Here is a 288,358-nt window from a genome sequence, read left to right as displayed (position 1 = left end):
CAAATACACATATTCCATGCATTGGAATCCGGAGGTGTGTACGCCATACACTTTCTGCTCCCTTGCCGATAGCTACGTAGTGAGTAATTGGGATCGTGTGTGTGAGAATCCCTGCTCAATCCTGACAAAGTGACGGCAGCGGTGGGATATTACAAAACATCAGTGGCTGGATGGAGCAATCATTCCTGTCACTGAAAACTTGCACGGTTCTTGCGAGTATTCTGTACAAGTTTTAAGAAATCAGACTCAGTGTTTTAATATTTTGTATCTGGGACATTACTGTACGTGTAGCAGTTGCATCCCCTCCCTTCTCTTGTTTTCCTGTCCTATCTTTTATTTGGCAATGATGGCTACACGTGGAGAGCCCTGGTATCACCAGCAGTCAAAGGATGTTCTTACTGCCCTCTGTGAGCTGGAACAGATTGACCCCATGGGCAAAACCAGGCACAAAATGATTGCTTAACTGTTGCAAGGTGCCACAGAGCCAGTCCGACAGCAGAGCCCTGATGAGGGGGCGGCCAGACAAGGCCTGAATGGAGCTGCTGCCGGGGTCCCACCTGCTATTGTCAGCCAAACCCACAGCCAGGGTAGTGTGGACCCCCACCTGCAGATGGCCTTGGAGCAGCTCGCCGCAGACAATCGTGACGGATGACTGTAGCTGATCCTGAAATTCCAGGAGCGAGCTGAGCAACGGGCCCAAGCTGACTGAGAGGAGAGTCATGCCCAAACTGACCGAGAGGCTGCTGAGCAGGAGCAACAGTACCAGCTGAAGCTAGCCCGGATTCAGAAGGAGCCATCCTCCACACAGACCCATGAGTCCAACAGTTCCAACTGCTTTAAATCCCATCCTGAGCATTTTCCTGTAATGGAGAAAGATGGAGACTTGGACATACTGTACACTGTGTTCCAAATTATTATGCAAATAATATTTTCTCAGATTTTCCCAAATTACCTATGTGAATTGCAGTCATTGTAATTTTCCAGTCAAATAACTATTAGAGTACAATTGAAAGGTTTTTGTACAAACTGCCTATGATAACAGTATATTTTTAAAAAAATAAAAAACTCAAACTGCACTCAAAATGCATGTTCCAAATTATTATGCACAGCAGAGTTTTCAACCTTTTCATTTTAATAAAGAACAAAAAAATGGTCATTTTTGAAATGATAAGCATTAGCAGGTTATTACAAACTGAAATCAAACAGTTTTCAACTCAAAACTTTATTCTAGGTGATGTTACATTTGCACATAGGACCCCTTGTTCGAAAGGAGCTTCTGAACTCTCTCGTCCATTGAATTTGTCAGGTTTTGGATGGTTTCTGATTTAATTGTTTTGCATGAGGACAGAATACCCTCCCAGAGCTGTTGCTTAGATGTGAACTGCCTCCCGCCATCATAGACACTCCTTTTGATGATGCTCCAGAGGTTCTCAATGGGGTTGACGTCAGGGGAGCATGGGTGCCACACCATAAGTTTGTCCCCTTTTATGCCCATAGCAGCCAGAGATGCAGATGTGTTATGTGCAGCATGAGACAAATGTGCAGCTTGGAATTGTCCTGGTTATCGTGAGTAGTATTTGAACTTAACGAGCTGCGTCCTCATCACCCAGGTATAAATTTATCGTAGGTCTGTGTCACTGGAAAACAAACTCGCATGTTACTTGGGCTTGCCACCTCTCTTTGTACTGGCATCTGCCTCTTAGCCACTTCTTCTCTGTGTGTTAATTTGCATGCAGACAGCTCTTAGATTGTCAGCTTTTCTGCACTGACAAATGATATGGAGGAGTGGGTGTAAGGGTTTCAGGGAGAGAGAGGGATCTTCAATATCTGGGATAACTTATCGCTGCTTGATCGCAGAAGCTTGCAAGTCACACCATACTCTTCATTACGAACTTACCTTTCCTTAGAGACTACACGTGGCATAGCTGCGGTCCATTATTTTGGTACTGTTGCGCCACAGCTCACTGGAAGGGCATACAGCTATGGAAAAATAAGAGTATTGTTCCTTATCTGACCTTGCTGCTAAAAATATGTGTCCCATTTTATCGGAAAACAGCAAAAAGGCAATGGCACTCATCAGCCAAGGTGTCAAGAAAAATGCACACCAAGACGCAGCCGGTCCCCCCTATTACACGCCCCTAGGATGCTGACTAGGCACTGTGCCGCGAGTGTGTGAATTGCACCCTATTGCATGTTTCATCTGTGTGCAGTTTTAGTGCTAGGCAGTCGCTCCTCCAATGAGAGGGGATGAGAGTGATTGTTCATCAGCATTCTGCACCTGTGTTACCTCTTTCTTACAAAAGGCGGCCGGCTGCATCTTGGTGTGCATTTTTCTTTACACCTTGACTGGTGAATACCATTGCCTTTTTGCTGTTTTCTAATTTGAATTTTGAATTTTTTTAAAAAAATCTGTTTATTGTTCTGGCTATGCTGTTTGTTTTTGTCCATTATTATCAGAATCATAAAACGTCTGATATTCCATATTTCATGTTGGTGCCGGCAAGACTGCAAACTTCTGTTGAGCAAATGAGGGATGCTCTGGGGTGAGAGAGAATTCTTTTGAAGCCAGGAACTACATCCTTCTCACCTAGGTGTATATATATCACTAGAGATGAGCGGTGTTTGACTCAAACTGTTCGCCAATCTCAAATTTGAGCTGTTTTGGGAGGTGTTCGAATCGCTCGACGAACTTGAACGATTTGCAAAAAATTCGGCTGTTCAAGGTTATGTTCGATAACCGTTCGTGCACCAAAAGCGTAACTGGATTTTTTCACAGTAATACTGTTAATTAGTGATGAGCGAGCATGCTCGCCACTGCTTGGTACTCGCCCGAGCATCTCAGTACTCGAGATGCTCGGAGCTCGCCGAGTACTTGCGCAATGCTCGGGCGGGAGCTTGGGTCCCCGTCCTGCATGTTTGGCGCTATTTAAAGCAGTAATCATGCAGGGATTGTGTGCCACTCACTGTAATGTCACTGCCATGGTGGTTGTGGCATTACAGTGATTGCCCAAATCGATGGGAACAATGCTCACAGTGAAACATGAAAAGCCGGCAATGCAGCAGCGGCATACACCGGAACCCGACAATTTAGAACAGAAAGAATAGAGCATCACACATAGATTAGATATATAATAAGTACAGTGACAGTGTTGGTTACTGTACTTGTCATTTAGTGTTAAAATAAAGGATTTATTAAAAAAAAAATTGGCGTGGGGTTCCCAGTAATTTTAGTCTCTAGCAGAGGTTAAGCAGATGGCTGGGGAAGATATTTGAAGCCTGGGAACGGGGTAATACACACGGAGCTTCCCAGGCTACTAATATCAGCCCCCAGCTGAATACCTAGCCTTTACTAGCTATTAAAATGGAGGACCCAAAAAAAAATGACGTGGGGTCCCCCCTATTTTAATAGCTAGCAAAGGCTAGGCTGACAGCTGGGGGCTGATATTAATAGCCCAGGCAGGGTGCCATGAATATTGGCCCCCTCCCAGGCTAGAAATACCAGCCGTCAGCCGCCCCAAAAATGGCGCATCCTATGGATGCGCCAATTCTGGCACTTAGCCTCGCTCTTCCCACTGCCCTGTAGCGGTGGCAGTGGGGTAATAGGGCTGGGGTTGATGTCAGTTTATAATGCCTGCTGACATCAAGCCCAGGTTAGTAATGGAGAGGCGTCTATAAGACACCCCCATGACTAACCCCATAGTGAAAGTTAAAAAAAACACAAACATCCAGAATAAAGTCCTTTAATTGAAATAAACACACATTCCTTTAATGTTCTAAATTAAACTCTACTTACCGTATCGCCCATTCCAGCTGAAGCCAATGTCTTCTGCAATAAAAGTAAAATAATAAACCAACCTCATCCTCACCTTTCCATGGTTCCCAGGACAGCTTCAGCTCTGCTACATTGACATGACAGGCTGGAGCGCAGCAGAACGCTGCCATCCAGCTTGCCATGCCGCAGATACTGAGAAGCGCAGGCATGCTTGCGCTCCTCAGTGTCTTGCTGTGACGGAATCCAGATGAGCCGAGTTCATGTCCAATGAACTCAGCTCACCTCATGCACGTCACTGACAGCGTGGGAGAATTCTCCTGCGCATGCGGTGCCGGCAAATGACATCACTAGCATTTCCCTATTAGCCACTTCTCCTGTGTGTGCTAATTTGCATAGAGGCAGCTCTTTAGATTGCCAGATTTTCTACTCTGACAGACGGTCAATAAGGGGGGGGGGGGGAGAGTGGTTTGGGAGAAATTCTTAATATTTCTATGACACAAGTGGTTTCTAAAATTTAGCACAAAGTGCCTCTTTTATTGGCTACTGCAGTCTGCAAATTATTCAGCCCTTTACATCTTTAGTACTTAGTAGAGCCCCTCTGGCTGTTATGACCTGCTGCAGACATGATACCTAGCCAGACACCAGCTACTGGCAACGTTTCTGAGAAATCTTAGCTTTCTCATTACGAGCAATGGCCTCCAGGTCACTAAAATTCTTGGGTTGTGAAAAGAGTGGTCCAAAAAGAAAGAAGAGATCATTGACTTATACCTGGACGTGGCTTAAAGAGGAAGCTGTCACTGGCCGTTACCAGATTCCAGAGGAGGCAGATGGTCAAAACCCCTCAAGTGGCTGCAAAAAGACCTGCAGCAAACTAAGGGACAGAGATTTCAGTTTGTGCAGTAAGGCTAGAGTCACACGACAGTACAAAAAATCAGTCAGATTTTCATCCAGAAAAGTAGTAAAAAAATTTCTAACTTGTCATCTGTGTACAGTCCGAATAATCAGTTTTTTTTTCCTCAGCAGTTATTAATCATTTACAGTTTTCTATGTTACAGAATTGCAATGTATCTGAAAAAATTGAATGCTGTGGCTCCGTATGGCATTCGATTATTTTTATCACACCCATCCAATTTCAAAGTGAAATCGCAGCATGCTGCGATTTTTTTTCACGAACAGATTCTTTCAGCGAAAAAAATGGTCATCAGCACTGCCCCATTGAATAACATGGGTCAGTGTGCCATCTCATAAAAAATCAGATAGTACTCATCTGATTTATACAGTGATGTGAGTGAATGCAAAGGCACATACTAGACACTGAAATTTTTCATGCCAAAACTCCAAAATGTCACTTCTACTTAACCAAAAGCACAAATAGTTGACTCCATTATGCCCAAAATCATATTAATAATCCACAAAAGTTTTGCAATTCTGTTTTGTGGAGAAATTGAACAAAATTGCATTGTATGTCTGACGGACGAAAAATGAAGCATACACTAAAAAGAACACTCTGCCTACATTGAAGCATGGTAGCAGCTTAATGATGCATGCAGTGAAGCATGGTAGCAGCTTCAGTGCTGCCTACAGTGAATCATGGTAGCAGCTTAATGATGCCTATAGAGAAGTATGGTAGTAGCTCAGTGATGTCTACAGTGAAGCATGGTGGGGGCTCGGTAATGCTTGCAGTGAAGCATGGTAGCAGCTCAGTGATGCCTATAGGGAAGCATGGTGGGGGCTCGATGATGCTTACAGTGAAGCAAACCTCATTAGGAGAGCTTTAGGCGTATGTTTGATGTGCCCTGAGGGCAATGGGGTACTTGGCAGCCGGGCCTATGGATGCTGGTGGGGGATATCACGGTGGCTGGCCCGGTCCGTGGCCCAGGGCGGTCAACCAAAAAGGGAATTTGTCATTTGGATAGGAAAAATAAAATAAATAGTTTGTGACGCCACCTGTGGTACCTGGTAAGGTTTACCAGCACTGCTGCAGACCTCCGGGGGGTGATGGGATGGCAGTTGAGGTGTTTCTGCTCCCCACAGGTGGAGCGGGCCCCCGGGGCAGGGATGGTGTTATATGGTGGTGATGCTGGGACTTGTAGTGCAGGCGGGATGGCACAGCAGGAGTAATTGACAGAGACAGGGGATTCGCTTCAATACCTTTACTGTTGCAAATGTCAGATACGGTCCAGGGTACTCAGTAGGATGGGTGCACTTCAGGGCTTCTCTCCAGTGAGCGGGTATAAGGCCTCCTGGTCCGTGTCTGCCTCTCTGTATGCTCCTGGCCAGCCTGCAACTGGGCCTAGCTTATGTGTCCAGCTGTTTCTTCACCTGTCGCTCGGTAGTAGGACCATCTGCTGGTAACCACTCTCCCTGGACGCTGGGGCCTTGTGGTTCCTGGTCCTGTAATGGGTCTAGCTTCAGGTCGTCCAGGGACTTTTATCCTCCTGGAATGCCGGTGATCCCTACTGGGTATAAAGGGACCCTGTAGGCGCGGACCCGGTGTCCGGCTTGTATACTGGGGTGAGCCTATGATGCTCCTCTGCCCCCTCAACTCCTCTCTCCTTTCTCCTCTTGCCTTCGGCCACACTCGGGGCCCTCAGAACTCAACTCGTGCTGTAGGCCTTGGCTCGCCTAAGCACAGCAGCCAGCGTCCTGCGTCTTCACTGGTCTAAGTGCCAGCACAATCTCCAACAACTAACTCTGACTGAAGTGAACTGCCTGGCTCCACCCTCCATATATATATCCCTAACGGGCTCCCTCTGGTGGTGTGAGGTGGAAGGGTGGAGGTGTTTGTATGTAGTGAGGGCCTCTTGTGGAGAAGTCCGTTCATGCACCCTGGGTCCCGTGGTACCTGTGCGCAGCAGGGTGCCACATTCCCCCCTAGTACAATTCAGTACTCCTGGATTGAAGCATTTTGCAAAACAGGTTACAACAATAATTATAACAAGTATAATAATAACAATAAATATAATAACATTAATAAAGTTACTGTAAGTCCCGTAACCTGGTGTCCATTTCACTGATGAAAGAACATGAGGGACCCGCCTGAAAACTCTCAACGTAGGCCCTGGGCGTGGCTACAGGGCATAAGTGATCCAGATGCTGGACCACGTCCTCGGCCACGCCAAACAGGTTTTCGTTCTGTGGTCAAATAAGGGGGTACTTTATAAGTGCAAACTATATACAAATAAAGTTTTTGGCTGCTCACAGTCCTCAGCCTACAAGTCTCTGTACCCTGACGGGTAACTAAAGGCACATATTAATTTCAGTTTACATAATAAACAATAACAGTAGCAATACCCACTGGGTAACTATTTATAGTGTAGGCACTTTGTGCTTATTCCCTAAACCTGGCAGGGATTTGTCCTTGTGTGCTGCATGTTGACCTATGTAGCACTGGGGTGTTACTAGCGTCTGTTAACCTATCAGATCTTCGTGTAGGTAAATCATAGAACTGCCTTAATCTCTCTATGGGACTGGCAAGTGCACTGTTCACTGGGCCTTCAGGCTCTGTTTCAAAGGGTGATCCTCCTCCTACTGGGGACTCTTCCTGTTCCTGAGCAGGCTCTTCCAGGGCGCTTATAGGTTCTTCTGGTTGTTGATAGAAGTGTATCACCGGTACTATAACTGCTCTTTGAAGTTGAGGCCAGTTCGCATGGAAATCTCCTAGAACTGTGTGAAGCACGTCTTCTTTGGGTTCTTCCGGTGCTATAGGAGGTACTTCTTGCTCCGTTGTCTTCAGTAGACCTGGGCACACTTTCAGATGGTCTCTTGAGACTGTTGCAGTTGTTTTTCCTCCATCTTTGCTAATCAGGCAGGTTTTACTGTTGTCAAATCTGGAGTTCAGCACTGTGTAGGGCTCTCTTTCCCACTGGTCATCGAGCTTGTGACTTCTTCTCTTCCGCTTTATCACTATCTCTCCAGGTGCCAAGGGTTCTGCTGGTGCTTGTTTATTGTACTGTTCTTCTTGTTTTTCCCTTACTCTGTTCAAACTGTCTTCGACACAGGCCTGTACTCTCCTGTACTGCTCTTGCCGATTTGTATCCCAGTCTTCAGTGGACATATCTGCTTCAGGTTCTACCACTCCGAGTTCCAGGTCCATGGGCAACTTTACAGGTCTTGCTCTCATGAGGTACGCTGGAGTACAATTAGTAGAACTCACAGGTATGTGATTGTACAGATCTACAAGGTCAGGTAGTTTGTCTGGCCACTTGTTTCTTTCTTCCAAGGGTAAGGTTTTCAGCAGGTCTATGACGATGTTGTTCATTTTCTCACACAAACCATTGGTCTGAGGGTGGTACGGCGTAGTCCGGATCTTTTTGCACCAATACAGATGACAGAATTCTTCAAACAGCTCGGCTTCAAAGGCAGGGCCTTGATCCGTCAGCACTTTGTCCGGGTATCCATGGGGCCTGCAGAAGTATGCTTGGAATGTTCTTGCTGCAGTTTCTGCTGTCAGATCCTTGTATTGCCAAGTTTTTAGCAATAAGGGTCGGATACGGCTTTAAAGAAGGCAACCACTTGTAATATAACGCAATTTTATTTATAATAGATAATTTGAAAGATAAAATACAGAATCAAAGGAATAGTATGATATTATGATATTGCATACACTTTTGTAGATTAAAGGTTGCTAAGGTTAAATACTTATAAAGGTTACATACTTACTATTGGATAGAAGAAGAAAAAGATTTCCCTAGTAGTATATACATCATCTGTCCGGAAACTTCAGCTGGAGAAGCGCTCAGCGATGGGCAGAGAATGTGACGCGCCCCTGGGCCTGTGTCGCGCTGCGTTGCGCACGCGGGAGCTTACCCGGAGCCGGATCTCTTGAGGGTTGTAGTCTCGTGGCGGTGACCCGGTCCGTGCCCAGGGAGTCAAACTGAGCGGCGATGTAACAGCGGTAGATGTAGGACGACTACGCCACCCGTTGAATGCAGCTATGGAGCTGCCGCTGCAGGACAGTCCGCTGAGGCCGGTGGATGGATGGTGCAGCGTAGATGGTATAACCCCCAACGGGAGGGGTATGGCCTCAGGGCAGCAGATGTGGATGATGGGGGTAGCAGGAACCACTCAGAGACGGTGCGGTGTAATTCAGGGTCTTTACTGGTAACAACGATAGACCCTCCCGGAGTACTTGCTAGTGAACGGGGCCTGGTCAGTCCTTGAGCAGATGGGATCTCCCCTGGCCAGGCGGAGTTGTAGGCCTCCCAAACTGACTGTACTCTTCTGGCTACCTTGCTAGAAGCGGATATAAGTAGCCCACGTCCCTGAGTGTACCGTGTGGTGCTCACCCGTATGGCCGGTGACTTGGGGCCTTCTAATGGCTTCCGCTCCACGATGGCGGTGCTGGTCCCACGCGTGTGACCGTGCCTTCGGGTTTCTGGGCCTGAGGACCTGAAATCCCCTGCCGGTCGGCTTCTGCTGCTGGGTAAGAGTTAGTCCCCACAGCCTCGGACGCCGGGTCCGGTAAGAAAGCTTCTCAGTCAGGGCGAGCTCTGCAGCTGCCAGCCCCTGACTCGTAGTAGTATTGCTTCTGCTGTTTCTTGTCTCTACTCTCCTTGACTGACTAACCCTGCCTCAGCCCAGGGTTTATACAGGGGAAGTTCTTCCCCTCCCAAGACTGGGCAGGAGGTGTGGCATGCACAGGATCCCTGACCAAAGGACCTCCCACCTGCTCTCAGACATAACATTACATTACTGTGGAAAACCAGACCCCTGGGGTGCCACATTCCCCCCTAGTGAAATTTAGTACTCCGGGACTAAACATATTTTAGAAAAAAACATAACAAGATATAACAACAATAATAGTACAATAAGAGGAAACACATAAAGGTGGTCACGGCATGTCCGTAACCGGGTGTAGTCTTTGAAGAAAGCAAGGTGTCCATTTCACCAAAACAGGGAGACGTAACCAGGTAGGGGTCTGTCCTACCCCGAGTCCTTAACAGTCTCTAGTCCATCCTGGGTTACGCTCCAACTATGTACAAGGATTCCCGGTAAATCCACCAAGGATTCCTAAAAATAACTGGAAACACAAAATTATACACAAGCAACAATACACAGATAAACATAAATAAAACAATTTATACACTTCAAATCCTCCAGCGTGCGGGTAACTGGCCTCTAGTGGCCCTAGTGGACCTACGGAGCTGACTGTCTGGCCCTGAACTACAGGGTGTAGGAGCTGTCAAGGGTAAACTGGGCAGCTGTCTACCGGCTCTTTGTCTCACTAGGGGTACGGCAGGCTCACTATAAGCAGAGGGTTGATCCTCCTGTTCTGCTTGTGTGGAGTCTTCTGCCTCCTGGACCGGCTGTTCTTCCAGCTCTACCTGTTGCTCCGTAGGTGCTTGGGATGCTGGTTGGAGGAAGGTGAGTACGGGTACCACAACTGCACCATTGACTTGAGTCCAAGACCGAGGGAAGTCCCCGAGCACAGTACTTACCATATCTTCCCTTTCCTCTACGGGTCGATGGTCTTCTTGTTCCTCTTCAGGGTTCCTCAGTTGTTCGGGACACTTCTTCAGGTGGTCCCGGGATACAATGGCGGTGGTTTCCCCTCCATCTTTACTGATGGTACAAACCTTCGGGTTCTCGTGGCTTGAGGGCAGTACGGTGTATGGGTCCTTCTCCCACTGGTCATCCAACTTGTGGAGCCGTCTCTTCCTCTTCAAGACCTGCTCTCCGGGTACCAGGGGAACAGCGGGAGCATACTGGTTGTAAGTTTTCTCTTGTCTTTCCCTAGCCTGACAGAGACTTCGCTCCACGCTCTCCTGTACTCTCCGGTACTGCTGCTGCCTCTCTGTGTCCCAGTCTGTTTCTGGTGAAGTGTCCTCGGGTGTCAGGACTCCCATTTCCAGGTCAACAGGTAACTTACCAGGTCTTGCCCTCATTAGGTAAGCCGGGGTACAGTTGGTGGAACCTACCGGGATGTGGTTGTATAGGTCCACCAGATCGGGCAACTTCTCAGGCCACAGACTGCGTTCTTCCAGGGGCAACGTTTTTAGAAGATCCATTACCACCTGGTTCATTTTCTCACAAAGTCCATTAGTTTGCGGACGGTAGGGTGTCGTCCTTATCTTCCGGCAGCCATACAGATTGCAGAATTCCTGGAAGACCTCCGCTTCGAAGGCAGGTCCCTGGTCCGTCAGCACTTGGTCCGGGTACCCGTGTGGACGGCAAAAGTGCTGCTGGAAGGCTCTAGCTGCTGTTTGAGCCGTTAAGTCCTTGACGGGGACGACAACCAGAAACCGGGAGTAATGATCCACGATGGTTAACGCGTAGACGTAGCCACTTCTGCTTGGGGTCAGTTTTACATGATCCAAGGCTACCAGTTCCAACGGTTGCCGGGTGACGATGGACTGCAGGGGAGTCTTCTGGCTGGCACGGTCCTTCCTTCTCAGGTTGCACGGGCCACAGTCTCTGCACCACTTCTCAATGGTTCCCCTCATGCCTACCCAGTGGAACCGCTCGCGCAGCAGGAACTCCAGCTTCTTCCACCCGAAGTGCCCAGCTCCGTCGTGGTATGCCTCCATCACCATGGCTGCGTCCCTTCGTGGCACCACTACTTGCCAGAGTAATTCATGCGTCCGGGAGTTAACCATTCTGCGGCACAACTTCCCTTTGTAAAGGAACAGTCGACTCTTCTCTGCCCATAGTTGTTTGGCTTCCTCCGGAGCGTCTGGTTCAAGGCGAGCCTCCGGCCGAGTCAGCATCTCCTTCACCAGTCGGATGGCAGGGTCGCTGTCTTGCGTTTCCGCCCAGTTGTAGTGGGGTAAGGGGTTCAACGTAGCAGTCTGCTTACTCCTTACCTGGTGGGAATACTGAATAGTCCCATGACGGTGGAACGCAGGGAGTTCAACTTCTTCCAGTCCCTCCGGATCTTCTCCTCCGTCCGGCAGGTTGGGCATCCTGGACAGAGCGTCCGCGTTGGTATTGGAGCGTCCTGCCCGGTATTTGATTGTGAACTCGTAGTTGGACAGACGGGCCATCCACCTCTGCTCCAGGGCACCGAGTCTTGCCGTGTCCAGGTGTGTCAACGGGTTGTTATCCGTGTACACGGTGAACCGGGAAGAAGCGAGGTAATGCTTAAAGCGCTCGGTGACTGCCCATACTACGGCCAGGAACTCTAGCTTAAATGAGCTGTAATTCTCGGGGTTCCTTTCGGTGGGTCGCAGTTTTCGGCTGGCGTAGGCGATTACTCGTTCCTTCCCCTGCTGGATCTGGGACAGTACGGCTCCTAGCCCGATGTTACTGGCGTCGGTGTAGAGGATAAAGGGCTGGCTATAATCCGGGTATGCCAGGATTTCGTCCCCCGTGAGGGCCATCTTCAGCTGGCGGAAGGACTCTTCTTCCAGCTCCTCCCATTTGAAGGGCGGCTTCTGGTTCTTGGCCTTCCGGGACTGGCCTATCAGGAGGTCCTGCATAGGTGCTGCCTTTTTGGTGAAACCGGGAATAAACCTTCGGTAGTAGCCTACCAACCCGAGGAACTGCCGCACTTCTTTTACGCTGGAGGGGCTTGGCCATTCCTTAATTGCGGTGATCTTATCAGGGTCGGGAGCCACTCCGTCAGCGCTCACCACGTGTCCCAGGTACTGCACCTTTGGTTTCAGGAGGTGACACTTGGAGGGTTTCACCTTTAGGCCGTAACTTGCCAGAGCTTCGAACACTTCCGCCAGGTGTTTCAGGTGATCCTCATACGTCTTGGAATATACGATGACATCGTCCAGGTACAACAGGACCGTCTCGAAGTTTCTGTGGCCCAGACAACACTCCATTAGTCGTTGGAAGGTTCCCGGTGCGTTGCAGAGTCCGAACGGCATGCAGGTGAACTCGCTAAGTCCCATCGGGGTGGTGAATGCGGTCTTCTCCCGGTCCGCCTCTGCTACAGGAACCTGCCAGTACCCGCTAGTGAGATCCAAGGTAGAGAAGAAGTTAGCAGATCTTAAAGCAGCCAATGACTCCTCTATCCTTGGTAAGGGGTACGCATCCTTGTGTGTGATACGATTGATTTTCCGGTAATCTACACACATCCTCATGGTGTTGTCTTTCTTTCGGACTAAGACTAGTGGAGCTGCCCAGGGGCTACAGCTATCCCTGATCACCCCAGCCTCCTTCATGTCTCTAAGCATCCCCTTGGCGTGTTGGTAGTGTGCAGGGGGTACGGGTCGATACCTCTCTTTTATGGGAGGATGGTCTCCCGTGGGGATGTGGTGTTCTACCCCCTTGACTCGCCCGAAGTCTAACGGGTGTTTACTAAACACTCTCTCGTACTCTTGAACCACCCGATAGACTCCCTGTTTCTGATGTGAGGGAGTGGAGTCAGTACCCAAATGTAGTTGCTGACACCAGTCCTCCTTTGTTTTCTTAGAGCCGTTACCTTCCTCCGGGTGAGATGGAGGCAAGGGTTCCACAGATTGTATAGCATTTTGGTTAATGGTATATAATTTGGCTAGCGTGGCATACCGGGGCAGGTACACTTCCCTCTCCCCGATATTGATTATGCGAACGGGCACCCTCCCATGGCGTACATTGACCACCCCCCGTGCTGTCAAAATGGTGGGCCTACTGTCTGAGTAAACTGGTTCTACCATTGCCTGGTAATCTCTACCTCTCAGACCAATAGCTGCCCGGCACCAAATCATCATTTCACTTTTTGGGGGCATGGCAATAGGAAAAGGGTCACACATTCTTACGCTACCAATCTCACCGCCGGAGAGTTCCACCTGTTGCCGTCGCATCAGTGCCCGGATCTCTTTCTGGAGCACCCGCTGCTCGCCGGAGCTGGCGTTCTTGGCAACCTGCTGTAAAAGGAAAATCACCTCTGCAAGACAATTTTCAATTACATTAGTTCCTAGAGTTATTTTTGGGTGACTCTCATGTTTGTCAATATCTACAATGATCAGTCCCTGTGCTGCCAGTTCGACTCTACCGATTTTGATGGTCACCTCTTTAAATCCGATCTGTGGCACGGGCTGGCCATTGCTGGCGATGATACTCAAGTCGTCGTCAGGGTAGCGGGTAATATCCGAGTCATTCCAGTACTGCTTAAAGAGCACGTACGGGATGGTGGTGACCTGTGACCCGGTGTCCAGTAGGGCACTCATGGGAATGCCATCCAGTACCACAGGCAAGACTGGACGTCCTCCCACATATCTGTCGCGCCAGTTCGATGGGTCTGGTGATCTTTTTCCTGGGGGTTGGCCCTCTACCCCAGGTTGTGCCCGTTTAAAGAACAGTACCTTGCCATATGTCCAGGTTGATTGCAGCGGCGGCAGATGGGTCGTCCGTCCTCGCTTTATCGGTCACTGGGTCTTCCTCTGGCCGGTGGGGTCCTCCTTGGTCGACGCCACGGGATGTCCTCCGGTCCGGATGCCAGCTGGATCTTCCCTGGGGTGGAAGCCTGTAAAGACTGCACAGTTCGGGTTAGCGCAGCAACGCTCTTAGCTAGCTCTTGGACCTGATGGTGTATGTCTGGAGCCGGGTCATTGTCCAAAGCCTGCGCATCAGCTCCCACAGGCCCTGCCGACAAGGGCGCCGCCTCCTGGTGGTAAGTGATAGCAGGGCGCTTGTGGGTCACAACGCCACCCGGTGCCGGTTCTCGGAGCACCCGGATGGCTCTGTCCTTGAACTGTGCAAAGCCCAGATGGGGATCCTGTAAGGCCATTGCCCGCAACTGGGTTCGGTGGGTATTACAATACAGTCCCTCTATAAACTGTTCGGTCAACAGCCTGTCCTCGTTTCCCACTCCATCAGGGTCGGTCTGCTTAATGGCCCTCAGGGCCTCTTGTAGGTTTAGTGCATAGTCCCTTATACTCTCATGCGCTCGTTGCTTGCACCCGTAGAATCTAAGCTTAATCTCGGCTGGGGTGCGGGTATCAAAGGTGTCCTTCAGCCGGTTTAGTATCCCTGCGACAGTCTTCCTCCCAGGTGGCCAGGATTTTACTTCCCTTTTGGCTGCCCCGGTTAGTTGGGCCACCAGGATGCTCACTTTTTGCTCTTCTGTGAGGGGGTACACCTGGAAGAGGCTATCCAGCTTTTCTCTAAAGTCATGCAGGGTATGTGACTCCCCTGAGTACTGGGGTAGCCAAGCTGCTCCCGGGATATGGGGCATGGTGAAAGGCATAACTGCAGCAGCGGTAGCGCTGGCGGGGGTTGAGGCAGTGAAGCTCTCCTCCGTATCCGACATCTTCCTCCCCCCTAGTGGACCGTGGCCTACCTTGCGATGATCCTCTTCCGTAGGCCGCGGCTCCGCAGTGGATCGTCAGGGTTGAGGACCTTCCGTCGCGCTCCTGTGACGTCGGCGTCTGCTGGGCTCCTTCCAGGACCTTACGCAACGTCCGGACGTGAGGCGGGGCTTCTGTTCTCGCGCGCTTTCGGAGTCCACGCCCCTCTTCTTCCCACGCGGCGTCCTCAAGATGGCGTCCAATGGCGGGAAAACTCCACGGATGGCGGGAAGAAGGCAGAAGATGGCGCCGGATGGCGGGAAACTTCACCGATGGCGGGAAGAAGGCTGAAGATGGCGCCGGATGGCGGGAATCTTCACCACAGGTAAGTTTGAAAAGTCTCTTTTTCAGGCACACAGTACCCGGTGGTTGCGGGCACGAAATCCTGCCGACTACGCCAAAGTTGACGCGCCCCTGGGCCTGTGTCGCGCTGCGTTGCGCACGCGGGAGCTTACCCGGAGCCGGATCTCTTGAGGGTTGTAGTCTCGTGGCGGTGACCCGGTCCGTGCCCAGGGAGTCAAACTGAGCGGCGATGTAACAGCGGTAGATGTAGGACGACTACGCCACCCGTTGAATGCAGCTATGGAGCTGCCGCTGCAGGACAGTCCGCTGAGGCCGGTGGATGGATGGTGCAGCGTAGATGGTATAACCCCCAACGGGAGGGGTATGGCCTCAGGGCAGCAGATGTGGATGATGGGGGTAGCAGGAACCACTCAGAGACGGTGCGGTGTAATTCAGGGTCTTTACTGGTAACAACGATAGACCCTCCCGGAGTACTTGCTAGTGAACGGGGCCTGGTCAGTCCTTGAGCAGATGGGATCTCCCCTGGCCAGGCGGAATTGTAGGCCTCCCAAACTGACTGTACTCTTCTGGCTACCTTGCTAGAAGCGGATATAAGTAGCCCACGTCCCTGAGTGTACCGTGTGGTGCTCACCCGTATGGCCGGTGACTCGGGGCCTTCTAATGGCTTCCGCTCCACGATGGCGGTGCTGGTCCCACGCGTGTGACCGTGCCTTCGGGTTTCTGGGCCTGAGGACCTGAAATCCCCTGCCGGTCGGCTTCTGCTGCTGGGTAAGAGTTAGTCCCCACAGCCTCGGACGCCGGGTCCGGTAAGAAAGCTTCTCAGTCAGGGCGAGCTCTGCAGCTGCCAGCCCCTGACTCGTAGTAGTATTGCTTCTGCTGTTTCTTGTCTCTACTCTCCTTGACTGACTAACCCTGCCTCAGCCCAGGGTTTATACAGGGGAAGTTCTTCCCCTCCCAAGACTGGGCAGGAGGTGTGGCATGCACAGGATCCCTGACCAAAGGACCTCCCACCTGCTCTCAGACATAACATTACATTACTGTGGAAAACCAGACCCCTGGGGTGCCACAAATGCGTCCTAGGTCCCCCTACACTTTGAAGAGCGTCCTCTTCAAAGGTCCACAATGCTTCTGCCATAACTGAATTCTTCAACAGCTTTATACTTTAGAAAAATGCTTACCCAACCTAATATTACGTAAGCATGAAAGTTCATAGGTTGTTGTCCAACATTCAAATCCCGTGACAGTGGCCAGCTATCACAGATGAGCAATGCTGGACAAGACCTGTTCACGGACCATTCTTCTGTCATAATGTTTACATATGATAAGAGTAAATCCTACACAAGGTTACAAATCAGAACAAGGTTTTCTTCCCAGACAGTATATTGTGTTAAGAAGCTATGTATCAGTGAGATACATTCACAGATAAAATACACCTTAACACAGAATATATAATCAGAATATTGATTAAAGGTTGGATACATCATAATGGGTTTCAGATAGCCACTTATTAGTGTTGAGCCACCCCCGTAGTGTTCGAGTTCGGTTCGGTTCGTCGAACACCCGTGTGTTCGCCGAACTGTTCGTCGAACTGTTCGTCGAACACCTTCGAACACCATTAAAACCAATGGCAGGCAAACAAAAACACATAGAAACACATAGAAAACACCTTCAAAGGTGTCCAAAAGCTGACAAACTGCTCAGAAGACACAACTAACACATGGAAAAGTGACAAGTACATATAGTCATGCGAAAAGAAAAGAGGTGGAGGAGTAAAAGGAGGGGGAGACACAGATATAGGCATGTCATGCCCTTCTAAGATCCAAAAAGTGAGAAGCCGACACGTTCAGTCCGCTCCTGCCCGTGCCACCTCCGCGTCGCCGAGTTTGTGCCAGAGCCGCGGTGAACCCTGACGGCCAGCCCCCCTCTCCCAATACTGGTGCCTGTCCGCTGGTGGGTCGAGCGAGCCCCCCTGTGGTGGAGGCAGCTCTAAGCTTTTTAATTTAAATTGTCTCTCTAATTTGAATGAATACACTTTAAATCCATTTACAAGGATCTATTGGAGGGCAAGTCTCATGCCAGCAGCCGCGTAATTCCAGCTCCAGTAGCGTCCACTAAAGCTGCTGCAGTTAAAAAGCTTTTATAAGGATCGAGCTCGGCTGTCCACCGCAAGGCATCCTACTGCCAGTCCCAGCCCCTATGCCTTGGGGTGCCTCCTGATGCTCTTCACTGAGTATCCCGTGGTCCCGAAGCATTTCCTTTGAAAAAATTAAGTGTCCAAACTACAGGTGGTGTAGCTTGCTTAACAGCCGGGATAATCCGCTGACTAGCAGACACTGCTACTAGGCACAAAGTATTTCCTGGGCTAGATGCAGTTAAAAATTTGTAATTAGATACTCTCGTTGGATGCTGAGAAAGCATTCCATAGAGTCTCCTGGCACGCCATATATGATTCTCTTAAAAAGCTTGGGGTAGGGGTCTAGGGGACCCTTTTATAGCCAAAATCACGGCCCTGTATCGCAATACGTCACCTAGGCTGAAGATAAATGGAACTGTAGCACCCTGAGGGCTCGGTTGCTACAGAGGTATTGCACCTCACCCAGAGGTGTGATATCTCACTCTCAGGTAAGGATGTAGTGTGGATCAGGACCCGACACCTGCATGCATTACACCACATTGCCGTGGGGCAGGGCGACCAATATGCCCCTGAGATGGGCACGACAGTCCCTGTCCCTGGCTGGAGTGGGGGGAGGGAACACTGAGGAAGGGGAACCCTGTAGTGCAGGAGCAGGGAGGAAGCAGTTCCTGGGTGCATTGAGAAGGGAGTATAAAAGGTGGGCACCATCTTAGTTCAGTGCAGAGAAGTCTGAGCAGAAGTGGCAGGGAGCAGGGGCTCTGCATGAGCTCTGCTCCGGAGGCGGGCCTAGTAACAGAGGCCCAGGCCTGGAAGAGGGAGAAGGAAGGAAGAGGAGCGGAGAAGGCTCCAGGAATGAGGAACGAAGGGATCTCAGGGGTGCGGACGGGCGAGTCGCCACCGCACGCCCGAATCCACCTGCGTGGAGGGGTCAGGCCAAAGGGGGAGACCGGTCCCCGAAACTAGTGGAGGCAGGAAACGACCCTCAGCTAGAAACAGGAGGCTGTGACATTTTATGTGGCGCAGCCCCTCGCTACACCCGCTAGGAAGGCACCACATAGGGTCAGGGAAACTGGCGCCAAGTTTACCAAGAGGAGGCCCGAGGCAGCCGGACAGAAGGGTTGGTAAGAAAGGCCAGACAAAGGACACACAAAGGGGGTCCTGTGAAGCGGTCCAAAGTTATCTGGGAGTTGTCTGAGCCCCTCACCTGGTGAGCACAGTACGACGTGGGCAGCCGTTACCTGCAGACGTGGTCTGGATAATAAGAACTGTGAGTAAAGGCCCTGGACTGCATCACTGACTCCGTGTCGTTACTGCTGCTGCCCTGCACCATCACCCCCATCCACCGCATACACTGCCCTGAGGCTATGCTACGCTCTGCTGCACCCACAACACCAGCCTCAGCGGTCTGCCCTGGAGCGGCGGTTCACTCTGACCGCAATCCACGGGTGGCGTAGTCGGACATTTAAACATCAAAACCACATAAATAGTTCCGCCACTGGTTTGACCGCCCTGAGCCACGGAACCGGGTCGCCGCCACGGAGACTACAACCACCAGCATCCACCAAAAAGGGTCTGGCTCCGGGTGTCCCAAGGCCCAGGGGGTGCGTCAGAACATTTTCATCACCTTTCACAATCACCAATGGGACAAGGCAGGGATGTTCTCTGTCCCCTCTCTTATACATCCTAGTGATGGAGCACCTGCTCTCATCAATTCGCCATAACCCCAATATTAGGTGGATTGAGGTGGGAGGCACCGAGTACAAGTGCTCTCTATTTGCTGATGATGTCCTAGTATATATCACTCAATCACATATATCCATCCATGCTGTTATGGCTGAAATAGATCACTTTGTTACATGGTCAAATTTTAAAATCAATGCAGCGAAGTCTGAGGCCCTCGATGTCTCCCTCCCCAAATCCATATAGGATTCCATCCAGTCCAACTTTCCCTTTGCCTGGCCCTCACAGGGTATCAAATACTTAGGAATTCCTATTCATAGAGACCTCTCCCATCTATGTTATCTTAATTTTGGGCCCTTTATTGAACAACTCCATACAGACCACGGTTGGCAAGTTAGAACTGTAAGATTCACTACGTGAACCACTGGTGTTTTGTGGAAAAGCACATGTACACTGTGTTCCAAATTATTATGCAAAAAGTGTTTAGGAGTGATAAGGGAAGAATTTGTTTGTTTGTCAGTTAAACTCATTGATGGTGATGTGTGTCAGGGCTCTTTATATCACTGTAAGCAATTGCAGACACCTGTGCTAATTAGTTTGGCAGGTGTGTCCAATGAAAGGCAAGACTACTTAAGAAGGCTGTCTCACATTATTAAGCAGCCTACATTTTCTGCCAAAATGGGAAAGAAAAAGGATGTGTCGGCTGCTGAGAAGCAACAAATTGTGGAGTGTTTAGGTCAAGGCATGACTACAATCAACATTGTGCGATGATCAGGATGAAGTGTCTTGGCAATCAAGAAGTATGTAGCTGATTCACAGTACACACGTGTGCGTGCTGATAAGGGCAAATTGAGGACTCTTTCCTACAGGCAATTACGTCAGGTTGAAAGAGCAGCGGCAAAAAAGCCTGGTCATAGCAGCAGACAAGTTTTTGAAGCTGCTGGTGCCTCCAACGTCCCCCGAACAACAAGATGCAGGGTCCATCAGAGGTTTGCAGCTGTGCATACGCCATCCTGTCGACCTCCTCTATCCACTTCACACAAGCAGAAACGGCTCCAGTGGGCCAAACATTACATGAAGACTGATTTCAAAACTGTTTTGTTCACGGATGAGTGCCGTGCAGCGCTCGATGGTCCAGATGGATGGAGTGGAGGATGGCTGGTTGATGGACACCCCACGCAAACACGGCTACAGCGCCAACAAGGAGGAGGTGGAGTAATGTTTTGGGCTGGAATCATGGGGAGAGAGATTGTCGGCCCCTTTAGGATCCCTGAAGGCGATAAAGATGAACTCCATAATGTATGTGGATTTTCTCAAACAGCACTTCCTGCCATGGTTCAAGAAGAAGAACCGTGTATTTCACAGCAAGATCATTTTTTTGCATGATAATGCACCATCTCATGCTGCACATAAAACATCTGCATCTCTGGCTGATATGGGCATAAAAGGGGACAAACTTATGGTGTGACCCCCATGCGCCCCTGACCTCTACCCCATTCAGAACCTTTGGAGCATCATTAAAAGGAGTGTCTATGATGGCGGGAGGCAGTTCACATCTAAGCAACAGCTCTGGGAGGGTATTCTGTCCTCATGCAAAACAATTGAAGCAGAAACCATCCAAAACCTGACAAATTCAATGGACGAGAGAGTTCAGAAGCTCCTTTCGAACAAGGGGTCCTATGTGAAAATGTAACATCACCTAGAATAAAGTTTTGAGTTGAAAACTGTTTGATTTCAGTTTCTAACAACCTGCTAATGCTTATAATTTCAAAAATGACCATTTTTTTGGTCTTTATTAAAATGAAAAGGTTGATCGAAAAGTTTGGGGGATCTAAGAGTGTGGCAACCCAGTAGTCATGATTACTTCGAATTCTGACAATATGAGGGTCATGCTGCAGGTAGTGCAGCAAGAAGGCACTTATGTGTCTTGCGCATCTCGGAGCCCCAAAATTATTTTCCGGGCTAGATGCAGCTAAAAATTATTATTAATTTTAAATCTGGTGAAGCTTTAGTATAGATGGCCTAATAGGATCAGTGCTGCACACTGCTACAAAGCCCAAATTATTTTCCAGTCAAGATACAGATAAACATGATTAGTAATTTTAAATCTGGTGGAGCTTATTATAGATGGCCTAATAGAATCAGTGCTGCACACTGCTACAAAGCCCAAATTATTTTCCAGCCAAGATACAGATAAACATGATTAGTAATTTGAAAGCTTAAAACGGTTGGTAGGGTGATTTTAATCAATCATCAAGTTTTTACTCTCCCCAGGATGACACAGGGGTAGAAAAGTCGTTTCGGATCCATGATTTGATCATCTTTATGAACGTGAGTCTGTCTACATTATCAGTGGAGAGCCGCGTGCGCTTATCTGTCAGCACACCACCAGCAGCGCTGAACACACGTTCAGACAGAACGCTGGCTGCGGGGCATGACAAGATCTCCAAGGCGTAATTGGCTAGCTCCGGCCATTTATCCAGCTTGGAAGCCCAAAAAGAGCAAGGGTCCAGTGACACAGTCATGGCTTCAATGTTTACTTGGAGATACTCCTGTACCATCGTCTCTAGGCGTTGACTATGTGTCAGACTTCTTGTCTCCTGTGGCCTTGCAAAGGATGGGCTAAAAAAGTGGTGAAATGATTCCGCAAAATTGATGTTACCAGCAGATACTGTGGTTCTGTTACGGTTTGAGTGCTGAACACTTGACGGTCCCACGGTTGGCAAGTTGGAACTGTGAGATTCACTACGTGCACCACTGGTATTTTGTGGAAAAGCACATGTAAGATTCTGCAACAGTCTCTGCTGATACTCCTGCATGCGTGCATCCCTTTCTATGGCAGGAATAATTTCTGCAAATTTACTTTTGTACCGGGGATCTAACAGTGTGGCAACCCAGTAGTCAGGATTATTTCTAATTCTCACAATTCGAGGGTCATGTTGCAGGTAGTGCAGCAAGAAGGCACTCATGTGTCTTGCGCATCCAGGAGCACCAAGTCCCTGTTGTGTTGGTGGCGAGGTAACAATCATGCTTCCTTCCTCTGTCCTCTCCCCCCAACCTCACACAACAGAAATATGATCAAGGTCTCCCTCATCTGATGAGTCTTCCATCAGTTCGTCCTCCACTTCTTCCTGGGCTCCTGCACCTTCCTCACTAGTTTGGCTGCTACCATGCGCCCTGGTAAAACCATCTCCCCCACCCTCACATGCCTGCCGCCTTGGTGCTGCCGACCGTCTGGACCTTGCAGATGTTAGCCCTTCCGCATACAACTCCTCCTCCTCTACTTCCTCCACCTCCACTTGTGCCACCACCTGACTCCGAATTCTGTTTAACATGTGCTCCAGCATGTAAATCACCGGAATAGTCATGCTGATAATGGCATCGTCAGCACTAAACATCTTCGTCGCCATTTCAAAACTGTGCAGAAGGGTGCATAGGTCCCTGATCTGAGACCACTCCTCCAGCGTGATTTCCCCACCTCTGGATCTCGTTGGTCCAGGCTATACGTCAGAACGTATTGCACCAGGGCTTGTCGTTGCTGCCACAGTCGCTGCAACATGTGCAGAGTTGAATTCCACCGGGTAGGCACATCGCATTTTAGCCGGTGAAGTGGCAGGCCCAACGACTTCTGTAGAGATGTAAGTCGCTGAGCTGCGGGATGCCAACGGCGGAAGTGAGCACACAGCGACCGTGCCCTCTGCAGAAGGCCATCTAGTCTGGGATAGTGGGCTAAAAATTGCTGGACAACCAGGTTCAACACGTGAGCCATACAAGGCACGTGTGTGACATTGCCCCGGCGAAGGGCCGCACCCAGGTTTGCAGCATTGTCGCACACGGCCTTCCCTGGTTTCAGGTCCAGTGGAGACAACCATTCATGAAATTGGTTCTCCAGAGCTGACCACAACTCCTCAGCTGTGTGACTCACATTTCCCAGACATTTCAATGTAAAAACCGCCTGATGACGTTGAGCCCTACTGCCAGCATAGTAAGGAGGTGTGCAGGATCCCTTCTGCGCAGTTAGAAAGCTTGTGGCATGACCAGACAGGCTTTGGGTGCAGGTGGAAGACCGAGAGGAGGTTGAGGAGGCAGAAGCAGTGGAGGAACTTTGACATAAAGAGGATTGACGCACAACTCGTGGGGACGGCAAGACTTGGACAGCAGCCCCTTGTCCTGCTGTCACCATAGTTACCCAGTGCCCAGTCAGCGACATGTAACGCCCCTGTCCATGCCTACTCGTCCAAGTGTCTGTGGTGAAAAGCACCCTGTCACACACAGAGTTTCTCAAAGAAGCGGTGATGTTGTGTGCGACATGCTGGTGGAGCGCAGGCACACCTTTCTTTGAGAAGTAGTGCCGACTGGGCATCTGGTACTGGGGCACTGCGACGGACATAAGGTCTCAAAAATCCTCTGTGTCCACCAGGCGGAAAGGCAGCATTTCTGTAGCCAAGAGCTTGCAGATAGTGAAATTCAACCTCTTAGCTTTCTCATGGCTAGGAGGAAATGGTCTTTTACTTGTCCACATCTGAGGGACCGAGGGCTGGCTATTGTGCTTAGACGGGGTTGATAAGGGTGTCCCCGGCAAACTGCCGGTCTGTGAGGAAGATGCAGGCGGACATGTTAGGTTGCCTTGATCCAAAGGTGGTGCTATCGATGTCGGACAGCGCTCAACACCAGCTGGTGTTACCACCTCCAAAGAAAATGATGACCTGCCAATCACGCTGGCTGTTGCGGGTAAAGAGGTGGCAGGTCTGCGCCCCAAAACAGGTGTGACTGCTGTCCCCCCAGTCACAGAGGATGAAGAGGCCGCGGATGCACAAGATATGGCAGACGGTGGTTGGCCCGGCCGGCTAGGCCGCATTGTAGCACACTGAGCTTCCCACTGCAACTTATGCTTCATGTCCATGTGCCGGTTCATGCATGAAGTACTCAAACTATGTATTTTTTGGCCTCTACTTAGCTTTTGCTGACAAATGTTACAGATAACACGAGTTGGGTCATCTTTATCGATCTGAAAAAATGCCCAGGCTATGCAAGGCTTAGCACCCATGCGACCTGAAGAGCCACCACGACTTGTGGTGAGAGGCAGAGTTGTGTTTGAGGATGCAGTTGTTGACGTGCTTCCAGTACTACGTCTCTGTCCAGGAAGGCGCAACCTGACCTCGTCGTCACTAGCATCTTCCTCCACCTCCTCTGCTGACCTCATCTCTTGGCTAACTGTGGGTTGACAGTAAGTGGGATCTCCAACCTCATCATCACCCTGTGCGTTATCACACCTGTCGTCCTCAGAGCCAACCTGTTCCTGCCCTGACAAAAAACTAAAGTTGTCGCTCCAATCAGGTATTTGAGTCTTATCATCGTCTTCCTCATTGTCTCCACCAACAGGAGTTACAGTTTGGGAATGAGGGTCTACATTATGGTCAGAACCTTCTGCGTCTGGTCCTGGATCCGACTCATAAAGATTCTGGGCATCAGTGCAGATCATTTCCTCGTCTGGATTCACAGAAGCGCTGGAGTCGACCTCTGATTCCCAGGCTATAGTATGAGTAAACAGCTCTGCAGACTCAACCATCTGTTCTACCTCATACTCAGACAGGCAGCTGGAGATTTGGGAGCTGTGAGGAAGCAAGTGCGATTGGGGTGACACCTTTGAGGACTGGAGTATTTGTGATGTTGAAGTTGATGTGGAGGAGAGCCCACTTAAAGGAGCACTTGATATCCATTGAAGCACCTGCTGTTTTTGTGCCTCATCTGGAATTTGTAGCGATTGGCGTGGCCGTAAGAAAGGGATCTTATCACATTGTCCGCTAAAAGAAGTAGACATTTTAGTTTGGCTGGAAGATGGTCTTTCTTCTGCAGATGTTACTGTTGCTTTAACACCTACCCCACGGACACAACCTTTTTTCCCCTTCCCAACACGCCTATTCCCCTTTCCACCAGTAGCAGGCCTTTTTCCACTCATTTTGGTGGTTAACTAATTCACAACTCTGGAGTTGTTTGCACAAAAAAACAATGGATGGGAACCGAGCAGAGCTGAGTGGCCAAACTGTGGTATTAGGCCAAAACTATTGGCTGGGTTAGATGCAGAAAAAAATTATATTCAATTTGCAACCTGATGGAGGTCAGTATAGATGGACTAATAGAACAAGTCCCACACACAGCTAGAAGCCCAAATATTTTTTCAGAGGTAGATGCAGATAAAAATTATTTTTAATTTGCAACCTGATGGAGGTCAGTATAGATGGACTAATAGAGAAAGTCCCACACACTGCTAGAAGGCCAAATATTTTTTCAGAGCTAGATGCAGATAAAAATTATATTCAATTTGCAACCTGATGGAGGTCAGTATAGATGGACTAATAGAACAAGTCCCACACACAGCTAGAAGCCCAAATATTTTTTCAGAGGTACTGTAGATGCAGATAAAAATTATTTTGAATTTGCAACCTGATGGAGGTCAGTATAGGTGGACTAATATAACAAGTCCCACACACTGCTAGAAGGCCAAATATTTTTTCAGAGCTAGATGCAGATAAAAATTATATTCAATTTGCAACCTGATGGAGGTCTGTATAGATGGATTAATAGAACAAGTCCCACACACAGCTAGAAGCCCAATATTTTTTCAGAGGTAGATGCAGAAAAAAATATATTCAGTTTGCAACCTGATGGAGGTCAGAATAGATGGACTAATACAACAAGTCCCACACACAGCTAGAAGCCCAATATTTTTTCAGAGCTAGATGCAGAAAAAAATTATATTCAATTTGCAACCTGATGGAGGTCAGTATAGATGGACTAATAGAATGATGCTATGCCCAAAAGATTTTACTTCACTAGGTGCAGTAAAAAAATTGGTATTCTATACACAGGTGGTATATCTTGCAACACAGATAGGCTCCACTGACTAACACACTCTGCAATAGGCCAAAAAGGATTAGCTTTGCTAGATTCAGCCAAATGCTGTGAAAAAAACTTGCACAGCACTGGCACAGACCTGCCTGGCAAAAACAGATAGGAACTGATGTAACCTAGTCCTGAAAAGGACTCCAATTACAATTAGTCTTTACTCCCACAATCTATCTATTTAAGAGCACAGACCTGCCTGATAAAAGTCGTAGGAAATGCTGTAACCTAGCCCTTAAAAGGACTGCAATCACAACTATTCCCTACTCCCAAGCTATCTGTAGATTTGTGCGAAAATTAGCTTGAAATTAACAAGGTATAGCGCACACAGCAACAGCGGTGCCGTCTAACACGCAGCTGCAGCAGTGAGAAAATGGTGGCGACGGGGAAAATGGCTTGGTCTTATAGGGCAAGGACATGTGACATACACTGCCAATGACACATGCCCTTGCTTGTGTGAAAAAAAGCACTTCGCTCCGTGTGTGCGCTGCTGATAGGCTGACAGATTGCACCTCCCCACTGTAAATGCGGGAAAGAGAAAAAAAAATGGAGATCTTCATTGTTCCTGCAGAGATCCATCCCCTGCCCCTCCCCCCACCCCGCTGTACACTCAAACTGCGTATTAACATTAATTTTCATCATTACTGAGAAAAAATCCAGTTATGATTTTGGTGCACGAACAGTTATCGAACATAACCTCGAACAGCTGAATTTTTCTCAAATTGTTCGTGTTCGCCGAACGGCTCGAACACCGCCCAAAACAGCTCGAATTTGAGATTGGCGAACAGTTCGAGTAGAACAACGCTCATCTCTACCACTTATATTTTTGGTACTACAATAAGCATCTCCATCTTAAGCCATATGTCTGTAGTTTTATTTACAATTTTTTGCAATCGTCTGTCTCTAGTTCTACATCGCCTGACAAACACAGCGTATACAAAAGGCTAATTCCCTTCAGTAATAAAGATTAAACCTCAGACTTAGCAAACTTAGGCTAATGCTTTAGTATGTCTGGACTAATGACCCCTAGAGTCTACTGAGGTAAGACACCTACAAATGCTGAGATGTCTGGTTTATATTTCAATATGGATTTGAAATATAAAATAGCCATTTTTCATGTTCATACTACAATCCTTGACAGGGGCTACCACCAGAAACCGGGAATAATGATCCACCATGGTCAGTGCATAGGAATAGCCTGACCTGCTGGGTGACTGCTTGACGTGATCCAGAGCAACAATCTCCAGGGGCTGGGTTGTCTTGATGGACTGCAAGGGTGCTTTCTGGCTGCCGTAGTCTTTTACTCTGAGGCTACAGGGCCCACAATTCCAGCATCACCTTTCTATGGAGCTCCGCATCCCAACCCAATAGAACTGGTCCTTCAGCAGGATTTCCAGCTTCTTCCTGCCAAAGTGATCTGCCTGGTCGTGGTAGGCCTCCAACACCATCTGGATATCCGTTCTGGGTACAACAATCTGCCATACCATTTCATGGGTCTTGGGGTTGACATATCTTCTGCACAGCTTCTCTCTATAGATGAACAGCCGGATTCTCTCATTCCACAGTTGCTTGGCTTGTGGAGGAGCATCCTTCTCCAGGTGAGAACCTTCCTGGGTGATCAGTCTTTTGATAAGGCTGACAACCGGGTCACTGTCCTGGGTCTCCTTCCAACTGTGGTGGGGTAGAGGATTCAGCATCCTTCCCTGACGTCTTCTGGTGAAGTGTTGCTCATGGACCACTCCGCTTCGGTGGAAAGCAGGTAATTCAACTTCCTCTAAATCATCCACTTCATGCTCGGTGTCTGACTGGTGAGGCATCCTTGACAGGGCATCAGCATTGGTGTTCTTGTGACCTGCCCAGTACTTGATGGTGAACTGATAATTTGACAGTCTGGCCACCAAACACTGTTCCATGGCTCCCAACCTGGCTGTCTCCAGTTGTGTCAAGGGATTGTTGTCAGTAAAAGCTGTAAACTTAGTTGAGGCTAGGTAATGCTTGAACCTTTCAGTGATTGCCCAGACCAAGGCAAGGAACTCCAGCTTGAAGGAACTGTAGTTCTCTGGATTCCGCTCGGTAGGGCGTAGCTTCCTGCTGGCATACGCAATTACCTTCTCTCTTCTATTCTGCTTTCGTGACAACACAGCTCCCAGTCACTCGTTGCTGGCATCGGTGTACAGCAGGAAAGGCTGGTTGTAGTCAGGGTAAGCCAGGATTTCTTCACCAGTCAGGATTTCCTTCATTACTGTAAAGGATTCGGCCTGTTCTTTGCCCCACTGGAATGGGGGACTCTTTCCTCTTTTGGACTGTCCTACCAGGAGGTCTTGTAGTGATGCTACCTTTTTGGCATAGTCCTTTATGAACCTCCTGTAGCACCCGACCAATCCCAGGAATTGCCGTACTTCTTTGATGCTTCTCGGTTCAGGCCACTTCTGGATGGCAGTGACCTTCTCCGGGTCTGGTGCTATTCCCTCCGAGCTGACTACGTGCCCCAGGTACTGAACCTTCTGCTTGAGCAACAGGCATTTAGACGGCTTTCGTTTCATCCCATACTGGGACAAGGCTTCAAATACCTCCGCCAGGTGCTTCAGATGGTCCTCATACGTCCTCGAGTACACGATAACGTCATCCAGGTACAGCAGCACTGTCTCGAAGTTCCGGTGTCCCAAGCAACACTCCATCAGCCTCTGGAATGTTCCGGGTGCATTGCAGAGTCCAAACGGCATACTGTTGAACTCGCACAGTCCCATCGGGGTGGTGAAGGCCGTCTTCTCCCGGTCTTCCTCAGCAACAGAGACTTGCCAGTACCCGCTAGTGAGATCCAGTGTAGAGAAGTAATTGACAGATTTTAGTGCAGCCAGGGATTCCTCTATACGGGGCAAAGGGTATGCATCTTTATGTGTTATGCGATTAATCTGTCTATAATCTACACACATCTTCATGCTACCGTCCTTTTTCCTAACCAGGACCAGGGGAGCTGCCCAGGGGCTACAGCTATCCCTTACTACCCCTGCCTTTTTCATGTCGTGTAACATTTCCTTGGCTTTCTGATAATGTGCTGGTGGTACGGGTCTGTAACGCTCCTTAATAAGTGGATGATTACCGGTGGGTATGTAGTGTTGTACCCTTTTGACCCTACCAAAATCAAGTGGGTGCTTACTAGTGTTGAGCGAGCATGCTCGACACAGCTCGGGATGTTCGGTGAGCACCGAGCGTTTCCGGGTTACTCGGGCGGGAGCTCGGGTCTCAGCCCTGCATGTTTGGCGCTCTATACAGAGCCAATGAACATGCAGGGATTGCCAGCCAGTCACTGTAATGCCGAAGCCATGTTGGTTGTGGGCATTACACTGATTAGCTAGCCGCACAGCGTCACCTCGAGTATTTAAAACCGGGCACCGCCATCTTGGACACAGTCGCTCCGTATCAGACAGTGTAGGGTCAGTGCTGCTGAACTAGGGAGAGATTTATCCTGCGAAATAGTTAGTGTAGGGTCTCTAAAGCCTGCCAAATCAAACAAACAGTCCTTCTCAGGACTAATATCCATCCCAGATATCAGGCAGGTAGGCAGGCTGTATAGGAGACGCAGTGGTTATACCAGCAAGCGCTGCATTACAGTTCTGTGTGCTCCTGCTGGTCAAATTGCTAGACTTATTCCCCGGTCTCAGGGGCCAGGAAAAATTTTTTTTTCATCTAAATCCTGTTTTTCTTTTTCCTCAGTCAGACTGTCCAAATAGGCATCTTATTAACCTTTTGGTATCCCCCCCCCAAAAAAAAATTGAGTGTGTCTGTGACTGTTCAGACACCAATATATCTGTTTAAAAGAGTCTGGTGTAGGCCAGAAAAGTATAACTGTGGTTTTGCAGTCCCACAGGTCAAATCTCTGTATTATCCTTTTTTGGCATTTTTTGCCATAAAAAAACTGTAATAGTGTCTCCCTGATTGTTCAGACACAAATATATCTGTTTGAAAGATTCTGGTGTAGGCCAGAAAAGTATAACTGTGGTTTTGCAGTTCCACGGGTCAAATCTCTGTATTATCCTTTTTTCTGCATTTTTTGCCGTAAAAAAAAACTGTAATAGTGTCTCCCTGACTGGTCAGACACAAATATATCTGTTTGAAAGAGTCTGGTGTAGTCCAGAAAAATATAACTGTGGTTTTGCAGTTCCACATGTCAAATCTCGGTATTATCCTTTTTTTTGGCATTTTTTGCCGTAAAAAAAACCCTGTAATAGTGTCTCCCTAACTGGTCAGACACAAATATATCTGTTTAAAAGAGTCTTTTGTAGGCCAGAAAAATATAACTGTTGTTTTGCAGTTCCACAGGTCAAATCTCTGTATTATTCCTTTTTTTGGCATTTTTTGCCGTAAAGAAAAACTGTAATAGTGTCTCCCTGACTGGTCAGACACAAATATATCTGTTTGAAAGATTCTGGTGTAGGCCAGAAAAGTATAACTGTGGTTTTGCAGCTCCACAGGTCAAATCTCTGTATTATCCTTTTTTTGGCATTTTTTGCCATAAAAAAAACTGTAGTAGTGTCTCCCTGACTGGTCAGACACAAATATATCTGTTTAAAAGAGTCTGGTGTAGGCCATAAAAATATAACTGTGGTTTTGCAGTTCCACGGGTCAAATCCCAGTATTATCCTTTTTTTGGCATTTTTTGCCGTAAAAAAAACAGTAATAGTGTCTCCCTGATTGTTCAGAAACAAATATATCTGTTTGAAAGATTCTGGTGTAGGCCAGAAAAGTATAACTGTGGTTTTGCAGTCCCACAGGTCAAATCTCTGTATTATCCTTTTTTTGGCATTTTTTGCTGTAAAAAAAAACAGTAATAGTGTCTCCCTGACTGGTCAGACACAGATATATCTGTTTAAAAGAGTCTGGTGTAGGCAAGAAAAATACAACTGTGGTTTTGCAGTTCCACGGGTCAAATCTGTGTATTATCCTGTTTTTGGCATTTTTTTCCGTAAAAAAAACTGTAATAGTGTGTCCCTGATTGTTCAAACACAAATATATCTGTTTGAAAGATTCTGCTGTAGGCCAGAAAAGTATAACTGTGGTTTTGCAGTTCCACAGGTCAAATCTCTGTATTATTCCTTTTTTTTGGCATTTTTTGCCATAAAAAAACTGTAATAATGTCTCCCTGACTGGCCAGACACAAATATATCTGTTTAAAAGAGTCTGGTGTAGGCCAGAAAAATATAACTGTGGTTTTGCAGTTCCACGGGTCAAATCTCTGTATTATCCTTTTTTTGGCATTCTTTGCCGTAAAAAAAAACAGTAATAGTGTCTCCCTGATTGTTCAGACACAAATATATCTGTTTGAAAGATTCTGGTGTAGGCCAGAAAAGTATAACTGTGGTTTTGCAGTTCCACAGGTCAAATCTCTGTATTATCCTTTTTTGGCATTTTTTGCCGTAAAAAAAAAAACTATAATAGTGTCTCCCTGACTGGTCAGACACAAATATATCTGTTGAAAAGAGTCTGGTGTAGGCCAGAAAAAAATCACTGTGGTTTTGCAGTTCCACAGGTCAAATTTCTGTATTTTCCTTTTTTTGGCAATTTTTGCCGTAAAAAAAAACTGTAATAGTTAGTGTTGAGCCACCCCCGTAGTGTTCGAGTTCGGTTCGGTTCGTCGAACACCCGTGTGTTCGCCGAACTGTTCGTCGAACTGTTCGTCGAACACCTTCGAACACCGTTAAAACCAATGGCAGGCAAACAAAAACACATAGAAACACATAGAAAACACCTTCAAAGGTGTCCAAAAGCTGACAAACTGCTCAGAAGACACAACTAACACATGGAAAAGTGACAAGTACATATAGTCATGCGAAAAGAAAAGAGGTGGAGGAGTAAAAGGAGGGGGAGACACAGATATAGGTATGTCATGCCCTTCTAAAATCCAAAAAGTGAGAAGCCGACACGTTCAGTCCGCTCCTGCCCGTGCCACCTCCGTGTCGCCGGGTTTGTGCCAGAGCCGCGGTGAACCCTGACGGCCAGCCCCCCTCTCCCAATACTGGTGCCTGTCCGCTGGTGGGTCGAGCGAGCCCCCCTGTGGTGGAGGCAGCTCTAAGCTTTTTAATTTAAATTGTCTCTCTAATTTGAATAAATACACTTTAAATCCATTTACAAGGATCTATTGGAGGGCAAGTCTCATGCCAGCAGCCGCGTAATTCCAGCTCCAGTAGCGTCCACTAAAGCTGCTGCAGTTAAAAAGCTTTTATAAGGATCGAGCTCGGCTGTCCACCGCAAGGCATCCTACTGCCAGTCCGAGCCCCTATGCCTTGGGGTGCCTCCTGATGCTCTTCACTGAGTATCCCGTGGTCCCGAAGCATTTCCTTTGAAAAAATGAAGTGTCCAAACTACAGGTGGTGTAGCTTGCTTAACAGCCGGGATAATCCGCTGACTAGCAGACCCTGCTACTAGGCACAAAGTATTTCCTGGGCTAGATGCAGTTAAAAATTTGTAATTAAATACTCTCGTTGGATGCTGAGAAAGCATTCCATAGAGTCTCCTGGCACGCCATATATGATTCTCTTAAAAAGCTTGGGGTAGGGGTCTAGGGGACCCTTTTATAGCCAAAATCACGGCCCTGTATCGCAATACGTCACCTAGGCTGAAGATAAATGGAACTGTAGCACCCTGAGGGCTCGGTTGCTACAGAGGTATTGCACCTCACCCAGAGGTGTGATATCTCACTCTCAGGTAAGGATGTAGTGTGGATCAGGACCCGACACCTGCATGCATTACACCACATTGCCGTGGGGCAGGGCGACCAATATGCCCCTGAGATGGGCACGACAGTCCCTGTCCCTGGCTGGAGTGGGGGGAGGGAACACTGAGGAAGGGGAACCCTGTAGTGCAGGAGCAGGGAGGAAGCAGTTCCTGGGTGCATTGAGAAGGGAGTATAAAAGGTGGGCACCATCTTAGTTCAGTGCAGAGAAGTCTGAGCAGAAGTGGCAGGGAGCAGGGGCTCTGCATGAGCTCTGCTCCGGAGGCGGGCCTAGTAACAGAGGCCCAGGCCTGGAAGAGGGAGAAGGAAGGAAGAGGAGCGGAGCGGAGAAGGCTCCAGGAACGAGGAACGAAGGGATCTCAGGGGTGCGGACGGGCGAGTCGCCACCGCACGCCCGAATCCACCTGCGTGGAGGGGTCAGGCCAAAGGGGGAGACCGGTCCCCGAAACTAGTGGAGGCAGGAAACGACCCTCAGCTAGAAACAGGAGGCTGTGACATTTTATGTGGCGCAGCCCCTCGCTACACCCGCTAGGAAGGCACCACATAGGGTCAGGGAAACTGGCGCCAAGTTTACCAAGAGGAGGCCCGAGGCAGCCAGACAGAAGGGTTGGTAAGAAAGGCCAGACAAAGGACACACAAAGGGGGTCCTGTGAAGCGGTCCAAAGTTATCTGGGAGTTGTCTGAGCCCCTCACCTGGTGAGCACAGTACGACGTGGGCAGCCGTTACCTGCAGACGTGGTCTGGATAATAAGAACTGTGAGTAAAGGCCCTGGACTGCATCACTGACTCCGTGTCATTACTGCTGCTGCCCTGCACCATCACACCCATCCTCCGCATACACTGCCCTGAGGCTATACTCCTCCCGTGGGGAGTTATGCTACGCTCTGCTGCACCCACAACACCATCCTCAGCGGTCTGCCCTGGAGCGGCGGTTCACTCTGACCGAAATCCACGGGTGGCGTAGTCGGACATTTAAACATCAAAACCACATAAATAGTTCCGCCACTGGTTTGACCGCCCTGAGCCACGGAACCGGGTTGCCGCCACGGAGACTACAACCACCAGCATCCACCAAAAAGGGTCCGGCTCCGGGTGTCCCAAGGCCCAGGGGGCGCGTCAGAACATTTTCATCACCTTTCACAATCACCAATGGGACAAGGCAGGGATGTTCTCTGTCCCCTCTCTTATACATCCTAGTGACGGAGCACCTGCTCTCATCAATTCGCCATAACCCCAATATTAGGTGGATTGAGGTGGGAGGCACCGAGTACAAGTGCTCTCTATTTGCTGATGATGTCCTAGTATATATCACTCAATCACATATATCCATCCATGCTGTTATGGCTGAAATAGATCACTTTGTTACATGGTCAAATTTTAAAATCAATGCAGCGAAGTCTGAGGCCCTCGATGTCTCCCTCCCCAAATCCATATAGGATTCCATCCAGTCCAACTTTCCCTTTGCCTGGCCCTCACAGGGTATCAAATACTTAGGAATTCCTATTCATAGAGACCTCTCCCATCTATGTTATCTTAATTTTGGGCCCTTTATTGAACAACTCCATACAGACCACGGTTGGCAAGTTAGAACTGTAAGATTCACTACGTGAACCACTGGTGTTTTGTGGAAAAGCACATGTACACTGTGTTCCAAATTATTATGCAAAAAGTGTTTAGGAGTGATAAGGGAAGAATTTGTTTGTTTGTCAATTAAACTCATTGATGGTGATGTGTGTCAGGGCTCTTTATATCACTGTAAGCAATTGCAGACACCTGTGCTAATTAGTTTGGCAGGTGTGTCCAATGAAAAGCAAGACTACTTAAGAAGGCTGTCTCACATTATTAAGCAGCCTACATTTTCTGCCAAAATGGGAAAGAAAAAGGATGTGTCGGCTGCTGAGAAGCAACAAATTGTGGAGTGTTTAGGTCAAGGCATGACTACAATCAACATTGTGCAATGATCAGGATGAAGTGTCTTGGCAATCAAGAAGTATGTAGCTGATTCACAGTACACACGTGTGCGTGCTGATAAGGGCAAATTGAGGACTCTTTCCTACAGGCAATTACGTCAGGTTGAAAGAGCAGCGGCAAAAAAGCCTTGTCATAGCAGCAGACAAGTTTTTGAAGCTGCTTGTGCCTCCAACGTCCCCCGAACAACAAGATGCAGGGTCCTTCAGAGGTTTGCAGCTGTGCATACGCCATCCTGTCGACCTCCTCTATCCACTTCACACAAGCCGAAACGGCTCCAGTGGGCCAAACATTACATGAAGACTGATTTCAAAACTGTTTTGTTCACGGATGAGTGCCGTGCAGCGCTCGATGGTCCAGATGGATGGAGTGGAGGATGGCTGGTTGATGGACACCCCACGCAAACACGGCTACAGCGCCAACAAGGAGGAGATGGAGTAATGTTTTGGGCTGGAATCATGGGGAGAGAGATTGTCGGCCCCTTTAGGATCCCTGAAGGCGCTAAAGATGAACTCCATAATGTATGTGGATTTTCTCAAACAGCACTTCCTGCCATGGTTCAAGAAGAAGAACCGTGTATTTCACAGCAAGATCATTTTTCTGCATGATAATGCACCATCTCATGCTGCACATAAAACATCTGCATCTCTGGCTGATATGGGCATAAAAGGGGACAAACTTATGGTGTGACCCCCATGCTCCCCTGACCTCTACCCCATTCAGAACCTTTGGAGCATCATTAAAAGGAGTGTCTATGATGGCGGGAGGCAGTTCACATCTAAGCAACAGCTCTGGGAGGGTATTCTGTCCTCATGCAAAACAATTGAAGCAGAAACCATCCAAAACCTGACAAATTCAATGGACGAGAGAGTTCAGAAGCTCCTTTCGAACAAGGGGTCCTATGTGAAAATGTAACATCACCTAGAATAAAGTTTTGAGTTGAAAACTGTTTGATTTCAGTTTCTAACAACCTGCTAATGCTTATAATTTCAAAAATGACCATTTTTTTGGTCTTTATTAAAATGAAAAGGTTGATCGAAAAGTTTGGGGGATCTAAGAGTGTGGCAACCCAGTAGTCATGATTACTTCGAATTCTGACAATATGAGGGTCATGCTGCAGGTAGTGCAGCAAGAAGGCACTTATGTGTCTTGCGCATCTCGGAGCCCCAAAATTATTTTCCGGGCTAGATGCAGCTAAAAATTATTATTAATTTTAAATCTGGTGAAGCTTTAGTATAGATGGCCTAATAGGATCAGTGCTGCACACTGCTACAAAGCCCAAATTATTTTCCAGTCAAGATACAGATAAACATGATTAGTAATTTTAAATCTGGTGGAGCTTATTATAGATGGCCTAATAGAATCAGTGCTGCACACTGCTACAAAGCCCAAATTATTTTCCAGCCAAGATACAGATAAACATGATTAGTAATTTGAAAGCTTAAAACGGTTGGTAGGGTGATTTTAACCAATCATCAAGCTTTTACTCTCCCCAGGATGACACAGGGGTAGAAAAGTCGTTTCGGATCCATGATTTGTTCATCTTTATGAACGTGAGTCTGTCTACATTATCAGTGGAGAGCCGCGTGCGCTTATCTGTCAGCACACCACCAGCAGCGCTGAACACACGTTCAGACAGAACGCTGGCTGCGGGGCATGACAAGATCTCCAAGGCGTAATTGGCTAGCTCCGGCCATTTATCCAGATTGGAAGCCCAAAAAGAGCAAGGGTCTCCAAGTCGTGGCTTCAATGTTTACTTGGAGATACTCCTGTACCATCGTCTCTAGGCGTTGACTATGTGTCAGACTTCTTGTCTCCTGTGGCCTTGCAAAGGATGGGCTAAAAAAGTGGTGAAATGATTCCGCAAAATTGATGTTACCAGTAGATACTGTAGTTCTGTTACGGTTTGAGTGCTGAACACTTGACGGTCCCACGGTTGGCAAGTTGGAACTGTGAGATTCACTACGTGCACCACTGGTATTTTGTGGAAAAGCACATGTAAGATTCTGCAACAGTCTCTGCTGATACTGCTGCATGCGTGCATCCCTTTCTATGGCAGGAAAAATTTCTGCAAATTTACTTTTGTACCGGGGATCTAACAGTGTGGCAACCCAGTAGTCAGGATTATTTCTAATTCTCACAATTCGAGGGTCATGTTGCAGGTAGTGCAGCAAGAAGGCACTCATGTGTGTTGCGCATCCAGGAGCACCAAGTCCCTGTTGTGTTTGTGGCGAGGTAACAATCATGCTTCCTTCCTCTGTCCTCTCCCCCCAACCTCGCACAACAGAAATGTGATCAAGGTCTCCCTCATCTGATGAGTCTTCCATCAGTTCGTCCTCCACTTCTTCCTGGGCTCCTGCACCTTCCTCACTAGTTTGGCTGCTACCATGCGCCCTGGTAAAACCATCTCCCCCACCCTCACATGCCTGCCGCCTTGGTGCTGCCGACCGTCTGGACCTTGCAGATGTTAGCCCTTCCGCATACAACTCCTCCTCCTGTACTTCCTCCACCTCCTCTTGTGCCACCACCTGACTCCGAATTCTGTTTAACATGTGCTCCAGCATGAAAATCACCGGAATAGTCATGCTGATAATGGCATCGTCAGCACTAAACATCTTTGTCGCCATTTCAAAACTGTGCAGAAGGGTGCATAGGTCCCTGATCTGAGACCACTCCTCCAGCGTGATTTGCCCCACCTCTGGATCTCGTTGGCCCAGGCTATACATCAGAACGTATTGCACCAGGGCTTGTCGGTGCTGCCACAGTCGCTGCAACATGTGCAGAGTTGAATTCCACCGGGTAGGCACATCGCATTTTAGCCAGTGAAGTGGCAGGCCCAACGACTTCTGTAGAGATGTAAGTCGCTGAGCTGCGGGATGCGAACGGCGAAAGTGAGCACACAGCGACCGTGCCCTCTGCAGAAGGCCATCTAGTCTGGGATAGTGGGCTAAAAATTGCTGGACAACCAGGTTCAACACGTGAGCCATACAAGGCACGTGTGTGACATTGCCCCGGCGAAGGGCCGCACCCAGGTTTGCAGCATTGTCGCACACGGCCTTCCCTGGTTTCAGGTCCAGTGGAGACAACCATTCATGAAATTGGTTCTCCAGAGCTGACCACAACTCCTCAGCTGTGTGACTCACATTTCACAGACATTTCAATGTAAAAACCGCCTGATGACGTTGAGCCCTACTGCCAGCATAGTAAGGAGGTGTGCAGGATCCCTTCTGCGCAGTTAGAAAGCTTGTGGCATGACCAGACAGGCTTTGGGTGCAGGTGGAAGACCGAGAGGAGGTTGGAGGAGGCAGAAGCAGTGGAGGAACTTTGACATAAAGAGGATTGACGCACAACTCGTGGGGACGGCAAGACTTGGACAGCAGCCCCTTGTCCTGCTGTCACCATAGTTACCCAGTGCCCAGTCAGCGACATGTAACGCCCCTGTCCATGCCTACTCGTCCAAGTGTCTGTGGTGAAATGCACCCTGTCACACACAGAGTTTCTCAAAGAAGCGGTGATGTTGTGTGCGACATGCTGGTGGAGCGCAGGCACACCTTTCTTTGAGAAGTAGTGCCGACTGGGCATCTGGTACTGGGGCACTGCGACGGACATAAGGTCTAGAAAATCCTCTGTGTCCACCAGGCGGAAAGGCAGCATTTCTGTAGCCAAGAACTTGCAGATGGTGAAATTCAACCTCTTAGCTTTCTCATGGCTAGGAGGAAATGGTCTTTTACTTGTCCACATCTGAGGGACCGAGGGCTGGCTATTGTGCTTAGACGGGGTTGATAAGGGTGTCCCCGGCAAACTGCCGGTCTGTGAGGAAGATGCAGGCGGACATGTTAGGTTGCCTTGATCCAAAGGTGGTGCTATCGATGTCGGACAGCGCTCAACACCAGCTGGTGTTACCACCTCCAAAGAAAATGATGACCTGCCAATCACGCTGGCTGTTGCGGGTAAAGAGGTGGCAGGTCTGCGCCCCAAAACAGGTGTGACTGCTGTCCCCCCAGTCACAGAGGATGAAGAGGCCGCGGATGCACAAGATATGGCAGACGGTGGTTGGCCGCATTGTAGCACACTGAGCTTCCCACTGCAACTTATGCTTCATGTCCATGTGCCGGTTCATGCATGAAGTACTCAAACTATTTATTTTTTGGCCTCTACTTAGCTTTTGCTGACAAATGTTACAGATAATACGAGTTGGGTCATCTTTATCGATCTGAAAAAATGCCCAGGCTATGCAAGGCTTAGCACCCATGCGACCTGAAGAGCCACCACGACTTGTGGTGAGAGGCAGAGTTGTGTTTGAGGATGCAGTTGTTGACGTGCTTCCAGTACTACGTCTCTGTCCAGGAAGGCGCAACCTGACCTCGTCGTCACTAGCATCTTCCTCCACCTCCTCTGCTGACCTCATCTCTTGGCTGACTGTGGGTTGACAGTAAGTGGGATCTCCAACCTCATCATCATCACCCTGTGCGTTATCACACCCGTCGTCCTCAGAGCCAACCTGTTCCTGCCCTGACAAAAAACTAAAGTTGTCGCTCCAATCAGGTATTTGAGTCTTATCATCGTCTTCCTCATTGTCTCCACCAACAGGAGTTACAGTTTGGGAATGAGGGTCTATATTATGGTCAGAACCTTCTGCGTCTGGTTCTGGATCCGACTCATAAAGATTCTGGGCATCAGTGCAGATCATTTCCTCGTCTGGATTCACAGAAGCGCTGGAGTCGACCTCTGATTCCCAGGCTATAGTATGAGTAAACAGCTCTGCAGACTCAACCATCTGTTCTACCTCATACTCAGACGGGCAGCTGGAGATTTGGGAGCTGTGAGGAAGCAAGTGCGATTGGGGTGACACCTTTGAGGACTGGAGTATTTGTGATGTTGAAGTTGATGTGGAGGAGAGCCCACTTAAAGGAGCACTTGATATCCGTTGAAGCACCTGCTGTTTTTGTGCCTCATCTGGAATTTGTAGCGATTGGCGTGGCCGTAAGAAAGGGATCTTATCACATTGTCCGCTAAAAGAAGTAGACATTTTAGTTTGGCTGGAAGATGGTCTTTCTTCTGCAGATGTTACTGTTGCTTTAACACCTACCCCACGGACACAACCTTTTTTCCCCTTCCCAACACGCCTATTCCCCTTTCCACCAGCAGCAGGCCTTTTTCCACTCATTTTGGTGGTTAACTAATTAACAACTCTGGAGTTGTTTGCACAAAAAAACAATGGATGGGAACCGAGCAGAGCTGAGTGGCCAAACTGTGGTATTAGGCCAAAACTATTGGCTGGGTTAGATGCAGAAAAAAACTATATTCAATTTGCAACCTGATGGAGGTCAGTATAGATGGACTAATAGAGAAAGTCCCACACACTGCTAGAAGGCCAAATATTTTTTCAGAGCTAGATGCAGAAAAAAATATATTCAGTTTGCAACCTGATGGAGGTCTGTATAGATGGATTAATAGAACAAGTCCCACACACAGCTAGAAGCCCAATATTTTTTCAGAGGTAGATGCAGAAAAAAATATATTCAGTTTGCAACCTGATGGAGGTCAGTATAGATGGACTAATACAACAAGTCCCACACACAGCTAGAAGCCCAATATTTTTTCAGAGGTAGATGCAGAAAAAAATATATTCAGTTTGCAACCTGATGGAGGTCAGTATAGATGGATTAATAGAACAAGTCCCACACACAGCTAGAAGCCCAATATTTTTTCAGAGGTAGATGAAGAAAAAAATATATGCAGTTTGCAACCTGATGGAGGTCAGTATAGATGGACTAATACAACAAGTCCCACACACAGCTAGAAGCCCAATATTTTTTCAGAGCTAGATGCAGAAAAAAATTATATTCAATTTGCAACCTGATGGAGGTCAGTATAGATGGACTAATAGAATGATGCTATGCCCAAAAGATTTTACTTCACTAGGTGCAGTAAAAAAATTGGTATTCTATACACAGGTGGTATATCTTGCAACACAGATAGGCTACTCCACTGACTAACACACTCTGCTATAGGCCAAAAAGGATTAGCTTTGCTAGATTCAGCCAAATGCTGTGAAAAAAACTTGCACAGCACTGGCACAGACCTGCCTGGCAAAAACTGATAGGAACTGATGTAACCTAGTCCTGAAAAGGACTCCAATTACAATTAGTCTTTACTCCCACAATCTATCTATTTAAGAGCACAGACCTGCCTGATAAAAGTCGTAGGAAATGCTGTAACCTAGTCCTTAAAAGGACTGCAATCACAACTATTCCCTACTCCCAAGCTATCTGTAGATTTGTGCGAAAATTGGCTTGAAATTAACAAGGTATAGCGCACACAGCAACAGCGGTGCCGTCTAACACGCAGCTGCAGCAGTGAGAAAATGGTGGCGACGGGGAAAATGGCTTGGTCTTATAGGGCAAGGACATGTGACATACACTGCCAATGACACATGCCCTTGCTTGTGTGAAAAAAAGCACTTCGCTCCGTGTGTGCGCTGCTGATAGGCTGACAGATTGCACCTCCCCACTGTAAATGCGGGAAAGAGAAAAAAAAAATGGAGATCTTCATTGTTCCTGCAGAGATCCATCCCCTGCCCCTCCCCCCACCCCGCTGTACACTCAAACTGCGTATTAACATTAATTTTCATCATTACTGAGAAAAAATCCAGTTATGATTTTGGTGCACGAACAGTTATCGAACATAACCTCGAACAGCCGAATTTTTCTCAAATTGTTCGTGTTCGCCGAACGGCTCGAACACCGCCCAAAACAGCTCGAATTTGAGATTGGCGAACAGTTCGAGTAGAACAACGCTCATCTCTAGTAATAGTGTCTCCCTGACTGGTCAGACACAAATATATAGAATATATATAGTGTGAGTGTAAGCTATTTTACTTCATTTACAATGGGCAAGGCGCATGGCAAGGGACGTGGAACTGGACGTTCTGGTGATGGTGCGTGTAGAGGACGGGGCCAAGGTGAAAATGTGCAACAACCAACAGCCACATCTTCTCGGTCCCTGTACTTGACCGAATTACTAGGGAAGCACACAACAACAATACCACTATTGCGAACTGATCAGTGTGAACAGGTTATTAATTGGATAGCAGATAATACTTCCAGTTACCTGGGCACCACCACCTCCGGTCTGTCTTCCACACAGTCAAGTTTTAGTAGCCATGAGTCTCAACCGCATACTCCTCCTCACCCTGATGCTCCTTCCTCCCACCATGCCGAGTGTTGTCAGACAGCAATTGATCCCACACTTGGACACTCTGAAGAGCTGTTCACTGGTCCATTTCCATATTTGTGCCCCTCGCCTGCTCCGCTTGAAGTGGTGGAAGAGGAGATCTCATGTAGCGATGCCCAAATATTTGAACAGCCACGGCCAGAGGAAGTCGACGCTGGCAATTTGTCACAAGAGGTGGACGATGACGAGACACAATTGCCAGGTAGTGAGGAGGAGGATCGTGGTGCGCAAGTGGAAGAGGAGGAGGTGGTGGATGATCTAGTAACTGACCCAATGTGGCAGGAGGACACGCAAAGCAAAGCCAGCAGCACACAGGGGGAGGGAGGCAGAGTACCCCAAGAGGCAGGAAGAAGCAGTGTGGTGCCGCAGACAGAAGGCAGGCAACCGTTCCCCGTAATATCAACATGAGCGACATTGCCAGTACAACCGGTAGGTCTTCCAGAGTCTGGAATTTTTTTAAAAACTCTGCTGATAACCCCAAAAAGGCCATTTGTACCACCTGCCATGCCAGTATCAGCAGGGGTGACAAAACTACCAGCCTGACCACCACCAGCATGATCAGGCACATGGCAGCAAAGCACCCGACTTTGTGGGGTGAACCCCAGGGTCCACAACCAGTGTCAGTGGGTGTCACCACTGCTTCTTCCGCTGTTGTGCATGTAATAGAACCCCCTGTTGTGCATACAAGGCAATCCCCTGTCCATACTGCAGGCAAAGATGCCACCTCCTCTTGTTATGGCAGTTTCTCAAGAAACAGCATCAACGTCCACGTCCACGTCCCACCGCAGCTTTCAATTGTCCATATCCCAGACATTTGAACGAAAGCGCAAATTTGCAGCCAATGCCCCACAGGCCACAGTCCTAAATTCGCACATTTCACGACTGCTTGCGTTGGAAATGCTGCCTTTTAGGCTGGTGTAGACGGAATCCTTCCGCAACCTTATGGCGGTGGCCGTCCCTCGGTACTCGGTCCCCAGCCGACACTATTTTGCCCGGTGTGCCATCCCTGCACTACACAAGCACGTGTCCCAAAACATCTGCCGTGCCCTCAACAACGCAGTTACTGGGAGAGTCCACCTGACAACGGACACGTGGACAAGTGCTTGTGGCCAGGGACGGTACATATCCCTGACAGCACACTGGGTAAACATAGTGGAAGCCGGGACCCAGTCGGACCTTGGGACGGAACACATCCTCCCCACATCGAGGATTGCGGGCCCTATGTCAGTCAGAGTAGTCCCCACAGTGTACAGCTCTTGCGCATCATCCTCCTCCTCCACCTCATGTTCAGCCTCCATCTCAGATATCACCACATCAGTTACAAGCTGGAAGCACTGCAGTACTGCCTCAGCCAAGCGGCAACAGGCTGTGCTGAAACTCAAAAGCTTAGGTGATAAACCTCACACTGCTTGTGAGTTGTGGACAGTTGTGAAAGAGCAGGCAGATCTGTAGCGGAGACCGCTGAACCTACATCCAGGCATGGTCGTGTGTGACAATGGCTGTAACCTGGTGGCGGCTCTGAGGCGAGGCGAGATCACACACGTACCATGCCTGGCTTATGTGCTTAACTTCGTGGTTCAGCAGTTTCTTAAATCGTACCCCGAGTTGCCAGATCTGCTCGTCAAAGTACGCCGCCTGTCGGCTCATTTTCGGAAGTCGGCTACAGCTTCCGTCGCCCTTGCTGTGTTGCAGCAGCGTTTGCAGCTTCTGGCACACCGACTGGTGTGTGATGTCCCCACACGTTGGAACTCTACCCTCCACATGTTGCAAAGGGTTTGTGAGCAGAAGAGAGCAGTTGTGGAGTACCAGCTGCAACAAGGCCGTCGATATTCAGGTCAGACTCCACACATAAGACCTCAGTAGTGGACCTGGATTTCTGACATATGTACCATCCTGATAAACTTTGAGGAGTCCACCAAGATGGTGAGTGGCGATGACGCCATCAATAGCGTAAGCATCCCACTTGTCTGTCTTTTGCAACGCTCTCTGCAGAGAATTAAAGAGGAGGCATTGCAGCCAGAGTATGATGAGATGGATCAAGAAGCCGTAGTGAGCGATTACACACAGCCCAGCCTCATCTCATCCCAACATGCATTGGGGGACAATGAGGGAGAGGAGGAGGAGGAGGAGGAAGAACAGGAGCTGGTATCATGCTCTGTAGACGGTAGTACCTGTACAACTGTCATACACTCGGTTCAGCGTGGGTGGCCTGAGGACAGGGGGGAGGAGGAGGAGGAGTAGGAGGAGGAGAGCATGGTTAGTCGTCATCTTGGTGAGGACACGGAAGTCTTGCCCGTTACCAGTCTGGCACGCATGGCTGACTTTATGTTACGCTGCCTTAACCGTGACCCTCGCGTTGTCAAAATGTTGGGTGACAGTCATTACTGGTTGGTGACACTTTTAGACCCCAGCTACAAGGACAACTTTCACTCTCTTATTCCTGAGGTGGAGAGGTCTACAAAAATGTGGCAGTACCAGAAGGCCCTTGCTGCAGAACTGTTAAAAAAGTTCCCATCTGAACACGCTAGCGACAGAGGTCACAGTTCGTTGACCAACCAAGGCGTACAGGCGAGAGAGACGTAACTCCAATCCAGCAGAGGCAGGGAAACACTGTCAACATTCTGGAACAGTTTTCTGAGACCCGCCCAGCTTACAGGCCCTGAGGCGCGGGGTACTCTCACAAGGAGTGGAAAGTTTCAAAAGATGGTGAGGGAGTACCTTGCCAACTGTACCAGCGTCCTCCGTGATTCCTCTGTGCCTTTTAATTATTGGGTATCCAAGCTGGACACTTGGAATGAACTCGCTCTGTATGCCTTGGAGGTCCTGGCCTGCCCTGTCGCTAGCGTGTTATCGGAGCGTGTTTTTAGTGCCGCTGGGGGAATTATAACTGATAAGCGCACTCGCCTGTCAACTGACAATGCTGACAAGCTGACCCTTATCAAAATGAACAAGGGCTGGATTGGGCCACACTTCTCATCACCACCAAATGACAGCAGAGTAACATAAAGTCAAATCCACTGTGTTATTTCAGGAGGTGTACTCCCATACACGCTTCCTCATTTCAGCTGTATTTTGCTCTTCTCCTTATCCTCAGCCTCCACCACCACTATACCACCAGGGTGACCGTGGTCCGTGTTGCCAGCACTGCAAGTTCCTCCGTCCTAATTTTTGCCAGCTTTTGCTTGGAAGGCATAGGCAAAGACTATGGGAGACCCACTTCCCAATAATGGGAATAATGTTTTTAATAAGCTGTATTGAATGGCTCTTGTAAGGGGCATTAAAATCGTCTTGTTAAGCTACTACGACCTCCACCATTCTTCCAAGGGGCATTAAATCCATCTTGTTAAGCTACTGCAACCTCCACGTCTCTTCCAAGGGGCATTAAAACCATCTTGTTAAGCTACTGCGACCTCCATGGCTCTTCCAAGGGGCATTAAAACCGTCTTGTTAAACCATTCTGAACTCCACAGCTCTTCCAAGAGGCATTGAAATGTTGTTTTTAATTAACTCTAACCTCCATGACTCTTCCAACGGGCATTACATTTCCTCCTAATTTTAGCCAGCTTTTTCTTTTCAATGCATAGGCGAACACTAAGGGAGACCCACTCCCCAATAATGGGTAGAAGTTTTTTAGTATGCTGTAATCCACGTCTGTTTCAAGGTCCATTTCAGTTCCTCATAATTTTTGGAAAGCCTTCCATTCACTGCTTAGGCCAACAGTGCACAGGAGACCCAGTTGCTGTAAATGGAAAAAACGGTTTAGTTAAGGCCCTCTGACCTCCATGTCACTTCCAAGGGGCATTGGAGTGCCTCGAAATTTTTGGTAGGCATTGCACTCACTGTATGCCCTATAACTGTGTAGCCAAACCGCTCCTTTTGGTACAGAAACATATCCTACAAGACATGTATGGTTGACTGGCCTGATATTGATGTGAATGGTCCCTGTTCCTCCTGCTCTTTCTCCTTTGCCACCACCTCATCCATCATTCATCACCTGAAGCTTTGTTTTAACGGGAGCCATAGAACTGGGATAGTAGCAGGAAAACATCCAGCAATCCTCGGAGGAGGTAGGATATGCTCCAAAATGCTGACCACCTCAGGCCTAGCTGCTACTACATACATGAGCTTGCATTCCAAGGAACAGAAAGCTAAGGAGATGGATGGCCTCATGATCATGAATAATTTACTCGTTGTGTAGGAGGCCCACCACTGCTGCTGACTACCTTTTGAACTTTGTGTTGAAGCCTGATTGACCCAGGATCCGCAATCCTCTATGTCTTGAGGACGTGTTGCATCCCAGTGTCCAAATGTGTCCTGGCTTCCACAATATTAACTCAGACCATCCCTGGCCACATTCACTTGTCCATGTGTTTGTGGTTAGGCTGTTCTTCAAATAGGGGTGGCTGGGGACCACTTATGGACACCCGGCCGCCCCCAGGCGGCTGGGGGCTGTTTGTGGACACCCGGCCACGGGGCGGCTGGGGACCGAGTATGGACACCCGGCCACCCCCTGGCGGCTGGGGACCGAGCGTGGACACCCGGCCGCCGGGCAGCTGGGGATTGAGTATGGATACCTCGCTGCCGAAGCAGCCATGAGGTAGTAGCCAGCTTCGGCCTCCTCCAAACTAAAAGGCCCCATTTCAAGGGCAAGCTAGCAGTATGGTATTGTAGCCTTGGGATGGATGGGTTGGTGGCAGGTTGCACACTTACGCTTGCATTCCAAGAAAACAAAGCAGATGCTAACTTCTATCATCATCATCATGCTCCTCAACTTGGCACTCTCAAATCCCCTGATGGAAAAGCCAGTGCCCACCGGAGGAGTCTGGTTCTCTGGTGGGCTCGTCCAATGCTGCCGTAAAGCAGGCCAAGCTAAGAAAAGTCTGTGGGGGATGTTCCGCGGAGAAATAGGGGTGGCTGGGGACCGTTTATGGACACCCTGCCGCCCCCAGGTGGCTGGTGACCTTGCGTGGACACCCGGCCGCAGGGCGGCTGGGGACTGAGTATGGACACCCGGCCGCCCCCTGGCGGCTGGGGACCGAGCGTGGACACTCAGCCGCGGGATGGCTGGGCACCGAGTATGGACACCCGGCCACCCCCTGGCGGCTGGGGACCGAGCGTGGACACCCGGCCGCCGGGCGGCTGGGGACTGAGTATGGATACCTCGCTGCTAAAGCAGCCATGAGGTAGTGGCCAGCTTCGGCTGCCTCCAAACTAAAAGGCCCCATTTCAAGTGCAAGCTAGCAGCATGGTATTGCAGCCTGGGGGTGGGTGGGTGGCAGGATGCATACTTGCACTTGCATTGCAAGGAATGGGGGAAGTACAATATAACACTGCCCTGGCACAAGGACTTGCACGGGGATAGTTGCATGTCTGCATCTTCTGATGCGGCAAGGATCACTTCTGATTGGCACACTTTTAGGCAGTGACCAGGGTGTCAGAGATGCTTCCAGGGGTCTTCCCCATGCTGTTCCCATGTTTTTTCAGCACTGTATGCATGTGTAACAGCACATGGCCAGATAAGATTGTAAAATGTTAAAATGACATTTCCCGGTGAATGCATTTGTCACGGTTGAAAGCAATACAAAAGTGCAAAAACTCATAAAAAATGCTACTTGTGAACATAGCCCAAGGTGTGGAGGAGTATTTTTGTTTTTTGTTATTTATTTTACCTTATACACAAGTCTTTACCCTGGAAAGGAAGTTCCTTAACATATTTCACAGGAAAGCACTTTCAGTTTTGCTTTTGAACGTTTTCTTGTGAGCCCGTAAAAGTGGCTTAATACCTCTGACCACGTTGTTGACAGCAGTGAGCTGGGGGTCAGAAATGCTTCCTGGGGCGATCCCCATGCTGTTCCCATGTCTTTTGAGCACTGTCACTATCGTTTTTGGCACTTTTTAGGCTTTCTACAGACTGCCGGGGGTGCCGCCACAAAAATGCTCGGGTCTCCCATAGACTAACATTGGGCTCGTTGCTCGGGTCGAGCACCCGAGTATCACGGTGAGCTCGGCCCGAGCTTCAAGCACCCGAGCATTTTAGTGCTCGCTCAACACTAGTGCTTACTAAACACTTGCTCATATTCCTGAACCACTCTGTAAACACCGTGTTTTTGATGGACAGGAGTGGAGTCAGTCCCAACATGGAGCTATTGACACCAATCCTCCAGCTGAGCTTCGGAGTCATTGTCCTCCACTGTATCTGGTGGGGTCAAGGATTCCACTGTGTGTATGGCATCATCATTCACAGTATACAATCTGGCAACAGTCGCGTATCTTGGTAATTTAACTTCCTCCTCCCCACAATTTAGGAGACGTATGGGTACCCTCCCATTGCGTACGTCAACTACCCCTCTAGCAGTTAGGAGTGTAGGTCTGTGCTCTGAGCTAATGGGCTCCACTACCGCCTGGTAGTTCTGTCCCTTAAGACCTATTGCTGCCCTACACCAAATCAGCATCTCACTCATTGGGGGAATCACAATGGGTATCGGGTCTGTCACCCATACATTACCAATCTCACCACCTGTTAGCTTTACCTGTTGCTGGTACAGAAGGGCTCGAATCTCTCTCTGGAGCACCTTCCTCTGCCCTGGTTTGGCAGTGTCAGCAATCTGTTGGAGCAAAAACAACACTTCTCCCAAACAGTTACCAACAATATTTGTACCAAGTATCATGTACAAGTCTGTATCACCAGGGTTAGATTCTATTACAATTAGTCCTTGGTCCTTTAGTTCCACTCTCCCCACCTTCACTGTCACGTCCTTAACCCCTACTAGGTTAAGAGGAAGGCCGTTAGAGGCATACACAGAGAGGTTCGGGGTTGGCGGGTGGAGTTCATGTATGGACCAGTACCTTTTGTAGAGGACATCAGGTATGATGGTTACCTGTGAGCTGGTGTCCAGCAACGCAGGTGTTGCTATCCCGTCCAGCACGATGGACAGTAAAGGCCTTCCTCCTATGAACCGGTGGTACCAGCTTGATGGGCCTGGTTGATTTACTCCTGGGTGTCGGCCCTCAGCCCCAGGGTTTGCCTGTTTAAAGGACAGTTCTGCGCTGTGTGGCCTGCCTTGTGGCAACGGTAGCAGTTGAAGTCTCCTGGAGGGTGACGTTGGTCATTGGTCCTCCCACGGGGTGGCGTTGTCCTCCTCCGGGGTGGCGTTGTCCTCCTTCTTCTCCTCATCCAGGGGACATCCTCAGGTCTGTCGGCGAGTAGGATCCTTCCTTCCGGCTCGGGCTCCATCTGTAGCTGCAGGGTGCTCAGGACAGTGGCCAGGGTTTTACTTAGCTGACGCACTTCAGAGCATAGGCTGTCGAGCTCGCTAGGAGGCACTGTTTGCGTCTTTGTTTCAGCCGTTAATGAAGGAGCAGTGGGTGCTGCGGTCACTGGGGTGGCCCCACCCTGGTAACGCTGGATAGCAGTCCCTGATGTTTCCAGGGGCTGTAGACCCTTAATAGCCATGTCCTTCAGGGTGTCAAAGGTGGCGTCTGGATGATCCAAAGCCCACCACCGTACAGTTCTTCTCTCCTCCTGGGACCTCAACCCCCGGATGAACTGTTCCGTCAGCATTTTATTCTCATCTTGTATGCTGGCTGGACGAATCTGTTTCAGGGCCCTCAGGGCTTCTTGTAAGCGCCAGGCGTAGTCCCGAATACTGTCCTCAGGTTTCTGGGCACAGTGGTAGAACCTCATCCGGAAATCTGTCTCAGTGCGGTTTTCAAAGACAGTTTGCAGTCTCTTAAAGATAATGGATACTGATTCCTGGTCTGCGGCTGGCCAAGTTTCAACTTCCCGCTCTGCAGCACCAGTCAATTGTCCCAGCACAACAGCGGCTCTCTGATTACCATTCATAGAATACATGTCCAGTACACCGCATATTATTCTCTTGAACCCAGACAGGGTGTCTGGTTTACCAATTCCCATTCTTCATTTACAATAAATCAATAGCAAAAGATTCATGCATTTAAGTAGATTTATTAGGTACAAAAGTTTATTTGACAAACAGTAGACACCCCTTATAAAATATGCCTCTAAAAAAGACCCCAAAAAGATTTTGGTTTTCCTCATTGTTTCTATGAATAGAATATTATAATTGTAATGAATCTAGGTGTCCTATTTTGCATACTTATAAGGGTGTCTGGTTTGCCATCATACTGGGGAAGCCATTTCGCTCCAGGGATATACGGCAGGGCCATGGGTATCAACGGAGTCACGACCCATGCTGGTGGGGCGGCCGCTCCGGCCTGTGCAGTGCCAGGCGCAAGTTGAGCATCAGGAGCGTTAACCGGTGCTCCGGCGGCTTGCTGGTCGTTGGCCATGGTTGCGCCCCCCTAGTGAACTGTAGCCTACCTCCTGTTTCTTTAATCGGGTAGGCCGCAGCTCCGACGACGACGGTCTCCTTCCAGGACCTTGCGTCTCCCTCGTGGCTGACGTCAGAGCGTGCGCTTGACAACGGTCTTCTTCTAGGACCTGACACTTCCTGGTTCGGCGTCAAGGCGCGAGGCGGGGCCTGGGCTTAGCGCGCTTCCAGTGGTTAGCCTCTCCGATTCCCACGGTTACACCCCTCTTCTTCCCGGGCGGCGACAGGAAAATGGCGGATAATGGCGGGAAACCTCGGGAATGGCGGGAAATCTTCACCACAGTAAGTGTTACAGTCTTCTAAGGCGCAGAGTACCCGGTGGCAACGGGCATGGAATCCTGTTCATTGCAACGGGTACGAAATCCTGTTCGTGACGCCAGAAGTTGACGCGCCCACAGGGCAATGGGGTACTCGGCAGCCGGGCCTATGGATGCTGGTGGGGGATATCACGGTGGCTGGCCCGGTCCGTGGCCCAGGGCGGTCAACTAAAAAAGGAATTTGTAATTTGGATAGGAAAAATAAAATAAATAGTTTGTGACGCCACCTGTGATACCTGGTAAGGTTTACCAGCGCTGCTGAAGACCTCCGGGGGGTGATGGGATGGCAGCTGAGGTGTTTCTGCTCCCCACAGGTGGAGCGGGCCCCCGGGGCAGGGATGGTGTTTGATGGTGGTGATGCTGGGACTTGTAGTGCAGGCGGGATGGAGCAGCAGGAGTAATTGACAGAGATAGGGGATTCGCTTCAATACCTTTACTGGTGCGGATGTCAGGTACGGTCCAGGGTACTCAGTAGGATGGGTGCACTTCAGGCCTTCTCCCCAGTGAGCGGGTAGAAGGCCTCCTGGTCCGTCTCTGCCTCTCTGTATGCTCCTGGCCAGCCTGCAACTGGGCCTAGCTTATGTGTCGTGCTGTTCCTTCACCTGTCGCTCGGTAGTAGTACCTTCTGCTGGTAACCACTCTCCCAGGACGCTGGGGCCTTGTGGTTCCCGGTCCTGTAATGGGTCTAGCTTCAGGTCGTCCAGGGACTTATAGTCCTCCTGGAATGCCGGTGATCCCTACTGGGTATAAAGGGACCCTGTAGGCGCGGACGCGGTGTCCGGTTTGTATACTGGGGTGAGCCTATGATGCTTCTCTGCCCCCTCAACTCCTCTATCCTTTCTCCTCTTGCCTTCGGCCACACTCGGGGCCCTCAGAACTCAACTTGTGCTGTAGGCCTTGCCCCCCCCCAGCTACATCAGCCAGCGTGCTGCGTCTTCACTGGCCTAAGTGTCAGCACACTCTCAAACAATTAACTCTGACTGAAGTGAACTGCCTGGTTCCACCCTCCATACATATATCCCTAACGGGCTCCCTCTGGTGGTGTGAGGTGGAAGGGTGGAGGTGTTTGTATGTAGTGAGGGCCTCTTGTTGAGAAGTCCATCCATGCACCCTGGGTCCTGTGGTACCTGTGCGCAGCAGGGTGCCACATGTTCATATTTTACTTATTTGTGGGTCTTATTCATTCCAAACAAAACTAAGAATGATGTTCACTTTGAATATAAGCTCTTAAAAGCATTGTCTAAGAAAAACATGGCTGCCTTCTTCCAGAAATGGAGCACACCTACCCACAAGTTGTGTCTGGTAAGAAAGTAGTAATGTTTTTTTTATAATCCTAGACAATCTTTTTAACCTTCTGGATTAATATTCTAGAGCTCAGGCACGGCGCTTATGTGTGATGACAAGAAACCTATCGGAAACCTGAAAGAGAAGTTTCAGATGACCTAAGGCAATCACGTTATAGGAAAACTATGTTCATAATGAAATCCTCCTTATAACGCCGTAATTGAGTTTTGATGTCATGTTTCATTAAAGGAAACTGCGATTTGCATATTATTAAAGGCTCTAATAATTCCAGGCATAGCTTACATGTTTTTCTAATGGGTGTCTTTTAGTTTTTGATTATAATTAAATTCAAATGACTCGATGGAGCAATGAAAGTAAGAAAAGTGTCCTGAATGTAGAACATGCCCCACCCCACTGTATTATATTCTATAGTACAACAATTATCACAGAATGCATTTACCAGGAGCGCATAGTGCAGCCAACTACACTACAGCATTCCAAAACCATACAAAAAGACAGTGTGCCCTGATTTTGGCACAATCTCTGTAGTAACTGTAAGTTCACTATACTTTCTCTAGTAGACCTACTGTGTATATACATTACATTACTTATCCCGCTTTGATCCTGGGTTACATTAGGTATTATACTCCAGAGTTGCACTCACTATTCTGCTGGTGCAGTCACTGTGTACATACATTACATTACTGATCCCGTACTGATCCTGAGTTACGTCCTGTATTATACTCCAGAGCTGCACTCACTATTCTGCTGGTGCAGTCACTGTGTACATACATTACATTACTTATCCTGTACTGTTCATGAGTTACATCCGGTATTATACTCCAGAGCTGCACTCACTATTCTGCTGGTGCAGTCACTGAGTACATACATTACATTACTTATCCCGCTTTGATCCTGCGTTTCATTAGGTATTATACTCCAGAGCTGCACTCACTATTCTGCTGGTGCAGTCACTGTGTACATACATTACATTACTGATCCTGAGTTATATCCTGTATTATACTCCAGAGCTGCACTCACTATTCTGCTGGTGCAGTCACCGTCTACTTACATTACAATACTGATCCTGTACTGATCTTGAGTTACATCCTGTATTTTACTCCAGAGCTGCACTCACAATTCTGCTGGATGTTAGGAGAAACTGTAAAAAAGCTTGTATCAACTCTCAGGTTCCTTTTAATTTGAGTTCAACCTCAGGTCATTCTATAATTTTGGGATACATTTTCTGCTAAATTTTCTGCTAAATAACATTCCAATCGCCAGAGTTGCATCTCAAACACTTTTGAGGCTTGATCCTGCTTCCTTCTCTTCCCCCACATACTAGAAGCTTTGCGAACTGTATATCATTGTACATATACTATTAGTATGAAAGTCTTTGAAGTAATTCACTTAGATGCCGGCTACACAAGTGGTCATTAAAGTTACACCATCAATTACAGCCCGCAGAACATCAGTCTATACTATGTGTTGCTGTCTAGTTACATTTGGATGCAATGTATAATTAGATCCATTGTGAGCATTTTGTGATGTTCTGATATACAATTCATGATCATCAAGAAAGGTAAGAAAGGCCAAGAGAGAGATAAACATAAAATAGGGGGGAGGGATTGTGCCCCTGTGGAATATTATGGCTAGAGTTTATTACTTACCATCACTTTATATAATGAATTCACGGAAAGCTTAGGTTTATATCCAGCACCTAATCTGAACAGAAAGATGTGCAGTGTAAAGCAAAGGGAAAGGCGAGAGAAGTCTGTGCTCCTGAACAGACTACAGACAACCAAAGACTCCAACAGGCACTGCAGCTAAGCTAGAGACACTGGTCATAGCTAAGCCACAGACCATAGCAGCCCATAGCAATGCCCACCTCCACCTCACTGGCGTCTGAGTGGAAGTTGAGGTCTGTGCCCATTACTGATCTGGCCACGGACCCATCCATCTGGTCTGTCAAGAGACACTCTCAACTCATCAGTCCATAAAGCCTGTGAACAATCTGTCTTTATTAATTTCTTTGCCCAGTCTTAACATTTTCCCTTCTGTGTCTTGCTCAGTAGTGGTCGGGTTCAGCTTCCTCACCTCAGTCGTGTCTCTGAGCACTGAAAACCTTGTACTTCTGTATCTTGCTCAGTGGTGGTCGGGCTCAGCCTTCTCACCTTGACCATGTCTCTGAGCACTGAACACCTTGTTTCCAATATCTGCAGATTAATAGCATTTGGGTACATGACAGGTTCACTTTAACAGAAGTTTAGTCAGAGATGGTAAGTAGAGATGAACAAAAATATTTAATCTACCTTAGTCAGGCAATCGCCTTGTTCCTCCGTGGCAGCTGGACCAAGATGGAGTTCACTTCTGCCCTTGCAATTCTCTCTCAGAAGGTAACACTGTCCTGGCAGGCTGCCACAGTGGACTATACTTGTTCCTTGACCGGGGTATTTTGGATCTTCTTGTTCATCTCTAATGGTAAGAATGCAGATTTGCCTTAGATGCTCAGCTAGGAAAGAAGGGGCATGGAGTTTTTCACTAGATTTTCAACCAGGGACGTTGAGGCGTGGAGTTTTGACTTGAGGGTTGACTCAAATGCAAAAGACTAATCTATCAACTCCTACTTAGGACCGCCATCAGGGCATTACTGCCCTTACTGCTGTATGGGGCCCAGTGAGCAGCAGTACAGAGGGAGGGCCCAGGCCCTGTCAGGGCCACCCCTCTTGTGCTTCTGCTCATCGGGCCCCACGGTGTAATAATGTGGCGAGCGACGGGGCGTGCGCAGCCGAAGGCGGTGTACACCTCGGCACTGTGTGCTTTCCGGAGCTCCGCAGCCATGCAGCTCCTGCTCCTTCATACTTCTCCTGACTTCTGGTCAGGTGAAGGCTCGTACGCGATGACATCATCGCGTATGCACCGTCACCTGACCAGAAGTCTGGGGAAGGGAGCTGGAGCTGCGCAGCTGCAGAGCTCCGGGAAAGCACCTAGAGCGTTGCCAGGACAGCAGAAGCCGAGCTGCGCTGCTCCAGGTGAATGTAGGTACGATCAACCATTTTTTTTTCAATGAAGGCGAGGGGAGGGGACTGCAAGTCATGGAGTGAGGGGGGGCTGCAAGTCATGGAGTGAGGGGGGCTGCAAGTCATGGAGTGAGGGGGTGCTGCAAGTCATGAAGTGGGGGGGCTGCAAGTCATGGCGTGAGGGGAGGCTGCAAATTATGGAGTGAGGGGGGCTGCAGATGAAGGTGTAAGGGGGGGCTGCAAATAATGGAGTGGGGGGGTGAGGAACTGCAAATGATGGAGTGAGGGAAGTGGGCTGCAAATGATGAAGTGAGGGGGGGCTGCAAGTGATGGAGTGAGGGGGCTACAGATGACTGAGTGAGGTGGGGCTGAAAATGATGGAGTGAGGGGGACAAGGAACTGCAAATGATGGAGTGAGGGGGGAACGAGGAACTGCAAATGATGGAGTGAGGGGGGGGAATGAGGAAATGCAAATGATGGTAGGGGGACGAGGGACTGCAAATGATGGAGTGAGGGGGGAACGAGGGACTGCAAATGATGGAGTGAGGGGGGGAATGAGGGAATGCAAATGATGGTAGGGGGACGAGGGACTCCAAATGATGGAGTGAGGGGGGAACGAGGAACTGCAAATGATGGAGTGAGGGGGGGAATGAGGGAATGCAAATGATGGTAGGGGGACGAGGGACTGCAAATGATGGAGTGAGGGGGGAACGAGGGACTGCAAATGATGGAGTGAGGGGGGGAATGAGGGAATGCAAATGATGGTAGGGGGACAAGGAACTGCAAATGATGGAGTGAGGGGGGAACGAGGAACTGCAAATGATGGAGTGAGGGGGGGAATGAGGGAATGCAAATGATGGTAGGGGGACGAGGGACTGCAAATGTTGGAGTGAGGGGGGGAACGAGGGACTGCAAATGAAGGAGTGAGAGGGGAACGAGGGACTGCAAATGTTGGAGTGAGGGGGGGAAATGAGGGACTGCAAATGATGGAGTGAGAGGGGAACGAGGGACTCCAAATGATGGAGTGGGGGGACGAGGGACTGCAAATGATGAAGTGAGAAGGAGACAGCTAATGATGAAGTGAGAGGGACTGAAAATGATGACGTGGGGGGACGAGGGACTGCAAATTATGAAGTGAAGAGGGGACTGCAAATGATGAAGTACAGAGTGGGGGCATTGAGGTTGCAGGAGTGTGACTGACTGAATTGGTGGAAAGAATATGGGTGCTAACTAATTTATATATTAGGTGGGGAAAGTGGCTATTGATAGTTAGTGGGGCCGCAGTGGTGGATTACAATTTATATTTGGAATGGTGGGTTGCATAATAACTAATGATATATGGGTCCACGTCTGTATTCAGCTGATAAGGGGAAAAAGTGGGGGATGTACTCTGGAAGCAGTGCTCTAGATAACTGTGTTATTTTATGCAGAGACGAGTCATGGCTAGAAGAAGTGATGGCGGTTTGCGCTCAATGAAAAAGAAAAGCAAAGATGAAGGACTTCTACTAGAGATGTCACTGGTGAGTCAGTATATTACCTGTACACCTACACTATATACAGAGCTCTTATGTATAATATCACTGATGTTCACTGTATTACCTGTACAGTATATTCAGAGCTCCTGTGTATAATGTCACTGGTGATCCCTGTATTACCTGTACACTATACACTATATGCAGAGCTCCTGTGTATAATCTCACTGGTGTTCACTGTATTACCTGTACACTATATACAGAGCTCTCGTGTATATTGGCACCTATGGTAATATTTGTATTGTGTTTTTTTTATTAACGATCAGTATTGTAATATTCGGTCACTATTTGGTGGTAATATGTGGTCTGAAGATGGTGTGGTGGTATTTGTTCCTTGTATGTGGTACTATTCGGTTACTATGTGGTGGTAATATGGGATCTGGTTATGGTGTGGCGGTATTTCTCCCTTGTATGTGGTATTATTTGGTTACTATGTGGCGGTAATATGTGATCTGGTTATGGTGTGGCGGTATTTCTCCCTTGTATGTGGTATTATTCGGTTACTATGTGGCGGTAATATGTGATCTGGTTATGGTGTGGCGGTATTTCTATCAATAGCCACTTTCCCCACCTAATATATAAATTAGTTAGCACCCATATTCTTTCCACCAATTCAGTCAGTCACACTCCTGCAACCTCAATGCCCCCACTCTGTACTTCATCATTTGCAGTCCCCTCTTCACTTCATAATTTGCAGTCCCTACCTCACGTCATCATTTTCAGTCCCTCTCACTTCATCAGTATTATTCGGTTACTATGTGGTGGTAATATGTGGTCCAGTCATGGTGTGACTCTATTTGTCCCTTGTATGTGGTATTATTCAGTCACTATGTGGTGGTAATATGTGGTCTGGTCATGGTGTGACAGTATTTGTCCCTTGTATGTAGTATTATTTGGTTACTATGTTGCGGTAATATGTGGTCTGGTCATGGTGTGGCGGTATTTGTTCCTTGTATGTTGTATTATTGGTCATTATAAAAAATGCACGTGACACATTCTCTTAAAGAAAAATAAATAAAAATATACCGAAAAAAGAGTATTGGATATTTTAACAAATGTTTAATAGGTTAGAGTAGAGTAGGGTCCGGCCAGAAGAGTTTCCTTGTTGTGGTGGTGGTGGCTTCAAAAATCTTTTGGCCAAAACAAAAGCTGCTGGTTATGTATGTGATGTGGTGTTCGATGGGAACTGGTAATGCGTGATTGGTGAGGACGTGGTGCAGAAATGGACTTTTTCCAAGAGTGAGGGTGGGACTGTGGAAGTTTTGAGGTGTGGAGGCGGAGTTGGGGTAGAGCCTGGGCGGAGTCTCAAGGGGGCCCGAAAATTTTGCCAGTATGGGGCCCTGAAATTCCTGGGGGCAGCCCCGCCCCTACTCCCTCACTCCGTATATAAACCAGGATCTGAAGGTGTATGAGTCAATTGTGGTTACAATGGGGGCTTGGGGCAAAGAAGTCAATAGAGCCTAAAATAGAAGCTGCCTATTTTTACAACATCATTAACTGCTCTATATTTGCTCCCTACAAGAATTTTCCATATATTATACAATGTTATATATTCTGTTCGACATCTCATTATGCTCATGGTTCACTCATAATACGCAAATAAACTTCTCATTGTTGACCTCTTCATTAAATCTGTGTCAATTGGAGTTGACAATTGCTGTATAAACAGATAATATTAATAAGCTACCGCTTGTACAATGTCATGCATCAAGAGACAAGTATGTGACAAGCCCGCTCTATTATCCTGCTCCTCCCTGACTTCTAAACACTCTGGAATATTAAGAAAATTCTCCAGAGTCATAATCATCATCATATTGCATAGACAGATGCTCACATGCTGCAGTCAACTTTCACTCTAAACTTTCGGTATATCGGGGGTCTGTAGCCAATGACTCTCATGCTGTAGTGAAACTACAACTCTTAAAATGAATTCTGCGGGCTGACATTTCCATATAGCTGGAAGACCACCAGATCCAGACGACTGTCAGAAATCATTGCGACTCTTAGGATTTATTGAACGTCTGAAACTCACCAACAATGTTATATACAGTAAATAAATTGCAAACTTTCGCCTTAAACTGTGTAAAGTAAGGCTGGTTGGGACCCCCCGTCTCCTTCATGCAGTCCAAAACCGGAAATCCTGATGGCGCGGTCAATGCTCAATATTAGGCTCATTATGCCACAATGCAGTTCATTTTAGTTTTCGGGATGAGGCATATTTTTCTGTTTTTCTTCATTACATTCCAGGACCCATCACTCTTTTTTTTTTGCTTATGTTTCAGAGTGTCTTATTTTAGAAGTATTTGTCAGTATATATAAAATAGCATTATATTTAAACTATTTTATTCTAAGTACAATTCACACACAAAAAAGTAATTTTTTCATTTGATACTTTTTTTTGCAGTTTTCCAAGCATCTTATGTATTGTATGTACTATACTCGCGTTAACGATAATAATACAATTATTTTTCAGAAAAACATTTTTTATTAAATAAAAGTCATAAAAGTTAAATAAAAAAATATATGTGCTTACTTCTTTTTTTTTTCTTTGGGTGGGGGAGAAATGATCAAAAGGAAGCCAACCATTCCTTGTGATGCCACAGTCTATATTGCGTTATGCATCTGAAGGGTTAAATGGATAAAGTAGTATCCCAACCATAGCAGTGGCCTGAAACAACAGCTCGCAGCCGGTGATCAGAAAAGATCAACTGGGGAGGTCCGTGCAATCATAGTGCAAAAACATCCTGTGCTGGGAGCTAAGTGCTGGCTGGTGGGAAGAGGTGAAAAGTCCAACTGGAAAAGCCATTCTCTAAACAAGCCGATTTTCCTATTGCTGATATTACCAGAGGAACTATAGACCCTCATACACCTTCAAATGAAAGGATGACCATGTTATTGCCATACTAAGGTCTTCAAAGTGGGGACCTTTGACTGAGAGAGAAGGATCCGGATGAGTAACATGCAAACTTTGTTGCTGATGTGTATTTGTTCACAGAATTCACTCTATAGATTGAAAGATGACAGATGTTTTATTTAATAAATTAACGACAACTTTTAATAGAGCTGGATTAATTTTTTGCCTGTAAAAATTGCAAAAGGGCACAGTCTGCAGGGAAAATCCACTTCAGAAATGTACATATTGGGGATGATTTGTTCACATTTCATACACAATGTTGTCACTGTATTCATCTGTGGATTTCCTGCCAAAAATATAGGACAGAAAATCCTCCCAAATCCTGGAACTTGTGCATTTACCCTTAGAAGTTTGTTGATCTTGGAAGGCTCTAATGCTGAACTACATTGCGCCTATTAAAATGAAAAGGTGCAGGTTCTTCAGGAAAACGTTTTATATTCTGCTTGATAGAGAACTGAAATGAATTCAGCATCCTCCCCGAGACTTCAAAGCCAACTCATCAATATTCACACACAGAAATGTATGCAAATGTCCCTAATGAATAACCCCATGACTCAATGTACAGACAATGTACCCAGCCTCTAATTACCAGCTTAGTGCAGGGCGCACAAGTGGCAGCTGTAGATGATGGTATAGTCATAGAAAATAAAGTTTGTGCAACTCACCAGAGTACTATCTATAAGTACATTTTATTGGGAGAATTTATAGGCGTAGAAAACATAAGTTCTTACATGTACAACATGGCCTGAGTTCATAGAAGCTCGAGGCTCAATATCATCTACAGATCAATAGGATACATAGCACTGGAAGCTCCTGGGTCCTAATGCAATATCAGGTTCCTTGACTTACCACTTGACATTCATAATACTCTAGTCTTCCCATCTAGACCTTTGGGCACCAGAGCTTGGCAGTGACTGTTACATGTGCATTTGCTAAAGTTGTATCCGGGATCATAAGTTTAAAAGCGTTTTCTCAATTTCCCAGTTCAAAGGAAATCTCAGGCTGTAAGTCCAAGCTCAAATATCTATCTATCCATACCATCTAATATTTACTGTATCTATCCATAGATACATATTTATTAGATGCTATCTATGAAGCATAAAAAGAAGGCAGCACTCCAATTTAAATGCAAAAAGAAAAAGTGGACTTTATTGAGCCCAAATGGCAATGTAACATAGCAACATAGTCTTCCTTCAACCTTAAAAACTAAGTCCATCTAGTTCAACCCATAGCCTAACATGTTGATCCAGAGGAAGGCAAAAAAACACCCATGTGGCAAACACTAAGCTCCACATTGGGGAAAAAAAATTCCTTCCTGACTCCACATACGACAATCAGACTAGTTCCCTGGATCAACGCCCTAAGTAAAAAGATCAGTAGAAAGGTCTTTGTACTGTCCCCTCATATACTTGTACATAGTAATAAGATCACCCCTAAGCCTTTGTTTTTCCAAACTAAATAACCCCAAGTGTAATAACCTGTCTTGGTATTGCAGACCCCCCAGTCCTCTAATAATCATAGAATCATAGAATGGTAGAGTTGGAAGGGACCTCCTGGGTCATCTGGTCCAACCCCCCAATAACCTTGGTCACTCTTCTCTGCACCCGTTCTAGCTCAGCTATGTCTTTCTTATACACCGATACCATAATGTTTCGGTTCACAGAACCTTTCTCAAGCTTGAGAGAGGTTCTGCTAACCGAAATGTTGTCATTTGCGCTTAATACAGTAAAGACCACTTTTTCTTTTTGCATTTAAAGAAGTTGTCCACTACTTTTTCATTGATGCCCTATCCGCAGGAAAGGGCATCAATGTCTGCGCACCCGGCACCCCTGTGATCAGCAGCTATCTCTGTGGCTAGTTGTAGTGGCCGCTGCGGGGTACTGCACATCCGTCTCCTATACAATTCAATGGAAGGCGGATGTGTAGTACATTGTGGTGGCCACTACAACTAGACGGCCAAGCTCCGCAGGTAAGAACTTCCGGCCGGCGGCCACTGCCAGCATCGATAACAGCTGATCCGCAGGGGTGCCGGGCGCAGGGGTGCCTACGGATAGGGCATCAATGAACAAGTGATAGACAACTTCTTTAAATTGGAGTGCTGCCTTCTTTTTATGCTTCATACTATGGAACAGATTGGACATTTATTTGGAGGCATGGCACCCACTGTGAGTAGAAGTTAGTGGCGCTGTCCCATAACCCCTTTTTCACATATCTATCTATCTAGCTATGATTCAAAAAATGGAGGCAGAACACCAGTTACGGTAGAAAAAATTGAATACTATTTAATTTTGTGAAAAGGTTCACAATACTGGACCGAAACGTCGCCCCATGGGCTATTAAATAGTATTCATTTTTTTCTACCGTAACTGGTGTGCTGCCTCCATTTTTTGAAGCATATTGAAGGACTGGTATGTATCTATGGAGTCTTGCACCCAACTTTTGCTAGTGCTGCTTTTTTTCTCTGTTTTATATTTCTATCTATCTATCTATCTATCTATCTATCTATCTATCTATCTATCTATCTATCTATCTATCTCTCTATCTATCTATCTTTCTATCTCTCATGTCTATTTATGTATCTGTCAAACAATCCATCATTGAGGAGTAGAGCTGCTAGTGAAACCCTTGTATCCACAGATCAGTGTACCTATGCAGGGATTTCCATACTTAAGTGGCTGACATTAAGGGATTAACTGTAATTTTAATATCTAGTACAGCACGACTCCTCCTAATCTATCTATTTAGATATTTCTATATTTAGGCATTAATCAGATTACAGTTATCTAACAAGTTCATCCATTGGGTTTGGCAAAGTTTAACGGGAACTTTATTTCACATCTGATGATGAACAACTTTGCACTTATGTGTGAATATTTCATCAACTCTGACACCTCTGTTCAACCCAATTGGCCAATGAAGATTTTTGGAAAATAAACTCAATTTTCACAGCTACCTAAACCAAATATAAAATTACATTGCCAAGTAGCTGCATGTGAAACTTTGGTTTAGCAAGTCAATTTCCACTGCTTTGCCAGTGGGATTAATCACGTGGCTTTCGAGTGACTGCCTTACATTCAGCCTACATAAATTGTAGTAAGCATGTAAAGGGGTTACCTGTGATGGTGTAGTGTACCTTTAAAGCGTAATTCCCACAGAAAAATAAATGATCCCCTATCCCAGCGGTTGGATCTCCAGCGATCCCGAGAACGGTGCTCTGAAGACCCATCTTGAACAGGGCAGAAGTGCACATGTGCTCCCTCCATTCCATTCATTGTCTATGGTACTGCCAAGTGTAGCCCTTGGCCTTTTCCTGCAGATAGTATGTAGCTCGACTGTCAAAATTTCATCTAACAGCTCTCTCATCCCACTATAGTAGTAGAGGTTAGCTGACATTTTTAAAGTTACTTTATATGAAATTCCACTTTAAATATTTTCACAGAAATAAGTGCTTAAATGGCTGCGCAAATTATTTAGACCTCTGTAAGTAAAATTTAGGTAAAAGAAAGAGGAAAATATATTCCCCACATAGTTACATAGGTTGAATAAAGACCTAGGTGCATCAAGTGCAACCTTCCTCCCCCAATTGTACATTTTGTCACTAATTTAACTATAACCCACAATGTTATGTCTATCGAGGAAATTATCCAGCCCTTTTTTGAAAGCTGTTATAGTATCAGCCATTATTACCTCTTGTGGTCGGCATTCAACAGTGACTGCTCTGACTGTAAAGAACCCTTTCATATTAAGCTGCTGGAATCGCCTTTCTTCCACCTGTAATGAGTGCCCCCTAGTCCTTAGTATAATCTTTGGAAGGAATAAGTCATGTGCCAGTACTTTGTACTGACCACACATATATTTGTACATTTAAATTAGATCTCCTCTGAGGCGTCTTTTTTCGAAACTAAACAAGCCCAACTTTTTGAATGTCTCATCATATGAGAGGTCTCCATCCCGTGTAATATAGGAGAGACCTCCATCCTGTGTAATATAGGAGAGACCTCCATCCCGTGTAATATAGGAGAGGCCTCCATCCCATATAATACACGAGAGGCCTCCATCCCATGTAATATAGGAGAGGTCTCCATCCCGTGTAATATAGGAGAGACTTCCATCCTGTGTAATATAGGAGAGGCCTACATCCCATGTAATATAGGAGAGGCCAACATCCCGTGTACTATAGGAGAGGCCTCCATCCCGTGTAATATAGGAAAGACCTCCATCCCGTGTAATATAGGAGAGACCTCCATCCCATGTAATATACGAGAGGCCTCCATCCCATGTAATATACGCGAGACCTCCATCCCATGTAATATAAGAGAGGCCTCCATCCCGTGTAATAAACGCGAGACCTCCATCCCGTGTAATATAGGAGAGGCCTCCATCCCGTGTAATATAGGAGAGACCTCCATCCCGTGTAATATAGGAGAAACCTCCATCAAGTGTAATATAAAAGAGGCCTCCATCCCGTGTAATATATGAGAGGCCTCCATCCCGTGTAATATAGGAGAGACCTCCATCCTGTGTAATATAGGAGAGGCCTCCATCCCGTGTAATATAGGAGAGACCTCCATCCCGTGTAATATAGGAGAGTCCTCCATTCTTTGTAATAATCCAATTGCCGCCATTGAACTGACTCTCACTTCTGAATATCCTTTTTAAAATGTGGAGCCCAAAACTGGATCCCATATTCCAGATGTGGCCTCACCAGTGATTTATAAAGGGGTAACAATACATTGGGATCGCGGGATTTTATCTCTCTTTTTATATATTGTAAAATCTTCTTTGCTTTTGTGGCTGCTGCCTGGCATTGAGTACTGCTGCTCAGCTTACTTGTAACCAGAATACCCAAGTCCTTCTCCTGTTCTGTAGTCCCGAGCAGGGTCGGTCTGGCCTGGCGGGAAATCGGGAAATTTCCCGGTGGGCCCCGATATGAGAGTGAGAAAATTGGTGGCGGGGGCCCTTTAAAAGCGCGGCTGAATCAAATGTAGTGTCGCGCGCACGGCACATTCATTGGTGACAGCGGGCCTGCAGTGACGTGCATGCCGCATACTTACCACGTGAGTCTCTGCCACTGAGAGGACGGATTCTTTCTGGGCGGTGACACGCACTGCGCTCTGCTTTCCCGCTGGCTGGCAGACTGCGCTGTGGTGTCAGGTGACACTGACACTGACGCCGCTCTCTTCTGGCCTCTGATACGCCGCGGCCGCGCTCTGCAGTGCTTTCTCTCTGCTCCGGGGCCGGCCTCTGAGACGCCGGCGCCACCGAAGCTGATGTCTCGCTCTGCTCTCCCTGCTCCCGGGCTTCTAATACGTCCCATCCCGGCTCCATATCTGCCCTGGCCTGCTCCCCTGTAGTAATACTGGCTCCCGACCAGGTGGTGGCACCGGAGCACCGCCCCCTTCTCTCCTGCTCTGACTCTGGGCTTTTTTATACCGGTTCCGGGGCTGGATATGTGGACGGTGACCTGCAGCACTCTACAGTTCAACTCTCCAACTAGGCCTGGAATTGGAAACAAGGCTGCAGGCCTACAGCTGTCACTGCTTCAATTTCATATCAAGAGCACCGTACCAAATATTCAATAACTTTTTTATGGGTGAGTCATATGCCTGTGTGTGTGTATATGCTTGCAGTGCATGTGTGTGTATATGCCTGCAGTGCATGTGTGTGTATATGCCTGCAGTGCATGTGTGTGTATATGCCTGCGGTGCGTGCGTGTATATGCCTGCGTGTGTGTGTGTACGTGTACAGTGTGTATGTATATGCCTGTGTGTACAGTGTGTGTGTGTATATGCCTGCGATGCGTGTGTATATATGCTTGCGTGTGTGTGTGTGTGTATATGCCTGCCTGTGTGTATATGCATGTGTGTACAGTTTGTGTATATGGCTGTGTGTGTACAGTGTGTGTGTATATGCCTGCCTGCATGTGTGTGTATATGCCTGCATGCGTGTGTGTGTATGTATTTGAGTGCCTGCATGTCTACATGTGTATATGTGTCTTCACACGTGTGTGCATGCTTCCTTGCATGTCTGCATTTTTGTGTGTGATTGTCTGAGTGTGTCTGTGCATGACTGCGTGTGCATTTCTGTGAGTGCTCGCCTGCGTGTGTACGTGTCCCCATTTCTGTATGTGTATCTGCTTGTGTATATTAGGGCTCTTTCACATGTCCTGATATTTACGTGACTGGAGATATCCGTGTCCACCTGTGTGTCATCCGTGTGACACATACCAGCGCTTGGGAATCAATGTACAGTTAGCGCTGTTCCCAAGAGCTGGGTGCTGCCCTCATCATAGATCCCTGCCGGTGCTGCGATCAGCAGCAGCAGGGTCAATGATGAGAGTAGTAGTCTACTCCTGCCGTGTCCAACTGTAAAAATAGGAATAAAATTAAAAAATCCTTATACTCACCTCTCCTAAGTGTCACCCACTGTAATCCGTGTGAGCGCTCACGCCGAGGAGAACAACTCCTGCAGTGAGCGGGCCCCGGAGCTGTGCTCAGTGATTGACAGGGCACCCCTTGTTGAGCGCAGCTCCGGGGCCCGCTCGCTGCAGGAGTCATTCTCCTTGGCGTGAGCGCTCGCACGGATTACAGCGGGTGACACTTAGGAGAGGTGAGTATAAGGAGTTTTTTATTTTATTCCTATTTTTACAGTTGGACACGGCGGGAGTAGAATACTACTCTCATCATTGACCCTGCTGTTGCTGATCGCAGCGCCGGCAGGGATCTATGATGAGAGCAGCGTTCAGCACCCGGTGCTTGGGAAGAGCGCTGTCATCAGTGTGCGGGACGTTTTGCAGGAGGTGCAGCAGGTAAAAACATTCATTTGAATGGGTCTGCGTGTACCAATGTCTCTGGTACGTGTGGAAACTGTCATCGCATGTACTGACGTGTGAAAGAGCCCTTAGTATGTGTCTGTGTGCGCTTGCTTTCGTGTGTGTAAGTGCGCTTCTGCATGTCTATGTGCTCTTCCGAAGATTTATTATATTTGGGGAGAGATGGGAGAGAAATTTTAGAAGACAGAATGGGGAGATGTGTGAAATAACTAGGGGAGGTGTAGGAATGGGTGCGGGAACAGAATGGGGAAGGGGGATGTATGAGGAAACAGTACGGAGAGTGGGGGAATAGTGTGAGGAGACAGTATGGAGGGAGAAAAGTGTGAGGTGACACAGCACAGATACTAGGTAGTGTGGGGGAAGGTATGGAGATGCGGCAGTATGGGGGAAACAGTGTGAGGGCACAGAAAGGGGGGAACAGTATGCTGAGGAGGGGGAGTGTGATGAAGGGGCACAGTATAGAGACTGGGCAGTATAGGGGGGACACAGTGTGAGAGGACAATGTGAACAGGGGGCCCAGTATGGTAAGGAGAGGACAGTGTGGAGAGCAGGTACCATAAGAGGGTAGAGTGTATGTCATGTTTTGTGCAGGGAGCATTGTAAGAGTTAGGTTTATTCAGGGGCTCAGTGTAGATATTTTTATTCAGGAGCATTATAATGACTCTGCTATCTTTAAGGGCATCGTGTGGGGATGAGCTGCAGAATACCGGAGAAGATGGAAGTCTGCAGAGACGAGCTGTGGATGAGAAATGTCCTCAAGGGGTCTGGACAAGATGGAGACGAAAAGAAAGAGAGCGACTCTAATCAGAGAAGACGTCTCAGGTAAGATACCTGGATGTAAATGTTCATTTGTGATCCTGCCTGTGTCTCATCAGTACTGTGGTTCCTGTATGGTCCGCAGTCTGATGATGACTGATAACTCCCAGTATCTCTATTGTTAATTACATACTGGGAGTTGTAGGTTTATGCGATACAAAGATATATGGGTCTGACCTGACATTACTAATGATGGTGGTTCCGATGATGTATTCATGTACTGATGTGTTTGTGCGCATCTGCGTGTTTGTGCGCGTCTGCGTGTTTGTGCGCATCTGTGTGTTTGTGCGCGTCTGCGTATCTGGAATAATATGTATTTTTGTAAGATGTGTGTATGTAACTGTGCATTGTGATGTGTAATAACATTCATATGCTTGAGGCACCTTTACTAAATCTATTAGGTCTCTTTCACATGTGTTAGGGAATTCCATTTGTCTTTCCACATTTAGGAACAGACAAGTGAAATTTGCTAACCTTGTCATAACTGTCACCATTGGGATGTGCTTGTATGGAGCGGGTTCAGGAGCTGAGCCTGCTCCATACCAGGCAGATGTCGGCTGTGTTACATAGCCGTCGTCTGCCTGTAACAGCAGTGATCAGAGCTCGCCTTGATTGCTGCTTTGAGTATTTAAGTGCCCTTTTCAATCACTGACAGCGACATTTAGATAGCACAATGGCCGGTGCATGTAGTCACCTGTTCCCTTCAGCCCCCTGTGACGCAGTTGCAGGTTACTGATGGGTTGCCAGTAGTGCTGAGTGAGCGTGGTCGGATAAGAGACATTACAGTCACCGCGAACTACAAAGTGAGCGTGCTGCAATAACTTCCGGCACCTTGATTGTGACACTTCCATGGAGCCCAACCTCAGGCTGAGCTTCATTGAATGACTAACATGGTAGCTGCACCTGGCAACTAGTGCTGAGTGAGTTTGGTCGGATAAGGTGTGATCCCAGCATGCTCGGGTGTTATCCGAGTATCTTGTAGTGCTCTGCTAATATGCTCGAGTCCCCGGGGTAGCATGTTTTGCGGTGATAGACAGAAGCAACACATGCAGGGATTACCTAACAAACCGGCAATTCCTGTATGTGTTGCGTCTGTCTACCTCCGTAAAACATGCTACCCCGAGGACTCGAGCATAGTAGCAGAGCACTACAAGATACTCAGATAACACCCGAGCATGCTGGGATCACACCTTATCCAACCACGTTCGCACAGCACTAGTTGCCAGGTGCTGCTGCCATGTTAGTCATTCAATGAAGCCCAGCCTGAGGTTGGCCTCCATGGAAGATGTCACAATCAAGGTGCCGGATGTTATTGCAGCACCCTCACCGACCCTATGACAGGAAGCGAGTGGCGGCAGGGAGAATAAAATGTAATTTTCTCCGTGTAGCCAATGCTTTTCCAATAAGCCGTCTAACCAGGCTTTACACCCTATTTACCTGCAGATTACCCCTATATCTGCAGATAAATAGCATTTTTCAAGGTGACAAGTTACCATTAAAGGGACTCTGGCAGTACGGAATGACTGTTCGAAGAAAGTCCTGCCGCTTGGTGCTCCACAGCGCGGCCAAACATGAAATTATAGTACATTATAGAAAAACATAACAAGTAATAAAACCGTTTAGGTGGGCTGTAGTGTGGGCCCCTAGAGTCAGTTCCCCTGGTGGGCCCTAGGCACCCCAGTCCGACCCTGGTCCCGAGTATACTCCCATTTAATGTATATGCAGCAATAGGATTACTCCGTCCTAGGTGCATTACTCTACATTAAACCTCATTTTCCAAGTGTTGCCCATTCAGTCATCTTATCCAGATCATTTTGCAATATTGTAATGTCAAGATCAGATTTTAATATCCTACATAGTTTAGTGTCATCAGTAAAGACTGACACTTTACTCTCAATCGCATCCAAAAGGTCATTAATAAAGAGGCTAAAAAGAATTCGTCCTAGCACAGATCCCTGCGGTCCCTACTGCTGACTATCTCAGTTAGAGAATGTACCATTTATGACGACTCTTTGTTTCCTATCATTTAGCCAATTCCTTACCCATCTGCATATAGTTCCCCCAAGTCTTTGCTTCTATAGCTTCAGTATAAGGCTGTTATTTGGTACAGTATCAAATGCCTTTGCAAAGTCCAGATAAATCACATCCGCCGCATTACCAACATTCAGATTTGCACTCACCTCGTCATAGAAACCCAACATGTTGGTTAGACATGACCTAGCTTTCATTAAACAATGCTAGTTATTCTTTATTATATTATTCTCTGTGATAAAACTCTTCATCTCTTATGCTGCTCTCAAAAACTTTGCACACTACTGATGTCAGACTTAACGGACGGTAGTTACCTGGATCCACGTTCTTACCTTTCTTAAATATTGGTACCACATCAGCTATCCTCCAATCCTATGGCACTACCCCTGTTATAAGAGAGTCTAAGAATATGAGATACAGCAGTCTGTCAATTACTGAGCTCAATTCCCTCAATATCCATGGATGAATGCCGTCTGGCCAGGGCATTTGTCCATGTTTAATTTGCTCAGACGCAGGTGTACTTTCCTTTGTGTTAAACTAGTTATATCAGGTGGTGAACTTTGATTTTCGCCTTGTTGAAAGATCCCTGGAACAGACGGTTCGTTTGTGAACATGGATGAAATGTATCTGTTTAATATCTCAGCCTTTTCTTTGTCCTCTATAATTATCTTGTTATTATCGTCTTTTAGGGGGCCGATACCATCTGTTTTTTTTCTTTTTTTGGCATTGATGTATTTATAAATTTTTTGGGGATTTAATGTCATTGGCGATTTGTTTCTCTGTAGCTAACTTTACTAGCTTGATTTCTTTTTTACATTTCTTATTTAGATCTTTATACTCCTGAAATGCTATTTCTGTATTTTTGGCCTTCAAGATTTTGAATGCCTTTTGTTTTTGTCGTACTAAACTCTTATTTATCCATAATGGTTTCTTGTTATTTTTGGATATTTTATTACCAGAGGGTATACATTTTCAACAGGATTCTAGAAGTATTTTCTTAAACATGCCCCATTTACATTCGGTATCCCCAGTTACCATGACATGATCCCAGTCTATAATTAAGCTCTTCCCTTAATTTGTTGAAATCAGCTTTCCTAAAGTTCCAGGTTTTTGCATTTCCCCTTTTGAATGTTTGATTGAAAATTACATTGAAACTCACTATATTATGTAGATCTGAAACTGTATATGGTATATTTGACAGAAACAGATCCAGCAGATTACCTCCACTGGTTGGTTCATCTACCAGCTGACAGAGTTAATTGTCTTTAATTGCAGATAAGAACTTATAGCTTTTAGGGCAACAAAAAGATTCTGTCCCATTGAATGTCTGGATAGTTCAAATCCCCCCATAATAAGGACCCTATAATTATTTGCTGCATGTTTAATTCGTTGCAGCATTTCATCCTCTACCTGTTCAGCTATATTAGGAGGCTTGTAACAAACTCCAATTAGCAGCTTTCCATTATTGTCGTCCCCATGTAAACTTACCCAGACTGACTCCACATTGTCGAAGCTCCCACCAATGTCGTCATTGAGCACAGGTTTTAAATTGGATTTAAAGGTGTTTTCCCACGAACAAAAGTTCCATTTTAATCAACAGATCTTGGAATAATAATAACTTCCACAATTGGATGTGTTTAGATAAAATGTTCCTTTGCTGAGATAATCTTATAAATGTGCCCCTGTTTAATGGCTGTGTCTGATGGTGTCCCCGGAAGAAGCAAGCGGGCAAAACGCGCGTCGGGGTGAAGGAGGGACAGTGTCCTGCTCTTACTTTAGGTGCGTTTGTACCATGGTTTAGTTCCTGATATTACAAGGATCAGGTATTTAGCTCTTCTTATGTGAATGACTATCTTTGTTTCCCATTTGACTTCCGTCTATCAAATTAGTCTAGGTAAAGGGTCTTGTGCCCCTCATTGATTCATATCAAGCTATTAATATATAGCATATTACAAATGGTTTACAGAGATTTATTATTAGGAGGTCTCCAATATTCTAGTAACATTATACTAAGATAGTCATTTTCAGAGCCTATTGTATACTAGATTGTTGTGCAGGAATCTGTCCCCCATACTGGGCACTCTGCTTTTTTAACTCTATGTTTTGTCGTTGTTATGCTTTTAATTCATTGATGTAATAAAATTTATTTTTAATTACAATAATGGATCTCTTTGTTTTTCCGCACTATAATTCAGTGTAGATGTGGTGATTTATGGATTTGTTTGAAGAGCCATTCGGTACATATACCTATATATATCCAATCATTTGATGTTTCATTTTTAATTTGTTGCAGCATTTCATCCTCTACCTGTTCAGCTATATTAGGAGGCTTGTAACAAACTCCAATTAGCAGCTTTCCATTATTGTCGTCCCCATGTACACTTGCCCAGACTGACTTTTACATTGTCGAAGCTCCCACCAATGTCGTCATTGAGCACACGTTTTAAGTTGGATTTAAAGGGGTTTTCCCATGAACAAAAGTTCCATTTTAATCAATAGATCTTGGAATAATAATAACTTCCACAATTGGATGTGTTTAGATAAAATGTTCCTGTGCTGAGATAATCTTATAAATGTGCCCCTGTGTAATGCCTGTGTCTGACGGTGTACGGAACACGGTCTGATCATACCACAGCTCCTGGGCAGGGGAGGACGCAAAAGAGTATACAGACATTACAACATGGGATTGCAGCTGATTTTTTCTTTGAAGTAAAACATTGTTTAAAAACAGGCATGGAAATGTTTTACCTCACAAAATAATCAGCTGTGATCCCATGCTGTCCTGTCTGTTTACTCTCTTTTGCTTCCTCCTTGCCCAGGAGCTGTGGTATGATCAGACCATGTTCCGTACACGGTCAGACACAGCCATTACACAGGGGCACATTTATAAGATTATCTCAGCACAGGAACATTTTATTTAAACACATCCAATTGTGGAACTTTCTATTATTCCAAGATCTATTGATTGAAATCAACTTTCTTTTGTGGGAAAACCGCTTTAATGAAAATACACACCCCTCCACCTTTTTTATCTTGTTTTGACATACTTCAGTACTTAATAGTAACCATATTATTCGAGTTTTGGAATGGCAAACTCAAAGGCCTGACCTTAATCCTATAAAAATATTGTGGATGGTCCTGAAGCGAGCAGGTCATAGGGGAAAACTTACCAACATGACAGCGTGTTAGCTGTTTTGTAGGGAGGTATGGGCTAAAATCCCTCCAAGCCAATGTGCAGGATTAATTAACAATTGACAGAAACATTCGATTTAGTAATTGCTGCTCAAGAAGAAGATACGGGAAGCAAGGATTTACATATTTCTGCCTCTCTCAAGATGTGATATTGGATTATTTTCCTCAATAAAAATAAAATTTCAAAACTTGATTTGGACTTCTTTACCTCCATTTATGACATGATTGAAAACTGGATTTAGTTTTAGGTCAAAGTTATGCAAAAATATAGAAAATTCTGAAGGTTTACAAACTTTCAAGCACCATTGTACATGTATGTATTGTTGATAAAGGGCATACACTAAAGACATACCAAGGAAAAGTAAAATGTAAAAATGTTATACTAAAAATATATAATCATATGACAATAATAGTTAGGCATGCACAAAAATAGCGACAAATCCTATACATAAACAAATTGCACACAAAGCCAAGGTGCAAACAATTTAATTTAATCGATTACAAAAAAATACACATAAGTTGAAAAGGGAGCACACAACGGATGGCGCATTTTGGACATGAGCCTTCTTCCGTATGCTGTGGTTGGCGCCATGCTAACAGGAGGATATTTTATGGGTGAGCATTAAGCACATGTATCTTTGCTTTATTGACCATCACCCATTCTTTACTTATATAATGTGAACCATTACCAGCGTTGGCTCATTTACTATAAACCCTATTGCATATTTTTAGCAATCTGACACACTCTTGAGCTGTGCAACATCCAAAGTCTTGACTATCTTTTTAAAGACCTACTAATATGTCGTCATTAGTGATGCGCGAACGTGCTCGAATAAGGGGTTACAAAGAAGATACAAAATCTCTTTATTTTATTAAAAAATATATACATAAGGCTGTGTGCCCACGATGCGTTTTTTAAGTGTTTCCGCAGCGGCAAAAACGCTGCAGAAACGCTTAAAAAATGCTTGGCAGAAGACCTGCCATGTTTCTTAATGATAATCCGCATGTGCTGTGAAATTTCCGCTGCGGATTATCATTGCGGAAAAAAACGCAGCACTACCAATTATTTTGCAGGACCGCTGCGTTTTCGCCGCCATTGACTTGCATTGGAACTCATGGATTCCGCATCACTGTATCTGTACATGCGGAATCCATGCGTTTCAATGTGCGGATGGTACCCAGGTGTGGAGGACAGGAGACTCTCCTCCAGACCCGGGTACCATAGAAGCTGTAAAAAAAGAATAAAATAAAAAATAAATATTATATTTACCTTCTGATGGCCCCCGCTGCGCTTGTCCTCCCTTGCCGGTAGATCGCGGTGGACTGAAGAACCTGCGCTGACGTCATAGTCTTGTGACGGCAGGTCCTTCAGTGTAGTGTACCGCGAGCTGCCGGCAAGGGAGGAAGGAGCGAAGCAAGACACCGGGGGCCATCAGAAGGTAAGTATAGATTTATTTTTTTATTTTTAAACATTCTTTAAGGTCACACTATATAAATCCATGCCGTGTGCATGGATTTATATAGTGTGACCAAGTTGACAAGCACTTTCCAAGTGATGCTAAAATCGCTTGGAAAGCGCTTGTCATCCCGCATGCGGAAATGCATGTGAAGAACGCTTCACATCCGCATGTCCCTGGCAGGAAAAACGCATGTACAATCCGCATGTACAATCCGCATTTACAATCCACATGTACAATCCGCATGCGTTTTTTCCTGCCAGGGAGATGCAAAAAAGCTCAGGAAAAAATCCTGAGCATTTCTGCATCGTGGGCACATAGCCTAAGACAAGTTAGAAACTGAGTCACCCAGAGGACGGCGACACATGCAGTAGGAGACATGATGACTAGTGATGCGCGAACATGATCGGATAAGGAGCTATCCGAGCACACTCGAGTTCTAACTGAGTATCTTCGGTGTGCTCGGAAAATATGATCACTGTTTGACAGCCGCAACACATGCAGGGATTGCTTGACACACAGGCAATCCCTGCATGTGGTTCAGCTGCCTAACAGTCACGGAGACGCGAACATGTTTTCCGAGCACGCTGAAGATACTCGGTTAGGACTCGAGCGTGCTCGGATAACACTTTATTCAAGCAAGTTCATGCATCACTAGTCGTCATGTCTCCTACTGCATGTGACGCCGTCCTCTGGGTGACTCACTTTCAAACTTGTTTTATGTGTATTTTTTTTAAATAAAATAAAGGAGATTTTGTACCTTCTTACACTTTGGCTTTGTGGGGACTTATTGTATAGAAAGGTTCATACCTCAGAACTGAAACGTTGCCACTGCCGCTAATAAACCACCTATGTCTTCTGCTATATTGCTTGATGCGCTGCCTCCATTCTTTACTTCTTCACTTAATATACCGGATATGTGCAAGGTGTATATGTGTGCAATGTGTGTGTGTGTGTGATGTGTTGTGTATAGATGTTCATTAAATTATCTACCCCAGTATGTTCTGTCAGTGTTAGAGAGCTGAGCTTTTCTGTGCATTTTGAGACATGTCTGGACAGCCACCAGACATAGTAGAAGTTCAATCTGCTCTACACAGAAAGTGAGGGATTTGGAGCTTCAATCTGTTATTAAATTCTTTATAAAAAAAGAAAAGAAGCCTAAAGAAATCCATGAAAGGATGACTGGTGTATGTGGTGATGATGCACCTTCCTACTACCAAATAAAGTTTTGGGCAAAGCAGTTTAAATTGGGCAGGGAATCAATTGAAGATGGTCTCTGCCTCTTCAGAGGAAATGTGCCATAAAGTGGAGGTCATGATTTTGGAAGTTCGTTGTCTCCAAGTCAGTGGTATAACTCATGAAATAGGCATTCAATTGGCATAGTTTCAAGTTTCATTCAAGGGGTCTTAATGATGTGAAAGGTCAGTTCCCGGTGGGTGCCACAAATGTTGGCGCCAGAGCAAAAAACATGTCGGCAACAATTTAGCCATGAGAATTTAGACATGCTTAGAGAAGATTCAGAAAACTTCTATTTTTGAATTACGGATGATGAAACATGCGTCTACCACCATAATCCTGAAACCAAACAAGAGACCATGAAATGGAAGCACAAAGTGTCACCAACTCCAAAGAAATATTGTGTCCAGCAGTCAGTTGGAAAGATCATGGCAACAATTTTTGGGATACAGAAGTAGTTTTATTACTAGAATTCATGCCACACAAGAGAACAATTACTGGAGACGTCTATACTTCAACAATGAAGGCATTACGTGAGGCAATGACGTGGGAAGTTGTCGGCAGGTGCGTTGCTATTTCATGACAATGCCCAGCTCACAAGTCTCGCAAATCACAAGCTGCTATCAGGGAATGAGGCTTCATGGAGATTATCAGATTAACCATCCACCCTACAGTCCAGACCCGGCTCCAAGTGATTACTTACTATTTCGGAATTTGAATAAATTTCTGAGTGGGAAATGATTTCTGATAATACAAAGGGGTAGTAACAGGTTTTTGCAGCAGCAAGAAGTCTCTTTATATTCTGAGGGCATCTAATCACTAAAGGCGGAGTGAAATAAGTGTGTTGAAGTCAAGGGGGATTACACTGAAAAGTAGTAAGTTAATTTTTCTCAGAAAGTTTAGGTTTCATATTCAGGTAGATAAATTATTGAACACTCCTCACATAATGCGAATAAAGGTCACCTAGATTCAAGAATAAAGTTTGCTAGGAGGCCCATTGGACACTAGTTCATCATTGCTTCTGCTCCTTCATTTTAGCAATCAATTGGGGTCTCGACATGTGAAAAGTTTTCTGAAAGTGCAGTTATACCTAAAGCAATTAGAGCAAATAACATTTGTTAAGCCTCGCTCAGACAAGTGTATAACTCGGATGAGTTCAATCTGATGTTTTATCGGATAGCACTCGGACCAATGTTAAGCTATGGGCAGATCTGCATTTTTTTTATGCTGATTCAGCATGAGAAATAAATCACAGCATGCTGCCAATGTCTCCGCAAATCGAACCTTGCACACTCATTCAAGTCTATGGGTGCGTGTAAAACATCAGACTGCACTCGGATGTCATCCTAGTGCTGTCCGATTTACGATTTGACACAGACAATGGAGAAATAAATTTTTCCTTCTCCATTGCACCTGTGATAAGATTCTCTCATGTGAGAGAATCGGATCTCAGTAAACTGACACTCGGCTCAAACTCTGATCAGATTTTAAGCCAAGTGTCATTATTACCATAATTCATCCGATTCTCCAGGAAGAGAGAATCATTGCTTGTATGAACGAGCCCTTAAACAAACTTTTTCTTGACACAGGTAACATCTTATCCACATTAATTTTAACCTACATATAACTATAAACATGATGGATCAGAGTTAAGACTGAAGACATCAGATAAACCATTAGTCACAAATTAATGCAGCCAAATCAATTAACAAAGGGTGGAAATTATCACATACCGCACTGCATTCTTATGAAGAACAGTGTAACATTCATCATTGCCTTACATTAATATATACTGCAATCTACTTATAATCCATCTTCCCAGTTCAAATTAAAATCAGCTTTTTGACAGGACTAAATGCACATTAGCATTGCCATAGTATGTGGAAAATCTAGAAATGAGGGACAGGTACAAACCCAGTAAGATCATGGCACAGCATCTTCCTCTCAGCCTACACTCCCTGACAGAAGTTATGTCACTTATCCATGTTATGTAAATAAAAGCTTATAACCTGACGTTAAATTCATCCATTGGTTTTATAAATTACTCTTTTGAAAGCTGAAACCCTCCCAAATTTGGTATAGGTTAAAAAAATAAATTGGCATCAATGCTGAAATATTGATCATTTAATGAACACAGAATGGTCAGATTTTGGCAAGACAAAAGTTTTGTCGCTTGGTGATATAATGCACCCAATCCTAGTTTACATCCTCACCAGTGCTCAGTAAATGATCGGTTAATTAGTGTGTGTGTATAAAAAGAAACCCAGCACCCCAGACCTTCACTTGAACTGCAACTTGAGTTCTGACAACATGCCAAAAATCAACCCTGCGACCAAAGCCTTGATTATCAAGAGGCTGAAGACCAGATCCACTGCAGAGGTGGCTGGCACCTTTAATGTGTCTCAGCGTCAAGTACAAAGAATTAAAAAAAAATTTGAAGAGACTGGAGATGTGTCCGGCAGACCCTGCAAGACAACTGCTCAGGAGGAACATTTGTTGGTTAGAAAATCCAAAACAAGCCCCTCTTCCACTGCAGCAGAGCTCCAACAGGCCTGGTCACCTCAAGTCCCTGTGTCAACTAGAACAGTTTGTAGGATTCTGTCTCGAAATGGCCTCCAGGGTCGAATCAGTGCTCAGAAGCCAGCACTAAACAAAAGGCAAATAAAAAAACGTGTGGCATTTGCAAAGTCCCACAGCCTGCTAAACAGATGGACGCTGGAAAAGTGGCAGAAGGTTGATTTCTCTGATGAATCTTCAGTAGAATTACACCACAGCCGCAGCAAATACTGCAGGAGACCTACTGGAGCCCGTATGGATCCAAAATACACCCAGAAAACAGTTAAATTTGATGGTGGAAAGATCATGGTCTGGCGTTACATTCAGTATGGGGTGTGCAAAACATTTGCAGGGTGGAAGGCAATATCAATAGCCTAAAATATCAAGAAGTATTAGCAACCTCTTACATTCCAAATCATAAAAGGGGTCAAATTCTGCAGCAGGATGGTGCTCCATCTCGTACATCCATCTCTACAACAAAGTTCCTCCAGGCAAAAAAGATCAAGGTGCTCAAGGACTGGCCAGCCCAGTCACGTGACATGAACATCAGTGAGCATGTTTGGGGTAGGATGAAGGAGAAAGCTTGGAGGACAAAACCAAAGAATCTAGATGAACTCTGGGAGGCATGTAAGACAGCATTCTCTGCTATTTACACTGTATTTAGCTGTATTTACACTGAAACAGAATTGTGAACGAGTGCTCTTAAAAACATATTTCACGATTATCTTGCAGTGTAAATAGGCTGCCGATCACAGTGCAATGCAAAAGATCTTCATTCTATGGCAGCTTATGTGCATTGAGCTATCTATTACATATCTGTTACAGATCGCTCAGTGGACATCATTTACTCTGGTCAGCCGCTGCAAATAGACTATTAAACGATCGCCAATCAGTAAAGGTTTGCCTATCAGCGGTTGGTCTATGTAAAGGGACCCTTAGTCTTTACTTTTCTGTGGATTTTAGTATATTGTTAGCTCCTCTGACTTTCTCATTCTGGGCTATTTTTTATATAACCTAGCCCTGCTCTCCTCTTCTCCACAACTTTATCCCTGACCTATCTGGTGTGTTCCTTGGTTTTCATGATGCTGTTTGATCCCTAATGTTCTCAAACAAACCTATGAGGCCTTCACAGAACAGCTGTAGTTATACTGAGAATAAATCACACCATTTACTAATTATGTGAGCTCTGGAGGCAATTGGTCACTCTGTATTTCATTTACCGGTATTAGAAAACAGGGGACTGAATAAAAAATGCACATCACAATATTCAGATTTATATTTTTAAAATATTTAGAAAACCAGGTATCATTTCCTTTTAATTCTTCATAAATACTTGCTACTTTGTGTTGGGATGTCATATAAAATCATAATCTACATTCAAGATTGTGGGTATAACGTGAAAAAATGTGGAAAAGTTCACAGGGTATGATATAATTTTTTTGGTGGGGGACAGTGTGCGGTGGTGTCCTGTGCTTTCTATGTACACCCATGTTTTTGATAATCTTACACTTATGCAATTTTAGAACCAAAAACTGGTGTATGCGTTAATATATGGAGTACATGGCATGGCATCAGAAATATGGACCCTTTTACTTCTATTGCAGTATTCATATCTTCTTCAGCAGGTGTAAGTGTTTCACCTATACAGTACAGACCAAAAGTTTGGACACACCTTCTCATTTAAAGATTTTTCTGCATTTTCATGACTATGAAAATTGTACATTCACACTGAAGGCATCAAAACTATGAATTAACACATGTGGAATTATATATTTAACAAAAAAGTGTGAAACAACTGAAAATATGTCTTATATTCTAGGATCTTCAAAGTAGCCACCTTTTGCTTTGATGACTGCTTAGCACACTCTTGATGAGCTTCAAGAGGTAGTCACCGGAAATGGTCTTCCAACAATCTTGAAGGCGTTCCCAGAGATGCTTAGCACTTGTTGGCCCTTTTGCCTTCACTCTGCGGTCCAGCTCACCCCAAACCATCTTGATTGGGTTCAGGTCTGGTGACTGTGGAGGCCAGGTCATCTGGCGTAGCACCCCATCACTCTCATTCTTGGTGAAATAGCCCTTACACAGCCTGGAGGTGTGTTTGGGGTCATTGTCCAGTTGAAAAATAAATGATGGTCCAACTAAGCGCAAACCGGTTGGAATAGCATGCTTCTGCAAGATGCTGTGGTAGCCATGCTGGTTCAGTATGCCTTAAATTTTGAATAAATCCCCAACAGTGTCACCTGCAAAACACCCCCACACCATCACACCTCCTCCATGCTTCACGGTGGGAACCAGGAATGTAGAGTCCATCCGTTCACCTTTTCTGCGTCGCACAAAGACACGGTGGTTGGAACCAAAGATCTCAAATTTGGACTCATGAGACCAAAGCACAGATTTCCACTGGTATAATGTCCATTCCTTGTGTTCTTTAGCCCAAACAAGTCTCTTCTGCTTGTTGCCTGAGCTTAGCAGTGGTTTCCTAGCAGCTATTTTACTATGAAGGCCTGCTGCACAAAGTCTCCTCTTAATAGTTGCTGAAGAGATGTGTCTGCTGCTAGAACTCTGTGTGGCATTGACCTGGTCTCTAATCTGAGCTGCTGTTAACCTGCGATTTCTGAGGCTGGTGACTCGGATAAACTTATCCTCAGAAGCAGAGGTGACTCTTGGTCTTCCTTTCCTCGGGCGGTCCTCATGTGAGCCAGTTTCTTTGTAGCGCTTGATGGTTTTTGCAACTGCACTTGGGGACACTTTCAAAGTTTTCCCAATTTTTCACACTGACTGACCTTCATTTCTTAAAGTAATGATGGCCACTCGTTTTTCTTTACTTAGCTGCTTTTTTCTTGCCATAATACAAATTCTTACAGTCTATTCAGTAGGACTATCAGCTGTGTATCCACCAGACTTCTGCACAACACAACTGATGGTCCCAACCCCATTTATAAGGCAAGAAATCCCACTTATTAAACCTGACAGGGCACACCTGTGAAGTGAAAACCATTTCCGGTGACTACCACTTGAAGCTCATCAAAAGAATGCCAAGAGTGTGCAAAGCAGTCATCAAAGCAAAAGGTGGCTACTTTGAAGAACCTAGAATATAAGACATATCTTCAGTTGTTTCACACTTTTTTGTTAACTGTATAATTCCACATGTGTTAATTCATAGTTTTGATGCCTTCAGTGTGAATGTACAATTTTCAAAGTCATGAAAATACAGAAAAATCTTTAAATGAGAAGGTGTGTCCAAACTTTTGGTCTGTACTGTATGTTTGAAAGAAAACATAGTTACATGGTTACATAGTTTATAACTAAACGTTTCTTTATGTGAAGGTACAAAAATACATTTAATTCTGAGAAAATTATGATACATAATTAAGTATTATCTACATAATACATATATATTTAGATATTTCTTTAGTAATTATTATTTCTTGATTTAGCTAATAGTGGATAAGGGCAACCACACATCAAAATGGTTTATAAAGCAAATTTACATTTAGAATAATTTTTCCACATGATAATTTTATGCCTTCAGTGTGAATGTACAATTTTCATAGTCATGAAAATACATAAAAATCTTTAAATGAGAAGGTGTGTCCAAACTTTTGGTCTGTACTGTATGTTGTACAGATTAATCTTAGCTAGATAGTTGCGTAGCTGCCATCACAAGTTTACTATGTATAGCAAATTTACCATATGGGGGTGGAGGGGCAGATGGAGTTAAATCAGACTTTGTGTTTCCTCATGCCTAGACAATATTCAGGAAACATCTTGTTGCTCCCTGTGCTTTTCGCACTTATTTAATAATTGTAATTGTACTTGTTAATCTTTACCTGAACACATAGCCTCTATAACGGTGTGTAAGGGGTTTAAGTGAACTTTAGAAAAACTCCCTGATTCTCTACTTTTTTATCATCAGGATCTTCCTAACTCATAACTATTAATGGTGTTACCATAATGTTACATTATTGCGATGCTTAATCACACAGCAAGTTCATAAGTTATCTTCCTAATGGAGCTGCAACTACACACAGCAGAGTATGGTGCAATGCTGTAAGGCACCAATTCTAGTTTTCTGGCACAAATTAGTGTCAATTAGCATTGGTCACTCAATTTGTTATTCTCAGGGTAAAGCCTGTTGGCACCACCCACCATGTAATGAGTGTCCCCTTACCTCAACCCAAGCTGGGGTAACAACTTATTTGCAGGCTATATTACTCCACCATTATGGCTGCCACCAGGAATTTCAGGGCCCCATGCTGGCAAAATTTTTGGGCCCCCTTGAGACTTCGCCCAGGCTCCACCCAAGCTCCATTTCCACCCCTCAAACCTTCCACAGTCCTACCGTCCACTCTTGGAAAAAGTCCACTTCTGAATGTCATCACCAATCACACATTCAGTTCTCATTGAACACCATATCACATACATAGCCAGCAGCTTTTGTTTTGGCAAAAGAGGTTTTTAAGCCTCCACCACAACAAGGTAGACTATTTTGGCCGGGCCCTACTTTACTCTAACCTATTAACCATTTCTTAAAATATCCAATGCTCTTTTTAGGCATACTTTTATTTATTGTTCTTTAAGGGAATGTGTCACATACATTTTTTAAAATTATCAATAATACCACATACAGTCGTGGCCAAAAGTATTGGCACCCCTGCAATTCTGTCAGATAATACTCAGTTTCTTCCTGAAAATGATTGTAATCACAAATTCTTTGGTATTATTATCTTCATTTAATTTGTCTTCAATGAAAAAACACAAAAAGAATTGTCCTAAAGCCAAATTGGATATAATTCCACACCAAACCTAAAAAAGGGGGTGGACAAAAGTATTGGCACTGTTTGAAAAATCATGTGATGCTTCTCTAATTCGTGTAATTAACAGCACCTGTAACTTACCTGTGGCACCTAACAGGTGTTGGCAATAACTAAATCACACTTGCAGCCAGTTAACATGGATTAAAGTTGACTCAACCTCTGTCCTGTGTCCTTGTGTGTACCACATTGAGCATGGAGAAAAGAAAGAAGACCAAAGAACTGTCTGAGGACTTGAGAAACCAAATTTTGAGGAAGCATGAGCAATCTCAAGGCTACAAGTCCATCTCCAAAGACCTGAATGTTCCTGTGTCTTACGTGCGCAGTGTCATCAAGAAGTGTAAAGCCCATGGCACTGTGGCTAACCTCCCTAGATGTGGACGGAAAAGAAAAATTGACGAGAGATTTCAACGCAAGATTGTGCGGATGGTGGATAAAGAACCTCGACTAACATCCAAACAAGTTCAAGCTGCCCTGCAGTCCGAGGGTACAACAGTGTCAACCCGTACTATCCATTGGCGTCTGAATGAAAAGGGACTGTATGGTAGGATACCCAGGAAGACCCCACTTCTTACCCTGAGACATAAAAAAGCCATGCTGGAGTTTGCCAAAACTTACCTGAGAAAGCCTAAAACATTTTGGAAGAATGTTCTCTGGTCAGATGAGACAAAAGTAGAGCTTTTTGGGAAAAAGCATCAACATAGAGTGTACAGAAAAAAAAAAAGAGGCATTCAAAGAAAAGAACACGGTCCCTACAGTCAAACATGGCGGAGGTTCCCTGATGTTTTGGGGTTGCTTTGCTGCCTCTGGCACTGGACTGCTTGACCGTTTGCATGGCATTATGAAGTCTGAAGACTACCAACAAATTTTGCAGCATAATGTAGGGCCCAGTGTGAGAAAGCTGGGTCTCCCTCAGAGGTCATGGGTCTTCCAGCAGGACAATGACCCAAAACACACTTCCAAAAGCACTATAAAATGGTTTGAGAGAAAGCACTGGAGACTTCTAAGGTGGCCAACAATGAGTCCAGACCTGAATCCCATAGAACACCTGTCGAGAGATCTCAAAATGGCAGTTTGGAGAATGCACCCTTCAAATATCAGGGACCTGGAGCAGTTTGCCAAAGAAGAATGGTCTACAATTCCAGCAGAGCATTGTAAGAAACTCATTGATGGTTACCGGAAGCGGTTGTTCGCAGTTATTTTGGCTAAATATTGTGCAACCAAGTATTAGGCTGAGGGTGCCAATACTTTTGTCTTGCCCATTTTTGGAGTTTTGTGTGAAATGATCAATGATTTTATTTTTGCTTCATTCTCTTTTGTGTTTTTTCCTTGCAAGCAAATTAAATGAAGATAATAATACCAAAGAATTTGTGATTGCAATCATTTTCAGGAAGAAACTGAGTATTATCTGACAGAATTGCAGGGGTGCCAATACTTTTGGCCACCACTGTACAAGGGACAAATATCGTCACATGATGACCAGACCACATGTTATCACCACATAGTGACCGAATAATACCACATACAAGGAACAAATACCGCCCCACCATGACCAGACCACATATTACCACCAGATAGCGACCGAATACTACAATACTGATCATTAATACAAAAAAAAATACTAATATTACCAGAAGTGCCATTATACACGGGAGCTCTGTACACAGTATACAGTGTATAGTCAGTTTACAAGTAATACAGGGACTCATCAGTGACATTATACACAGGTACTCTGTATATAGTATACAGTGTATAGTGTCAGTGTACAGATAACACACTGACTCACCAGTAACATTACACACAGAAGCTCTGTATATAGTGTCAGTGTACAGGTAATACAGTGATCAACAGGGACATTATGCACAGGAGATTTGTATATAGTGTACAGGTAATACAGGGATCACCTGTGAATTATACACAGGAGATCTGTATATAGTGTCAGTGTTCAGCAAATATTGATTAATTGAGACTAGGGGATGGGGGGTAGCAAATGGCGATGAATAGAGCCTCAATTCATCACCATTTGCTGTCCCTCACCCACTAGTCTCAATTCATCACCATTTGCTGTCCCTCACCTCCCAATCTCAAGTTATCATCACCATTTGTTGTCCCTCACCTCCCAATCTCAAGTTATCATCACCATTTGCTGTCCCCCACCCACCAGTGTCAATTCATCACCATTTGCTGCCCCCTACCCTCAGTCTCAATTCATTACCATTTGCTGCCCCCTACCCTCAGTCTCAATTCATTACCATTTGCTGTCCCCCACCCTCGGTCTCAATTCATTACCATTTGCTGTCCCCCACCCTCAGTCTCAATTCATTAGCATTTGCTGCCCCCTACCCTCAGTCTCAATTCATTACCATTTGCTGTCCCCCACCCACCAGTCTCTATTCATCCCCATTTGTGATTACTTTCTCATGCCGAATTGACGAGAAAATAATCGCAGATCTGCCCTGCCCCATAGTATAACAGTGGGCCGAGTGTTATCCGATAAAACAACAGATAGCACCCGGCCGTGTTATACACCAGTGTGAGCGAACCCTTTTATTAACATACAGCCCAAATGACATAGCCAGCCAGCAGTGGCACACATCTAAATTGAGTTCCCTTACAAATTTGGTCCAAAACCAATAGGGCATCACAAATACACAGGCTTTTATGAAAATACTACCGGAGGCACGCTTACCAACATACGTGTTTTCCCCATCAGGATCATGTAGTCGCCCCCCGCAGGCTTAGCGCCAGCTCCCAGCCGCTGCTCACGTCTCATGACACATAGCTGCTGTAGCCAATGACTGAGCTGTGTGACTGAATTTACTGAAAAAAGGGCAGCTTTTGAGTTAAAAAAGGTGAATAATTTTATTTTCAGCAGCCTGTGTATGCGGCTTATTCAATTACCCAAAAAGGCCCAAGTTTAATGGGCTGAAACATAGCGTACACAGGCTAAAAAAGTGCAAGTATAAAAAATCTATTTCTCTTTCTTATATCCTGATAGCCTCAATTATATATATATAGAAAGAATCCAAAGTCAGGAATAACCCAGCACCAACTTCATAATTGAGTTGCAGTAAAGCAAATATTATAACTCTTATGACTGATTGACGGCCCCTCTTGTGCACAAGGGCAGTCAACATCTCTCCTATAATGTGACAGGTTCTAATTATAATGTAACATGGATCTTTCACTGTTCCATACGTTGTCCCATTAATCCCCAGCCCTGGTCTCCCAATAACACAGTGACCTGGCTCCAATCACAGAGCTTTCCTCTCGCTTCCTGCAGGTTGCACCCAGATAACTGTAACATTTGCAGGTTCTTGTGACAGAAGCTGTGGCCCCGCCTGGGGTTGTCTCAGCTTCTTCTCTCGTTACTCACATACTTATATTACATTTTATAATGGTGATGACTGTGTTAATTGAGATGTCCTGCTATTCCTGCATCCCAGTGTCAGGTGTGAGCAGGGAAAGGGGATGATATTCTGTGCAGGTACCTGCCTCATGAAACTAGTTGGCACTGCCCCCTTTATTTAAGCCATTGTCACCTTCCAGTCCTCACACTTACCTTTATCAGCCAGGAGGATCTACAGGGATTATCTGCACTCAGGTGAGGATGGAAAATCTCATTTTTTTGTCATTCATTCCCGGAAAATGATTTGTTTATTCCAAGTTATTTTACTTAAAGCTCCAGTGACAGTATCTGAGAAAAGACAGTAAATGATATTCATATATCCAAAGTCAATGGTCCACTGTGTCTTGTACACAGGATTTGGGATAAATAATTTGGACTATTAGGAGGCTTTATGATAGATTATATATATATATAAAGAAGATGCAATGAATATGTCCTTTGCAGTTAAATATGTTTCACACTTCAAATCAACGAGTGTATGGATAGATATCCTGTCTAACTGCTTAGCAGACATCATTATAAAAAAGGGGGCGCTAATGTTCACTCTATCATCTGACACTGAACAAGTAGCAAATGCTGAAAGATTTGATCTATGAAACTTGAATCGTGGGGAGTAAGATGCTGAATATAACTCAGGATCAGTAATGTAATGTATGTACACAGTGACTGCACCAGCAGAATAGTGAATGCAGCTCTGGAGTATAATACAGGATGTAACCCAGGATCAGTACAGGAGCAGTAATGTAATGTATGTACTGTGAGGCAGTGACCGGGATCGTATAAGAGGGACGTTATATCTCCCCCAGAATGTGCACAGAGATTTATTAAACCCATTGGAATGCATGGCAGTCACAGACACAGCTGCGGCTGCAATGCAGGAATGAAGGTGAGCATTGACCTGGTCAGACTATCTGGTTAAGGCAGATTAAGTAAAACCCGGCAGGGCCTTCATTTCTTGGAGGAGGCTACAGGAAGGCAGTGGGGCAGTCGCCTCCCTCCAACCCGGGTTTTCCAGTGGCTCTTGCCACGGGTCCTTTAAAAGGACTGCAGTAAGGATTAGTGTTGTTCAGTGTTGGGACCTGCTAGGAGCATAGCAAGAAAAGCTCAGCAGGATTGAGTGTGGCTGAACCCACGCCTGGGAACCCTCTGCACCTGTCAGGCTCTGAGCAGTCCGGCACGGCCGTTGCCCCGGCTGCGAACCGGAGGACTTTCTGTTATCTGTGAATTTGCTGAATAGAAGCTGCTTATGTTGGACTTGCTTGGGTCACTGCCTCAGTTACTGCACGGTGTGAACACCGCCGCCTTACAGTACACAGTGACTGCACCAGCAGAATAGTGAGTGCAGCTCTGGAGTATAATACAGGGTGTAACTCAGGATCAGTTCAGGAGCAATAATATAATGTATGTACACAGCGACTCCACCCACAGAATATTGAGTGCAGCTCTGGGGTATAATAAAGGATGTAACTCAGGATCAGTGTAAGCAATGTAATGTATGTACACAGCGACTGCACCCGCAGAATAGTGAGTGCAGCTCTGGAGTATAATACAGGATGTAACTCAGGATCAGTATAGGATCAGTAATGTAATGTATGTACTCAGTGACTGCACCAGCAGAATAGTGAGCGCAGCTCTGGAGTATAATACAGGATGTAACTCAGGATCAGTACAGGATAAGTAGTGTAATGTATGTACACAGTGACTGCACCAGCAGAATAGTGAGTGCAGCTCTGGAGTATAATACAGGATGTAACTCAGGATCAGTACAGGATCAGTAATGTAATGTATGTACACAGTGACTGCACCAGCAGCATAGCGAGCGCAGCTCTGGAGTATAATACAGGATGTAACTCAGGATCAGTACAGGATAAGTAGTGTAATGTATGTACACAGTGACTGCACCAGGAGAATAGTGAGTGCAGCTCTGGAGTATAATACAGGATGTAACTCAGGATCACTACAGGATCAGTAATGTAATGTATGTACACAGTGACTGCACCAGCAGCATAGCGAGCGCAGCTCTGGAGTATAATACAGGATGTAACTCAGGATCAGTACAGGATCAGTAATGTAATGTATGTACACAGTGACTGCACCAGCAGCATAGCGAGCGCAGCTCTGGAGTATAATACAGGATGTAACTCAGGATCAGTGTAAGTAATGTAATGTATGTACACAGCGACTGCACCCGCAGAATAGTGAGTGCAGCTCTGGAGTATAATACAGGATGTAACTCAGGATCAGTACAGGATAAGTAGTGTAATGTATGTACACAGTGACTGCACCAGCAGAATAGTGAGTGCAGCTCTGGAGTATAATACAGGATGTAACTCAGGATCAGTACAGGATAAGTAATGTATTGTATGTACATAGTGACTGCACCAGCAGAATAGTGAGTGCAGCTCTGGGGTATAATAAAGGATGTAACTCAGGATCAGTGTAAGTAATGTAATGTATGTACACAGCGACTGCACCCGCAGAATAGTGAGTGCAGCTCTGGAGTATAATACAGGATGTAACTCAGGATCAGTACAGGATCAGTAATGTAATGTATGTACACAGTGACTGCACCAGCAGAATAGTGAGTGCAGCTCTGGAGTATAATACAGGACGTAACTCAGGATCAGTATAGGATAAGTAATGCTATGTATTCACAAGTGAATAAACTTTTCTAATCCTCGTTTTCTGTAAATCTATTTATTTATCTGTTTTCTAATAGATATCTCAGACATATCTATTTTTCTATTTCTAAATTTAGGAGTGGGTCAAATTTCAGGCTTCAGATAAACAGGTTCCTCCACTATAATGAGTGGCGCTACTTGGAAAACTATTTCACAACAGTGAATCTACATCTTTGTCGTTCTTCATGAATATCTATTATCAATCTGACCATATATTTATTTGACCATTCTTTTATATATCTATCTCTAAACAAATTTGTTACAAAACATCATAACTGCCATTTTTAAGGAAAAAATTAATAATAAAAAGAATAAGAAACAGAAAAAGCTAATTTCATGAGATTGAGGTATCTGTAGAATTACAATCTATGTGTATAAATTCAGCATCATATTAATGAATAAACAGTCATTATTAAACTCAATGATATCAACTGTTTTCTGAACATTTTTAAAGATTAGAAATGTTCTATTTATTTAGGCAATCTTTGGTAGAAAAAAGTGCAATAAAATGTGAAAACCATGGGTCACAAGCAGCTTTTTTTATTATAAGGAAACATTTAATTTGTGACTGAGTGTTAATACTAAACTTAAATGGATTTCTCATTTATACATCCACAGACACTGAGGACACAAGGAAAAGGTCTGAGACTCTGATCTCAGAATGAACTGGAAGGCGCTCAAGCTCGGGCTGCTCCTTGCAGGTAAGTGGATGAATCTTTGCACTGGACATTGGTCCTGAAACAGAAATTTTCATGAATTTTCACCTCCTCCATCCTTTCAAAAATTCCAAAAGTCTTGAAACCTGCAATCATTGTTCGGTCCCTTCTTCAGCATTTTTGAAACATTAAGTCCTCTATCTTTCAAGGAAAGCGTCATCAGGCCTTTTGGTTTTTATGATCCCTCACTATAGGATGAGTTATGATAAAAACTAACACTTCTTTTATAACGTTAGGTCCATACCCAGGAATCACTATTTTCAATAGCTGGTAATGGACACCTGTGCTATATACATATACGGCATGTCTGCTACACTATAAATATATTTTTCAGAATGAGATTTCCTAATTTGCTGCAGTAAAGCAAATTTTTGGAACTGTTCTTGTAGCACTCGTGCAAGATCTCTGCTCTCATGATATATTATAGCAATATTACACCTTTAGAAGGAACCAGTCACCTCCACATTATTTACCTGCATAGTAGCATAGTAACATAGTTTGTAAAGCCGAATAAAGACTTGCGTCCATCAAGTTCGACCTGTTAGTTCTGTAATTGCTAAAGTTGATCCAGAGGAGGGCAAAAACCCCAAATGATTTAGCCAATCTTCACCTGAGGAAAAATTCCCTCCCGACTCTGAAACCAGCAGTCAGAATAAATCCCTGTATCAACCTACTATTTTATTTTATTTTTAAGTATATGCTGAAATCTGCCTGGTATCTAGAAATGCATCCAGTCCCCGCTTGAACTGGTTTAGTGAATCCGACATTACCGTCTCCTCACTCAGTGAATTCCATATTCTCACTGCTCTTACCGTAAAGAACCCCTTCCTATGCTGGTGCTGAAACCTTTTCTCTTCCAGTCTTAGTGAATGCCCTCTTGTTACCGTAATATCCCTCCTTTTGAACAAATCCCGGGCAAGATCTCTATACTGTCCCCTAACATATTTGTACACATTTATTATGTCCCCCCTCAACCTTCTCTTTTCCAGGCTGAATAGTCCTAGTTTTGCCAACCTCTCTGGGTATTGCAGTCCCTCCATTCCCCTTATTAATTTTGTTGCCCTCCTTTGTACCTTTTCAAGCTCATTTATATCCTTTCTATATATTGGGGCCCATAACTGAGCACAGTATTCCAAGTGTGGTCTGACCAGTGCTTTGTACAGTGGAAGAACAATGTTCTCCTCCTTTGCAGCTATACCTCTTCTGATACATCCCATTACCCTGTTTGCCCTTACAGCAGCGGCCTGACTTTGGGCACTCCAATTTAGTTTGCTATCAATCAAGATGCCCAAGTCCTTCTCCATCTCTGAATTCCCCAATGATTTCCCATTCAGTGAGTACTGGTGACTTCCATTTTTCCTTCCCATATGTATGACCTTACATTTCTCCTCGTTAAACCTCATTTGCCATTTAATGCTCCACCTACCCAGCTTATCCAAGTCCCTCTGTAGGTCTGCACTGTCCTCTTTTGTATTAATTGTTTTACATAACTTTGTGTCATCTGCAAATATTGATATTTTACTATTTATCCCGTTGACTATGTCGTTAATAAAGATATTAAATAACATTGGGCCTAGTACAGACCCCTGTGGTACCCCACTAGTGACGCTTACCCAATCTGAGTATATTCCATTTATAACCACCCTCTGCCTTCTATCCTTTAGCCAGTTAGCTACCCACTTGCAGACATTTTCCCCCAGCCCCATCATTCTCATTTTGTATACCAACCTATTATGTGGCACGCTATCGAACGCTTTTGAGAAGTCGAGATACACGACATCCACTGGTTCCCCCTGATCTACTCGAGAGCTAACCTCCTCGTAGAAGTCAATCAGGTTTGTTTGGCAGGAGCAATTCCTCATGAATCCATGTTGGTTCGGGGTTAATAGATTATTAGCCTCAAGATGCTCCGTAATTGCCTCTTTAATGAAGCTTTCAAAAATTTTGCCCACAACGGACGTCAGACTCACCGGCCGATAGTTTCCGGCGTCACTTTTTGCTCCCTTTTTGAATATTGGCACTACATTCGCCTGTCGCCAATCAAGTGGCACAGACCCAGTCTCAACAGAGTCCTTAAATATAAGATATAACGGTCTGTCTATCACATTACTTAGTTCCCTTAGTACCCGTGGGTGTATGCCATCAGGTCCTGGTGATTTGTTTATTTTAATGTTACTGAGGCGTTTCTGTACCCCAGCTTGGGTTAGATTTGTCATACTTAGTGGAGGATTAAGCTTGTCACTTCTCATTTCTCCTGTTAGTTCTATTTCCTTTGTGAAAGTTGTTGAAAAAAAATTATTTAATAGATTAGCTTTATCCTCATCTTTCTCTATGATTTTGCCTTTTTATCGGTCCAATATTATCCGATTTAATCCTTTTACTATTTATATACGTAAAGAACAGTTTGGGATTTGATCTACTTTCCCTAGCAATACGTCTCTCTGTTTCCTCCTTCGCTATTTTTATTTGTTTTTTACAGGTTCTCGTTTTTTCCTTGTAACACATTAGTGCCTCCTTACTGTTTTCCTGTTTTAATCTCTTGAATGCCTCTTTTTTGCTATTTAACGCCCCTTTTACGTTCTTGGGCTAAACTGCAGGTAAATACCATTTATATAATGTTTAGCCAACTTACTGGAGCAGGGAGAAGAAGCTTCCAGTTATCAGGGCGGTGCAGGGAGCCATTATAGTCACTGTTCACTATAAAGTGAGTGCGGCTGTGATCATTCCCCTGCACATTTATTGACAACCAGCTCAGGAACAGAACGGAAGATATACAGTAAGAATAGGGACAATAAATTAGATAATCACTTTAATGGTTGATCTATCAGCTCACTATGCTGCCATTAAAGAATGCACAGGACGTATAGTTTAAGAGCGGTGGTATTTATGAGCAGAGCGCCGCCCCGCCTCTCCCAGACCCTCTTTGCATTGACTTACAGGCCGCTGTACATATTTACACACAGCAATACAGCAATCCCTGTTCTGAACAGTGGGGGGAGCTGTGGAGGGGCAGCGCTCTTCTCATAAATAACACCGGCCTCAAGTTGTGTTTTCAATGTTATTTTTCAGAATTGCTAGTAGCCAAATGGCAGATGCAATATAATGTCTTAAATAAGGCAGCATATTAGGCTGATTAATTGCTTTAAAGCCAAACAATATCTGGAGTAAAGGTGGCACCAATGTGCGAAAATGCATCATCCAGAGTGAGCCATGGGATAAATTGGGGCATCTTCCTCCTGCCTGACACCTGCCTGTTAATGTTGTAGCACAAGGGCTCAAATTCTCAGTATCCGGCCCTGAGACTGGTGACATAAAAAGCCAGATATAAATGTAGATGACATGTAGGTAACATCACACAACTAATGCATAATCTGTATTTTTCTGTATACAGCCTTGAGCCTGGGAGCTGACGCACAAACGACAACTGGTAAGTAGAGAAGATTTTAAGTAAAAAATCAAAAGGTCTGAACCATGCTTCAAATACCACCAGCACTGAGCCTCCAACTACCACACAGCCTCCCACCAGCACTGAGCCTCCAACTACCACACAGCCTCCCACCAGCACTGAGCCTCCAACTACCACACAGCCTCCCACCAGCACTGAGCCTCCAACTACCACACAGCCTCCCACCAGCAGTGAGCCTCCAACTACCACACAGCCTCCCACCAGCACTGAGCCTCCAACTACCACACAGCCTCCCACCAGCACTGAGCCTCCAACTACCACACAGCCTCCCACCACAACTGAGCCTCCAACTACCACACAGCCTCCCACCAGCACTGAGCCTCCAACTACCACACAGCCTCCCACCAGCACTGAGCCTCCAACTACCACACAGCCTCCTACCAGTACTGAGCCTCCAACTACCACACAGCCTCCCACCAGCACTGAGCCTCCAACTACCACACAGCCTCCCACCAGCACTGAGCCTCCAACTACCACACAGCCTCCCACCAGCACTGAGCCTCCAACTACCACATAGCCTCCCACCACCACTGAGCCTCCAACTACCACACAGCCTCCCACCAGCAGTGAGCCTCCAACTACCACACAGCCTCCCACCAGCACTGAGCCTCCAACTACCACACAGCCTCCCACCAGCACTGAGCCTCCAACTACCACACAGCCTCCCACCACAACTGAGCCTCCAACTACCACACAGCCTCCCACCAGCACTGAGCCTCCAACTACCACACAGCCTCCCACCAGCACTGAGCCTCCAACTACCACACAGCCTCCTACCAGTACTGAGCCTCCAACTACCACACAGCCTCCCACCAGCACTGAGCCTCCAACTACCACACAGCCTCCCACCAGCACTGAGCCTCCAACTACCACACAGCCTCCCACCAGCACTGAGCCTCCAACTACCACACAGCCTCCCACCAGTACTGAGCCTCCAACTACCACACAGCCTCCCACCAGCACTGAGCCTCCAACTACCACACAGCCTCCCACCACAACTGAGCCTCCAACTACCACACAGCCTCCCACCAGCACTGAGCCTCCAACTACCACACAGCCTCCCACCAGCAATGAGCCTCCAACTACCACACAGCCTCCCACCAGCACTGAGCCTCCAACTACCACACAGCCTCCCACCAGCAATGAGCCTCCAACTACCACACAGCCTCACACCACAACTGAGCCTCCAACTACCACACAGCCTCCCACCAGCAATGAGCCTCCAACTACCACACAGCCTCCTACCAGTACTGAGCCTCCAACTACCACACAGCCTCCCACCAGCACTGAGCCTCCAACTATCACACAGCCTCCCACCAGCACTGAGCCTCCAACTACCACACAGCCTCCCACCAGCACTGAGCCTCCAACTACCACATAGCCTCCCACCACCACTGAGCCTCCAACTACCACACAGCCTCCCACCAGCACTGAGCCTCCAACTACCACACAGCCTCCCACCAGCACTGAGCCTCCAACTACCACACAGCCTCCCACCAGCAATGAGCCTCCAACTACCACACAGCCTCACACCACAACTGAGCCTCCAACTACCACACAGCCTCCCACCAGCAATGAGCCTCCAACTACCACACAGCCTCCTACCAGTACTGAGCCTCCAACTACCACACAGCCTCCCACCAGCACTGAGCCTCCAACTATCACACAGCCTCCCACCAGCACTGAGCCTCCAACTACCACACAGCCTCCCACCAGCACTGAGCCTCCAACTACCACATAGCCTCCCACCACCACTGAGCCTCCAACTACCACACAGCCTCCCACCAGCACTGAGCCTCCAACTGCCACACAGCCTCCCACCAGCACTGAGCCTCCAACTACCACACAGCCTCCAACTACCACACAGCCTCCCACCAGCACTGAGCCTCCAACTACCACACAGCCTCCCACCAGCACTGAGCCTCCAACTACCACACAGCCTCCCACCAGCACTGAGCCTCCAACTACCACACAGCCTCCCACCAGCACTGAGCCTCCAACTACCACACAGCCTCCCACCAGTACTGAGCCTCCAACTATCACACAGCCTCCCACCAGCACTGAGCCTCCAACTACCACATAGCCTCCCACCAGCACTGAGCCTCCAACTATCACACAGCCTCCCACCAGCACTGAGCCTCCAACTACCACACAGCATCCCACCAGCACTGAGCCTCCAACTACCACATAGCCTCCCACCACAACTGAGCCTCCAACTACCACACAGCCTCCCACCAGCACTGAGCCTCCAACTACCACACAGCCTCCCACCACAACTGAGCCTCCAACTACCACACAGCCTCCCACCAGCACTGAGCCTCCAACTACCACACAGCCTCCCACCACAACTGAGCCTCCAACTACCACACAGCCTCCCACCAGCACTGAGCCTCCAACTACCACACAGCCTCCCACCACAACTGAGCCTCCAACTACCACACAGCCTCCCACCAGCAATGAGCCTCCAACTATCACACTGCCTCCCACCAGCACTGAGCCTCCAACTACCACACAGCCTCCTACCAGTACTGAGCCTCCAACTACCACACAGCCTCCCACCAGCACTGAGCCTCCAACTACCACACAGCCTCCCACCAGCACTGAGCCTCCAACTACCACACAGCCTCCCACCACAACTGAGCCTCCAACTACCACACAGCCTCCCACCAGCACTGAGCCTCCAACTACCACACAGCCTCCCACCAGCACTGAGCCTCCAACTACCACACAGCCTCCCACCAGCACTGAGCCTCCAACTACCACACAGGCTCCTACCAGTACTGAGCCTCCAACTACCACACAGCCTCCCACCAGCACTGAGCCTCCAACTACCACACAGCCTCCCACCAGCACTGAGCCTCCAACTACCACACAGCCTCCCACCAGCACTGAGCCTCCAACTACCACACAGCCTCCCACCAGTACTGAGCCTCCAACTACCACACAGCCTCCCACCAGCACTGAGCCTCCAACTACCACACAGCCTCCCACCACAACTGAGCCTCCAACTACCACACAGCCTCCCACCAGCACTGAGCCTCCAACTACCACACAGCCTCCCACCAGCAATGAGCCTCCAACTACCACACAGCCTCCCACCAGCACTGAGCCTCCAACTACCACACAGCCTCCCACCAGCAATGAGCCTCCAACTACCACACAGCCTCACACCACAACTGAGCCTCCAACTACCACACAGCCTCCCACCAGCAATGAGCCTCCAACTACCACACAGCCTCCTACCAGTACTGAGCCTCCAACTACCACACAGCCTCCCACCAGCACTGAGCCTCCAACTATCACACAGCCTCCCACCAGCACTGAGCCTCCAACTACCACACAGCCTCCCACCAGCACTGAGCCTCCAACTACCACATAGCCTCCCACCACCACTGAGCCTCCAACTACCACACAGCCTCCCACCAGCACTGAGCCTCCAACTGCCACACAGCCTCCCACCAGCACTGAGCCTCCAACTACCACACAGCCTCCAACTACCACACAGCCTCCCACCAGCACTGAGCCTCCAACTACCACACAGCCTCCCACCAGCACTGAGCCTCCAACTACCACACAGCCTCCCACCAGCACTGAGCCTCCAACTACCACACAGCCTCCCACCAGCACTGAGCCTCCAACTACCACACAGCCTCCCACCAGTACTGAGCCTCCAACTATCACACAGCCTCCCACCAGCACTGAGCCTCCAACTACCACATAGCCTCCCACCAGCACTGAGCCTCCAACTATCACACAGCCTCCCACCAGCACTGAGCCTCCAACTACCACACAGCCTCCCACCAGCACTGAGCCTCCAACTACCACATAGCCTCCCACCACAACTGAGCCTCCAACTACCACACAGCCTCCCACCAGCACTGAGCCTCCAACTACCACACAGCCTCCCACCACAACTGAGCCTCCAACTACCACACAGCCTCCCACCAGCACTGAGCCTCCAACTACCACACAGCCTCCCACCACAACTGAGCCTCCAACTACCACACAGCCTCCCACCAGCACTGAGACTCCAACTACCACACAGCCTCCCACCACAACTGAGCCTCCAACTACCACACAGCCTCCCACCAGCAATGAGCCTCCAACTATCACACTGCCTCCCACCAGCACTGAGCCTCCAACTACCACACAGCCTCCTACCAGTACTGAGCCTCCAACTACCACACAGCCTCCCACCAGCACTGAGCCTCCAACTACCACACAGCCTCCCACCAGCACTGAACCTCCAACTACCACACAGCCTCCCACCACAACTGAGCCTCCAACTACCACACAGCCTCCCACCAGCACTGAGCTTCCAACTACCACACAGCCTCCCACCAGCACTGAGCCTCCAACTACCACACAGCCTCCCACCAGCACTGAGCCTCCAACTACCACACAGCCTCCCACCACAACTGAGCCTCCAACTACCACACAGCCTCCCACCAGCACTGAGCTTCCAACTACCACACAGCCTCCCACCAGCACTGAGCCTCCAACTACCACACAGCCTCCCACCAGCACTGAGCCTCCAACTACCACACAGCCTCCCACCAGCACTGAGCCTCCAACTACCACACAGCCTCCCACCAGCACTGAGCCTCCAACTACCACACAGCCTCTCACCACAACTGAGCCTCCAACTACCACACAGCCTCCCACCAGCACTGAGCCTCCAACTACCACACAGCCTCCCACCAGCACTGAGCCTCCAACTACCACACAGCCTCTCACCACAACTGAGCCTCCAACTACCACACAGCCTCCCACCAGCACTGAGCCTCCAACTACCACACAGCCTCCCACCAGCGCTGAGCCTCCAACTACCACACAGCCTCCCACCAACACTGAGCCTCCAACTACCACACAGCCTCCCACCAGCACTGAGCCTCCAACTACCACACAGCCTCCCAGCACAACTGAGCCTCCAACTACCACACAGCCTCCCACCACTACTGAGCCTCCACCTACAACACAGCCTCCCACCACCACTGAGCCTCCAACTACCACACAGCATCCCACCAGCGCTGAGCCTCCAACTACCACACAGCCTCCCACCAGCACTGAGCCTCCAACTACCACACAGCCTTTCACCACAACTGAGCCTCCAACTACCACACAGCCTCCCACCAGCACTGAGCCTCCAACTACCACACAGCCTCACACCAGCACTGAGCCTCCAACTACCACACAGCCTCCCACCAGCACTGAGCCTCCAACTACCACACAGCCTCTCACCACAACTGAGCCTCCAACTACCACACAGCCTTCCACCAGCACTGAGCCTCCAACTACCACACAGCCTCCCACCAGCACTGAGCCTCCAACTACCACACAGCCTCTCACCACAACTGAGCCTCCAACTACCACACAGCCTCCCACCAGCACTGAGCCTCCAACTACCACACAGCCTCCCACCAGCACTGAGCCTCCAACTACCACACAGCCTCTCACCACAACTGAGCCTCCAACTACCACACAGCCTCCCACCAGCACTGAGCCTCCAACTACCACAAAGCCTCCCACCAGCACTGAGCCTCCAACTACCACACAGCCTCCCACCAGCACTGAGCCTCCAACTACCACACAGCCTCCCAGCACAACTGAGCCTCCAATTACCACACAGCCTCCCACCACTACTGAGCCTCCACCTATCAAACAGCTTCCCACCACCACTGAGCCTCCAACTACCACACAGCCTCCCACCAGCACTGAGCCTCCAACTACCACACAGCCTCCCACCAGCACTGAGCCTCCAACTACCACACAGCCTTTCACCACAACTGAGCCTCCAACTACCACACAGCCTCCCACCACAACTGAGCCTCCAACTACCACACAGCCTCCCACCACCACTGAGCCTCCAACTACCACACAGCCTCCCACCAGCACTGAGCCTCCAACTACCACACAGCCTCCCACCAGCACTGAGCCTCCAACTACCACACAGCCTCCCACCAGCACTGAGCCTCCAACTACCACACAGCCTCCCACCACAACTGAGCCTCCAACTACCACACAGCCTCCCACCAGCACTGAGCCTCCAACTACCACACAGCCTCCCACCACAACTGAGCCTCCAACTACCACACAGCCTCCCACCAGCACTGAGCCTCCAACTACCACACAGCCTCCCACCAGCACTGAGCCTCCAACTACCACACAGCCTCCTACCAGTACTGAGCCTCCAACTACCACACAGCCTCCCACCAGCACTGAGCCTCCAACTACCACACAGCCTCCCACCAGCACTGAGCCTCCAACTACCACACAGCCTCCCACCAGCACTGAGCCTCCAACTACCACACAGCCTCCCACCAGTACTGAGCCTCCAACTACCACACAGCCTCCCACCAGCACTGAGCCTACAACTACCACACAGCCTCCACCACAACTGAGCCTCCAACTACCACACAGCCTCCCACCAGCACTGAGCCTCCAACTACCACACAGCCTCCCACCAGCAATGAGCCTCCAACTACCACACAGCCTCCCACCAGCACTGAGCCTCCAACTACCACACAGCCTCCCACCAGCAATGAGCCTCCAACTACCACACAGCCTCACACCACAACTGAGCCTCCAACTACCACACAGCCTCCCACCAGCAATGAGCCTCCAACTACCACACAGCCTCACACCACAACTGAGCCTCCAACTACCACACAGCCTCCCACCAGCAATGAGCCTCCAACTACCACACAGCCTCCTACCAGTACTGAGCCTCCAACTACCACACAGCCTCCCACCAGCACTGAGCCTCCAACTATCACACAGCCTCCCACCAGCACTGAGCCTCCAACTACCACACAGCCTCCCACCAGCACTGAGCCTCCAACTACCACATAGCCTCCCACCACCACTGAGCCTCCAACTACCACACAGCCTCCCACCAGCACTGAGCCTCCAACTGCCACACAGCCTCCCACCAGCACTGAGCCTCCAACTACCACACAGCCTCCAACTACCACACAGCCTCCCACCAGCACTGAGCCTCCAACTACCACACAGCCTCCCACCAGCACTGAGCCTCCAACTACCACACAGCCTCCCACCAGCACTGAGCCTCCAACTACCACACAGCCTCCCACCAGCACTGAGCCTCCAACTACCACACAGCCTCCCACCAGTACTGAGCCTCCAACTATCACACAGCCTCCCACCAGCACTGAGCCTCCAACTACCACATAGCCTCCCACCAGCACTGAGCCTCCAACTATCACACAGCCTCCCACCAGCACTGAGCCTCCAACTACCACACAGCCTCCCACCAGCACTGAGCCTCCAACTACCACATAGCCTCCCACCACAACTGAGCCTCCAACTACCACACAGCCTCCCACCAGCACTGAGCCTCCAACTACCACACAGCCTCCCACCACAACTGAGTCTCCAACTACCACACAGCCTCCCACCAGCACTGAGCCTCCAACTACCACACAGCCTCCCACCACAACTGAGCCTCCAACTACCACACAGCCTCCCACCAGCACTGAGCCTCCAACTACCACACAGCCTCCCACCACAACTGAGCCTCCAACTACCACACAGCCTCCCACCAGCAATGAGCCTCCAACTATCACACTGCCTCCCACCAGCACTGAGCCTCCAACTACCACACAGCCTCCTACCAGTACTGAGCCTCCAACTACCACACAGCCTCCCACCAGCACTGAGCCTCCAACTACCACACAGCCTCCCACCAGCACTGAGCCTCCAACTACCACACAGCCTCCCACCACAACTGAGCCTCCAACTACCACACAGCCTCCCACCAGCACTGAGCTTCCAACTACCACACAGCCTCCCACCAGCACTGAGCCTCCAACTACCACACAGCCTCCCACCAGCACTGAGCCTCCAACTACCACACAGCCTCCCACCACAACTGAGCCTCCAACTACCACACAGCCTCCCACCAGCACTGAGCTTCCAACTACCACACAGCCTCCCACCAGCACTGAGCCTCCAACTACCACACAGCCTCCCACCAGCACTGAGCCTCCAACTACCACACAGCCTCCCACCAGCACTGAGCCTCCAACTACCACACAGCCTCCCACCAGCACTGAGCCTCCAACTACCACACAGCCTCTCACCACAACTGAGCCTCCAACTACCACACAGCCTCCCACCAGCACTGAGCCTCCAACTACCACACAGCCTCCCACCAGCACTGAGCCTCCAACTACCACACAGCCTCTCACCACAACTGAGCCTCCAACTACCACACAGCTTCCCACCAGCACTGAGCCTCCAACTACCACACAGCCTCCCACCAGCGCTGAGCCTCCAACTACCACACAGCCTCCCACCAACACTGAGCCTCCAACTACCACACAGCCTCCCACCAGCACTGAGCCTCCAACTACCACACAGCCTCCCAGCACAACTGAGCCTCCAACTACCACACAGCCTCCCACCACTACTGAGCCTCCACCTACAACACAGCCTCCCACCACCACTGAGCCTCCAACTACCACACAGCATCCCACCAGCGCTGAGCCTCCAACTACCACACAGCCTCCCACCAGCACTGAGCCTCCAACTACCACACAGCCTTTCACCACAACTGAGCCTCCAACTACCACACAGCCTCCCACCAGCACTGAGCCTCCAACTACCACACAGCCTCACACCAGCACTGAGCCTCCAACTACCACACAGCCTCCCACCAGCACTGAGCCTCCAACTACCACACAGCCTCTCACCACAACTGAGCCTCCAACTACCACGCAGCCTTCCACCAGCACTGAGCCTCCAACTACCACACAGCCTCCCACCAGCACTGAGCCTCCAACTACCACACAGCCTCTCACCACAACTGTGCCTCCAACTACCACACAGCCTCCCACCAGCACTGAGCCTCCAACTACCACACAGCCTCCCACCAGCACTGAGCCTCCAACTACCACACAGCCTCTCACCACAACTGAGCCTCCAACTACCACACAGCCTCCCACCAGCACTGAGCCTCCAACTACCACACAGCCTCCCACCAGCACTGAGCCTCCAACTACCACACAGCCTCCCACCAGCACTGAGCCTCCAACTACCACACAGCCTCCCAGCACAACTGAGCCTCCAATTACCACACAGCCTCCCACCACTACTGAGCCTCCACCTACCAAACAGCCTCCCACCACCACTGAGCCTCCAACTACCACACAGCCTCCCACCAGCACTGAGCCTCCAACTACCACACAGCCTCCCACCAGCACTGAGCCTCCAACTACCACACAGCCTTTCACCACAACTGAGCCTCCAACTACCACACAGCCTCCCACCACAACTGAGCCTCCAACTACCACACAGCCTCCCACCACCACTGAGCCTCCAACTACCACACAGCCTCCCACCAGCACTGAGCCTCCAACTACCACACAGCCTCCCACCAGCACTGAGCCTCCAACTACCACACAGCCTCCCACCAGCACTGAGCCTCCAACTACCACACAGCCTCCCACCAGCACTGAGCCTCCAACTACCACACAGCCTCCCACCAGCGCTGAGCCTCCAACTACCACACAGCCTCTCACCACAACTGAGCCTCCAACTACCACACAGCCTCCCACCAGCACTGAGCCTCCAACTACCACACAGCCTCCCACCAGCACTGAGCCTCCAACTACCACACAGCCTCCCACCAGCACTGAGCCTCCAACTACCACACAGCCTCCCACCACAACTGAGCCTCCAACTACCACACAGCCTCCCACCACTACTGAGCCTCCACCTACCACACAGCCTCCCACCACTACTGAGCCTCCACCTACCACACAGCCTCCCACCACCACTGAGCCTCCAACTACCACACAGCCTCCCACCAGCACTTAGCCTCCAACTACCACACAGCCTCCCACCAGCACTGAGCCTCCAACTACCACACAGTCTCCCACCAGCACTGAGCCTCCAACTACCACACAGCCTCTCACCACAACTGAGCCTCCAACTACCACACAGCCTCCCACTAGCACTGAGCCTCCAACTACCACACAGCCTCCCACCAGCACTGAGCCTCCAACTACCACACAGCCTCCCACCAGCACTGAGCCTCCAACTACCACACAGCTTCCCACCAGCACTGAGCCTCCAACTACCACACAGCCTCCCACCAGCACTGAGCCTTCAACTACCACACAGCCTCCCACCAGCGCTGAGCCTCCAACTACCACACAGCCTCTCACCACAACTGAGCCTCCAACTACCACACAGCCTCCCACCAGCACTGAGCCTCCAACTACCACACAGCCTCCCACCAGCACTGAGCCTCCAACTACCACACAGCCTCCCACCAGCACTGAGCCTCCAACTACCACACAGCCTCCCAGCACAACTGAGCCTCCAACTACCACACAGCCTCCCACCACTACTGAGCCTCCACCTACCACACAGCCTCCCACCACCACTGAGCCTCCAACTACCACACAGCATCCCACCAGCACTGAGCCTCCAACTACCACACAGCCTCCCACCAGCACTGAGCCTCCAACTACCACACAGCCTTTCACCACAACTGAGCCTCCAACTACCACACAGCCTCCCACCAGCACTGAGCCTCCAACTACCACACAGCCTCCCACCAGCACTGAGCCTCCAACTACCACACAGCCTCCCACTAGCACTGAGCCTCCAACTACCACACAGTCTCCCACCAGCACTGAGCCTCCAACTACCACACAGCCTCCCACCACAACTGAGTCTCCAACTACCACATGGCCTCCCACCAGCACTGAGCCTCCAACTACCACACAGCCTCCCACCACAACTGAGCCTCCAACTACCACATAGCCTCCCACCAGCACTGAGCCTCCAAATACCACACAGTCTCCCACCACCACTGAGCCTCCAACTACCACATGGCCTCTCACCAGCACTGAGCCTCCAACCAGCACACAGCCTCCCACCACAACTGAGCCTCCAACTACCACATAGCCTCCCACCAGCACTGAGCCTCCAACTACCACACAGCCTCCCACCACCACTGAACCTCCAACTACCACACAGTCTCGCACCAGCACTAAGCCTCCAACTACCCCACAGCATCCAACCAGTACTGAGCCTCCAACTACCATACAGCCTCCCACCAGCACTGAGCCTCCACCTACCACACAGCATCCAACCAGTACAGAGTCTCCAACTACCACACAACCTTCCACAAGCACTGAGCCTCCAATTAACACACAGCCTCCGACCAACACTGAGCCTACAAAAACCCAACTACCACACAGTCTCCAACTAGTACTAAGCCTCCAACTACCACAAAGCCTCCCACCAGCACTGAGCCTCCAACTACCACACAGCCTCCTACCAGTACTGAGCCTCCAACTACCACACAACCTCCCACCAGCACTGAGCCTCCAACTACCACATGGCCTCTCACCAGCACTGAGCCTCCAACTACCACACAGCCTCCCACCACAACTGAGCCTCCAACTACCACATAGCCTCCCACCAGCACTGAGCCTCCAACTACCACACAGCCTCCCACCACCACTGAACCTCCAACTACCACACAGTCTCGCACCAGCACTAAGCCTCCAACTACCCCACAGCATCCAACCAGTACTGAGCCTCCAACTACCATACAGCCTCCCACCAGCACTGAGCCTCCACCTACCACACAGCATCCAACCAGTACAGAGTCTCCAACTACCACACAACCTTCCACAAGCACTGAGCCTCCAATTAACACACAGCCTCCGACCAACACTGAGCCTACAAAAACCCAACTACCACACAGTCTCCAACTAGTACTAAGCCTCCAACTACCACAAAGCCTCCCACCAGCACTGAGCCTCCAACTACCACACAGCCTCCTACCAGTACTGAGCCTCCAACTACCACACAACCTCCCACCAGCACTGAGCCTCCAACTACCACACAGCCTCCCACCAGCACTGAGCCTCCAACTACCACACAGCCTCCTACCAGTACTGAGCCTCCAACTACCATCAGTCTCCCACCAGTACTGAATCACCACACAGCCTTCCACAAGCACTGAGCCTCCAATTAACACACAGCCTCCGAACAGCACTGAGGCTACAAAAACCCAACTTCCACACAGCCTCCCACTAGTACTGAGCCTCCAACTACCACACAGCCTCCAACCAGCACTAAACCTGGAATTACCATAAAACCATGCACCAGCACTGAGCCTCCAACTACCAAACAGCCTCTGACAAACACTGAGCCTCCAACTACCACACAGCCTCCCTCCGACAAACACTAAACCTGCAATTACCACACAGCCTCCCACCAGCACTGAATCTCCAACTACAACACAACCTCCCAAATTTTCTAGAGGATTTGATGGAAGTTACAATATTTTACTTGCCATTTGTGCAGTTGCTCTGGAGGGCTCCGTCCTCCACAAGTTCTTACCACCCAACAGTAAAGTGGATAGGACCTACCAGGATGGGGCCCAAACTACTTCAGGAGGGTCCCCTATAGCAACGGCATGGTCTGCTTTAATCTCTTGGCGATCTATTAAATATTCAGTTCTTTCATTTTAGTTCAGGTTTACTTTTATATATTTTTTTGTACAAGATAAGAATAAATAATAGAATCGAAAACAGAATGAATTCAGCACTGCAAAAATAACAACAGAGCCGCACAATGTAGATATCACCACACAGAGCTAAAATAATACTGATAATCGTGCTATACAATGTCTATATTAATGACAACCCCTTCAGCCGGGCGACTAATGTTATCAATTCATCTGTTCAGATTGTAACGCGGTGTGGGATGGTAGCCATAGGCGAGGCACTTGTCTTCAGCGCCCCGGCACGTTACATAAAAGTGTGGGTCCTGGCTGGGTGTGTGGACTTGTGCTGTGAAGGCATTACGCCCATGCAGGTTGCATGTAACCAATCTTGCTGCTTTACCAGCACCGGATGTTTCATAGTTCAATGAGGGAGACCACCTTTCCAAAATAACTTGGTAAGGGTTATATACAAGGGATAGCAGGTGCAAAGTGTTATGCATGTTTCCTTTACAGTATAAAGTATTTTCCACACAGTATCCTTGCTCTGTAGTTTACTCCAGGGCTAGTAAGGCACAATGTTTCTCCCTACTTTGCCACAACACAGCTTTACCGCTGCAGTCCTGATCAGCTCCTTATTTATTCTTCGGTTCAACGTTCTTTTTCTTCCACTACTGGCACCCTGGAGCCCTTGCTCTCTGGACCCCCACTAGTTCCATGTACTCAGTCCTGTTTAGGCCCATTACCTTCTGTGTTACAAGCTCTAGGGTTTGCAACTCGGTGTCCTCTCCAAGGACCCTTCTCCAGAAGGCCACTCTGCCTCGTCAGCCACTTTTCTTTAGAATCACACTATTCCTTGCCTTAGTCTCCTCTCACTATGGATCACCCTTTTGGCAGTACTGCTCACTTCGCACTCTAAACTCAAACTCCTTAACTCACAAAAAGCAGTCACTTGCCCTAAAACTAAATCCACCCACTATGGGCTAGTCCTAAACAGTAACTCTAACCTAACTTATGCTATCATGACTACCTATGCTACAGTCAACTATCTACATCCCTATACTATCTGTGTTATTCACTGTGCCTTACACTACACATTACTTATCTTACATTACTACACACTATATATTATACATTATGCATAACCGTATCACAATACATTACAACACAATTCACATGACACAAAATATACAAAAACACAAGACACTATTCACATTACATCACAGCTAGTGATGAGCGAGCATACTCGCAAGTACTCGGTACTCGCCCGAACATCTCAGTACTGGAGATGCTCGGAGCTCGTCGAGTACTTGCGAGATGCTTGGGCGGATGCTCGGGTCCCCTCCCTGCATCTTTGGCGCTCTTTAGATCGCCAATCAACATGCAGGGATTGCCTGACACTCACTGTAATGCTGCAGCCATGTTGGTTATGGCATTACAGTGATTGGCTGTCCGCACAGCGTCATCAGGTCTATATCAGACCTGGCGCCGCTGTGCTCGTCAGTCTACTCCGCAATCAGGCAGTGTAGGGAGAGGTTCTGCTGAGTTAGGGAAAGATTTGGTTGTGTATTAGGTAGTGTAGGGAGAAAGCAAGTACATTACACATATCCATCTCAACAAACAGTCCTTCTGAGGACTAATCCATCTGCAGAGATATCAGGAAGGCAGGGTATATAGGCAGGCAGTGTATATAGCAGACTGCAGTGCATATAGCACAAGAGGCTCCATTCCAGTTCCGCTTTCTGCTGTTGTTACTGCTGTTAGATATTTCTATACAAAGGCACATGTCTCAGGGGCCCGGAATAATTTTTTTTGGATCTTAATCCTCATTATTTGCTTAAAAAGCAATCCGTAGACAGTTTTTCTGCGCCATTTGCTTGTTGGCACTGCAGAATACAGCCTGGTCTTTTCCATATTACAGCGCTAAAAATCCAGCTATTTAAAACTGTGGTTTGTCCGTCACACAGATCACATATAGTTGCGCTGAAAATTCTGCCATTTCTGGCCTCCATTCTAATTTTTTTTAGTGTGTCAGAAAAGTTTTTGACACCGGTTTGCTGTTCAAAATAGTTACCTACATGCCAGGTATTTAAAACTGCAGTTTCTTCATCACACGGATTACATATAACTTCGCTTCAAATTCAGCCATTTGTAGTGAGCGTGGAAGATATTGTCCTCCATTTAAAATGGGCAAGGCGCATGGCAAGGGACGTGATGGTGCATGCAGAGGCCGAGGCCGTGGGCAAGCTGAAATTGTGCCACAACAAACACCCACATCTTCTCGACCGACCTTCCTGTCCCAATTCCTAGGGGAGCACAGCACACCACTATTGAACCCAGAGCAGTGTCAAAAGGTTGTTGATTGGATAGCGGATAATGCTTCCAGTCACCAGGGTCCAGGAACAGTGTCTGCGGGTGGCACCATTGCTTCTTCCGCTGTTGTGCATGCAAGCCAATCCCCTGTCCATGGCACATGTGAAGATGCCTCCTGCCCTGCACCTGTCATTGCACACTCTCAAGTAGCAGCATCAGGAAGCATGTCCTTGTTCCAGCGCAGAGTTCAGTTGTCCATACCCCAGTCCTTGGAACGCAAGCGCAAATACGCAGCCAATGCCCACAGGCCACATTACTAAATTCCCACATTTCCCGACTGCTTGCGCTCGAAATGTTGCCTTTTAGGCTTGTGGAGACGGAAGCATTCCGCAACCTGATGGCGGCGGCCGTCCCTCGGAACTCGGTTCCCAGCCGCCACTATTTCTCCTGGTGTGCCGTCCCCGCATTACACAAGCACGTGTCCCAAAACATTAGCCGTGCCCTCAACAATGCATTTACCGGGAAAGTCCACCTAACCACGGACACGTGGACAAGTGCTTGTGGGCAGGGACGGTACATCTCGCTGATGGCACACTGGGTTAACATAGTGGAAGCCGGGACCAAGTCGGACCTTGAGACGGAATACGTCCTCCCGACGCCAAGGATTGCGGGCCCTGGGTCAATCAGGGTTGCCCCCACAGTCTACAGCTCCTGCACCTCAACTTCCTCAGCCTCCTCCTCCTCTTCAGCCTCCATCTCCGAAATGACCACATCAGTCACAAGCTGGAAGCACTGCAGCACTGCCTCGGCCAAGCGGCACCAGGCTGTACTGAAGCTAATATGCTTAGGTGACAATCCGCACAATGCTGAAGAGTTGTGGACAGCTCTGAAAGAGCAGGCAGATCTGTGGCTCACACCGCTGAACCTACAGCCAGGCATGGTCGTGTGTGTGGCAATGGCCGGAAACTGGTGGCGGCTCTGAGGCTAGGCGAGCTCACACACATACCATGCCTGGCCCATGTGCTTAACCTCATGGTTCAGCGATTTCTCAAATCCTACTCGGAGCTGCCGGATCTGCTTGTCAAAGTACGCCGCCTGAGTGCCCATTTTAGAAAGTCACCTACAGCTTCCACCGCCCTTGCCGTGTTTCAGCAGCATTTACAGCTTCCGGCTCACAGACTGGTATGTGATTGTCCCCACCGTTGGCACTCTACACTGCAGATGTTGGGAAGGATTTGTGAGCAGAAGAGGGCAGTTGTTGAGTAGCAGCACGAACAAGGCCGTCGGTAGTCAGTTCAGACTCCACACATAAGACCTCATGAGTGGACAGGGATGTCAGACATATGTACCATCCTCCAAAACTTTAAGGACTCCACCAAGATGGTGAGTGGCGATGACGCCATAATTAGCATCACCATTCCACTTCTTTTTCTTCGGAAATGCTCTCTGCTCACAATCAAAGAGGATGCATTGCAGGTGGAGCATTATGAGATGGAGCAAGGAACCATAGAGGGTGATTACACACAGCCAAGCCTCATCTCATCCCAACGTGGATTGGGTGACAATGAGGAAGAGAAGGAGGAGGAAGAACTGGAGATAGTTTCATGCACTATAGACGGTACTACCTGCACAACGGTCACACCGTCTGTTCAGCGTGGATGGCCAGAGGACAGAGAGGAGGAGCAGGAGGAGGAGAGCATGGTCAGTCATCCTCTTGGTGAGAACACGGAAGTCTTGCCTGTTAGCAGTCTGGAACGCATGGCTGAGTTTGTTACGCTGCCTTTCCCATGACCCTCGAGTTCTCAAAATTTTGGGTGACAGTCATTACTGGTTGGTGACACTTCTAGACCCACGCTACAAGGAGAACTTTCTATCTCTTATTCCTGAGGTGGACAGGTCTACAAAAATGGGGCAGTACCAGAAGGCCCTTGTTGCGGAATGATTAAAAAAAATTCCCATCTGAAAACAATGGCGGCAGAGGTCACAGTTCATTGGACAACCAAGGAGTACAGGTGAGAGAGACACAACTTCAATCCAGCAGAGGCAGGGGAACACTGTCAAAGTTCTAGGAGAATTTTCTCAGCCTCTCCCATCGCACAGGCCCTGAGGCGCGGGGTACTCTCACAAGGAGTGCAAAGTTTGGGAAGATGCTGAGGGAGTACCTTGCCAACCGTACCAGCGTCCTCCGTGATTCCTCTGTGCCTTATAATTATTGGGTATCCAAGCTGGATACGTGGAATGAACTGGCTCTCTATGTCTTGGAGGTCCTGGCCTCCCCTGCCGCTAGTGTTTTATCAGAGCGGGTTTTTAGTGCCTCTGGTGGAATTATAACTGATAAGCGCATCCACCTGTCAACTGAAAATGCTGACAGGCTGACTCTTATAGAAATGAACAAGGGCTGGATTGGGCCAGACTTCTCAACACCACTGAATGATAGCAGCATAACATAAACTCCAATCCAGTGTCTTTTTTTGGGAGGTGTATTCCCATGCACCTCTTCACACCCACACATGGGTATACGCTTACTGATTTTGGCTATTTGCTCTTGTCCTCCTCCCTCTCCTCATCCTTATCCTCTACCACCATATCACCAGGGTGACCGTGGTCCGTGATGCAACACCCACATAATTTTTTTAAAGGGTGTTTATGACGCACGTAAAAAAAATTTTTTAGACAGTATGTTCATGTATACCCCCCCAGGGGTAAATGTTTGTCAGCCCATACACTTAGTGCATGGGCATTACAAGTATAGGAGACCCGCTCCTTTCTAATGGGAACATTTTTTATGAGGCTCTCCTCCATGTCTCTTCCAAGGGGCATTGGAGTGCCTCCCAATTTTTGGCAGCCCTTGCATTCACTGCATAGGCCAACACTATGGGAGGCCCACTTCCTAATAATGGGAACATTTTTTCCGGAGGCCCTCTATTTCTCTTCCAAGGAGCATTGGAGTGCCTCCAAATTTTTGGCAACCCTTGCATTCACTGCGAAGGCAAACACATTGGGAGACCTACTTCCTAATAGTGGGAACATTGTTTTCAGGAGGCCCTCCTCAAAGTCTCTTCAAAGGGGTATTGGGGTGCATCCAAATTTTGAGCAGCCCTGCCACTCACTGCATACGCAATAACAGTATAGGAGACCCACTCTTTAGTAATTTTAACAATAAAACATAGCCGGCTGATAGCTCTCTAAGAATAATGAGGGCCGACTGCTGGCCCTTTTAGAATAGTAAAGGCCGCCTGATGGCCCTATAAAAATAGGTTTTGTGACTTTCAGAGTCCCTCCTTCATAAATGAAACATGATGTGTCTGATGATATCTCACACACCACATGGCCAGGTAAGGTTGTAATGTGTTAAAATGGCATTTCCTGGTGAATGCATTTGTCACGGTTGAAAGCAATGCAAAAGTGCAAAAACGCATCAAAAACGCTAAGTGTGAACATAGCCCAAGGTGTGAAGGAGTATTTTTGTTTTTGGTTATTTATTTTGCTTTATATACAAGTCATTACTCTGGAAAGGATGTTCCTTAAAATATTTCCCAGGAAAATCTATTTTGGTTTCGTTTTTGTATGTTTTATTGTGAGTCCGTAAAAGTGGTGTAATACCTCTGACAACGTTGTTGACAGAAGTGACCTGGGAGTCAGAAATGCTTCCAGGGGTCTTCCTCATACTGTTCCCATGTCATTTGAGCACTGTTCCCATCGATTTGGGCAATTTTTAGGCCCTCTGCAGACCGCCAGGGGGAGCCGCCTGAAAAATGCTCGAGTTTCCCATAGACTTACATTGTGCTCATTGCTCGGGTCAAACACCCGAGTATCCCAATGTGCTCGACCCGAGCATCGAGCACCCGAGTATTTTAGTGCTCGCCCATCACTAATCACAACACATCACACTGACACGATTGGTGTCTTCAGGGGTTGGAACGCTGTATAGTACAGTCCATCATCCTTACATTCCTCTTTTCTTTAATGATGGTCGTCATTGACCATCCTGACACCCAGAAGACACCAACACAGGGCACAATACTACATATACAACAATCTCCTTCCCGGGGGCAAGTAAGGTCCCTTACCTTGGTGGGTCAGCATGACTTCGGTCCCACAAAGTTGGGACTTCGTGTCCATGTCTGACAAAGTCTATTGTCACCAGTCAAGTAGGTAGGAACATGACAGTCATTTAGAGTAATTTCTCCACCTTAACTAAATAGGATCCAGTCCTTGACTGAGAGTGTAAGACACCCTCTGCGGATGCTGTCACACTGTCACAGAATACTGGAGGTAGGGGGCCTAAGCTGACCCTAAGCTGGGGCCCTGACTAATCCCTCAACCTGGAGGTACTGTTAAAGGTACAGAGGTCCAGGCCGCCAGCGTAACCCCTACCTCCTGAGGATCCCTGCACCTCAGTAATCTAGTCCTGAGAAGGACCCCGATCACAACAATTGGGAACCAGAAATAATATGCCCACACACAGTATTTAGACGAACGAGACAGTACAAGGGAAAAACCAAAACCACCTTGCATACAACTTCTACACAACTACAACAGAGGGAACACCAACGGGAAAGGAGATAAATGATAAAGCGAGGAAAGGGAAAAAACACTTCCAAATACACTTATCTCAGCAACTCCAAACACCACGATCCGCTCTGTAAGTCTGAATGAAAAGCTTTCACCGACACCTCCCAAACAGACCTGCAGGGATATGAAGGAGTCTCACTAAAGAAGCATTGATTGCAGCTGGGCGAGGCTGGACCTCAGCTAGCCCAGAGAGAGAGAGAATTAACTCCTTCACTGCCGAAAAAACACAAAGCACCAACAAGTCAGCTGCGAGAAGTCAGGCTGTGTACTCGTGACGATCTTCGTGGCAACACACCCGTGACAGTACCCCCCCTTCTACGAGGGGCCTCCGGACCCTCAGGGCCAGGTTTATTCGGGTGAGTCGTGTGGAAGGCCCGAACTAATCGGTCGGCGTTAATATCCGACGCAGGAACCCACATCCTCTCCTCAGGACCATACCCCTTCCAATGAACCAAGTACTGAAGGGACCGGCGATTAAAACGTGAATCGATGACCCTTGATACCTGGAACTCCAAGTTACCATTGACAACCACAGGAGGGGGAGGTAAAGGTGACGGTACCACCGGCGCCACATACCTCTTAAGCAATGATCTGTGAAACACGTTGTGAATTTTAAACGTAGGGGGGAGGTCAAGACGGAATGCCACCGGATTAATAACAGAACTGATTCTGTACGGCCCGATGAACCTGGGACCCAGTTTCCAGGAGGGAACCTTAAGTTTAATATTCCTGGTAGACAACCATACCTGATCGTTCACACTTAGGTCCCGACCAGACACTCTCCTCCTATCAGCCATACGTTTGTATCGGTTCCCCATAGTATTCAGATTCTTCAGCACCCCTCTCCATACTGAAGCGAGAGATGAGGAAAATCGTTCCTCCTCCGGAACCCCCGAAGAGCCCCCCCTACTGAAAGTACAAAACTGGGGGTGAAAACCATATGCCCCAAAAAACGGGGACTTACCAGTGGACTCGCTCCGCCTATTATTGAGAGCAAACTCTGCCAGAGGTAGGAAAGAAGCCCAGTCCTCCTGGTTCTCTGACACAAAACACCGAAGATATGTCTCCAAGCTCTGGTTCATACGTTCCGTCTGACCATTGGTCTGAGGATGAAAAGCCGACGAGAATGACAAATGCATCCCCCGCCGTGCACAAAACGCCTTCCAGAACTTGGACACAAACTGAGACCCCCGATCAGACACCACCTCGGAGGGTACCCCGTGAAGCCTCACAATCTCCCCAATGAACACCTGCGCAAGAGTTTTAGCATTAGGGAGAGCAGGAAGAGCGATAAAATGTGCCATCTTGCTGAACCTGTCCACTACAACGAGTATGACCGTTTTACCCGAAGACGGAGGGAGGTCCGTAATAAAGTCCATAGACAGATGAGTCCAAGGACGCTCCGGGATCTTCAAAGGTAAAAGGGCCCCAGACGGACGGGTATGTGAGGTCTTAGAGCGCGCACAAACCCCACAGGACGCGACAAAAGTTACCACCTCTTTATGTAAGTTAGGCCACCAAAACCGACGCGAGAGGAGATCCACAGTTGCTTTACTCCCCGGGTGTCCTGCAAAAACTGAGTTATGGTGTGCCTCGATCACCTTTTGTCGCAACTGATCTGGAACGAACAGTCTCCCCGGAGGTCCAACAGGGGCGTCCCCCTGAGCCTCCAATATCTCCTCCTCCAGCTCAGAGCATACTGCCGAAACCACCACCCCCTCCTGAAGAATAGGAATCGGGTCGTCCGTATTCCCGGCCCCAGGGAAACTACGAGATAAGGCATCCGCCTTTACATTTTTAGACCCAGGACGATATGTAACGACGAAATTAAACCTGGTAAAAAACAATGACCACCTAGCTTGTCTGGGATTCAGACGTTTAGCGGACTCCAGATATAGCAGGTTCTTGTGATCGGTGATGACGGTGATCGGATGAACTGCCCCCTCCAAAAAATGGCGCCACTCCTCAAAAGCTAACTTAATGGCCAAGAGTTCCCTATTGCCGACATCGTAATTCCTCTCAGCGGACGACAATTTTTTAGAGAAAAAGGCGCACGGATGCCACTTACCAGGGGACGAACCCTGTGACAATACTGCTCCCACCCCTACCTCGGAAGCGTCTACCTCTACAAAGAATGGCTGAGACGCATCAGGTTGAATGAGTATGGGTGCCGAGGCAAAACATTTTTTCAAGGAGGAGAATGTTTGACAAGCCTTGTCAGACCACCTAGAAAAATCCGTCCCCTTTTTAGTCATGTCTGTGAGAGGCTTAACCATGGACGAGAAATTACGAATGAACTTCCGGTAATAGTTAGCAAACCCCAGGAAACGTTGTAGTGCCTTAAGATTCTCCGGCCGATCCCACTCAAGAACTGCCCGCAGTTTCCCAGGGTCCATACGAAAACCGGACGCTGAAACCAGGAAGCCTAAAAACTGGAGTTCCTGTACGGCGAACACGCACTTTTCCCACTTGGCATACAGTTTATTATCCCGCAAGATCTGTAACACCTGTCTAACGTGCTCCTGATGAGACACCAGATCCGGCGAGTAAATTAAGATATCATCCAGATAAATGACAACAAACTGTCCCACCAGGTGGCGAAAAATATCATTAACAAAGTGTTGAAACACCGCCGGGGCATTAGTCAGACCGAATGGCATGACAAGGTTCTCATAATGCCCCTCCGGAGTGTTAAAAGCCGTCTTCCACTCATCCCCCTCCTTCATCCTAATCAGATTGTACGCCCCCCTGAGATCCAACTTAGAGAACCATTTGGCGCCCACGATCTGATTAAAGAGATCGGGAATAAGTGGGAGCGGATACGGATCTCGGACCGTAATCCGATTAAGTTCACGGAAATCCAGGCAAGGGCGTAGGCCTCCATCTTTCTTCTTAACAAAGAAGAACCCCGCGGCCACCGGTGAAGATGAAGGTCTAATATGCCCCTTAGCCAGACTTTCAGAAATATAATCCTTCATGGCCTGCCTCTCAGGACCAGAAAGGTTATACAACCTAGCTTTAGGTAACTTGGCCTCAGGGAGCAGTTTTACAGAACAGTCATACTCGCGATGAGGAGGTAGTTCCTGACACCCATTCTCCGAGAATACATCCTCAAAGTCTGCCAGAAATGGAGGTAAGACCCAAGGAGTAACCGCACCGATGACCGTGTTCATGCAGTTTTTATTACAGAATTTACTCCATTGGCTTATCTCTCTGGTTTGCCAATTAATAACCGGGTTATGCTTAGCTAACCAAGGAAGGCCCAACACTATAGGAGTGGGAAGACCCTCCAACACGTAGCAAGACAACAGTTCTTTATGTATTGCCCCCACTTGAAGTTTTACGCCATGCACAGCTTGCAAAAAACTTCCCTGACCGAGAGGCCTGGCATCGATCGAGAATATGGGGATGGGTTTAGCCAACTCACTCAATCGCATACCTTGAACCTGGGCAAACCGAGCATCAACCAGATTAGCCCCGGCCCCACTATCCAGAAGAACAGATATCCTCTCAGTTCTCGCACCCACCACCACCTCCGCCGGTACGAGAAACTGAGACGAACCTAGGGACGAAATACCTACTCCCAGATTGCCGTCCACCACACAACCTGGGATCAACAGTTTTTTCGACGACTCTTTACTCTGCAAGGGACGGGATGGACACCCCCCAATAAAATGTCCCTTTTTCCCGCAGAGGAAACACCTTCCTGTCTTATGGCGCTCCACCGGTCCCCTTCCCCGAAATGATGTCCCTCCTAATTGCATAGGCTCCTCCGGACTGACCAGGGGAACCACCATATGAGGGGACCTTGTAGGAGGTGGAGACATTACAGGGGGTAGCGTTATCCCGCACCTCTCCCGAAGCCGTCTGTCAACGCGAATGGCAAGGGCCATAGCGGCTTCCAGTGACGCGGGAGAGTCATACTGTGCCAACACATCCTGTAATTTGTCGGATAAACCATGACAAAACTGGCTCCTAAGAGCCGGGTCATTCCACTGGGTGTCCGTGGCCCACCTACGGAACTCCGAACAGAATTCCTCCGCCGGACGATCTCCCTGCTGAATCCTACGTAACTTAGACTCAGCAAGGGAGATCCGATCTGGGTCATCATATACGAGTCCCAGAGCAGCGAAAAACCTATCCACTGACTGGAGAACCGGGGAGCTTGGGGGAAGAGAGAACGCCCAAGATTGTGGGTCCCCTTGTAGGAGCGAGATGACAATTCCCACCCTTTGTTCTTCGCTGCCCGATAACCGAGGCCGCAGCCGAAAGTACAATTTGCATGCCTCCCGGAAAACAAAAAACTTGTCCCGCCCCCCAGTGAACCTGTCAGGGAGAGCTACTTTAGGTTCTGGTCCGGCTTGCTCCAGAGGATGCAAAACCTTGGACCTAACGTCCGCCAGCCCCATGGACAAACTCTGCAACTGCCGAGCTAGACCGGCTACTGGATCCATGGTAGCTGGAGAAAAACTAAGTTGGTCGGTGAAAATGTCACACTGTCACAGAATACTGGAGGTAGGGGGCCTAAGCTGACCCTAAGCTGGGGCCCTGACTAATCCCTCAACCTGGAGGTACTGTTAAAGGTACAGAGGTCCAGGCCGCCAGCGTAACCCCTACCTCCTGAGGATCCCTGCACCTCAGTAATCTAGTCCTGAGAAGGACCCCGATCACAACAATTGGGAACCAGAAATAATATGCCCACACACAGTATTTAGACGAACGAGACAGTACAAGGGAAAAACCAAAACCACCTTGCATACAACTTCTACACAACTACAACAGAGGGAACACCAACGGGAAAGGAGATAAATGATAAAGCGAGGAAAGGGAAAAAACACTTCCAAATACACTTATCTCAGCAACTCCAAACACCACGATCCGCTCTGTAAGTCTGAATGAAAAGCTTTCACCGACACCTCCCAAACAGACCTGCAGGGATATGAAGGAGTCTCACTAAAGAAGCATTGATTGCAGCTGGGCGAGGCTGGACCTCAGCTAGCCCAGAGAGAGAGAGAATTAACTCCTTCACTGCCGAAAAAACACAAAGCACCAACAAGTCAGCTGCGAGAAGTCAGGCTGTGTACTCGTGACGATCTTCGTGGCAACACACCCGTGACAGATGCAGTGTCTCTGCAATCTAGAAGGGGAAGGCGCAACAAAATTGGGAAGGAAAAAATGACAAAGTCTTGGCTGTTCATGGCCATCAACATGCTGAAGTCCCAGATTATGTAAGTCTCTCACCTGCTCGAGCTCTGGGCCAATGCACACATGCTACCAGCACAACTGGTCCCGCTCAATGTCTGACTCTTCCTTTTCTTTTGTGATAAACTCTCAGGTTGCCATGTTCAAATCCAGGCTTCCTTGGTCTCTACTCTCTTTATATACACGGCTGAGTGTGCTCCCTGGGCCACTTACACTACGGCCAGATTGGTCGCTATCTCTGGCAGTCCCGGGATCCTGTCTTCTGCCAAGAATTCATAAGAGCTTCACAATCTTGGGTATTGCCACCTTCTGGCCAGACTGGATGGCCGCCGGCTCCCCGCTTTCCTCCGTCCTAATCTGAGAGACTATGACTGCAACCAGCCAAGCAGTTCCTCCTCCTTCAGGAACTTCCTTCTGCACACTAGGCCAAGGCCGGAGGGTGCTAGCATTAACGTACAACTTGTGTCTGGTCCCTTCTGTTAGAACCTTGCTGTTAGGTTTTTTTTCCTTTGCTGGTCACATGACCTTGTTGGCCTATTTAGTCCTGCTCCGCCCTTCTGGCTTTGCTGGACTTCATTGTATATCTACTTTCTAGCTAGCCTGTGCTCTGTATCTAACTCTGTTAGTTTGCTTGGTCTACGGACCTCTATGTTCTATCTATTTTGTTTGTTCGTCTGTCTGCTACTATTTCTGTTAGGAGATGTCCCATATTCCTCCCAGTCCTTAGTACTTGTAGGGATTCCCTCCCCACATCGCAGGATCAGGTTCCCTGTTACATCGTAGGGATTCAGCTGAGTCTCATAGTAGGGACAGATCTCCTCTCTTTCCTTAGCTTTGGTAGCAGAACTTAACAGTAAGTCCAGCCAGCAAATTCTCTAAGGAAAGATTTTTCTGTTCCATCATGGTGTCGGTTCAGGATTTGGCTCATCGCCTGCAGGGACTCTCTCTGGAGGTGGCCGAGCTCCGTCAGCACGTGAGTAACTGTCCTGGAGCACATTTCTTGGAGCCTAAGGTATGTTTGCCGGATTTGTTTTTTGGTGAACACCGAGAATTTTTTTCATTTAAAAATGCTTGCTTATTGTATTTTCGTTTGAGACCTAAGTCCTCTGGGGATGAATCCCAGCGCGTAGGGTTCATAATGTCACTTTTGCGCAAAGAGCCTCAGGAGTGGGCCTTTTCTTTGCAACCTAGTGATTCATGCTTCAGATCAGTGGATAGTTTTTTTTCTGCTTTGGGACTATTATATGATGATCCTGACCGTGTCGCATCAGCTGAGACTGAGTTGAGACGTCTAAAACAAGGATCGGGTAATGTGGAAAAATATTGTACACATTTTCGTCGTTGGTCCACTCAAACAGGGTGGAACGATTCTGCTCTGAAAAGTCTATTTCTTGCTGGGCTCAGTGAAAGGGTTAAAGACCTGCTAATTGCTTATCCTACACCTGAAGATTTGCAACAGGCTATGCAATTAGCTATACGGGTGGATAGAAGACTGCGTGCTAGGGTTAATGAGAGCAAATCCTCTGCTATGTCAGTTTCTGGTTATGATAATGTGTGTACTAACAGTGGTGAACCGATGGAGATTGGATCGGTGGCACCTCGCTCTCAAGAAAAAGACCGTCGTTTTTCGCAAGGCTTGTGTTTCTACTGCGGAAAATCTGGTCATTTGATTAAAGGCTGTGAGCTTCGTATGAAGAAAGAAAAAAAAATGGTCAGTCACGCCCGTATTGCCTGTTTAAATTCCAAGGGTATATTTTTAGCTGCTTCCACGATTGCTCAGAATTTCGGGTGTTTGTTGATTGCGGGTCTACACTGAATGTAATTGATGGGGGATTCGTGGAAAAACTCAATTTAAAACCTGAACCTTTGTCATCCCCCATTGCTGTGGTTTCTGTGGATGGCTCCCCTTTGAAGAATATTACTCTCAAGGTCAGTGAATTTCCTCTCACTATTAATGGTGTTCACCATGAGAAATTGGATTTGGTAGTGTTGAATAACTTGCCTTCTCCAGTAATATTGGGTTTGCCCTGGTTAAAATTTCACAATCCTGTACTGGATTGGTCTACCAGTGAAATTAAATACTGGAGCCATAAATGTTATGACAAGTGTTGTAACGGGCGTATTGCAGCTTTGGATAGGGGAGAATTGCCTGTTCCTATTCAGGATTTTTGGAGAGTTTTTTCTGAGAAGGAATCGCAGGTTTTGCCTCCCCATAGAGACTATGATTGTTCAATTGAATTTGTCCCTGGAGCGACTCTTCCTAAGAGTCGTTTATTTAACCTTACTATTCCTGAGAGGAAGGCTTTGGAGGAATACATACAGACAAGCTTGGCCGCCGGTCACATTAGGCCCTCTAAGTCTCCTGTGGCGGTTGGATTTTTTTTTGTAAAAAAAAAGGACGGCGGTTTACGTCCTTGTCTGGATTTTCGTGAGATTAACAAAATTACGGTACGCAATCCTTACCCACTGCCATTGATTCCTGATCTGTTTAACCAGTTATTGGGGGCCAAGTGGTTCTCTAAAATTGACCTTAAGGGGGCATACAATCTGTTGCGCATGAAGGAGGGTGATGAATGGAAGACTGCTTTTAACACTCCTGTGGGTCATTTTGAGAATCTGGTTATGCCTTTTGGTCTCACTAATGCTCCTGCATTTTTTCAGAATCTGATTAATGACATCCTTAGACCTTTGATCGGTAAAAATGTGGTTGTGTATTTGGATGACATTTTGATTTATTCGCCAGATCTGGAGTCTCATTGGCGGAGCGTGCGTGAGGTATTACAGTTATTAATGGACAATTCGCTTTTTGCTAAGCTGGAGAAATGTGAGTTCGCTGTACAGAGAATTAGTTTTTTGGGCTACATTATCTCCAGCAAAGGTTTTGAGATGGATCCGGTTAAGGTTCAGGCTGTGCAGGAATGGCCTAGGCCTATTGGTTTGAAATCGATACAGAGGTTTTTGGGTTTCGCCAATTACTATAGAAAGTTCATAAAAAAATTTTCTAGTATTGTCAAACCTCTGACTGATCTCACCAGGAAAGGTGCTGATGCGGTTCAGTGGTCTTCTGAGGCCATTGAAGCTTTTGTGTATCTCAAGGAGAGGTTCACCTCTGCTCCCATCCTTATGCAGCCTGATGTTACTAGGCCGTTTTTGGTTGAGGTTGATGCTTCCTCTGTGGGGGTTGGCGCAGTATTGTCTCAGGATAACGGGGATGGATTACATCCCTGTGCCTTTTTTTCAAAAAAATTTTCGGAGACTGAATTGAATTACGATATTGGTAATCGGGAATTATTGGCTATTAAACTCGCATTTGAACACTGGCGCCACTTCTTGGAAGGTGCGGAATTTCCCGTTCAGGTTCTTACGGATCATAAAAATCTGATATATCTTGATGCTGCCAAGCGCCTGAATGCCCGTCAGGCTAGGTGGGCACTGTTTTTCTCGCGGTTTAATTTCTCCGTTACTTACATCCCTGGTACTAAGAATGTTAAGGCGGATGCCTTGTCTCGCAGTTTTTCTCCCATAGTCGGTGCTGAGAAAGAGGAAAACATTTTACAAGAAGGTGTTGTGATAGCTGCTTTAGACTCCGTTTTGGAAGATGAGATTCTTAAAGCTCAGGAGAATGCCCCATCTAACACTCCTCATGGGAGGTTGTTTGTGCCTGAGACCTTTAGGAGAGATTTGTTTGTTGAGTGTCACGAATCTTGGTTGGCAGGTCATCCCGGAATCTCTGAGACCAAGAGACTGGTGGGTCGCAGTTTTTGGTGGCCTGGATGGCAGAAGGAAGTCATTAAGTGGGTGCGCCAATGTACTATATGTGCTAGATCTAAGTCCTCACATACTCCTGCTGCGGGGTTGCTTTGTCCTTTGGAGGTCCCCAGTGCTCCTTGGACACATTTGGCTATGGACTTTATAACTGACCTTCCCCCCTCTGAGGGTTTTACTGTCATCTGGGTGGTCGTGGACCGCTTTAGCAAGATGTGTCACTTGGTTCCCTTCGTCAAACTGCCCTGCGCTAAAACTCTCGCTAAGGCCTTTGTCAAGGAAATTGTCAGACTTCATGGCGTTCCTACTGACATTGTTTCTGATAGGGGTCCTCAGTTCGTGGCTCGTTTTTGGCGTGCCTTTTGTGACAGGTTGGGAATTCATTTGTCGTTTTCGTCCGGATATCATCCTGAATCTAATGGCCAGACAGAAAGGAAAAACCAGGATGTTGAGCAGTTCTTGCGTTGTTTTGTGGCAGACAATCAAGAGGGGTGGTCTGAGTTTCTGCCACTTGCCGAATTTGCTCTGAACAATCATACATCTTCTTCTGCTGGTTGTTCGCCTTTTTTTTGTTGTTCTGGGAGACATCCGTCGTTTGGGTCGTTCTCCAAGTTGGGATCTGCCGTGCCTGAGGAGGAGAATTTTTCCGGTGATTTGGAAAGAGTTTGGACGGATGTGCGTGGTAATCTTCAGGAGGCCAACAGAAAATCTAAAGACTACTTTGATAGGAAACGACAGGGGGTTTTGTTCGCTGTTGGTGACATGGTTTGGTTGTCCTCTAGGAATCTGCGGTTGAGGATTCCTTCTAAGAAATTGGGTCCCAAGTTTGTAGGGCCCTTTAAGGTGCTTCAGGTTGTCAACCAATCTGCTGTTAGGTTGGAGGTTCCTACCTCCTGGAGAATTAATCCGGTCTTTCATGTCTCTCTGTTAAAAAAAGCTGTTGTGTCGGATGGTGACGCCTCTGCCTCTGTTCCTCCGGTGGTGGAGGACGGGGAATATGAAATTTCTCGCATCCTTGACTCTAGACGGTATAGAGGTAGTTTGCAGTATCTTGTGGCCTGGAAAGGTTTCGGACCCGAGGATAACTCTTGGGTGAGGTCAGATGATGTTTCCGCGTCCAGACTTATCAGAGCGTTTCACAGGAGATTTCCTGATAAGCCTGGTCCTAGGGGATCCGGAGGATCCTCTTAGAAGGGGGGGTACTGTTAGAACCTTGCTGTTAGGTTTTTTTTCCTTTGCTGGTCACATGACCTTGTTGGCCTATTTAGTCCTGCTCCGCCCTTCTGGCTTTGCTGGACTTCATTGTATATCTACTTTCTAGCTAGCCTGTGCTCTGTATCTAACTCTGTTAGTTTGTTTGGTCTACGGACCTCTATGTTCTATCTATTTTGTTTGTTCGTCTGTCTGCTACTATTTCTGTTAGGAGGTGTCCCATATTCCTCCCAGTCCTTAGTACTTGTAGGGATTCCCTCCCCACATCTATAGGTCTTCGTACAGACTAGATTAGGACTTTAGCAGGTCTGATCGCAGGATCAGGTTCCCTGTTACATCGTAGGGATTCAGCTGAGTCTCATAGTAGGGACAGATCTCCTCTCTTTCCTTAGCTTTGGTAGCAAAACTTAACACCTTCCTCCATGACAAAGTCGAAGACTCGTCAGCGGTCAGAATACTTCATGGTGCCCCTGGTCATCTGCCAGGTGAGTTTCTCTCTGTCAGGACTGTCCAACTGGGCCTAGAACCATTGCTCCTCATTTGTGTTGGCCTGGACCACTCCCACAATCCACTTCTCTCGTGAGGTGAGAGGCATGGTTCCAGGGCTGAATATTACCTCCGGACTTGGTGGAGGTGCCTCCGTTGTTGGAGGGGAAGCCTTTAAGGTCAGAGGAGGAATCTTCAGCAAGGGTGGGGGACACTCCGGACACAAAGCTAAGAAGGGTTTAAGGCTTTCAGTCCATCCGAGGGTCAGAGGCTGAGGCCTATATCTGATTCGGAGTCGAAGTATCAGGCAACCTTCCCCGCCATGCCACTCGCCTTCACCTCTCGCTCCACCAAGGCTATGAGCCTCCGCCACTCACTGTATCCCGGTCCTCCTCGATTGGGTACGCCGAACAAGAGCCCAGTGTGCTGCATTCACACTCTTCCATCTGCCATGTCTTCTCGCTCTTTCGTTTTCGACTTACAACCCATAAATGGTGCAGTCTCTTCTGTCTCCTGAGGCCCATCATGGCACCACCTTTCACTGGTTGGAGTCCTCTGTGACTCACCATTCCATTTCTCAATCATCTCTACCCTTTCCCTTGGGCCACATCTTACTAAGCGGATCTTCTCTTTCCACCTCACTCTGCGACAATGGTCACTCCTCGTTGGAGGCTGGCGCTCTTGATTTCAGCACTCCCCTCTATAGGCATACCTGTTGAAGGGATGTACACCACTTTGTACCCTTTTACTTCTCCCACACCCATGTTGGGCGGGTCCGCCTTGCTGTTTTGTGCCACTCACAACCATTTTGCAGTCCTTGTTTACAGCCATCTCAGACCGCATACCGGTCGCCATCCTTCTTGTACCCCATGTGTAACACAGCACGGGGAACTCATCTTCGGCGCCCCGGCATGATACATGAAAGTTTGAATCCTGGTTTGCCAGCACCGGATGTTTCACAGTTCAATGAGGAAGACCACTATCCAAAATAAACTCTTTACTGAACGGTAACTTGGTAAGGGTTATATACAAGGGATAGTGGGTACAAAGTCTTATACATGTTTCATTTACATTATGAAGCATTTTTCATAGAGTATCCTTCTTCTGTAGTTTTCTCCTTGGCTTTCAAGGCACAATATCCAGTTTTATTGCTACAGTCCTGATCAGCAAGTCTCATTACTTCTTTGGTTCCGCGTCCTTTTTCTTCCACTACTGGAGCCCTGGAACCCTTGCACTTGAGACCCCACTAATTCCATGTACTCATTCCTGTTTAAGCCAGTTACCGTCAGCATTAAAAGCTCTAGGGTTTGTGACTCGGTGTCCACTCCAAGGACCATTCTCCGGAAGGCCACTCTGTCTCGTCAGCCACTTTTCTTTAGAATCACACTATTCCCCGCCTTAGTCTCTTCTCACAATGGATCACCTTTTTGGCAGCACTGCTCACTTTGCACTCCAAACTTGAACTCCCTAACTCCCAGAAAGCAGTCACTTGCCATAACATTAACCCCACCCACTAAGGGCTAGTTCCATACATCCTAACTTAACCTATTGTCACTACCTATGCTAGAGTCAACTATCTACAGGGTTGTGAAATTTTTTTTGCCCCCTTCTTGATTTCTTATTTTTTTGCATCTTGTCATGCTTAAGTGTTTCAGTTCCCAAAACAAACATATTAGACAAAGATAAAAGAAGTAAACACATAGTGCAATTTTCAAATGAATGTCTTTATTATTAAGAGAAAAAGAAATCCAAACCTACAGGACCCTGTGTGAAAAAGTGATTGCACCTATCCCTTTAAAACATCAATTAACTGTGGTTTATCACATTTTTGGAAGCTAAGTTCAATTTCCCCAGCCACACACAGGCCTGATTGCTGCCACGCCTGTTCTCAATCAAGAAATCACATAAATAGGACCTGCCTGACAAAGTGAAGTAGACCAAAAGATCCTCAAAAGTTAGACATCATGCTGCGATCCAAAGAAATACAGGAACAAATGAGAAACAAAGTAATTGAGATCTATCAGTCTGGAAAAGGTTACAAAGACCTTTCTAAAGCCTTGGGACTCCTGCGAACCACAGTGAGAGCCATTATCTATAAATGGTGAAAAACATGGAACAGTGGTGAACCTTCCCAGGAGTGGCCCGCTCACCAAAATTACTTTAAGAGTGCAGCGACAACTCATCCAAGAGGTCACAAAAGACCCCACAATAACATTCAAAGAATTGCAGGCCTCACTTGCCTCAGTTAAGCTCAGAGTTCATGATTCCACCATAAGAAAGAGACTGGGCAAAATTGGCATGCATGGCAGAGTTCTAAGACAAAAACCACTGCTGAGCTAAAAGAACATAAAGGCTCATCTCAATTTTGCCAGAAAACATAGAAAACATCTTGATGATTGCCAAGACGTTTGGGAGAAGACTCTGTGGACTGACAAGACAAAACTTTTTGGAAGGAATATGTCCCATTTCATATGGCGTAGCATTTCAGAAAAGGAACATCATACCAACAGTAAAATATGGTGGTGGTAGTGTGATGGTCTGTGGCTGTTTTGCTGCTTCAGGACCTGGAAGACTTGCTGTGGTAAATGGAACAATGAATTCTGCTGTGTACCAAAAAATCTTGAAGGAGAATGTCCGGCCATCTGTTTGTGATCTTAAGCTGAAGCGCACTTTGGTTATGCAGCAGGACAATGATCCAAAACACACCAAGTCCACCTCTGAATGGCTTAAGTAAAACAGAATTATGACTTTGGAGTGGCCTAGCCAAAGTCCTGGCCTTAATCCGATTGAGATGCTGTGGCATGACCTTAAAAAAGAGGTTCATGCTAGGAAACCCTCCAGTGTGCCCGAATTACAACAATTTTGCAAAGATGAGTGGGTCAAAATTACTCCAGAGCACTGTAAATGACTCATTGCCAGTTATCGCAAATGCTTGATTGCAGTTGTTGCTGCTAATGGTGGCCCAACCAGTTATTAGGTTTAGGGGGCAATCACTTTTTCACATAGGGCCCTGTAGGTTTAGATTTTTTTCTCTTAATAATGAATACCTTCATTTAAAAACTGCATTTTCTGTTTAACTGTGTTATCTCTGTCTAATATTTAAATTTGCTTTGTGATCTGAAACATTTAAATGTGACAAACATGTAAAAGAATGAGAAATCTGGAAGGGGGTAACATTTTTTCACACCACTGTACATCTCTATACTATCTGTCTTACTCTCTAAAAGATTAAGAAATCAGGAAGGGGGTAACATTTTTTCACACCACTGTACATCCCTATACTATCTGCCTTACTCACTATGGCTATGGCCCCACCATCAGTATTTGGTCAGTATTTTTCCTCAGTATTTGTAAGCCAAAACCAGTAGTAGGTCAAAAATGCAGAATTGGTGACTTGTTTTTATTATACCTTTATCTCTGATTGTTCCTCACCTGGTTTTGGCTTACAAATGCTGAGGAAAAATACTGACCAAATACTGATAGTGGGGCCATAGCCTTAGCCTTACACTACACATTACTTATCTTACATTACTACACACTATACATTATACATCATGCATAACCATATCACAATACATTACAAAACAATTCACATGACATGATATATACAAAGACGCAGGACACTATTCACATTACATCACAACACATCACACTGATGCAATTGGTGTCTTCAGGAGTAGGAACGCTGGAGCACAGTCCACCATCCTTACAAGATCACAAACACTTTACCGACCCAATACTTACTGGCATCATCATCATTAGATTTTATACATCAGCAGTGAAAAAAAAATTCAAGAACAAAAACAATTTATTTTGTTAGAAATTGTAAGGTATCGGTAAAAAATAAGATACTTTACAGTTGATCTAATTTGTTATTCGCACCCATAGACTTGCGTAAGCGAGTCTCGTCCAAAATATGGAATAGACTAGTGCATGCTGCAATTCTCTTTACATGGACCAAAAAAACTGTCATCTCAACAGCCCAACTGAATAACATTGGTCCGAGTGCTGTCTGTGTGTGATCAGTTTTTTCCATGGATATCACTCAGACCGAAAATACAGTTTGTGTGAACGTATCCAAATGATGAGGATTATATATATAGATCATGCTTTTCTCATGAGTGCTATCAGTACACCTGTGAGATGAACAGCAGGAGCAGGGCTGGTACATATAATGAGTTTCCTTCGCTACCCCATCGGTCTTCCTCCTGTCATGTTAGTACCCCTATTACGGTAGATCTCGCCTGACACAGGGCCACATTGATTGCCTGTCAGTTTTACACTTACAGGTTTAATACACTGCAATACTAAAGCTTGCAGTGTATAATATGACAGATCAAGCCCAAACAAGCTCAAATTCCAGAGTGGAACTAAAAAAAAAAAAAAGCAAAAGAAAATGCATATTACAGGAAAATCGTGTCCCAGTCCCAATGTCCTGTCAAGTGTGGGGTGTACCACACTCACTTGTAGGCTGCCGGCCTCCGCTATCTCCAGGTCTCCTTTCTCGGGAGCAGCAGCACATAATCAGGGAACACGCAGTTCATTGTAACAAGCAAACGTTTACTGGACAGTTCAAGTTCATCAGTCTGTAATGATGCACCCCCTGGGCCGTGGGGTACTCAGTGCCGAGCCGGTCGTTGCTAGGGGAGATGTCACAGTGGCAGTGACCCGGTCCGTGACCCAGGGCGGTCAATAAAAGGGGAATTTGGGAAAGGGGATTATAGTTTTTATATAATGTTCGTGACGCCACCTGTGGTATGTGGCTATATGGAGCCGCTGCTGCTGTGCAGAACCTCTGGATCTGATGGTGACACAGCAGAGTTGGTTCAGCTCTCCACAGGCAGAGCTTAGCTCCAGGGCAGGAAGTAGTGATTTTATAGATGTTGCTGTTATGGTGTAGTGCAGGGGATGGCGTAGTTAATAATCAGTCCACAACTTAATGGCGGTTTCCTCTTATCTTTACTTGCGGTGGTTAGGCAGACCGGGGCACGGGTACTAGCTGGTAGTGGAGGTCCAGGCGGCCTGGAAGCAAGTTGGGAATCCACCTCGCCAGGTGAAGTTGGAGGCCTTCCCTTTGTGCTAATCTCTTTGGCCCTGCTGCTTATAGATATGCTGTGGCCCTCGTCCCTGAGTAAAACGTCTTTGTGCTCACCCATATAGCAGACAACTCGAGCCTTCTTGGAGTGTCGCTCCCACGTGGCGGTGATGGGCCCTATGTGATGCTGAGCCTTCGGGCATCTGATGGGGCCAGGAGACCTGCAGTCTCCTGCCCTCCAGTTTCTGCTGCTGGGCCTTCAGTGACCCACAACCTCGGACTCCGGTGTCCGGTTCTTCTGCGCTTCTCTCCTCTGGGGTGAACTGCCATGCAGCTCCACTCCCTAGGTCTTTCCTCGTCAACGTCCTGACTTCAACTCTTCTCTGCTCTCCTCACACTAACTAACCCCGCCTCCAGATCCCAGTTGCTAAGGGGAGGAGCTCCCCTTGCTGGTTTGGAGCCAGGAAAGTGTTGTATGCTGGTATACCTGATTAGGGGACCCCTCCTTCCTTCCAGGCATGGCATCACCCCCTTGTGTGGGAGGCAATGCCACTGTGGCAACCAGACTCTTGGGGTGCCACAGTAACACGCAGTATCAGCACAACACTTCTTATTCTTGTTTCCTTAGTACAGTACATTTCCAGCATTACTATCCGTTCCTCCTGAACTATCCCCACGTTTACTGGTTCTGTCAAAGCCAGGGATTCCTCTGCCCCCATCACCCACCACCACCACCATCACTCAAAGCACATAAGCGATTTACACTCTTAGGCTGTGTGCACACGATGCATTTTTAATGCGTTTCCGCAGCATTTTTGCAGCTGCGGAAATGCATTAAAAACGCATGGTAGAAGGGCAGCAATGTTCCCCAATGATAATCCGCATGTGCTGTGCCCATGCTGCGGATTTTTCCGCAGCGTTTATGCTGCGCTCAAAAATCCACAGCATGTCCATTAATTTTGCAGAAACGCGGCGTTTTCGCCGCCATTGACTTGCATTAGACCGCATGGATTACGCATCGCTCTATATGTAGATGCGTAATCCACGCGTTCTAATGTGCGGATGGTACCCGGGTGTGGAGGAGAGGAGAGTCTCATCCACACCCAGGTACCATTAAAAAATCTGTAAAAAAAGAATAAAATAAAAAAAAAATGTATACTTACCTTCTGTCAGCCCGCGCTTCGCTCCTGCTTGCATCCCGGCACTTTGCAGTGAGTTGAAGGACCTGCGCTGACGTCAGAGTCATGTGACGGGTCACGTGACGCTGACGTCGGCAGGTCTTTCAATTCACTGTTGCCGGCAAGGGAGAACGGAGTGAGCGGGACACCGGGGGCCATCGGAGGGTAAGTATACATTATTTTTTATTTTTACCACTCTCTCGGGTCACACTATATAAATCCATGCTGTTTGCATGGATTTATACAGTGTGACCTAGTTGTCACAAGCACTTTCCAAGTGATGCTAATCGCTTGGAAAGCGCTTGTCAATCCGCATGCGGAAATGTTAGTGGGTAACCGCTCCATATCCACATGTCCCTGGCAGGAAAACGCATGTACAATCCGCATGTACAATCCGCATGTACAATCCGCATGCATTTTTTTCTGCCAGGGAGATGCAGAAACGCTCAGGAAAAAATCCTGAGCATTTCTGCATCGTGTGCACATAGCCTTACAGTCATATGCCGGCTATCTGCTCTTCCTAATTCTGTCAATGTTTAGTGAAAAACTGAAAGAAGCAGGAAGAAAAGCTACTTATCACTAGAGATGAGCGTTGTTCTACTCGAACTGTTCGCCAATCTCAAATTCGAGCTGTTTTGGGCGGTGTTCGAGCCGTTCGGCGAACACGAACAATTTGAGAAAAATTCGGCTGTTCGAGGTTATGTTCGATAACTGTTCGTGCACCAAAATCATAACTGGATTTTTTCTCAGTAATGATGAAAATTAATGTTAATACGCAGTTTGAGTGTACAGCGGGGTGGGGGGAGGGGCAGGGGATGGATCTCTGCAGGAACAATGAAGATCTCCATTTTTTTTTCTCTTTCCCGCATTTGCAGTGGGGAGGTGCAATCTGTCAGCCTATCAGCAGCGCGCACACGGAGCGAAGTGCTTTTTTTCACACAAGCAAGGGCATGTGTGATTGGCAGTGTATGTCACATGTCCTTGCCCTATAAGACCAAGCCATTTTCCCCGTCGCCACCATTTTCTCACTGCTGCAGCTGCGTGTTAGACGGCACCGCTGTTGCTGTGTGCGCTATACCTTGTTAATTTCAAGCCAATTTTCGCACAAATATACAGATAGCTTGGGAGTAGGGAATAGTTGTGATTGCAGTCCTTTTAAGGACTAGGTTACAGCATTTCCTACGACTTTTATCAGGGAGGTCTGTGCTCTTAAATAGATAGGTTGTGGGAGTAAAGACTAATTGTAATTGGAGTCCTTTTCAGGACTAGGTTACATGAGTTCCTATCAGTTTTTGCCAGGCAGGTCTGTGCCAGTGCTGTGCAAGTTTTTTTCACAGCATTTGGCTGAATCTAGCAAAGCTAATCCTTTTTGGCCTATTGCAGAGTGTGTTAGTCAGTGGAGTAGCCTATCTGTGTTGCAAGATATAACACCTGTGTATAGAATACCAATTTTTTTACTGCACCTAGTGAAGTAAAATCTTTTGGGCATAGCATCATTCTATTAGTCCATCTATACTGACCTCCATCAGGTTGCAAACTGAATATAATTTTTTTCTGCATCTAGCTCTGAAAAAATATTTGGGCTTCTAGCAGTGTGTGGGACTTGGTCTATTAGTCCATCTATACTGACCTCCATCAGGTTGCAAATTAAAAATAATTTTTTTCTGCATCTAGCTCTGAAAAAATATTTGGGCTTCTAGCAGTGTGTGGGACTTGGTCTATTAGTCCATCTATACTGACCTCCATCAGGTTGCAAATTAAAAATAATTTTTTTCTGTATCTAGCTCTGAAAAAATATTTGGGCTTCTAGCGGTGTGTGGGACTTGGTCTATTAGTCCATCTATACTGACCTCCATCAGGTTGCAAATTAAAAATAATTTTTTTCTGCATCTAGCTCTGAAAAAATATTTGGGCTTCTAGCAGTGTGTGGGACTTGGTCTATTAGTCCATCTATACTGACCTCCATCAGGTTGCAAATTAAAAATAATTTTTTTCTGCATCTAGCTCTGAAAAAATATTTGGGCTTCTAGCAGTGTGTGGGACTTGGTCTATTAGTCCATCTATACTGACCTCCATCAGGTTGCAAATTAAAAATAATTTTTTTCTTCATTTAGCTCTGAAAAAATATTTGGGCTTCTAGCAGTGTGTGGGACTTGTTCTATTAGTCCTTCTATACTGACCTCCAGCAGGTTGCAAATTGAATATAATTTTTTTCTGCATCTAGCTCTGAAAAAATAGTTGGGCTTCTAGCGGTGTGTGGGACTTGGTCTATTAGTCCATCTATACTGACCTCCATCAGGTTGCAAATTAAAAATAATTTTTTTCTGCATCTAGCTCTGAAAAAATATTTGGGCTTCTAGCAGTGTGTGGGACTTGGTCTATTAGTCCATCTATACTGACCTCCATCAGGTTGCAAATTAAAAATAATTTTTTTCTGCATCTAGCTCTGAAAAAATATTTGGGCTTCTAGCGGTGTGTGGGACTTGGTCTATTAGTCCATCTATACTGACCTCCATCAGGTTGCAAATTAAAAATAATTTTTTTCTGCATCTAGCTCTGAAAAAATATTTGGGCTTCTAGCAGTGTGTGGGACTTGGTCTATTAGTCCATCTATACTGACCTCCATCAGGTTGCAAATTAAAAATAATTTTTTTCTGCATCTAGCTCTGAAAAAATATTTGGGCTTCTAGCGGTGTGTGGGACTTGGTCTATTAGTCCATCTATACTGACCTCCATCAGGTTGCAAATTAAAAATAATTTTTTTCTGCATCTAGCTCTGAAAAAATATTTGGGCTTCTAGCAGTGTGTGGGACTTGGTCTATTAGTCCATCTATACTGACCTCCATCAGGTTGCAAATTAAAAATAATTTTTTTCTTCATTTAGCTCTGAAAAAATATTTGGGCTTCTAGCAGTGTGTGGGACTTGTTCTATTAGTCCTTCTATACTGACCTCCAGCAGGTTGCAAATTGAATATAATTTTTTTCTGCATCTAGTTCTGAAAAAATAGTTGGGCTTCTAGCGGTGTGTGGGACTTGGTCTATTAGTCCATCTATACTGACCTCCATCAGGTTGCAAATTAAAAATAATTTTTTTCTGCATCTAGCTCTGAAAAAATATTTGGGCTTCTAGCAGTGTGTGGGACTTGGTCTATTAGTCCATCTATACTGACCTCCATCAGGTTGCAAACTGAATATAATTTTTTTCTGCATCTAGCTCTGAAAAAATATTTGGGCTTCTAGCAGTGTGTGGGACTTGGTCTATAAGTCCGTCTATACTGACCTCCATCAGGTTGCAAATTAAAAATAATTTTTTTCTGCATCTAGCTCTGAAAAAATATTTGGGCTTCTAGCGGTGTGTGGGACTTGGTCTATTAGTCCATCTATACTAACCTCCATCAGGTTGCAAATTAAAAATAATTTTTTTCTGCATCTAGCTCTGAAAAAATATTTGGGCTTCTAGCAGTGTGTTGGACTTGGTCTATTAGTCCATCTATACTGACCTCCATCAGGTTGCAAATTAAAAATAATTTTTTTCTGCATCTAGCTCTGAAAAAATATTTGGGCTTCTAGCGGTGTGTGGGACTTGGTCTATTAGTCCATCTATACTGACCTCCATCAGGTTGCAAATTAAAAATATTTTTTTTCTGCATCTAGCTCTGAAAAAATATTTGGGCTTCTAGCAGTGTGTGGGACTTGGTCTATTAGTCCATCTATACTGACCTCCATCAGGTTGCAAATTAAAAATATTTTTTTTCTGCATCTAGCTCTGAAAAAATATTTGGGCTTCTAGCAGTGTGTGGGACTTGGTCTATTAGTCCATCTATACTGACCTCCATCAGGTTGCAAATTAAAAATATTTTTTTTCTGCATCTAGCTCTGAAAAAATATTTGGGCTTCTAGCAGTGTGTGGGACTTGGTCTATTAGTCCATCTATACTGACCTCCATCAGGTTGCAAATTAAAAATAATTTTTATCTGCATCTACAGTACCTCTGAAAAAATATTTGGGCTTCTAGCAGTGTGTGGGACTATTTGTATTAGTCCATCTATACTGACCTCCATCAGGTTGCAAATTCAAAATAATTTTTTTCTGCATCTAACCCAGCCAATAGTTTTGGCCTAATACCACAGTTTGGCCACTCAGCTCTGCTCGGTTACCATCCATTGTTTTTTTGTGCAAACAACTCCAGAGTTGTGAATTAGTTAACCACCAAAATGAGTGGAAAAAGGCCTGCTGCTGGTGGAAAGGGGAATAGGCGTGTTGGGAAGGGGAAAAAAGGTTGTGTCCGTGGGGTAGGTGTTAAAGCAACAGTAACATCTGCAGAAGAAAGACCATCTTCCAGCCAAACTAAAATGTCTACTTCTTTTAGCGGACAATGTGATAAGATCCCTTTCTTACGGCCACGCCAATCGCTACAAATTCCAGATGAGGCACAAAAACAGCAGGTGCTTCAACGGATATCAAGTGCTCCTTTAAGTGGGCTCTCCTCCACATCAACTTCAACATCACAAATACTCCAGTCCTCAAAGGTGTCACCCAAATCGCACTTGCTTCCTCACAGCTCCCAAATCTCCAGCTGCCCGTCTGAGTATGAGGTAGAACAGATGGTTGAGTCTGCAGAGCTGTTTACTCATACTATAGCCTGGGAATCAGAGGTCGACTCCAGCGCTTCTGTGAATCCAGACGAGGAAATGATCTGCACTGATGCCCAGAATCTTTATGAGTCGGATCCAGGACCAGACGCAGAAGGTTCTGACCATAATGTAGACCCTCATTCCCAAACTGTAACTTCTGTTGGTGGAGACAATGAGGAAGACGATGATAAGACTCAAATACCTGATTGGAGCGACAACTTTAGTTTTTTGTCAGGGCAGGAACAGGTTGGCTCTGAGGACGACGGGTGTGATAACGCACAGGGTGATGATGATGAGGTCGGAGATCCCACTTACTGTCAACCCACAGTCAGCCAAGAGATGAGGTCAGCAGAGGAGGTGGAGGAAGATGCTAGTGACGACGAGGTCAGGTTGCGCCTTCCTGGACAGAGACGTAGTACTGGAAGCACGTCAACAACTGCATCCTCAAACACAACTCTGCCTCTCACCACAAGTCGTGGTGGCTCTTCAGGTCGCATGGGTGCTAAGCCTTGCATAGCCTGGGCATTTTTTCAGATCGATAAAGATGACCCAACTCGTGTTATCTGTAACATTTGTCAGCAAAAGCTAAGTAGAGGCCAAAAAATACATAGTTTGAGTACTTCATGCATGAACCGGCACATGGACATGAAGCATAAGTTGCAGTGGGAAGCTCAGTGTGCTACAATGCGGCCTAGCCGGCCGGGCCAATCACCGTCTGCCATATCTTGTGCATCCGCGGCCTCTTCATCCTCTGTGACTGGGGGGACAGCAGTCACACCTGTTTTGGGGCGCAGACCTGCCACCTCTTTACCCGCAACAGCCAGCGTGATTGGCAGGTCATCATTTTCTTTGGAGGTGGTAACACCAGCTGGTGTTGAGCGCTGTCCGACATCGATAGCACCACCTTTGGATCAAGGCAACCTAACATGTCCGCCTGCATCTTCCTCACAGACCGGCAGTTTGCCGGGGACACCCTTATCAACCCCGTCTAAGCACAATAGCCAGCCCTCGGTCCCTCAGATGTGGACAAGTAAAAGACCATTTCCTCCTAGCCATGAGAAAGCTAAGAGGTTGAATTTCACCATCTGCAAGCTCTTGGCTACAGAAATGCTGCCTTTCCGCCTGGTGGACACAGAGGATTTTCGAGACCTTATGTCCGTCGCAGTGCCCCAGTACCAGATGCCCAGTCGGCACTACTTCTCAAAGAAAGGTGTGCCTGCGCTCCACCAGCATGTCGCACACAACATCACCGCTTCTTTGAGAAACTCTGTGTGTGACAGGGTGCATTTCACCACAGACACTTGGACGAGTAGGCATGGACAGGGGCGTTACATGTCGCTGACTGGGCACTGGGTAACTATGGTGACAGCAGGACAAGGGGCTGCTGTCCAAGTCTTGCCGTCCCCACGAGTTGTGCGTCAATCCTCTTTATGTCAAAGTTCCTCCACTGCTTCTGCCTCCTCAACCTCCTCTCGGTCTTCCACCTGCACCCAAAGCCTGTCTGGTCATGCCACAAGCTTTCTAACTGCGCAGAAGGGATCCTGCACACCTCCTTACTATGCTGGCAGTAGGGCTCAACGTCATCAGGCGGTTTTTACATTGAAATGTCTGGGAAATGTGAGTCACACAGCTGAGGAGTTGTGGTCAGCTCTGGAGAACCAATTTCATGAATGATTGTCTCCACTGGACCTGAAACCAGGGAAGGCCGTGTGCGACAATGCTGCAAACCTGGGTGCGGCCCTTCGCCGGGGCAATGTCACACACGTGCCTTGTATGGCTCACGTGTTGAACCTGGTTGTCCAGCAATTTTTAGCCCACTATCCCAGACTAGATGGCCTTCTGCAGAGGGCACGGTCGCTGTGTGCTCACTTCCGCCGTTCGCATCCCGCAGCTCAGCGACTTACATCTCTACAGAAGTCGTTGGGCCTGCCACTTCACCGGCTAAAATGCGATGTGCCTACCCGGTGGAATTCAACTCTGCACATGTTGCAGCGACTGTGGCAGCACCGACAAGCCCTGGTGCAATACGTTCTGACGTATAGCCTGGGCCAACGAGATTCAGAGGTGGGGCAAATCACGCTGGAGGAGTGGTCTCAGATCAGGGACCTATGCACCCTTCTGCACAGTTTTGAAATGGCGACGAAGATGTTTAGTGCTGACGATGCCATTATCAGCATGACTATTCCGATGATTTACATGCTGGAGCACATGTTAAACAGAATTTGGAGTCAGGTGGTGGCACAAGAGGAGGTGGAGGAAGTAGAGGAGGAGGAGTTGTATGCGGAAGGGCTAACATCTGCAAGGTCCAGACGGTCGGCAGCACCAAGGCGGCAGGCATGTGAGGGTGGGGGAGATGGTTTTACCAGGGCACATGGTAGCAGCCAAACTAGTGAGGAAGGTGCAGGAGCCCAGGAAGAAGTGGAGGACGAACTGATGGAAGACTCATCAGATGAGGGAGACCTTGATCACATTTCTGTTGTGCGAGGTTGGGGGGAGAGGACAGAAGAAGGAAGCATGATTGTTACCTCGCCACCAACACAACAGGGACTTGGTGCTCCTGGATGCGCAACACACATGAGTGCCTTCTTGCTGCACTACCTGCAACATGACCCTCGAATTGTGAGAATTAGAAATAATCCTGACTACTGGGTTGCCACACTGTTAGATCCCCGGTACAAAAGTAAATTTGCAGAAATTATTCCTGCCATAGAAAGGGATGCACGCATGCAGGAGTATCAGCAGAGACTGTTGCAGAATCTTACATGTGCTTTTTCACAAAATACCAGTGGTGCATGTAGTGAATCTCACAGTTCCAACTTGCCAACCGTGGGACCGTCAAGTGTTCAGCACTCAAACCGTAACAGAACCACAGTATCTGCTGGTAACATCAATTTTGCGGAATCATTTCACCACTTTTTTAGCCCATCCTTTGCAAGGCCACAGGAAACAAGAAGTCTGACACATAGTCAACGCCTAGAGACGATGGTACAGGAGTATCTCCAAGTAAACATTGAAGCCACGACTGTGTCACTGGACCCTTGCTCTTTTTGGGCTTCCAATCTGGATAAATGGCCGGAGCTAGCCACTTACGCCTTGAAGATCTTGTTATGCCCCGCAGCCAGCGTTCTGTCTGAACGTGTGTTCAGCGCTGCTGGTGGTGTGCTGACAGATAAGCGCACGCGGCTCTCCACTGATAATGTAGACAGACTCACGTTCATAAAGATGAACAAATCATGGATCCGAAACGACTTTTCTACCCCTGTGTCATCCTGGGGAGAGTAAAAGCTTGATGATTGGTTAAAATCACCCTACCAACAGTTTTAAGCTTTCAAATTACTAATCATGTTTATCTGTATCTTGACTGGAAAATAATTTGGGCTTTGTAGCAGTGTGCAGCACTGATCCTATTAGGCCATCTATACTAAAGCTTCACCAGATTTAAAATTAAAAATAATTTTTAGCTGCATCTAGCCCGGAAAATAATTTTGGGGCTCCGAGATGCGCAAGGCACATAAGTGCCTTCTTGCTGCACTACCTGCAGCATGACCCTCATATTGTCAGAATTCGAAGTAATCATGACTACTGGGTTGCCACACTCTTAGATCCCCCAAACTTTTCGATCAACGTTTTCATTTTAATAAAGACCAAAAAAATGGTCATTTTTGAAATTATAAGCATTAGCAGGTTGTTAGAAACTGAAATCAAACAGTTTTCAACTCAAAACTTTATTCTAGGTGATGTTACATTTTCACATAGGACCCCTTGTTCGAAAGGAGCTTCTGAACTCTCTCGTCCATTGAATTTGTCAGGTTTTGGATGGTTTCTGCTTCAATTGTTTTGCATGAGGACAGAATACCCTCCCAGAGCTGTTGCTTAGATGTGAACTGCCTCCCGCCATCATAGACACTCCTTTTAATGATACTCCAAAGGTTCTGAATGGGGTAGAGGTCAGGGGAGCATGGGGGTCACACCATAAGTTTGTCCCCTTTTATGCCCATATCAGCCAGAGATGCAGATGTTTTATGTGCAGCATGAGATGGTGCATTATCATGCAGAAAAATGATCTTGCTGTGAAATACACGGTTCTTCTTCTTGAACCATGGCAGGAAGTGCTGTTTGAGAAAATCCACATACATTATGGAGTTCATCTTTAGCGCCTTCAGGGATCCTAAAGGGGCCGACAATCTCTCTCCCCATGATTCCAGCCCAAAACATTACTCCACCTCCTCCTTGTTGGCGCTGTAGCCGTGTTTGCGTGGGGTGTCCATCAACCAGCCATCCTCCACTCCATCCATCTGGACCATCGAACGCTGCACGGCACTCATCCGTGAACAAAACAGTTTTGAAATCAGTCTTCATGTAATGTTTGGCCCACTGGAGCCGTTTCTGCTTGTGTGAAGTGGATAGTGGAGGTCGACAGGATGGCGCATGCACAGCTGCAAACCTCTGAAGGACCCTGCATCTTGTTGTTCGGGGGACGTTGGAGGCACAAGCAGCTTCAAAAACTTGTCTGCTGCTATGACAAGGCTTTTTTGCCGCTGCTCTTTCAACCTGACGTAATTGCCTGTAGGAAAGAGTCCTCAATTTGCCCTTATCAGCACGCACACGTGTGTACTGTGAATCAGCTACATACTTCTTGATTGCCAAGACACTTCATCCTGATCATCGCACAATGTTGATTGTAGTCATGCCTTGACCTAAACACTCCACAATTTGTTGCTTCTCAGCAGCCGACACATCCTTTTTCTTTCCCATTTTGGCAGAAAATCTAGGCTGCTTAATAATGTGAGAGAGCCTTCTTAAGTAGTCTTGCCTTTCATTGGACACACCTGCCAAACTAATTAGCACAGGTGTCTGCAATTGCTTAGGCTGTGTGCCCACGTAGCATTTTTCAAGCGTATATGCTGCGGAATTTCCGCAGCGTAAACGCTTGAAAAACGCATGTATATCCGCACCCCATGGTCCCCAATGGGATTCCGCAAGTTCTATGCACATGCTGCGGATTTTTCCGCAGCGTTTATGCCGCGTTCAAAAATCCGCAGCATGTCATTTAATTTTGCGTTTCCGCAAGCGGAATTGCCTTTGTCCAATGCATAAAAAACGCAAGGCAATTCCGCATGTGGAAAACGCGTGATAAACGCGCGAAAAATGCGCGATAAACGCGTGCGGAATTCCGCATGCGTTTTTCCGGGAGAGGACTTGCATTTATGCAGCAGAAATTTTCTGCTTCATAAATGCAACGTGGGCACATAGCCTTACAGTGATATAAAGAGCCCTGACACACATCACCATCAATGAGTTTAACTGACAAACAAACAAATTCTTCCCTTATCACTCCTAAACACTTTTTGTATAATAATTTGGAACGCAGTGTACATGTGCTTTTCCACAAAACACCAGTGGTTCACGTAGTGAATCTTACAGTTCTAACTTGCCAACCGTGGTCTGTATGGAGTTGTTCAATAAAGGGCCCAAAATTAAGATAACATAGATGGGAGAGGTCTCTATGAATAGGAATTCCTAAGTATTTGATACCCTGTGAGGGCCAGGCAAAGGGAAAGTTGGACTGGATGGAATCCTATATGGATTTGGGGAGGGAGACATCGAGGGCCTCAGACTTCGCTGCATTGATTTTAAAATTTTACCATGTAACAAAGTGATCTATTTCAGCCATAACAGCATGGATGGATATATGTGATTGAGTGATATATACTAGGACATCATCAGCAAATAGAGAGCACTTGTACTCGGTGCCTCCCACCTCAATCCACCTAATATTGGGGTTATGGCGAATTGATGAGAGCAGGTGCTCCGTCACTAGGATGTATAAGAGAGGGGACAGAGGACATCACTGCCTTGTCCCATTGGTGATTGTGAAAGGTGATGAAAATGTTCTGACGCGCCCCCTGGGCCTTGGGACACCCGGAGCCGGGCCCTTTTTGGTGGATGCTGGTGGTTGTAGTCTTCGTGGCGGCGACCCGGTTCCGTGGCTCAGGGCGGTCAAACCAGTGGCGGAACTATTTATGTGGTTTTCATGTTTAAATGTCCGACTACGCCACCCGTGGATTGCGGTCAGAGTGAACCGCCGCTACAGGGCAGACCACTGAGGCTGGTGTTGTGGGTGCAGCAGAGCGTAGCATAACTCCCCACGGGAGGAGTATAGCCTCAGGGCAGTGTATGCGGAGGATGGGGGTGATGGTGCAGGGCAGCAGCAGTAACGACACGGAGTCAGTGATGCAGTTCAGGGCCTTTACTCACAGTTCTTATTATCCAGACCACGTCTGCAGGTAACGGCTGCCCACGTCGTACTGTGCTCACCAGGTGAGGGGCTCAGACAACTCCCAGATAACTTTGGAGCACTTCACAGGACCCCCTTTGTGTGTCCTTTGTCTGGCCTTTCTTACCAACACTTCTGTCCGGCTGCCTCGGGCCTCCTCTTGGTAAACTTGGCGCCAGTTTCCCTGACCCTATGTGGTGCCTTCCTAGCGGGTGTAGCGAGGGGCTGCGCCACATAAAATGTCAGAGCCTCCGGTTTCTAGCTGAGGGTCGTTTCCTGCCTCCACTAGTTCGGGGACCGGTCTCCCCCTTTGGCCTGACCCCTCCACGCAGGTGGATTCGGGCGTGCGGTGGCGACTCGCCCGTCTGCACCCCTGGGATCCCTTCGTTCCTCGTTCCTGGAGCCTTCTCCGCTCCTCTTCCTTCCTTCTCCCTCTTCCAGGCCTGGGCCTCTGTTACTAGGCCCGCCTCCGGAGCAGAGCTCATGCAGAGCCCCTGCTCCCTGCCACTTCTGCTCAGACTTCTCTGCACTGAACTAAGATGGTGCCCACCTTTTATACTCCCTTCTCAATGCACCCAGGAACTGCTTCCTCCCTGCTCCTGCACTACAGGGTTCCCCTTCCTCAGTGTTCCCTCCCCCCACTCCAGCCAGGGACAGGGACTGTCGTGCCCATCTCAGGGGCATATTGGTCGCCCTGCCCCACGGCAATGTGGTGTAATGCATGCAGGTGTCGGGTCCTGATCCACACTCCATCCTTACCTGAGAGTGAGATATCACACCTCTGGGTGAGGTGCAATACGTCTGTAGCAACCGAGCCCTCAGGGTGCTACAGTTCCATTTATCTTCAGCCTAGGTGACGTATTGCGATACAGGGCCGTGATTTTGGCTATAAAAGGGTCCCCTAGACCCCTACCCCAAGCTTTTTAAGAGAATCATATATGGCGTGCCAGGAGACTCTATGGAATGCTTTCTCAGCATCCAACGAGAGTATCTAATTACAAATTTTTAACTGCATCTAGCCCAGGAAATACTTTGTGCCTAGTAGCAGTGTCTGCTAGTGAGCGGATTATCCCGGCTGTTAAGCAAGCTGCACCACCTGTAGTTTAGACTCTTAATTTTTTCAAAGGAAATGCTTCGGGACCATGGGATACTTAGTGAAGAGCATCAGGAGGCACCCCAAGGCATAGGGGCTGGGACTGGCACTAGGATGCCTTGCGGTGGACAGCCGAGCTCGATCTTTATAAAAGCTTTTTAACTGCAGCAGCTTTAGTGGACGCTACTGGAGCTGGAATTACCGCGGCTGCTGGCATGAGACTTGCCCTCCAATAGATCCTTGTAAATGGATTTAAAGTGTATTCATTCAAATTAGAGAGACAATTTAAATTAAAAAGCTTAGAGCTGCCTCCACCACAGGGGGGCTCGCTCGACCCACCAGCGGACAGGCACCAGTATTGGGAGAGGGTGGCTGGCCGTCAGGGTTCACCGCGGCTCTGGCACAAACCCGGCGACACGGAGGTGGCACGGGCAGGAGCGGACTGGCCGTGTCGGCTTCTCACTTTTTGGATTTTAGAAGGGCATGACATGCCTATATCTGTGTCTCCCCCTCCTTTTACTCCTCCACCTCTTATTTTCGCATGACTATATGTACTTGTCACTTTTCCATGTGTTAGTTATGTCTTCTGAGCAGTTTGTCAGCTTTTGGACACCTTTGAAGGTGTTTTCTATGTGTTTCTATGTGTTTTTGTTTGCCTGCCATTGGTTTTAACGGTGTTCGAAGGTGTTCGACGAACAGTTCGACGAACAGTTCGGCGAACACACGGGTGTTCGACGAGCCGAACCGAACTCGAACACTACGGGGGTGGCTCAACACTACTTATCACGTGACCGTGTGAAAATCACATATGAGTGAATTGGCCATGTGATGACTGCTGAAACCAGCAAGCAGAGCTGAATCCTGGCAGTGAGTATATTACATGCTGTTAAGATTGGCCACAGGGCTTTATTTTATAGTTAAAGGGCTTGTCCAGTTTAGAGATGAAAGTCTGCAGTCAGTCTATGTGACTGCAGGCTTCTGAATTCTCACAGCGCATGCACTGCACACTTTTTGGATTCTCCCTTGCACAAGTATTTGTATACTTCTGGCCACATTACGACTAGACTTGCCCTGCCTCACTCAATTCATTGTGTGAGGCCACGCATGTCTAGTCAGCACATGACCGCAAGTATGCAAATCTCCAGCATGAGAGAATCCTATCAGCGTGTAGTGCGCACTGTGAGAATTCAGAAGTCTGCAGTCACATAAAGTGACTGCAAACTCATCACAGACCTAGACAACTCCTTTAATGCTCCTAACATAAATAAAAGTATGAGAATTAGTATCACAAAAAAATATTTACATCCAGGTACCTTTTTAGATGAACAACTCCAGAGACAATGTCTCTTTCTTTTCATCTTAATCTTGTCCAGACTCCATGATGACTTTTCTCATCCACACCTTGTCTCTGCAGACTTCTATCTTCTCCGGTCTTCTGCAGTACATCCCCACACGATGCCTTTAAAGATAGCACTGTCATTATAATGATCCTGAATAAAAAATATCTGCCCTATGCTGAGCCCCTGAATAAATAATTGCCCCTCACTATATTCCCTGCACAAAATATGAATCCACATGGTCCCTCTTATGTTACAGGCTGTTACGGGTCCGGGTGGTGGAACCTCTGTGAGGTGCAAGGAGGGACCCAGAGGGACGTGACTAAGTATCCACCCGAACCGACCCTGGTCGTACGGCAGCAAACGACACCGTGACCAGGGAGGATCCGGGCTGAGGGACCAGGTGCTACTCTGGGGACGACCTTGTAAGAGAGCAGGTGGCTCCCATGGGTCAGATGGCTGGGACTGACCGGTATGGCGGATGGACGCGGCAAGCAGGTGGAAGTCTCTGGTAGCAGACAGGTCGTCACAGTTCGAGAAAGCAGGGCAAGCAGGAGTCTTTAGGTTTACCAGGAAGGTGGTCACAGCAAGTGACGGCAGGGTCTCCAGGCAGGCTGGCAGGAAACTGGCAGGTGCTCCCAGGTGAGCGGGCAGACAGACGAGGCGGGTAACTGGCAGGTAACTGATCGGCGCTCCCAGGTGAGCCGGCTGACAGACAAGGCAGGTAACTGACAGGTAACTGGTGGACGCTCCCAGGTGAGCGGTCTGACAGACAAGGCAGGCGGATGTTCCCAGGTGAGCGGACAGATAGCCAAGGCAGGCGGATGCTTCCAGGTGAGCGGACAGATAGCCAAGGCAGGTAACAGGAAGGTAACAGGTGAGCACTCTGGCAGGTAACGGGCAGATAACAGGCTGGCAGGCAGGACGAGAAGTCAGACTAGCAGCGGGACCTGAGGGCTGAAGCACAGATCAGACACAGTGCAAACAACTTTGCTCGGGCACCTCCATTTTGGAGGAGGTGCCTTATATATGGGAGATCCTCTGGCAATTGACTGGGGACTCCTTAGGACGGCGCGCGCGGTCCCTTTAAGAGAGGGGGTGTGCGCGCGCGCCCTAAGCACACAGCCGGGGAAGGAGCGCGTGCCGGAAGCAGCGGGGAGAGAAGCGCTAGAGGACGCCGCGCCAGGAGCGGGGAGGTGAGAGGGACGGCGTCTCTGCCTAGCAAGGGGCAGAGATGCCGATGCTACAGTACCCCCCCCTTTAGGCCCCCTTTTTTTTAGGCCAGAAAGAAATTTTTCAAGGAGAAGTGGGGCGTTGATGTTCTCCCTGGGTTCCCAAGTTCTCTCCTCAGGACCAAACCCCTTCCAATCTACCAGAAAAAAGGTCTTTCCTCTTACCCTCTTGGTGGCCAGAATATTCTCTACCTCAAAGACGTCTTCAGCGGAAACCGGAGCAGGGGGAGTACCTGGATTGTTGGAAAAAGAGTTAAAGACAACGAGTTTGAGGAGAGATACGTGGAAGGAGTTGGGAATCCGTAAGGTGGCCGGGAGTTTTAATTTGTAGGCCACTGGATTAATTTGCCTGAGGATTTCGAAAGGGCCGATGAAGCGAGGACCTAACTTGTAGGAGGGTATCTTGAGCCGTACATGTTTGGAGGAGAGCCAAACCTTGTCTCCCGGACGGATTTGAGGCGGATCCAGACGTCTCTTATCAGCATATCTCTTCATCCGCTCGGAGGACTGAAGAAGTGCGGACCTAGTACTCTCCCAAATGGTAGAAAACTCGCTGACAAGAGACTGCGCGGCAGGGTTGTCCACAGAGACGGAGACGGGAAACGGAATCCGGGAGTGCTGGCCATAGACAATAAAGAACGGGGACTTGGAAGAGGATTCTCTCTCGTGGTTATTATAAGAGAATTCGGCCCAAGGAAGGAGGTCCACCCAATCAGAATGGTGGGCATTAACAAAGTGCCGGAGATAGCTGGTAAGGATCTGATTGATCCGCTCCACTTGACCATTGGACTGAGGGTGGTAAGCGGAGGAGAAATCCAGGGTGATGTCCAGCAGTTTACATGTGGCTCTCCAGAAACGTGAGGTGAACTGAACCCCTCGATCTGACACGATGTGGAGGGGTAGGCCATGGAGACGGAAGATATGGCGGATAAAGTCCTTAGCCAGCTCAGGTGCAGACGGGAGACCAGGCAGGGGAATGAAGTGGGCCATTTTAGAAAAGTGGTCTGCGACCACCCAAATGACAGTACACCCGGCAGAAACAGGGAGATCGGTAATGAAGTCCATAGCGATGTGTTTCCACGGGGCAGCAGGTATGGGAAGCGGCAGGAGATGACCAGCTGGTAAGTGTCTGGGAACTTTGTTGCGGCCACAAGATGAACAGGCAGAGATGAAGTCTACCACATCCTTACGCAGGGTAGACCACCAGTAATGCCGGGAAATGAGTAGGAAGGTCTTCTTTTGGCCGGCATGGCCAGCTAGTTTAGAAGAATGACCCCAGCGAAGAACCTTCTCATGGTCAGGAGCCGCCACGAATGTCTTGCCGGGTGGAAGACGAGTCAAATCCAAGGGGGCCACATTCATCACCTTGGAGGGGTCGATAATGTGCATAGGCTCCTCCTCTTGGTCGGAGGACAGGAAGGATCGGTACAAGGCATCAGCTTTGACATCCTTGTCCGCCAGGCGGAAATGAAGGATGAAATCGAAGCGGGCAAAAAACAAAGACCACCGGGCCTGACATGGATTAAGTCTCTGGGCATTTTGGAGATATGCCAGGTTTTTGTGATCCGTGTAGATGATCACTGGGTATAGAGCCCATTCAAGCAGATAGCACCACTCTTCCAGCGCCAATTTGACGGCCAGCAGTTCTCGGTCTCCTATGGAGTAATTGCGCTCAGAGGAGGAGAATATTTTGGAGAAAAAGCCGCAGTTTACCATTCTCCCAGATAAAGACTTTTGGGTGAGCACTGCTCCGGCTCCAGAGGAGGAAGCATCAACCTCCAGGTAGAACTGTTTGTTGCAGTCCGGACGGTGCAGCACAGGGGCAGAGGAGAAGGCTTGCTTCAGGGAAAGGAAGGCCTCCTCAGATTCGGGTGGCCATACCTTGGGATTTGCTCCCTTACGGGTGAGCGCAGATATGGGAGCAGTCCAAGACGAGAAGTGAGGAATGAAGAGATGATAGTAATTAGTGAAGCCCAGGAATCGCTGTATCGCCTTCAAGCCCTCCGGACGGGGCCACTTTAGGACAGAAGAGAGCTTCTCGGAATCCATTCGCAAGCCTGTCTGGGAGATAATATAGCCCAGGAATGGAAGAGAGGTCTGCTCAAAAGGGCACTTCTCGTATTTAGCATAGAGGTGGTTCTGCCTGAGCCTAAGCAGGACCTGACCAACATCCCTCCGGTGTGTGGGAAGATCCGGAGAGAAGACCAAGATGTCGTCCAGGTATACCACCACGCAGGAGTAAAGAAGGTCACGGAAGATGTCATTGACCAGTTCTTGGAAGACGGCGGGAGCATTGCAGAGGCCGAAGGGCATCACACGGTACTCATAGTGTCCGTCCCGGGTATTAAATGCCGTTTTCCACTTGTCTCCTTGACGGATACGGACCAGGTTATACGCTCCACGTAGATCCAGCTTGGAAAAGATCCTGGCACCTTTAAGGCGATCAAATAACTCAGAGATGAGCGGAAGGGGGTATTTATTTTTAACTGTGATCTGATTGAGTCCTCTATAGTCAATACAGGGGCGTAGCGAGCCATCCTTTTCTTTTACAAAGAAGAATCCGGCTCCAGCCGGGGAAGTAGACTTCCGGATGAATCCCCTGGCCAGATTCTCCTCTATGTACTCAGACATGGCCCGGGTTTCAGCCGCAGACAACGGATAAATACGCCCACGGGGTGGAGTGGCGCCGGGTACCAGGTCGATCGGGCAATCATATGGCCTATGAGGTGGCAATGTCTCTGCTTCCTTTTTACCGAAGACGTCAGCATAGGGCCAGTAAGGAGCTGGAAGACCGGGTAAATTAGCTGAGGTAGGTGGAGGACGAACCGGACGAACCGGAACCAGGCAGGTCTTATGGCAGAGCGGCCCCAACCGGAGTACTTCACCGGAATGCCAGTTCAACACGGGTTCATGTGTCTGGAGCCATGGTAGACCTAGCAATAGGGAGTGGGAGAGTCCAGGCAACACATGGAAGGAGATTACCTCAGAGTGCAGCATTCCCACCTGCAGGGTTATGGGTTCCGTGACGAGCAGGATGGTCACCGGAAGGAGTCTTCCATCCACGGAGGTGACTGACAAAGGTTCAGCCAGAGACTTGGTGGGAATACGGTATTTCTCAACCAGGGATTGGGAGATGAGGTTTCCAGCGGATCCAGAATCCAGGTGGGCGAGTTCAAAGTGACGGTTCTCTGCCCAGGAGATAGATACAGACAAAGTTAGGGTTGGAGAGGACTTACTTTTGTCTAGGGCGACCTCTCCGAGCGGTCCTAGACACTGGAGTTTCCCGGCCTCTCCGGGCAGGAACGGATCAGGTGCTCCTTACTGCCACAATAGAAACAGCTCCCCTCGGCTCGGCGTGAGTCTTGGCGAGATTTGACCATCTTGGTCTGGTCGATCTGCATGGGCTCGGGTGAGTGCGCCCGGGGAGTGACAGAAGAGGAGACAGGTCTCTGGAAAGTAGGAGCAAGGCGGGGAAACCTTCTCTCACGGGTGGTCTCTTTGGTGCGTTCTTGAAACCGGATGTCAATCCGGGTAGCCAGCAACACCAGGTCATCCAGGGTGGTAGGAATGTCCCGACCGGCGAGCTCATCTTTAATCCGACCGGAAAGACCCTCCCAGAAGACGGACACCAGGGCCTCGTTATCCCAGGCAAGCTCAGAAGCGAGGGTGCGGAACCGTATGGCATATTGGCCCACGGTGAGACTCCCTTGGCGGAGATGTAGCAGAGAGGAGGCAGATGAGGTCTTTCGTCCCGGTTTATCGAAGACTCTCCGGAAAGCAGTGAGGAAAGACGACAGGTCGGACACGAGGGGGTCCCCTCTCTCCCACAGGGGATTAAGCCATGCCAGAGCCTCCCCAGTGAGATGGGACATGATGAATGCCACTTTGGCCCGGTCGGAGATAAACTGGTGAGCCAAGAGTTCAAAGTGCAGGGTGCACTGGTTTATGAAGCCCCGAGCTTGAGCGGGGTCGCCTCCGAAACGAGGAGGTGCAGAAAGCCGGGGTCCGGGGCAGGATGCCATGGTATTGGTGGGCAGCGGCGCTGCCGGGGTGCGAGTCGTGCGACTAGCGGTGGTTGCTGGTGGAGCAGTCAGTGTGTCCAGGCGGGAGTTGACATTCCGCAGGTGGTTCAGGATGGACTCCTGCTTGGATCTCTGACGGGAGACTTCCTGGTATAGGTCAGAGAGCGAGGGAGCTTGGGTGCCATCGGGTTCCATGGCCCGAGCAAACTTTTACGGGTCCGGGTGGTGGAACCTCTGTGCCGAGGTGCAAGGAGGGACCCAGAGGGGCGTGACTAAGTATCCACCCGAACCGACCCTGGTCGTATGGCAGCAAACGACACTGTGACCAGGGAGGATCCGGGCTGAGGGACCAGGCGCTACTCTGGGGACGACCTTGTAAGAGAGCAGGTGGCTCCCACGGGTCAGATGGCTGGGACTGACCTGTATGGCGGATGGACGCGGCAAGCAGGTGGAAGTCTCTGGTAGCAGACAGGTCGTCACAGTGCGAGAAAGCAGGGCAAGCAGGAGTCTTTAGGTTTACCAGGAAGGTGGTCACAGCAAGTGACGGTAGGGTCTCTAGGCAGGCTGGCAGGAAACTGGCAGGTGCTCCCAGATGAGCGGGAAGACAGACGAGGCGGGTAACTGGCAGGTAACTGATGGGCACTCCCAGGTGAGCCGGCAGACAGACAAGGCAGGTAACTGGCAGGTAACAGGTGGGCGCTCCCAGGTGAGCGGGCAGACAGACGAGGCAGGTAACAGGCGGGTGCTCCCAGGTGAGCGGGCAGACAGACGAGGCAGGTAACTGGCAGGTAACTGGTGGACGCTCCCAGGTGAGCGGTCTGACAGACAAGGCAGGCGGATGCTCCCAGGTGAGCGGACAGATAGCCAAGGCAGGCGGATGCTTCCAGGTGAGCGGACAGATAGCCAAGGCAGGTAACAGGCAGGTAACAGGTGAGCGCTCCAGGTGAGCAGGCTGGCAGGTAACGGGCAGATAACAGGCTGGCAGGCAGGAAGAGAAGTCAGGCTAGCAGCGGGACCTGAGGGCTGAAGCACAGATCAGACACAGTGCAAACAACTTTGCTCGGGCACCTCCATTTTGGAGGAGGTGCCTTATATATGGGAGATCCTCCGGCAATTGGCCGGAGACTCCTTAGGACGGCGCACGCGGTCCCTTTAACAGAGGGGGAGCGCGCGCGCCCTAAGCACACAGCCGGGGAAGGAGCGCGTGCCGGAAGCAGCGGGGAGAGAAGCGCTAGAGGACGCCGCGCCAGGAGCGGGGAGGTGAGAGGGACGGCGTCTCTGCCTAGCAAGGGGCAGAGATGCCGATGCTACACAGGCCCTCCACACTGCCCCCTCCTTTCCATACTAAGCCCCCTTTTCACACTGTCCTCTCACACTCTGTCCCCCTTATAGGGCCCAGTCTCTATTCTATGCTACCTCATCACACGCCCCCTCCTTAGCATGCTGTCTCCTCCTGACTGTGCCCTTACACTGTCCCCCCATGCTATCCCCCCCACACTACTCCCTCTTTATTCTGTGCCCACTCACACTTTTCTCCCCCATACTGTCTCCTCACAAATTCCCCCGACTCCCCATACTGTTTGCATCCATCCTCTCACTCGCTCCCCATACATTTCCCCCTTCACTCCCCGTACTGCATTCACACCCATACTCCCCATTCTGTGTCTGCACCAATCCCCTCACTCACCATACTGTGTCTGCATCCATCTCTCACAATCACTATATTGTTAATGCACCCATCCCCCATATTATTTCCTCATATATGCCCCCTATCTCCCCACTTTCTATTCATACTATGGCTTCAAATCTCTCCTGCTCTCCATATTGTCTAAACCTTTCCCTCCCTTGCTCCCCAAACTTGTGTCCTCAAATCTTCCTCCCCGTTAGACTAAATCTTCCCCACCCCTCTCCCCCACACTAAATATTGCCCCCACAGCATAAATATTGCCACCCCACAGCATAAATATTGCCACCCCACAGCATAAATACTACCCCCCCAGCATAAATATTGCCACCCCACAGCATAAATATTGCCCCCCACAGCATAAATATTGCCCCCCACAGAGTAAATATTGCCCCCTCTCTTTTCATTGTCTTCAGCTCCAGTGTGGAGAACTTACCACCATCTATGTGTGCAGCCGCGCCGACCAGTGACGTCAGCAGCGTGATCACATGACCTGATCACGCTGCTAACATTCTCTGACAGTCAGAGCTTCAATTGTACTTGCGTCTGAAAGACACATATTATCCCGAAGTCTATGTTATGCCCTAAGCCTAACCTATGTCTTAATCTATACGTTACACTGGACATCTTACTTATGTCTTACACATTACCATATACAGTACAGACCAAAAGTTTGGACACACCTTCTCATTTAAAGATTTTTCTGTATTTTCATGACTATGAAAATTGTACATTCACACTGAAGGCATCAAAACTATGAATTAACACATGTGGAATTATATATTTAACAAAAAAGTGTGAAACAACTGAAAATATGTCTTATATTCTAGGTTCTTCAAAGTAGCCACCTTTGGCTTTGATGACTGCTTTGCACACTCTTGGCATTCTCTTGATGAACTTCAAGAGCTAGACACCGGAAATGGTTTTCACTTCACAAGTGTGCCCTGTCAGGTTTAATAAGTGGGCTTTCTTGCCTTATAAATGGGGTTGGGACCATCAGTTGTGTTGTGCAGAAGTCAGGTGGATACACAGCTGATAGTCCTACTTAATAGACTGTTACAATTTGTATTATGGCAAGAAAAAAGCAGCTAAGTAAAGAAAAACGAGTGGCCATCATTACTTTAAGAAATGAAGGTCAGTCAGTGCGAAAAATTGGGAAAACTTTGAAAGTGTCATCGAGTGCAGTTGCAAAAACCATCAAGCGCTACAAAGAAACTGGCTCACGTGAGGACCGCCCCAGGAAAGGAAGACCAAGAGTCACCTCTGCTTCTGAGGATAAGTTTATCCGAGTCACCAGCCTCAGAAATTTCAGGTTAACAGCAGCTCAGATTAGAGACCAGGTCTATGCCACACAGAGTTCTAGCAGCAGACACATCTCTTCAACAACTGTTAAGAGGAGACTTTGTGCAGCCGGCCTTCATGGTAAAATAGCTGCTAAGAAACCACTGCTAAGGACAGGCAACAAGCAGAAGAGACTTGTTTGGGCTAAAGAACACAAGGAATGGACATTAGACCAGTGGAAATCTGTGCTTTGGTCTGATGAGTTCAAATTTGAGATCTTTGGTTCCAACCACTGTGTCTTTGTGCGACGCAGAAAAGGTGAACGGATGGACTCTACATGCCTGGTTCCCACCGTGAAGCATGGAGGAGGAGGTGTAATGGTGTGGGGGTGCTTTGATGGTGACACTGTTGGGGATTTATTCAAAATTGAAGGCATACTGAACCAGCATGACTACCACAGCATCTTGCAGCGGCATGCTATTCCATCCGGTTTGCGTTTAGTTGGACCATCATTTATTTTTCAACAGGACAATGACCCCAAACACACCTCCAGGCTGTGTAAGGGCTATTTGACCAAGAGGGAGAGTGATGCTTTGCTACGCTAGATGACCTGGCCTCCACAGTCACCAGACCTGAACCCAATCGAGATGGTTTGGGGTGAGCTGGACCGCAGAGTGATGGCAAAAGGTCCAACAAGTACTAAGCATCTCTGGGAACTCCTTCAAGATTGTTGGAAGACCATTTCCGGTGACTACCTCTTGAAGCTCATCAAGAGAATGCCAAGAGTGTGCAAAGCAGTCATCAAAGCAAAAGGTGGCTACTTTGAAGAACTTAGAATATAAGACATATTTTCAGTTGTTTCACACTTTTTTGTTAAGTATATAATTCCACATGTGTTAATTCATAGTTTTGATGCCTTCAGTATGAATGTACAATTTTCATAGTCAAGAAAATACAGAAAAATCTTTAACTGAGAAGGTGTGTCCAAACTTTTGGTCTGTACTGTATATATAAATGACGCATAACCTTGTTCACACTATATTATGATGCAATTAGTGACTTCAGGAGTAGAAATGCAATAGCACAGTCCACCATTCTTAGATGTGGACCCACAGAATATATGTAACATGTTATTTTTACTGTGCTGTGAACACAGCAAAACCAATTTCTAAATCTACAAACTGGCTCTCCATCATCAGACACACACACAAGCGGCGCCTTAAATAAACACCTTTAGAGAATGTCCCAAATTATGCAAGACTGGCCATTTTATGATTTTCATTCTGATTGTCTGGCAACTAAATTCTCAACTAGGCTTTAGGATTAGCCCAATATTCTGTATTCATCCTGTCCCTGTGATATAAACAGATATTAACGGATGCACTGATTAGTGGCATAATCCTGGAGAAATTGTTTTGCTTTCACCACTGATTTATTTTGCTTTCACAACTGATTTAAAATATTTCAAGAAAAAGGTCAATGTCCTATTGACCACTAGATGTCAGCATATGACACAAATATCAGAGGTGGACTCACAGATAGCTGCTTTATTGTTCTGCTGTAAAGATTACAAGTTATCATCCTATCACCTTCAGGGAGAGGTAATACGGAAATGTTTAGAAGTTAAGAGCATCAGAGGAAATAGCTTCTGTCCACACAGGAATAAATACCGTACCTGCCAATAGTCCTCTTTTTGTGCACCTGTGAACAGAATTTCAAAGTGTTCTGGTTTCTAAAAATGTATCTTAAAGAGGACCCGTCATTTGCTAAAAAATTAAGTAAAATACCTTTTAAAAATCCCCTAACTCCACTTATTCTACCGCTTTTTTCCATTTTGCGCTGCGTCGCACCATTGCAGAAATATTCATGTTGCTGCTTTTGGAGTATGAAAAATAGAGATAGCGACATAAAGCCCATAGACATTTGTTAATATAAAAATAATATACCTTTATTAAACATGTCTTAATTAAAAACAATTCAATCGCATAGGGAGTGTTTGACACAAATGTCCATGTACAGGGAAGAACAGACATACAGAACTTCCAGCCCCTTTGGCATATCAACACAATCAACAATAAATTATATGCCCCAATCCATACTACCACTCAAGTATCCCCACCAATTAGGGCAGTTTGTAGACAATACATAGTTAAGTATGTTGTATATGGAATATATAGCTACCTTAAATCCGGGAAGCCAAGAGCATACCAACGGCTGGATGGGTGTACGTCCACCCCAACGCACGTTTCAGCGAACCTTCGTCAGGGGGCATATGGCAGTGTCAGAATGACCCTTTTAAATGTCCACACACCAATCACCACGTGCACAGACCGTGTTCCGGTCAATCCGTTTGAGGACTTTTGGTGACGCATACCGCGTCATAACAAGCGGGGCGGCCCACGGCGTCGGCATCACGTGGCACCCGCGTCACGATCAACTGACCATAGCGCAGGTCCTCACGATGAGATGCCGAAAGCCGGGGGACGGGCTGCCTGCAGGTATGACGCGCATGCATGCTTCGGCCCTCAAGGCAAGTTTGTTAAAGCTAAATGATACAGAATGGGAAGGGGAGGCCATTAATAAACAGTACATATCCCACCAAAAACTAAGATAACCAAACTGTAGATCAAACAACGGGTCTGATCTACAAGCTTATATCAACACACAATGTCAATTCCGAAGAAGTTACAGTGCGGCATATAATATTTTCTAATATACAATTGACAGATACAAGATGTCCCAATTTTAAATTATGCCACTATTCACGGTCAAATAAACATTGATCATATGTTCCACATATAAACATCTTCTTCATACTTGAGGTATATAACATTCATAGTCACAGCCCCCACATAGTATGTTGCAATCATTTACATATTCTAGATGTTACAATTTCCAGTCATAAAACACTGATTCTTCATAATCAATTCGGCTTTAGCCATATTAAATAGGTGTAGATATCTTTTTTATGCTTAAAATATGAGCAAGCGGGCCGGGAAAGGGGGGGGGGGGGCGCTGTCACCGCACCGCTCACGGGTCCCATAGCACAGTGGGGTGCCCGACAGTGAATGGGCTCCCCCGCCTGCTCAGGGCCCCGACACTTGCCCGGGTGCTGACGCCGGCCCTGGACAAAATACTGCTCCTGCTAAGTACAAATGTAGATAGCCGGCGACTCCCTCTCAGACACATCAGGTATATATACACCCAGACCAGAGAGCTACTTAGCAAGAGAGAGGTAGCCGCTTGGTCCTAAAGACAGCCTCTAATCTAAGAAGCTGTCAGCAATGCCAAACGTAGAGATCTCCTGAAACCCACTGCAGGGCGACTGTCTGTCACCTCTGACACTCCAGTGAAAAATGGGCCCCACAGTTTACGCCATACAGAATAATGGGCCTCACATAGTCCTCCATACAGAATAATGGGCCCCACATAATCCTCCATACAGAATAATGGACCCCGCATAGTCCTCCATACAGTATAATGGGTACCACATAGTCCTCCATATAGAATAATGGGCCCCACAGTTTCCTCTATACAGAATAATGGGCCCCACATAGTCCTCCATACAGAATAATTGGCCACACACAGTCCTCCATACAGAATAATGCGATCACATAGGGGTGGTGGTTCTGGTGTCACAGGCCAAATAAAACCACCCTGCGGGCCAAATTTGACCCATGTGCCAGAGTTTGACATGTGTGAACTAAGCTAAGGAATCCTAAAACTGTATACCTTACACACGGAGCATTTATAAAAGAAGGTGATGCCACTGTAATTAGGATTATATCATCGGAGCTGAATTAGAGTTTTTGGATTGGTCGCTTTAAAATTAGAGAACAATAGAGGCTCAAAATACTAAATAGATGATGAAATAGACGTGCTACTAACAATGCAATAATGATCATAACCTGCATGAAAGGAGTCATAAGTAATTACAACCTCCTCTGGATCTTGAAAATTAGACCAAATTGGCAAATTTAAATATCATATTCGTTTTCAGCACCACAAAATTAGTTAAGATCAACTGTTTTCATCTCTGAACCAATTTGGCTGTAGAACAGTGTTATCAGTAACTGTGGTTGATGCTTATTTAGGTACATTTCTTACCTGGAATGCCCCATCAGGGACTGGAGTAGATCTCTAGAGAAATTTGCACAAATAAAGAGGCATAAATTGTTAGAAATTAACCGCGCCCCATTCAGCCCATTTTAGTGAATATGTCTGGGACAGACGTGAAAATGTTCAACTTTACAAACTTTTTATGCAACGTCCAAGGTGTGCAAAGAGTTTTCAACAAATGAAGCTGTTTTATGCCAGAAAAATGACACAAACACCTTCATGAATAGGGGCCACAGTGTCCATTATATCTCACACACATCACATAAGGAATGCTGAGCTGCAGATGTACACAATCCACCATAATCTGAGTTTTCTACTGAGGTCTACAAGTGAGAAATTTGTACTGAAATTATCTAACACCTAATAATGTTGTTTTCCTACAACAGGTAAAATGACCTCCTCCTCGGCACCGACAACCAACTCTACACAAACAAGTAGTGCCGCGCCTCCAGGCCCCGCAGAGTCCAGCACTGTGCCTCCAGCCCCCGCAGAGTCCACCACTGCACCTCCAGCCCCCGCAGAGTCCAGCACTGCGCCTCCAGCCCACGCAGAGTCCAGCACTTCCCCTCCAGCCCTCGCAGAGTCCAGCACTGTGCCTCCAGCCCCCGCAGAGTCCACCACTGCGCCTCCAGCCCCCGCAGAGTCCAGTACTGCGCCTCCAGCCCCCGCAGAGTCCAGCACTGCGCCTCCAGCCCCCGCAGAGTCCAGCACTGCGCCTCCAGCCCCGGCAGAGTCCACCACTGCGCCTCCAGCCCCGGCGGAGTCCACCACTGCGCCTCCAGCCCCATCGGAGTCCACCACTGCACCTCCAGCCCCGGCAGAGCCCACAACTGCGCCTCCAGCCCCGGCAGAGCCCACCACTGCGCCTCTAGCCCCAGCAGAGCCCACCACTGCGCCTCCAGCCCCCGCAGAGTCCAGCACTGCGCCTCCAGCCCCCGCAGAGTCCACCACTGTGCCTCCAGCCCCCGCTGAGTCCACCACTGCGCCTCCAGCCCCGGCGGAGTTCACCACTGCGCCTCCAGCCCCGGCGGAGTCCACCACTGCGCCTCCAGCCCCGGCGGAGTCAACCACTGCGCCTCCAGCCCCATCGGAGTCCACCACTGCGCCTCCAGCCCCGGCAGAGTCCACCACTGCGCCTCCAGCCCCGGCAGAGCCCAGCACTGCGCCTCCAGCCCCGGCAGAGCCCACCACTGCGCCTCCAGCCCCGGCAGAGCCCACCACTGCGCCTCCAGCCCCCGCAGAGTCCAGCACTGCGCCTCCAGCCCCCGCAGAGTCCAGCACTGCGCCTCCAGCCCCCGCAGAGTCCAGTACTGCGCCTCCAGCCCCCGCTGAGTCCACCACTGCGCCTCCAGCCCCGGCGGAGTTTACCACTGCGCCTCCAGCCCCGGCGGAGTCCACCACTGCGCCTCCAGCCCCGGCGGAGTCAACCACTGCGCCTCCAGCCCCGGCGGAGTCCACCACTGCGCCTCCAGCCCCGGCGGAGTCCACCACTGCGGCTCCAGCCCCGGCGGAGTCCACCACTGCGCCTCCAGCCCCGGCGGAGTCCACCACTGCGCCTCCAGCCCCTTCGGAGCCCACCACTGCGCCTCCAGCCCCGGCAGAGTCCACCACTGCGCCTCCAGCCCCGGCAGAGTCCACCACTGCGCCTCCAGCCCCGGCAGAGCCCACCACTGCGCCACCAGCCCCGGCAGAGCCCACCACTGCGCCTCCAGCCCCGGCAGAGCCCACCACTGCGCCTCCAGCCCCCGCAGAGTCCAGCACTGCGCCTCCAGCCCCCGCAGAGTCCAGCACTGCGCCTCCAGCCCCCGCAGAGTCCAGCACTGCGCCTCCAGCCCCCGCAGAGTCCAGCACTGCGCCTCCAGCCCCCGCAGAGTCCAGCACTGCGCCTCCAGCCCCCGCAGAGTCCAGCACTGCGCCTCCAGCCCCCGCTGAGTCCACCACTGCGCCTCCAGCCCCCGCTGAGTCCACCACTGCGCCTCCAGCCCCCGCTGAGTCCACCACTGCGCCTCCAGCCCCCGCTGAGTCCACCACTGCGCCTCCAGCCCCCGCTGAGTCCACCACTGCGCCTCCAGCCCCGGTGGAGTCCACCACTGCGCCTCCAGCCCCGGCGGAGTCCACCACTGCGCCTCCAGCCGCGGCGGAGTCCACCACTGCGCCTCCAGCCCCGGCGGAGTCCACCACTGCGCCTCCAGCCCCGGCGGAGTCCACCACTGCGCCTCCAGCCCCGGCGGAGTCCACCACTGCGCCTCCAGCCCCGGCGGAGTCCACCACTGCGCCTCCAGCCCCGGCGGAGTCCACCACTGCGCCTCCAGCCCCGGCGGAGTCCACCACTGCGCCTCCAGCCCCGGCGGAGTCCACCACTGTGCCTCCAGCCCCCGTAGAGTCCAGCACTGCGCCTCCAGCCCCCGTAGAGTCCAGCACTGCGCCTCCAGCCCCCGCAGAGTTCAGCACTGCGCCTCCAACCCCTGCAGAGTCCAGCACTGCGCCTCCAGCCCCCGCAGAGTCCAGCACTGCGCCTCCAGCCCCCGCAGAGTCCAGCACTGCGCCTCCAGCCCCCGCAGAGTCCAGCACTGCGCCTCCAGCTCCCGCAGAGTCCAACACTGCGCCTCCAGCCCCCACAGAGTCCACCACTGCGCCTCCAGCCCCGGCAGAGTTCACCACTGCGCCTCCAGCCCCGGCGGAGTCCACCACTGCGCCTCCACCCCCGGCAGAGTCCACCACTGCGCCTCCAGCCCCGGCGGAGTCCACCACTGCGCCTCCAGCCCCGGCGGAGTCCAACACTGCGCCTCCAGCCCCGGCGGAGTCCACCACTGCGCCTCCAGCCCCGGCGGAGTCCACCACTGCGCTTCCAGCCCCGGCGGAGTCCACCACTGCGCCTCCAGCCCCGGCGGAGTCCACCACTGCGCCTCCAGCCCCGGCGGAGTCCACCACTGCGCCTCCAGCCCCGGCGGAGTCCACCACTGCGCCTCCAGCCCCGGCGGAGTCCACCACTGCGCCTCCAGCCCCGGCGGAGTCCACCACTGCGCCTCCAGCCCCGGCGGAGTCCACCACTGCGCCTCCAGCCCCCGTAGAGTCCAGCACTGCGCCTCCAGCCCCCGTAGAGTCCAGCACTGCGCCTCCAGCCCCCGCAGAGTCCAGCACTGCGTCTCCAACCCCTGCAGAGTCCAGCACTGCGCCTCCAGCCCCCGCAGAGTCCAGCACTGCGCCTCCAGCCCCCGCAGAGTCCAGCACTGCGCCTCCAGCCCCCGCAGAGTCCAGCACTGCGCCTCCAGCTCCCGCAGAGTCCAGCACTGCGCCTCCAGCCCCCGCAGAGTCCACCACTGCGCCTCCAGCCCCAGCGGAGTCCACCACTGCGCCTCCAGCCCCGGCGGAGTCCAACACTGCGCCTCCAGCCCCGGCGGAGTCCACCACTGCGCCTCCAGCCCCAGCGGAGTCCACCACTGCGCTTCCAGCCCCGGCGGAGTCCACCACTGCGCCTCCAGCCCCGGCGGAGTCCACCACTGCGCCTCCAGCCCCGGCGGAGTCCACCACTGCGCCTCCAGCCCCGGCGGAGTCCACCACTGCGCCTCCAGCCCCATCGGAGTCCACCACTGCGTCTCCAGCCCCGGCAGAGTCCACCACTGCGCCTCCAGCCCCGGGAGAGCCCACCACTGCGCCTCTAGCCCCAGCAGAGCCCACCACTGCGCCTCCAGCCCCCGCAGAGTCCAGCACTGCGCCTCCAGCCCCCGCAGAGTCCACCACTACGCCTCCAGCCCCCGCTGAGTCCACCACTGCGCCTCCAGCCCCGGCGGAGTTCAACACTGCGCCTCCAGCCCCGGCGGAGTCCACCACTGCGCCTCCAGCCCCATCGGAGTCCACCACTGCACCTCCAGCCCCGGCAGAACCCAAAACTGCGCCTCCAGCCCCGGCAGAGCCCACCACTGCGCCTCTAGCCCCGGCAGAGCCCACCACTGCACCTCCAGCCCCCGTAGAGTCCAGCACTGCGCCTCCAGCCCCCGCAGAGTCCACCACTGTGCCTCCAGCCCCCGCAGAGTCCAGCACTGCGCCTCCAACCCCCGCAGAGTCCAGCACTGTGCCTCTAGCCCCAGCAGAGCCCACCACTGCGCCTCCAGCCCCCGCAGAGTCCAGCACTGCGCCTCCAGCCCCCGCAGAGTCCACCACTACGCCTCCAGCCCCCGCTGAGTCCACCACTGCGCCTCCAGCCCCGGCGGAGTTCAACACTGCGCCTCCAGCCCCGGCGGAGTCCACCACTGCGCCTCCAGCCCCATCGGAGTCCACCACTGCACCTCCAGCCCCGGCAGAACCCACAACTGCGCCTCCAGCCCCGGCAGAGCCCACCACTGCGCCTCTAGCCCCGGCAGAGCCCACCACTGCGCCTCCAGCCCCCGCAGAGTCCAGCACTGTGCCTCCAGCCCCCGCAGAGTCCACAACTGTGCCTCCAGCCCCCGCTGAGTCCACCACTGCGCCTCCAGCCCCGGCGGAGTTCACCACTGCGCCTCCAGCCCCGGCGGAGTCCACCACTGCGCCTCCAGCCCCGGCGGAGTCAACCACTGCGCCTCCAGCCCCATCAGAGTCAACCACTGCGCCTCCAGCCCCAGCAGAGTCCACCACTGCGCCTCCAGCCCCGGCAGAGTCCACCACTGCGCCTCCAGCCCCGGCAGAGCCCACCACTGCGCCTCCAGCCCCGGCAGAGCCCACCACTGCGCCTCCAGCCCCCGCAGAGTCCAGCACTGCGCCTCCAGCCCCCGCAGAGTCCAGCACTGCACATCCAGCCCCCGCAGAGTCCAGCACTGCGCCTCCAGCCCCCGCAGAGTCCAGCACTACGCCTCCAGCCCCCGCAGAGTCCAGCACTGCGCCTCCAGCCCCCGCAGAGTCCAGCACTGCGCCTCCAGCCCCCGCAGAGTCCAGCACTGCGCCTCCAGCCCCCGCAGAGTCCAGCACTGCGCCTCCAGCCCCCGCTGAGTCCACCACTGCGCCTCCAGCCCCGGCGGAGTTCACCACTGCGCCTCCAGCCCCGGCGGAGTCCACCACTGCGCCTCCAGCCCCGGCGGAGTCCACCACTGCGCCTCCAGCCCCGGCGGAGTCCACCACTGCGCCTCCAGCCCCGGCGGAGTCCACCACTGTGCCTCCAGCCCCGGCGGAGTCCACCACTGCGCCTCCAGCCCCATCGGAGTCCACCACTGCGCCTCCAGCCCCGGCAGAGTCCACCACTGCGCCTCCAGCCCCGGCAGAGTCCACCACTGCGCCTCCAGCCCCGGCAGAGCCCACCACTGCGCCACCAGCCCCGGCACAGCCCACCACTGCGCCTCCAGCCCCGGCAGAGCCCACCACTGCGCCTCCAGCCCCCGCAGAGTCCAACACTGCGCCTCCAGCCCCGGCAGAGCCCACCACTGCGCCTCCAGCCCCCGCAGAGTCCAGCACTGCGCCTCCAGCCCCCGCTGAGTCCACCACTGCGCCTCCAGCCCCCACTGAGTCCACCACTGCGCCTCCAGCCCTGGCGGTGTCCACCACTGCGCCTCCAGCCCCGGCGGAGTCCACCACTGCGCCTCCAGCCCCGGCGGAGTCCACCACTGCGCCTCCAGCCCCGGCGGAGTCCACCACTGCGCCTCCAGCCCCGGCGGAGTCCACCACTGCGCCTCCAGCCCCGGCGCAGTCCACCACTGCGCCTCCAGCCCCGGCAGAGTCCAACACTGCGCCTCCAGCCCCCGTAGAGTCCAGCACTGCGCCTCCAGCCCCCGTAGAGTCCAGCACTGCGCCTCCAGCCCCCGTAGAGTCCAGCACTGCGCCTCCAGCCCCCGCAGAGTCCAGCACTGCGCCTCCAGCCCCCGCAGAGTCCAGCACTGCGCCTCCAGCCCCCGCAGAGTCCAGCACTGCGCCTCCAGCCCCCGCAGAGTCCAGCACTGTGCCTCCAGCCAACGCAGAGTCCAGCACTACGCCTCCAGCCCCCGCAGAGTCCAGCACTGCGCCTCCAGCCCCCGCAGAGTCCACCACTGCGCCTCCAGCCCCGGCGGAGTTCACCACTGCGCCTCCAGCCCCGGCGGAGTCCACCACTGCACCTCCAGCCCTGGCAGAGTCCACCACTGCGCCTCCAGCCCCGGCGGAGTCCACCACTGCGCCTCCAGCCCCGGCGGAGTCCACCACTGCGCCTCCAGCCCCGGCGGAGTCCACCACTGCGCCTCAGGCCCCGGCAGAGTCCACCACTGCGCCTCCAGCCCCGGCGGAGTCCACCACTGCGCCTCTAGCCACGGCGGAGTCCACCACTGCGCCTCCAGCCCCGGAGGAGTCCACCACTGCGCCTCCAGCCCCGGCGGAGTCCACCACTGCGCCTCCAGCCCCATCGGAGTCCACCACTGCGCCTCCAGCCCCGGCAGAGTCCACCACTGCGCCTCCAGCCCCGGCAGAGCCCACCACTGCGCCTCTAGCCCCAGCAGAGCCCACCACTGCGCCTCCAGCCCCCGCAGAGTCCACCACTACGCGTCCAGCCCCCGCTGAGTCCACCACTGCGCCTCCAGCCCCGGCGGAGTTCACCACTGCGCCTCCAGCCCCGGCGGAGTCCACCACTGCGCCTCCAGCCCCGGAGGAGTCCACCACTGCGCCTCCAGCCCCGGAGGAGTCCACCACTGCGCCTCCAGCCCCGGCGGAGTCCACCACTGCGGCTCCAGCCCCGGCGGAGTCCACCACTGCGCCTCCAGCCCCGGCGGAGTCCACCACTGCGCCTCCAGCCCCGGCGGAGTCCACCACTGCGCCTCCAGCCCCATCGGAGTCCACCACTGCGCCTCCAGCCCCGGCAGAGTCCACCACTGCGCCTCCAGCCCCGGCAGAGTCCACCACTGCGCCTCCAGCCCCGGTAGAGCCCACCACTGCGCCTCCAGCCCCGGCAGAGCCCACCACTGCGCCTCCAGCCCCGGTAGAGCCCACCACTGCGCCTCCAGCCCCGGCAGAGCCCACCACTTCGCCTCCAGCCCCCGCAGAGTCCAGCACTGCGCCTCCAGCCCCCGCAGAGTCCAGCACTGCGCCTCCAGCCCCCGCAGAGTCCAGCACTGCACCTCCAGCCCCCGCAGAGTCCAGCACTGCGCCTCCAGCCCCCGCAGAGTCCAGCACTGCGCCTCCAGCCCCCGCAGAGTCCAGCACTGCGCCTCCAGCCCCCGCAGAGTCCAGCACTGCGCCTCCAGCCCCCGCAGAGTCCAGCACTGCGTCTCCAGCCCCCGCAGAGTCCAGCACTGCGCCTCCAGCCCCCGCAGAGTCCAGCACTGCGCCTCCAGCCCCCGCAGAGTCCAGCACTGCGCCTCCAGCCCCCGCAGAGTCCAGCACTGCGCCTCCAGCCCCCGCAGAGTCCACCACTGCGCCTCCAGCCCCGGCAGAGTTCACCACTGCGCCTCCAGCCCCGGCGGAGTCCACCACTGCGCCTCCAGCCCCGGCGGAGTCCACCACTGCGCCTCCAGCGCCGGCGGAGTCCACCACTGCGCCTCCAGCCCCGGCGGAGTCCACCACTGCGCCTCCAGCCCCGGCGGAGTCCACCACTGCGCCTCCAGCCCCGGCGGAGTCCACCACTGCGCCTCCAGCCCCATCGGAGTCCACCACTGCGCCTCCAGCCCCGGCAGAGTCCACCACTGCGCCTCCAGCCCCGGCGGAGTCCACCACTGCGCCTCCAGCCCCATCGGAGTCCACCACTGCGCCTCCAGCCCCGGCGGAGTCCACCACTGCGCCTCCAGCCCCGGCGGAGTCCACCACTGCGCCTCCAGCCCCATCGGAGTCCACCACTGCGCCTCCAGCCCCGGAAGAGTCCACCACTGCGCCTCCAGCCCCGGCAGAGCCCACCACTGCGCCTCTAGCCCCAGCAGAGACCACCACTGCGCCTCCAGCCCCCGCAGAGTCCAGCACTGCGCCTCCAGATCCCGCAGAGTCCACCACTACGCCTCCAGCCCCCGCTGAGTCCACCACTGCGCCTCCAGCCCCGGCGGAGTTCACCACTGCGTCTCCAGCCCCGGCGGAGTCCACCACTGCGCCTCCAGCCCCGGAGGAGTCCACCACTGCGCCTCCAGCCCCGGCGGAGTCCACCACTGCGGCTCCAGCCCCGGCGGAGTCCACCACTGCGCCTCCAGCCCCGGCGGAGTCCACCACTGCGCCTCCAGCCCCGGCGGAGTCCACCACTGCGCCTCCAGCCCCATCGGAGTCCACCACTGCGCCTCCAGCCCCGGCAGAGTCCACCACTGCGCCTCCAGCCCCGGCAGAGTCCACCACTGCGCCTCCAGCCCCGGCAGAGTCCACCACTGCGCCTCCAGCCCCGGCAGAGCCCACCACTGCGCCTCCAGCCCCGGCAGAGCCCACTACTGCGCCTCCAGCCCCGGCAGAGCCCACCACTGCGCCTCCAGCCCCGGCAGAGCCCACCACTGCGCCTCCAGCTCCGGCAGAGCCCACCACTTCGCCTCCAGCCCCCGCAGAGTCCAGCACTGCGCCTCCAGCCCCCGCAGAGTCCAGCACTGCGCCTCCAGCCCCCGCAGAGTCCAGCACTGCGCCTCCAGCCCCCGCAGAGTCCAGCACTGCGCCTCCAGCCCCCGCAGAGTCCAGCACTGCGCCTCCAGCCCCCGCAGAGTCCAGCACTGCGCCTCCAGCCCCCGCAGAGTCCATCACTGCGCCTCCAGCCCCCGCTGAGTCCACCACTGCGCCTCCAGCCCCCGCTGAGTCCACCACTGCGCCTCCAGCCCCCGCTGAGTCCACCACTGCGCCTCCAGCCCCGGCGGAGTTTACCACTGCGCCTCCAGCCCCGGCGGAGTCCACCACTGCGCCTCCAGCCCCGGCGGAGTCCACCACTGCGCCTCCAGCCCCGGCGGAGTCCACCACTGCGCCTCCAGCCCCGGCGGAGTCCACCACTGCGCCTCCAGCCCCGGAGGAGTCCACCACTGCGCCTCCAGACCCGGCGGAGTCCACCACTGCGCCTCCAGCCCCATCAGAGTCCACCACTGCGCCTCCAGCCCCGGCGGAGTCCACCACTGCGCCTCCAGCCCAGGCAGAGTCCACCACTGCGCCTCCAGCCCCGGCAGAGCCCACCACTGCGCCTCCAGCCCCGGCAGAGCCCACCACTGCGCCTCCATCCCCCGCAGAGTCCAGCACTGCACCTCCAGCCCCCGCAGAGTCCAGCACTGCGCCTCCAGCCCCCGCAGAGTCCAGCACTGCGCCTCCAGCCCCCCCAGAGTCCAGCACTGCGCCTCCAGCCCCCGCAGAGTCCAGCACTGCGCCTCCAGCCCCCGCAGAGTCCAGCACTGCGCCTCCAGCCCCCGCAGAGTCCAGCACTGCGCCTCCAGCCCCCGCAGAGTCCAGCACTGCGCCTCCATCCCCCGCTGAGTCCACCACTGCGCCTCCAGCCCCCGCTGAGTCCACCACTGCGCCTCCAGCCCCCGCTGAGTCCACCACTGCGCCTCCAGCCCCGGGGAAGTCCACCACTGCGCCTCCAGCCCCGGTGGAGTCCACCACTGCGCCTCCAGCCCCGGCAGAGTCCACCACTGGGCCTCCAGCCCCGGCAGAGTCCACCACTGCGGCTCCAGCCCCGGCAGAGTCCAGCACTGCGGCTCCAGCCCCGGCAGAGTCCACCACTACGGCTCCAGCCCCGGGAGAGTCCACCACTGCGCCTCCAGCCCCAGCAGAGTCCACCACTGCGGCTCCAGCCCCGGGAGAGTCCAGCACTGCGGCTCCAGCCCCGGCAGAGTCCACCACTGCGGCTCCAGCCCCGGCAGAGTCCAGCACTGCGGCTCCAGCCCCGGCAGAGTCCACCACTGCGGCTCCAGCCCCGGCAGAGTCCACCACTGCGGCTCCAGCCCCGCAAGAGTCCACCACTGCGGCTCCAGCCCCGCCAGAGTCCAGCACTGCGCCTCCAGCCCCGCCAGAGTCCAGCACTGCGCCTCCAGCCCCGCCACAGTCTAGCTCTGCGACTCCAGCCCCGGCAGAGTCCACCACTGCGCCTCCAGCCCCGCCAGAGTCCACCACTGCGCCTCCAGCCCCGGCAGAGTCCACCACTGCGCCTCCAGCCCCGGCAGAGTCCACCACTGCGCCTCCAGCCCAGGCAGAGTCCACCACTGCGCCTCCAGCCCCGGCAGAGTCCACCACTGCGCCTCCAGCCCCGGAAGAGTCCACCAGTGCGCCTCCAGCCCCGGCAGAGTCCACCAGTGCGCCTCCAGCCCCGGCAGAGTCCACCACTGCGCCTCCAGCCCCGGCAGAGTCCACCACTGCGCCTCCAGCCCCGGCAGAGTCCACCACTGCGCCTCCAGCCCCGGCAGAGTCCACCAGTGCGCCTCCAGCCCCCGCAGAGTCCACGACTGCGCCTCCATCCCCCGCAGAGTCCACGACTGCGCCTCCAGCCCCCGCAGAGTCCACGACTGCTCCGCCAGCCCCCGCAGAGTCCACCACTGCGCCGCCTGCCCCCGCAGAGTCCACCACTGCGCCTCCAGCCCCCGCAGAGTCCACCACTGCGCCTCCAGCCCCCGCAGAGTCCACCACTGCGCCTCCAGCCCCGGCAGTGTCCACCACTGTGCCTCCAGCCCCGGCAGTGTCCACCACTGTGCCTCCAGCCCCCACAGAGTCCACCACTGCGCCTCCAGCCCCCACAGAGTCCACCACTGCGCCTCCAGCCCCCACAGAGTCCATCACTGCGCCTCCAGCCTCCGCAGTGTCCACCACTGTGCCTCCAGCCCCCACAGAGTCCACCACTGCGCCTCCAGCCCCCACAGAGTCCACCACCACCACTAAGCCCACAACGATTACTCTGCCAAAGACAACCACAACTCCTAAAAACGTAGTTCCATTAAAATTCAGGATTATAAACAGATCATATACGGAAAGTCTCAGAGACACATCGTCTGCAGACTACAGAAGACAGTCCACTGAAATAGTTAACATAGTAAGTAACAATGAATTTATCTCCATACTCTTTTTCATAATCTTATTGTTAAGATGTAGTCTATATATATTTCATAGGACGTTGATTTTGTACTATTACTACCAGGCAGATATATGGAAGATTTTATTCTCTCTTCTGATCCTCTCCACTGCGGGGGATTTCATCGTATTGAATGGATTATAGTAAACCACATGCATTAAGGCCTCATTCAGACGTCCAAGAATTTCGTACATGTTCTGTTATTTTCAAAGATAAAACACGTACTTAATATTAAAGTGTATTGTGCTATTCACATGTCCGTGCTTTTGTGCACTTTGTGTCCGCACAAAAATCCCTGGGACATGTCTATTTTTTATTGAGTTACAGATCAAAATTACCCAGACAAGTCTTTGGTCAGTGAAAAATTATGGACAGCACTTGGATGGCATCAGTGTGAGCTGCCCGTGTGCGGCCCATGATTAACATTGTAATAGATAGGAGAAGCTTTATTATCGGTTTTTTTTTTCATACGTGGAAATAACTGATGAACTCTTGACGGTAAAAACTCTAATGCATGGACCAAACACTGATGAAAATCAGATACAAAACACTGATGGCACTCAGACTCTTTATACGGATGTTGAAATGAGGTCTAATAGTGTTTTTTTTACATCAGTCTTAGAAGGGAGGTGAAATTAACTCATTAAACGGCGCCCACGATATAAGTAATGTTTTGCATTTTTTACTTTTTGACAGTTATAATAATGAAATCTACGACTGATCAGAACAGATGTAGTAGATTTGGGACACATTTTGCACCATTTCCTCTTCCTTTAATTACATGTTCATCATCTGCTGCGTCGGTCAAATCTAGGAGTGTAGACTGCAGCAGACCAGACTAGAAGCTACAACATCGGATGATGAGGGTATTACCACTGTCATTACTGGAGCTCTCACCCTTTTCTCCTTTCATCTCTCTAAAGGTGATGTTATTTTTAGGGAGAATTTTCATCATTCGAAGCATATCCATCAAAGAATTCATGTAAGTGATTATTATATATATAAGTGTGAAGTATTTATTACAATTTTGAGCAAAGTTCATCAAAATGGACTCACAAAGTTTGATAAATTAGAGCAAATTCAAAGATGCTTCTTTTTTGGGCTTTTTTTTTGCATCTTTTTAGAGTAAAATGTCACACAATCTCCAATGAGTTTTAAAATGTCACATGTTAGTCTTCAACTATGCAAAATTATGACAGTTTTTGTAAGGTACTGGGGTACAATTGCGCAAAACTTGTGACATTTTAAAAAGTTAAAAATGATGACTAAAAAGCACCTCCATAATGCTGAAAGAAACAAAAAACACAAAAAAAACCCACAAAGCCACCAAGTAAACTGAAACAGATGCAAATTAAATAATGAATAGAGTGCAAATACAGTCACTCTAAGAACAATTTTTATACTAAAAAAAGGTGCAAAAGCCACGTAAATCGGCCAATAAGACTTTTTTTTATCCAAGACAGGTACTGAGTCAGACGTCAGATTACAGGTGATTAATATTAAAATGTTGTGACCCCCATAATGAATAATGTAGGGGCCTGTTGTCCCCTTTTCTTTATCAGCAGCACAACATGCAGAAGTTATAATGAGCAGTGGTTGAGTGTGTGCTGCGGCTTCATATAACTGCAGACTAATAAAGCACCACTCCAGCATTTTGCTTTTTTTTTCAGCACTGGAGTGGCGCTTTAAATGTAAGCCCCCTGTCCCCCTTTCTTATACTCACCTTCTGGCGGCTTCACCTTTTAGCGACGGCGCTCTGGTCCTGCGGCACCATCTTGTGCCCTTTACTTCTGATAAGTTACGTTACAAGAGCTCAATGCAAATCTATCAGAGCCAGAACCAGGCTCTCATAGACTTGTATTGTAAAGTGACCTCTGGCGCGCTTCAAGCAACACTGGAGCTGCCCGCAGATCACTTTTTGCCAGAGACCGATGGGAGCGACGTTGGAAAAGGATGAAGGCAGCTGCTGACGAGTATGAGACGGGGCAGGGAAATTACATTTAAACCACCACTCCAGCGGTGAAATAAAAAAAAATGCAGGAGTGGTGCTTTAAATTAACCACTGGACACTTTCCCTTGGCGGTTCCTGTAATTCCAAGTGAATCATACAGTCATACCATATACTGTAAAGTAAGTGTAATAGAAAAATTGCAAATCTTTTCTTCTCCCCTGTCATAGATATTAAGAATTCTTTCTTGATTCCCCTGAAGCCCCTCTCACCTCTCCCCTATAGTATTTGTCCAGAGATGGCAATCTACAGTTTCTCCTATGCAAATTAACACTCCAAGCAGCTGCCTGTATGCAAGTCTCAGCACACAGGAAAAGTGTCTAGGTACACAAATGCTGGCACAAGAGAGGTGCTACAGAACCCAGTTAGCATGCAAATGTGTTTCCTCTGACACAGAGAGGAGGACGTAGCTCCTTAAGATCAAACGCACTCACTATAATTAAGACAATTCCCCAGCTGCTGACTGCAGGATTTTTGGAGCCAATACGAAATATGGAATAACTGAAGTTCCATAATTCTGACAATGATAGGACCCATATGTTTAGTGGCAGGGTGAGCCAAAGAACAAGATGCTTATTTTTTTCTTAGCCATAAGCCCCTCCGTGGAGGTGTAGTGCAAAAGCACCAGAATAACGGATCGCATCTACGCGATGCGTGGTCTCTAAATGAAGGTAAATTCATAACGGAAAATATGGTACCACTTTTGCGCTTCTGGGATCAACCAGCGATAAGTTATCCCAGAAACCAGGTTTTTAATACAAGCATGAATGATGGAGCCCGAGCCCACATTATGTCATGTGGGTGTGTGGGCCGATCTTCCCCTTCGGCATAAGAGAGCCGACGGAAAATTGATCAATATTCTTTGCCAGGGGGGTATAGGTACTATAAGCAACGGTTCGCTTTACATAACGCTCAAATCAAATCGGGAAGCCCCTCCTCCGGCTATATTGAATTGTTGAAGCGATCTTTATAGAGTAAGTTTCTTCTTTAATCCTTATTATTTTGTGTAAGTGCTTATGTATTGTAATGTCTCCTTTGTAAAATTCTTGTATATACACTGCTCAAAAAAATAAAGGGAACACTCAAATAACACATCCTAGATGTGAATGAATGAAATATTCTCATTGAATACTTTGTTCTGTACAAAGTTGAATGTGCTGACAACAAAATCACACAAAAATCATCAATGGAAATCAAATTTATTAACCAATGGAGGCCTGGATTTGGAGTCACCCCCAAAATTAAAGTGGAAAAACACACTACATGCTGATCCAACTTTGATGTAATGTCCTTAAAACAAGTTAAAATGAGGCTGAGTATTGTGTGTGGCCTCCACGTGCCTGTATGACCTCCCTACAACGCCTGGGCATGCTCCTGATGAGGTTGCGGATGGTCTCCTGTGGGATCTCCTCCCAGACCTGGACTAAAGCATCCGCTAACTCCTGGACATTCTATGGTGCAACGTGACGTTGGTGGATGGAGCTAGACATGATGTCCCAGATGTGCTCAATCAGATTCAGGTCTGGGGAACGGGCGGGCCAGTCCATAGCTTCAATGCCTTCATCTTGCAGAAACTGCTGACACACTCCAGCCACATGAGGTCTGGCATTGTCCTGCATTAGGAGGAACCCAGGGCCAACCGCACCAGCATTTGGTCTCACAAGGGGTCTGAGGATCTCATCTTGGTACCTAATGGCAGTCAGGCTACCTCTGGCGAGCACATGGAGGGCTGTGCGGCCCTCCAAAGGAATGCCACCGCACACCATTTACTGACCCACTGCCAAACTGGTCATGCTGAATGATGTTGCAGGCTGAAGATCGCTCTCCACGGCGTCTCCTGACTCTGTCACATCTGTCACATGTGCTCAGTGTGAACCTGCTTTCATCTGTGAAGAGCACAAGGCGCCAGTGGCGACTTTGCCAATCCTAGTGTTCTGTGGCAAATGCCAAGCGTCCTGCACAGTGTTGGGCTGTGAGCACAACCCCCATCTTTGGACGTCGGGCCCTCATACCACTCTCATGGAGTCAGTTTCTAACCGTTTGTGCAGACACATGCACATTTGTGGCCTGCTGGAGGTCATTTTGCAGGTCTCTGGCAGTGCTCATCCTGTTCCTCCTTGCACAAAGGCGGAGGTAACGGTCCTGCTGCTGGGTTGTTGCCCTCCTACGGTCCCCTCCACGTTTCCTGGTGTACTGGCCTGTCTCCTGGTAGCGCCTCCAGCCTTTGGACACTACGCTGACAGACACAGCAAACCTTCTTGCCACAGCTCGCATTGATGTGCCATCCTGGAGGAAATCCCGCCGGAGATCATCTGCAACCTCATCAGGAGCATGCCCAGGCGTTGTAGGGAGGTCATACAGGCACGTGGAGGCCACACACAATATTGAGTCTCATTTTGACTTGTTTTAAGAACATTACATCAAAGTTGAATCAGCCTGTAGTGTGTTTTTCCACTTTAATTTTGGGGGTGACTCCAGATTCAGGCCTCCATTGGTTAAAAAATTTGATTTCCATTGATGATTTTTGTGTGATTTTGTTGTCAGCACATTCAACTTTGTACTGAACAAAGTATTCAATGAGAATATTTCATTCATGCATATCTAGGATGTGTTATTTGAGTGTTCCCTTTAGTTTTTTGAGCAGTGTATTTTCCTAAACACTGCCTCCCTTTTGGATTAATTATAAAATTTAATTGCTCTGTTTCTTTTGCTCTGTAATCGTTCCCTCCCCCAAAGCCATATACGCTACCAGAACGCAGGAGTCCGACCAGGCCTGTATTATATTTCAAACTCGGTCAGTGGTGTCAGCGAATGAAATTAATAATTGGGCTATCGTGAAGCTGACAGTGACTGTACGGTAGGAGTATACGCATATTCCATGCATTGGAATCCGGAGGTGTGACGCCATACGCTCACTGGTCGCTTGCCGATACCTACGTAGAGAGTACTGGGGACCGTGTGCTCGTGGATCCCTGACAAAATCCTGACAGAGTGACGGCACGGTGAGATATTGCGAGATCTCTCCGGTGTCGACCCTGGGGAATACCTGACAGTAAGGCTATGTTCCCACAATGCGCTTTTGGTGTCTTTTTGATACTGCATATTTTTGTGTCTTAGGCTGCGTGCCCATGATGCAGATTTAATGCGTTTCCACGGCACCATTTCCTCCACGAAAATGCGTTAAAAACACATGTTAAGTTGTCTGCCATGATTCCCAATGATAATCCCCATGTGCTGTGCACATGCTGCGGAAATTTCCGCTGCGGATTATCATTGCGGAAGAATCCGCAGCACAACCATTAATTTTGCGGAATCATGGCGTTTTAGCTGCCATTGACTTGCATTGGACCGCATAAAATCCTCATGACTACTTGTGCACATGCGGATATCATGCGATTCAATGCGCGCATGGTACCCGGGTCTGGAGAAGAGTAGTAACACGGATGACGATCGCACCGCAATCCTCGGACTGGCTGGCGGCTCTCCTGATTTGAGCGTGAGAGCGGCATAGAAATATTGTGCTCTGACGCTCGGGTCAGGAGAGCCGGTTTATAATGAGCGGAGGTTGAGCGTGTGCTGCGGCTTCATGTAACTGAAGACTATTAAATAAACCAATGGGAACTTTCCCTTAGCTGTTTCTGTAACTCCCATTGAATCATACATTCATACCATATGGAGCAAAGTAAGATTTAACATATATTTGTATATAGGTAAATGACCAGGTGGTCAAAATTCCCATCAATAGCCACCAAAAAGTCTGACTATGGCTGCAACTCCTTGTCCTCAGGTAAAGCAGACTGCAGCTCTACAGTAAAATTATAGGAATAGTTACAGGAAAATGTCTATTTCACGGGAGGGTGAAGGGTGTGAGGATGACTGGTATAAGAGGGATACAAAGAAACACACTTGTTTCTAAATAAGTGATATAAATGTGCAAGTGCAAATCTGCAGTGTCTGCAATGTAGAATATGTAGGTTTTGGTGTAGGAGTGAATTTCTCATGTAATAATCCTCTTCTACAGCCCCCGTTCTGCTGTTGTGCACAATACACTGGATGCTCCACATGTCTAACCTGATTTTTCTGGATCCTTTCTGCAGGAGCGGTTCCTTAGTGCCCTCCATGAATGTAGAATTTGCAAATGAGACAGTTACCCCGACCGACAGAGAGATGGTGGATAAAGTCGCTGCAGATCTGAAAAACTCCAACCCACCGAACACCATGGATGGTTTACAGATTGATCCTCAGAGTATTCAGTCTAGAGGTAAGTCCACACTGGGATTATTCAGAGCTACGTAACAGTCACAGCTAAACTCCAAAACAAAAAACAAACCCCACACCAGACCCCCAAATAAATACAGACCGTGTTCTTTTTATTATATTCAATGTTCAAGCGGGCAAGTTTTGAGTGATTTCTGGCCTCACTGACTTCAGCCTCTAAAAAACCTTCCTTTATGTAATTGTCTATTGGATCTGATTATAAAGACTGAGAGTTGCTATTCCAATGTATCCTTAGAATAAATTTTTGGCTTGAACTACAGACCCTAATATATAGATAGGTGACTTCGCTTAGCATACTGTATGTTCACATGTTGCTTTTTTGACGTTTTTTATCAGCATGAAAGATGCAGGCTATGGTCAGAAAACTCCTGTGGAAATTACCGTTACTCATTTTTGATGCTAAGACATTTTGATCTTAATGGGGGAAAATTGCAGTTAAAATGCTGAATGAATTGTCATTGTCTGATATTTTTAAAAATCAACCAGACATCAACAAATACAAAAAAAAACAAAAAAACACCATATGGGTGAGGTGTCAGGAATTTAATTCAATTTGCACATAATAAAAGCTAAGTGTCAACAAGCCTTTAGGATGTGTTCACACAGAGTTTTTTCTTTTTGCAAAATTTTCAGAGCAAATTATCTCTAAAGGCTCTTTCGTATGTCATTGTGTCTGTTCTGTTCCATGATTGGGACATTTATGGACTATAATGGACCTTCTTACAGTTGCTATGCACTGCTATCTTATTGCATTGCTGTAGTGTTTACTTTCTTTAAGTCTGTCCCTTCTCTCTCCCTGTCTTCCTCTCATGTGACTTCTTTAGCTAACCCCTCTCTTCTTTTCTCCTGCCTTGCTTTCATTCACCATCTTGGCACCTTCTGAAGCTCATGTGCTCACAGCTTGTTCTGTGAAAAGTTCTTTTTAACCTGCTGCTCCTGCATGCATTTAACTAGAGTTCTTAAAGAAAACAAAGTCTCTTCTGAATTCTTTACAACGTGCCAGCTTGCAGCTGAGTAAAGCTATCTGCAACCATTGCCATTGTAAGTACAGGTGAAGAGACCCTGTTTCACAGAGCCATATTTACAGCCACAGGCCATGGGGACAGAATAGTGTCCAGTACGTGTGATGACAGTTTCCACATGTACTGGAGTCACTGACACATGTAGACCCATTCTGGGCCTGTGCACGTGTCAACGTATTTTCACGGACCATGTGTCTGTGGGCAAAACACGCTGACATGTCAATGTTTTACCCGCTGCACAGGCCGCAAATCGTCCTACACTCATGACATGTGTGACACATACCGACGCCTGGGAATCAGTAGTGCCGGGTGCTGAACGCTGCCCTCATCATCGTCCCCTGCTTGCGCTGCGATCAGTGCTGATCGCAGCATAAGCAGGGGACAATAATGAGTGTAGCGTTCAACACCCAGCGCTTGGTAACAGCGCTAGCTGTACGCTGATTCCCAAGCACCGCTGCGTGTGCTCCTGATGTGGCACAAAAGCACCACACGGTTGGTTGTAACATATGTGCCACACAGGTGCACATGGACCCGTACAGTTATATGAAAAAGTTTGGGCACCCCTATTAATCTTAAGCTTAATGTTTTATAAAAATTGGTGTTTTTGCAACAGCTATTTCAGTTTGATATATGTAATAACTGTTGGACACAGTAATGTTTCTGACTTGAAATGAGGTTTATTGTACTAACAGAAAATGTGCAATCTGCTTTCAAACAAAATTTGACAGGTGCATAAGTATGGGCACCCTTATCATTTTCTTGTTTAAATACTCCTACCTACTTTTTACTGACTTACTAAAGCACTTTTTTTTTGTTTTGTAACCTCATTGAGCTTTGAACTTCATAGCCAGGTGTATGCAATCATGAGAAAAGCTACTTAAAGTGGCCACTTGCAAGTTGTTCTCCTGTTTGTATCTCCTCTGAAGAGTGGCTTCATGGGCTCCTCAAAACAACTGTCAAATGATCTGAAAACAAAGATTATTCAACATAGTTGTTCAGGGGAAGGATACAAAAAGCTGTCTCAGAGATTTAACCTGTCAGTTTCCACTGTGAGGAACATAGTAAGGAAATGGAAGAACACATGGACAGTTGTTGTTAAGGCCAGAAGTGGCAGGCCAAGAAAAACATCAGAAAGTCAGAGAAGAAGAATGGTGAGATCAGTCAAGGACAATCCTCAGACCACCTCCAGAGAGCTGCAGCATCAACTTGCTGCAGATGGTGTCACTGTGCATCGGTCAACTATACAACGCACTTTGCACAAGGAGAAGCTGTATGGAAGAGTGATGCAAAAGAAGCCGTTTCTGCAAGCACGCCACAAACAGAGTCGGCTGAGGTATGCAAAAGCACATTTGGAGAAGCCAATTTCTTTTTGGAAGAAGGTCCTGTGGACTGATGAAACCAAGTTTGAGTTGTTTGGTCATACAAAAAGGCGTTATGCATGGCGGCAAAAAAACACAGCATTCCAAGGAAAACACTTGCTACCCACAGTAAAATTTGGTGGAGGTTCCATCATGCTTTGGGGCTGTGTGGCCAATGCCGGCACCGGGAATCTTCTTAAAGTTGAGGGACGCATGGATTCCACTCAGTATCAGCAGATTCTTGACAATAATGTTCAAGAATCAGTGATAAAGTTGAAGTTACACAGGGGATGGATCTTTCAGCAAGACAATGATCCAAAACACCGCTCCAAATCTACTCAGGCATTCATGCAGAGGAACAATTACAATGTTCTGGAATGGCCATCCCAGTCCCCAGACCTGAATATCATTGAACATCTGTGGGATCATTTGAAGAGGGCTGTCCATGCTCGGCGACCATCAAACTTAACTGAACTGGAATTGTTTTGTAAAGAGGAATGGTCAAAAATACCTTCATCCAGGATCCAGGATCTCATTAAAAGCTACAGGAAGCGACTAGAGGCTGTTATTTTTGCAAAAGGAGGATCTACTAAATATTAATGTCACTTTTCTGGTGAGGTGCCCATACTTATGCACCTGTCAAATTTTGTTTGAATGCAGATTGCACATTTTCTGTTAGTACAATAAACCTCATTTCAAGGCAGAAACATTACTGTGTCCAACAGTTATTACATATATCAAACTGAAATAGCTGTTGCAAAAACAATTTTTATAAAACAATAAGCTTAAGATTAATAGGGGTGCCCAAACTTTTTCATATAACTGTATATAGTGGGACCAAGTTGTCAAGCACTTTCCAAGTGATGCTAAAATCGCTTGGAAAGCGCTTGTCAACCCTTATGTGGAAATGCATGTGAAGAATGCTTCACTTCCGCTTGTCCCTGGCAGGAAAAACGCATGTACAATCCGCATGTGTTTTTTCTGCCAGGGAGATGCAGAAATGCTCAGGAAAAATTCCGGAGCATTTCTGCATCGTGGGCACATAGCCTTAGGCCACGGCTCCACTATCAGTATTTGGTCAGTATTTTTCCTCAGGAGTGGGAGCCAAACTAAGTGAAGAACAATCAGAGAAAAGTTATAATAGAAACAAGTGCACCAATTCTGCATTTATCACCGACTTCTGGTTTTGGCTCCCACTCCTGAGAAAAAATGAAAAGTAAATAGTGTCCTACAAACTCAATGCACTGCCAGTGTCTTAGGTAACCTATTCCAGATCAATTTACCTCCCCCTTCTTACATTTCTAATGTGTATTTTTTCATGAAGATTTGTCTTGCATTGGTGACCTGTGTTCATGCTTCTGTGGTGCAAGCAAAGCTGAACTTTGGGATCCTGCAAAACGAACAAAAAAACGCAGCAAAAAGGCACCAAAAACACACTAAAACCTGCATTTTTTACGCTGTTTCTTTCCTGCCAAGAGATCAGGTTTTGCTGCAGAAAAAAACGCTGATAAAACGCCCTGTGAGAATATAGCCTCATACATTTCTTTTTTGCTAACAGTGCTATATGAGGGTTTGCTTTTTACTTGATGAGTTTGAGCTTTCAGTGTATGTTTTTACTTATTTATTCTTTCCTACGGTATTCACCATATGGGTTATGTAATGGGACAGTTTTAACTCCAACCATTCCGAATATAGTGATACTATTTATTTATTTTTTTTTGTACATAAAAAAAAACATTTTTAATAGTGAAAGATATTTCTTGGATTATTTTCCCTTTTTATTTTGTCCCACCATGGAAACTGAACATTTTATATATTGTTCTCTGGTCTAATGCACGGCCATTCTTCTGTACTGCTGTGCATTAAACCTGTCAGGTTTAGAGGAACACATGGCCTGATAGATCTGCTTATGATAGGGGCTGACAGGACACCAGACACCATAGTGGCAGATACCAAGGATATTATTTGGTACTGGAGAGAAGAGTGCCAGCTCACCTGTACTTGCAGCACATCTCAAGGTTGGAGTACGGAAACAGATGTGAACTTAGTAACATAGTAACATAATAACATAGTTTTTAAGGTTGAAGGATGACTAAGTCCATCTAGTTCAACCCATAGCCTAACATGTTGATCCAGAGGAAGGCAAAAAAACCCATGTGGCAAACACTAAGCTCCACATTGGGGAAAACAATTCCTTCCCGACTATACGACAATCAGACTAGTTCCCTGGATCAACGCCCTATCAAGGAATCCAGTATATATAACCTGTAATATTATACTTTTCAAGAAAGGCATCCAGGCCCTTCTTAAATTTTAGTAGTGAATCACTCATTACAACATCATGCGGCAGAGAGTTCCATAGTCTCACTGCTCTTACAGTAAAGAATCCGCGTCTGTGATTATGATTAAACCTTCTTTCCTCTAGACGTAGAAGATGCCCCCTTGTCCCAGTCTCAGGCCTCAGAGTAAAAAGATCAGTAGAAAGGTCTTTGCACTGTCCCCTCATATACTTGTACATAGTAATAAGATCACCCCTAAGCCTTCTTTTTTCCACAGTAAATAACCCCAAGTGTAATAACCTGTCTTGGTATTGCAGACCCCCCAGTCCTCTAATAACCTTGGGCGCTCTTCTCTGCACCCGCTCTAGTTCAACTATGTCTTTCTTATACACCGGAGACCAGAACTGTACACAGTATTCTAAGTGTGGTCGCACTAGTGACTTGTATAGAGGTAAAACTATGTTCTCCTCATGAGCATCTATGCCTCTTTTAATGCATCCCATTATTTTATTGGCCTTTGCAGCAGCTGCCTGACACTGGCCACCAAACGTGAGCTTGTCGTCCACCAATACACCCAGGTATTTTTCAGTTACAGTTTTGCCCAGTGTTTTACAATTAAGCATATAATTATAGATTTTATTTCCTCTACCCAAGTGCATTACCTTACATTTATCCCCATTAAAGCTCATTTGCCATTTATCAGCCCAAGCTTCTAGTTTACATAGATCCTCCTGTAATATAAAATTGTCCTCCTCTGTATTGATTACCCTGCAGAGTTTAGTGTCATCTGCAAATATTGAAATATTACTCTGTATGCCCCCTACAAGGTCATTAATAAATATGTTAAAAAGAAGGGGGCCCAATACTGACCTCTGTGGTACCCCACTGTTAACTGAGACCCAGTCTGAGTGTTTTCCATTAATAACCACCCTTTGTTTCCTATCACTGAGCCAATTCTTAACCCACATACATATATTTTCCCCTATCCCCATTGTTCTCATTTTATGTATCAACCTTTTGTGTGGAACCGTATCAAAAGCCTTTGAAAAGTCCATATACACAACATCCACCTCATTTCCTCGGTCCAGTCCGGAACTTGCCTCCTCATAAAAACTGATCAGATAAGTTTGACAGGAACGGTGCCTCGTAATATTGGGTCATGAGGTTATTCTTCTTCAGATACTCTATTATAGCATCTCTTAGGAAACCCTCCAGGATTTTACCCACAGTAGAGGTTAAGCTTACTGGCCTATAATTTCCAAGTTCAGTTTTTGTCCCCTTTTTGAATATTGGCACCACATTTGCTATACGCCAGTCCTGTGGTACAGACCCTGTTATTATGGAATCTTTAAAGATTAAAAATAATGGTCTATCTATGATGTTACTTTATTCCTGCAGTACTCGAAGGGTTTATCCCATCCGGGCCCAGGGATTTGTCAACTTTAGTGATTTTTAGACGGCACCGTACTTCCTGCTGGGTTAAGCAAGTGACATTCAATGGAGAATTTTTGCTATCACTAATCATGTTTTCTGTCATGCGATTTTCTTGTGTAAATACGGTTGAAAACTTGTAGGAAAAAATTGTAGATTTTCCAGCTCCAGATAAAAACATTTAAATTTATTCAATCTATTTAAAAAGACATATCCGCTTGTGAAGAGGAAGGGAGGGTTGCTTTACGCGTTTCAGACACTATCCTGCATCCTTTATCAAAAGCTATTATTTGGTGTCACAGGTGGGTGTTGACAGAGTGAAAGAGCAAAAGAAGGCGCCGCAAGGAAAAGTACAAATATAAATACAACACTATATAGTCAATGGTGAGATACACCTATGTAACTGATTAATAGAAAGAAAAAGGCATAAATATAATGGTATTAAATGTATCAAACCAATAATAATGTGGAATCCAGGACCATAGGGAGCAGTGTCAGCTGAGGATGTCAGTGGAGGAGAACCCCCAAGTGTATTGCAGCTCAAGGCAGCTACATCAGGGAGGAGCAGTTGTAGTATACAGCTGGTACCTGCTCAGTCTGCACCTACTGGAGGATGCTATTAATTTATTCCTCAGAGCCGCCTTTTATGGCACTGAAGACTAATTGAATAACACACCCAAGCGGGTACAGGCTGTGTATCAGCTGTATACTACAGCCAACACCGTGCTGCACCAGACACATTGGAGCCTCACTGATCAGCTGAAACCAGGTCCGTCAGTCGCTGGATGTAGACACATTGAAAGTAGTGGCTGAGCCTCGCACCATTCAATGTGTGGCAGCTACTGCCGATCATTGAAGAACAGCTCCTACCCTTTTGATCAGGAGCTGTGTTGCAGGACCTGGCAGAGGCCACTACACTTGGAGATGCACATTTTCTTGTATGACACAGTGATGTAGCAGCTACAGAGAGCAAACTTTAGCCGAACAACCTCTGTCGCTGTAAAATCCCAACCAAAATTTAACAATGCACAGTGCCATAATGGCATTTTTCTAAGTAGCCCCGGACCTCACTTTAGTTTTAGACCCCTGATATAAGCTAACCAAAATATGTTTTGCAACCATAGGCGGATTATAATGACGTCAATCTGGGCTACTGCCCAGGGCCCGAGGTTCCGGAGGTCTCATAGCCAGACTGCCCTCATATAATCCTTTGTGCACTGACAGCTGCAACTCGGTAGCGTCTAGAGTGGAGTTGATTTTTTGAGGGGATGATGTCACCGGAAGGGGCGGGGCTGTGCTTCCTTCAATCCAGTGATGACCCGATAGCAGGAAGCAGCGTGGAGCTTGAGCTGTGGCTGCTGAAGCGGACAGAGAGGCTGCATGATGGAGCTGTGTGCAGGTGGGAATGAGGACACAGGAGTCAATGTGAGTGGGCTGAGGATGAATTTTGGGTGCAAAGAAGTGTGGATGATGGTATTGTATGGGGGCTGCATGATGGAGGGTTGCATGGGAGAAAGGCCACTGCTACTTGTATAAGGCTGCTTATGGGGAGGGGGGGCTCTCACAGGAAAAGGGTTTATGTTATATGCGTGAGGCTGCATGGGAAAGGTTATGATGGGCTGTATAGAGAAGAGGAGGATGATGATGGGTGCTGTGAGCAGGGGGAATGGTGATGATGATTGGGGCTGTGAGGAGGGGGAATGGTGATGATGATGGGGGCTGTGAGGAGGAGGAATGGTGATGATGATGGGGGCTGTGAGGAGGGGGAATGGTGATAATGATGGGGGCTGTGAGGAGGGGGAATGGTGATGATGATGGGAGCTGTGAGGAGGGGGAATGGTGATGATGATGGGGGCTGTGAGGAGGGGGAATGGTGATGATGATGGGGGCTGTGAGGAGGGGGAATGGTGTTGATGATGATGGGGGCTGTGAGGAGGGGGAATGGTGTTGATGATGATGGGGGCTGTGAGGAGGGGGAATGGTGTTGATGATGATGGGGGCTGTGAGGAGGGGGAATGGTGTTGATGATGACGGGGGCTATGAGGAGGGGGAATGATGATGATGATGATGGCTGTGAGGAGGGGGGATGATGATGATGGAGCATTGTGGAGAAGGGGGCTGTGGAGTGGGAGTGATGTGGGGTTGTGTGGGGAAGGGTGGTTGATGCTGGATGACTGCAAGGGAAAATGGGTAATGTCACTCTTGTGAGGCTGCATGCATTGTGGCTGCGTGGAGCTGTGGGATGTGTTGTGAAGGGAGTGATGCTACTCACATGGGGCTGCATAGTGAAGGGGATAATGTCACTCATGTAGGGCTGCATGCTGAGTGCTTGTGTGGGGATGCATGCTGGGGCTGTGCAGGGAGCTATGTGGTGATTATACTGTATATAGGTAGTTAAATGAGTTCTCATGCTGAATCCAGGTAGCTATGTGGGAACTCACACTGTACATAGGGAGCTTTGTGGAGGCTCAAACAGTATGTACGGGGCTGTGTGGGGGCTCAAACTGTATGTAGGGACTATATACCTCACGTGTCTGTGAGGAATGCCTAAGAAACAGACATTCCTTACATGTATTAAAGCTGTCAAACAGTCGCAAATCATGCACACAGTGAGACTGAAACATAACACCCGAACACGATGAAGATACTCAGTGCTCGCCCGAGCATGCTCGCCGAAACGGTTAGCAGAACATACTCGCTCATCACTAATTGCAATCATTCAGAGCACACAGACCACTACATCAGACAAGTATGGAATAATGGAATAAGCATGAGGATTCTATGAAAGAAAATGAAATGCAAGAACAATCTGATATTCCCCGTAATGCTAATGAAAAATATATAGATGATATAATTCAGCGACGACATTTAAAAAATTTAAAGTTATAGGCCTGAGGCGGCTGAATTGGATTATCATATTACAATCATTCATGATTTCATTTCTAACTGTATTGTCGGCCCCATACATCTGAAACTGACTACTACATAGGCCAATTGTCATTTAAAAATAATGCGCCAATGCGCCCATTGCAGGGGGGCAGAGCTTTATCAGCTTTACCACCACATCACCGCCACACTGTCAGGCTGAATCCGAATTCACATCATTGTTCACACATGATTCAATCAAATCTACTAGATGTGGACATTGATGTGGATGGTGAATTTCATCCAACCAAGATCTCAATACAAAGTCTTGTCATAGTTCTAGCAATCATAATTGTGAACATGTCAGTAATTGGTGAATACATTTAGGAATCATCTGTACTAATACTTTCTATAATCCAGGATGAGATTCATAGAGATTATATAGTGAGATCCACAAATAACAAAAGGAGCAGAAAAGTTTGTAAATGTCAATTATTCTATTTACACAGAAGCAACATTACCCACTATGGAACCGAGCACAGAGCAAACTACTACTGCATTATCAACCAACACAGGACCAGCAACAACTCCCACAAAGGCTCCAACAACCACAGCCACTGAGCCTCCAACTCCCACACAGGCTCCAAGTACCGCCACTGAGTCTCCAACAACCACGGCCACTGAGCCTCCAACTCCCACACAGTCTCCAACAACCACGGCCACTGAGCCTCCAACTCCCACACAGGCTCCAAGTACCGCCACTGAGTCTCCAACAACCACGGCCACTGAGCCTCCAACTCCCACACAGGCTTCAAGTACCACCACTGAGTCACCAACAACCATGGCCACTGAGCCTCCATCTCCCACACAGGCTCCAACAACCACGGCCACTGAGCCTCCAACTCCCACACAGGCTCCAAGTACCGACACTGAGTCTCCAACACCCACGGCCACTGAGCCTCCAATTCCCACACAGGCTCCAAGTACCGCCACTGAGTCTCCAACAGCCACTGCAACTGAGCCTCCAACTCCCACACAGGCTCCAAGTTCCGCCACTGAGTCTCCATCAACCACGGCCACTGAGCCTCCAACTCCAACACAGGCTCCAAGTACCGCCACTGAGTCTCCAACAACCACGGCCACTGAGCCTCCAACTCCCACACAGGCTTCAAGTAATGCCACTGAGTCTCCAACAACCACGGCCACTGAGACTCCAACTCCCACACAGGCTCCAAGTACCGCCACTGAGTCACAAACAACCACGGCAACTGAGCCTCCAACTCCCACACAGGCTCCAAGTACCACCAGTGAGTCACCAACAACCATGGCCACTGAGCCTTCAACTCCCACACAGGCTCCAACAACCATGGCCACTGAGCCTCCACCTCCCACACAGGCTCCAAGTACCGCCACAGAGTCTCCATCAACCATGGCCACTGAGCCTCCAACAACCACGGCCTCTGAGCCTCCAACTCCCACACAGGCTCCAAGTACCGCCACTGAGTCTCCATCAACCACGGCTACTGAGCCTCCAACTCCCACACAGGCTCCAACAACCACGGCCACTGAGCCTTCAACTCCCACGCAGGCTCCAAGTACCACCACTGAGTCTCCATCAACCACGGCCACTGAGCCTCCTACTCCCACACAGGCTCCAAGTACCGCCACTGAGTCTCCATTAACCACGGCCACTGAGCCTCCAACTCCCACACAGGCTCCAAGTACAACCACTGAGTCTCCATCAACCATGGCCACTGAGCCTCCAACTCCCACACAGGCTCCAAGTACCGCCACTGAGTCTCCAACAACAATGGCCACTGAGCCTCCAACTACCACAAAGGCTCCAAGTACCGCCACTGAGTCTCCAAAAACCACGGCCACTGAGCCTCCAACTCCCACACAGGCTCTAAGTACCGCCACTGAGTCTCCAACAACCACGGCCACTGAGCCTCCAACTCCCACACAGTCTCCAAGTACCGCCACTGAGCCTCCGTCAACCACGGCCACTGAGCCTCCAACTCCCAAACAGGCTCCAAGTACCGCCACTAAGCCTCCAACAACCACGGCCACTGAGCCTCCAACAACCACGGCCACTGAGCCTCCAACTCCCACACAGACTCCAACAACCCTGGCCACTGAGCCTCCAACTCCCACACAGGCTCCAAGTACTGCCACTGAGTATCCATCAACCAGGGCCTCTGAGCCTCCAACTCCCACACAGGCTTCAAGTACCGCCACTGAGTCCCCATCAACCACGGCCACAGAGCCTCCAACTTCCACACAGGCTCCAAGTACCACCACTGAGTCTCCAACAACCACGACCAGTGAGCCTCCAACTCCCACACAGGCTCCAAGTACCGCCACTGAGTCTCCAAAAACACCGTCCACTGAGCCTCCAACTCCTACACAGACTCCAAGTACCGCCACTGAGTCTCCAACAACCACGGCCACTGAGTCTCCAACTCCCACACAGGCTCCAAGTGCCATCACTGAGTCTCCAACAACCACGGCCACTGAGCCTACAACTCCCACACAGGCTCCAAGTACCGCCACTGAGTCTCCAACAACCAAATCCACTGAGCCTCCAACTCCTACACAGGCTCCTAATACCGCCACTGAGTCTCCAACAACCATGGCCACTGAGCCTCCCACTCCCACACAGGCTCCAAGTACTGCCACTGAGTCTTCATCAACCACGGCCTCTGAGCCTCCATCTCCCACACAGGCTCCAAGTACCGCCACTGAGTCCCCATCAACCACGGCCACTGAGCCTCCAACTCCCAGACAGGCTCCAAGTACCGCCACTGAGTCTCCAACCACCATGGCCACTGAGCCTCCAACTCCCACACAGGCTCCAAGTACCGCCACTGAGCCTCCAACAACCACGGCCACTGAGCCTCCAACAACCACGGCCACTGAGCCTCCAACTCCCACACAGCCTCCAACAACCACGGCCACTGAGCTTCCAACTCCCACACAGGCTCCAAGTATTGCCACTGAGTCTCCATCAACCACAGCCACTCAGCCTCCAACTCCCACACAGGCTCCAAGTACCACCACTGAGTCTCCAACAGCCATGGCGACTGAGCCTCCAACTCTCACACATTCTCCAAGTACCACCACTGAGTCTCCATCAACCACGGCCACTGACCCTCCAACTCCCACACAGGTTCCAAGTACCACCACTGAGTCTCCAACAACCATGGCTACTGAGCCTCCAACTCCCACACAGGCTCCAAGTACCACCACTGAGTCTCCAACAACCACGGCCACTGAGCCTCCAACTCCCACACAGGCTCCAAGTACCGCCACTGAGTCTCCAACAACCACGGCCACTGAGACTCCAACAATCACGGCCACTGAGCCTCCAACTTCAACACAGGCTCCAACAACTAAGGCCACTGAGCTTCCATCTCCCACACAGGCTCCAAGTACCACCACGGAGTCTCCAACAACCATGGCCACTGAGCCTCCAACTCCTACACAGGCTCCAAGTACTGCCACTGAGTCTCCATCAACCTCGGCCACTGAGCCTCCAACTTCAACACAGGCTCCAACAACCTCGGCCACGGAGCCTCCAACTCCCACACAGGCTCCAAGTACCGCCACTGAGCCTCCAACAACCACGGCCACTGAGCCTCCAACTCCCACACAGACTCCAAGTACCGACACTGAGTCTCCATCAACCACAGCCACTGAGCCTCCAACTCCCACACAGACTCCAACAACCATGGCTACTGAGCCTCCAACTCCCACACAGGCTCCAAGTACCACCACGGAGTCTCCAACAACCACGGCCACTGAGCATCCAACTCCCACACAGGCTCCAAGTACCACCACTGAGTCTCCAACAACCACGTCCACTGAGCCTCCAACTCCCACACAGGCTCCAAGTACCGCCACTGAGTCTCCAACAACAATGGCCACTGAGCCTCCAACTACCACAAAGGCTCCAAGTACCGCCACTGAGTCTCCAAAAACAACGGCCACTGAGCCTCCAACTCCCACACAGGCTCTAAGTACCGCCACTGAGTCTCCAACAACCACGGCCACTGAGCCTCCAACTCCCACACAGTCTCCAAGTACCGCCACTGAGCCTCCGTCAACCACGGCCACTGAGCCTCCAACTCCCACACAGGCTCCAAGTACCGCCACTGAGCCTCCAACAACCACGGCCACTGAGCCTCCAACAACCACGGCCACTGAGCCTCCAACTCCCACACAGACTCCAACAACCCTGGCCACTGAGCCTCCAACTCCCACACAGGCTCCAAGTACTGCCACTGAGTATCCATCAACCAGGGCCTCTGAGCCTCCAACTCCCACACAGGCTTCAAGTACCGCCACTGAGTCCCCATCAACCACGGCCACAGAGCCTCCAACTTCCACACAGGCTCCAAGTACCACCACTGAGTCTCCAACAACCACGGCCAGTGAGCCTCCAACTCCCACACAGGCTCCAAGTACCACCACTGAGTCTCCAAAAACACCGTCCACTGAGCCTCCAACTCCTACACAGACTCCAAGTACCGCCACTGAGTCTCCAACAACCACGGCCACTGAGTCTCCAACTCCCACACAGGCTCCAAGTGCCATCACTAAGTCTCCAACAACCACATCCACTGAGCCTCCAACTCCTAAACAGGCTCCTAATACCGCCACTGAGTCTCCAACAACCATGGCCACTGAGCCTCCCACTCCCACACAGGCTCCAAGTACTGCCACTGAGTCTTCATCAACCACGGCCTCTGAGCCTCCATCTCCCACACAGGCTCCAAGTACCGCCACTGAGTCCCCATCAACCACGGCCACTGAGCCTCCAACTCCCAGACAGGCTCCAAGTACCGCCACTGAGTCTCCAACCACCATGGCCACTGAGCCTCCAACTCCCACACAGGCTCCAAGTACCGCCACTGAGTCTCCAACAACCACGGCCACTGAGCCTCCAACAACCACGGCTACTGAGCCTCCAACTCCCACACAGCCTCCAACAACCACGGCCACTGAGCTTCCAACTCCCACACAGGCTCCAAGTATTGCCACTGAGTCTCCATCAACCACAGCCACTCAGCCTCCAACTCCCACACAGGCTCCCAGTACCACCACTGAGTCTCCAACAGCCATGGCGACTGAGCCTCCAACTCTCACACATTCTCCAAGTACCACCACTGAGTCTCCATCAACCACGGCCACTGACCCTCCAACTCCCACACAGGTTCCAAGTACCACCACTGAGTCTCCAACAACCACGGCCACTGAGCCTCCAACTCCCACACAGGCTCCAAGTACCACCACTGAGTCTCCAACAACCACGGCCACTGAGCCTCCAACTCCCACACAGGCTCCAAGTACCGCCACTGAGTCTCCAACAACCACGGCCACTGAGACTCCAACAATCACGGCCACTGAGCCTCCAACTTCAACACAGGCTCCAACAACTAAGGCCACTGAGCTTCCAACTCCCACACAGGCTCCAAGTACCACCACGGAGTCTCCAACAACCATGGCCACTGAGCCTCCAACTCCTACACAGGCTCCAAGTACTGCCACTGAGTCTCCATCAACCTCGGCCACTGAGCCTCCAACTTCCACACAGGCTCCAACAACCTCGGCCACGGAGCCTCCAACTCCCACACAGGCTCCAAGTACCGCCACTGAGCCTCCAACAACCACGGCCACTGAGCCTCCAACTCCCACACAGACTCCAAGTACCGACACTGAGTCTCCATCAACCACGGCCACTGAGCCTCCAACTCCCACACAGACTCCAACAACCATGGCCACTGAGCCTCCAACTCCCACACAGGCTCCAAGTACCACCACGGAGTCTCCAACAACCACGGCCACTGAGCATCCAACTCCCACACAGGCTCCAAGTACCACCACTGAGTCTCCAACAACCACGTCCACTGAGCCTCCAACTCCCACACAGGCTCCAAGTACTGCCACTGAGTCTCCAACAACCACGGCCACTGAGCCTCCAACAATCACGGCCACTGAGCCTCCAACTTCAACACAGGCTCCAACAACTAAAGCCACTGAGCTTCCAACTCCCACACAGGCTCCAAGTACCACCACGGAGTCTCGAACAACCATGGCCACTGAGTCTCCAACTCCTACACAGGCTCCAAGTACTGCCGCTGAGTCTCCTTCAACCTCGGCCACTGAGCCTCCAACTTCCACACAGGCTCCAACAACCTCGGCCACTGAGCCTCCAACTCCCACACAGGCTCCAAGTACCACCACTGAGTCTCCATCAACCACGGCCACTGAGCCGCCAACTCCCACACAGGCTCCAACAACCACAGCCACTGAGCCTCCAACTCCCACACAGGCTCCAAGTACCGCCGCTGAGTTTCCATCAACCACAGCCACTGAACCTCCAACTCCCAGACAGGCTCCAACAACCACGGCCACTGAGCTTCCAACTCCCACACAGGCTCCAAGTACCGCCACTGAGTCTCCATCAACCACCATGTCTCCAGCCCCCGCAGGCGACTCCACCACCCCCACCACGTCTCCAGCCCCCGTAGGCGACTCCACCACGTCTCCAGCCCCCGCAGGCGACTCCACCACCGCCACCACGTCTCCAGCCCCCGCAGGCGACTCCACCACCGCCACCACATCTTCAGCCCCCGCAGGCGACTCCACCACCACCACATCTCCAGCCCCCGCAGGCGACTCCACCACCGCCACTAAGCCCACAACTATTGCTCTGCCAAAGACAACCACAACTGCTAAAAACGTAGTTCCGTTAATGTTCAGGATTATAAACAGATCATATACGGAAAGTCTCAGAGACACATCGTCTGCAGACTATAGAAGACAGTCCACTGAAATAGTTAACATAGTAAGTAACAATGAATTTATCTCCATACTCTTTTTCATAATCTTATTGTTAAGATGTAGTCTATATATATTTCATAGGACGTTGATTTTGTACCATGTACTACCAGGCAGATATATGGAAAATTTTATTCTCTCTTCTGATCCTCTCCACTGCGGGGGATTTCATCGTATTGAATGGATTATAGTAAACCACATGCATTAAGGCCTCATTCAGACGTCCAAGAATTTCGTACATGTTCTGTTATTTTCTAAGATAAAACATGTACTTAATATTAAAGTCTATAGTGCTATTCACATGTCCGTGTTTTTGTGCACTTTGTGTCTGCACAAAAATCCCTGGGACTTGTCTATTTTTTATTGAGTTACAGATCAAAATTATCCAGACAAGTCTTTGGTCAGTGAAAAATTACAGACAGCACTTGGATGGCATCAGTGTGAGCTACCCGTGTGCTGCCCATGATTAACATTGTAATAGATAGGAGAAGCTTTATTATCTTTTTTTTTCATACGTGGAAATAACTGATCAACTATTGACGGTAAAAACTCTAACAAATGGACCAAACACTGATGAAAATCTGATACAAAACACTGCTGGCACGCAGACTCTTTATACGGATGTCGGAATGAGGTCTAATAGTGTTTTTTTTAAACCAGTCTTAGAAGGGAGGTGAAATTAACTCATTAAACGGTGCCCACGATATCAGTAATGTTTCGCATTTTTTACTTTTTGACAGTTATAATAATGAAATCTACGACTGATCAGAACAGATGTAGTAGATTTGGGACACATTTTGCACCATTTCCTCTTCCTTTAATTACATGTTCATCATCTGCTGCGTCGGTCAAATCTAGGAGTGTAGACTGCAGCAGATCAGACTAGAAGCTACAACATCGGATGATGAGAATATTCCCACTGTCATTACTGGAGCTCTCACCCTTTTCTCCTTTCATCTCTCTAAAGGTGATGTTATTTTTAGGGAGAATTTTCATCGTTCGAAGCATATCCATCAAAGAATTCATGTAAGTGATTATTATATATAAGTGTGAAGGATTTATTACAATTTTGAGCAAAATTCATCAAAATGGACTCACAAAGTTTGATAAATTAGTGCAAATTCAAAGATGCTTCTTTTCTGGGCTTTTTTTTTTACATCTTTTTAGAGTAAAATGTCACACAATCTCCAATGAGTTTTAAAATGTCACATGTTAGTCTTCAACTATGCAAAATTATGACAGATTTTGTAAGGTACTGGGGTACAATTGCGCAAAACTTGTGACATTTTAAAAAGTCAAAAATGATGACTAAAAAGCACCTCCATAATGCTGAAAGAAACAAAAAACACACACAGAAAAAAACACCAAGTAAAATGAAAAAGATACAAATTAAAAAATTAATAGAGTGCAAATACAGAGTCGCTCTTAGAACAATTTTTTTACTAAAAAAGGTGCAAAAGCCACGTGAATCGGCCTCTAAGACTTTTTTTTTTATCCAAGACAGGTACTAAGTCAGACGTCAGATTACTGGTGATTAATATTAAAATGTTGTGACCCCCCATGATGAATAATGTAGGGGCCTGTTGTCCCCTTTTCTTCATCAACAGCACAACATGCAGAAATTATAATGAGCAGTGGTTGAGCGTGTACTGCGGCTTCATATAACTGAAGACTAATAAAGCACTACTCCATCATTTTGCTTTTTTTTCAGCACTGGAGTGGCGCTTTAAGTGTAAGCCCCCTGCCCCCCTTTCTTATACTCACCTTCTGGCGGCTTCACCCATCTTGTGCCCGTTACTTCTGACAAGTTACGTTACAAGAGCTCAATGCAAATCTATCAGAGCCAGAACCAGGCTCTCATAGACTTGTATTGTAAAGTGACCTCTGGCGCGCTTCAAGAAACACTGGAGCTGCCCGCAGATCACTTTTTTCCCAGAGACCGATGGGAGCAACGCTGGAAAAGGATGAAGGCAGCTGCTGGCGAGTATGAGACAGGGGGCAGGGAACTTACATTTAAACCACCACTCCAGCGGTGAAATAAAAAAAAATGCAGGAGTGGTGCTTTAAATTAAAAACTGGACACTTTCCCTTTGCCGTTCCTGTAATTCCAAGTGAATCATACAGTCATACCATATACAGGAAAGTAAGTGTAATAGAAAAATTGCAAATCTTTTCTTCGCCCCTGTCATAGATATTAAGAATTCTTTCTTGATTCCCCTGAAGCCCCTCTCACCCCTCCCCTATAGTATTTGTCCAGAGATGACAATCTACAGTCTCTCCTATTCAAATTAACACTCCACGCAGCTGTCTGTATGCAAGTCTCAGCACACAGGAAAAGTTTCTAGGTACACAAATGCTGGCACAAGAGAGGTGCTACAGAACCCATTTAGCATGTGAATGTGTTTCCTCTGACACAGAGAGGAGGACGTAGCTCGTTAAGATCAAACGCACTCACTATAATTAAGACAATTCCCCAGCTGCTGACTGCAGGAGTTTCGGAGCTGATACAAAATATGGAATAACTGAAGTTCCATAATTCTGACAATTATAGGACCCATATTTTTAGTGACAGGGTGAGCCAAAGAACAAGATGCTTATTTTTTTGTAGCCGTAAGCTCCTCCGTGGAGCAGTAGCGCAAAAGCACCAGAATAACGGATCACATCTATGCGATGTGTGGTCTCTAAATGAAGGTAAATTCATAACGGAAAATATGGCACCACTTTTGCGCTTCTGGGATCAACCAGTGATAAGTTATCCCAGAAACCAGGTTTTTAATACAAGCATGAATGGTGGAGCCCAAGCCCACATGATGTCATGTGGGTGGGTGGGCCGATCTTCCCCTTCGGCATAAGAGAGCCAATGGAAGATTAATCAATATTCTTTGCCAGGGGGGTATAGGTACTATAAGCTCAAATCAAATCGGAGAGCCCCTCCTCCGGCTATATTGAATCGTTGCAGCGATCTTTATAGAGTAAGTTTCTTCTTCAACCCTTAATATTTTGTGTAACTGCTTATGTATTGTAATGTCTCCTTTGTAAAATCCTTGTATATATTTTCCTAAACACTGCCTCCCTTTTGGATTAAATATAAAATTTAATAGCTCTGTTTCTTTTGCTCTGTAATCGTTCCCTCCCCCAAAGCCATATACGCTACCAGAACGCAGAGGTCCGACCAGGCTTGTATTATATTTCAAACTTGGTCAGTGGTGGCAGTGAATAATATTAATAATTGGGCTATCGTGAAGCTGACAGTGACCGTACGGGAGGCGTATACACATATTCCATGTATTGGAATCCGGAGGTGTGACACCATATGCTCACTGGTCGCTTGCCGATACCTACGTAGTGAGTAGTGGGGACCGTGTGCTCGTAGATCCCTGACAAAATCCTGACAGAGTGACGGCAAGGTAAGATATTGCGTGATCTACCCGGTGTCGACCCTGGGGAATACCTAACAGTAAGGCTATGCTCCTACAATGTGCTTTTAGTGTGTCTTTGATACTGCATATTTTTGCGTCTTAGGCTGCGTGACCATGATGCAGATTTAATGCGTTTCCACGGCACCATTTCCTCCACGAAAACGCATTAAAAACGTATGTTGAGTTGTCTGCAATGTTTCCTAATGATAATCCGCATGTGCTGTGCACATGCTGCGGAAATTTCTGCTGCGGATTATCATTGCGGAAGAATCCGCAGCACAACCATTAATTTTGCGGAATTGTGGCTTTTTAGCTGCCATTGACTTGCATTGGACCGCATAAAATCCTCATGACTACATGTGCACATGCAGATATCATGCGATTCAATGCGCGCATGGTACCCGGGTCTGGAGAAGAGGAGACTCTCCTCCAGACTCGGGTATCATAGTATCTGTAAGTAAAAAAAAAATTAAAATGAAAAATAACTTTATACTCACCTTCTGATGGCCCCTGCCCTGCTCCTAGCGTTGCTGCTGGCTCCGTGGCGGGTCCAGGAATGTAAAAGGACCTTCCATGACGTCAGCGGTCATGTGACAGGTCACGTGACCGCTGACGTCGGCGGTCGCGTGACCTGTCACATGACTGCTGACATCATGGAAGATCCTTTTACATTACCGGTACCCCCCACGGAGCCAGCAGTGACGCCGGGAGCAGAGAGGGGGCCATCAGAAGGTGAGTATAAAGTTATTTTTTACTTTCTAATTGTTTTTATTTTAACATTACGTTGGTCACACAATATAAATCCATGCCGGTTGCATGGATTTATATTGTGTAACCAACTTTCAAGCACTTTTCCAAGTGATGCTAAAATCGCTTGAAAAAGCACTTGATAAAAGCATGTGAAATCACATGCTAAAAACGCTTGACAAACGCTTGTCCCAGGCAGAAAAAGCGCATGTAAAATCCGCATGCGTTTTTTCTGCCAGGGAGGTGCAGAAACGCTCAGGAAAAATCCGGAGCATTTCTGCATCGTGGGCACATAGCCTTACAGTTCCAGAAATGTGGATGGGATTTATAGAAATCTCATTCCCACTGTGCTTTTTTGTACTCAGCGTAAACTGACCTGTGGTGCGTTTGACATCTGCTGCATTAGATTAGTAAGAAACACAGGTAAAAAACGCACATGCGTTTTTAATGTTTTTGCGACAGAAACACATCAAACCGCATGTAATTCGCACCTAAGTATATATCAATAAAGTTTTGTCAAAGCCAAATACCAGTAAGCATCAGAAACAGCTTTACTTAAAGCACAACACACCAAAAAGAGACAAAAAATGCAGCATCAAAAAACACAACAAAAATGCAATAAAAATGCAAGTTTATAAAACGCACACAAAAATGCAATGAAAAACTGCAAGTAGCCTAATTTAAATAGGTGCAGAAATGGTTCAGAAATTCTGCAGCGTCAAAAACTCATCAAAAGCTCATCGTGGGAAAGTAGTCTAAGACCACGTTCACATGTTCAGTATTTGGTCAGTATTTTACATCAGTATTTGTAAGCCAAAATGAGGGGTGGGTGAAAAATGCAGAAGTGGTGACGTGTTTTTATTATACTTTTTCTCTGATTATTCCACTCCTGATTTTGGCGCAGTCAGACGGCCGTATAACATGGATGACGATCGCACTGCAATCCTCGGACTGGCCGGCGGCTCTCCTGATTCGAGCGTGAGAGCGGCATAGAAATATTGGGCTGTCACGCTCGGGTCAGGAGAGCCGGTTTATAATGAGCGGTGGTTGAGCGTGTACTGCGGCTTCATATAACTGCAGACTATTAAATAAACCAATGGGCACTTTCCCTTAGCTGTTTCTGTAACTCCCATTGAATCATACATTCATACCATATGGAGGAAAGTAAGGTTTAACATATACTTCTATATAGGTAAATGACCAGGTGGTCAAAATTCCCATCAATAGCCACCAAAAAGTCTGACTATGGCTGCAACTCCTTGTCCTCAGGTAAAGCAGACTGCAGCTCTACAGTAAAATTATAGGAATAGTTACAGGAAAATGTCTATTTCATGGGAGGGTGAAGGGTGTGAGGATGACTGGTATAAGAGGGATACAAAGAAACACACTTATTTCTAAATAAGTGACATAAATGTGCAAGTGCAAATCTGCAGTGTCTGCAATGTAGAATATGTAGGTTTTGGTGTAGGAGAGAATTTCTCATGGAATAATCCTCTTCTACAGCCCCCGTTCTGCTGTTGTGCACAATACACTGGATGCTCCACACTTCTAACCTGACTTTTCTGGATCCTTTCTGCAGGAGCGGTTCCTTAGTGCCCTCCATGAATGTAGAATTTGCAAATGAGACAGTTACCCCGACCCACAGAGAGATGGTGGATAAAGTGTATGAAGAACTGAAAAAAACAACCCCACCGAACACCATGGATGGTTTACAGATTGATCCTCAGAGTATTCAGTCTAGGGGTAAGTCTACACTGGGATTATTCAGAGCTACGTAACAGTCACAGCTAAACTCCAAAACAAAAAACAGACCCCACACCAGACCCCCAAATAAATACAGACCATGTTCTTTTTATTATATTCAATGTTCAAGCTGACAAATTTTGGGCGATTTAGGTGAGGTGGAGGTTCTGGCCTCACTGACTTCAGCCTCTAAAAAACCTTCCTTTATGTAATTGTCTATTGGATCTGTCTATAAAGACTGAGAGTTGCTATTCCAATGTATCCTTAGAATAAATTTTTGGCTTGAACTACAGACCCTAATATAGGTAGATGACTTCGCTTAGCATATGTTCACATGTTGATTTTTTTACATATTTTTTATCACCATGAAAGATGCAGGCTATGGTCAGAAAACTCCTGTGGAAATTACTGATTTTTGATGTTAAGACATTTTGATCATAATAGGGAAAATTGCAGTTAAAATGCTGAATGAATTGCCATTGTCTGGTATTTTTAAAAAATTAACTAGATGTCAACAAATGCAAAAAGAAAAAAAAACACCATGTGAATGAGGTGTCAGGAATTGAATTGAATTTGCACATAATAAAAGCCAAGTGTCAACAAGCCTTTAGGGTGTGTTCACACCAAGTTGTTTTTCTTTTTGCTGAATTTTCAGAGCAAATTATCTAGCTAATCAAAACTCCTGGTTTTTGAACACTTTGAAGTTTTTGGAGAGTTTCTGCTCAACTAAAAAAAGTCACACTTAGGCTATGTTTCCACAATTAACTTTTCGTTCATTTTTAATGCTGCGTGTTTTGCTGCATCAAAAATGCAGCCTTTTACAGTTGTAGCAAAGTAAATGGTATTTATACATATCTTTCACCCACTGTGCTTCTTTTTAATGTGATATTCAGAAGTAGTGCTGTTGCAGAGTGTGACATGCAGAAGTAGTGCTGTTGCAGGGTGTGACATGCAGAAGTAGTACTGTTGCAGGGTGTGACAGCATTCAGCAGCTATTAGAAGTAACACAAGCACAGGAGACAGGAAGTGTTATGCTCCAGAAGCATCCAGCAACTAGAGGGGTTAACACAGTAACAGGAGAAGGGAAGTGTTTTAGCAGAGCCCTAGGGGGATTGTGGGGAATTTGTTTACTGTCTGGCCAGAACCAGAGAAAGGTGGCTTATGATCTGTATCTCACAGAAGGCAAGGGAACAGAATTTGGGTCAGAAGGGAAGCTAAACAAAGGTCAGTTAGACTCCCTGAGCTAACAGTGTGGAGTATTATCTTCAGTGTGAAGATAAGGACTGGAAGGAAGCCTGTCATAGAGATCATCTCCCTCATCACACCCTTCCCCCCTCCATCTCCATGCAGGATAAAGAATGCTGTATACTATTGAGTCCTTGTGAAGGAAAAGCCTGTGGTTGTGTATGCATTAAAACTGTGTTGTCCTGTGCTACTGGATAATAGACTGTGTACTGCTGTGCTGCAAAGGAGACTGTACTATTATTACTGGAGCCTGTTGCTCAAAGAGACATTTGCTTTGCACAGGCCGTGCCTCATTAAAACCCCTTCACGACCTTGGGATTTTCCGTTTTTGCATTTTAGTTTTTTGCTCCCATTGTTCCCAGAGCCATAGTGTTTTTATTTTTTGGACAATATGGCCATGTGAGGGCTTATTTTTTGCGGGACGAGTTGTACTTTTAAACGCCATTACTAGTTTTACCATATGGTGTACTGGAAAAAGGGACAAAAATTCCAAGTGCGGTGAAATTGCAAAAAAAATGCTGTACCACAGATGTTTTTTTAAATTTTTTTTTACCATGTTCACTGAATGCTAAACTTGTCCTGCCATTCTCCAAGTCATTACGAGTTCGTAGACACCAAATCTGTATAGGTTCTTTTTTATTTAAGTGGTGAACAAAAAATCCAAAGTTTTCTAAAAAAAACAAACCCAGGGTTGTCATGCCGAGTGCCGACCCATTGGTGACCCGCGATCACGTGACGGGGTCACCGATGGGCGGGGCAAGTGACACGCTTCCGGCGCGGCGATGTTAAATGCCGCTGTCAGAGACTGCTGACATGTGCCCGGTTCAGTGCGGGCTCACCGCCGGAGCCCTCACTGAACCGGGTGTGATGACACAGGACGTACTAATACGTCATGTGTCATTAAGGGGTTAAATGTTACTGTTCTACCGTTTATGAAGACTCTTGTCATAGGTGTCTTGTCAGCAACTGAATATATGTGTGCCTGAGAGAAGCTGCAGCCTATGGTTGCCCTGAGTAATGGTTCCCCCAGGATTCCAACAAATTCATGTAACCGGTCTCGCCCCTATCTGAACTTAGGCGGCGTGCATGTGGCATTAACCCCTTTCCGACGTGCTATGTAATAGTCCGCATCACGTCGGCACCCCCTGTTCAGCGCGGGCTCCAGCACTGAGCCCTCACTGAACCAGGCACATGTCAGCTGATTTATACTGCGATCCACCCGCGGCTGTTAACCAGTTAAATGCCACTGTAAATCTCTGACAGAGGCATTTAACAGCGCCACGCCGGAAGCGCATCACTTACCCCACCCATCAGTGACCCCATCACGTGATAGCTGGTCACCGATGCATGGGCATGACAACCCGGGGTCTGCAGCAGACCCCACTGGTTGTCATGTAAACATTGCTATGAGCACTACCTAGTGGTCGGCGCTCATAGCACAGGAGCATTTCTGCTACATAGAGGTGTTCTGCTCAACGCCTCTGTGTAGCAGAGGCGATCAGACAGTTGCTGCTTCTAGTCTCCTATAGAGACTATAGAAGCAAGCAAAAAGTGTAAAAAAAAGTTTTTATAAATATTAAAAAAATATAAAAGTTTAAATCAACCCCTTTTGCTTCATTCAAAATAAAATAATAAAAAATAAACCCCACATACACATATTTGGTATCTCCGCGTTCAAAATCGCTTGATCTATCAATATAGAAAAAAGAATTAATCTAATCGGTAAACGGCGTAACGAGAAAAAAATTCCAAATGCCAGAATTACGGTTTTTTGGTCGCCATAAAATGCAATAACAGGCGATCAAAACATCGGATCTACCCCAAAATGGTTAAAAACGTTAGCCTGGCATGCAAAAAGTAAGACCTCTCCCGGCCCCAGATCCCGAAAAATGGAGACGCTTTGAGTCTCTGAAAATGGTGCCATTTTTTTAAGCAAACTTTGGAATTTTTTTTCACGACTTAAATAAAAAAGAACCTATACATATTTGGTGTCTATGAACTCGTAATAACCTAGAGAATAATAATGGCAGGTCAGTGTTAGCATTTAGTGAACGTGGTAAAAAAAAACTGTGGAATTGCATTTTTTTTCGCAATTTCACCTCACTTGGAACTTTTTTCCCATTTTCCAGTACACGATTTGGTAAAACCAGTGATGGCGTTTAAAAGTACAACTCGTCCTGCAAAAAATAAGCCCTCGCATGGCCATATTAACCGAAAAATAAAAAGGCTATGGTTCTGGGAAGAAGGGGAGCAAAAAAACGAAAACGCAAAAACTGAAAATGCTCCAGTCATGAAGGGGTTAATACTGCGTTAACTGACCTGCGATGTGTTTTTAAAATCTGCAGAATATCAATTTCTCTTGTGAGTACACTGTTTCCCCTATAGACATACATTACATGCAGAAAATCTGCAGCAAAAAAGTACATATGAGCTTTAACTGCGTTTCCACAGCGGAAACGCATCAAAAACGCTTGTAATCCGCACCTAGGTATAGCAATAAAGGTTTGTCAAAGCAAAAAACAAGAAGTATTAAAAACAAAGCAGCTTTATTTAAATCATGACACACCAAACAGAGACAAAAAACACAGCGTCAAAAACATGATAAAAACGCACATTAAAAAAACACACAAAAACACAATGAAAAAACGCAAGTAAACTAATTTTAAAAAATAGGTGCAGAAATTCTGCAACATCAAAAATGCACTAATAGCTCATTATGGGAACACAGCCTTAGGGCTCATTCAGACACATTTATTAAAGCTGATAGCATACAGACAGCACACTAAACACTGTACGTCAATGTGCTTGCTCACAGGAACATTTTTACAGATGGACTGACGGTCTACATGTAAAAGATCCCAGCATGCTCTACTTTGATCCGTACTCTGGATGAGGCTCAGTCGTTATAAGTCAATGGGTATAAAACAGATCACATATGGGTTGCCATCTGTATTTCATGCATTTTTAAAGGACACATTACAGTTATTCAGATAGGAAACTGTATTTTCCATACACTCATATGAACCCGGCTTTATACTGCTTGTTTCTGGAGGAGGCTATGAAGTATGACACACTTTAATTTAGAACTACTTGGAAGTTGAGTTTGGGCTGACAGTTTTCTGCAGACACTGGTCACATTTATTTATTTATTTATTTATTTATTTATTTATTTAAACCTGAACTTTATCTCAGATTTTTCCCCACCTTCCTTCTGTGTCTGTGGCCTTTTTGGCCTCAATTGTATCTCCGGTCTAGTCTTTTCTAATACAAGAATGTAGTTCATGCCTCCGCGCATAACAGCTAATTAAGTTTAGAATGGACTGATATCTTGCCGTAAAAAGGCGACGTACCAGAAGCATTTACCGCTGTTATGGATTGATTCTTGTTTTCTTTACTTCAATAAAAATAGACTTGTCCAGAAAGAATTGACAATCCAGACATACTCTGAGTACTCACCTCTCCTTGTTACTGCAGCTTGCATTGATCATCACTCCTGGGCGCTGGCAGAAAGTCCTGCAGTGGCGCCCAGAACTGTGAAAACACGGAGAGGTGAGGATGAAGCATTGACACACCGGGCACCCACGAGGCTAGCTGCCTCTACCAGGAGTCCTGGAGGTCTCTATTTTCAAAAGCTTCCAGATATACAGTAAACAAATAATATGATACCGCATTGTTTAAAAGAATCTATGTAGATATTTTCATGTAAAATGCAGCCTCTGGATATGTGCAAACAGCGTCTTTTAGACAACAGTACCTGCGGAGTTTGGCAATAGGAATATGTTTCTAGAAAATGCAGATGGTGTTTTTACTCGAGCTTCTTTTTGGCGTCTTTTATAGTCTTTTGCTGCACATTTAAGGCTGTAACTGCTTTGTGGCTTTCGAAGCTTGAAGTAGTTGAACGAAGCTCAAAAAGACTTAGTGTGCACATTATTTTGGCATTGCAGTGCATATGTTAATTTCTTTTTTAGCAGTTTTATGCACTTTTTTCAGACTTTATTCAGACAGGTTTCAGAGAACAAAGGTCCCTTCATCAGGCAGGTATAGAATAAGTATTAAGAATCTTTCAAAGAAAATCAAATTCATGAACGATATTTCCTTAAGTGTTAATGAAAAATATAAATTGTTTATTTTTGTACCAAGTTATTAACCGCTTTGCACACATGCACACCTTTGCGTAGGTGTACGTCACAGTTAGGGTGCGCGTGTACAGTGGGGGAAAAAAGTATTTATTCAGCCACCAATTGTGCAAGTTCTCCCACTTAAAAAGATGAGAGAGGCCTGTAATTGACATCATAGGTAGACCTCAACTATGAGAGACAAAATGAGAAAACAAATCCTGAAAATCTCTCTGATTTGGAAAGTAATTTTTTTTCAAGTTTTGGTGGAAAATAAGTATTTGGTCAATTACAAAAGTTCATCTCAATACTTTGTTATATCTCCTTTGTTGGTAATGACAGAGGTCAAACGTTTCCTGTAAGTCTTCACAGGGTTAGAACACACTGTTGCTGGTATGTTGGCCCATTCCTCCATGCAGATCTCCTCTACAGCAGTGATGTTTTGGGGCTGTCGCTGGACAACACAGACTTTCAACTCCCTCCAAAGGTTTTCTATAGGGTTTCGATCTGGGGACTGGCTAGGCAACTCCAGGACCTTGAAATTCTTCTTATGAAGCCACTCCTTCGTTGCCCTGGCGGTGTGCTTGGGATCATTGTCATGCTGAAAGACCCAGGCACGTTTCATCTTCAATGCCCTTGCTGATGGAAGGAGGTTTGCACTCAAAATCTCAAGATACATGGCCCCATTCATTCTTTCATGTACATGGATCAGTCGTCTTGGTCCCTTGGCAGAGAAACTTCCCCAAAGCATGATGTTGCCACCCCCATGCTTTACAGTAGGTATGGTGTTCTTTGGATGCAACTCAGAATTCTTTCTCCTCCAAACATGCCGAGCTGTGTTTCTCCCAACAGTTCTACTTTGGTTTCATCTGACCATATGACATTCTCCTAATAGTCTTTTTGATCATCCAAATGCTCTCTAGTAAACTTTAGATGGGCCCGGACATGTAATGGCTTAAGTAGGGGGACACGTCTGTCACTGCAGGATCTGAGTCCCTGGCGGCGTAGTGTGTTACTGATGGTAGCCTGTGTAACGTTGGTCCAAGCTCTCTGCAGGTCATTCACTAGGTCCCCCCGTGTGTTTCTGGGATTTTTGCTCACCATTTTTTAGATCATTTTGACCCCACGGGGTGAGATCTTGTGTGGAGCCCCAGATCGAGGGAGATTATCAGTGGTCTTGTATGTCTTCCGTTTTCTAATTATTGCTCCCACAGTTGATTTCTTCAGACCAACCTACTTGCCTATTGCAGATTCAGTCTTCCTAGTCTGGTGCAGGGCTACTATTTTGTTTCTTGTGTCCTTCGACAGCTCTTTGGTCTTCACCATAGTGGAGTTTGGAGTGTGACTGTTTGAGGTTGCGGACAGCTGCCTTTCATACTGATAACAAGTTCAAACAGGTGCCAGTACTACAGGTAATGAGTGGAGGACAGAGGCGCCTCTTAAAGAAGAAGTTGCAGGTCTGTTAGAGCCAGAAATCTTGCTAGTTTTTAATTGACCAAATACTTATTTTCCACCAAAATTTGAAAAAAATTTCTTTCCAAATCAGACAATGTGATTTTCAGGATTTGTTTTCTCATTTTGTCTCTCATAGTTGAGGTCGACCTATGATGTCAAATACAGGCCTCTCTCATCTTTTTAAGTGGGAGAACTTGCACAATTGGTGGCTGACTAAATACTTTTTCCCCACTGTATGGAGCAGACTCAGGAGTGGAGTTTGCTCCATATTGGGCAGATGCCGGCTGTGTTACATTGCCAGCATCCACCTGTAACAGCAGCAGCAGCTATCTCTGTTTGCTGATGTTTAACTAATTAAATGTTGACGACAACAGCAGCATTCACATAGCAAAAGTCTCCTCAGGACCACGCTGACTGTGTTTTTTCTGAGCGTCTTTTCCAATGTCTTTTTGGATGTCTTTTTTTTTTATTTTATATATTAAATAGTGGCAGCTTCCAAACGAAAACCACCTTAAGAAGGGTCAGGACACTTCTTCCAGCTGCTTTTCGAAGCCGGAAGCAGTGAAAAGAAGTAAAAAATATAAAAAAAATAAGAAAAATATGCAAATTAATCCTCAGAGAGGAAAAGTAATTAAACTCGAGTGCCACCTATTGGAAGTAGCAAATGTCAATACCAACCCTTTAACGAGCCTTGCCATATAACTTAGGATAAAAAAAAAAACAGAATCTCAATTTGCAGACACAATGTTTCGACGTATTCCACCTTGTCAGTGCAAAGTATGACATCTGATTTGGCTGGGAGAGAGGCTTCACACTGGGATCTTGTCATGGGTGTGTCAGAACTGACAGACAGTTGTCCTGCAGCTGGTTGCAAGAGATCTCTTCATTTGGCATTACAGACACCTTCTTGAAGCTGTCTCTCTAGGACCCAGCGGCTACCTTCCTCTGGCTAATTAACACCGTGGCCTGGGTGTACAAATACCTGTTGTGAGCCAGAGGGAGGTACTGGCAATATTCACATGTTCCCTTGTGAAGGCTTGAGCAAGAGCAGTACTTCTTCCTCTCTGGTTTTAGAGGACGTGTGCACATTTTTCTGGCGTCGTCTAAAGCTAGGCGATTTTCCCTTGTTTGTTCCCCCTTGTTGTCTGTAGTGGTCAGTGGGTATCGACTAGCGCTCATCCCCTCCCTTCCCTAGGCAGGGCCAAACGCCAAGGAAAGGCAGGGCGAGGTACGCGTGCGACGATTAGTGAAGAACCAATATAGGGACGTTACTGGAGACAGGGTGATATTAGGTCTACCTAGGAGGTCTCCGCTCTCCCCTTTCCCTGGAGTCTGGGCTCCCTTTCCCTCTTCCCTTTGTGTTGCACTAAGTCTTTCCCACTCCTTGCGTGACAGATCTAAGGGGTAATGTTTCTTCTTGTGGAGCGTGACAAGCCAGGCCTAGCATATCAAAGTGAGGAAACTTGTACCCTCCTTTGGGAATAAAATATGCAAATAACCTCTTTGGAGAGGAAGAAGACTTAAACTGTAGTGCCATCTATTAGAAGAAGCAAATTGCACTGATGAGGGGCAATATCCGAAACACTGTCTGCAAATTGAGATTCTGGCTTGGCTTTTATCCTAAATCATCAGAAAGACAAAAAAGTTAGCTACAATGTGAAAATAACCTAAGGCAATACAAAGTCTTCTCATAGCTCCAGCAATGAAATAAATTGTGAACATGTCAGTAATTGGTGAGTAAATCTAGTAATCATATGTGCTAATTCTTTCTATAATCCAGGATGAGATTCATGGAGATTTTATCGTGAGATCCACAAATAAGAAAAGGAGCACAACACTTTGTAAATGTCAATTTTTCTTTTTATGCAGAAGCAACAGTACCCACTATGGAACCGAACACAGAACAAACTACCACAAGACCAGCAACAACTACCGCACAGCCTCTAACTACCACACAGCCTCCCACCAGCACTGAGCCTCCAACTGCCACACAGCGTCCTACCAACACTGAGTCTCTAACTACCATACAACCTACCACCAGCACTGAACCTCCGACAACCACACAGCCTCCCACCAGCACAGTGTCTCCGACTACCATGCAGCCTCTCACCAGCACTGTGCTTCTGACTACCACAATGCCTACCACCAACACTGAGCCTTCAACTACCCCACAGCCTCCCACCAGCATTGAACCTCCAACTACCACACAGGCTCCCACCAGCACTGAGTCTCCAACTACCATACAACCTACCACCAGCACTGAACCTCCGACTACCAGACAGCCTCTCACCAGCACAGTGTCTTCGACTACCATGCAGCCTCTCACCAGCACTGTCCTTCTGACTACCACAATGCCTACCACCAACACTGAGCCTTCAACTACCCCACAGCCTCCCACCAGCATTGAACCTCCAACTACCACACAGGCTCCCACCAGCACTGAGCCTCCAACTACCACACAGGCTCCCACCAGTACTGAACCTCCAACTACCACAATCCCTGGACCTGCAACATCAACCCCAGGACCCGCAACATCAACCCCAGGACCCGCAACATCAACCCCAGGACCCGCAACATCAACCCCAGGACCCGCAACATCAACCCCAGGACTCACAACAACAACCCCAGGAACCACAACAACAACCACAGTGCTTCCAACAACAACTCCAGAACCTGCAACAACCACAGGACCTGCAACAACAACCCCAGGTACTACAACAGCCCCAAAACCTATAACAACCACAGGTGCTACAACAGCCGCAAAACCTACCACAACCACAGGACCTACAACATCAACCCCAGGCCCTACAACCACCACCTCAGGACCCGCAACAACAACTACTGGACCAGTAACAACAACCACAGGACCTGCAACAACAACGGGACCCGCAACAACAACCACAGGTCCAGCAACAACAACCACAGGACCTATAACAACTACCATAGGACCTATAACAACTACCCCAGGACTCGCAACATCAACCCCAGGACCCGCAACATCAACCCCAGGACCCACAACACCCCCAGGACCCACAACAACAACCCCAGGAACCACAACAACAACCACAGTGCTTCCAACAACAACTCCAGAACCTACAACAACCACAGGACCTGCAACAACAACCCCAGGTCCTACAACAGCCCCAAAACCTATAACAACCACAGGTCCTACAACAGCCCCAAAACCTACAACAACCACAGGACCTACAACATCAACCCCAGGCCCTACAACCACCACCCCAGGACCCGCAACAACAACTACTGGACCAGTAACAACAACCACAGGACCTGCAACAACAACGGGACCCGCAACAACAACCACAGGTCCAGCAACAACAACCACAGGACCTATAACAACTACCATAGGACCTATAACAACTACCCCAGGACTCGCAACATCAACCCCAGGACCCGCAACATCAACCCCAGGACCCACAACACCCCCAGGACCCACAACAACAACCCCAGGAACCACAACAACAACCACAGTGCTTCCAACAACAACTCCAGAACCTACAACAACCACAGGACCTGCAACAACAACCCCAGGTCCTACAACAGCCCCAAAACCTATAACAACCACAGGTCCTACAACAGCCCCAAAACCTACAACAACCACAGGACCTACAACATCAACCCCAGGACCCGCAACAACAACCCCAGGACCCGCAACATCAACCCCAGGACCCGCAACATCAACCCCAGGACCCGCAACATCAACCCCAGGACCCACAACATCAACCCCAGAACCCACAACAACAACCCCAGGAACCACAACAACAACCACAGTGCTTCCAACAACAACTCCAGAACCTGCAACAACAACCACAGGTGCTACAACAGCTCCAAAACCTACCACAACCACAGGACCTACAACATCAACCCCAGGCCCTACAACCACCACCTCAGGACCCGCAACAACAACCACTGGACCAGTAACAACAACCACAGGACCTGCAACAACAACGGGACCCACAACAACAACCACAGGTCCAGCAACAACAACCACAGGACCTATAACAACTACCATAGGACCTATAACAACTACCCCAGGACTCACAACATCAACCCCAGGACTCACAACATCAACCCCAGGACTCGCAACATCAACCCCAGGACCCACAACATCAACCCCAGGACCAGCAACAACAACCACAGGACCTGCAACAACAACCTCAGGACCTGCAACAACAGCCACAGAGCTTCCAACAACCCCAGTAACTACAATAACCCCAATACTTGTAACAACAACAACCCCAGGACCCACAACAACAACCCCAGGAACCGCAACAACAACCACAGTGCTTCCAACAACAACTCCAGAACCTACAACAACCACAGGACCTGCAACAACAACCCCAGGTCCTACAACAGCCCCAAAACCTATAACAACCACAGGTCCTACAACAGCCCCAAAACCTACAGCAACCACAGGACCTACAACATCAACCCCAGGCCCTACAACCACCACCCCAGGACCCGCAACATCAACCCCAGGACCCGCAACATCAACCCCAGGACCCACAACAACAACTCCAGGAACCACAACAACAACCACAGTGCTTCCAACAACAACTCCAGAACCTACAACAACCACAGTACCTGCAACAACAACCCCAGGTCCTACAACAGCCCCAAAACCTATAACAACCACAGGTCCTACAACAGCCCCAAAGCCTACAACAACCACAGGACCTACAACATCAACCCCAGGCCCTACAACCACCACCTCAGGACCCGCAACAACAACCCCAGGACCCGCAACATCAACCCCAGGACCCACAACAACAACCCCAGGAACCACAACAACAACCACAGTGCTTCCAACAACAACTCCAGAACCTACAACAACCACAGGACCTGCAACAACAACCCCAGGTGCTACAACAGCCCGAAAACCTATAACAACCACAGGTGCTACAACAGCTCCAAAACCTACCACAACCACAGGACCTACAACATCAACTCCAGGCCCTACAACCACCACCTCAGGACCCGCAACAACAACCACTGGACCAGTAGCAACAACCACAGGACCCGCAACAACAACCACAGGACAAGTAACAACAACCCCAGGACCTGCAACACCAACGCCGGGAACTGCAACGACGCAAAGTTTAGCTCCAACTCAATCAAATCAGCCACAAGGTAAAGAGGCCAATAACACAGATACATAGCACTGCTATTTTTTTAATTGATTTTAGGTATTTTGGCTTAACAAAAAACATATTGTATAATGATAATATACATTTATTATTTATGTACATAATTTTGCTCCATTTTGTTTTTCCACAGGAATTACTGCTGCTGCAGCCTCTATCCCTGCTTTTGGAATTGCCCTAATTGTTCTGGTCATTGTCGTTATCGTTATTGTACCTGTATGCTTCATTGTGGTATGTAGACATATTACTGGGGCTCCTATAAATATTATGATGATTACCCCCTGCTTAGTTAGGAGAGCATTTGATACCTTACTCATTATGAGAAACCCCTGTCCATATTTCCTAAAAGGGAGTTCCTCTCAGAATCCTCTCCATTTTAGGAAAGCTCAGACCTGCTGAATGAAAAAAAAAAAATAATTATGGCAAAATTGTTCTGTAAAATGTATTTCATGTCTAGGGAAAGTATATGTAATATTTCACATAAAAAAACTGTTACAATGAATCCAGTCTAAACAATTCTCTAAGCTACTGTAAGTACAGCAGCAGTATAAATCTTTCTCCTGTCCTAGGCCAAACTGATAGCTGTTATCTAGACTGATACATTGTCGGAGCCCATCAGCCGTGTGAGCAGGACTAGATCAGGAAAGAAGCTTCTGAATGTTGGCAATGATCAATGGTCCTAAAGACATAGAAGTTATCATTAGTACTGCCCTCTTCATTTAATATTGGGGTTCCCTGATTAATGTGAAATGCAAAGTGCACAGGGTCCAAAATGGTTGTAAAGATCGTTCCTGGCTGTTTTGCAGATTTTCTTTTCCATACCAGTGTAATACATCTCATTTTTAATTTTTAGGCTGCCAGATTCACTACTGTGTCCTTTACCTTGCCTAATGTTGGGATCCCGACCTAAAGTTTTGACACTTCCAATGGTAAGAGAATTTCTGTTGTCTTCTTTGCACATGCCCTACGTGACTGTGTCAGGATCAAGGATAAATTGGGCACTTTGCACTAGCCTCATCCACATTGACAAACATTATGTGGCTGTATCCAAAAAATACAGGACAGCTGGGAGTTATGCTTATGCACCATTCTACAGACAATGGCGGGTGTATCAGTCTTGCATCCATCTTATTCAGTGATGTAATTTTTTTTTCCTGCACAGATGTGGATGCCCAATTCACTGATCATCCAATAAACCAGAAAAGAGGGACAAAGTGCAATGAGAGACGTCCAATATTTCTGAAAGATCATTGCAACAGTAGTAAAAGAACGACTTCTGATCCAGAGATCCTGCTACATCTAAAACCTGCAAATTAGTAATACAACAGCAAAGAGACGCAATCTCCATACAGTCTGTGACTATCGGCCATTCTAGGAGATGTTGCACAGCTGGAGAGACACTGAATGAAGACCACTATTGTATGTCCTCTACTCTATAATCACCTAGTAAGCCCCTGTATCACGATTCTGCCATCTCCCTCCAGCCATTTACAGTATTGGTGACCACATTTTGCACATATGTAATCTGCACATAGCTGTGGTCACTGGTAGTTGTCTGGGAGGACAGGGAGGGTCAGAAATGTAATGCCGGTCTGTGGATTTGCACTAATGTCTACAATGATTTTGGCCTTACCAATGGATGGTCAGACACCACACACATAGGATACATCATACGACAAACAGGACAATGGTTCATTTCTACATACAACATCATGCCCGTCTGCTGAACATTATGAATAACCCCAAGCACCCCTATGAGCACTTCATTTATTTATCTTATATGTCTATTTATTGAATGGTTTATTTTTTTAAAGGATTTATTGTTACCAACGTGATATTTGTATATATAAATATATGTAATAATAAAAAAAATCTGACAATCAAAACTAGAAGCACAATAAATTCTTATAATCTGGCATTAAATGTTGGATTACCATCTGAAGGACTGGATGCATATACACATTCACACATGCAGAAATCATAACATTTAACTAACCTGTGATTTATTAGAAATTAGACTTTTTCCACCTTGTCAGAGCATCAGATGAGCTCACATTAATTTCCCTATTAATGGTGGCTTTGATGCTCTAAGAGGACGTTTTACCAAATATTTCATGTTGACCTGGACATACAATGCAATGCAACTTTTTTTTTATTTCGCCTCTCCATTGAAGAGAGGCTAAATAAAAAATTTGATTTTGTTCTAAAAAAAAAGCATCTAAGCCTTTTTGAAACCATTGACTTTTCCCGCTTTGACCAGCTCGTGAAGTTGGTTGTTTTACAGACTAAGGCCATGTTCACACGTTCAGTATTTGGTCAGTATTTTTCATCAGTAATTTTAAGCCAAAACCAGGAGTGAGTGAAAACTGCAGAAGTGGTCGCATGTTTATATATACTTTTTCTCTGATTTTTCCAATCCGGATTTTGGCTGCCAAATACTCATGTAAAATGCTGACCAAATACTGAACGTGTGAATGTGACCTCCTAGTTCTCATGGTAAAGAATCCTTGTCTCATCTGGAGATTGAACTTTTCATTCTCCAGGTGCAGGAAGTACCCTCTCATGTTTTTAGGGGGTTTTACACGAAACAGCTTTTGACCTTACTTTTTGTATGGGCCATTTATGTACTTTACTTGTTGAAATTAATCATAGCCCCCCTAATTCTTCTCTTCTGAAGACTTAAAAAATGTAATTCTTGTAACCCTTCCTCATAATTAAGATCCTCCATGGACCTTATCAGTTTTGCGGCTCCTCTATTTACAGGGAATCCTTTCTATGAGCTGGTGTCCAGAACTTAATTTAATATTCCAGATAAGTTCGCTCTAAGGCTTTGTAAATTGGTAGTATTACGTCCTTGTCCCATGAGTCTATACCTCATTTCATATATGTCAATATTCTGCTGGCATTAGCTGCTGTTCATTGATATTGCATAATATCAAAAGACTATAATCACAAACTAAAGCCTCATGCAGATGTCTATGTGTCATGGTCTATGTATGGGCCATGATGCAGAGCCTGGCCGCAGGTCTCATGACCAAAACTTAGAATCATAGAATGTGAGAGTTGGAAGGGGCATCCAGGCTCATAATTTCCTACCCCCCTGCTCAATGCAGGATTCACTAAACCATCTCAGACAGATGTCTGTCCAGCCTCTATGTGAAGACTTCCATTGAGGGTGAACTCACCACCTCTCGTGGCTGCCTGTTCCACTCATTGATCACTCTCACTGGCAAAAAGTTTTTTCTAATATCTAATTTGTGTCTTCTCCCTTTCAGTTTCATTCCATTGCTTCTCGTGATTCCATGTGCAAATGAGAATAAGGATGATCTCTGTATAGGGTGATATCCCTTCAGATATTTGTAAATAGCTATCAAGTCTCCTCTTAGGCTTAGTTTTTGCAAGCTAAACATTCCTAGATGCTTTAACCATTCCTCATAGGACATAGTTTGCAGTCCGCTCACCATCCTGGTAGCTCTTCTCTGAAGTTGCTCTAGTTTTTCTATGTCTTTTTTAAAATGTGGTGCCCAGAACTGGATACAGTATTCCAGATGAGGTCTGACCAAGGAGGAGTAGAGGGACATAATTACTTCACGTGATCTAGACTCTATACTTCTCTTAATACATTGCAGAACTGTGTTTGCCTTTTTTTTGCTTCTGCATCACACTGTTGACTCATGTGCAGTCTGTGATCTATTAGTATACCCAAGTCTTTTCCACACGAGCTGTTGCTTGGTTCTATTCCTCACATTCTGTAGAGGTCATTTTCATTTTTTTAATTACCCAGATGTAGAATCTTGCATTTCTCTCTATGAAATACCATTCTATTAGTTGCTGCACATTGGTCAAGCTTATCTAGATCCTCCTGAATCCTCTCTCTGTCTTCTCTAGTGTAAGCTATCCCGTTTAGCTTTGCATCATCTGCAAATTTAATTTGTTTACCTTTAGTTCCCTTATCTAGATAATTTATAAAAATGTTGAACAACACTGCTGCCAGGAGAGAGCCTTGTGGTACCCCACTTGAAACACTCTTCCAATTGGATGTGCAACCATTTATTACCACTCATTGAGTACGATCACTGAGCCAGTTGGGTCTGCAATTTCCTCTTTTATCTCTTTCAGTACCCTAGGATGTAAGTCATCTGGACCAGGAGATTTAAATTAATTTAAATTCGCTAATTGTTCCCTCACCATCTCTGTTTATAGATAGTGTGGATTCTTTATTACTTCAATAGCACAGTGAAGATCAGTTGATGTTACATTTGCTTGGGTTACATTTAATTGGGCTCCTCATATATGCCTATGAGGCTGACAAGATCATGTCAGGAGACCCATGGTCAGTCTGTGCAGCAGATGTCTGAATGAGGCTGAATCTCTGATTTTTAAGTACACAGAGATCCTTCTCTGCAAGTGACTCTCCTAGTTTTTCTCCCCTTAGAACAAATGGTGTTCTCAGGTTATTAGTGCCCAGATCCATAATTTACAGTTATGCCCATTGAACCTCATCTGCCAAGTGGATACCCAGACAATCAATTTATCCAAGTCAGTTTGCAACTTATGAACATCTTCCAGAGACTGCAACCTACTACATAATTTGGTGTCACCTGCATAAATAGAAACACAATTAATCTTATCATTAATAAATATGCTCAATAATAGCAAACCCAGCACTGGACTTTGGGTAACACCACTTAGTATCAGTCATTCACCACAAGACTTTTGGTTCGGTCTTTGAGCCAGTCTTCAATCCAATTAAAAACCTTAGGTGTCTATGTGAGACAGTGTCAAATACAAAATCCAAAAACATTATATTGAAAGCTAACCCGCTATCTAAGTTTCTACTCATATCATAAAAACTTGTCAGGTTAGTTTGACAACACTAAAATCTGAGCTGGAGACATCTGGAGTGTTGATTTTACCCGTACTTTGTGCTGAACACTTAACAAAACAGGACTCTGTGGGTGAATTCTAAGGACTAGGACCCTATTGATTATTCCACTTTCTATGGGGGGTGGAGAGTAACTTTAAGTAACTATTAGAGATGAGCGTTGTTCTACTCGAACTGTTCGCCAATCTCAAATTCGAGCTGTTTTGGGCGGTGTTCGAGCCGTTCGGCGAACACGAACAATTTGATAAAAATTCGGCTGTTCGAGGTTATGTTCGATAACTGTTCGTGCACCAAAATCATAACTGGATTTTTTCTCAGTAATGATGAAAATTAATGTTAATACGCAGTTTGAGTGTACAGCGGGGCGGGGGGAGGGGCAGGGGATGGATCTCTGCAGGAACAATAAAGATCTCCATTTTTTTTTCTCTTTCCCGCATTTACAGTGGGGAGGTGCAATCTGTCAGCCTATCAGCAGCGCACACACGGAGCGAAGTGCTTTTTTTCACACAAGCAAGGGCATGTGTCATTGGCAGTGTATGTCACATGTCCTTGCCCTATAAGACCAAGCCATTTTCCCCGTCGCCACCATTTTCTCACTGCTGCAGCTGCGTGTTAGACGGCACCGCTATTGCTGTGTGCGCTATACCTTGTTAATTTCAAGCCAATTTTCGCACAAATATACAGATAGCTTGGGAGTAGGAAATAGTTGTGATTGCAGTCCTTTTAAGGACTAGGTTACAGCATTTCCTACGACTTTTATCAGGGAGGTCTGTGCTCTTAAATAGATAGGTTGTGGGAGTAAAGACTAATTGTAATTGGAGTCCTTTTCAGGACTAGGTTACATCAGTTCCTATCAGTTTTTGCCAGGCAGGTCTGTGCCAGTGCTGTGCAAGTTTTTTTCACAGCATTTGGCTGAATCTAGCAAAGCTAATCCTTTTTGGCCTATTGCAGAGTGTGTTAGTCAGTGGAGTAGCCTATCTGTGTTGCAAGATATACCACCTGTGTATAGAATACCAATTTTTTTACTGCACCTAGTGAAGTAAAATCTTTTGGGCATAGCATCATTCTATTAGTCCATCTATACTGACCTCCATCAGGTTGCAAACTGAATATATTTTTTTCTGCATCTACCTCTGAAAAAATATTGGGCTTCTAGCTGTGTGTGGGTCTTGTTCTATTAATCCATCTATACTGACCTCCATCAGGTTGCAAACTGAATATATTTTTTTCTGCATCTACCTCTGAAAAAATATTGGGCTTCTAGCTGTGTGTGGGTCTTGTTCTATTAATCCATCTATACTGACCTCCATCAGGTTGCAAACTGAATATATTTTTTTCTGCATCTACCTCTGAAAAAATATTGGGCTTCTAGCTGTGTGTGGGTCTTGTTCTATTAATCCATCTATACTGACCTCCATCAGGTTGCAAACTGAATATATTTTTTTCTGCATCTACCTCTGAAAAAATATTGGGCTTCTAGCTGTGTGTGGGTCTTGTTCTATTAATCCATCTATACTGACCTCCATCAGGTTGCAAACTGAATATATTTTTTTCTGCATCTACCTCTGAAAAAATATTGGGCTTCTAGCTGTGTGTGGGTCTTGTTCTATTAATCCATCTATACTGACCTCCATCAGGTTGCAAACTGAATATAATTTTTTCTGCATCTACCTCTGAAAAAATATTGGGCTTCTAGCTGTGTGTGGGACTTGTTGTATTAATCCATCTATACTGACCTCCATCAGGTTGCAAACTGAATATAATTTTTTTCTGCATCTAGCTCTGAAAAAATATTTGGCCTTCTAGTAGTGTGTCGGACCTTCTCTATTAGTCCATCTATACTGACCTCCATCAGGTTGCAAATTAAAACTAATTTTTATCTGCATCTACAGTACCTCTGAAAAAATATTTGGGCTTCTAGCTGTGTGTGGGTCTTGTTCTATTAATCCATCTATACTGACCTCCATCAGGTTGCAAACTGAATATATTTTTTTCTGCATCTACCTCTGAAAAAATATTGGGCTTCTAGCTGTGTGTGGGACTTGTTGTATTAGTCCATCTATACTGACCTCCATCCGGTTGCAAACTGAATATATTTTTTTCTGCATCTACCTCTGAAAAAATATTGGGCTTCTAGCTGTGTGTGGGTCTTGTTCTATTAATCCATCTATACTGACCTCCATCAGGTTGCAAACTGAATATAATTTTTTTCTGCATCTAGCTCTGAAAAAATATTTGGCCTTCTAGTAGTGTGTCGGACTTTCTCTATTAGTCCATCTATACTGACCTCCATCAGGTTGCAAATTAAAACTAATTTTTATCTGCATCTACAGTACCTCTGAAAAAATATTTGGGCTTCTAGCAGTGTGTGGGACTTGTTGTATTAGTCCATCTATACTGACCTCCATCCGGTTGCAAACTGAATATATTTTTTTCTGCATCTACCTCTGAAAAAATATTGGGCTTCTAGCAGTGTGTGGGTCTTGTTCTATTAATCCATCTATACTGACCTCCATCAGGTTGCAAACTGAATATAATTTTTTTCTGCATCTAGCTCTGAAAAAATATTTGGCCTTCTAGTAGTGTGTCGGACTTTCTCTATTAGTCCATCTATACTGACCTCCATCAGGTTGCAAATTAAAACTAATTTTTATCTGCATCTACAGTACCTCTGAAAAAATATTTGGGCTTCTAGCTGTGTGTGGGACTTGTTGTATTAGTCCATCTATACTGACCTCCATCCGGTTGCAAACTGAATATATTTTTTTCTGCATCTACCTCTGAAAAAATATTGGGCTTCTAGCTGTGTGTGGGTCTTGTTCTATTAATCCATCTATACTGACCTCCATCAGGTTGCAAACTGAATATAATTTTTTTCTGCATCTAGCTCTGAAAAAATATTTGGCCTTCTAGTAGTGGGTCGGACTTTCTCTATTAGTCCATCTATACTGACCTCCATCAGGTTGCAAATTAAAACTAATTTTTATCTGCATCTACAGTACCTCTGAAAAAATATTTGGGCTTCTAGCTGTGTGTGGGACTTGTTGTATTAGTCCATCTATACTGACCTCCATCAGGTTGCAAATTCAAAATAATTTTTTTCTGCATCTAACCCAGCCAATAGTTTTGGCCTAATACCACAGTTTGGCCACTCAGCTCTGCTCGGTTACCATCCATTGTTTTTTTGTGCAAACAACTCCAGAGTTGTGAATTAGTTAACCACCAAAATGAGTGGAAAAAGGCCTGCTGCTGGTGGAAAGGGGAATAGGCGTGTTGGGAAGGGGAAAAAAGGTTGTGCCCGTGGGGTAGGTGTTAAAGCAACAGTAACATCTGCAGAAGAAAGACCATCTTCCAGCCAAACTAAAATGTCTACTTCTTTTAGCGGACAATGTGATAAGATCCCTTTCTTACGGCCATGCCAATCGCTACAAATTCCAGATGAGGCACAAAAACAGCAGGTGCTTCAACGGATATCAAGTGCTCCTTTAAGTGGGCTCTCCTCCACATCAACTTCAACATCACAAATACTCCAGTCCTCAAAGGTGTCACCCAAATCGCACTTGCTTCCTCACAGCTCCCAAATCTCCAGCTGCCCGTCTGAGTATGAGGTAGAACAGATGGTTGAGTCTGCAGAGCTGTTTACTCATACTATAGCCTGGGAATCAGAGGTCGACTCCAGCGCTTCTGTGAATCCAGACGAGGAAATGATCTGCACTGATGCCCAGAATCTTTATGAGTCGGATCCAGGACCAGACGCAGAAGGTTCTGACCATAATGTAGACCCTCATTCCCAAACTGTAACTCCTGTTGGTGGAGACAATGAGGAAGACGATGATAAGACTCAAATACCTGATTGGAGCGACAACTTTAGTTTTTTGTCAGGGCAGGAACAGGTTGGCTCTGAGGACGACGGGTGTGATAACGCACAGGGTGATGATGATGAGGTCGGAGATCCCACTTACTGTCAACCCACAGTCAGCCAAGAGATGAGGTCAGCAGAGGAGGTGGAGGAAGATGCTAGTGACGACGAGGTCAGGTTGCGCCTTCCTGGACAGAGACGTAGTACTGGAAGCACGTCAACAACTGCATCCTCAAACACAACTCTGCCTCTCACCACAAGTCGTGGTGGCTCTTCAGGTCGCATGGGTGCTAAGCCTTGCATAGCCTGGGCATTTTTTCAGATCGATAAAGATGACCCAACTCGTGTTATCTGTAACATTTGTCAGCAAAAGCTAAGTAGAGGCCAAAAAATACATAGTTTGAGTACTTCATGCATGAACCGGCACATGGACATGAAGCATAAGTTGCAGTGGGAAGCTCAGTGTGCTACAATGCGGCCTAGCCGGCCGGGCCAACCACCGTCTGCCATATCTTGTGCATCCGCGGCCTCTTCATCCTCTGTGACTGGGGGGACAGCAGTCACACCTGTTTTGGGGCGCAGACCTGCCACCTCTTTACCCGCAACAGCCAGCGTGATTGGCAGGTCATCATTTTCTTTGGAGGTGGTAACACCAGCTGGTGTTGAGCGCTGTCCGACATCGATAGCACCAGCTTTGGATCAAGGCAACCTAACATGTCCGCCTGCATCTTCCTCACAGAACGGCAGTTTGCCGGGGACACCCTTATCAACCCCGTCTAAGCACAATAGCCAGCCCTCGGTCCCTCAGATGTGGACAAGTAAAAGACCATTTCCTCCTAGCCATGAGAAAGCTAAGAGGTTGAATTTCACCATCTGCAAGCTCTTGGCTACAGAAATGCTGCCTTTCCGCCTGGTGGACACAGAGGATTTTCGAGACCTTATGTCCGTCGCAGTGCCCCAGTACCAGATGCCCAGTCGGCACTACTTCTCAAAGAAAGCTGTGCCTGCGCTCCACCAGCATGTCGCACACAACATCACCGCTTCTTTGAGAAACTCTGTGTGTGACAGGGTGCATTTCACCACAGACACTTGGACGAGAAGGCATGGACAGGGGCGTTACATGTCGCTGACTAGGCACTGGGTAACTATGGTGACAGCAGGACAAGGGGCTGCTGTCCAAGTCTTGCCGTCCCCACGAGTTGTGCGTCAATCCTCTTTATGTCAAAGTTCCTCCACTGCTTCTGCCTCCTCAACCTCCTCTCGGTCTTCCACCTGCACCCAAAGCCTGTCTGGTCATGCCACAAGCTTTCTAACTGCGCAGAAGGGATCCTGCACACCTCCTTACTATGCTGGCAGTAGGGCTCAACGTCATCAGGCGGTTTTTACATTGAAATGTCTGGGAAATGTGAGTCACACAGCTGAGGAGTTGTGGTCAGCTCTGGAGAACCAATTTCATGAATGGTTGTCTCCACTGGACCTGAAACCAGGGAAGGCCGTGTGCGACAATGCTGCAAACCTGGGTGCGGCCCTTCGCCGGGGCAATGTCACACACGTGCCTTGTATGGCTCACGTGTTGAACCTGGTTGTCCAGCAATTTTTAGCCCACTATCCCAGACTAGATGGCCTTCTGCAGAGGGCACGGTCGCTGTGTGCTCACTTCCGCCGTTCGCATCCCGCAGCTCAGCGACTTACATCTCTACAGAAGTCGTTGGGCCTGCCACTTCACCGGCTAAAATGCGATGTGCCTACCCGGTGGAATTCAACTCTGCACATGTTGCAGCGACTGTGGCAGCACCGACAAGCCCTGGTGCAATACGTTCTGACGTATAGCCTGGGCCAACGAGATTCAGAGGTGGGGCAAATCACGCTGGAGGAGTGGTCTCAGATCAGGGACCTATGCACCCTTCTGCACAGTTTTGAAATGGCGACGAAGATGTTTAGTGCTGACGATGCCATTATCAGCATGACTATTCCGGTGATTTACATGCTGGAGCACATGTTAAACAGAATTCGGAGTCAGGTGGTGGCACAAGAGGAGGTGGAGGAAGTAGAGGAGGAGGAGTTGTATGCGGAAGGGCTAACATCTGCAAGGTCCAGACGGTCGGCAGCACCAAGGCGGCAGGCATGTGAGGGTGGGGGAGATGGTTTTACCAGGGCGCATGGTAGCAGCCAAACTAGTGAGGAAGGTGCAGGAGCCCAGGAAGAAGTGGAGGACGAACTGATGGAAGACTCATCAGATGAGGGAGACCTTGATCACATTTCTGTTGTGCGAGGTTGGGGGGAGAGGACAGAGGAAGGAAGCATGATTGTTACCTCGCCACCAACACAACAGGGACTTGGTGCTCCTGGATGCGCAACACACATGAGTGCCTTCTTGCTGCACTACCTGCAACATGACCCTCGAATTGTGAGAATTAGAAATAATCCTGACTACTGGGTTGCCACACTGTTAGATCCCCGGTACAAAAGTAAATTTGCAGAAATTATTCCTGCCATAGAAAGGGATGCACGCATGCAGGAGTATCAGCAGAGACTGTTGCAGAATCTTACATGTGCTTTTCCACAAAACACCAGTGGTGCACGTAGTGAATCTCACAGTTCCAACTTGCCGACCGTGGGACCGTCAAGTGTTCAGCACTCAAACCGTAACAGAACCACAGTATCTGGTGGTAACATCAATTTTGCCTAATCATTTCACCACTTTTTTAGCCCATCCTTTGCAAGGCCACAGGAGACAAGAAGTCTGACACATAGTCAACGCCTAGAGACGATGGTACAGGAGTATCTCCAAGTAAACATTGAAGCCACGACTGTGTCACTGGACCCTTGCTCTTTTTGGGCTTCCAATCTGGATAAATGGCCGGAGCTAGCCACTTACGCCTTGGAGATCTTGTCATGCCCCGCAGCCAGCGTTCTGTCTGAACGTGTGTTCAGCGCTGCTGGTGGTGTGCTGACAGATAAGCGCACGCGGCTCTCCACTGATAATGTAGACAGACTCACGTTCATAAAGATGAACAAATCATGGATCCGAAACGACTTTTCTACCCCTGTGTCATCCTGGGGAGAGTAAAAGCTTGATGATTGGTTAAAATCACCCTACCAAACGTTTTAAGCTTTCAAATTACTAATCATGTTTATCTGTATTTTGACTGGAAAATAATTTGAGCTTTGTAGCAGTGTGCAGCACTGATCCTATTAGGCCATCTATAATAAGCTCCACCAGATTTAAAATTAAAAATAATTTTTAGCTGCATCTAGCCCGGAAAATAATTTTGGGGCTCCGAGATGCGCAAGACACATAAGTGCCTTCTTGCTGCACTACCTGCAGCATGACCCTCATATTGTCAGAATTCGAAGTAATCATGACTACTGGGTTGCCACACTCTTAGATCCCCCAAACTTTTCGATCAACCTTTTCATTTTAATAAAGACCAAAAAAATGGTCATTTTTGAAATTATAAGCATTAGCAGGTTGTTAGAAACTGAAATCAAACAGTTTTCAACTCAAAACTTTATTCTAGGTGATGTTACATTTTCACATAGGACCCCTTGTTCGAAAGGAGCTTCTGAACTCTCTCGTCCATTGAATTTGTCAGGTTTTGGATGGTTTCTGCTTCAATTGTTTTGCATGAGGACAGAATACCCTCCCAGAGCTGTTGCTTAGATGTGAACTGCCTCCCGCCATCATAGACACTCGTTTTAATGATGCTCCAAAGGTTCTGAATGGGGTAGAGGTCAGGGGAGCATGGGGGTCACACCATAAGTTTGTCCCCTTTTATGCCATATCAGCCAGAGATGCAGATGTTTTATGTGCAGCATGAGATGGTGCATTATCATGCAAAAAAATGATCTTGCTGTGAAATACACGGTTCTTCTTCTTGAACCATGGCAGGAAGTGCTGTTTGAGAAAATCCACATACATTATGGAGTTCATCTTTAGCGCCTTAAGGGATCCTAAAGGGGCCGACAATCTCTCTCCCCATGATTCCAGCCCAAAACATTACTCCACCTCCTCCTTGTTGGCGCTGTAGCCGTGTTTGCGTGGGGTGTCCATCAACCAGCCATCCTCCACTCCATCCATCTGGACCATCGAGCGCTTCACGGCACTCATCCGTGAACAAAACAGTTTTGAAATCAGTCTTCATGTAATGTTTGGCCCACTGGAGCCGTTTCTGCTTGTGTGAAGTGGATAGAGGAGGTCGACAGGATGGCGTATGCACAGCTGCAAACCTCTGAAGGACCCTGCATCTTGTTGTTCGGGGGACGTTGGAGGCACAAGCAGCTTCAAAAACTTGTCTGCTGCTATGACAAGGCTTTTTTGCCGCTGCTCTTTCAACCTGACGTAATTGCCTGTAGGAAAGAGTCCTCAATTTGCCCTTATCAGCACGCACACGTGTGTACTGTGAATCAGCTACATACTTCTTGATTGCCAAGACACTTCATCCTGATCATCGCGAAATGTTGATTGTAGTCATGCCTTGACCTAAACACTCCACAATTTGTTGCTTCTCAGCAGCCGACACATCCTTTTTCTTTCCCATTTTGGCAGAAAATGTAGGCTGCTTAATAATGTGAGAGAGCCTTCTTAAGTAGTCTTGCCTTTCATTGGACACACCTGCCAAACTAATTAGCACAGGTGTCTGCAATTGCTTACAGTGATATAAAGAGCCCTGACACACATCACCATCAATGAGTTTAACTGACAAACAAACAAATTCTTCCCTTATCACTCCTAAACACTTTTTGCATAATAATTTGGAACGCAGTGTACATGTGCTTTTCCACAAAACACCAGCGGTTCACGTAGTGAATCTTACAGTTCTAACTTGCCAACCATGGTCTGTATGGAGTTGTTCAATAAAGGGCCCAAAATTAAGATAACATAGATGGGAGAGGTCTCTATGAATAGGAATTCCTAAGTATTTGATACCCTGTGAGGGACAGGCAAAGGGAAAGTTGGACTGGATGGAATCCTATATGGATTTTGGGGAGGGAGACATCGAGGGCCTCAGACTTCGCTGCATTGATTTTAAAATTTGACCATGTAACAAAGTGATCTATTTCAGCCATAACAGCAGGGATGGATATATGTGATTGAGTGATATATACTAGGACATCATCAGCAAATAGAGAGCACTTGTACTCGGTGCCTCCCACCTCAATCCACCTAATATTGGGGTTATGGCGAATTGATGAGAGCAGGTGCTCCGTCACTAGGATGTATAAGAGAGGGGACAGAGGACATCCCTGCCTTGTCCCATTGGTGATTGTGAAAGGTGATGAAAATGTTCTGACGCACCCCCTGGGCCTTGGGACACCCGGAGCCAGACCCTTTTTGGTGGATGCTGGTGGTTGTAGTCTTCGTGGCGGCGACCCGGTTCCGTGGCTCAGGGCGGTCAAACCAGTGGCGGAACTATTTATGTGGTTTTGATGTTTAAATGTCCGACTACGCCACCCTTGGATTGCGGTCAGAGTGAACCGCTGCTACAGGGCAGACCGCTGAGGCTGGTGTTGTGGGTGCAGCAGAGCGTAGCATAACTCCCCACGGGAGGAGTATAGCCTCAGGGCAGTGTATGCGGAGGATGGGGGTGATGGTGCAGGGCAGCAGCAGTAACGACACGGAGTCAGTGATGCAGTCCAGGGCCTTTACTCACAGTTCTTATTATCCAGACCACGTCTGCAGGTAACGGCTGCCCACGTCGTACTGTGCTCACCAGGTGAGGGGCTCAGACAACTCCCAGATAACTTTGGAGCACTTCACAGGACCCCCTTTGTGTGTCCTTTGTCTGGCCTTTCTTACCAACACTTCTGTCCGGCTGCCTCGGGCCTCCTCTTGGTAAACTTGGCACCAGTTTCCCTGACCCTATGTGGTGCCTTCCTAGCGGGTGTAGCGAGGGGCTGCGCCACATAAAATGTCAGAGCCTCCGGTTTCTAGCTGAGGGTCGTTTCCTGCCTCCACTAGTTCGGGGACCGGTCTCCCCCTTTGGCCTGACCCCTCCACGCAGGTGGATTCGGGCGTGCGGTGGCGACTCGCCCGTCCGCACCCCTGGGATCCCTTCATTCCTCGTTCCTGGAGCCTTCTCCGCTCCTCTTCCTTCCTTCTCCCTCTTCCAGGCCTGGGCCTCTGTTACTAGGCCCGCCTCCGGAGCAGAGCTCATGCAGAGCCCCTGCTCCCTGCCACTTCTGCTCAGACTTCTCTGCACTGAACTAAGATGGTGCCCACCTTTTATACTCCCTTCTCAATGCACCCAGGAACTGCTTCCTCCCTGCTCCTGCACTACAGGGTTCCCCTTCCTCAGTGTTCCCTCCCCCCACTCCAGCCAGGGACAGGGACTGTCGTGCCCATCTCAGGGGCATATTGGTCGCCCTGCCCCACGGCAATGTGGTATAATGCATGCAGGTGTCAGGTCCTGATCCACACTCCATCCTTACCTGAGAGTGAGATATCACACCTCTGGGTGAGGTGCAATACGTCTGTAGCAACCGAGCCCTCAGGGTGCTACAGTTCCATTTATCTTCAGCCTAGGTGACGTATTGCGATACAGGGCCGTGATTTTGGCTAAAAAAGGGTCCCCTAGACCCCTACCCCAAGCTTTTTAAGAGAATCATATATGGCGTGCCAGGAGACTCTATGGAATGCTTTCTCAGCATCCAACGAGAGTATCTAATTACAAATTTTTAACTGCATCTAGCCCAGGAAATACTTTGTGCCTAGTAGCAGTGTCTGCTAGTCAGCGGATTATCCCGGCTGTTAAGCAAGCTACACCACCTGTAGTTTAGACACTTAATTTTTTCAAAGGAAATGCTTCGGGACCATGGGATACTTAGTGAAGAGCATCAGGAGACACCCCAAGGCATAGGGGCTGGGACTGGCAGTAGGATGCCTTGCGGTGGACAGCCGAGCTCGATCCTTATAAAAGCTTTTTAACTGCAGCAGCTTTAGTGGACGCTACTGGAGCTGGAATTACCGCGGCTGCTGGCATGAGACTTGCCCTCCAATAGATCCTTGTAAATGGATTTAAAGTGTATTCATTCAAATTAGAGAGACAATTTAAATTAAAAAGCTTAGAGCTGCCTCCACCACAGGGGGGCTCGCTCGACCCACCAGCGGACAGGCACCAGTATTGGGAGAGGGGGGCTGGCCGTCAGGGTTCACCGCGGCTCTGGCACAAACCCGGCGACACGGAGGTGGCACGGGCAGGAGCGGACTGGCCGTGTCGGCTTCTCACTTTTTGGATTTTAGAAGGGCATGACATGCCTATATCTGTGTCTCCCCCTCCTTTTACTCCTCCACCTCTTTTATTTTCGCATGACTATATGTACTTGTCACTTTTCCATGTGTTAGTTATGTCTTCTGAGCAGTTTGTCAGCTTTTGGACACCTTTGAAGGTGTTTTCTATGTGTTTCTATGTGTTTTTGTTTGCCTGCCATTGGTTTTAACGGTGTTCGAAGGTGTTCGACGAACAGTTCGACGAACGGTTCGGCGAACACACGGGTGTTCGACGAACCGAACCGAACTCGAGCACTACGGGGGTGGCTCAACACTAGTAACTATGAGGTATCTCAATCACAATAGGGCACAATGACAACTGACACCAACAAGAAAATGTCAGTCCTGTAAAATTTAGATCATAAGGATGTGGTTCATGTTTTATCAATTCATAATTTTGTAAAAGGATGGAGTACTCTATTTTCAATCCTCTTATATGTTACCCTTCATCTTTATTTTGATCTTTGATTTATGTTACTTCATCCAGACCCATCGTCATCATCACCACAACAGAAAGATAATTCAATTAGAACATAGCTTTTACTTAAAAATATTAAGAGGGGATATACCTCACAAAAACACAATGAACTAACAGCACAATAAAATGTATTTTTCCCCAAATACAGTGAGAAGCATTGGGGGCCTCACATAGCTGTCTAGATATGAATACTTCCTCTATCACAGTATATCATAATCCAGTATCAAATCCCATGTCAAAATAGAAATTAGCCAAAATAATCAGTGCTCATACAAATGACACTGGTGAAAAATGCAAGTGTATATTTTTTTATTTTTACAAGAGGGACTACTTTATTTTAAAAAGGGTCTGTTCAGGTAGTGGACAATCCCTTTTAACCGGAGTGTGAAAAAAGAAAATTATATATATTTGTATTCCTGAAATGGCATTTATTTGTTCATTCTGTCTCCCAAAAATAAAAAGTGATCAAAAAGTGCTGTATAGCCCAAAAGTATACCAGTAAAGACTTCAACCCATCCTTTTAAAAACAAACCCACGCTCAGAACAGTAATCTGTCAATATTAATGTTACACGCAGTCTGCTTAAGTTCAGATAGGGGCGAGACTGGTTACATTAATTCGTTGGAATCCTGGGGGAATCATTACTCAGGGTGACCATAGGCTGCAGCTTCTGTCAGGCACACGATAGATTCAGTTGCTGACCAGACACATCTGACAAGAGTCTTCATAAACAGTAGAACAGTAACATTTAATGAGTCAGTGCAATGCAAATGTCTTTTTGAGCAGCAGGCTCCAGTAATAACAGTACAGTCTCCTTTGCAGTACAGCAGTACACAGTCTATTATCCGGTAGCACAGTACAGCACAGTACAGCATGTCGTTTTAATGCATACACAACCACAGGCTTTTCCTTCACAAGGGCTCAATAGTACACAGCATTCTTTATCCTGCATGGAGATGGAGGAGGGAGAAAGGTGTGATGAGGGAGATGATCTCTATGACAGGCTTCCTTCCAGTCCTTATCTTCCTGGCTAATAATACTCCACACTATTAGCTCAGGTAGTCTAATTGACCTTTGTTTAGCTTCCCTCCTGACCTGAATTCAGTTCCCTTGCCTTCTGTGAGATACAGATCGTAAGCCACCTTTCTCTTTGCTCCGACCAGACAGTAAACAACTTCCCCACAACCCCCCTGGGGCTCTGCTAAAACACTCCCCTTCTCCTGTGACTGTGGTAACCCCTCTAGTTGCTGGATGCTTCTGGAGCACAACACTTCCTGTCTCCGGTGCTTGTGTTACCTCTAGCTGCTGAATGATTTTAAAGCAACAGTACTACTTCTGCATGTCACACTCTTCCCTCCTTTTTGAATGCCGTCCTCAACATTCGTCTTAATTGGTCAATCTGACCAATTCTGAAACCGTGGTGAAAGTTGGATAACTTTATATACGAATTGGTATTGTGAAATTGGTATAACGTTCATAAGCATTGATAACAACTAGTGTTGAGCAAGCATGCTCGACACTGCTCGATACTCGCCTGAGCATCTCACTACTTTGGATGTTCGGTGAGCATCGAACATTTTTGGGTTACTCGGGCGGGAGCTCAGGTCTCCGCCCTGCATGTTTGGCGCTCTTTACAGAGCCAATGAACATGCAGGGATTGCCAGCCAGTCACTGTAATGCCACAGCCATGTTGGTTGTGGGCATTACAGTGATTGGCTGGCTGCACAGTGTCACCTTGAGTATTTAAAACCAGGCGCCGCCATCTTGGACACAGTCGCTCCAGATCAGACAGTGTAGGGAGAGTGCTGCTGAGCTAGGGAGAGATTTATACTACGAAATAGGTAGTGTAGGGTCTCTAAAGCCTGCAAAATCAAACAAACAGTCCTTCTGAGGACTAATATCCATCCCAGATATCAGGCAAGCAGGCAGGCAGGCTGTATAGGAGATGCAGTGGTTATACCAACAAACACTGCATTAGAGTCCTGTGTGCTGCTGCTGCTCAAATTGCTAGACTTAGCCCCAGGTCTCAGGGGCCAGGAAAAATCCTTTTTTTTCATCTAAATCCTCGTTTTTTTTCCTTCAGTCAGACTGTACAAATACCCGTCTTATTAGCCTTTTGGTATTCCCCCCCCCCCCAAAAAAAAAATTAAGTGTGTCTATGAGTGTTCAGACACAAATATATCTGTTTAAAAGAGTCTGGTTTCGGCCAGATAACTAGAACTGTCGTTTTGCTGTTCCACGGTTCAAATCTCTGTATTATCCTCTTTTTTGCCTTTTTTTCCATAAAAAAACAGTTTGAGTGTCTCGCTGACTGATCAGACACAAATATATCTATTTAAAAAAGTCTGGTATATGCCAGGAAATTAGAACTGTGGTTTTACTCTTCCACGGTTCAAATCTGGGTGTAATCCACCTTTTTGCCTTTTTTACATAAAAAAAAAAACAGTTTGAGTGTCTCGCTGACTGTTCAGACACAAATATATCTGTTTAAAAGATTTTGGTGTAGGCCAGAGAACTAGAACTGTGGTTTTCCTCTTCCACGGTTCTAATCTCCTTTTTGTTACCCTTTTGCCATTGATAGTGCGAGTGTAAGCTATTTTACTTCATTTACAATGGGCAAGGCTCGTGGCAAGGGATGTGGAACTGGATGTTCTGGTGATGGTGCATGCAGAGGACGGGGCCGTGGCCAAGGTGAAAATGTGCCGCAACCAACAGTCAAATCTTCTCGCTTCCAGTTCTTGACCGAATTACTAGGGAAGCACACAACAACACCACTATTGCCAACTGATCAGTGTGAACAGGTTATTAATTGGATAGCAGATAATACTTCTAGTCACCTGGGCACCTCCTCCTCTGGTCTGTCTTCCACACGGTCAAATCTTAGTAGCCGTGAGTCTCGACTGCATACTCCTCCTCACCCTGATGCTCCTTCCTCCCACCATGCAGAGTGTCGCCAGACAGCAACTGATCCCACAGTTGGACACTCTGAAGAGCTGTTCACTGGTCCATTTCCATATTTGGGCCCCTCGCCTGCTCCGGTTGAAGTGGTGGAAAAGGAGATCCCATGTAGCGATGGCCAAATATTTGAACAGCCACGGCCACAGGAAGGCGACGCTGGCAATTTTTCACAAGAGGTGGACGATTACGAGACACAATTGCCACGAAGTGAGGAGGAGGACCGTGGTGCGCAAGTGGAAGAGGAGGAGGTGGTGGATGATCTAGTAACTGACCCAACGTGGCAGGAGGACACACAGAGCGAGGCCAGCAGCACACAGGGGGAGGGAGGCAGAGTACCCCAACAGGCAGGAAGAAGCAGTGTGGTGGCCGCACACAGAAGGCGGGCAACCGTTCCCTTTAACACCAACACAAGGGACGTTGCCAGTACAACTGGTAGGTCTTCCAGAGTCTAGAATTTTTTTAAAGACTTTGCTGATAACCCCAAAAAAGCCATTTGTACCACCTGCCAGGCCTGCATCAGCAGGGGTGACAAAACTACCAGCCTGACCACCACCAGCATGATCAGGCACATCTCAGCAAAGCACCCGACTTTGTGGGGTGAACCCCAGGGTCCACGATCAGTGTCAGCGGGTGTCACCACTGCTTCTTCCGCTGTTGTGCGTGTAAGAGAACCCTTGCTGTGTTGCATCAGTGTTTGCAGTTTCCGGCACACCAACTGGTGTTTGATGTTCCCACACGTTGGAACTCTACCCTCCACATGTTGCAAAGGATTTGTGAGCAGAATAGAGCAGTTATGGAGTACCAGCTGCAACAAGGCCGTCGATATTCAGGTCAGACTCCACACGTAAGACCTCAAGGGTGGACCTGGATGTCTGACATATGTACCATCCTGACAAACTTTGAGGAGTCCACCAAGATTGTGAGTGCCGATGACACCATCATTAGCGTCAGCATCCCACTTGTCTGTCTTTTGTAGAGATGAGCGGTGTTCGACTCGAACTGTTCGCCAATCTCAAATTCGAGCTGTTTTGGGCGGTGTTCGAGCCGTTTGGCGAACACGAACAATTTGAAAAAAATTCAGCTGTTCGAGGTTATGTTCGATAACTGTTCGTGCACCAAAATCATAACTGGATTTTTTCTCAGTAATGCTGAAAATTAATGTTAATACTAGTGTTGAGCCACCCCCGTAGTGTTTGAGTTCGGTTCGGTTCGTCGAACACCCTTGTTTTCGCCGAACTGTTCGTCGAACTGTTCGTCGAACACCTTCGAACACCGTTAAAACCAATGGCAGGCAAACAAAAACACATAGAAACACATAGAAAACACCTTCAAAGGTGTCCAAAAGCTGACAAACTGCTCAGAAGACATAACTAACACATGGAAAAGTGACAAGTACATATAGTCATGCGAAAAGAAAAGAGGTGGAGGAGTAAAAGGAGGGGGAGACACAGATATAGGCATGTCATGCCCTTCTAAAATCCAAAAAGTGAGAAGCCGACACGGCCAGTCCGTTCCTGCCCGTGCCACCTCCGTGTCGCCGGGTTTGTGCCAGAGCCGCGGTGGACCCTGACGGCCAGCCCCCCTCTCCCAATACTGGTGCCTGTCCGCCGGTGGGTCAAGGCCCCCCACGGTGGGGGGGGAGTAACATCTGCAGAAGAAAGACCATCTTCCAGCCAAACTAAGATGTCGACTTCTTTTCGTGGACAATGTGATACGATCCCATTCTTACGGACACGCCCATCGCTACAAATTCTAAATGAGGCACAAAAACAGCAGGTGCTTCAACGGATATCAAGTGCTCCTTCAAGTGGGCTCTCCATCACCTCAATTTCAACATCACAAATACTCCAGTCCTCAGAGGTGTCACCCCAATCGCACTTGCTTCCTCACAGCTCCCAAGTCTCCAGCTGCCCGTCTGAGTATGGGGTAGCACAGATGGTTGAGTCTGCACAGCTGTTTACTCATACTATAGCCTGGGAAACGGAGGTCTGCTCCAGAGCTTCTGTTAATCCAGATGAGGAAATGATCTGATCTGATGCCCAGAATCTTTATAAGTCGGATCCAGGACCAGATGAAGAAGGTTCTGAGCATAATGTAGACCCTTGTTCCCAAACTGTAACTCCTGTTGGTGGAGACAATGATGAAGACGATGATGAGACTCAAATACCCGATTGGAGCGACAACTTGACTTTTCGGTCAGGGCAGGAAGAGGTTGGCTCTGAGGACGACGGGTGTGATAACACACAGGGTGATGATGACGAGGTTGGAGATCCCACTTACTGTCAACCCACAGTCAGCCAGTCGATGAGGTCGCAGAGGAGGTGGAGGAGGATGTGACTAGCCCTGGGGATGGGGATGACTCGGTACCCGGGCATTTGCCTGGCCTTGGGGATGTCGCGGTGGTCGGCTCCCTGGCCCGTACCCTGGGGTCTCTCTTTAAAAGGGTGGATAATTGTTAATTTTATAAGCGTTCATGACGCCACCTGTGGTATCTGGTGACAAGCACCAGCGCTGCAGCAGTCCACTGAGGCCGGTGATAAGGCAGCTCGATGGTATAGCTCCCCACAGGTGGACCTAGGTCTCAGGGCAGCGTATGCAGGGGGAATGCAGGACAGGCGAGACCCAGCTGGGTCAGAGCAAGAACGGGAACGGACACGGTAGTCACTTCAGTACCTTTTACTGGTGGAAATTCAGGCACATCCCGGAGCACTGTAGGGTGAAGGGTGCATATCAGGATCCTCCCCAATGAGCGGGTGTAGGGCCTCCTGTTTCTTGCCTCTGCGTAGTAAGTTTCTGACCTGCCTGGAGCTAGGCCTAACTTTGTCTCTGTCCTGCGCTGGCTGACCTTGTGGTTGGGCCTTCTCTTGGAGTTCACGCTCCCAGTATGCGGGGCCTAAGCGTCTCCTGGCTCTGTTACATATCAGCACCTTAGTGATCCTGGGACTTGTAGTTCTCCAGGGATTCCGGTTATGCCTTACTGGGTCATAGAGATACCGGTAAGCTCGGATCCTGTGTCCGGTAAATGCTTCGGGGTGAGCTGGTTAAGCTCCTCTGCCCCTTATGTACTAACTCGCCACTCGCCTTCGGCCTACTCGGGCCCTCACTAGGCTATACACACTAACGGCAGCTTGCCGCGCTTCACTGATCTTACGGCACCGGCACACCTTAAGCTCTATCTGGGCTCCCTGAATCTAGCAAGCAGGAGCCTCGTGCTCCACTGCTGAACTATTAACTGCGTTCTCTAAACTAGACTGAGCTCCACTGCAGACTGACCTCTCTTAGGCTTCTCTACTGCAGGAACTCTTCAGAGGAACTGAACTGCCTAGCTCCACCTTCCCTATTTATATACCTAACGGGCTCCCTCTGCTGGTCTGAGGTGGAAGGTGGAGATGTGTGAATGTTTATGGGGGCCTCTTGTGGAGGATTCCATCAATGCACTCTTCTAGGATCTGTGATACCAAGCGCAGCGGGGCATCACAGATGCTATTGACGACGAGGTTAGGTTGCGCCTTCCTGAACAGAGACGGAGTACTGGAAGCACGTCAACAACTGCATCCTCAACCACAACTCTGCCTCTGACCACAAGTCGTAGTGGCTCTTCAGGTCACATGGGCTCTAAGCCTTGCATAGCCTGGGCATTTATTCAGATCGATAAGGATGACCCAACTCGTGTTATCTGTAATATTTGTCAGCAAAAGCTAAGTAGAGGCCAAAAAATCCATAGTTTGAGTACTTCATGCATGTACCGTCACATGGATATGAAGCATAAGTTGCAGTGGGAAACTCACTGTGCTACAATGCGGCCTAGCCGGCTGGGCCAACCACCGTCTGCCCCATCTTGTGCATCCACAGCCTCTTCATCCTCTGTGACTGGGGGGACAGCAGTCACACATGTTTTTGGACGCAGACCTGCCACCTCTTTACCCGCAACAGCCAGTGTGATTGGCAGGTCGTCAGTTCATTGGGAAGTGGAAACACCTGCTAGTGTTGAGCGCTCTCCGACATCGAGAGCACCACCTTTGGATCAAGGCAACCTAACATGTCCGCCTGCATCTTCCTCACAGACCGGCAGTTTGCCGGGGACACCCTACTCAACACCGTCTAAGCACAACAGCCAGCCCTCGGTCCCTCAGATGTGGAAAAGTAAAAGACAATTTCCTCCTAGCCATGAGAAAGCTAAGAGGTTGAATTTCACCATCTGCAAGCTGTTGGCTACAGAAATGCTGCCTTTCCACCTGGAGGACACAGAGGATTTTCAAGACCTTATGTCCGTCACAGTGCCCCAGTACCAGATGCCCAGTCGGCACTACTTCTCAAAGAAAGGTGTGCCTGCGCTCCACTAGCATGTCGCACACAACATCACCGCTTCTTTGAGAAACTCTGTGTGTGACAGGGTGCACTTCACCACAGACACTTGGACGAGAAGGCATGGACAGGGGCGTTACATGTCGCTGACTGGGCACTGGGTAACTATGGTGACAGCAGGACAAGGGGCTGCTGTCCAAGTCTTACCGTCCCCACGAGTTGTGCGTCAATCCTTTTTATCTCGAAGTTCCTCCACTGCTTCTGCCTCCTCAACCTCCTCTCGGTCCTCCACCTGCACCCAAAGCCTGTCTGGTAATGCCACCTTCTTTCTAACTGCGCAAAAGGAATCCTGCACACCTCCTTACTATGCTGGCAGCAGGGCTCAACGGCATCAGTGTTTACTTTGAAATATCTGGGAAATGTGAGTCACACAGCTGAGGAGTTGTGGTCAGCTCTGGAGACCCAGTTTCATGAAAGGTTGTCTCCACTGGACCTGCAACCAGGGAAGGCCATGTGCGACAATGCTGCAAACCTGGGTGCGGCACTTCGCCGGGGCAATGTCACACACGTGTCTTGTATGGCTCACGTGTTGAACCTGGTTGTCCAGCAATTTTTAGCCCACTATCCCGGACTAGATGGCCTTCTGCAGAGGGCACGGTCGCTGTGTGCTTACTTCCGCCGTTCGCATCCCGCAGTTCAACGACTTACATCTCTACAGAAGTCGTTGGGCCTGCCAGTTCACTGTCTGAAATGCGATGTGCCGACACGGTGGAATTCAACTCTGCACATGTTGCAGCGACTGTGGCAGTACCGACAAGCCCTGGTGCAATACGTTCTGACGTATAGCCTGGGCCAACGAGATCCAGAGGTGGGGCAAATCACGCTGCAGGAGTGGTCTCAGATCAGGGACCTATGAAATTGACGCGCCCCCTGGGCCATGGGGTACCCTGAGCCGGGCCGGTAGACGCTGGGGGTTGTAGTCACTGTTGCGGTGACCCAGTCCGTGACCCAGGACTGTCAATCCAAGGGTAATCTGTATATATGGATTTTATAATGTCTGACTACGCCACCTGTGGAGTGCGGCCAAAGGGGCCGTCGCTGCGGAACAGTCCTCTGAAGCTGGTGGTTTTGCAGCAACGGTATTATTACTCACCACAGGAAGAGTGTAGCTTCAGGGCAGTGTGGGTGGATGATGGTGGTTGTAGTGCAGGGAGTCAGTAATGAACACAGAGTCCGTGTGATGCCGTCTCAAGATATTACTCACAGTTGTTGTAGTCCAGATTACAGGTACCAGAGCAATCTCCCCCGTCGTGCTGTGCATACTCAGTGAGGGGCTCAGTCCACCCCCAGATAGCTCCGGAGTACTTAGCAGGACCCCCTTCTGTGTGTCCTTTCTCTGGCCTTCTCCCTGCACCTCACACCCAGTGACACTTCTATCCGGTATCCTCGGGCCTTGGCGGGTGACGTGTGTTCCGTCCCCTGGGTCCTATGTGGCTACCTTCTTAGTGAGACTGGTGTGGACTTTGGCCTGCAGTACATGAAATGCAGCAGCCTCCGGTTTCTAGTTGAGCCTTGCTGTTTCTCCGCTAGTTGAGGGACCGGTTCCCCTTATCTGGCCTGACCCCTCTACCTCCTGGTAGCAGCGGGAGTACGGGTGGCCTTCTGCACGGCCCGTAGCCGTAGGGTCCCTTCGGTTCCTGGAGCCTTCCAGCTCCCACTCCTTTCTTCTCTCCTTCAGTCCTGGGCCTCCCAGGCTAGGCCCGCCTCCGGAGCAGAGCTCATGCCTAGTCTCTGCTCCTGTCACTTTTCCTCCTCTGTCTGGCTTGCTCTTTCTAAGATGGCTTCCTATTTATACTCTCCTTGTCATGTGCTCCCCTAAGCTGCTCCCCTAAGCACCCACTACAAAGGACCCTCAAACCAGCTAGGGACCTGGGACTGTGCTCTCCCTTAGGAGCAATCTCGCCCTACCCCCACTGCGGGTATGTGTTGGATGCAGGAGTCAGGGTCCCGAGCCATACGCCTTCCTTACCTGAGGGTGAGATACCACACCTCTGGGTGAGATGCAGTAACTCTGTGGCGACTGAACCCTCAGGGGCGCCACACACCCTTCTGCACAGTTTTGAAATGGCGACGAAGATGTTTAGTGCTGACGACGACGCCATTATCAGCATGACTATTCCGGTGATTTACATGCTGGAGCACACATTAAACAGAATTCAGAGTCAGGTGGTGGGACAAGAGGAGGTGGAGGAAGTAGAGGAGGAGTCGTATGCGGAAGGGATAACATCTCCAAGGTCCAGACGGTTGGCAGCACCAAGGCGGCAGGCATGGGAGGGTGGGGGAGAGGGATTAACCAGGGCGCATGGTAGCAGCCAAACTGTTGAGGAAGGTGCAGGAGCCGAGAAAGAAGTGGAGGACGAACTGGCGATGGGCATGGAAGACTCATCAGATGAGGGAGACCTTGATCACATTTCTGTTGTGCGAGGTTGGAGGGAGAGGGCAGAGGAAGGAAGCATGATTCTTACCTCGCTACCAACACAACAAGGACTTGGTACTTCTGGATGCGCAAGACACATGAGTGCCTTCTTGCTGCACTACCTGCAACATGACCCCCGGATTGTCAGAATTCGAAGTAATCCCGACTACTGGGTTGCCACACTCTTAGATCCCCGGTACAAAAGTATATTTGCCAAAATAATTCCTGCCATAAAAAGGTATTGACGAATGCAGGAGTATCTGCAGACGCTGTTGCAGAATCTTACATGTGCTTTTCCACAAAACACCAGTGGTGCACGTAGTGAATCTCACAGTTCTAACTTGCCAACGGTGGGACTGTCGAGTCTTCATCACTCAAACAGTAACAGTAACACAGTATCTGCTGGTAACAGCAATTTTGTGGAATCGTTTCACCACTTTTTTAGACCATCCTTTGCAAGGCCACAGGAGACAAGAAGTCTGACACATAGTCAATGCCTAGAGAGGATGGTACAGGAGAATCTCCAAGTGAACATCGAAGCCATGACTGTGTCACTGGACCCTTGCTCATTTTGGTATTCCAATCTGGAATAATCGCCGGAGCTCGCCACTCACGCCTTGGAGATCTTGTCATGCCATGCAGCCAGCGTTCTCTCTGAACGTGTGTTCAGCGCTGCTGGTGGTGTGCTGACAGATAAGCGCACGCGGCTGTCCACTGAGAATGTAGACAGACTCACGTTCATAAAGATGAACAAATCATGGATTCGCAAGGACATTTCTACCCCTGTGTCATCCTTGGGAGACTAAAAGCTTGGGGATTTGGTAAAATCACCTCACCAACCGTTTTAAGCAACAGTGGGGCAATTGATGCCACTTAACCCTAGAACGCATGACCATAAAAATCTACACTTTCACATACCTGGGGCCCTTTAGGCCGTGTGCAAATAACATGGAATAACTCAAACTCAAATGACAAACAACTATATACATGAAGAATACCTAGAGTTTCAAAATTCTAACTAAAGTAATCTTGCAGAAAATAGAAAACAAATAACTGGGCGGGCCTGCAAGGCCACAGGTATGCGTTCTAGGGTTAAGTGGTGTCTGTGCCACAATTTTGGGAGTCCCCTTGCTGTGTTTAACGTGACGTTGGCATCGTCAATTCCAGGTGGGTTGGGTCACACCCCCCCCCTTTTAACTGTAAGAAACTACATACACTATGGCTTGGGGTAACACAGATGGTTGAGTCTGAAGAGCTGTTTACTCAGAGGTCTGCTCCAAAGCTTCAGTGTCTGCTAGTCAGCGTAGAATTTTTAACTGCATCTAGCCTAGGCAATACTTTGGGCGTAGTAGCCCAGCTGCGAAGCAAGCTGCACCGCCTGTGTATCTAATAAGAATTTTTAAATGAATCTAGCCTAGGCAGACTGTGGGGACCCCCAACCAAACCCAGACGCTCAGCCCCCCTACCGCCCCCCTTTCATGGACAATACAATAATGTAACTCTTACAACTGGATGGGTGAGGATCGGTCACAGCTTTATTAACTCTTTATACTCATTCCATTAGAAAGGCATTTTATTTCTAAAATAATTCAGCTTGTTGCAGCATGCCCTGGGTCCCCACTCCGGCAAGTTGGCCAACAAGTGTAACTCTCCAACATGTCCTTTCTATTTCCAGGCCACGGAGGATCCAGCGTACTCGTATGCAGGACTCTGACCCCCACCCATCACTCTTAACGCTTGTTCCACTCCGTCCTGGAGTCCTGACAGGAATATGTCCAGTCCAATATCTATTAAGTGAACACCGTCGGGCCGTATGAGGCCTGCTTTATCTCCTTCCAGTTTTCGGTGTCGTATCACTACACCGCCTCTGTCTCTTCTAAATTTTGCCATCCGAATATTTATTACCCGCCTTGTCCATTCGATGGCCGTGATGTCTCGCGCACCTTGCCATACCGCTATCGGCACAATCTCTGACCATACTATAGCTAATTTTGTGAAAAATTCTCTGAAGCGCTCAGTGTCTAGTTTCATTATTGCCATTAGTTATGCACTCTTGTGATGACCTAGGTTGTTTCCCCCGGCCTGTATAACTAAGATGACCGGACCTCTTGCCTCTCTCCCTACCTTGATTACCTCCATTAGTACCTGTGGCCATAGCAGGCCTCTAATACCTCTCCAGTTGAAATATGTGTTATGAAACTCTAATTTCCTCCCACCTGGGCGGACTTTCGCTTATTTTTGTGCCCAATATATATACGAGTGGCCTATCACTCACACTGTTGGCTTAGCGTCACCTGTAAAAGAAACAAACCACGTTAGGATAACAAGTCCGGTCTTATGTATCTCGCCAAACACGTGGATCGCCATCTCCCTATCCTCTGAACTTCCGTTTCTGACAGTCCTGCTCTTGCTGCTTCCGTGGCCGCACCTATGCGGAATGAGTGTGTCCCGTAATCTTTGGGGTGGTTCCCTGCCGATGTTATGCATTTATTAAATATAGCTTGGAACAGGTATCTTGATAATGGCGTTCCATCAATGTGTGATAGGAAGAAATTACTTTGTGATCTGATGGTTAGATATGTTTTTACTATTGTTACCCGACTCAGTGTACCGTTTGTGGGTTGTAGAAGTACCCAAGTACCCATGCCCGCTGGAACCGTTTTCGATTGGTGTATGCGTAGACGTATTGCATTATTGGCTATGACTACGTCCTGGTGTAATAAGCCTCCACTGGTGGTAATTTTGGATTGAGGGACTAATTCGCTTATACATAGCGCCCCGAAGAAGGCGATCACAAATGCAGTAGACATTAGTGTTGCTTCAAATTGTGAGTGTCATGTTAATGGTGTTAGGGATATGATGTGAGAAATCAGTTTTAGTGACACGGAACGGGACGTCTACATTCCTGACTTGGCTGACCCCTTTTCCACCCTTTTATGGATTGTCTGATGATGAATCTTTGTCACATCTCCCCAATTCAGTAATTGGAAGTGAAATGCTACTCCGGTCAGACACCACTGCGCTGACGCTCCTGATATGCCCCTCATCATTAGCTGGTGGAGAAATTCTATGGTGACTTGTGATCTGGCTTGTTCACATTGGTCAACCCGTCTGCCTGCTACTAGTCGTGTCCACTCTTCCCATGCCTTACCGTATGCTTGCCACGTTGACGGGGCAACTGACGCTCTGATTAATGGCATCAACTATTCGCCACTAGATCCCATAGGGAGGGTGGGCAACTGTTGCCCGATGGGTGGGCGTTGTGGAAGAGCTCTGTGAAAATCTGCCCATTGAATTGTTATAAAGCGTTAGCAGCAGCTTTATACCCCTCAGCATAGTGGCTAGCGCGGACCCATACATTGTGTTTTAGGCACAGGAATGCTAGCCTGCGTAGTAGGCCTAGCACTGGGAGAGACGATGATGCCATCTTATTAATGCAGTGCGCTAGGCTGGTGTTTTGTGTTATGAAGCGTATATTTTTGTTAGCCAGGCGCGCGCCCCATATTTCTATTGCTACCACTATTCGGAAAAATTATTTTCAGGGCTAGATGCAGCTAAAAATTATTATTAATTTCAAAGCTGGTGGAGCTTGGTATAGATGGCCTAATACAATGAGTCCCACACACTGCTAGAAGCCCAAATATTTTTTCAGAGCTAGATGCAGATAAAAATTATTTTTAATTTGCAACCTGATGGAGGTCAGTATAGATGAACTAATAGACCCAGTCCCACACACTGCTAGAAGCCCAAATATTTTTTCAGAGCTAGATGCAGAAAAAAATTATATTCAATTTGCAGCCTGATGGAGGTCAGTATAGATGGACTAATAGAACAAGTCCCACTCACTGCTAGAAGCCCAAATATTTTTTCAGAGCTAGATGCAGAAAAATATTATATTCAATTTGCAACCTGATGGAGGTCAGTATAGATGGACTAATAGACCAAGTCCCACACACTGCTAGAAGCCCAAATACTTTTTCAGAGCTAGATGCAGATAAAAATTATTTTTAATTTGCAACCTGATGGAGATTAGTATAGATGGACTAATAGACCAAGTCCCACACACTGCTAGAAGCCCAAATATTTTTTCAGAGCTAGATGCAGATAAAAATTATTTTTAATTTGCAACCTGATGGAGGTCAGTGTAGATGGACTAATAGACCAAGTCCCACACACTGCTAGAAGCCCAAATATTTTTTCAGAAGTAGATGCAGAAAAAAATTATATTCAATTTGCAACCTGATGGAGGTCAGTATAGATGGACTAATAGAACAAGTCTCACACACTGCTAGAAGCCCAAATTTTTTTTCTGAGGTAGATGCAGAAAAAAATGATATTCAGTTTGCAACCTGATGGAGGTCAGTATAGATGGACTAATAGAACAAGTCCCACACACAGCTAGAAGCCCAAATATTTTTTCAGAGCTAGATGCAGATAAAAATTATTTTTAATTTGCAACCTGATGGAGATCAGTATAGATGGACTAATAGACCAAGTTCCACACACTGCTAGAAGCCCAAACATTTTTTCAGAAGTAGATGCAGAAAAAAATGATATTCAATTTGCAACCTGATGGAGGTCAGTATAGATGGACTAATAGAACAAGTCCCACACACTGCTAGAAGCCCAAATATTTTTTCAGAGCTAGATGCAGAATAAAATTATATTGAATTTGCAACCTGGTGGAGGTCAGTATAGATGGACTAATAGACCAAGTCCCACACACTGCTAGAAGCCCAAATACTTTTTCAGAGCTAGATGCAGATAAAAATTATTTTTAATTTGCAACCTGATGGAGATCAGTATAGATGGACTAATAGACCAAGTCCCACACACTGCTAGAAGCCCAAATATTTTTTCAGAGCTAGATGCAGATAAAAATTATTTTTAATTTGCAACCTGATGGAGATCAGTATAGATGGACTAATAGACCAAGTCCCACACACTGCTAGAAGCCCAAATATTTTTTCAGAGCTAGATGCAGATAAAAATTATTTTTAATTTGCAACCTGATGGAGGTCAGTGTAGATGGACTAATAGACCAAGTCCCACACACTGCTAGAAGCCCAAATATTTTTTCAGAAGTAGATGCAGAAAAAAATTATATTCAATTTGCAACCTGATGGAGGTCAGTATAGATGGACTAATAGAACAAGTCCCACACACTGCTTGAAGGCCAAATATTTTTTCAGAGGTAGGTGAAGATAAAAATTATTTTTAATTTGCAGCCTGATGGAGGTCAGTATAGATGGACTAATAGAGAAAGTCCCACACACTGCTAGAAGGCCAAATATTTTTTCAGAGCTAGATGCAGACAAAAAATTATTTTGAATTTGCAACCTGATGGAGGTCAGTATAGATGGACTAATAGAGAAAGTCCCACACACTGCTAGAAGGCCAAATATTTTTTCAGAGCTAGATGCAGATATAAATTATTTTTAATTTGCAACCTGATGGAGGTCAGAGAAAGTCCCACACACTGCTAAAAGGTCAAATATTTTTTCAGAGCTAGATGCAGAAAAAAATTATATTCAGTTTGCAACCTGATGGAGGTCAGTATAGATGGACTAATAGAACAAGTCCCACACACAGCTAGAAGGCCAAATATTTTTTCAGAGGTAGATGCAGATAAAAATTATTTTTAATTTGCAGCCTGATGGAGGTCAGTATAGATGGACTAATAGAGAAAGTCCCATACACTGCTAGAAGGCCAAATATTTTTTCAGAGCTAGATGCAGACAAAAAATTATTTTGAATTTGCAACGTGATGGAGGTCAGTATAGATGGACTAATAGAACAAGTGCCACACACTGCTAGAAGGCCAAATATTTTTTCAGAGCTAGATGCAGAAAAAAATTATATTCAGTTTGCAACCTGATGGAGGTCAGTATAGATGGACTAATAGAACAAGTCCCACACACTGCTAGAAGCCCAAATATTTTTTCAGAGCTAGATGCAGAAAAAAATTATATTCAATTTGCAACCTGATGGAGGTCAGTGTAGATGGACTAATAGAATGATGCTATGCCCAAAAGATTTTACTTCACTAGGTGCAGTAAAAAAATTGGTATTCTATACACAGGTGGTATGTCTTGCAACACAGATAGGCTACTCCACTGACTAACACACTCTGCAATAGGCCAAAAAGGATTAGCTTTGCTAGATTCAGCCAAATGCTGTGAAAAAAACTTGCACAGCACTGGCACAGACCTGCCTGGCAAAAACTGATAGGAACTGATGTAACCTAGTCCTGAAAAGGACTGCAATTACAATTAGTCTTTACTCCCACAATCTATCTATTTAAGAGCACAGACCTGCCTGATAAAAGTCGTAGGAAATTCTGTAACCTATTCCTTAAAAGGACTGCAATCACAACTATTCCCTACTCCCAAGCTATCTGTAGATTTGTGCGAAAATTGGCTTGAAATTAACAAGGTATAGCGCACACAGCAACAGCGGTGCCGTCTAACACGCAGCTGCAGCAGTGAGAAAATGGTGGTGACAGGGAAAATGGCTGGGTCTTATAGGGCAATGAGAGGATGATAGGAGTTATACTTCACCCAAGACTACGATGTAAGACACAGATGAAGTTATTCTTCCCTTATCTGGACATTTGGACTGACGCCCAGAAATTAGATTGTAACTTGTTTTTAGCTGTCTCAGCAACCTTCTACTGCTATGAATTATCACTTTTCTGCTTATGAAACTTTCTTATCAACATTCCACTGTTATGAATCATCACTTCACTGCTTGTGAAACAAAGGCATTTTACTGCGCATGTGTGACAAAAAAACTATGATTATTAGTATAAATAAAGGGACAGCACCTATAGAGGCAGACGCGCTCAGGGGCTTCCCAGTACTTGATTATACACTACGTGTCTGTGTATTTCTTGTTACGGGGATACCCCGACTCCAACAAGGACCCTCCATGGCTGAATGATCCTAACAATTCCTGGCGCCCGAACAGGGACCCGAGGTCTGCGTATTCCTTCAAGTTCATCGACCGGCACGAGTAACCGCTGAGATTTTGACATCGGAACAGCAGATGACAAACCTGGCCAGGTAAGAGACACTGTTAGTTCTCTTACATCTGCTCTGCGATAGTCCGTAAATTTCATGCATATCTTGTGTTGGGATTGAGGAACTAGTAGAGAAGGATACCTATAGCTCGGGTCATTCATGTATATACTGTAGGATCTGCCGAAGGAGAGGTCAGAGAAGGTTATGAAACGGATGGTATGAAAGAGATGTGGATGTCGGGAATAGCCTCATAAGCCGCACTAAGGTAGATGACATAAGTATTACGGAGATTGCCTAACTGAGTCATAAGGTTGTGTCCTTTCGGGGAAACCTTCGCTCACGCTTAACTCCCGAACCTTTGTCCTCCTTTTTGACGGATAAGAGATTGACAGAATGAGCCCATGGAAGTAATGATAATACTCCAGGGACACGATATATAATGGAGACTGTATGGTTCATTTTATGTATTGTTGGTCTTGCCCTTGTTGCCATATATATATGTGTTAGAATTACTCTACACTTCAGACAAAACGGTCCAGAGAAACCGTTTCAGATACTGGCTCCTTAGGACAGAATAGGTAACGAGGAAAGGTAAAATATAGAATATATTTTATCTAACCCAAAAAGCCTCCTAAGGTAGGAATAGTCAGGAAAAATGGGCAACAAACAGACTAAGACCACAAATGATGAACAAGATGTCTATACAATCGTGAAAGAAAGGTGTGGTGTAGAAGCAACTAAGAATTTAGGGAAAGTTTGCAAAACTTTTCAGGTAGCAAGGCATGACAGGTTCAACAGGAAACTATGGGAGGACATTCGGGTTAGAAAAGCAGGAGTGATAAGAGACAAAGGATGGCAGGAACAAGTAGAGGCCATGGTTGAACTATCAAAAACAGCAGAGACAGACCATTGGACTTTTAATAAAGACAATGGATTATGGAGAACTCCAGTCAGACAGGGTCCCATTGTACAAACAGAAAACAGTAAACAAATGAACCCATTGGCACCACCATATCAGCCCAGGTCAGAACCCACACTGTATCCTGATTTTCGGGGTCCGGGTGGATGGACATGTACAAACTGTGGACTCCAGAATCCAGACTGGAGAGACACATGTGCAGGATGTGGAGCACCACGACCACATGATATGTTGGCACCAGTGCGTATCCTCAGTCGACCATACAGAGAAGAAGATGGTGGCAATCCACCGCGTAGAGTAACTAGATACCATCAGACTAGACAATATTTTCCATGGACCCCCGCTGAGGGAATGTCCCTACTTCAGAATGCACCAGATCCAATACAATGCCCACTAAGATTTGCTACGTACATACAGCAGATAATACACACCCATAATGGAACATGGTCAGATGGGACAGAATTATGTAGAATGAAAATGACACCAGGGTTGTATCAGGAATTGATGACAGTTATAGAACCTCATAGACCTCAACCAGTAGATGGTGAGGATCCAAATACCGCACTGTCAGGACAGAATTTTATGATCAGACTTATGGAGTTTATGAGAACTAAACAACGAATGAGAGGGACTTCAGGAACTGTCTCCCAGAAGTCAGGACAGCCTGTAGATGAATACTACTTAGCGGTAGAAAACAGTTACAGAGACGAGGGAATGGACCTTACCAATGAAGGAGTCATTCGACTGATGACAAAAACTTTTATAGAGAATCTTAACCCAAAACTTAGGGAAAAGTTCAAGGCTGCAACTCCTGATTGGAGAACCTTAGATGATCCCCAGATAGTCAGACAAAAACTATTAGGGATAGAAATGGATATGCGTGAGGCAGCATCCAAACCCGTCAGAGTAGCAGCAAATAATAGTCTGGTCAATAAAAACAACAGATCAAATCAGACCTATGACAAAGGGAACTTGGATAAGAAAACTAATCCATGTCACTACTGTAAGAAACCAGGACATTGGATTAGAGAATGCAGGAAAAAAGCCAGGGATATAGAAGATGGTACCTATGTCCCAAGAGAATCACAAGAAAAGACAGTACAGGCTTCTGCTCCTGCAGCAAGCGAGTGACTAGACGTGATGCAAACCACTTTGACTGGAAGGCGCCCAATAATTCAGGTAAAAGTAGCAGGAAAACAATGCCCTTTTCTAATAGATACCGGAGCAACTTCCTCCGTCCTCAATGAAGACGCCTTACCAAATGCTGATTGTTTATCAGATGATGTAACCTATACCGAAGGGTATGATGGAGGAATCAGGCCACTCCCATATAGTATTCCCCTTGAAACAAAGATAGGATCTAAAATATTTTTATCTAAATTTCTTTTTGTCAAAGGGGCACCTACTTGTCTTCTAGGTACAGACCTATTAAAGCAGACAGAAATGAATATCCAATTTTTGGAGGATGGTAGAGTCCAAATTTTGGTGCCTGATGACCAAGAGTCTCTAGAAAACATTGTAAAAGTCCAAGCCTTAGAGGATGAGAAAGATCCTGCCCCTACCCAAATTATTTTAGATCTTTCTGAGGTACCAGAAAAATTATGGGCACAACATGACACCGATGTAGGACTAATGCCAATAGCTCCAGTAAAAGTCACTCCTGTTCCAGGTGTGACACTACCCCAATTGAGACAGTATCCTATTAGTGCCCAACAAGAACACGCCATAGGAGAACAGATAAAAGATTATCTAAAAACTGGAGTACTGATAGAAGTAAAGTCACCAGCCAATACACCGTTGTACCCCGTAAAAAAGAAATCTACTGAGGGGTCAGCTGCTAGATACCGGATGGTACATGATTTAAGAGAGATAAATAAAATTTTGGAACCTATTACTCCTGTTGTGCCAAATCCACACACGTTGCTATCACAGATCCCAGCAACAGCACGAGTATTTTCTGTCATAGACTTATCAAATGCATTTTTTTCAGTACCATTACACCCAGACTGTTACAAACTGTTTGCATTTACATTTAAGAATAGACAATTAGCATGGACAAGATTACCACAGGGTATGATACATTCACCTACCTTGTACTCAGAAGCTATGAGATCAGTTCTTCAAAATTTCAAACCTACGGATGAGGTTGTAATTCTTCAATATGTTGATGACCTATTATTATGTGCCCCTGCTCAAGAGTCCGCAAACAGCAACACAATAAGATTGTTAATATTTCTAGCAGACATGGGCTGTAAAGTTAACAAGAAAAAAGTACAACTTTGTATGACTACGGTAGTATTTCTAGGACACTGCATTTCACAAGGTATTCGGCACCTCACCGCCGACAGACTAAAAATCATTAGAGATCTTGTTCCTCCCAAGAACTACAAAACATTAAGAGCATTTTTGGGAATAGTATCACACTGCAGACAATGGGTTATACATGCTAGTCAGCTTATGCAACCTCTATATGATTGTTTAAAAATCGAGCCTTTTCAGTTAACTGAATCAGCGCTCATAGCCTTTCAAGACCTCAAGAAAGGTCTCATGTCAGCCCCGGCCTTGGGAATCCCAGACTACGCCAAACCATTCCAATTAATGGCTGCGGAAATGTCTAATCATGCTACAGGAGTACTAACACAGAAACATGAAAATAAACAAAGACCTGTCGCATACTATTCTGCTCAATTAGATAATGTTACCAAAGCTGCACCATCATGTGTCAGAGTAGTAGCAGCTGTCTCTCTTTTGGTAGAAAAAGCCTCAGAAATAGTACTAGACCATGCCTTAATAGTACAAACTACACATGATGTACATGGCATACTGAATCAGGTATTGCCAAAACACATTTCAATGGCTAGACATCTTAGATTACAATGCTCCTTACTAATGCCACCAAACCTCACTTTTCGCCGCATATTGTCTCTAAATTTAGCCACTCTGTTACCACTAGAGACAAAGGGGGGAGTGGAAGGAGGTCAGGAAGACGAAGATGAAAATTTTTTACAATACCACGAACAAGACAATATAATACATGATTGCTTACAGTGTATAGAACAAGAAACACAAGGGCTACCTAATGTACAGGACACCCCTCTTGACAATCCAGACCTACATATGTATATAGATGGTAGTAGGTATGCAGATGAAACTGGTAACTTTCACACAGGTTATGCCATTGTATCAGATCATGATGTTATTGAAGCTGAGCCAATGCAGGCCAGCTGTTCAGCCCAGGAAGCTGAACTATTAGCTCTAATACGAGCATTACAGTTAGCAAAAGAAAAAACCGCTAATATTTTTACTGATTCTAGATATGCATATGGTATTGTACATGATTTTGGATGTATATGGAGAGCTAGAGGTTACATGACAGCTTCAGGTCAACCAGTAAAACATGGACAGATGATTAGACAAATCCTAGAATCAGCTGCCTCAACCAAACAAGTAGCAGTAATAAAAGTACCTGCACATGTAAGACTCGACACCGAGATAGCTAGGGGTAATGACCGAGCCGACAAGGCTGCTAAGCGAGCTGCAGTAAAACCTCTGACAACTGACCACACTATTAGTGCAGTATCAGAATTTGACTTAATTACACGGCTCAAAGAAGCCCACCAGCAGGTGAGTAGAGAAGAAAAAGAAGAGTGGCAGAAACAGGGGGCAGAAGAAAAAGAAGGACTATGGAGAAAAGGAGATGAGCTTTGTCTCCCCCGAGCGTGGTACCCTGTTGTGGTCAGTGAAGCCCACGGACCTACACATGTGTCTGCAAACGGTATGATACAGAGGGTCAGACAGAAGTGGTTAGCCCCAGGGTTCGGCCAGGTAGCTCGAGCAAAATGTGGTTCTTGTGAAATCTGTTTAGCCCACAATCCAGGACAGACTGTTAAGACCCCCCAGAAGCACCATGTAAGACCACTATATCCGTTCCAGAGACTTCAGATCGATTACATCCAGATGCCTAAGCATGGACACTATGAGTATGTACTGGTATGTGTGGACATGTTTTCGGGGTGGCCAGAGGCTTATCCAGTTCATACAGCCACGGCTAAAGTCACTGCAGTAAAAATAGCACATGAACTGGTACCCCGTTATGGTATCCCAGAAGTGATCGAGTCAGATAGAGGTACACATTTTACTGGAGAGATCTTTCAGAATGTAATGAAAATGTTGTGTATAAAAAGTGAACTACACACCCCTTACCACCCACAGAGTTCTGGTAAGGTTGAGAGAATGAATGGAACACTTAAGTTAAAAATACAGAAAGCCATGGCAGAAACACAGAAACCATGGACTGAGTGTCTCCCAATAGCATTGTATTCAGTCAGAAACACCCCCCAGGGAAAGAGCAAACTCACCCCCCATGAAATATTGTTTGGTAGAGTTGCCAATACAGGATTGTATTTCCCACAGACTTTAATGTTAGAAACTGAAAGCTTAACTGCTTATGTACAAAATTTATGTAAGCATGTGTCTAAAATACACTCTTTAGTGTTCTCTTCCATTCCAGATCCTGATTCCATTGAGGGAACGCACAAGCTGCAACCAGGAGACGAAGTTTACGTAAAAAGACATAACAGAAGAACGCTAGAACCCAGATTTGAGGGTCCATATCAGGTGTTATTGACAACTCCAACTGCAGTAAAATTGGAAGGAAAATCAGTATGGGTACATGCAAGCCATTGCAAAAAGAAATAGTGGTGATTGTACTTGTGTTAGCTATAACGATAGATCAGGGAGACCTGTGGGATAAACTAAGTTCCCCAAAACCTGCAGATAATAAATTTATAAAACATCATGAGACATTGGTAAACGGGCTGCTCGATGGCGGACAGAAAATAGCAGACTGTTGGATTTGTACGCATTCTCCAATATCAGCCACGAGCATACCCTTCCTGGCCGTACCCATGACCCCTGAGGAAGTGTTTACATGGACTAATTGCTCAGACAAATTAGCAAATAACCAAACCGTTAATTCTAGATTATGGAACACCACTGTTGCCATCCCAGTTGTGGGGTGGGTGGGATTTCCCTGGTGGCAAGGTAATATGACCGGAAAAATAAACAACTTACAATATTTAGCGTTTAAAGGAGGTGTATGGGTTCCTAGAAATAAGACGGGACTAACAGACTTAGGGTTAATTCCTACAGAAAATATACAACTCAGTTTTAGTAGCACAGTATCTTCTTCTCAACCTTTTAAACCTGATATAGTAGAAAAATACATACACAATAATGGTTGGAAATATTCACAATTATTCCCCGATGGAAACAATGATACATGTTCAAAGATACCAGGTAATATATTATGTAATGAGTCAAGTGCATATGACCCAGGTACACCGACTTGTGAAAATCCAGATGCAGGATACTGTAGTCCATTAGGTCAAAAACCCCCTTGGTGTATACTTCAGAATGTATCTAAATTTTTAGATTTGGTACATAGGTTGGTGCTCCAACACTCTGCAATATGGGATCTGCCTGAAGGAACCTTCTGGATTTGTGGAAATGGAGCATACAAATGGCTCCCAGTAGGAATAAAAGGTGCATGTACTCTAGGACGCTTAACACCGGCCACATTTATAGTTCAGAATCAGCAGGTAGATATGCAAGCAGTACCTAAACACACACTATACAAAAGAGCAGCCGACAACTCGCCTAGACCTTCAGGTAGGCCACATGTGGTCCAAATGGGAATTCCTAATAAAATATTCAGCACTTTCTTTGTGTATCCAATGTTGATGCAGATGTGGGATAAATTAGTTCAGGCCACCGACTATCTAGATGATCAGATATGGGATATTATGGATATACTTAATACTAGTATAGCTGTCCAAAATCAACTTATAATTGTTACTAATCAACATACTGTAGTGTTAGACTACCTAACTGCGGCCCAGGGAGGAATGTGTCAAATTATTGGTCCAACCTGTTGTCATTACATAGATCCAAACAGTACAATGAGTATGAGGTTCAAGCTGGCAGATATACAACGATTACGGGATGAATATGACAGACACAATGACCAAAATAAAGATAGCTGGTGGTCAGACACCTTCTCCTTTCTCAACCCAAAGAACTGGTTTAAGGGTATTGGAGGTTGGGTGGCTGGAATTCTGCAAGGTATATTACAGATTGTGCTAATTATAGTAGTCATATATGTAGTGTTTAAAATAGGATTAAAAATTATTTTAATATGCATAAATAAGCTTTGTAACACGGACTCAAGAATATGAAAGAAAAGAACTCCCGGACCAGGTTTTCTACCAAAAGTCCATAAGGAAGAATCAAAGGGGGGACTGAGAGGATGATAGGAGTTATACTTCACCCAAGACTACGATGTAAGACACAGATGAAGTTATTCTTCCCTTATCTGGACATTTGGACTGACGCCCAGAAATTAGATTGTAACTTGTTTTTAGCTGTCTCAGCAACCTTCTACTGCTATGAATTATCACTTTTCTGCTTATGAAACTTTCTTATCAACATTCCACTGTTATGAATCATCACTTCACTGCTTGTGAAACAAAGGCATTTTACTGCGCATGTGTGACAAAAAAACTATGATTATTAGTATAAATAAAGGGACAGCACCTATAGAGGCAGACGCGCTCAGGGGCTTCCCAGTACTTGATTATACACTACGTGTCTGTGTATTTCTTGTTACGGGGATACCCCGACTCCAACAAGGACCCTCCATGGCTGAATGATCCTAACAGCAAGGACATGTGACATACACTGCCAATGACATATGCCCTTGCTTGTGTGAAAAAAAGCACTTCGCTCCGTGTGTGCGCTGCTGATAGGCTGACAGATTGCACCTCCCCACTGTAAATGCGGGAAAGAGAAAAAAAAATGGAGTTCTTCATTATTCCTGCAGAGATCCATCCCCTGCCCCTCCCCCCACCCCGCTGTACACTCAAACTGCGTATTAACATTAATTTTCATCATTACTGAGAAAAAATCCAGTTATGATTTTGGTGCACGAACAGTTATCGAACATAACCTCGAACAGCCGAATTTTTCTCAAATCGTTCGTGTTCGCCGAACGGCTCGAACACCGCCCAAAACAGCTCGAATTTGAGATTGGCGAACAGTTCGAGTAGAACAACGCTCATCTCTAATCTTTACTGACCGAGGAATCCTTCTTCCAGAAGTACAGTACAGACCAAAAGTTTGGACACACCTTCTCATTTAAGGATTTTTCTGTATTTTCATGACTTTGAAAATTGTACATTCACACTGAAGGCATCAAAACTATGAATTAACACATGTGGAATTATATACTTAACAAAAAAGTGTGAAACAACTGAAAATATGTCTTATATTCTAGGTTCTTCAAAGTAGCCACCTTTTGCTTTGATGACTGCTTTGCATACTCTTGGCATTCTCTTGATGAGCTTCAAGAGGTAGTCACCTGAAATGGTTTTCACTTCACAGGTGTGCCCTGTCAGGTTTAATAAGTGGGATTTCTTGCCTTATAAATGGGGTTGCGACCATCAGTTGTGTTGTGCAGAAGTCTGGTGGCTACACAGCTGATAGTCCTACTGAATAGACTGTTAGAATTTGTATTATGGCAAGAAAAAAGCAGCCAAGTAAAGAAAAACGAGTGGCCATCATTACTAGTGTTGAGCCACCCCCGTAGTGTTCGAGTTCGGTTCGGTTCGTCGAACACCCGTGTGTTCGCCGAACTGTTCGTCGAACTGTTCGTCGAACACCTTCGAACACCATTTAAAACCAATGGCAGGCAAACAAAAACACATAGAAACACATAGAAAACACCTTCAAAGGTGTCCAAAAGCTGACAAACTGCTCAGAAGACACAACTAACACACGGAAAAGTGACAAGTACATATAGTCATGCGAAAAGAAAAGAGGTGGAGGAGTAAAAGGAGGGGGAGACACAGATATAGGCATGTCATGCCCTTCTAAAATCCAAAAAGTGAGAAGCAGACACGTTCAGTCCGCTCCTGCCCGTGCCACCTCCGTGTCGCCGGGTTTGTGCCAGAGCCGCGGTGAACCCTGACGGCCAGCCCCCCTCTCCCAATACTGGTGCCTGTCCGCTGGTGGGTCGAGCGAGCCCCCCTGTGGTGGAGGCAGTTCTAAGCTTTTTAATTGAAATTGTCTCTCTAATTTGAATGAATACACTTTAAATCCATTTACAAGGATCTATTGGAGGGCAAGTCTCATGCCAGCAGCCGCGTAATTCCAGCTCCAGTAGCGTCCACTAAAGCTGCTGCAGTTAAAAAGCTTTTATAAGGATCGAGCTCGGCTGTCCACCGCAAGGCATCCTACTGCCAGTCCCAGCCCCTATGCCTTGGGGTGCCTCCTGATGCTCTTCACTGAGTATCCCGTGGTCCCGAAGCATTTCCTTTGAAAAAATTAAGTGTCCAAACTACAGGTGGTGTAGCTTGCTTAACAGCCGGGATAATCCGCTGACTAGCAGACACTGCTACTAGGCACAAAGTATTTCCTGGGCTAGATGCAGTTAAAAATTTGTAATTAGATACTCTCATTGGATGCTGAGAAAGCATTCCATAGAGTCTCCTGGCACGCCATATATGATTCTCTTAAAAAACTTGGGGTAGGGGTCTAGGGGACCCTTTTATAGCCAAAATCACGGCCCTGTATCACAATACGTCACCTAGGCTGAAGATAAATGGAACTGTAGCACCCTGAGGGCTCGGTTGCTACAGAGGTATTGCACCTCACCCAGAGGTGTGATATCTCACTCTCAGGTAAGGATGGAGTGTGGATCAGGACCCGACACCTGCATGCATTACACCACATTGCCGTGGGGCAGGGCGACCAATATGCCTCTGAGATGGGCACGACAGTCCCTGTCCCTGGCTGGAGTGGGGGGAGGGAACACTGAGGAAGGGGAACCCTGTAGTGCAGGAGCAGGGAGGAAGCAGTTCCTGGATGCATTGAGAAGGGAGTATAAAAGGTGGGCACCATATTAGTTCAGTGCAGAGAAGTCTGAGCAGAAGTGGCAGGGAGCAGGGGCTCTGCATGAGCTCTGCTCCGGAGGCGGGCCTAGTAACAGAGGCCCAGGCCTGGAAGAGGGAGAAGGAAGGAAGAGGAGCAGAGAATGCTCCAGGAACGAGGAATGAAGGGATCCCAGGGGTGCGGACGGGCGAGTCGCCACCGCACGCCCGAATCCACCTGCGTGGAGGGGTCAGGCCAAAGTGGGAGACCGGTCCCCGAAACTAGTGGAGGCAGGAAACGACCCTCAGCTAGAAACCGGAGGCTGTGACATTTTATGTGGCGCAGCCCCTCGCTACACCCGCTAGGAAGGCACCACATAGGGTCAGGGAAACTGGCGCCAAGTTTACCAAGAGGAGACCCGAGGCAGCCGGACAGAAGGGTTGGTAAGAAAGGCCAGACAAAGGACACACAAAGGGGGTCCTGTGAAGCGCTCCAAAGTTATCTGGGAGTTGTCTGAGCCCCTCACCTGGTGAGCACAGTACGACGTGGGCAGCCGTTACCTGCAGACGTGGTCTGGATAATAAGAACTGTGAGTAAAGGCCCTGGACTGCATCACTGACTCCGTGTCGTTACTGCTGCTGCCCTGCACCATCACCCCCATCCTCTGCATACACTGCCCTGAGGCTATACTCCTCCCGTGGGGAGTTATGCTACGCTCTGCTGCACCCACAACACCAGCCTCAGCGGTCTGCCCTGCAGCGGCGGTTCACTCTGACCGCAATCCACGGATGGCGTAGTCGGACATTTAAACATCAAAACCACATAAATAGTTCCGCCACTGGTTTGACCACCCTGAGCCACGGAACCGGGTCGCCGCCACGAAGACTACAACCACCAGCATCCACCAAAAGGGGTCCTGCTCCGGGTGTCCCAAGGCCCAGGGGGTGCATCAGAACATTTTCATCACCTTTCACAATCACCAATGGGACAAGGCAGGGATGTCCTCTGTCCCCTCTCTTATACATCCTAGTGACGGAGCACCTGCTCTCATCAATTCGCCATAACCCCAATATTAGGTGGATTGAGGTGGGAGGTGTGACACCCCAGGGGTCTGGTTGCCACAGTGATAGAGATATTACGTCTGAGAGCAGGTGGGAGGTCCTTTGGTCAGGGATCCTGTGCATGCCACACCTCCTGCCCAGTCTTGGGAGGGGAAGGACTTCCCCTATTTAAACCTGGGGCTGAGGCAGGGTAGGGAGTTCTGAGAGGAGAAGACAGGGAGCAGAGCTGCTCTATGGGCTCTGCTCCACAGGCAGGCCCTGTCCAGGGGCCTGAGCCTGGAGTCAAGGAGAGTAGAGACAAGAAACAGTCACAGGAAGAAACAGCAGAAGCTCAGTGGGAGCAGTACTACTACAAGTCAGGGGCTGGCAGCTGCAGAGCTCGCCCTGACTGAGAAGCTTTCTTACCGGACCCGGCGTCCGAGGCTGTGGGGACTAACTCTTACCCAGCAGCAGAAGCCGACCGGCAGGGGATTTCAGGTCCTCAGGCCCAGAAACCCGAAGGCACGGTCACACGCGTGGGACCAGCACCGCCATCGTGGAGCGGAAGCCATTAGAAGGCCCCGAGTCACCGGCCATACGGGTGAGCACCACACGGTACACTCAGGGACGTGGGCTACTTATATCCGCTTCTAGCAAGGTAGTCAGAAGAGTACAGTCAGTTTGGGAGGCCTACAACTCCGCCTGGCCAGGGGAGATCCCATCTGCTCAAGGACTGACCAGGCCCCGTTCACTAGCAAGTACTCCGGGAGGGTCTATCGTTGTTACCAGTAAAGACCCTGAATTACACCGCACCGTCGCGGAGTGGTTCCTGCTACCCCCATCATCCACATCTGCTGCCCTGAGGCCATACCCCTCCCGTTGGGGGTTATACCATCTACGCTGCACCATCCATCCACCGGCCTCAGCGGACTGTCCTGCAGCGGCAGCTCCATAGCTGCATTCAACGGGTGGCGTAGTCGTCCTGCATCTACCGCTGTTACATCGCCGCTCAGTTTGACTCCCTGGGCACGGACCGGGTCACCGCCACGAGACTACAACCCTCAAGAGATCCGGCTCCGGGAAAGCTCCCGCGTGCGCAACGCAGCGCGACACAGGCCCAGGGGCGCGTCAACTTTGGCGTAGTCGGCAGGATAACGTGCCCGCAACCACCGGGTACTGCGTGCCTGAAAAAGAGACTTTTAAAACTTACCATCCGTGAAGTTTTCCCGCCATCGGTGAAGATTCCCGCCATCCGGCGCCATTTTCAGCCTTCTTCCCGCCATCTGTGAAGATTCCCGCCATCCGGCGCCATCTTCAGCCTTCTTCCCGCCATCCGTGGAGTTTTCCCGCCGTTGGACGCCATCTTGAGGACGCCGCGCGGGAAGAAGAGGGGCGTGGACTCCGAGAGCGCGCGAGAACTGAAGCCCCGCCTCACGTCCGGACGTTGCGTAGGGTCCTGGAAGGAGCCCAGCAGACGCCGACGTCACAGGAGCGCGACGGAAGGTCCTCAACCCTGACGATCCACTGCGGAGCCGCGGCCTACGGAAGAGGATCATCGCAAGGTAGGCCACGGTCCACTAGGGGGGAGGAGGACACCAGGAACGGACAGCAAGATGGCGAACCGGCAGCAGACTAAGCTGCCCAGCATCGGCAGCGCCCCAGCCGTCGCGGGCCCCGACCAGCACCAGGAGAAGACGCGTGACGCAGGAGCGGTCGCGGGAGCAAGTAAGAGGAGTCTCCCTGTCCCGGACGCTGCCAGCGTCAGCCTGCTCCCGGGCCCCCTGGTGGAGCCGCTGACCCCGGGCGCTGCGAACACCGACCTGCTCCAGCCCCTGCAACAAGCCCTGCGGCCGAGCCCTCCAGCCCTGGGCACCGCCACCACCAGCCCGCGCCCAGGCCCAAAGTCGCACTCTCTGACCCCGGGCGTCATCAACGGCGACCCTCTCCAGGCCCGGTCGCAAGGCCTAGTGAACCAGGGCGCCACTGTTCCAACAGTGCCCTCTACTTCCAAAGCACCCCCGGCCTGGTCGCAAGGCCGAGTACCCCCGGGCGCTGCCGCCCCTACGGCGCCCTCAACCTCCACAGTGCCACCCCTGAGCGCAGATCTTTTCGCACAACATGCCAGCCCGGACGGGCACCGCGGACGTGATCTCTATCCGGGTGATGTGGTTACCTTCACCCGGCATAAGGGTGCCAAAGGACTGTACGCCCTCCATGTACACCGTCTGACTGAGGAGGAGCTGCAGTACTACCAATACGAGGAAGGCCAAGAGGACCCGGACGGGTCTGAAGCTTACACACAAGAAGGAGCAGGAGGATGCCGTTACTGAAGTACGGTAAAGTGGAACTGTACATAGTTACCCGTAGGGGTACTTGTGTTGCTAATTAAAATATGGTCCCCGTTGGGACAAGTGTGAACTGTTCCCGTGTGTCCCCTATCCTTAACCAGGCTGAGGACTGTGAGCAGCCAATCCTTATCCCCACTGGCCGAGGACTGAGAGCGGCCATATCTTGTAAATATTATGTGTTTCCAGTTATTTATAGGAGTCCTTGGTGGATTTACCGGGAATCCTTTGTACAGTTAGTGGAGCGTAACCCAGGATGGACTAAAAGACTGTTAAGGACTCGGGGTAGGACAGACCCCTACCTGGTTACGTCTCCCTGTTTTGGTGAAATGGACACCTTGCTTTTCAAAACTGCACCCGGTTGCGGACACGCCGTAACCATCTTATGTGTTTTTCTTATTGTATTGTTATTGTTATACCTTGTTATGTTTTTCTAAAAAAAAATATGTTTAGTCCCGGAGTACTAAATTTCACTAGGGGGGAATGTGACACCCCAGGGGTCTGGTTGCCACAGTGATAGAGATATTACGTCTGAGAGCAGGTGGGAGGTCCTTTGGTCAGGGATCCTGTGCATGCCACACCTCCTGCCCAGTCTTGGGAGGGGAAGGACTTCCCCTATTTAAACCTGGGGCTGAGGCAGGGTAGGGAGTTCTGAGAGGAGAAGACAGGGAGCAGAGCTGCTCTATGGGCTCTGCTCCACAGGCAGGCCCTGTCCAGGGGCCTGAGCCTGGAGTCAAGGAGAGTAGAGACAAGAAACAGTCACAGGAAGAAACAGCAGAAGCTCAGTGGGAGCAATACTACTACAAGTCAGGGGCTGGCAGCTGCAGAGCTCGCCCTGACTGAGAAGCTTTCTTACCGGACCCGGCGTCCGAGGCTGTGGGGACTAACTCTTACCCAGCAGCAGAAGCCGACCGGCAGGGGATTTCAGGTCCTCAGGCCCAGAAACCCGAAGGCACGGTCACACGCGTGGGACCAGCACCGCCATCGTGGAGCGGAAGCCATTAGAAGGCCCCGAGTCACCGGCCATACGGGTGAGCACCACACGGTACACTCAGGGCCGTGGGCTACTTATATCCGCTTCTAGCAAGGTAGCCAGAAGAGTACAGTCAGTTTGGGAGGCCTACAACTCCGCCTGGCCAGGGGAGATCCCATCTGCTCAAGGACTGACCAGGCCCCGTTCACTAGCAAGTACTCCGGGAGGGTCTATCGTTGTTACCAGTAAAGACCCTGAATTACACCGCACCGTCGCGGAGTGGTTCCTGCTACCCCCATCATCCACATCTGCTGCCCTGAGGCCATACCCCTCCCGTTGGGGGTTATACCATCTACACTGCACCATCCATCCACCGGCCTCAGCGGACTGTCCTGCAGCGGCAGCTCCATAGCTGCATTCAACGGGTGGCGTAGTCGTCCTGCATCTACCGCTGTTACATCGCCGCTCAGTTTGACTCCCTGGGCACGGACCGGGTCACCGCCACGAGACTACAACCCTCAAGAGATCCGGCTCCGGGAAAGCTCCCGCGTGCGCAACGCAGCGCGACACAGGCCCAGGGGCGCGTCAGAGGCACCGAGTACAAGTGCTCTCTATTTGCTGATGATGTCCTAGTATATATCACTCAATCACATATATCCATCCATGCTGTTATGGCTGAAATAGATCACTTTGTTACATGGTCAAATTTTAAAATCAATGCAGCGAAGTCTGAGGCCCTCGATGTCTCCCTCCCCAAATCCATATAGGATTCCATCCACTCCAACTTTCCCTTTGCCTGGCCCTCACAGGGTATAAAATACTTAGAAATTCCTATTCATAGAGACCTCTCCCATCTATGTTATCTTAATTTTGGGCCCTTTATTGAACAACTCCATACAGACCACGGTTGGCAAGTTAGAACTGTAAGATTCACTACGTGAACCACTGGTGTTTTGTGGAAAAGCACATGTACACTGTGTTCCAAATTATTATGCAAAAAGTGTTTAGGAGTGATAAGGGAAGAATTTGTTTGTTTGTCAGTTAAACTCATTGATGGTGATGTGTGTCAGGGCTCTTTATATCACTGTAAGCAATTGCAGACACCTGTGCTAATTAGTTTGGCAGGTGTGTCCAATGAAAGGCAAGACTACTTAAGAAGGCTGTCTCACATTATTAAGCAGTCTACATTTTCTGCCAAAATGTTCGGATTCAAAGAATTTTTATTTCAAACTAAAATACAACCGGTTTCGACTTCTTTGAGTCTTCCTCAGGTATAACATCATGCATATAAACAGATCTATCTACACACATTTTATAGCAGATATCCTTGCTTGTCATTTTGGGTGGAGACTGAAAGATCTGTTTTTCAGACACACCCAGATACTCAGATATGCAGGATTTTGCACTCTGAGGAATCTAACAAAACCCATATACTAAATGACTTTCATACAGTTTTAAAAAAAAAAAATAAATAAATAAATTTTTACACACAAATTTTTTCTCTTTTTTATTTTTTTTTTCTCTCCTTTCCTTCCTTCCTTCTCACAGAAAGCATTTTCTTTTCTAAAAACACTATAAATATAATTATAATTTTACCATATATAAAATGTCTTCTAAAATGTTATTAAACATACTAAAAGTTTGATTTCATACAGAAATGTAAAATCCTGCAAAAATGTACATTATGACAAAATTTAAAACCTTTTCTTTCTTCATATTAAAACCATTATCAAATACAATTTAGTAGAAAAAAAAAAAATATATATATATATACACATATATATATACATACATACACATATATACACATACATGCACACATGCATATATACACACGAAAAAATATATATATATATGCATGCACATGCATACCTGTCGACATTTGCATGTCAAATACCCTCTATAATATCATTTAATCCATCTGGGTATAATGTACCCAGACGGAAGATCCAATATGATTCTTTCCGGTTTAAATTTTGTACCCTATTAGTACAATTCTCAGGTATTTGCTCCAACGGGGTCACGGAAATATTAAATATTTTATTATGCTTCAAACATAAGTGCCGAGATAAGCTCTGTTTTAAAAACCCATTTTTGGTATTGTGCCTGTGGCCATTCATATGGGATCGTAGGGACTGGATGGTCCGACCCACGTATTGCAGGCCACAGGTACAGGTAATGACATATATTACAAAATCACTATCACATGTTAATTTTTGTGTGATTGCTATAGTTTCACCCGTACTGTACGATGTAATGTACTGAGTCATATGATTGATGATTTTGCAGGTACAACATTTTCGGGAGCCACATCGATGGACCCCCGATTTGAAAGCATCCGTTTTATTTGTCCTAGTTTTTTCTTTTTTCGTAATACATTCCTGTTCCCCATCTTTGGTCATTCTGAGATTACTAGGGGCAATTATACCCTTCACTGTTTGGCCCCTACGAAAGGTAATATTGGGTCTATCTGGTAGAAGTTTTTTCAAAAATGTATCCTTTTTCAACAAGTACCAGTATTTATTTAGAATGTTTCTTATCTCCGTATTACTACGATTGAAAGCGGTAATAAAGTTATACTGCCACCCATCTTTTTTTCTTTCCTTATTCTTATTAATTATCTGCTTGGGCTTTTCTCCTCCTTCCTTCGTTATCCCCTCCTCCACATCCTTATTTTTGTTATTCTCTCTAGATAAGCACTCCTGCTGAGTTCTTGCTAGATTAGTTCTGTATGCTGCCATAATTAATCGTTTTGGATATTTCTTATCTGTAAACCTATTGATCAGAATTTTTGATTGTTCCACATAATCTTCCTTATTTGTATTATTTCTCCTAATTCGACGAAATTGGCTATAAGGAATGTTTTGCTTCCATTTTTGATGGTGTGCGCTCCGAAAATCAAGGAAGCCATTAGTATCAGTTTTCTTAAAGTACGTTTTAGTGCTGATTTTTTTATTTTTATGGGATATTTCTAAATCGAGGAAATTTATTTTTTCTTTATTGACCTGTGCAGAAAACGTGATCCCCCAGTCATTCCTATTTAATGTCGTGATGAATTCTCGAGCTTCAACCTCAGTACCTTTCCAAAAAATGATTAGATCGTCAATATAGCGACGATAATATAATATGTTGTTACAGTGGGGGCGCTGACACAAGGGTGATGAGGACTCGAAGCATCCCATGAAAAGATTTGCAAAACTTGGGGCTACCCGAGTCCCCATCGCTGTGCCAAGCCGCTGTATATACAATTGCCCCTGGAAAGTGAAAAGGTTATGTTCCAATATAAATTTTAGACCCATTATTAAAAATCGTCTCTGATTTTCTGGCATATCTACTATCCCATTCAAATAATGTGAAACTGAATTGATTCCCAATATGTGTTCAATATTGGAGTAGAGAGCATGTACGTCTAAGGTTATGAACATGTAATCTTCTTCCCATGCAAAATGTTCACATTCTTTTATTAATTGACTGGAGTCTAGGAGAAAAGAGGGTAATTTTCTAACTAGATCCTGTAAGTGCAGATCGATGTAATGTGACAGTTGACTGGTTAGTGACCCTATACCCGAAATAATCGGTCGTCCGGGAGGTTTCACAGGGTCTTTATGCACCTTTGGCAGGTGATAAAAGAGGGCTGTATTTGGATTTTTGTTAGTCAGGAATCGTTTTTCCCTTTTATTTATGATGTCTTGTTTGAAGGCAGTGTCTATCAACCTATGATATTCTTCAATATGTTTTTTGGAAGGGTCAACATCTAATTTTTTATAATATTTTGCGTCTGATAATATATTGTATGCTTCCTCCAAATAGTCATCTCGGTCCTGAATGACAATACCCCCTCCTTTATCTGCCCCTCTAATCACGATTTTTTCATTGTCCTTTAGTTTTATTAAGGCTTCTTTTTCTTCCTTTGAAATATTCGTTTTTTGAATAGATCTTTTATTCCTGGTTCTTACTCCAGAACTCATGTTTTCTGTTTTCCCTTTTTGTATGTTTTTCTCTCCAGTCCTATTTAATCCCCGAAATTCCTCGGATACCAAAGCGTAAAAAGTATCCAAATGGCTGCCCCGGTGGTGAGTGGGGTTAAAATTAGATTTGGGGCGGACATTTTTATGTATACTATTACTGGGTTGTATGGTATCAGCTTTTTCAATAGTTTTTCCTTCATTCGTATCTTTACACCCTGCTGTTCGATCCATTATAGCAAAATGTCTAATAAGTGTTAATTTGCGGACATATTTATTTAGATCTAGGAATAAATCAAAAGGCCTGGCTCTCTGTGTGGGACAGAAGCCCAGACCTTTAGATAGAATTGCTTCTTCAGCCTTAGAGAGTTGGTATTTAGATAAATTAAATAATTTTATCGTACTGTTCTCTACATTCCCTTCAATATTATTCTTTTTTATACACCTCCTTCTTATGGGGAGACCAGAGTTTTTTTCTTTTCTCCCTCCTCTAGAACCTCTGGTCCTCCTTTTCTTTTTGAGGATTGCAACGGTGTTGGAGGAAAATACTTTGTGATCAGATTCTTCTTTTGTACCTGTATTGGAGACGCTACCAGCGAGCCAGTCTCCAGACTGGGTAAAATGATCTCCGTGGGTGGTCGTGTTGGTCTTGGTACAATCTCTAAAAAAGATATATTTGAATTTGCTGGAGAAGGAGATGGTGCTTGCACTACTGTGGTGTAAAGATTAGGTGATTCAGTGGTGTTAAAAAAAAAAAAAAAGAGAAAAAATTTGTGTGTAAAAATTTATTTATTTATTTTTTTTTTAAAACTGTATGAAAGTCATTTAGTATATGGGTTTTGTTAGATTCCTCAGAGTGCAAAATCCTGCATATCTGAGTATCTGGGTGTGTCTGAAAAACAGATCTTTCAGTCTCCACCCAAAATGACAAGCAAGGATATCTGCTATAAAATGTGTGTAGATAGATCTGTTTATATGCATGATGTTATACCTGAGGAAGACTCAAAGAAGTCGAAACCGGTTGTATTTTAGTTTGAAATAAAAATTCTTTGAATCCGAATATCAAGTTCCATCATCATCCTTCAGGAGCGCATATTGCTGGGAAAAAACATTTACAAAGTGGTATTGCCTATGAAAGCTCTGTCCAGTGCTCTCATCAGCTCCCAGATTTCTGCAGCAAACTGAATGGAAAGAGGAATGGAGTGATCCACTGATTGGATTTACATGCTTTACCTCAAGATACCAAATAGGTGAGTGGATTTATACTGAGTATATACCCTTGGAATCTAACTACTACACTTAGAAGCCTGCGCTTCCTATTTTCTCTCCCTACAATCCCCTCCTGTTTTCTGCCAAAATGGGAAAGAAAAAGGATGTGTCGGCTGCTGAGAAGCAACAAATTGTGGAGTGTTTAGGTCAAGGCATGACTACAATCAACATTGTGCGATGATCAGGATGAAGTGTCTTGGCAATCAAGAAGTATGTAGCTGATTCACAGTACACACGTGTGCGTGCTGATAAGGGCAAATTGAGGACTCTTTCCTACAGGCAATTACGTCAGGTTCAAAGAGCAGCGGCAAAAAAGCCTTGTCATAGCAGCAGACAAGTTTTTGAAGCTGCTGGTGCCTCCAACGTCCCCCGAACAACAAGATGCAGGGTCCTTCAGAGGTTTGCAGCTGTGCATACGCCATCCTGTCGACCTCCTCTATCCACTTCACACAAGCAGAAACGGCTCCAGTGGGCCAAACATTACATGAAGACTGATTTCAAAACTGTTTTGTTCACGGATGAGTGCCGTGCAGCGCTCGATGGTCCAGATGGATGGAGTGGAGGATGGCTGGTTGATGGACACCCCACGCAAACACGGCTACAGCGCCAACAAGGAGGAGGTGGAGTAATGTTTTGGGCTGGAATCATGGGGAGAGAGATTGTCGGCCCCTTTAGGATCCCTGATGGCGCTAAAGATGAACTCCATAATGTATGTGGATTTTCTCAAACAGCACGTCCTGCCATGGTTCAAGAAGAAGAACCGTGTATTTCACAGCAAGATCATTTTTTTGCATGATAATGCAGCATCTCATGCTGCACATAAAACATCTGCATCTCTGGCTGATATGGGCATAAAAGGGGACAAACTTATGGTGTGACCCCCATGCTCCCCTGACCTCTACCCCATTCAGAACCTCTGGAGCATCATCAAAAGGAGTGTCTATGATGGCGGGAGGCAGTTCACATCTAAGCAACAGCTCTGGGAGGGTATTCTGTCCTCATGCAAAACAATTGAAGCAGAAACCATCCAAAACCTGACAAATTCAATGGACGAGAGAGTTCAGAAGCTCCTTTCGAACAAGGGGTCCTATGTGAAAATGTAACATCACCTAGAATAAAGTTTTGAGTTGAAAACTGTTTGATTTCAGTTTCTAATAACCTGCTAATGCTTATAATTTCAAAAATGACAATTTTTTTGGTCTTTATTAAAATGAAAAGGTTGATCGAAAAGTTGGGGGATCTAAGAGTGTGGCAACCCAGTAGTCATGATTACTTCGAATTCTGACAATATGAGGGTCATGTTGCAGGTAGTGCAGCAAGAAGGCACTTATGTGTCTTGCGCATCTCGGAGCCCCAAAATTATTTTCCGGGCTAGATGCAGCTAAAAATTATTATTAATTTTAAATCTGGTGGAGCTTAGTATAGATGGCCTAATAGGATCAGTGCTGCACACTGCTACAAAGCCCAAATTATTTTCCAGTCAAGATACAGATAAACATGATTAGTAATTTTAAATCTGGTGGAGCTTATTATAGATGGCCTAATAGAATCAGTGCTGCACACTGCTACAAAGCCCAAATTATTTTCCAGCCAAGATACAGATAAACATGATTAGTAATTTGAAAGCTTAAAACGGTTGGTAGGGTGATTTTAACCAATCATCAAGCTTTTACTCTCCCCAGGATGACACAGGGGTAGAAAAGTCATTTCGGATCCATGATTTGTTCATCTTTATGAACGTGAGTCTGTCTACATTATCAGTGGAGAGCCGCGTGCGCTTATCTGTCAGCACACCACCAGCAGCGCTGAACACACGTTCAGACAGAACGCTGGCTGCGGGGCATGACAAGATCTCCAAGGCGTAAGTGGCTAGCTCCGGCCATTTATCCAGATTGGAAGCCCAAAAAGAGCAAGGGTCCAGTGAAACAGTCATGGCTTCAATGTTTACTTGGAAATACTCCTGTACCATCGTCTCTAGGCGTTGACTATGTGTCAGACTTCTTGTCTCCTGTGGCCTTCTCATAAAGATTCTGGGCATCAGTGCAGATCATTTCCTCGTCTGGATTCACAGAAGCGCTGGAGTCGACCTCTGAATCACAGGCTATAGTATGAGTAAACAGCTCTGCAGACTCAACCATCTGTTCTTCCTCATACTCAGACGGGCAGCTGGAGATTTGGGAGCTGTGAGGAAGCAAGTGCGATTGGGGTGACACCTTTGAGGACTGGAGTATTTGTGATGTTGAAGTTGATGTGGAGGAGAGCCCACTTAAAGGAGCACTTGATATCCGTTGAAGCACCTGCTGTTTTTGTGCCTCATCTGGAATTTGTAGCGATTGGCGTGGCCGTAAGAAAGGGATCTTATCACATTGTCCGCTAAAAGAAGTAGACATTTTAGTTTGGCTGGAAGATGGTCTTTCTTCTGCAGATGTTACTGTTGCTTTAACACCTACCCCACGAACACAACCTTTTTTCCCCTTCTCAACACGCCTATTCCCCTTTCCACCAGCAGCAGGCCTTTTTCCACTCATTTTGGTGGTTAACTAATTCACAACTCTGGAGTTGTTTGCACAAAAAAACAATGGATGGGAACCGAGCAGAGCTGAGTGGCCAAACTGTGGTATTAGGCCAAAACTATTGGCTGGGTTAGATGCAGAAAAAAATTATATTCAATTTGCAACCTGATGGAGGTCTGTATAGATGGATTAATAGAACAAGTCCCACACACAGCTAGAAGCCCAATATTTTTTCAGAGGTAGATGCAGAAAAAAATATATTCAGTTTGCTACCTGATGGAGGTCTGTATAGATGGATTAATAGAACAAGTCCCACACACAGCTAGAAGCCCAATATTTTTTCAGAGGTAGATGCAGAAAAAAATATATTCAGTTTGCAACCTGATGGAGGTCTGTATATATGGATTAATAGAACAAGTCCCACACACAGCTAGAAGCCCAATATTTTTTCAGAGGTAGATGCAGAAAAAAATATATTCAGTTTGCAACCTGATGGAGGTCAGTATAGATGGACTAATACAACAAGTCCCACACACAGCTAGAAGCCCAATATTTTTTCAGAGGTAGATGCAGAAAAAAATATATTCAGTTTGCAACCTGATGGAGGTCAGTATAGATGGACTAATACAACAAGTCCCACACACAGCTAGAAGCCCAATATTTTTTCAGAGGTAGATGCAGAAAAAAATATATTCAGTTTGCAACCTGATGGAGGTCTGTATAGATGGATTAATAGAACAAGTCCCACACACAGCTAGAAGCCCAATATTTTTTCAGAGGTAGATGCAGAAAAAAATATATTCAGTTTGCAACCTGATGGAGGTCTGTATAGATGGATTAATAGAACAAGTCCCACACACAGCTAGAAGCCCAATATTTTTTCAGAGGTAGATGCAGAAAAAAATATATTCAGTTTGCAACTTGATGGAGGTCTGTATAGATGGATTAATAGAACAAGTCCCACACACAGCTAGAAGCCCAATATTTTTTCAGAGGTAGATGCAGAAAAAAATATATTCAGTTTGCAACCTGATGGAGGTCTGTATAGATGGATTAATAGAACAAGTCCCACACACAGCTAGAAGCCCAATATTTTTTCAGAGGTAGATGCAGAAAAAAATATATTCAGTTTGCAACCTGATGGAGGTCTGTATAGATGGATTAATAGAACAAGTCCCACACACAGCTAGAAGCACAATATTTTTTCAGAGGTAGATGCAGAAAAAAATATATTCAGTTTGCAACCTGATGGAGGTCTGTATAGATGGATTAATAGAACAAGTCCCACACACAGCTAGAAGCCCAATATTTTTTCAGAGCTAGATGCAGAAAAAAATTATATTCAATTTGCAACCTGATTGAGGTCAGTATAGATGGACTAATAGAATGATGCTATGCCCAAAAGATTTTACTACACTAGGTGCAGTAAAAAAATTGGTATTCTATACACAGGTGGTATATCTTGCAACACAGATAGGCTACTCCACTGACTAACACACTCTGCAATAGGCCAAAAAGGATTAGCTTTGCTAGATTCAGCCAAATGCTGTGAAAAAAACTTGCACAGCACTGGCACAGACCTGCCTGGCAAAAACTGATAGGAACTGATGTAACCTAGTCCTGAAAAGGACTCCAATTACAATTAGTCTTTACTCCCACAATCTATCTAAGAGCACAGACCTGCCTGATAAAAGTCGTAGGAAATGCTGTAACCTAGTCCTTAAAAGGACTGCAATCACAACTATTCCCTACTCCCAAGCTATCTGTAGATTTGTGCGAAAATTGGCTTGAAATTAACAAGGTATAGCGCACACAGCAACAGCGGTGCCGTCTAACACGCAGCTGCAGCAGTGAGAAAATGGTGGCGACGGGGAAAATGGCTTGGTCTTATAGGGCAAGGACATGTGACATACACTGCCAATGACACATGCCCTTGCTTGTGTGAAAAAAAGCACTTCGCTCCGTGTGTGCGCTGCTGATAGGCTGACAGATTGCACCTCCCCACTGCAAATGCGGGAAAGAGAAAAAAAAATGGAGATCTTCATTGTTCCTGCAGAGATCCATCCCCTGCCCCTCCCCCCACCCCGCTGTACACTCAAACTGCGTATTAACATTAATTTTCATCATTACTGAGAAAAAATCCAGTTATGATTTTGGTGCACGAACAGTTATCGAACATAACCTCGAACAGCCGAATTTTTCTCAAATTGTTCGTGTTCGCCGAACGGCTCGAACACCGCCCAAAACAGCTCGAATTTGAGATTGGCGAACAGTTCGAGTAGAACAACGCTCATCTCTACTTTTAACCCTTATAACTTCCTAACCAAAAAATGTTTGTTCCAAAATTGTGCTGATGTAAATTAGACATGTGGGAAATGTTATTTATTAACTATTTTGTGCTATATATCTCTCTGATTTAAGGGCATGAAAATTCAAAGTTTGAAAATTGCTACATTTTTTTCATTTTCGCCAAATTTCCTATTTTTTCACAAAGTAACACAAGTCATATCGAAGATATTTTATCACTATCATGAAGTACAATATGTCACGGAAAAACAGTCTCTGAATCAGGGGGGATCCGTTGAAGCGTTCCAGAGTAATTACCTCATAAAGTAACAGTGGTCAGAATTGTAAAAATTGGCCTGATCATTAACGTGCAAACCATCTTTGGGGGTAAAGGGGTTAAAAGGTGCCTGAAGCTATCCATCATCAAAATATTAGCAGCAGACCCTTTAACTCCAGTAAGTGGTAGCGTGCAACCTCCATGGATCAAAATTGCTTTCCCAGAGCAGCATATGTAGCCACATACAAAGTAGCTATTGGGAAGAGGGTATGTGCCCACGTAGCGTTTTACAAGCATATATGCTGCGGAATTACCGCAGCGTAAACGCTTTGGAAACACTTGGTAATCCACCCCCCATGGTCCCCAATGACAAGCCGCAATGTCAATGCCCATGCTGCGGATTTTTCCGCAGCGTTTATGCTGCGCTCAAAAATCTGCAGCATGTCCATTAATTTTGTGAACACGCAGCGTAATCGCCGCCATTGACTTGCATTGAAATGCATAATATCCGTGCCAGTACATTTGTACACACGGATATTATGCGTTTCTATGTGTGGATGGTACCCAAGTCTGGAGGAGAGGAGACTCTCATCCAGACCCTTGTACCATAGAAACTGTAAAAAAAATAATTTAAAATAAAAAATAAAGTTTCTACTCACCTTCTGATGTCCTCCCTGTGTTTTGGCTGCTCCGTCCGGTCTATTGCAATGCTCCCGCTGTTGTGAAGGACCTGCCATGACGTCACTGAGTCATGTGACCCATCACATGGCTCAATAACGTCACTGCAGGTCCTTCACACCACCGCGAGCCGCCCAACAGACCGGAAGCGGCAGAGAGAACACCGGGAGGACACCGGAAGGTGAGTGTAAACTTTATTTTTTTATTTTTTACCATTTTATTCTTTTTTTTTTAACTAACTTGGTCACACTACTATAAATCCATGCTGGTTGCATGGATTTATATAGTGTGAACAAGTTGTCAAGCACTTTTCCAAGTGATGCTAAAATCGCTTGGAAAAGCACTTGAAAACCCGCATGTAGAAATGCATGCAAAGATGCTTGACAAACGCTACTACCTGGCGGAAAAAACGCATGTGAAAAACGCATGCGTTTTTCCTGCCAGGGAGAAGCGTAAAAAATATGCAGCATTTCTGCATCATGGGCACATAGCCTTACTGGTAATGATACAATGTCTGATAACTGAAATAGCTGTGTATCAATTAAAAGGTAACTTTTAATCAAATATTTATAAAACTAAGGTGCAAGTGCTCACAGACTGACATAAATACGATAAAAGAGTGATCCAGTCATACACTCCTTTTCTCCAATGTCGCACCCAATATCCGGATATCGAGTGTTCAAATGACCTCACATGTGTTCAATGGTCGTCCGACCTATACACAACTACTGTAATTGCAGGAAAGCTTAAAAATAATCCTGCTAACAACAAACAATGGTCACTCGACAAAAAGCATCTGAAAATACACATAAATGACCATATTACCTTAATGCTGAATGAACATGGGGGTCAGTATCAGATATAATAGAAGATGCTTATGGGACAGGAGAATTGCAGAGGTAAAATACTTGTTTACCAAAATCGCAGCAATTAGTAGTATAAGGGTTTTCCCCAAATTAGCCCTCCTTCATGGTAATGATACATAGTTTTGCACAGATAAACCAATGGGCAGGGAAAATACCCGGCTACTTAAACCCTACAAAACATAACCCCAATTTAAATAGACATGGGAGATAGGTAGGGAATATACATAGGAAGATGGAATGATCTCACCCATAACTCTAGAGACTTCTATTGTCCATTCTCGATTGAGGTGAGCATCATCTTAAACGAACCACCCCGACGCGTTTCTTCATATTGAGTTTTCAGGGGGAACAGAGGTTCATAGATTTTCAATTAGGGGCAAAAGAAGTTTCCCCTAATCTGCGCAGATCATTCCATCTTCCTATTCATCTTCCTATTTCAGTTATGCAGCCCCATACACAGCGAGTTGTGATGCTCTGCATGTTCTGACACCTTTCTATCATAGCTACATAGCTGTTCACAGTATTCAGTCATAGCCAGCAGTAACTGCAACCACATGACCCTGCCTTCGGTTCAGCTGTCTATTTTTGGTAGGCACTGAACACTGTATACTGTTGGCCTGCCCTTATGGAGATGCACTGATCCAGTCGGATCAAGTGCCATTGTATAATCAATGCTATGCCCCTCACCTGGTTTTAATTTTATGGCTGATTGAGGTGCATATCTGTATACAGATATACATACACTTGATGTTTCGCATTATTTGACCAGCAGGAGGCATAACGTGTATTTAGCAAATGGGATAACTGGCTGAGTGATCGTGCTGCTGGGTGTGACTTCTGCCCTTCAGCGCGGATCCTTTCTCATCTTTATTAGCAGAAATCACAATATAATTGACTTGCCCAGGGGATGGGGATGACTCGGTACCCGGGCCTTTGCCTGGTTTGGGGATGTCGTGGTGGTTGGCTCCCGGGCCCGTACCCTGGGGTCATTCTTGAAAAAGGGGATTGGAACTTGGATAGAAATTAAAATAAAGTAAATAGGTAAATAGTTCGTGACGCCACCTGTGGTACCTGGTAAGGATTACCAGCTCTGCTGCAGACCTCCGGGGGTGCTGGGATGGCAGCTGGGATGTTTCTGCTCCCCACAGGTGGAGCGGGCCCTCGGGGCAGTGTGGAGTTTGATGGTGGGTGGTGATGCTGGGGCTTGTAGTGCAGGCGGAATGGTGCAGAAGGAGTAACTGACAGAGACAGGGGATTCGCTTCAATACCTTTACTGGTGCGGATGTCAGGTACGGTCCAGGGTACTCAGTAGGATGGGTGCACTTCAGGACTTCTCCCCAGTGAGCGGGTATAAGGCCTCCTGGTCCGTGTCTGCCTCTCTGTATGCTTCTGGCCAGCCTGCAACTGGGCCTAGCTTATGTGTCGTGGTGTTCCTTCACCTGTCGCTTGGTAGTAGGACCTTCTGCTGGCAACCACTATCCCTGGTAACCTGGGGCCTTCGTGGTTCCTGATTCGGTTAAGGGTTTAGCTTAAGGTCGGCCAGGGACTTGTAATCCTCCTGGTATGCCGGTGATCCCTACTGGGTACAAAGGACACTGTAGGCGCGGATCTAGTGTCCAGTTTGTATATTCGGGGTGAGCCTATGATGCTCCTCTTCCACCTCGACTCCTCTCTCCTCTCCTCCTCGCCGTCGGCCAAACTCGGGGCCCTCAGAACACAGCAGCAGACGTGCTGCATCTTCGCTGCTCTCAGCGTCAGCACACTCTCAGACTCTGACTCTGTCTGACTGACTAACTCTGACTCTGTCTGACTGACTAACTCTGACTGAACTGCATAGCTCCACCCTCCATATATATCTCCCTAACGGGCTCCCTCTGGTGGTATGAGGTGGAAGGGTGGAGGTGTTTGTATGTAATGAGGGCCTCTTGTGGAGAAGTCCATCCATGCACCCTGGGTCCTGTGGTACCTGTGAACAGCAGGGTGCCACATTCCCCCCTAGTACAATTCAGTACTCATGGACTGAAGCATTTTGCAAAACAGGTTAACAACAATAACAACAATAATAATTATAACAACAATTAAGTTACAGTATGTTCCATAACCAGGTGTCCATTTCACCGATGAAAGTGCATAACAGGGAGAAACATGAGGGACCCGCCTGAAAACCCTCAATGTAGGCCCTGGGCGTGGCTACAGGGCATAAGTGATCCAGGTGCTGGACCACGTCTTCAATAGAGATGAGCGGTGTTCGACTCGAACTGTTCGCCAATCTCAAATTCGAGTTGTTTTGGGCGGTGTTCGAGCCGTTCGGCGAACACGAACGATTTGAAAAAAATTCGGATGTTCGAGGTTATGTTCGATAACTGTTCGTGCACCAAAATCATAACTGGATTTTTTCTCAGTAATGCTGAAAATTAATGTTAATACGCAGTTTGAGTGTACAGCGGGGTGGGGGGAGGGGCAGGGGACGGATCTCTGCAGAAATAATGAAGATCTCCAATTTTTTTTTCTCTTTCCCGCATTTACAGTGGGGAGGTGCAGTCTGTCAGCCTATCAGCAGCACACACACGGGGCGAACTGCTTTTTTTCACACAAGCAAGGGCATGTGTCATTGGCAGTGTATGTCACATGTCCTTGCCCTATAAGACCCAGCCATTTTCCCCGTCGCCACCATTTTCTCACTGCTGCAGCTGCGTGTTAGACGGCACCGCTGTTGCTGTGTGCGCTATACTTTGTTAATTTCAAGCCAATTTTCGCACAAATCTACAGATAGCTTGGGTGTAGGGAAGAGTTGTGATTGCAGTCCTTTTAAGGACTAGGTTACATCATTTCTTACGACTTTTATCAGGCAGGTCTGTGCTCTTAAATAGATAGGTTGTGGGAGTAAAGACTAATTGTAATTGCAGTCCTTTTCAGGACTAAGTTACATCAGTTCCTATCACTTTTTGCCAGGCAGGTCTGTACCAGTGCTGTGCAAGTTTTTTTCACAGCATTTGGCTAAATCTAGCAAAGCAAATCCTTTTTGGCCTATTGCAGAGTGTGTTAGTCAGTGGAGTAGCCTATCTGTGTTACAAGCTACACCACGTGTGTATAGAATACAATTTTTTTTACTGCACCTAGTGAAGTAAAACCTTTGGGCATAGCATCATTCTATTAGTCCATCTATACTAACCTCCACCAGGTTGCAAATTCAATATAATATTTTCTGCATCGAGCTCTGAAAAAATATTTGGACTTCTAGCAGTGTGTGGGACTTGTTCTATTAGTCCATCTATACTAACCTCCATCAGGTTGCAAATTCAATATAATTTTTTTCTGCATCTAGCTCTGAAAAAATATTTCAGCTTCTAGCAGTGTGTGGGACTTGTTTTATTAGTCCATCTATGCTGACCTCCATCAGGTTGCAAATTCAATCTAATTTTTTTCTGCTTCTAGCTCTGAAAAAATATTTCAGCTTGTAGCAGTGTGTGGGACTTGGTCTATTAGTCCATCTATACTGACCTCCATCAGGTTGCAAATTCAATCTAATTTCTTTCTGCATCTAGCTCTGAAAAAATATTTCAGCTTGTAGCAGTGTGTGGGACTTGTTCTATTAGTCCATCTATACTGACCTCCATCAGGTTGCAAATTCAATATAATTTTTTTCTGCATCTAGCTCTGAAAAAATATTTAGGCTTCTAGCAGTGTGTGGGACTTAGTCTATTAGTCAATCTATACTAACCTCCACCAGGTTACAAATTAAAAATAATTTTTATCTGCATCCAGCTCTGAAAAAATATTTAGGCTTCTAGCAGTGTGTGGTACTTGGTCTATTAGTCCATCTATACTGACCTTCATCAGGTTTTAATTCAATCTAATTTTTTTCTGCATCTAGCTCTGAAAAAATATTTAGGCTTCTTGCAGTGTGTGGGACTTGGTCTATTAGTCTATCTATACTAACCTCCACCAGGTTGCAAATTAAAAATAATTTTTATCTGCATCTAGCTCTGAAAAAATATTTAGGCTTCTAGCAGTGTGTGGGACTTGGTCTATTAGTCCATCTATACTGACCTCCATCAGGTTGCAAATTCAATCTAATTTTTTTCTGCATCTATCTATGAAAAAATATTTAGGCTTCTAGCAGTGTGTGGGACTTGGTCTATTAGTCCATCTATACTGACCTCCATCAGGTTGCAAATTCAATCTAATTTTTTTCTGCATCTAGCTCTGAAAAAATATTTCAGCTTGTAGCAGTGTGTGGGACTTGTTCTATTAGTCCATATATACTAACCTCCACCAGGTTGCAAATTAAAAATAATTTTTATCTGCATCTAGCTCTGAAAAAATATTTCGGTTTCTAGCAGTGTGTGGGACTTGGTCTATTAGTCCATCTATACTGACCTCCATCAGGTTGCAAATTCAATCTAATTTTTTTCTGCATCTAGCTCTGAAAAAATATTTCAGCTTGTAGCAGTGTGTGGGACTTGTTCTATTAGTCCATCTATACTGACCTCCATCAGGTTGCAAATTAAATCAAATTTTTTTCTGCATCTAGCTCTGAAAAAATATTTAGGCTTCTAGCAGTGTGTGGGACTTGGTCTATTAGTCCATCTATACTGACCTTCATCAGGTTTCAAATTCAATCTAATTTTTTTCTGCAACTAGCTCTGAAAATATTTAGCCTTCTAGCAGTGTGTGGAACTTGGTCTATTAGTTCATCTATACTGACCTCCATCAGGTTGCAAATTCAATCTAATTTTTTTCTGCATCTAGCTCTGAAAAAATATTTCAGCTTGTAGCAGTGTGTGGGACTTGGTCTATTAATCCACCTATACTGAACTCCATCAGGTTGCAAATTCAATCTAATTTTTTTCTGTATCTAGCTCTGAATAAATATTTCAGCTTGTAGCAGTGTGTGGGACTTGTTCTATTAGTCCATCTATACTGACCTCCACCAGGTTGCAAATTCAATATAATTTTTTTCTGCATCTAGCTCTGAAAAAATATTTCAGCTTCTAGCAGTGTGTGGGACTTGTTCTATTAGTCCATCTATACTAACCTCCACCAGGTTGAAAATTAAAAATAATTTTTATCTCCATCTAGCTCTGAAAAAATATTTAGGCTTCCAGCGGTGTGTGGGACTTGGTCTATTAGTCCATCTATACTGACCTCCATCAGGTTGCAAATTCAATCTAATTTTTTTCTGCATCTAGCTCTGAAAATATTTAGGCTTCTAGCAATGTTTTGGACTTGGTCTATTAGTCCATCTATACTGACCTCAACCAGGTTGCAAATTCAATCTAATTTTTTTCTGCATCTATCTCTGGAAAAATATTTCAGCTTGTAGCAGTGTGTGGGACTTGTTCTATTAGTCCATCTATACTGACCTCCATCAGGTTGCAAATTCAATATAATTTTTTTCTGCATCTAGCTCTGAAAACATATTTAGGCTTCTAGCAGTGTGTGGGACTTGGTCTATTAGTCCATCTATACTGACCTCCATCAGGTTGCAAATTCAATATAATTTTTATCTGCATCTAACCCAGCCAATACTTTTGGCCTAATACCACAGTTTGGCCACTCAGCTCTGCTCGGTTCCCATCCATTGTTTTTTTGTGCAAACAACTCCAGAGTTGTGAATTAGTTAACCACCAAAATGAGTGGAAAAAGGCCTGCTGCTGGTGGAAAGGGAAATAGGCGTGTTGGGAAGGAGAAAAAAGGTTGTGGCCGTGGGGTAGGTGTTAAAGCAACAGTAACATCTGCAGAAGAAAGACCATCTTCCAGCCAAACTAAAATGTCTACTTCTTTTAGCGGACAATGTGATAAGATCCCTTTCTTACGGCCACACCAATCGCTACAAATTCCAGATGAGGCACAAAAACAGAAGGTGCTTCAACGGATATCACAAATACTCCAGTCCTCAGAGTTGTCACGCCAATCACACTTGCTTCCTCACAGCTCCCAAGTCTCACAAGTCTCCAGCTGCCCGTCTGAGTATGGGGTAGAACAGATGGTTGAGTCTGTAGAGCTGTTTACTCATACTATAGCCTGAGAATCAGAGGTCGGCTCCAGAGCTTCTGTGAATCCAGACGAGGAAATGATCTGCACTGATGCCCAGAATCTTTATGAGTCGGATCCAGGACCAGACGCAGAAGTTTCTGACCATAATGTAGACCCTCGTTCCCAAACTGTAACTCCTGTTGGTGGAGACAATGAGGAAGACGATGATGAGACTCAAATACCTGATTTGAGCGACAACTTTAGTTTTTTTTCAGGGCAGGAAGAGGTTGGCTCTGAGGACGACGGGTGTGATAACACACAGGGTGATGATGATGAGGTTGGAGATCCCACTTACTGTCAACCCACAGTCAGCCAAGAGATGAGGTCAGCAGAGGAGGTGGAGGAGGATGCTAGTGACGACGAGGTCAGGTTGCGCCTTCCTGGACAGAGACGTAGTACTGGAAGCACGTCAACAACTGCATCCTCAAACACAACTCTGCCTCTGACCACAAGTCGTGGTGGCACTTCAGGTCACATGGGTGCTAAGCCTTGCATAGCCTGGGTATTTTTTCAGATCGATAAAGATGACCCAACTCATGTTATCTGTAACATATTTCAGCAAAAGCTAAGTAGAGGACAAAAGATACATAGTTTGAGTACTTCATGCATGAACCTGTACATGGACATGAAGCATAAGTTGCAGTGGGAATCTCCCTGTGCTACCACCGTCCGCCCCATCTTGTGCATCTGCGGCCTCTTCATCCTCTGCGACTGGGGGGACAGCAGTCACACCTGTTTTGGGACGCAGACCTGCCACCTCTTTACCCGCAACAGCCAGCGTGATTAGCAGGTCATCATTTTCTTTGGAGGTGGTAACACCAGCTGATGTTGAGCGCTGTCCGACATCAATAGCACCACCTTTGGATCAAGGCAACCTAACATGTCCGCCTGCATCTTCCTCACAGACCGGCAGTTTGCCGGGGACACCCTTATCAGCCCCGTCTAAGCACAACAGCCAGCCCTCGGTCCCTCAGATGTGGACAAGTAAAAGACCATTTCCTCCTAGCCATGAGAAAGCTAAGAGGTTGAATTTCACCATCTGCAAGCTCTTGGCTACAGAAATGCTTCCTTTCCGCCTGGTGGACACAGAGGATTTTTGAGACCTTATGTCCGTTGCAGTGCCCCAGTACAAGATGCCCAGTCGGCACTACTTCTCAAAGAAAGGTGTGCCTGCGCTCCACCAGCATGTCGCACACAACATCACCGCTTCTTTGAGAAACTCTGTGTGTGACAGGGTGCATTTCACCACAGACACTTGGACGAGTAGGCATGGACAGGGGCGTTACATGTCGCTGACTGGGCACTGGGTAACTATGGTGACAGCAGAACAAGGGGCTGCTGTCCAAGTCTTGCCGTCCCCACGAGTTGTGCGTCAATCCTCTTTATCTCAAAGTTCCTCCACTGCTTCTGCCTCCTCAACCTCCTCTCGGTCCTCCACCTGCACCCAAAGCCTGTCTCGTCATGCTACAAGCTTTCTAACTGCGCAGAAGGGATCCTGCACACCTCCTTACTATGCTGGCAGTAGGGCTCAACGTCATCAGGCGGTTTTTACTTTGAAATGTCTGGGAAATGTGAGTCACACAGCTGAGGAGTTGTGGTCAGCTCTGGAGAACCAATTTCATGAATGGTTGTCTCCACTGGACCTGAAACCAGGGAAGGCCGTGTGCGACAATGCTGCAAACCTGGGTGCGGCCCTTCGCTGGGGCAATGTCACACACGTGCCTTGTATGGCTCACGTGTTGAACCTGGTTGTCCAGCAATTTTTAGCCCACTATCCCGGACTAGATGGCCTTCTGCAGAGGGCATGGTCGCTGTGTGCTCACTTCCGCCATTCGTATCCCGCAGCTCAGCAACTTACATCTCTACAGAAGTCGTTGGGCCTGCCACTTCACCGGCTAAAATGCGATGTGCCTACCCGGTGGAATTCAACTCTGCACATGTTGCAGCGACTGTGGCAGCACCGACAAGCCCTGGTGCAATATGTTCTGATGTATAGCCTGGGCCAACGAGATCCAGAGGTGGGGCAAATCACGCTGGAGGAGTGGTCTCAGATCAGGGACCTATGCACACTTCTGCACAGTTTTGAAATGGCGACGAAGATGTTTAGTGCTGACGATGCCATTATCAGCATGACTATTCCGGTGATTTACATGCTGGAGCACATGTTAAACAGAATTCGGAGTCAGGTGGTGGCACAAGAGGAGGTGGAGGAAGTAGAGGAGGAGGAGTTGTATGCGGAAGGGCTAACATCTGCAAGGTCCAGATGGTCGGCAGCACCAAGGCAGCAGGCATGTGAGGGTGGGGGAGATGGTTTTACCAGGGCGCATGGTAGCAGCCAAACTAGTGAGGAAGGTGCAGGAGCCCAGGAAGAAGTGGAGGACGAACTGATGGAAGGCTCATCAGATGAGGGAGACCTTGATCACATTTCTGTTGTGCGAGGTTGGGGGGAGAGGACAGAGGAAGGAAGCATGATTGTTACCTCGCCACCAACACAACGGGGACTTGGTGCTCCTGGATGCGCAAGACACATGAGTGCCTTCTTGCTGCACTACCTGCAACATGACCCTCGAATTGTGAGAATTAGAAATAATCCTGACTACTGGGTTGCCACACTGTTAGATCCCCGGTACAAAAGTAAATTTGCAGAAATTATTCCTGCCATAGAAAGGGATGCACGCATGCAGGAGTATCAGCAGAGACTGTTGCAGAATCTTACATGTGCTTTTCCACAAAACACCAGTGGTGCACGTAGTGAATCTCACAGTTCCAACTTGCCAACCGTGGGACCGTCGAGGGTTCAGCACTCAAACCGTAACAGAAACACAGTATCTGCTGGTAACATCAATTTTGCGGAATCATTTCACCACTTTTTTGGCCCATCCTTTGCAAGGCCACAGGAGACAAGAAGTCTGACACATAGTCAACGCCTAGAGACGATGGTACAGGAGTATCTCCAAGTAAACATTGAAGCCATGACTGTGTCACTGGACCCTTGCTCTTTTTGGGCTTCCAATCTGGATAAATGGCCGGAGCTCGCCACTTACGCCTTGGAGATCTTGTCATGCCCCGCAGCCAGCGTTCTGTCTGAACGTGTGTTCAGCGCTGCTGGTGGTGTGCTGACAGATAAGCGCACGCGGCTCTCCACTGATAATGTAGACAGACTCACGTTCATAAAGATGAACAAATCATGGATCCGAAACGACTTTTCTACCCCTGTGTCATCCTGGGGAGAGTAAAAGCTTGATGATTGGTTAAAATCACCTCACCAACCGTTTTAAGCTTTCAAATTACTAATCATGTTTATCTGTATCTTGGCTGGAAAATAATTTGGGCTTTGTTGCAGTGTGCAGTACTGATTCTATTAGGCCATCTATACTAAGCTCCACCAGATTTAAAATTACTAATCATGTTTATCAGTATCTTGGCTGGAAAATAATTTGAGCTTTGTAGCAGTGTGCAGTACTGATTCTATTAGGCCATCTATACTAAGCTCCACCAGATTTAAAATTAATAATAATTTTTAGCTGCATCTAGCCTGGAAAATAATTTTGGGGCTCCGAGATGCGCAAGACACATAAGTGCCTTCTTGCTGCACTACCTGCAACATGACCCTCAGATTGTCAGAATTCGAAGTAATCCTGACTACTGGGTTGCCACACTCTTAGATCCCCCACACTCTAAGATCAACCTTTTCATTTTAATAAAGACCAAAAAAATGGTCATTTTTGAAATTATAAGCATTAGCAGGTTATTAGAAACTGAAATCAAACAGTTTTCAACTCAAAACTTTATTCTAAGTTATGTTACATTTGCACATAGGACCCCTTGTTTGAAAGGAGCTTCTGAACACTCTCATCCATTGAATTTGTCAGGTTTTGGATGGTTTCTGCTTCAATTGTTTTGCATGAGGACAGAATACCCTCCCAGAGCTGTTGCTTAGATGTGAACTGCGTCCCGCCATCATAGACACTCCTATTGATGATGCTCCAGAGGTTCTGAATGGGGTAGAGGTCAGGGGAGCATGGGGGTCACACCATAAGTTTGTCCCCTTTTATGCCCATATCAGCCAGAGATGCAGATGTGTTATGTGCAGCATGAGACAGTGCATTATCATGCATGAAAATGATGTTGCTGTGGAATACACGGTTCTTCTTCTTGAACCATGGCAGGAAGTGCTGTTTGAGAAACTCCACATACATTATGGAGTTCATCTTTACCCCTTCAGGGATCCTAAAGGGGCTGACAATCTCTCTCCCCATGATTCCAGCCCAAAACATTACTCCACCTCCTCCTTGTTGGCGCTGTAGCCGTGTTTGCGTGGGGTGTCCATCAACCAGCCATCCTCCACTCCATCCATCTGGACCATCAAGCATTGCACGGCACTCATCCATGAACAAAACAGTTTTGAAGTCAGTCTTCATGTATTGTTTGGCCCACTGGATCCGTTTCTTCTTGTGTGCAGTGGATAGAGGAGGTCGACAGGATGGCTTACGCACAGCTGCAAATCTCTGAAGGACCCTGCATCTTGTTGTTCGGGGGACGTTGGAGGCACCAGCAGCTTCAAAACTTGTCTGCTGCTATGACAAGGCTTTTTTGCCGCTGCTCTTTTAACCTGACGTAATTGCCTGTAGGAAAGATTCCTCAATTTGCCCTTATCAGCATGCACATGTGTATACTGTGAATCAGCTACATACTTCTTGATTGCCAAGACACTTCATCCTATTCATCATACGATGTTGATTGTAGTCATGCCTTGACCTAAACACTCCACAATTTGTTGCTTCTCAGCAGCCGACACATCCTTTTTCTTTCCCATTTTGGCAGAAAATGTAGGCTGCTTAATAATGTGGGACAGCCTTCTTAAGTAGTCTTGCCGTTCATTGGACACACCTGCCAAACTAATTAGCACAGGTGTCTGCAATTGCTTACAGTGATATAAAGAGCCCTGACACACAACACCATCAATGAGTTTAACTGACAAACAAACAAATTCTTCCCTTATCACTCCTAAACACTTTTTGCATAATAATTTGGAACACAATGTACATGTGCTTTTCCACAAAACACCAGTGGTTCACGTAGTGAATCTTACAGTTCTAACTTGCCAACCGTAGTCTGTATGGAGTTGTTCAATAAATGGCCCAAAATTAAGATAACATAGACGGGAGAGGTCTCTATTAGTGTTGAGCCACCCCCGTAGTGTTCGAGTTCGGTTCGGTTCGTCGAACACCCGTGTGTTCGCCGAACTGTTCGTCGAACTGTTCGTCGAACACCTTCGAACACCGTTAAAACCAATGGCAGGCAAACAAAAACACATAGAAACACATAGAAAACACCTTCAAAGGTGTCCAAAAGCTGACAAACTGCTCAGAAGACACAACTAACACATGGAAAAGTGACAAGTACATATAGTCATGCGAAAAGAAAAGAGGTGGAGGAGTAAAAGGAGGGGGAGACACAGATATAGGCATGTCATGCCCTTCTAAAATCCAAAAAGTGAGAAGCCGACACGTTCAGTCTGCTCCTGCCCGTCACACCTCCGTGTCGCCGGGTTTGTGCCAGAGCCGCGGTGAACCCTGACGGCCAGCCCCCCTCTCCCAATACTGGTGCCTGTCCGCTGGTGGGTCGAGCGAGCCCCCCTGTGGTGGAGGCAGCTCTAAGCTTTTTAATTTAAATTGTCTCTCTAATTTGAATAAATACACTTTAAATCCATTTACAAGGATCTATTGGAGGGCAAGTCTCATGCCAGCAGCCGCGTAATTCCAGCTCCAGTAGCGTCCACTAAAGCTGCTGCAGTTAAAAAGCTTTTATAAGAATCGAGCTCGGCTGTCCACCGCAAGGCATCCTACTGCCAGTCCGAGCCCCTATGCCTTGGGGTGCCTCCTGATGCTCTTCACTGAGTATCCCGTGGTCCCGAAGCATTTCCTTTGAAAAAATGAAGTGTCCAAACTACAGGTGGTGTAGCTTGCTTAACAGCCGGGATAATCCGCTGACTAGCAGACCCTGCTACTAGGCACAAAGTATTTCCTGGGCTAGATGCAGTTAAAAATTTGTAATTAGATACTCTCGTTGGATGCTGAGAAAGCATTCCATAGAGTCGTCTGGCACGCCATATATGATTCTCTTAAAAAGCTTGGGGTAGGGGTCTAGGGGACCCTTTTATAGCCAAAATCACGGCCCTGTATCGCAATACGTCACCTAGGCTGAAGATAAATGGAACTGTAGCACCCTGAGGGCTTGGTTGCTACAGAGGTATTGCACCGCACCCAGAGGTGTGATATCTCACTCTCAGGTAAGGATGTAGTGTGGATCAGGACCCGACACCTGCATGCATTACACCACATTGCCGTGGGGCAGGGCGACCAATATGCCCCTGAGATGGGCACGACAGTCCCTGTCCCTGGCTGGAGTGGGGGGAGGGAACACTGAGGAACGGGAACCCTGTAGTGCAGGAGCAGGGAGGAAGCAGTTCCTGGGTGCATTGAGAAGGGAGTATAAAAGGTGGGCACCATCTTAGTTCAGTGCAGAGAAGTCTGAGCAGAAGTGGCAGGGAGCAGGGGCTCTGCATGAGCTCTGCTCCGGAGGCAGGCCTAGTAACAGAGGCCCAGGCCTGGAAGAGGGAGAAGGAAGGAAGAGGAGCGGAGAAGGCTCCAGGAACGAGGAACGAAGGGATCTCAGGGGTGCGGACGGGCGAGTCGCCACCGCACGCCCGAATCCACCTGCGTGGATGGGTCAGGCCAAAGGGGGAGACCGGTCCCCGAAACTAGTGGAGGCAGGAAACGACCCTCAGCTAGAAACAGGAGGCTGTGACATTTTATGTGGCGCAGCCCCTCGCTACACCCGTTAGGAAGGCACCACATAGGGTCAGGGAAACTGGCGCCAAGTTTACCAAGAGGAGGCCCGAGGCAGCCGGACAGAAGGGTTGGTAAGAAAGGCCAGACAAAGGACACACAAAGGGGGTCCTGTGAAGCGCTCCAAAGTTATCTGGGAGTTGTCTGAGCCCCTCACCTGGTGAGCACAGTACGACGTGGGCAGCCGTTACCTGCAGACGTGGTCTGGATAATAAGAACTGTGAGTAAAGGCCCTGGACTGCATCACTGACTCCGTGTCATTACTGCTGCTGCCCTGCACCATCACCCCCATCCTCCGCATACACTGCCCTATACTCCTCCCGTGGGGAGTTATGCTACGCTCTGCTGCACACACAACACCAGCCTCAGCGGTCTGCCCTGGAGCGGCGGTTCACTCTGACCGCAATCCACGAGTGGCGTAGTCGGACATTTAAACATCAAAACCACATAAATAGTTCCGCCACTGGTCTGACCGCCCTGAGCCACGGAACCGGGTTGCCGCCACGGAGACTACAACCACCAGCATCCACCAAAAAGGGTCCGGCTCCGGGTGTCCCAAGGCCCAGGGGGCGCGTCAGAACATTTTCATCACCTTTCACAATCACCAATGGGACAAGGCAGGGATGTTCTCTGTCCCCTCTCTTATACATCCTAGTGACGGAGCACCTGCTCTCATCAATTCGCCATAACCCCAATATTAGGTGGATTGAGGTGGGAGGCACCGAGTACAAGTGCTTTCTATTTGCTGATGATGTCCTAGTATATATCACTCAATCACATATATCCATCCATGCTGTTATGGCTGAAATAGATCACTTTGTTACATGGTCAAATTTTAAAATCAATGCAGCGAAGTCTGAGGCCCTCGATGTCTCCCTCCCCAAATCCATATAGGATTCCATCCAGTCCAACTTTCCCTTTGCCTGGCCCTCACAGGGTATCAAATACTTAGGAATTCCTATTCATAGAGACCTCTCCCATCTATGTTATCTTAATTTTGGGCCCTTTATTGAACAACTCCATACAGACCACGGTTGGCAAGTTACAACTGTAAGATTCACTACGTGAACCACTGGTGTTTTGTGGAAAAGCACATGTACACTGTGTTCCAAATTATTATGCAAAAAGTGTTTAGGAGTGATAAGGGAAGAATTTGTTTGTTTGTCAGTTAAACTCATTTATGGTGATGTGTGTCAGGGCTCTTTATATCACTGTAAGCAATTGCAGACACCTGTGCTAATTAGTTTGGCAGGTGTGTCCAATGAAAGGCAAGACTACTTAAGAAGGCTGTCTCACATTATTAAGCAGCCTACATTTTCTGCCAAAATGGGAAAGAAAAAGGATGTGTCGGCTGCTGCGAAGCAACAAATTGTGGAGTGTTTAGGTCAAGGCATGACTACAATCAACATTGTGCGATGATCAGGATGAAGTGTCTTGGCAATCAAGAAGTATGTAGATGATTCACAGTACACACGTGTGCGTGCTGATAAGGGCAAATTGAGGACTCTTTCCTACAGACAATTACGTCAGGTTGAAAGAGCAGCGGCAAAAAAGCCTTGTCATAGCAGCAGACAAGTTTTTGAAGCTGCTTGTGCCTCCAACGTCCCCCGAACAGCAAGATGCAGGGTCCTTCAGAGGTTTGCAGCTGTGCATACGCCATCCTGTCGACCTCCTCTATCCACTTCACACAAGCAGAAACGGCTCCAGTGGGCCAAACATTACATGAAGACTGATTTCAAAACTGTTTTGTTCACGGATGAGTGCCGTGCAGCGCTCGATGGTCCAGATGGATGGAGTGGAGGATGGCTGGTTGATGGACACCCAACGCAAACACGGCTACAGCGCCAACAAGGAGGAGGTGGAGTAATGTTTTGGGCTGGAATCATGGGGAGAGAGATTGTCGGCCCCTTTAGGATCCCTGAAGGCGCTAAAGATGAACTCCATAATGTATGTGGAGTTTCTCAAACAGCACTTCCTGCCATGGTTCAAGAAGAAGAACCGTGTATTCCACAGCAACATCATTTTCATGCATGATAATGCACTGTCTCATGCTGCACATAACACATCTGCATCTCTGGCTGATATGGGCATAAAAGGGGACAAACTTATGGTGTGATCCCCATGCTCCCCTGACCTCTACCCCATTCAGAACCTTTGGAGCATCATTAAAAGGAGTGTCTATGATGGCGGGAGGCAGTTCACATCTAAGCAACAGCTCTGGGAGGGTATTCTGTCCTCATGCAAAACAATTGAAGCAGAAACCATCCAAAACCTGACAAATTCAATGGACGAGAGAGTTCAGAAGCTCCTTTCGAACAAGGGGTCCTATGTGAAAATGTAACATCACCTAGAATAAAGTTTTGAGTTGAAAACTGTTTGATTTCAGTTTCTAACAACCTGCTAATGCTTATAATTTCAAAAATGACCATTTTTTTGGTCTTTATTAAAAAGAAAAGGTTGATCGAAAAGTTTGGGGGATCTAAGAGTGTGGCAACCCAGTAGTCATGATTACTTCGAATTCTGACAATATGAGGGTCATGCTGCAGGTAGTGCAGCAGGAAGGCACTTATGTGTCTTGCGCATCTCGGAGCCCCAAAATTATTTTCCGGGCTAGATGCAGCTAAAAATTATTATTAATTTTAAATCTGGTGAAGCTTTAGTATAGATGGCCTAATAGGATCAGTGCTGCACACTGCTACAAAGCCCAAATTATTTTCCAGTCAAGATACAGATAAACATGATTAGTAATTTTAAATCTGGTGGAGCTTATTATAGATGGCCTAATAGAATCAGTGCTGCACACTGCTACAAAGCCCAAATTATTTTCCAGCCAAGATACAGATAAACATGATTAGTAATTTGAAAGCTTAAAACGGTTGGTAGGGTGATTTTAACCAATCATCAAGCTTTTACTCTCCCCAGGATGACACAGGGGTAGAAAAGTCATTTCGGATCCATGATTTGTTCATCTTTATGAACGTGAGTCTGTCTACATTATCAGTGGAGAGCCGCGTGCGCTTATCTGTCAGCACACCACCAGCAGCGCTGAACACACGTTCAGACAGAACGCTGGCTGCGGGGCATGACAAGATCTCCAAGGCGTAAGTGGCTAGCTCTGGCCATTTATCCAGATTAGAAGCCCAAAAAGAGCAAGGGTGCAGTGACACAGTCGTGGCTTCAATGTTTACTTGGAGATACTCCTGTACCATCGTCTCTAGGCGTTGACTATGTGTCAGACTTCTTGTCTCCTGTGGCCTTGCAAAGGATGGGCTAAAAAAGTGGTGAAATGATTCCGCAAAATTGATGTTACCAGCAGATACTGTGGTTCTGTTACGGTTTGAGTGCTGAACACTTGACGGTCCCACGGTTGGCAAGTTCGAACTGTGAGATTCACTACGTGCACCACTGGTATTTTGTGGAAAAGCACATGTAAGATTCTGCAACAGTCTCTGCTGATACTCCTGCATGCGTGCATCCCTTTCTATGGCAGGAATAATTTCTGCAAATTTACTTTTGTACCAGGGATCTAACAGTGTGGCAACCCAGTAGTCAGGATTATTTCTAATTCTCACAATTCGAGGGTCATGTTGCAGGTAGTGCAGCAAGAAGGCACTCATGTGTGTTGCGCATCCAGGAGCACCAAGTCCCTGTTGTGTTGGTGGCGAGGTAACAATCATGCTTCCTTCCTCTGTCCTCTCCCCCCAACCTCGCACAACAGAAATGTGATCAAGGTCTCCCTCATCTGATGAGTCTTCCATCAGTTCGTCCTCCACTTCTTCCTGGGCTCCTGCACCTTCCTCACTAGTTTGGCTACTACCATGCGCCCTGGTAAAACCATCTCCCCCACCCTCACATGCCTGCCGCCTTGGTGCTGCCGACCATCTGGACCTTGCAGATGTTAGCCCTTCCGCATAAAACTCCTCCTCCTCTATTTCCTCCACCTCCTCTTGTGCCACCACCTGACTCCGAATTCTGTTTAACATGTGCTCCAGCATGTAAATCACCGGAATAGTCATGCTGATAATGGCATCGTCAGCACTAAACATCTTCGTCGCCATTTCAAAACTGTGCAGAAGGGTGCATAGGTCCCTGATCTGAGACCACTCTTCCAGCGTGATTTGCCCCACCTCTGGATCTCGTTGGCCCAGGCTATACGTCAGAACGTATTGCACCAGTGCTTGTCGGTGCTGCCACAGTCGCTGCAACATGTGCAGAGTTGAATTCCACCGGGTAGGCACATCGCATTTTAGTCGGTGAAGTGGCAGGCCCAACGACTTCTGTAGAGATGTAAGTCGCTGAGCTGCGGGATGCGAACGGCGAAAGTGAGCACACAGCGACCGTGCCCTCTGCAGAAGGCCATCTAGTCTGGGATAGTGGGCTAAAAATTGCTGGACAACCAGGTTCAACACGTGAGCCATACAAGGCACGTGTGTGACATTGCCCCGGCGAAGGGCCGCACCCAGGTTTGCAGCATTGTCGCACACGGCCTTCCCTGGTTTCAGGTCCAGTGGAGACAACCATTCATGAAATTGGTTCTCCAGAGCTGACCACAACTCCTCAGCTGTATAACTCACATTTCCCAGACATTTCAATGTAAAAACCGCCTGATGACGTTGAGCCCTACTGCCAGCATAGTAAGGAGGTGTGCAGGATCCCTTCTGCGCAGTTAGAAAGCTTGTGGCATGACCAGACAGGCTTTGGGTGCAGGTGGAAGACCGAGAGGAGGTTGAGGAGGCAGAAGCAGTGGAGGAACTTTGACATAAAGAGGATTGACGCACAACTCGTGGGGACGGCAAGACTTGGACAGCAGACCCTTGTCCTGCTGTCACCATAGTTACCCAGTGCCCAGTCAGCGACATGTAACGCCCCTGTCCATGCCTACTCGTCCAAGTGTCTGTGGTGAAATGCACCCTGTCACACACAGAGTTTCTCAAAGAAGCGTTGATGTTGTGTGCGACATGCTGGTGGTGCGCAGGCACACCTTTCTTTGAGAAGTAGTGCCGACTGGGCATCTGGTACTGGGGCACTGCAACGGACATAAGGTCTCGAAAATCCTCTGTGTCCACCAGGCGGAAAGGCAGCATTTCTGTAGCCAAGAACTTGCAGATGGTGAAATTCAACCTCTTAGCTTTCTCATGGCTAGGAGGAAATGGTCTTTTACTTGTCCACATCTGAGGGACCGAGGGCTGGCTATTGTGCTTAGACGGGGTTGATAAGGGTGTCCCCGGCAAACTGCCGGTCTGTGAGGAAGATGCAGGCGGACATGTTAGGTTGCCTTGATCCAAAGGTGGTGCTATCGATGTCGGACAGCGCTCAACACCAGCTGGTGTTACCACCTCCAAAGAAAATGATGACCTGCCAATCACGCTGGCTGTTGCGGGTAAAGAGGTGGCAGGTCTGCGCCCCAAAACAGGTGTGACTGCTGTCCCCCCAGTCACAGAGGATGAAGAGGCCGCGGATGCACAAGATATGGCAGACGGTGGTTGGCCCGGCCGGCTAGGCCGCATTGTAGCACACTGAGCTTCCCACTGCAACTTATGCTTCATGTCCATGTGCCGGTTCATGCATGAAGTACTCAAACTATGTATTTTTTGGCCTCTACTTAGCTTTTGCTGACAAATGTTACAGATAACACGAGTTGGGTCATCTTTATCGATCTGAAAAAATGCCCAGGCTATGCAAGTGACTCACCCCCTGGGCCGTGGGGCACTCGGATCCGGACAATAGGGGGAACGATGGGAGTAGTAGTGGCAACCCGGTTCTGTGGCTCAGGGTGGTCAGGCCAGTGGTAGTCCGTTATGTGTTATTGATAATGTCCGACTACGCCACCCGTGGATTGCGGTTATTAGGAACCGCCGCTGCATGCAGACCGCTGGGGCTGATGAGGTGTGCAGCTAGGGTAGTGTGACTCCCCACGGGAAGAGTGCGGCCCCAGGGCAGTATAGTGGATGGTGGGAGTGATGGTAGTGAGAGTCCCAGTGATGATAGTGCTGGAGGAGCAAGGAGCACACAGACAACAGGTTGCAGTCCAGGGTCTTTACTGAAACAGGCAAACTGACCCATAAACAGTCCCAGCTAGGAGGGGACCTGGATGTCTGAGAGCAACGGGGAAATTGGCCCTGGTCAGGGTGAGGGTGTAGGCCTACCGTGCTTTCTGCGCTCCTTCTGACTATCTCCTCCTGATAGGATAACAGCCCACGTTTCCGAGCTATCCGTGCTTTCTCGCCTGTATGGCCTGCGACGTGGGTTCCTTTCTGCTCCCAGCCTTGTACGGCTTTACTGGTCCCTTCGGTTGTGGCAGGGCCTCCAGGCTTCTTAGGCCAAGGAATGTACAGTCCCTTGCGGACTGGTTCTCTGCTGGGAGATGTGGAATCCTTTCAGCCTCAGACACGAAAGTCTGGTAAAATTAAGTCTTTTCTCTGCCAAGACAGGCTCTCTTCGCCTCTTGTCTCTGGCTGGTGGCTCTCTCCTACTGCCACACTTCCTCTTAGGTGCAATCAACTGTCTGTCCCTGCTCCACTCTGGGACACGTCTCAAAGCTGAGACAGGCAATCCAGTTCTCCCTAACCCTGTCCCCAGTACCAGCTTTTATAGGGGCAGCCTGCTCCCCCTACTGGCCTGAGACAGGAGGCATTGCACGCTAATGTTCCCCTGGCCAGAGAACCTCCCCCTTGCTCTCAGACACAGCTTTAATTACACTTGTGGCATCCAGGTAGGGTGACACATTCCCCCCTAGTGAAATTTAGTACTCCGGGACTAAACAATAAACAAAGACAATATGCACAACAATAAAACATTAATAGACAGACGACGCACAAATTGAGTTCTTAAGGTCACAGTGTGGTCTGTGACCGGGTGTCCATATCACCAGAACCAACGGGAGCCTTAACCAGGTGGGGGTCTGTCCTACCCCAAGTCCTTCACAGTCTTAGTTCATTCCTGGGTTAGGCTCCGAAAGCAGTCCATACAAGGTCCCGGTTATAAAAAGTCCATAACCTGTGAATCCTTACGGTAACTGCAAGAAACTGAAACACTCTATTAATAAACATGCAGGTAACTTTGGCAAACAATTCAACATTTGGCAACAGGGTTATTTACAATTTTTAGTGCACCCTATATTCTCCAGCGAGCGGGTATCTGCCCCTTTGTGCTCCTGGTTGACCTCCTTAACCCACTGTCTGGTGGTGGACTAACCTGGCTTTCCCCACTAGCGTTAGGGTTACAGCTACCAGCTGGGTGTACAGGTAAGGCAGGCAGCTGTCTGCGGGTTCTTTGGATTACCGCAGGCATGGCAGGCTCACTGTCAGCAGAGGGTTGACTCTCCTGGGCTGCTGGAACAGGCTCTTCTGCCTCTGGAACCGCTTGCTCCTCTTCACCTTCCGGCTCTGGTGTTGGTTGTTGCTGTGCCGGTTGCAGGAAATGCAGGACGGGTACCACTATGGCATCATTTATGCGAGTCCAGGACTGAGGGAACTCTCCGAGAACGGTGCTGATCATTTCTTCCTTGTCCTCTGCGGGTTCAAGGTCACTCTGATCCTCTTCTGCACTACGGAGTTGCTCGGGGCACCTTTTTAGGTGGTCTCTGGAGACGACACTAGTGGTTTCTCCTCCGTCCTTGGTGATTACGCACACCTTTGGGTTGTCATGGTCAGACTGCAGTACGGTGTAGGGTTCCCTTTCCCACTGGTCGTCCAACTTATGTAGCCTTCTCTTCCGCTTTAGGACTTGCTCACCAGGTTCTAGGGGACTAGCACGGGCGTGTTGATTGAAGAGTCTTTCTTGCTTCTCTCTCACCTGGGCCAGGCTCTTCTCCACACTCTCCTGTACCTTCTTGTACTGCAGTTGCCTTTCCGTATCCCAGTCCGCATCCGGGGAGGTGTCCTCAGGTATTAGGACTCCCATCTCCAGGTCTACGGGCAGCTTACCTGGTCTAGCTCGCATTAGGTAAGCCGGGGTGCAGTTTGTAGCGTTCACCGGGATGTTGTTGTACATGTCTACCAGGTCCGGCAACTTTTCTGGCCACAGGCTGCGTTCCTCCAGGGGCAACGTCTTCAGGAGATCAATGACTATATTGTTCATCTTCTCACACATCCCGTTGGTTTGGGGGTGGTAAGGCGTTGTCCGAATCTTCTTACAGCCATAGAGGTTGCAGAACTCCTGGAAGATTTCAGCTTCGAACGCTGGACCCTGGTCTGTCAGGACTAGAGATGAGCGTTGTTCTACTCGAACTGTTCGCCAATCTCAAATTCGAGCTGTTTTGGGCGGTGTTCGAGCCGTTCGGCGAACACGAACAATTTGAGAAAAATTCGGCTGTTCGAGGTTATGTTCGATAACTGTTCGTGCACCAAAATCATAACTGGATTTTTTCTCAGTAATGATGAAAATTAATGTTAATACGCAGTTTGAGTGTACAGCGGGGTGGGGGGAGGGGCAGGGGATGGATCTCTGCAGGAACAATGAAGATCTCCATTTTTTTTCTCTTTCCCGCATTTGCAGTGGGGAGGTGCAATCTGTCAGCCTATCAGCAGCGCACACACGGAGCGAAGTGCTTTTTTTCACACAAGCAAGGGCATGTGTCATTGGCAGTGTATGTCACATGTCCTTGCCCTATAAGACCAAGCCATTTTCCCCGTCGCCACCATTTTCTCACTGCTGCAGCTGCGTGTTAGACGGCACCGCTGTTGCTGTGTGCGCTATACCTTGTTAATTTCAAGCCAATTTTCGCACAAATATACAGATAGCTTGGGAGTAGGGAATAGTTGTGATTGCAGTCCTTTTAAGGACTAGGTTACAGCATTTCCTACGACTTTTATCAGGGAGGTCTGTGCTCTTAAATAGATAGGTTGTGGGAGTAAAGACTAATTGTAATTGGAGTCCTTTTCAGGACTAGGTTACATGAGTTCCTATCAGTTTTTGCCAGGCAGGTCTGTGCCAGTGCTGTGCAAGTTTTTTTCACAGCATTTGGCTGAATCTAGCAAAGCTAATCCTTTTTGGCCTATTGCAGAGTGTGTTAGTCAGTGGAGTAGCCTATCTGTGTTGCAAGATATAACACCTGTGTATAGAATACCAATTTTTTTACTGCACCTAGTGAAGTAAAATCTTTTGGGCATAGCATCATTCTATTAGTCCATCTATACTGACCTCCATCAGGTTGCAAACTGAATATAATTTTTTTCTGCATCTAGCTCTGAAAAAATATTTGGGCTTCTAGCAGTGTGTGGGACTTGGTCTATTAGTCCATCTATACTGACCTCCATCAGGTTGCAAATTAAAAATAATTTTTTTCTTCATTTAGCTCTGAAAAAATATTTGGGCTTCTAGCAGTGTGTGGGACTTGTTCTATTAGTCCTTCTATACTGACCTCCAGCAGGTTGCAAATTGAATATAATTTTTTTCTGCATCTAGATCTGAAAAAATAGTTGGGCTTCTAGCGGTGTGTGGGACTTGGTCTATTAGTCCATCTATACTGACCTCCATCAGGTTGCAAATTAAAAATAATTTTTTTCTGCATCTAGCTCTGAAAAAATATTTGGGCTTCTAGCAGTGTGTGGGACTTGGTCTATTAGTCCATCTATACTGACCTCCATCAGGTTGCAAATTAAAAATAATTTTTTTCTGCATCTAGCTCTGAAAAATATTTGGGCTTCTAGCAGTGTGTGGGACTTGGTCTATTAGTCCATCTATACTGACCTCCATCAGGTTGCAAATTAAAAATAATTTTTTTCTTCATTTAGCTCTGAAAAAATATTTGGGCTTCTAGCAGTGTGTGGGACTTGTTCTATTAGTCCTTCTATACTGACCTCCAGCAGGTTGCAAATTGAATATAATTTTTTTCTGCATCTAGCTCTGAAAAAATAGTTGGGCTTCTAGCGGTGTGTGGGACTTGGTCTATTAGTCCATCTATACTGACCTCCATCAGGTTGCAAATTAAAAATAATTTTTTTCTGCATCTAGCTCTGAAAAAATATTTGGGCTTCTAGCAGTGTGTGGGACTTGGTCTATTAGTCCATCTATACTGACCTCCATCAGGTTGCAAATTAAAAATAATTTTTTTCTGCATCTAGCTCTGAAAAAATATTTGGGCTTCTAGCGGTGTGTGGGACTTGGTCTATTAGTCCATCTATACTGACCTCCATCAGGTTGCAAATTAAAAATAATTTTTTTCTGCATCTAGCTCTGAAAAAATATTTGGGCTTCTAGCAGTGTGTGGGACTTGGTCTATTAGTCCATCTATACTGACCTTCATCAGGTTGCAAATTAAAAATAATTTTTATCTGCATCTACAGTACCTCTGAAAAAATATATGGGCTTCTAGCTGTGTGTGGGACTATTTGTATTAGTCCATCTATACTGACCTCCATCAGGTTGCAAACTGAATATATTTTTTTCTGCATCTACCTCTGAAAAAATATTTGGCCTTCTAGTAGTGTGTCGGACTTTCTCTATTAGTCCATCTATACTGACCTCCATCAGGTTGCAAATTAAAACAAATTTTTATCTGCATCTACAGTACCTCTGAAAAAATATTTGGGCTTCTAGCTGTGTGTGGGACTATTTGTATTAGTCCATCTATACTGACCTCCATCAGGTTGCAAATTCAAAATAATTTTTTTCTGCATCTAACCCAGCCAATAGTTTTGGCCTAATACCACAGTTTGGCCACTCAGCTCTGCTCGGTTACCATCCATTGTTTTTTTGTGCAAACAACTCCAGAGTTGTGAATTAGTTAACCACCAAAATGAGTGGAAAAAGG

At 47.5% G+C, this 288,358-nt stretch overlaps 1 protein-coding gene across 1 annotated transcript; it reads left to right on the top strand.

The window, feature by feature from the left end:
• The first annotated feature begins 85,844 nt into the window (after window positions 1-85,844).
• Window positions 85,845-206,792, top strand: LOC141157716 (uncharacterized). Its single transcript, XM_073645262.1, has 14 exons — window positions 85,845-85,901; window positions 89,006-89,088; window positions 92,495-92,530; window positions 154,891-155,421; window positions 164,707-165,395; window positions 166,358-166,416; window positions 171,540-171,703; window positions 181,185-187,525; window positions 188,486-188,544; window positions 193,264-193,427; window positions 202,112-205,390; window positions 205,538-205,635; window positions 206,258-206,333; window positions 206,567-206,792. Exons 2-13 carry the CDS (start codon window positions 89,049-89,051, stop codon window positions 206,312-206,314), a joined length of 11,517 nt encoding a protein of 3,838 aa, XP_073501363.1. The 5' UTR covers window positions 85,845-85,901; window positions 89,006-89,048; the 3' UTR covers window positions 206,315-206,333; window positions 206,567-206,792.
• Window positions 206,793-288,358: the final 81,566 nt, after the last annotated feature.

The sequence above is a fragment of the Phyllobates terribilis genome, unplaced genomic scaffold, assembly GCF_046119375.1.
Source record: "Phyllobates terribilis strain yellow unplaced genomic scaffold, ASM4611937v1 Scaffold_8__6_contigs__length_399053987, whole genome shotgun sequence".
NCBI lineage: Eukaryota > Metazoa > Chordata > Amphibia > Anura > Dendrobatidae > Phyllobates > Phyllobates terribilis.
This window is presented reverse-complemented; position numbering and strand designations above follow the sequence as displayed.

Coding starts and splice junctions, on each gene's coding strand:
- LOC141157716 (XM_073645262.1), top strand. CDS start 89,049: ATGAACTGGAAGGCGCTCAAGCTCGGGCTGCTCCTTGCAG. Junction 187,526..188,485: donor CCACTGAAATAGTTAACATA/GTAAGTAACAAT, acceptor ATCTCTCTAAAG/GTGATGTTATTTTTAGGGAG. Junction 188,545..193,263: donor ATATCCATCAAAGAATTCAT/GTAAGTGATTAT, acceptor TCCTTTCTGCAG/GAGCGGTTCCTTAGTGCCCT.